General features: G+C 45.7%; 10 protein-coding genes and 1 long non-coding RNA gene across 19 annotated transcripts in view; 7 read left to right on the top strand and 4 right to left on the bottom strand.

Moving 5' to 3' along the window:
- Nucleotides 1-27,760, top strand: part of CUX1 (cut like homeobox 1) — a 261,921-nt gene extending 234,161 nt beyond the window's left edge. For both annotated transcript variants that reach the window (XM_053367430.1, XM_053367431.1), the window contains exons 15-23: nucleotides 15,492-15,628; nucleotides 17,216-17,282; nucleotides 17,735-17,847; nucleotides 18,524-18,640; nucleotides 21,458-21,541; nucleotides 22,332-22,388; nucleotides 24,694-24,774; nucleotides 25,122-25,186; nucleotides 25,901-27,760. In XM_053367430.1, the coding sequence (XP_053223405.1) occupies nucleotides 15,492-15,628; nucleotides 17,216-17,282; nucleotides 17,735-17,847; nucleotides 18,524-18,640; nucleotides 21,458-21,541; nucleotides 22,332-22,388; nucleotides 24,694-24,774; nucleotides 25,122-25,186; nucleotides 25,901-25,961 (782 nt within the window). In that variant the 3' untranslated portion in view covers nucleotides 25,962-27,760. The remainder of the gene's footprint in view (nucleotides 1-15,491; nucleotides 15,629-17,215; nucleotides 17,283-17,734; nucleotides 17,848-18,523; nucleotides 18,641-21,457; nucleotides 21,542-22,331; nucleotides 22,389-24,693; nucleotides 24,775-25,121; nucleotides 25,187-25,900) is intronic.
- Nucleotides 27,761-63,328: 35,568 nt separating this feature from the next.
- On the top strand, nucleotides 63,329-110,617 carry SH2B2 (SH2B adaptor protein 2). The gene is made up of 9 exons (XM_053366820.1): nucleotides 63,329-63,581; nucleotides 91,160-92,041; nucleotides 98,193-98,294; nucleotides 102,256-102,347; nucleotides 103,247-103,341; nucleotides 104,185-104,370; nucleotides 105,384-105,577; nucleotides 107,582-107,753; nucleotides 108,632-110,617. The coding sequence occupies exons 2-9, from the start codon at nucleotides 91,187-91,189 to the stop codon at nucleotides 108,946-108,948; spliced, it is 2,013 nt and encodes a 670-aa protein (XP_053222795.1). The 5' UTR covers nucleotides 63,329-63,581; nucleotides 91,160-91,186; the 3' UTR covers nucleotides 108,949-110,617.
- Nucleotides 110,618-119,699: 9,082 nt separating this feature from the next.
- Nucleotides 119,700-128,681, top strand: PRKRIP1 (PRKR interacting protein 1). The gene is made up of 6 exons (XM_053366971.1): nucleotides 119,700-119,889; nucleotides 123,803-123,881; nucleotides 125,637-125,737; nucleotides 126,131-126,216; nucleotides 126,901-126,968; nucleotides 128,000-128,681. The coding sequence occupies exons 1-6, from the start codon at nucleotides 119,773-119,775 to the stop codon at nucleotides 128,101-128,103; spliced, it is 555 nt and encodes a 184-aa protein (XP_053222946.1). The 5' UTR covers nucleotides 119,700-119,772; the 3' UTR covers nucleotides 128,104-128,681.
- A 4,728-nt stretch (nucleotides 128,682-133,409) lies between these two features.
- ORAI2 (ORAI calcium release-activated calcium modulator 2) lies at nucleotides 133,410-147,449 on the top strand. Of its 3 annotated transcripts, none has more exons than XM_053366933.1 (3): nucleotides 133,410-133,662; nucleotides 141,316-141,556; nucleotides 145,167-147,449. In XM_053366933.1, exons 2-3 carry the CDS (start codon nucleotides 141,329-141,331, stop codon nucleotides 145,710-145,712), a joined length of 774 nt encoding a protein of 257 aa, XP_053222908.1. In that variant the 5' UTR covers nucleotides 133,410-133,662; nucleotides 141,316-141,328; the 3' UTR covers nucleotides 145,713-147,449. The 3 variants fall into 3 exon arrangements, with proteins under 3 accessions (XP_053222908.1, XP_053222904.1, XP_053222907.1); XM_053366929.1 differs by lacking the exon at nucleotides 133,410-133,662 and adding an exon at nucleotides 136,926-137,186; XM_053366932.1 differs by lacking the exon at nucleotides 133,410-133,662 and adding an exon at nucleotides 140,258-140,590.
- Nucleotides 147,450-153,894: 6,445 nt separating this feature from the next.
- ALKBH4 (alkB homolog 4, lysine demethylase) lies at nucleotides 153,895-163,457 on the bottom strand. The gene is made up of 3 exons (XM_053367936.1): nucleotides 163,311-163,457; nucleotides 156,717-156,914; nucleotides 153,895-154,644 (listed from the first exon to the last, which is right to left on the bottom strand). The coding sequence occupies exons 1-3, from the start codon at nucleotides 163,455-163,457 to the stop codon at nucleotides 153,970-153,972; spliced, it is 1,020 nt and encodes a 339-aa protein (XP_053223911.1). The 3' UTR covers nucleotides 153,895-153,969.
- A 22-nt stretch (nucleotides 163,458-163,479) lies between these two features.
- Nucleotides 163,480-188,948, top strand: LRWD1 (leucine rich repeats and WD repeat domain containing 1). 3 transcript variants are annotated; one of them, XM_053367934.1, is made up of 16 exons: nucleotides 163,480-163,580; nucleotides 166,501-166,632; nucleotides 167,895-168,129; nucleotides 169,615-169,734; nucleotides 171,747-171,899; nucleotides 173,532-173,768; nucleotides 175,726-176,058; nucleotides 178,390-178,516; nucleotides 180,264-180,373; nucleotides 181,893-182,100; nucleotides 182,956-183,028; nucleotides 183,111-183,254; nucleotides 184,452-184,549; nucleotides 187,049-187,207; nucleotides 188,095-188,219; nucleotides 188,532-188,948. In XM_053367934.1, the coding sequence occupies exons 2-16, from the start codon at nucleotides 166,553-166,555 to the stop codon at nucleotides 188,670-188,672; spliced, it is 2,343 nt and encodes a 780-aa protein (XP_053223909.1). In that variant the 5' UTR covers nucleotides 163,480-163,580; nucleotides 166,501-166,552; the 3' UTR covers nucleotides 188,673-188,948. The 3 variants fall into 3 exon arrangements, with proteins under 3 accessions (XP_053223909.1, XP_053223908.1, XP_053223910.1); XM_053367933.1 differs by having other exon boundaries at nucleotides 175,726-176,079; XM_053367935.1 differs by lacking the exons at nucleotides 163,480-163,580; nucleotides 166,501-166,632; nucleotides 167,895-168,129 and adding an exon at nucleotides 168,233-169,041 and having other exon boundaries at nucleotides 175,726-176,079.
- Nucleotides 188,949-189,297: 349 nt separating this feature from the next.
- POLR2J (RNA polymerase II subunit J) lies at nucleotides 189,298-193,776 on the bottom strand. Its single transcript, XM_053367937.1, has 4 exons — nucleotides 193,651-193,776; nucleotides 192,517-192,606; nucleotides 190,570-190,744; nucleotides 189,298-189,537 (listed from the first exon to the last, which is right to left on the bottom strand). Exons 1-4 carry the CDS (start codon nucleotides 193,701-193,703, stop codon nucleotides 189,502-189,504), a joined length of 354 nt encoding a protein of 117 aa, XP_053223912.1. The 5' UTR covers nucleotides 193,704-193,776; the 3' UTR covers nucleotides 189,298-189,501.
- Nucleotides 193,777-196,187: 2,411 nt separating this feature from the next.
- Nucleotides 196,188-246,273, bottom strand: LOC128402499 (ras GTPase-activating protein 4-like). 4 transcript variants are annotated; one of them, XM_053366673.1, is made up of 21 exons: nucleotides 245,987-246,273; nucleotides 225,751-225,807; nucleotides 224,950-225,063; nucleotides 222,792-222,853; nucleotides 218,804-218,933; nucleotides 214,369-214,450; nucleotides 212,364-212,498; nucleotides 211,523-211,614; nucleotides 208,627-208,744; nucleotides 207,821-207,974; nucleotides 207,023-207,087; nucleotides 206,615-206,727; nucleotides 205,304-205,496; nucleotides 204,826-204,963; nucleotides 203,554-203,698; nucleotides 202,669-202,838; nucleotides 202,366-202,503; nucleotides 200,886-201,021; nucleotides 199,849-199,969; nucleotides 199,589-199,653; nucleotides 196,188-198,556 (listed from the first exon to the last, which is right to left on the bottom strand). In XM_053366673.1, the coding sequence occupies exons 1-21, from the start codon at nucleotides 246,049-246,051 to the stop codon at nucleotides 198,420-198,422; spliced, it is 2,430 nt and encodes an 809-aa protein (XP_053222648.1). In that variant the 5' UTR covers nucleotides 246,052-246,273; the 3' UTR covers nucleotides 196,188-198,419. The 4 variants fall into 4 exon arrangements, with proteins under 4 accessions (XP_053222648.1, XP_053222649.1, XP_053222650.1 ...); XM_053366674.1 differs by having other exon boundaries at nucleotides 225,751-225,802; XM_053366675.1 differs by lacking the exon at nucleotides 245,987-246,273 and adding an exon at nucleotides 230,708-231,416.
- A 19,326-nt stretch (nucleotides 246,274-265,599) lies between these two features.
- LOC128403230 (putative methyltransferase DDB_G0268948) lies at nucleotides 265,600-274,685 on the top strand. The gene is made up of 6 exons (XM_053367931.1): nucleotides 265,600-265,832; nucleotides 268,222-268,382; nucleotides 269,718-269,931; nucleotides 271,448-271,548; nucleotides 273,313-273,450; nucleotides 274,511-274,685. The coding sequence occupies exons 1-6, from the start codon at nucleotides 265,722-265,724 to the stop codon at nucleotides 274,593-274,595; spliced, it is 810 nt and encodes a 269-aa protein (XP_053223906.1). The 5' UTR covers nucleotides 265,600-265,721; the 3' UTR covers nucleotides 274,596-274,685.
- A 1,478-nt stretch (nucleotides 274,686-276,163) lies between these two features.
- On the bottom strand, nucleotides 276,164-277,451 carry LOC128403232 (uncharacterized). Its single transcript, XR_008327899.1, has 2 exons — nucleotides 277,249-277,451; nucleotides 276,164-276,500 (listed from the first exon to the last, which is right to left on the bottom strand). It is a non-coding gene; the product is annotated as an uncharacterized LOC128403232 (long non-coding RNA).
- Nucleotides 277,452-277,484: 33 nt separating this feature from the next.
- On the top strand, nucleotides 277,485-282,761 carry LOC128403231 (neuferricin). Its single transcript, XM_053367932.1, has 4 exons — nucleotides 277,485-277,888; nucleotides 278,997-279,137; nucleotides 280,776-280,962; nucleotides 281,688-282,761. The coding sequence occupies exons 1-4, from the start codon at nucleotides 277,636-277,638 to the stop codon at nucleotides 281,899-281,901; spliced, it is 795 nt and encodes a 264-aa protein (XP_053223907.1). The 5' UTR covers nucleotides 277,485-277,635; the 3' UTR covers nucleotides 281,902-282,761.
- Nucleotides 282,762-284,215: the final 1,454 nt, after the last annotated feature.

Below are 284,215 nucleotides of genomic sequence, written 5' to 3'. Positions count from 1 at the left end.
TTGAGTTCAGAAACTTTCTGAGCAAATGCAAGAAACTGTCAACATCAGCAATGCATGCTTTGATTCTTATTATTAGGACCTATCATTTCCAATTTGGCCTCCTCGTCCTACTCATGCTTATATAACCTTGAAGACAGTGAGGGAGGCTCCTTAGGGTGGGAGGACGCTAGGTGCCACTGCCAACCATACTGGGTTGAATCAGATGGGTGCCCTGCCCAGTAGGTGCCCCCAGCTCAAAGAGTGATTCCTGGAGCAAGAAAGGCAAAGCAGTGCACAACCAGCTTTGCACACAAGCAAGGGGCTCAGGAACTGCTGTGGACACAATCACAGCACTTGCTTAAACAGTCAGACCAGGTTTGTGGACCAGCGCTAGCTACTCTCCCTTCTCCTGCTCACAGTTCTATGCATCCAACCCCTTGTGTTCTGGATAGTGCTAAATGCGCCCCAGGCCAGCTGCATTGTGAACACTGGCCAGGCCTGTACCAGGAGAACAGCTCTCCTAGTCAGTCTCCTGTGGACTAGAACTTCCTGTGGGGTACATCCAGGAGGTCTTCTTCTCCAAGGTTAGCTATGAGAGGAGGAGGAGGAGCAGCCTAACACCAATGGACAAAGCTACCTCTATTCCCTCCACAGGACTAGCAGATTGCTGGTGCCTTATGTTTCAGGCACCACTAAGCACTTAATTATATCGCGTGGAAACAATCCGTTGAAATAAAGTAGTGGGGTGATGTTTTTAAGCCCCACACCCAGTTGTTAGGACTTTTAAAGAAATTAGGTTCTTTATAACTCAGTTGTACATTGCTGGGACTTTTTAATGCAATTAACTTGCTGGTGCATTGATCTAGTAGCCGTTTGCCACCATTTGTAGTGAAACCAAAATTCCTCCCATCCTACGCAGAATGCTAAATATTTTAGTTGCCACCTTACATGTTTGCTTCCGTTTTCTGAGGTGTTATTGCTTTCCATGGCACGTTAAGCAATCCCTCTGTGCAAATGTCAGCCTCGGAAGGGGGGACATGCTCATCATTGCATGTTTGCTTTCCTGTCTTGTCCTTTCTCTAATGGAGGCTGCCACTTAAGTAAACTCCAATCCCAGGTCTATTTAATCCTATATGCCCAGAGGCTGGGAGTGAGTCCCACTGGACCCAGGAGTGCTGGCTTCTGAGCAGAAATACATAGGGTGCTTCCAGTCTGGTCCAATGAGTCACTTCTTTTCGTGACTTGTGATCTGAATGCATAGTCTAGCACTCCACTGAAGAAGAATCCCAAGGCTTTCTGTGAGCCCAACAACTGACATTGCAGCCCACTGTAAAGATTAATTGTGGACCTTTGCATCTTAGAAAAGTATTGCACAAGCACACTTAAACATGGCTAGCACCTGGGGCTGAAATTGTTGCAGTAATAAGTTTCATAATTGAAGAAATTAATTAGTTTAAATCATTTAAAAACTAGACACCCCCCCCCAAAAAAAATCAATTTTTTAGTCATGGAAGGGAAGCCTGTACTCCTGGATCTGCTACAAACTCTCTGCGTATCATGCAGTTCACAGTCTTCACAACTGCAAGGAGCAGGATATTGGGAGTCCCATACATGAGGGCTCCATGTGCTCAAGGGCATCTCTCATTTATGTATTAAGATTTCCACAAAGGCCCTTGATAAGCATGCATGGAAGCCAGCAGCGGGAGCACATATGCTTCAAATAGTTTTCAAAGCAATAGCGTGTCTTAACTTTAGTCAACAGTCATTACCAAAATACTCAAGACATCCTGTTTTAATTGGAAATTAATTGGTTAAATTCAAAAATATTCATTTACTTAAACCCATTAAACAGTTTGCTATCCTTTTTACTCTGGTGAAAACATAATGTACCATATTTTTTGCCCTATAGGACGCACTTTTTCCCCTCCAAAAATGAAGGGGAAATGTGTGTGCATCCTATGGGGCGAATGCAGGCTTTCGCTGAAGCCTGGAGAGCGAGAGGGGTCGGTGCACACCGACCCCTCTCGCTCTCCAGACTTCAGGAAGCCATCCGCAAGCCGTGGGAGAGCTATGCGAATTCGTGCAGCTCTCCCACAGCTAGCGGAGAGCTTGCCTGCACCCAGAAGCTTGGGGCACGCTGAGCTCAGCACCCCCCAGGCTTCCAGCTTCACGCAGCTCTCCCACGGCTTGCGGATAGCAGCCCCGCACCTGGGGGGGGGGGAATAAAAAAAATTTTCTTTATTTCCCCCCAAAAAAAACTAGGTGCGTCCTATGGGGCGAAAAATACGGTATTTAGTTGCATAGATCATTTCTGAGTGCATATAGAATGAGTTGCCTATCTCGTGTCATTCTTGCAGGGTTCATCCATTTACTTACCTTTTAAAAAACAGATTCATTATACAACCTACTTCCTCAAACAGCTCCAGATGAACATGGCTGGGATCAACACAACTTACCCAAAATGTAGGTCTTTGAACAACCTTGAATGTCCAGCAGTTAGACCTGGTCATGCACAAACTGTTCCACTTCTTGGGCACACAGCGCTGAAGCCTGAATAAGAATCTTCAACGGCTTGAAAACATGCAGTGCTTTTTATCAAGCAAGAGAGGCTTTCGCACAACCTGTGCATAGCAAAATCAGGATATAATTGTGAAGAACAGGGCATATATCTTTGGTAACGGCCAGCCCAATTCCTGTCAGGACTGCCCATCTTCATTTTCCACTCCGTTAAGAAACTGCTGAAATGAACACAAGCGCTTGGGGGCACCTTTAATTTGCAGTGTGGTGGCGTGCATTTTCTTATATGAGCATGTGAAGTTGCCTGCAGCCTTCCAGCCACTTGTGCCACCATCTTTTAAGGTACCTTGTCCTTTGCAGCCACTGTGCAATTTCTAGGGCTAGCGAGGTGAGGAACCTGTGAGATGTTGCTAGACTCTCAACTCTCATCACCATTGCCCATGCTACCTGGGGCGGATGTCAGTTGGAGTCCAAGGACATCTGCATGACCACTGGTCCCATACCCGTATTCTAGATTAACCACCTGCCTTCTTAATCAGTTTCATCAATTGGCATGTTACAGGTGCTTTTTGGAGATAACACAATTAAACGAAAGCTGCCACTCGTATCAGTAGCAAAAGCCTTTTGGTGCTGTGCATGCTTACTCAGAAATCATAGAATCATAGAGTTAGAAGGGGTCCCGAGGGTCATTTTGTCCAACCCCCTGCAATGCAGGAATCTCAACTAAAGCATCCACGACAGATGGCCACCCAACCTCCAAGGAAGGAGAGTCCACCACTTTCCGAGGGAGTCTTCCACTATTAAACAGCTCTTACCTTCAGAAAGTTACTACTGTTGTTTAGCCACACATGTCTAGTGAGCCTTGCTTCCAGTTAAATCTGCCTTAAGCTGCAGTCCTGTACCCATTTACCTGGTAGAAAGCCCCGTTGAAGTCAGCATGGTTTACTTATGAGTAGACTTGCATAGGATTGTACTGTTCAATAACAATCGTTAAAGCTTGCAGTAATTTTGCTGGATTAGCAATGATGCAGTGAAGATTCAAACGCATTTGTCTGCTTACCCGTTGTCTTTGTAGCCACACATGCGAAATAAGCATTATGGGGTTTGGTTTTCGAAGTATATTCTGCAGAAGTTACTATGTATGTAGGACGTCTGCACCTCTGGCATTAGCAGCATCCAACTGGATAATGTCAGAGCACGGACAGGAGGCCAAGCTTTAAAATGTCACCAACGGACACTGGAACGCTAAGGGTGCTGATTCCTTCTGCAATAACCAGCAGCCATGTGGGTTTTGTAACCACAAAGGGGGAAAGGTTGCATATTTTAAGGCCTCAGTTGTTAAAGCTGACCTTTCCCTCCCTGCCTTAGCATGTCACCATGCTGCTTGTAACTGTGCATGCATCACCTGTGTGCAGGATAGCAATCTTTCCCCCATCATTTTAACACCCCATCACCCTGATCCAGTTATTTCTCACAGTTGCACACACCAAGTACTCATGCCTGCAAGGGATTCATTGCGCACTGGGGCGCACACAGAAGTCATGCTTGAACCAGCTCCCCTGGTCTCTTCGGTGAGGGAGACAGCTTCACATACACAAAATATGTGTGCGTGTGGATGCCCCTCTGTTGGAATTGTTCACATGAGGAGTCCATGCTGGACATCTCGCTGAACAAAGAGGGAATCTCATGTGAGTTTCTGCTCTCCAGAGATTTGGAAGGTGGAGGCAAGCATGGTCTTAGAAAATACTGAGCCTGCATACAGCAAGCTGTTCAAGGTGTCTTCTTGATTCCAGTAGGGCTGAGATAAGCTTTAAAATTCATGGCTTTAAGAAAGCAAATCATCATAATGCATTTCGTTTTGTGGTCTATTATGATGGAGAAAAATGAAAGCACGCCCCATCAAAAAATAAATTTGGATTGTGTATTTCCCATTTTTAAAGTTGCTTGCTATATTTAAGTAACCAAGTTTACTAGAGAAGGGCAATGGTTATTCACACACACTGTTTTATAATTCTCAGATATATTGAGTTTTATTTAGGAGATTTAGATGAAAGTTTGTGTTTTGCTTTGCAATTTGCTTCCTTTGTCCAAAGTCCTAAATTCTGCTGTCATTTACATCTTTCACAAACTTGCATTTGTGAGTTTCTTCTAACCTGAAATTAACCAGTGATTTAGATTTCCCTTCCTTTCCTTTTTTATTATATTCCCCCACCCCACCCCCAGTTTTTAACAATTTAACAAGCACAACTCTTACACATTCTCAGTCTAGATGATACAGATTTGGATTTCAGCACATATCAGAGAATACCTATCTACTCAGGATCCATTAAGAAAAATGCAGAAATCTGGCACTAATTTTTCTAAAGCACTTAATAGCATGCATTAAATCTTTGTGCAATAAGAAATATTTGTTTGTAGGGAGCTAACATGTATGGAACGTGTTAAGTGAGCAAATATGAGCTCCTCTCTCTTTGAAGAGTCTGGCAGTGGCCTCTTTGATGGAATTGTGGCATCCATAATTGGTGAAATTACAGGTGGAATTGTGGCATCGTATTAGGAACACTGAGTATATGACTGTTTACCAAGTGGTTACAAAAAGGCTGGTACTCTCATTAGGCCAACTACTCAGAGGGACACAGTACTGACCTTTGAGGAGCACAGTTTTATACAGATTAGTTTTTGTGATATCTTAAAATTTCTGATAATCTTTCAAGAATGTCATTTCTACAAGACACCTGCTTTTGAAAATTGCAAGTTAATTTTGGGAGGGCAATGCAAATCGTTTACTTTGCCTATGGCACAAAATAACCTTGCCTACAGTGCGAAATAGCCAGGCACCAGCACTAGTTATGTCCCACAGTTTGCAAAGTAACCACTTGGTAAGGTGGTTGTCCTACCAAGCAACGAGGGAGAATTTTTTGCACTCCGCTTTTTAAATTATTAGGCGTTTACAGGTGTGGATAGATTTGCCTCGTTCCTTGGCACAATGATACACACAGGAAAGGTTGGCCACGTGGTTGCTTGCATGCCACGATTTTGTTTTCCTTTGGTAAAGCATTGTAATCACCTGTCCTCTTGAATTTGTGACTGCAAAACACTCCTCCAAGCTGGTCATCAATGGATTTGAAGACCAGTAACTACAATCTGTCGAAGTGGTAATTACCAAATTTCAATTTTACATAACTCTGCCTCCATTTGGGGAGCAGACATGTGTTGCGGACATCCCCTGCCAAATTGTACTTCTGCGGCGGCCCTTTTGCACAGCCTAGCTATGACAGGACAGACAAAGTTACGACTTTGCAGGGGGTTGGACTAGATGGCCCTCAGGGTCCCTTCCAACTCTGCAATCCTATTATTCTACCCGATAGACACAATCATGCAAGTTATCTGCTAGGCACTTAGTGGCTCAAACATCCCACCGCACCCACTTTGATACCCGCCCTGTCTTATGCAACCTTTAAAGGCACTGAAGCATCTCGTTCTTAGTCTCTTGGGAAAAGGGACTTAACAATAAGTTCATTCCAGTTTAACTGGGACTTGTTAAAAACAAATGGAAAACATCTGCTTTTCTGCCTCTTTAGTCATCAGCAGCAGCACTTATCCGTGAAGTGGTTCTGTTAATCAACTGTACCACGAGCATATCATACCTTTTGTTTCATCCCGAAAACTCGCACAAACATTGAGCCTTTCCTACATGTAATGAGATTATTATTATTATTATTATTTCCCAAAGTGCTTTCCAGAGCTTCCTGCATAAAACTGCAACGGCCATGCTCACATATCTGTCCCAAGTGTACACAGTTGCGTGACTCGTGCGTGCAACATTGCCCCAAGCGAGTGGCTGCGCGGCTTGCCTTGCACCTCAGGTGGTCAGCCAGGACTCATATCATTCCTTTGTATATTCTGGATACTTTGTAAATGTGTATAAAATCGTTTTTAATTTAAAGATCTTCCGCTTTGAGAGTTTAGAAGCACGCAGCTTTGGGCGGGGAGGGCAAGGAAAGAAGCAAATGCACAAAGCGCTCTGAGCCTCCTTGAGTCTGTGGAATGGGTCCGTGAAGAGGCATTTTTTTGCTGTTCCCAAAGTTCATTGCCATTTCTAGCAAAGTATTTTCAGCCAAGAGACTGCTTTCCTCAGCAAGGTTCCTCTTTCACCTGAGTGCGTCTTTTCCAAATTTAAAATGGCAAGGTCTGTTTCTGCTATGTGAGAATACCCATCGCATGCTAACATCTGGCAGCGCGGAGCGTGTTGACTTTGGTGATGCTGTGAGTGACGTCTCACCCTAGGGGTGTGGTTTTGTTTTTTTGGAGGGGGAGTGTTTAAAAGAAACTTCTGCTCCTTCCATTGCCTCTGCACCAGGCCCCATGTGCCATAGTAACTCTCCAGAAGTAGACTGAAAAGCAGCTTGGCGTGGAATATGACTATACACGTGCTCCGTTTGAAAACTTTAAGGCGAGGGTTAAGGATGGCGTGAGCCAGGCAGCTGTCAACCTTGTATCTCAACCTGCTTTTGGGTTTGTCTAGAAATTGATTCTCTGGGCTGTTCAGGTGAGGGAGTGGAGATGAGAACAGGAGACCCCACCCATAGAGGCCGAAAAGGCCCAATAAGTTTTGGCACCTGAGGCAAAAATCCGAACGTTGCCTCTCCTCTTCTCTCACTCCCCCACCTCCCTCACTTGATGATGGTCAAAATACAAGGAGACAGTAAATAATTGTACATTTTGAGGTGTTGTACCACCCTGCCTAATTGGGCCAGGTCTGAGGGGGATTCTTTCATAGCTGTCAACGTTTCCCTTTTTGAAAAGGAAATTCCCTTATTCCAAATAGGATTCCTTGCAAGGAAAGGGGAAAGTTGACAGCTATGGATTCTTTCTCTGCCCATTTGTAATGATGAACACAGTTGAGTGGTATGGCGTGCAACTGTTCTTTGAGGAGGTAATACCAGAGGCAGCAGCTTATGCAGAAACAAAGAAAATGAAGGGGGAAGTTGCTTTTTTTGTTTTTAAAAAGCCCCGTTACTGTGCAGAAGAAGGCTTGCCACTCATTTAGCAAGCCTGTGGGGTGATTCCAGGGAGCCCTGGGGTTGTATTCAACTAGGTCCTGTTCCGAGTAGACCCTCTGAGCTTGCCAAACGATAAAGTTACTCACATTCATTCACTTCGGTGGGTCTACTTTGAATAGGACTAGCCCTGAATGCCACCCCTGCCCTTCCTCGGAGTCTCCAAAGCAAATTGGTGCATCACCTCTCCGGGAGCAAGCAGCCCCCTTGAAGGGTCTTTGGGCATGAGCCAACTGCACAGGATCAAAATGAACAGGAGTCGTGTGGGAACATGTCTGGTAAACTTCTGGAGAGCAAGGAGGAGGTCCTGGTGGATCGTGCCCCCAGCCAAACCCAACCACTTACCCCTTCCTTTTTTATTTTTTATTTTCTTGCGCTAGTTTGGACTGGTGACGGGTGGGGTAAGGAAGGTCTACTTTTAAAATAATGAGCTTTTGGTAAAGGTGTGTGTCCCCCCCCCTTTAAATTGTTATTCTTTCTTCTCCAAATAGTCTATGCATTTCCAATGTCGAAAGCCGTTTTCTGCCGCTCTCCCCCCAACCCCACCCCTCCCTGCCCAAAAGGCACTGTGTGTTCTGCTCTGTGGACAACACTCTGAGAATGTCATGTGTGCAAATTTGGACGTTTTAAATCCAAAGTAAATGGCAACCTAATTTTTTGTTTGTTTGTTTGCTTCCCCGAAGTCCCTTTTCACATATATATATATATAATTTTAAGTCAAGGCCACGATCCGCCTCAAGAGGCTTGTGTGCACGTCCCATTGAAACCTGGGGACTTGCGCAGGAGACCTTCCCAGCGGGTCATGCGCTCTGAAGATTTTATTTTTTGTTTTTGTTTTTATTTTTTTGCATTTGTGCAATAACTACTTGCCATTTTATCGGGCTAACCTTTGGACTTGCCCTGACTACTAACACAGCACAAAATGAACTCGAAACAAAAAAAAAGGTGTATTTTTTTTCCTGAGAATATTTTCTTTTTTAAAAAAAAAATTGATGATAAGCTCCATTTTACCCCCGTGTACTTGTGGTGTCCGACATTTTTAGCAGTATTTTATATATATATATATAAATATTATATTATTATTATTATTATTTTCCTGTAACGCACTAAGTCTTAGATGTTTTTAGACGCTCATTTCTTATATTCACAATCACAGATTTTAATGAAATATCCTCACAAAGACCCAATTGACCAAAAAAAGTGTCTTTTTTTTTTTTTTTGTACAAGTAGCTTTGAGAAGCCCCACGTTGTGTTGCTGTGATTTCATCTTTTGTAACATTTTATTTCTTGTTCAGAAGTTTATTAAAGAAAAAAAAAGTTTTATATGGCCGGCTGTGAGGGAGTGGGGGGAGCCTCCCTCCGTTAGGGGGGCGGCATTTCCTTCCTGTCTTGGGCCCGCCATACAATGTTCTGTTCTCAGCACTGTACAACAGTCCCTATATGATATGGAGAAGCAATATCACTGTACGAAACTCACATGATGTATTATTATAATTCACTAGCACCCTAGGTGTGATAATTGAAGTAAATATCTTTTATACAAACATAACGACGTGTAGGTTGTCTTTCTTCAGGCAGACTGGACTCAAAAGCAGCAAACATTTTGACAGGGGTTCCGTTTTCGCTCGTCTGGGAGTTAAATACGTTGGACGTGACGATTGTGTGTTTATTGTGAGAAGACGGCAGCCTTTTCGCCGCAAGATCTATCTATCCATCATTCACATTTGCTCATTTTTAAATAGAAAGGGGGGGATGGAATCTGTGTTTTTCTGTAGGTGGGGAAACACTTCATTCTCCCAGCATTGCAGAACTGCAGCTCTTTTGTGTGCCTCCTCTGCCAGAGGTATGGAGGGTGGCAACACGAGAACAGGGCCTTCTCTGCAGTGGCTCCCCATTTGTGGAATGCTCTCCCCAGGGAGGTTCACAGGGCACCTTCATTATACACCTTTAGGCGCCAGGCGAAAGCGTCCTTTTTAACCAGATGTTTGGCTGATTGACATGCAGTGCCCTTCTAAAATGTATTGGGGGGATTATTGGGTTGTTTACATTTCTGTCATGAATTTCGTGTTTTTATATTGCGGTTTTGTGTTGTAACCGGCCTGAGACCTGCAGGTATAGGATGGTATACAAATTGAATTATTATTTTTTATTATTATTATTATTATTATTATTATTATTATTATTATTAACAACTCCCATCAGCACCAGCAAGTGTGGTCTGGGTTGACGGAAGTTGTAGTTCGGCAACACTTGGGGGGCCAAAGGTGACCCCTACCTGGTGTGCACACACACACACACACACACACACACACACACACACAAAAAGATAGCAGGTTGGATCCATAGGTGTCCCTCCGCTGGGAGAAAGCCTCTTGCACTTAACAAAAGAGATGTTTACAACTTGGTGGAAGAGCGCTGTGTGTGAGAAAACTGGCTCCCAAATCCCAGCATCTTCTTCCATTTGAACAAACTCTATCTCTCTGCCCTTTTGGGGGGATCCACTGGAGTATATTTGCTATTGTCCCTATCTTCCATATCCACTCTTCCTCATATTGTACCACAGCCCATTTTGCCCTCCCCTTGCCCTCCGCAAATAAATTTGCAAATGTGCCAAAAATCAAAGGCGGCAGCAAAAATTCATCTCCCCAGTGTGCCCACCACTATTCAACCACCCAAGTGATTAATTCCAAAAGGTATTAAGTATACATTTATTCATTCATTCATAAATATAAATTCATTTATTTCCTCAGTATGCCCACTGAAAACCCAATTAATCAATCCAAAAAGTTATGAAAGATAAAAAATTATTTATAAATTCATTCCTTTATCCCCCCCCAGTATAACCAACGATCAACAACCCAGCTAATCAATCACTAAACTAAATACAATTTTTGTTTTATTCCAAAGTGCATGCCATTGAAATCATTCCCAAGAGAATTGAAATCCAAGTTTTAATTGCCACTAATATATTCCTACACATAGAATCAGTACTATCAATTGTATACTTGGAGTGGAGTTTACTTGCAGAAATTTAAGTAAAGCCATTTGTTTATCAATTAATTTGATTCTATTTTATTTATATTTTTTTTAAATTTTCTTTTTTATAAGCTAGTGAGCATAAGCAGTGAGCATAAGCAGCTGATTCTACTCTGAGCAACAAACAGCCCCCAAAGCTCTTCCCCATCCCAAGCCCCACAAAAACCACCTAAACCAGGGGAAAAGGAATAACCAAAGAATAAGGCAACCCCATCCACACAATTTGTCCCAATAAAGAACCAGAAGTAATTTCCAATAATGCCAAAACTAAGGAACCTGAACACAACCAGTTTGGAGTAGTGAGTGGAAGACCAGGGTTCAAATCCCCACTAAGCCATGCCCTCAAGTTTATTGTGAAGAGGGAGAACCAGGTACACCACCTTGAACTCCATTGAGAAACAAGTGAGATGATAAAAAGGCAATAAAATAAAAAGAAAGTCTGCCAACAGTCCTTGGCATAGAGCCGGCTAAAATCCATCAGAAGATTCCAGATGCGTAAAAGAAAGTGCATAGTTAAACCATGGACCTCCTTCCCTCAGGAGGCAGCGATGGCCTCCAATTTGGATGGCTTTAAAAGAGAATTTGACAAATTCCTGAAGGAGAGGGCTTCTGATGGCTGTGCTCATCCTCTGAAGTTGGAGGCAGCTGTGCTTGTGAATTGCCAGAAACCACAGGAGGGGAGAGGGCTCTTGTGCTTCAATCCTGCTTGCTGGTTTCCCACAGGTTTAATAATAAACCCCACCCATCTGACTTGCCCCAGCCACTCTGGGCGGCTTCCAAAATACATTAAAACAATAAAACATTAAACTTTTTTTATTAAAAAAAAACTTCCCCATACAGGGGTGCCTTCAGGTGTCTTCTAAAGGTTATGTAGTTAGTTATCTCCTTGACATCTGATGAGGGGAATTTTAAATGGGAGGTTGGCCACTGAGAGATCAGGATGTTAGACCAGATGGGCCATGGGCCTTAAATCAAAAGAAGGGCCTTCAAGCCACCATGCTGTCTATTCCGCCTCCTACCAATAATCCCTATGTATTGTGCCACATAAAAAAACACCCCATGCAAAGGACACACCAAAAAGTGACTCTGTTCCCTCCAGGCTCTGCTAAGGCCCCGAAGCAGGGAAGGCCAGGCCCAACCACTGAGCCGCACTCCCCTGCTTTCCAGCACTTGCCATCACCTCAGCACTAAGGCAGAGGAGGGAAGCAGATGAAATCCCTTCAAGTGCCGGTTGGAGGAGAGTTACGAACCCCTTGGGATAACTCGGTGGGGGGCCCAGCTTGAGATTTAATGGTCCGACTCCATAAAGCAGCTTCCTAGTTTCCTAAGTTCTATTATTCTAGGGGCAGACAGAAAAAAGGAGGGCTAGACCTGCTCAGAGGACAGTTGGGGTGGGATTAGAAATGGATATATTATGTCCGACCCTTTGGAGAGAGGTGGGAAAGGAATTGAGGGTGCAGCCCTATTCAGGACTTAAGACCTATTGAATATGTAACAGATGGGGCTGCTGAATAAGCATGCACAGAAGTGCCTATCCCCACATCAGCAACTAGCGTGACCAGCATATAAAATACGTACAGATGCACATACAATAAACAGTTAAAGCACACACACAGAGTCAGTGGCAGGGGGCAGGTAAGGGGAACACAACTGGGCAGACTGTGTGTCAGGAGCTGGAGTCTGGGACAGATCAGCAATAAAACACCCAATGTCAGTGAATAATAATAATAATTTATTATTTATACCCCGCCCATCTGGCTGAGTTTCCCCAGCCACTCTGGGCGGCTTCCAATCGAGTGTTAAAAACAATACAGCCTTAAATATTATAAACTTCCCTAAACAGGGCTGCCTTCAGATGTCTTTTAAAGATAAGATAGCTGCTTATTTCCTTCACATCTGAAGGGAGGGCGTTCCACAGGGCAGGCGCCACTACCGAGAAGGCCCTCTGTCTGAAGATAACACGTTATTCAAAGAAACCCAAACAGTGCAGGCCTAGTGATCCCAGCAACTCTTCCCAGTAGGTCTTGCCCCAATGAGGCAGTTGCGAGGACAGAAGGTCCCTGCCTTCCTGCCACTCTAAGGGTCCTGCTCCCTCAGGTCCTCCTCCAGCAGCCTAAGACTCCATTGTCTTGTCTCTCTTTGTTTTGCCCTCATCATCCCCCTCTTCTAAGCTCGGGGAGGCCAGCAGGGGAGGGAAGCTGGTGGCAGCAGGAGGGGGAGACCCCCTGGCTTCTTCAGCAGCCGGCCTCCCCTCTGCCTCTTGGCCGCCCTCCTCTCCAGCTTTCGCTTCTACCCCTGAGTCTCTGCCCCAGACGCTTCCTGCTCACTAAACCCTCTTCCCCCTTCAGCTTCAGACACCTCCTCCCAGTCTTCTCCCTCTGACCGCTCATCATCATCCCACCACCAGCCGCCCAGCTCTGAGTCTTCCTCCCTTTGGGGTTCCCCAGCTGGGGCCTCCCACCTTTCCTCAGTGTCCAGCCAGTCCGTAGCTCTGCAACAAGCGGAATCGGTCTCAGATATCCCCAAACAAAACTGCTTTAACTTGGGGTCAAAAATCATAGCTGAGCCAAATTTTCTCTAAAGCTATTAGGGCTTCTTTTTGGGGGAGGGGGCAGTCTGAGGGGCTTGTGTGGGAAGGAATGACAGCTGCCATGAGCACTGCTGCTGGTAAATTCACAAAAATACCACCCCCATTTCACCACTTGCAAATAGAATGACAACGTTGCAGAGGGTGAAGGCATTTCCACTCAGTCCAGTCAAAAATCTCAACAAAAAGTGGACAGAGCTGGTGTCAAAGGAAGGCTATATGATCTATTGTTGGTTGTTCTTATCTCCCCTTCACCAGCAGGTCCTAGAGCAGGTTATGGCAATTTATAACTGAGTTTTAAAAATAGTTATATCAGTCACAAGACTCAAGTGGGTCTTAAAACCATATGTTTTATTTAATTATTCTATTCATAATATTTATACACCACTTGATCGTTTTTTAAAAAAACAACAACCCTCAAAGCAGTTTATAAAAAGAACAAAACAATAAAATTACAGGTTAAAAACTGTTGAAAGCAACTATTTTTTAAAAAAAATTAAAATCGGCAATAAACTAAAAACAGATTAAAACACACATCAGCATTCTACATGTCTGGGTAAGCTTTTGTCTGAACAAAAATGTTTTTAGTAAACACTGAAAAGAGTGCAGCGAAAGTGCCTGCTCGATGTAGAATCAAAGCCATCAAGTGGGATAAGGCAATCTCATGCTTGGAAACTTCTCCTCCGGTGTCAAAAGCCAGGGGAAAGAGATACACAAGGATTGAGGCACACAGCCACTTGGTGCCATCAGTATATGCAAATGTCTGGCTCGTTTAAGACTATATGGAACCTTTATTCTCAAGTATGATGGAAGTCATAGATGGAGAGTACTTTTTTATTTTAAAAAATTATTATTTGTAAAGGAAATCTTTGTATAATACTTTATTATTCCTTGGGAGCTGCACTGTATCTTTGTACTTTTGTCCCAGCAGGCTGTGATGCTTTTTTGGGGGGGAGGGTGGAATCTGGAGCCTACATGGCTTAGCCTGTCTCCTTAAGGAGATCCTAAGCAGAGCTTGGAAAACCAGCAACCCAGAAAATAAGTTGATCAATTGCGCAAGGCAAGTGAACGATGCTCCTCTGCCTTGCCACACCTCATCTGCCCAGAGGTAGATGAGCATTGCCCACTGTCACCAGGCTGCCCAGGCAGTGCTCAGCCACAGGAAGGGCATGTTCTAAGAATCTAAGAGGTGTGCTCAGATTGCGACAGGAAGGGCCAGGAGACTTTGCTAGTGCCCCACCTGTGGTGAGCGCAGACACCTAGAACATGTCCTAGAACCCTGTGCAGCATGCAGGGGGGTTGTGGCAGCTGAGTCCACATGGAAAAAGAGTGAGGTTAAGGCCCCCAAGAGTCTTCTGGTCCTCAAAATTCCATACTTGAAAATCTGAAAGCCACTGTGGGTTGTTGTTGTTTTTTTTTTAAAAAAAAGGTTGTATACCAGTATTTCTTATGAAACTGTGACCTCTAGTGGCTTGGTTCTGTATTAGGCAATCCTATTTATAATGTGGATTGTTGCAATATCTATCATCTATCTATCTATCATTTATCTATCTATCTATCTATCTATCTATCTATCTATCTACCTACATGGATCTGGGGAATCTTTGCCCTCTGAAGATGTGGAGCAAAACAATTTAGCAGTAAGGAGAGGCATGCCTGAAAAATTAGCTCTCTATTGTTTGCAATATCCCACCCAGAATGGTGCTTTAGCTGTTTAGGTATAGCTCATTGTGCACCTGCATGAACACACTACTTAATTTTTATTTTAAAAAAGGTTTTGTTTTGTTTGCCGCATCTCAAAGATGTCTGAAAGCCAGACCATCTGAAGTGTGTGGTTGTCCACTGGGATCCCAAGAAGTCCATGTTATCACTTATATTTACAGTAGTTTGCCCCTATCTTGGTTATTGTTGTTGTTAATTGCACTTATATCCCAATTTTTCTCCAAGGAGCTCAAGGTACCATATATAGTTCTCCCTCCTCTCAGTTAATCCCCGCAACAGCCCTTGGAGGTAGGTCAGATTGAGAGGCAGTGACAGGCACTCAAGGTCATGGCCAAATGTGGATTTGAAACCTAGTCTGTCAGATCTTAGTCCGACACTAACCGCTACTACTGCACTGGCTCTCAACATCTATTATGCATCTATTAAATCTCACCCTTCCGTTTCTTGTCTTCCTTCGTATTTATGGAAATAACCTTCCAAAAACAATAACAATACGGACTTGCCACCGCAAGCTGTGAGAGATCCCAATTCTTTTTCTACTGTTACTTGTCCCTATTGAATGCACCATGCCTTGTCCCCCAACCCCACAGGTCGCTGTGCTGACTTGCAGATCCAGTTCACCGAAGCCGTCTCCACAGTTGCCGACCAGAAAGAACTGATTGCAAAACTGGAGCATGACCTCAGCACCATTCAGTCCATGTCTGCAATGCGCCGCCCCGACGCAGAGGTGAGTCCCCTTTAACCATTTGCTGCCCCCCACTTGCAGCAAAGTCAGCCACCAGGGGCCAAGCCAGGTGAGATCCGTTCATACCATTAGTCTTCTTCTCTGTGGAGAACTCCCCGTTGCTATGAATGGCTACTAGCCCCCATGGCTAGCTGCTGGGAATCACAAGTGGAAACAGTGCCTCTGAAGAGCTGCGGTGAGTGAACTAGACTGGGAACCAGGGTAGAGAGAGGTGCTGTAAATATTTGCATCCCCCTGTGTTTCCTATCCTATCACCAGCTCCGTATACCTCCTGTTTGTATTGGAAGAAAAGCTTCCAGTAATGCAAATGGGAGATTTACTTCCTATGCATAGAACAGGGGGCGGGGGCGGGGGGCATTCCAGAAAGGGACCTCAGTAGGGTGCAAAGTTTTAAAGCCCCTCTGCACCTTGGGCCTTGATTTGGACTGGGCAGGTGGACTCCAGCTGTTTTCCTTCCTGTGAAACATCCTTCTCAGGACTCAGCTACGTTAGTACAGTGGTACCTCGGGTTAAGTACTTAATTCGTTCTGGAGGCCCGTTCTTAACCTGAAACTGTTCTTAACCTGAAGCACCACTTTAGCTAATGGGGTCTCCTGCTGCTGCCGCGCCACCGGAGCACGATTTCTGTTCTCATCCTGAAGCAAAGTTCTTAACCCGAGGTACTATTTCTGGGTTAGCAGAGTCTGTAACCTGAAGCATGTGTAACCTGAAGCGTATATAACCCGAGGTACCACTGTAAAGAAAAAGTGTTTTATATGCATTATAATAACAGTGCGATGCCAGCTGCCGCTGTGGAGTCCCATCTCTCACCAACGTGATTTCCCATAATAAAGTTTACAGTGCATTTTCTTGAAATGCTTTTTCGACCCAGCCTCGCCGTTCCCAGCTAACTTGTCTCATTTGGCTTTCAGCTAGTTCCCAACCTGCCCTGTTGTTTCATTCTGCATAATAATTCATTACGCATAAATTGAATGCATAATGGATGTAATACACACACACACACACACACACACACAGAGAGAGAGAGAGAGAGAGAGAGAGAGAGAGAGAGAGAGAGAGAGAGAGAGAGAGAGAGATGGCATACTGTACGGCAAAACTACCCATTTCAAATACAAACCACTCTATGCAAAATTATCCTATGCTTCCTGAAACCTGGTTGTTCAAAGCAAGGCATAGGACATCTTCAGGACTTATCTTACTCGAACTCATAGGTGGCCCAGCGGGAGCCAAGTTCAAAATGGCAGGCAGTGGGAGGAGCCGGATGCAAAATGGTGGCTGGGAGCATGGAGTTAGTTATCCTCACCCAATGAAGCCATGCCCCGGGATGAGCTGCATATACAAGTTCAAATCCATACTTTAGTTATTACAGATCAGGGATGCTAATTTCATTCTTGCTGTTAAATCAGGAGGTGTAAATAATCCACCAGGAGATCCCAATCGGCTGAGGCACTATAATATCAGCAATAGCATCTCAGCTCCTACGAGCATCTTGTCGTGAATGGAAAGAAGAGCAAACTCTCCCATGTCGTTCCTGCATCCATGTTCTCCTTTTCTCTTTCCTTCCCAAAGGGTGCCGCCATTCAAAACCTTGAGAACATCCCTGAGCCCATCAAAGAGGCAACAGCGCTTTTCTATGGTAAGCAATTAGCCAGCAGATGGAGACTCTGTTTGCCCAGGCCGTGGGTGAGATTGCTCTTCTGTAGGAAGCGTTTTGCTGCCTGGCTCAGCCTCCAACTACCAGAGTCCTTTTGGTGACCTCAACAGGAGGCAGTGATGCTTTCTTATGTTTTAATCAGGTGAGGTAGGAGGGCAGAAACCCTCATAAGGTTCTCTAAGGGCTGTTTCTCCCCCCAAAAAAAATCAGGGGGAGGGGAAAGCCGGTAGGGAATGGCCAGCTAAGTTATGATGAAAAATGGCAGAGTTGGGGGGGGGGAATCATTGTTGGTGAAAAGCAAAGAATAAAAGAAAGCAAGAGAGTTCAAAGAGATGTACATTGTCATTTACTGACTGCAATGAATGACCTTGGTATAAGCCCACAGGAGTGCTGTGGGTTTCAACGTTTTTCCTGTACTCCGACCTGTTTCCTAGGCTACCCACCATCAGCAAGCACCCCGATTCCAGAGGGCCAGATGGACTCCCTCCTCTCCATCATCTCCAGCCAGAGGGAGCGCTTCCGAGCACGCAACCACGAGTTAGAAGCGGTAAGGATCCCTGGAGGGCAGCAGGGGCTTGGGCTGGCCCCGCAGGCCCTGCCGGTTCTTGGGCCGTGCAGCCGGGGGTCATCGCAGCTGGGCCACCATCTTGAAAAGGCTACTCTGGCCAAGCACAAGGCAGTGGAAATGAAAACGGAGATCTGGTCAAACGAGTCTCTCTGGGACCCTGCCATGGGGAAGTATCCATCGGACCGCCTCTCTTGAAAACCTTATGCCACCAGTCATTCTGATGGTTGTTCTGCACTGCTTTTGATGTTTTCATATTGCTGTGCGCTGCCCTGATAGTTCATGAGAGGGCAGTATATGAATACTTTTCTGAATATAAACAAATGCATTCATAGCGAGTTTTCCGAGGGTGGGACTTGCGTATTTCCAGAAACATAGGCCTGCCTCTGAACAGGGCAGGTAGTTGATATTATTATTATTATTATTATTATTATTATTATTATTATTATTATTAGGCTATGTTTACTGCCCTTGGCTCCTTTTGGGAAGGAGAGGGCAGGACATAAATTTAATAAATAAATGAAGAAGAGCCATGCAAAAAGGGAGCGCTCACATTGTTACTATGGAAGCTTCCATCTCCGTGCAGAGCTTGTGCCTTTTATCAGGAGCTCAGGCGGGCCTGATTCTGACCCTTTTCTTCCTCTGTCTGTTCTGGCAGGAGAACCAGATGATGCAACATACAATGCAGGCCCTCCAAAGCGAGCTGGACAACCTGAGAGCCGACAACATCAAGCTGTATGAGAAGATTAAATTCCTGCAAAGCTATCCCGGACGGGTCAGTGGGCTGCCCTGTCAAGAATGGCATTACGCTTGTTTATGAAAGGGCTGTCTTAAGTCATCTAGCCGCTGGAGATGTAATAGGGACAATGCTTCTTTAAAACATACCGTATTTTTTGCACCATAACACTCACTTTTTTCCTCCTAAAAAGTAAGGGGAAATGTCTGTGCGTGTTATGGAGGGAATGCCTACGGGTGGCATGCCTACGGATTTTCCTCCTCTAAAAACTATGTGCGTGTTATGGTTGGGTGCGTGTTATAGAGCGAAAAATACGGTATGTTCTTACAATGTCCTACATTGGTAAATTTTTGGCAGAGAGTAATAGAAATAATCAATGCAACTGTACGAAATAATCTTATATTTGCAGGGAAATATCCTTTTCAGTTATATACACCTGCTACTTTCTTCCACACTAGGGTGAGACATATTGTTTTTCTATTTAAATTACAGGAATTATTTCTGCACTTGCACCTGTATGTATAAATTTGCATATGCAAATCTACTGTAAATCTACACACACACACACACACACACACACACCCTTTTCTCTTTTTTGGTGATGTTTTTGGGAAAGGTTCCAGGGAAGAGGCGGCCTCACTTGGATGGTTTGCAAAGCAGTTTTTCACAATTACTTTGACAGCCGGCTTCAGCGTAGCAGCAGTTCACACAGGGCCTGTCCTTGCGCCACTGATTCAGCACACCTTGGCTGGCAGTGCATTAATGTGTTGAATGAACTGGCCCCCAACCAGGGAATGGCAGGATCTGGTCATGGAATCGTGTGGAGCCATTTTGCACACACACACCCCAGGAAACAGTGGGTGCTTTTCATTCTCTAGATCAGCTTCCACTGCACCCAGTGCTGATACCAAGGTGAAGAAGGCAGGTGGAGGAATTTTCTTTTGGTTAGCTTTCCCTTTTTTGCTATGGTGCCAGCGGATTCCCACATGCACGACCTTTTCAGAGACAGGGTAGTATATAATCACAAATTAAAGTAATTTAGTTGGCTTGGAGGCCACTTTCCCAGCCCCAACCCGTTTGCACAACCTTTTAACGTTTTGCAAGAGCAAAGTTCTTCGGCTTTCATCATGCAGCGCTGGTCCTCCACACGTCCAGGAGAGAGAGCTCTTCCCTTTCCCAAGTAACCCAGTGGCTTCAGGGAATCCGCTTGCTGAGAGAGCATGTGCCAACTTGAGAAGAGAAGGGCAGAGCAAAGCGCTTTGCTTCAGTGTTTTCCAGCACCGCCCTGTTTATTGCATGACGTCTCTCGCCATTGGCTCTGCTCCAGGTGTGCTTCTCAGCATCCCACCTGTCAAAAGGAGGGTGGCCCAAAACTCATCTCATATCACACACACACACACACACACACACACACACAGGAGAGCATCACCACAGAAAGGGCAAACATATGCATAAAGATCACACAGGCTAATTGATATAAATAGGTGTGGAATTACAAATAATTGAATTTAAACAGAAATACAGTGCATTCAGGGACACAGGTGGTGTGGTGGGTTAAACCACAGAGCCTAGAACTTGCCGATCAGAAGGTCGGCACTTCGAACCCCCGCGATGGGGTGAGCTCCCATTGCTCGGTCCCTGCTCCTGCCAACCTAGCAGTTCGAAAGCACGTCAAAGTGCAAGTAGATAAATAGGTACCACTCCAACGGGAAGGTAAATGGCGTTTCCGTGCGCTGCTCTGGTTCACCAGAAGCAGCTTAGTCATGCTGGCCACATGACCCGGAAGCTGTACGCCGGCTCCCTCGGCTAATAAAGTGAGATGAGCGCCACAACCCCAGAGTCGGCCATGACTGGACCTAATGGTAAGGGGTCCCTTTATCTTTACCTTTACTCTTTCAGAAGGCTCTTTAAGATTCTGAACTGGGAGCCAATGGCCCTCCAGACATTCTTGGACTCCCAACTCACATCGGCCCCAGCCTGCCTGGACCAGTGGTCAGGGGCAGTGTGATTTGTAGTCCAACAACATCAGGGGGTGCACAGGTTGCCCATCCCTGAAACACAGGATGCCTTCAAATAGAGTGATTTCCTCTGATAGCCCTTGAAATAGAGAACTGTAAAGGTGGCCTAGTTAGCAGGAACCACACTAGTTTCTTGGTGACACACTGGGGAAAGTTTGCTTGCCCCTTGGGGACTGGAGGCCCTAGATCAGGGGTCAGCAAACTTTTTCAGCAGGGGGCCGGTCCACTGTCCCTCAGACCCTGTGGGGGGCCGGACTATATTTTTTTGGGGGGGGGATGAACAAATTCCTATGCCCCACAAATAACCCAGAGATGCATTTTAAATAAAAACACACATTCTATTCATGTAAAAATACCAGGCAGGCCCCACAAATAACCCAGGGATGCATTTTAAATAAAGGGACACATTTTACTCATGTAAAAACACACTGATTCCTGGCCCATCCACGGGCCGGATTTAGAAGGCGACTGGGCCGGATCTGGCCCCCGGGCCTTAGTTTTCGTACCCATGCCCTAGATGCTTTGATTTGGGGCAGGCAGTGAAGCTTGAATCTCCCTCCCGCTCTGTCGTGCACAAAGACATGCACCTACTTGCTCGCTTAGGTTGCTAAATGTCCCCCCTCCCCAATCTGCACTAACTTTCTGCTTCCTCCAGAGAAGTATTGAGTCTGGGACTTTTTCTGCATGCAGAGCAGCTGCTCTGCTGCTGAGCAACAGCTCTGGAAGAACCATGGCATTCGAAGTGAGGCAGTAGCTTTGTGACGACTGCTTCCACACATCTGGGAGCAAACACGCATCCACAGCCTCACCCTGACTTCCGTGTTTGGGTCTCTTCTAGGGCACTGGCAGTGACGACACTGAGCTCCGCTACTCCACCCAGTATGAAGAGCGCCTGGACCCCTTCGCCTCCTTCAGCAGAAAGGTAAGAGAGGCTCTCGTATGGAGCTGCGGAAGGGAAGGGAAAGAAGGGCTTAGAAATACAGACGTACCTTGGAAGTCGAATGGAATCCGTTCCGGAAGTCCGTTCAACTTCCAAAACGTTTGACCTCCAAGTTGTGGCTTCTGATTGGCTGCAGGAAGCTCCTGCAGTCAATCGGAAGCCGTGGAAGCCCCACCAGATGTTCGGCTTCCGAAAGAATGTTCAAAAACCAGAACAATCACTTCTGGTTTTCAATTGTTCGGCAGCCAAAATGTTCGGCAACTAAGTCATTCAAATTCCAAGGTACGACTGTACTACATTTCCTAGGTGATGTCTATCAGCCACCTTCAACCAGTGCTCCACCACTGTTTTATTTTTTCCCCCCATTACATCTTGTTTAACTACATCTTGTTTATCTGGGGCAACCCTGCCAGATGGGTGGGGTGTAAAGAATAAAATTGTTGTTGTTGTTACTACTACTATTATTACTAACGTTAATTACTGCAAGAGCACTTCTAGGGGTATGCAGTGTTCCTACAGCAGCAATCTCAGCCACCCTGGCGATGCCCCTGTGCCCGGCTGGCAGGCAGGCATTAGTGGGCCCATTTTACAGGCGGCAAACTAAGCTTGGAGGGTAACATCTTGACCTCGAGTCTGTTCACATTTAAGCACTGGGTAAATTTAAGTGGGCTTGTTAGATCATGGGCTGATGTTGGCATTGCAGGTGAGGCACAACTGATTTCAGTTTTTCCTTTCACTTTTCCATCTCTGCTTTGTGTTTGTTTGTACTCAGGAGCGCCAGAGGAAGTACCTGAGTCTCAGCCCGTGGGATAAGGCCACTCTTAGCATGGTAAGGCAAGCACTGATGCTCTGTCCTCTCCCATCTGATGTGGAGGAACACTGACCTAGGCCACATTTACACCAGACATTGAAAACAGTGTGATACCACTTTAAACAGTTATGGCTTCCCCCCAAAGAATGATGGGAGCTGTAGTTTGTTAGGGATGCTCAGAGTTGTTAGGAGACCCCTCTACAGTGGTGCCTCGCAAGACGAAAAGAATCCGTTCCGCGATTCTTTTCGTCTAGCGGTTTTTTCGTCTTGCGAAGCAACCCCATTGGCGGCTAAGCGGATTAGCGCTATTAGCGATTTAGCGCTATTAGCGGCTTAGCGGGCTTAGCGGCTAAGCTGTTAAAAGCCTATTAACGGCTTAGCGGCTTTGAAAAAGGGGGGGAAAGCGGGGGGGAATGGCGAGACTCGCAAGACGTTTTCGTCTTGCGAAGCAAGCCCATAGGGAACTTCGTCTTGCGAAGCGCCTCCGCGACGGAAAACCCTTTCTTCTTGCGGGTTTTTCGTCTTGCGAGGCATTCGTCTTGCGGGGCACCACTGTATTCCCCTCACAGAGCTACAATTCTCAAAAGTTCCCAGGGAAGAGGAATTTGTCTGGGAATTGTCACTTGGTAAGGGGAATAGGGGACACGGGTGGTGCTGTGGTCTAAACCACAGAGCCTGGGGCTTGCCGATCAGAAGGTTGGTGGTTCTAATCCCTGTGACGGGGTGAGCTCCTGTTATTCGGTCCCAGCTCCTGCCCACCTAGCAGTTCGAAAGCACGTCAAAGTGAAAGTAGATAAATAGGTACTGCTCCAGCGGGAAGGTAAACGGCGTTTCTGTGTGCTGCTGTGGTTCGCCAGAAGTGGCTTTGTCATGCTGGCCACATGACCCGGAAGCTGTCTGAGGACAAACGCCAGCTCCCTCGGCCTATAGAGCGAGATGAGCGCTGCAACCCCAGAGTCGTCCGCAACTGGACCTAACGGTCAGGGGTACCTTTACCTTAAGGGGAATAGGGAGGGTCTCCTGACAACTTTCAGACGAGGCAACCAGAATGGGACGTGGTTTTCCAGAGGCAGCTACATCACTGGTTTATATAAAGTCAATTTGATCCCGCTTGTTAGCAAGTGTGCATTCCTCATGCATGGAGAAGAGAAGGCCGTGGGTCACTGGGACCAGCCTGGCCTGGCCAAGAACGACAAGCCCTTGTTTCACAGCTGATGTCCGTGTGTGTCTGTACTGAAACGCGAGGCCCAGCAGGTGTGCGCCGTCACCAGTTGCCCTGCCGTCCTTGTGTACTGATGTCACCAGGCCTGGCATGCCAGGAAGATCATATTTGCCTCTGAAGGCAATCCTGTCCCACAGTTTGGACAGAACTGGCAGCCCATGTTGTGTTGGAAATACCCAGAGGAGGGAAACAGATGTTCGGAGAGGTCTGGGCTGGTTGCCAGCAGAGTTTGCACCAGCTGCAATCTGCTTCATACATGGATACACAAAGCTGCTTTTCCCTGAGTCAGCCCACTGGTCCACTTAGCTTACTGTCGCCTGCTCTGACTGGCAGCACCTCTCCACAGCCTGCAATCCCTTTCTTAATAACTCGGTGCGAACCTATAGTGTGCAGCCATGCTTGGAATGCTGTGTACAGTTCCTGGTCACTTTGCTTCAAAAAAAAGCTGGGAGAAAGGTTCAGAAAAGGGCAAGTGAAATGATCAAGGGGGCAGAGCAACTCCCTTATGTGGGGGGGGGAATCAAAATTTGAGTTTTTTCCACCTAAAAAATAGGCTAGAAAGTTGGTGAGGCGACATGTTTGAGGTATAGGCAGCAGTTATGCATGGTGCAGAGAAAGTAGACAGAGAGATGTTTTCTCTACCTCATAATACTAAAACCCAGCAGTGCTAGCCAAGGATCTGAGCAAGGGAGAGTCAGGACAGACAAAAGAATAGGCCTTTTCAGTGGTGGCTCCTCACTTGTGGAATGCTCTCCCCAGGGAGGCTCGCCTGGCACCTTCGTTACATAACTTCAGGTGCAGGCAGAAACATTCCTCTTCTCCCAGGCCTCTGGCTAATTCAACAGTCTTTGGTATAGTAGGAAGGGGCATTGTTTCCGTTTGGTACGATGGTATGTATTGTTATATTGTAAACCACCCTGTGATCTTCAGATGAAGGGCGGTATAAAATTATAATAAATATGAACAAGAATAATATATGAACTTGCCTAATTTGTACAGGGTGGCATACATTTTGTTTTTCATCGGCAGAATTCTGTATTTATTGGTTTTTCTGAAAAGAGTATTTATGCCAAACCCTGTCTTCTTTTGGTGCACCTGCAGGGAAGATTCATCCTCTCCAACAAGACGGCCCGCACAATTGCCTTTTTCTACACTCTCTTCTTGCATTGCCTTGTTTTCCTGGTAAGTCTGTGGCTTGCTCTCTCTCTCTGATATCCTCCTGCCTTTGGAAATAAGGAGTCTGCAGTTCAGCCTTGACAAACCTGGTGCCCTTAAGTTGCTTTATTTGTTTTAGAGCATTTGTACCCCGCTCCCCAGCCAGAAAGGGCTCTCACAGTGGCTTGCGTACCATCGGTTGACTGGGAACCCCAAACCCCCAGGCACCCACTCGATTGGACCTCAAAGCCTGAATCTCTGTTGACGCAAGAAGGATGTTGCAGGGAGAACCTGAGCAAAGAGGATCATTGTGGGGTGGGGTGGGGGTTCCCACTCTCAGCTGCACAATTAACAGACTACCTTTACTTTCTCAGGTTCTCTACAAAACGGCTTGGAGCGAAAGCGTGGGCAGAGACTGCGCCGCCTTCTGTGCAAAGAAGTAGGTGTCGGAGGAGCCGCCTTCCCAGTTCTCTCCTTCAGTCTACCACGTAGATGCTTCTTCAGCTTCTGCAAACATGCCTTTCACTCTGCAAATGTGAAAATCAGGGCTGCAGGTGTCGAGTCAGTTGAGCCAATCCGTCGCTTGCGGTTTGAAGCAGGTCCGGGGGCGGGCATACTTCCTGCCCCACGTCTCGGGTGCTCCCCCCACCAACCCACATCCATATGTTGAACTTTGGTCATCTACATATGAACAACCCCCTAGGGCAGGGCCGGTTCAAGACATTTTGGCACCTGAGGCGAACCACAAAATGCTGCCCCCTCTCCTCCCTGCCAGGGAAGAAGGGGCGAATTCCCAGAGTGGTTTAGAAGCAACTCCTCTTGCCAGGGAACTTTGGGAGTTGTAGCTCTGCGAGAGGAAGAGAGGGGTCTCCTGTCCCCTCTCAGTACCCTTAAACAACACTTCCCAAAATTATTTAAAGTGATATGATTCTGCTCTCCCTGTGTGGGGCAGAAGGGGCCTGGTGCTGGATGCTGTCGTCCTTGAGAAGGCTTGACCTTGCACTGCTCCCCCTGCCATCATCTCCTGGCGTTGCCCCTCATATGGCCAACCTGTCAGGGTCAGGGGCTTGGCTTTTTGTCACTCTGCATTTTATGGGGCACAATATAGATTCACACCGAGGTGTGCTGATCCAGTTGCTTCCATCTCTTTCAGATATGCCGACCACCTGCACAAGTTCCACGAGAACGGCGAGAACGGGGATATGTGGCAATGAAGGCCCTGACTGGAAACCGCTGTGCCCCCCCCTTACTGGAGCCAATTCCATTTCCAGCCCAGAAAGGTTTAATCCCAGTGCTGCTCTGCCCCCATATTCCTTCTCCCTCAAGGACAACATTGTTCACAGGCTCAGGCTTGAGGCAAAAAAATATCTAGAGAGTGATACAACAGTTTCACAAAGCTGACTCAAGCTGATGCACTTGATTTCTCCTTGGTTGTCTCCAGCGGTAACTATCTGTCAAAAATGCTTATAAATTCAGCAGATTTAGGGCTGGTTCAGACATTCCCCAGCTCAATAGGATATGCCTTGCCTGTTCTTGGGGACTCATCAATTCACACAGAAATTATAAACTTGACTGAAGCTGTCCACAGAAACAGCTGCAGGCACTCCAGTCTGAGAATTATGTCTCAGAAGCTGCAGTTCCATCCATGGGTAGCCTTCTCTTTGCAGATTTGTCCAGCTACACCCCACAAATGTGGTTTTTGAACGTCTGAACCAGGCTCCCAGACATTTTACATTTAAGTCTGCCTTTGCATTGGGAGTTAATTCACAGAGGGGTTTTTATACAACCTTTTAAGCCAGCAGCAAGCCAGTGGTTTCATTCAGATGTAACACTCCCCTATTCTTCAAACCATAGTTTATGAATGTGTGTGCCTGGCTTGTTAGAAAACTTCCTGGTTTCTCCAAACCAGACCTCCAAGCCAGGCTTGCAAACCACAGTCTAATCCTGATTTGCATCCTCGTTTGTGGGATTGCACAAACCATAGTATCTGGTTCTTAAGCCATGGCAAACTGTGATTTTTGACAAAGCAGGAAGTGCTATATTAAGCCGGGCACATGGGACGGGGAGAGGTTTGAAGGGCTGGAGCACCCATGAAGTCTGAATGCAGCGAGTGAGTCTTAATGCACTTCAACAGACTGGCCAGCTCCTTCAATGCCAGAGGTTCCTCCTGTGCTTTTTGACAAAAGAAATTTAACAGCTCTGGGACATGGAAAAAGTTGCATTGGTTAAGCAAGAGAAGGAACCAGTACGCACCTGACAGTACTGGAAATGCTTCTCATGCAACAAAAACTTCCCCCTTGGCAGAGTGTGCTGCAAACCACAAGGGCTGGTTTGTGTTGGTTTTGCATATTCCTGAAATGGGCCCACAGTGGGAAGCCACAGCTCCTTGCTGCAATCCATCTGCAGGGCAGGTTTCCCCACGGAATTGTTTGTGAAGCAGCAGTTAATCCTGCTGCAAAAAAAGAAAGGGACCCAAATAACGTTATGCAGAGGGATTTAAGGATAGTTTTGCTGGAGGCTTTAGCAAACTTGGGAAAACAAACATGGGAGAAAGGTGGCTTATCTGCTTTGGAACTGCTGCAGTAAACATTCTTCCTTTTGCGTGGTAGGCAGGAACTTTCTGTTGCAGAATTCCCTTCCTGTTTTTTGTTATTATTGAATTAAGAGATTGTTCAATCCTGTTGTTTAATCAAGTAATGCAGTTGAGGGAAGAAGTGGTGGTCAAATAGATTGTGGCTTTTGAAAGCCTCTCGGAGCGGTTTCTTCGCTTTCAAATGTACCAGCGTTCTCAACTGCCTCCGAAAATCCCCCAATTGAGTTTTCATAGTAAAGGTTTGATTTTGTAGTTGAAGGTGGGTGATGCAGATTGGGAAACCGATTACCCCCCCCTTTTCCCTCTTCCTACGATTATTTAAACTGCTTCTGGTGTGCGTAAATTGGTCTTTTCTCCCCTCCCTCCCTCTGCCTGCAAAGCAAAATCCTTTCCAGTAGAAATAAATGCTTGGAAGATGAATTGGACTCCCTGTGTACTCTGTTGGGTGTCAGTGTTAGAGGCCTGGAAAAAAAATGGCAGGCAGTTGAGCCAATTGTCTTGGGAGCCAAGAGACCAACCCCAGATGGCATGAAACTGAATGGAATGGGAACCCAACAGATCATGGAATTGCAGAGTTGTTAGGGACACAGAGGGTCATCTTCTAGTCCAGGGGTCAGCAACCTTTTTCAGCCGTGGGCCAGTACACCGTCCCTCCGACCTTGTGGGGGGCCGGACTATATTTTGGAAAATAAATAATGAACGAATTCCTATGCCCCACAAATAACCCAGAGATGCATTTTAAATAAAAGGACACATTCTACTCAAGTAAAAACACGCTGATTCCCAGACCGTCCATGGGCCGGATTGAGAAGGCAACTGGGCCACATCCAGCCACCAGGCCTTAGGTTGCCTACCCCTGTTCTAGTCCTTTCCCCAATGAGATGCAGAGCAGAGAAGTGGCAGGAATGCTTAACCCTCTCTTCACCACTACCACTTTACTGCTGCCCCACTCCCAACCTATGAGCAGTGCTTTTGGAAACCACAAGAACTGAGAACGCACACCGACTCCTCAAGCAAAGTCAATCCTCTGTCATCCTCAGCAAAACAGAGGGGATTCATTGCCCTGAACCCCTGGCCTACCTGGTAGGAAGTCAGTATTGCCAAGTCCACAGGTCAGGAAACACAGTTCAGGGTCAATCTAAGAATGTAGCCAAGTCCAAAGTCCAGCAGTCAGGATACAGGCCAGAGTCAAACCCAAAGGACAGTCCCATAGAGGTCCAGGAGCATCCAAGGTCCCTCAGTGTGGACAGTTGAACAGACACAGCACCTCATCTCTGCTTCTCTTTTGTACTTTGCATGCTCATTGCATGCTCATCTAGGATTGATGAGGCAGGTGACCCTCACCTGTCCTGCCCTGGAGTCTACTCCAGCTGAGGAATCGCACCCCTCCTTCCAGAACTAGTGAGCCTCACCTGGGCTATGGGCACTTGTCTGTCTCAGCCTCCTAGAGTGTTCCTTCCGCTGCTCCCTACACCTCAGAGGCCACCGTGTTCATAGAGACAGATGCCCCTCTGGTTCTGGTGATGGGTCCTGCTATTCTAGTTCCTGTGCACTGACCTCCATCCCCTCAGCAACTAAAGCCAAAAATAAAAATAAAAGTAGCAGGGAATGTCTAGAATTAAACATATAGGTACAAACTTCAATACCAAAATCAAACATACTAAATTACTATCACAAGGTTCCAAGTAATATCATAAAAAGACTCAATTTCTCAATAGAGACTTTTATTGTTGTTTGCCCTCTCTGGTTCTCTCCAGATATGTAAACTTAACCATGCTGTGTCCCAGTTTTTACTTACCCATTTGCTCCTGGATTGTGTTCTCATTCACACACACACCCCAACTGACAAATCATTACTATTCTGGCAGCAGTTAAGAGCTGTTGCATCCATTCCCTATCCTATTGGTACAGTTTCGTTAACATATCCATGCAGTAAATGGAAAGGATCCCTGGGCAAAGTGTGGCCAGTTAATACCTCAGTGTCCATTGCTATATATTCCAATAATTTTCTAAATTTAGAACATGTCCAGAATATGTGCCATATTGGAGTGTTTGCAGCTTTCATTTTATTATTTTTCTCTGTCTTCCTTATGCGACTTGCTGCTGCAGACCCAAACTTAATACAGTTCAGGAAATCTGCTCTAAGGAAGGACTTGCATCTTGTAAACGCATGCAAAGCAGCCTCAGAGAAAAGTGAGGAATGGAAACTGGAAGCACCATGTGGCTATTTACTGGGCAGGATCTCCCTTCCTCTTAGCTGCAGCGTCTTATCATCCCTTTTCCTCTTTCTAAATAACTTGCAACAAGTGACTCTGCTCCGAGAAGTCTGGCATCAACAGCATCTGTTTTCCTTGGCAAACCTTCACCATCCTTAGACCTGCAGAGCGGGGAGATCAGTTGCCTAGCAAGGGACTGTTAGATTGGGTGGTTTTTCAAGGTACTTTGTAAAATTACCGTATTTTTTGCACCATAACACTCACTTTTTTCCTCCTAGAAAGTAAGGGGAAATGTCTGTGCGTGTTATGGAGGAAATGCCTACGGGTGGCATGCCTACGGATTTTCCTCCTCTAAAAACTACGTGCGTGTTATGGTCGGGTGCGTGTTATAGAGCGAAAAATACGGTAGTTTTTGAAAACAGGTTCAAAATCTCCAAGGCTGCTTCCACACTATAACCTAGAGCTGAGTTCAAAATTTTTTGAAAATTTTTTAGGTGAAGAAAAGCCTTTGTTTTGCTTAAAAAAGAAATGAAAGCAAAATAATTACTATTCCACTACTTATTTTATAAATCTTTTATAGGCCACCTATATCTGGGCAGCAGCATTTTGAGCCAGTGGAAGTTTCCAAACTGTCTTCAAAGGTTCCATGCAGATGAATTACAGTAGTCAAACCTAGATTTGACTAAGTGCATGGATAATCTCTCTGAATCATGGATTATCTGGATGACGGATTAGCTCTCTAGTTAGAGTCACAGCTGGTGGACCAACCTTGGCTAGTTGGTTGGCACTCCTACCCACAGACACAACCTGCACTTCCAAAGAAGGGCCCCTTCCTCTGGCAGATCGAATGGACGAGACCAGGAGTGGGTCCCACAGTCCAGAAGGTGGTTCCTGCACATGCCATAGAGGGAAGTGAGGGGCAGATGGGGTTCGTCAACCTGGGAAGGTAGCCCATCTAGGAGAAGGAAAACACTGATCCTAAATGGGAGAAGAAAAGGCTAAGGAATAAACCCTACCCAAATCTGGAGGGGAGCCCCTAAGACAGTTGGATGGTATCTCATACGCCTCTTTCTGGCAACTCCTGCAGCCAAACTGGCGCCAAACGTATTGCTCTGCTTTCATTTGGACTACATCAGCAAGGCCGAGAGTGGGGTCTTGTTTGGGCAAAGCAGGACCTCCATACACACTGCCCAGGCTTGCGCCCCAGAAAGGTCACTTGTCTGCTGCTAACACAGCTGTTTGACTTCACCCCCAGAGGCTCACTCTGTTGCTTCTCGAGACAACAACAGGAAGCAATAAAAGCAGTTGGCGCCTGCAAACAAGAAACTTTTAATTAAAGGTACAAGAATGCTAATAAGTTTTGATAGCTCTTTGTAGTTTTTCACTGGATGGGTTGGTATGGCAATATATTTTACTGCAGAAAACTGCTGTGGATTTCGTTACAGTGCACTGAAACAATCCGGCAACCCATAAAAATGTGTGAAGGCAAGATGGCAATTCCAAGAAAAAGATGAGCCTAGAAGCAACCCAAGGCTAGCAAAATTGTGCCATTTGGAGTGGGGAGAGGGATAGGGTCCTCCCATCCCGTATCAGCTAAATATGATTATTTTGCAGGAACACCAGGGTGAACAGCCGGGTAAAACTTTCCCTGGGGAAGCCATCAACAATATGCTGTGTCCACAAACTATTTGGAGAAGTCAGCATTGCAACATCAGTCTTCATCACGATCTCACATTAATAGACTGCTCTCTGTCTCTTAAACTGACGCATGGTCATAAAAATAGCAGGAGGAATCAGTTGCCTTTGCGGGGGATTCGTTTTTGAGACTATCCGGAAGTCATGGCTGTTACGAGAGGACGAGCTGGGAAGCTAATTTTAGCCATCCTTTCTGTGGGCTAACATGTAATGTAACAGTAGGAAACCCAAGAGCTGTTGTCAGAAGTTAACCCTCACTGCCCCACCCTCGGAAAGGGAAGCAGACTGACAGTGCAAGGATCAATCTGCAGGGGGGAAGCTCATCATCTGATGTCCACAAGCAATACAGAGACATATGAAGCTGCCTTAGGGTCTATCTAACTCAGTATTATCCATGCTGTCTTTCCGTGGCTCCCTAGGGTTTCAGGCAGGGGTCATGGGCCTTCCATATAGAATCGGCTTAGGCAGAGTCCATCCACTGAGCCCCTGATTGCGACCTGCTCCAATTAGGAGCAGGTGGAGGTTTATCCGCAGTTCAGCTACCTGGGTTTCTCTTAATCAGATAGGAACCTGCAGTGGCGTAGCGTGGGTTGTCAGCACCCGGGGCAAGGCAAGTAATTTGCACCCCCTAACCCATGGATTTGCGCCCCCTAACCCGTGGATTTGCGCCCCCTAACCCTAACCCCCAGATGTTGCGCCCGGTGCGGCCGGCCCCCCCTGCACCCCCCATGCTACGCCACTGGGAACCTGCCTAGAACTGCCTGCATATGAAGCATCATTTATTCCACCACTGAAGTTCAGCCCCGCCTCCCCATCCACTGACCAGCCTTTATGGGAAACGGTCCACAGTCAAAATATGAGTTGATACCACTGTGGGCCATGGGCACTTGTGGCCACTCTTCTCACCACCTGCAAGTAGAGTGGCCAGGTGTTAAAGACCTTGGGCTCCTGCGCCTTTAAGGAGTTCCACAGAAGAGATCTCAGCAGGTGTTCCTCCAGCAGGGCCTTGGGCAAGGAGTCATATTTCATCCTCCACTCTGCACTCCTGGCACCCCTTCTGAGGGCAAGGCTCCTGATCCAGGCTGGCTGGAACCCTGACCAAGACCCAACTCCTCCGTGGGGCCATGACAAGTTCTGTCGCAGGAACCATGTGTCCACTGAAATGCTGCAAAGGCACACGTTGGCTCCATCAAAGCCAACATACTGCAAAACGCACAGACACACACAGTTAGGTCTGCTTCCTGGGCCAAATCTTACCTTAAAACAGTCTTTGCCAACCTAGCACCTACTTAGACTACCTGGCAGATGGGAGTTGTAGCCCAAAACATCTGCCTCAAACCATCTGAGCTACACCTTCCTATCGCACCCCCATTTATCTCTCAAGATTCGACGCCTGGCTTCTCAGCCCAAGAAAGCAGGTCAAAAACGGCTCCTCAAACGCTACAGTTCCACGCACACAGTTGCACACATTTTGCCCAACATGCACAGTCCGTCTTTTTTTCCCTCTTCATTTCCTTGGTTTACCCAGCACAAAACACGCTCTTAACTGGGTGGGGGACCCTGCTCCTCTGAGGCATCAGTGTTGCTGCCTCCATTGATGCGCAAAGAAAGTGCTCTCCCTGGTCTGCCGTTGTTCTGGAAGTGACTTTGCCTTCCTCTCGTAAGTGCTGTGCTGGTTTCATTCAGCTATATTTGAACTCGGCCATCGATCGGTTCAGTTCCCTGGGCCCGGCGGATGCATCCATTTGTGGCTATGGGAACCCATTTGAAACCATGAACTGACTGTGCAGGGAGGGACAGACACCTTGTTTGCACAGCCAGTTTATTTTAATCACTGCACACAGACACACACAGTCAGTGGGGAAAGGGAGCCTCTTTTATGAAAGCAGCGTTGGGTGAATGAGCATCGCACCCACCCGTCTTTGCCTGAAGCAGCTGCCGGCTTCTTGCTTTCCATGACTTAAGTATTTCCCGGCAGTGAAGGATGTTTGTGTAGCTCAAAACATGCGCTGTGTTTCAGACTGGAATTTTAAAATCCCGGGGCCAGCGTTGGGGATTAGCCTGCTAACTGAAACAAGCAAAACCAGGAATTGGGATTTATCCTGGGGACAGCAAGCATGAGATGATACTCGCAACCACCCTAAGCTAAAAGAGTGGCAGGTCCAAGGTGGCCGCGCAGGGGTGTAAGGGTCCATCTCTGCCTAAAAAATGGTTAAACACAGGGTTTCCATGCAAATGGTTTGTACCCAAATAAGCCTGGGAATGTCCCCTGCTGGATATTATTGGAGATTCCCCAAATCCTCGCCGTCCCCAAATCTGCTTTGGTGGGTCGAGGGAAGCCCAAAACAGATTGGGGTGAGGCGAGAGAAGGGCGGAGTGTGTTGTTGCTCAAGAAATCATAGACTTGTAGAGTTGGAAGGGACTCCCATGGGTCATCTAGTCTGACCCTAGCAAACCAGGAATCAAACGATCCCTGGCAGGTGGCCATCCAACATCTGTTTAAAAACCTCCAATGAAAGAAGGAGGTAGAAATATTTGCGCTGGCAGAACATTCTCCTCAATGCTATGTGGAATACAACCCTTAAAAAAAATAAAAACCACCCACCCACACAGGCACATCTGCACTATTGATAACTTCACATCCTCTCATACTGACAGGCTGCCAAGAAAGTGCCATTTGAGTCAGTTGCCCATCGTACATTACAAGCCTCTCTGGGCCACGCACAGAAAGCGGGTCTCCCTCTGAGTCCTTCTTGCCTTGAGCTCAGAGTTGTGCACCTCGCCATTTTTCTTTCCCTCCCTTTCCATCCATGACAAAGAGCATGCAAAATCTAATCATTTATTTGCACCGAAGAGACGCAGAGATGCCTCTGGCCTGTTCATGCAGGGCAGGGACTCCTCAGAGGAAGGACCAACGTCCTGTTCTGTGGCTCTGTTGCCGTGGGCTGGAAAGCTCAGGAGCAAGGGTGAACGGCAGGCATAGGCAAACTCGGCCCTCCAGATGTTTTGGGACTACAACTCCTATCATCCCTAGCTAACAGGACCAGTGGTCAGGGATGATGGGAGTTGTAGTCCCAAAAAGTTGTAGTCCCAATCTGGAGGGCCAAGTTTGTCTATGCCTGGTCAACGGGGACAAGAGAGGTTAAGATGCTGCTTCTCTCCATGCTCATTTTGGCGGCATTTTGGCATTACCCCTAATCCCTCTTCCTGGTTTTCATAGAATCCTAGAGTTGTAGAGTTGGAAGGGACCCCGACTGTCATCTAGCCCAACTCTCTGCAATGCCGGAATCTCAGCTAAAGCATCCCTGACAGATGGCCATCCTACTTCTGCTGAAAAACCTCCAGTGAAAAAGAGAGGCCACCACCTTCTGAGGGAGTCCAGAAGCTTGGAGAGAATTAATTTTGCTGAATGTATTTGGGGGGGAAGCAGTAATCTCCAGAGAGTGCCTCAAAGCGGGGGGGGGGGGTGTCCTCCTGCGTGTCAGCATTTCCCAATTTGATTATTGTTCATTTGTAATTAGTATTGACAAATTATGTGGCAGGGAGCAGGGAGGAGAAAGATGTGTTTTTCCAGTCTACTCCCTGCTGCCACCAGCTCACCCTTCTTATCAGGTGGCTCCAGACTCAGCTGGAAATCTTCCAGCATTAGCAAGAATAATACATTAGTGACACTTGTTTTTTTATACCAAGAATCAATTAACAAATTATGGGCTTTCTATATAGAAGGAATTCCATGCAGGAGCTAACATGATTCCCCTGTCCAGAGTGATGTATATTATGCACTACTGGAGGAAGTGGAGGCTCTGACAGTGCCTGATAAATGTGTTAGATTCATATATTGTCGAGTGGGAAGGGTTCCAAGGGTCATCTAGTCTAACCCCCGCAATGCAGGATTGTTCAGAGTCTTTACAAGAGGGCTGTGCACCAGATCTGGGAGTCTGTGTGGTGCAGTGGTTAGAGTGTCAAACTAGGACCTGGGAGAGACCAGAGTTCAAATCCCCAATCAGCCATGAAGCTCACTGGGTGATCCTTGGTAGTTAATTGCCTCTCAACCTAATCTGCCTCACAGGGTTGTTGTGGGGCTTGAACAAGGAGCAGGAAAACCTTGCAAACCACCTTGAGCTGTTTGGAGAAAAAGGTGGGATATAAATGGGATATCAGACAAACTCCCAGATTTATAACTGAATCAGACCAATTCGGGTGAAACCCAGAATTTATCGTCCAGATCAGGTTGAGGCAGCCCTGTATGTCTATGAGTATGAGTCAACCCTCTAAAACTCCTGAGCTTTTTATAAAATCTTCTCTGGATCTACTGGTGAACTGGAACACATAATTCATTGACCTAAACATTGAAGTGATTACTCTTTCTGGCTGCTAGACTCACTTGCTTCTGGCTAGCCTTTCCCCCGCTGCTCGGCATTTTTCCTTCCCTGGTAAAAGTTGTATCAGTGACTCTATGCACCCCATACAGTGGTATCTCAGGTTACATACGCTTCAAGTTACATACGCTTCAGGTTACACACTCCGCTAACCCAGAAATAGTGCTTCAGGTTAAGAACTTTGCTTCAGTATAAGAACATTAATTGGGCTCCAGCGGCGCAGCGGCAGCAGGAGGCCCCATTAGCTAAAGTGGTGCTTCAGGTTAAGAACAGTTTCAGGTTAAGTACAGACCTCCGGAATGAATTAAGTACTTAAACCGAGGTACCACTGTACTTGGATGATAATAATGGTTTACATTTCAGGCTGAAGTTGCTTTTGTGGAATCATCTTATTAAATACAAACATCCTCTCATTGGTGAGACAGGGGCACTCTGAAGGCTCATGCTATTTATTTATGAGACTCATGATTCCTAACTGTGCCTCCACCTATGAGGCACGATAAGCCAATTGCCTCAGGTAGCAGATCCTCATGCCACCATGCTGTGTGTCAACTCTGTAAACAATGAGTGAACAAAATGTGGCGATTCCAGAGTAAAGGGTTTGTGTGGAAGCAACTCAACACTCCCGTTATTCGTCGCTCATGTGAGGCAGCTTGCAAAGTTTGCTAAATTCCGAGATGTGTGTGCTTATATGACATAATTGTCAGCTCAGTTAGCCTGTTCCAACTTCAGGCATTTTTGCACCTGAAAGTAGAGTTCAAAATGGTACCTAGTTGCTCTGAATAGAATGAGCTATGCAGGCACAGCGGAGAAGAGACAGGGAAATTCCCCTCTGGAATCCGTTTCCTGAAGCAGTTGCTTCACCTCTCAGCTCCCTCTGACTGGCTTCTCCATGAACTGTGAGGCAGGGAAATACGCCTGGAACCGTTCCCTTACCACAAATAGTAGTTGGCCAAGGATTTGGGGCCTACAAGAAGGGTTTAGAGCTACCGTCTTGGAAGGGACCAGTTGGCAGCTCCCTGCCTTAAAAAATGATTCCTTCCCTGTTGGATTCGCCGTTGGACTATGGGCAGACAGCAACAAAAGCTGCCAAAGCCATATGGAAAGACTTGTCTGCGCCTTTGCTGTTTATGGCGTTTCCTGGGAGACGGGCCTCACGGGCTTTTCTTCCGCTCAACACTGAAATATTTACTCCTCCCCAGCAAAAAAAGAAAGAAAGAGAGAAATAAATCTGTTCTCATTAAGGCGGTTAAGAGTAAACGAACCACATAATGTGGAAACTGGAGTCCTTGTAGTTCCCATAAACACACTCCTCAGTGAAACCGTCAACAGGCCGCAGAGAGATGGGGAGGCCTGTGTGGTGCAAAGCAGTTCTTGATGGCTGAGCCCTGCGGCCCCCGAGAGCCAGAGGCAGTGCTGTGATCAGTCCAGAAGAAGCCCCCTGGGGCCAAATCTCTTTTTGCAGAAAGCACTCTCTCTTCCTAAGGCAGCGGTGCCCAAACTTTTTTCAAAGAGGGCCAGATTTGATGAAGTGAACATGTGTGAGGGCAAAATTTTTGAGCTTTTTTTAGGATTTTGCCCCAGGACATATACTGCCACAGGGGCCGGATTAAATCGACCAGCCCCCTAAATGGACTTTGGACATGCCTAGGGTTATTTATCTTCAAATTGGACTTGGTTTGCTGTCCATTAAATCCTAGGCCCATTGGTGGCTTAAAGGTTGTTGTTGTTGTTTAGTCGTTTAGCCGTGTCCGACTCTTCGTGACCCCATGGACCAGAGCATGCCAGGCACTCCTATCTTCCACTGCCTCCCGCGGTTTGGTCAAACTCATGCTGGTAGCTTCGAGAACACTATCCAACCATCTCGTCCTCTGTCGTCCCCTTCTCCTTGTGCCCTCCATCTTTCCCAACATCAGGGTCTTTTCCAGGGAGTCTTCTCTTCTCATGAGGTGGCCAAAGTATTGGAGCCTCAGCTTCATGATCTGTCCTTCCAGTGAGCACTCAGGGCTGATTTCCTTCAGAATGGATAGGTTGGATCTTCTTGCAGTCCATGGGACTCTCAAGAGTCTCCTCCAGCACCATAATTCAAAAGCATCAATTCTTCGGCAATCAGCCTTCTTTATGGTCCAGTTCTCACTTCCATACATCACTATTGGGAAAACCATAGCTTTTACTATAAGGACCTTTGTTGGCAAGGTGATGTCTCTGCTTTTTAAGATGCTGTCTAAGTTTGTCATTGCTTTTCTCCCAAGAAGCAGGCGTCTTTTAATTTTGTGGCTGCTGTCACCATCTGCAGTGATCATGGAGCCCAAGATAGTAAAATCTCTCACTGCCTCCATTTCTTCCCCTTCTTTTTGCCAGGAGGTGATGGGACCAGTGGCTTAAAGGTACCCATGGCCATTAATTTAGGTGGGTCTACTCTTGAGTTTGACTTAGGCCACCAGACATTTAAAACATTCTAATATCACTTTTTTAAAAAAAAAAGTAGGGAGTGTAGTTTGCAAAGCGTGCTGGGGGCTGTTAGGAGACCCCTGTTCCCTTCACAGAGCAACATTCCTAGAGTTTGCTGAGAAAAGGGACCGGTTGTTAAACCACTCTGGGAATTAGCACTGTGAGGCTATGAGGGGGTGGCCTAACATCTTTCAAGTCCAAACTGATATAGAAAAAATAGGGGTGTTGGGCTTTAGCTACCCAACTTTCCAAGGGACTGAGTCCCCTAAGTCCATGATTGGTCAGAGATGAATGGATGGAGGCAGGATGCAGTGGAAAGCAAGGCAGATCTTTATTTTTCTGTGGCAACTGAGTTCCCTCCCCTCCTAGCAAGGAGGCAAGAGAGACCCCGAACCAAGAAGCAACATCTCTTTTAAGGGTTTGCATTATGGCATGGAGAAGGAGGACATCCCCTCTACAAATCATCAGAAATTACATCACACATAATATGGCATTACTGTGGCTCAGGCAGGCCAAGGTGTGATATTCCTGAGGATTTAGCAAGTTTTACATAGTTCCAGACACAGTTTACACAAAACATTAGCATTTGATAAGACAATCGGGATGCCCGCCAGACATCCCTCAATGCAGAGCATCTGGGCAAACAATGACAATTAATACAAAGGAGGTTCATAGATATAGGAGAGGAATCCCTTCAGGAACTTCCCCTGATTGCTATCTGCCTATGTGTTCTCAGGCAAGGAGGATTAAGGAGGCAGAGGAAATATTTAGAGTCTTTAGGAAAGCCAAGCTGGCTTTTGGATTGCTCTCCTTTATTATTTTAGACCTGTGGTTTATTTACTTATGTATGTGTGTTTACCTCGTGCAATTATCTACATTTATTCTATATTTGAGACCTTAGGATTCCTATAACACTTAACAACTATAGCTCCCAGAATCCTTTGGGGAAGCCATGTCTGCTTAAAGTGCTAACAGAGAACTTTAAATGCATGGTGTGAATTTGGCCTTAGTTGGCTACATCCTGTGGCTTGGGCAGTCCTTCTAGTAGAGGAACATCCTCTGAAAAACAGGGCACATGGCCTGTTTGTTTGTTGCATTTATACCCCACCTTTCCTCCAAGGAGCCAAAGGTAGCGTATGTTAAGTTGAGGTGAACATATCAGATGACACAGCGATTCTTCAAACAGCTCTTGTTTATTCACAGGCCAGAACAGAACTGAACTGAAGGGTTCAGCCAGCCTGCTTATATAGAGCTCCAGTACAACGCAACTATAACAACTTTCTGTAACTATCCAATCACTGAACGTCACTTTCCATCCCTTATTTGCATATGTGGACCTGAGTGAAAACTATCTACAGTATCCCCCTGCTGGCCCAGGGTGAGAACTTCAGTACATAACAGCGTACATCATCAGCATCACCATAATTTTGTTATTTATACTCTGCCCATCTGACTGGGTTGCCCTTCTCCTCCCTATAGTCTCCCTCCTCCCCATTTTATACTCACAACAACCCTGTGAGGGAGGCTAGGCTGGGAGTGAGTGATTCGCCCCAGACCACCCAGTGGGCTTCATGGCTGTGTAGGGATTTGAATCCTGGTCCTAGCCAGGGGTCTCAGCATTACTGGCAATGGATGTGCCCACTTCAGCAGGGTGTCGTGTGCTCTCCTCAACTCACGATCACCGTCATCAGGAAATTGCTCTGGCTACTCAACTTTTAAAGAAGGGTTTTACGCACTCCCCGCCCACAAAAAAATTAAAATTATCTAGTGAAATAGAGGTAAGGGGAAGAAGACTACACATCTATAGATTTGTAGAGTGTCGCAGCAGCTAAGGTTTCCCTGCTGGAGGTTGTTACGAATCCTGCCTGCCCCTCTACCCCCCCCCATTCTCTCGCTCAGTCTACGTGGCTCGTTCCCCAGTGCTCCATTAGCACTGCTAGGTGATTCTGCGACGGGTGCTTGCGAGCGACCCTTTTAATTAAGGGAACACATCCAAGTCTGCCCAGAGAACAGCTCTCTACGGGGTTTTACACCTCCTGCTTCGGTGCCACGACAGGGCCGTGTGCGCGAGAGGAGCTGTTTTATTCCTTTTGAATCTGTTTTACTCTTCACAGAATTCCACCCTGGGGATACAATGGAAAGGCAGTGCATGAAAGCGCATGGCAGCCATCAGGAGGCACCTTTTCATATGGTGGAAAGAAGCATAATCACCTGCACTCATGTGGTCCAGCCCTATCATTAGATAGACAGAGGAAACTGCTCTGGCAAGGGAGGTGTGCCGGGGCCTGAAGCAGGCACACACCCCACCTTCCAGCTGTTTCTCCAGGAGGGAGAAAGGTTGTTTTCTGCTGCTCCAGAGAAGCGGACACAGAGCAATGGATCCAAACTACAAGAAAGAAGATTCCACCTAAACATTAGGAAGAACTTCCTGACAGCAAGAGCTGTTCAACAGTGGAATTTGCTGCCAAGGAGTGTGGTGGAGTCTCCTTCTTTGGAGGTCTTTAAGCAGAGGCTTGACAACCATATGTCAGGAGTGCTCTGATGGTGTGTCCTGCTTGGCAGGGGGTTGGACTCGATGGCCCTTGTGGTCTCTTCCAACTCTATGATTCTATGTTGCTCCTGAGTCCCCTGCCCATTTCTCTCTGGTGGTGATCAAAGCTATGTGTGCCACAGTGGGCCCCTAAATTACACTCCTGACCTTGGCTGTCCTGGATGTTGAACTAAGACTCCATTGTCAGCCTCTGGAGGGAGAGGGGCATCTTGTTATTTGCCTCCGGCAGCAAAACAACTAGGGGCGACTGGCCCTGCGCATGTCTGCTGTCAAAGTTGCAGCAATGATGATTTAACTGATAGCAACCATAGTGAGCTCATGTGTCCAAACCTCTCACTGTCCAACCTTGGAACCTTATTATGTTAGACGGCCCAGTCAGATGTGCACGGTACAAAAACATTATTATTATTATTATTATTATTATTATTATTATTATTATTATTAGTGCCTTTGTGTAGGAATGTATAAAGAGCAGAGCTAATAATTGCTGATCTTTGGGTTACCCCCAACTAGAGCTGGGCGATATCTGGTTTTCAACATTTTCCTGCATCATTATTTTTGCACAGCACACACACAAACACACACCGTTATTCGTGATATATTGCCAGATCAAAGATTATGAAACGGATATCAAAATATGGAATTCAAACTGGTTTTTGATGATATATTGCCCAGCCCAACCCCCAACCGTGCTGATCTTGCAAAAAATAACTCCAGGTATATGCACACACATCGCTAAAGAAGCATACTTCTCTGTGTGTTTACAGACTGATTTGGCTGTGAGATAGTACAGTATGGTTCTGCCCAGTACAATGATCCTGCACCTTACATGGTGGTTCGGTTCCAAGGTTTCCACAAAAATTGTGCATACTCAACCCCTTGGAGCCGCCCCACAGCTAGCAGGTGAGGGGGAGACAGACTCCCCTAGAGTTGGTGTGCCAAGAGAGCCCTTGCCTAGCAGGAAATTTAAAAGCTCTTTTTGTAACACAAGTGGACCCAGCACGGAAATAGCTTTCAAGCTCTCTGCCTTGGGTGGAGCAAGGCCTGCTGCATCTGGAAGGCTAAGGATGTTCCCGTGAGATCTGGTGGGAAGTCAGATTGCCTTGTGAGAGCATCCCAGAACCAGCCTGGGCTCCCACCCTCCACATCCAAGCAAAGGGGAGAGCTTAAAAGCTAGTTTTGCCCTGGGTCTTGGGCTACCTGCTGCATAAAGAGCTTTTAAGCTCACAGCCTTGTTTGCCAAGCAAGGCCCTCTCAGGCATGCCAGCTCTGGAAGCCTAGGGATGTTCACACAAGATGTTGCGGGAATAGAGTAAGCTCTCGCAAGAGCATCCCTGAGCTGTCACTCTGAGCTGGCCTTGTCCCGCCCCAGGAAGGCAGAGAGCTTAAAAGCTTGGGGTTTTCCCCTTCGAAAAGAGCATTTAAGTTCTCCGTCTCACTTGCGATTTGACTTGGCTGAAATCGTACAAGTCAAATGCATAGAAGATGTGGGATTACTCTTATTATCACACAACTGATGAGGCGGGTTGCTAGAAAGGGATGCTTAAAAATGCTGAGATTCAAAAATTGCAATAGAAGAGGGAATGCATTTGTGCTTCCAAATCATATACAGTAGCATTGGGAAATAATACATTTTGTGAACAAAACAACCGCAAGATCATCCTAGTTCTTTCAGCTGACTCCTGTTGTTATGGGAACCGCTTGCTGAGAGCGGCAGACCTTGTGTTATGCTTATTTATCCATGCGCCTCACTTTAGAGACAGCAACCAAACATCTACAAGAAAAGCACCGTACCTCTCAGTTGAAGCCAAAAGCATTCCACACCATTAAGGTCTGAAATGGAGGGTGGCCGACATGAAATCTGCCCAGAAGCCCAGTATCCATGTGGTCTGCAACACATTGGTGCATATTTGTCTGTGACAATGGTGTAGTGTGAGAAACCTGTTCATAAACACCAAGCCACACAGAGCTTTAAAGCAAAATACAATGAAAATTCTACATTTTAAAGCAGCACAACTGACAGCGAGACAAAACATCCCCTAAAACACAACTAAAAATGTGTTCTATACTCAGTTGTGTAAGTGACACTCACAACCGCCAAACATGTAAATGCTGCAAAACAATGCTCTAGCCATCTGAGTTTTACTCAGAGTAGACCTACTGAAAATAATGCTTAGTCCTGTCCATTAATTTCAATAGGTATACCCTGAGTAGGAATAACGTTGGTGATAACCCCAATATATTCAGACTTCACTCTCCCAGCACTCCCATAATTCAGTCTCACCTGCTCAATCAACAGTCCACACATGATACTGGAAATGTATTAAATTTAGTCATTTTGCTATACCTGATTGCAACTGAATTTTTAAATTATTGTAATATTCTGTAAAATGTTTTCTCTCTAGCTGTTACCCAGCTTCTTTACTTATAGTCTCTTAAAACAATGATAGATGATAGATAGATGATAGATAGATAGAGATAAAAAGATAGATGATTGATAGATGATAGATAGATAGATAGATAGATAGATAGATAGATAGATGATAGATAGATAGAAAGAAAACAATTCATAAACAAGACCCAGACAAACCTGGATAGATACTGACAAAAGGAGTGTTTACATGTTACTATTTGAATGGATGTCCAATCTGCATACGTACCTCCATACACAAATAGTTGATCTGTACACTTGTACAGTTATTCATATGTAACATTCAACGAGTGTACATTCTGTGTGCGCAACAGGTGAGCTGTTCACACTCTTCATACCCTTTCACACAAACAATTTGAATCAGAGAATAATAGAATCGTAGAGCTGAAATGAACCCCCCAGGGTCATCCAGTCCAACCCCCTGCAATACGGTAATCTATTGCCCAACATGGGGCTTGTACCTATGTAGATACAGCTTATGCCTCTGTTTAGTGTGTAATGTTTGAACCAGTCTACACGAAGCAAGCAATTACAGTGGTACCTTGGTTCTCAAACTTAATCCATTCTGAAAGTCCGTTCCAAAACCAAAACGTTCCAAAACCAAGGCATGCTTTCCCACAGAAAGTGATGCAAAATGGATTAATCTGTTCTAGACTTTTAAAAACCCCTAAAATAGCAATTTAACATGAATTTTACTATCTAGCAAGGCCATTGATCCATAACATGAAAGCAATAAACAATGTACTGCAGTCACACAATCAATCAATCAGTTGCTGAACTGGGTTCCACACAGTCACAAAAACAAAAAACAAAAGAGCCACATAAACGCAAAATAAAGAGCAGAAACACAGACCTCAGCGTAACACTCCAAATGGAAGCGTGGCATTCAAATCAGAAGCGTAACACTCAAAATGGAGCACGTTTGGCTTCCAAAAACAGTTTGCAAACCGAAACACTTACTTCCAGGTTTGCAGTGTTTGGGTTCCAAGTTTTTTGAGTACCAAGGCGTTTGAGAACCAAGGTACCACTGTATGCACAAGTGCACACACCCAGATCAAATATTCATACAAAGCATTCCCACCTTTACCTCTCACTTGCGTGGGTGTTACAGAACCATAGCTGTCAACCTTCCCTTTTTTTTGCAGGAAATTCCCTTATTCCAGCACCGTTTCCCTCTGCTTCCCGCTGCTATCCCGGATTGTTAGATATCCCGTAGACTGTCCCCGGGACAAGTGAGGCTGCTGATCCCTTATTTTCGAGGCTGCTGATCCCTTATATTCAAATCTGAAAATTGACAGCTATGTACAGAACTTGCCCCCCCAAAGCAGGCTCTCATCTTAGGGATAGAATCATAGAATCATAGAATCATAGAGTTGGAAGAGACCACAAGGGCCATCGAGTCCAACCCCCTGCCAAGCAGGACACACCATCAGAGCACTCCTGACATATGGTTGTCAAGCCTCTGCTTAAAGACCTCCAAAGTAGGAGACTCCACCACACTCCTTGGCAGCAAATTCCAATGTCGAACAGCTCTTACTGTCAGGAAGTTCTTCGTAATGTTTAGGTGGAATCTTCTTTCCTGCAGTTTGGATCCATTGCTCCGTGTCCGCTTCTCTGGAGCAGCAGAAAACAACCTTTCTCCCTCCTCTATGTGACATCCTTTTATATATTTGAACATGGCTATCATATCACCCCTTAACCTCCTTTTCTCCAGGCTAAACATGCCCAGCTCCCTTAGCCGTTCCTCATAAGGCATCGTTTCCAGGCCTTTGACCATTTTGGTTGCCCTCCTCTGGACACGTTCCAGTTTGTCAGTGTCCTTCTTGAACTGTGGCACCCAGAACTGGACACAATACTCCAGGTGAGGTCTGACCAGAGCAGAATACAGTGGCACTATTACTTCCCTTGATCTAGATGCTATACTCCTATTGATGCAGCCCAGAATTGCATTGGATGATACCACTTTTTCCAACTATTCGTCAAGCAAATAACACTTTGGCTAGGTCCCTCTTAAAAGAAAACTACAGTAAAAAAAAAAATACCACCCGCTTCCCCTGGTCTTACCTGAGAGGACTGTGTTGCGCGAAAGAGAATTACAGCTTATCGAGAATATCAGTTCCATCACCGGTCTGGCCTGAATCAAGATAACAGATTTTTATCCTGCTGTGGAAGATAATGAGTTACAGCAGTGTCAACAATGGTCTGTATATGTTTTGCATCCATTTAAGTTTTAGTGAAGTTATATGCATTTTTATTTGTTCTTTGCATTCCACTTCCCTCCAGTTTCACTGTTCACAGTGTTGTGGTTGCATGTATGTCTGCCCAATGAAGATAATTCTCCACGCATCTGATGAAGTGGACTCTGGTCCGGGGCTACTGGAAGTCGTGGTCCACAGATGGGTGCTGGTCTGCAAGGCATCAGCTGTCAGTCCATGACAATCTCACACACACAGCCCAGGTTTAGTAGGACCCTTCAGAGGCCAGCCATAGTATCAGTTCCTGGCACATATTGAGGGGTATTCTGCCAACCCACCACATCACATAGTTTGAAAAGCACTGTTCTGGTCCACAAAAATTATTACGCCATCGATAAATCTTGAAGGTGCCACTAAACTCTTTGTTGGCTTTTGATGCAACCAGCATGATTTTTGTTTGTTTAAAAGCCAAATGCAACTTCTTTTCTCTTGCATTTAATATTGAAAGGCTGTTAAAAATAATAAAACGCCGGTCTAAGAATGCAAGGAGACATGGCTGACAGAGCCGCAAGCTTGAAAAGGAAGGGCATTATATTTACATGAAACATTCCTGTTTATATGGAGGTGAACTGTACACACTGATGCCACATTTTCATAAGCTTCTCCCATCGAAGTGAAAATAACAGTCATTATGTGAGAGAAAGGGCCTAGGAATTGACTGAGAGAGAATAACTACTATTCCCATAATTCATTGGGGGAAGCCATGACAATTAACCTTGCACAAAACTAATAAGACATTTGCAGTAGATGTGCAGTTTTCCTGCACAGCAGTCCTACAAGGTTGTTGTTTAGTCGTTTAGTCGTGTCCGACTCTTTGTGATCCCATGGACTAGAGCATTCCAGGCACTCCTGTCTTCCACTGCGTCCCGCAGTTTGGTCAAACTCATGCTGGTAGCTTTGAGAACACTGTCCAACCATCTCATCCTCTGTCGCCCCTTCTACTTGTGCCCTCCATCTTTCCCAACATCAGGGTCTTTTCCAGGGAGTCTTCTCTTCTCATGAGGTGGCCAAAGTATTGGAGCCTCAGCTTCAGGATCTGTCCTTCCAGTGAGCACTCAGGGCTGATTTCCTTCAGAATGGAGAGGTTTGATCTTCTTGCAGTCCATGGGACTCTCAAGAGTCTCCTCCAGCACCAAAATTCAAAAGCACCAATTCTTCAGCGATCAGCCTTCTTTATGGTCCAGCTCTCACTAGGAATTGACTGAGAGAGAATAACTACTATTCCCATAATTCATTGGGGGAAGCCATGACAATTAGCCTTGCACAAAACTAATAAGACATTTGCGGTAGATGTGTAGTTTTCCTGCACAACAGTCCTACAAGGTAGGTTTTTAAATTTGTTCTCACAGGAGGCTGTGATGGCCACAACTTGGATGGCTTTAACAAAGGATTGGAAAAGAAGGCTGTCAATAGTCTACTAGCCACAATGGCTATACTCTGCCTCCACAGCCAGTCACAATTCATGGTTGGTTTAATCAGTGCTTTTTTCCTTAAAAAATGTTGAGGGGTACTTTCATTTTGACTGAAGAAAATTATAGTTCAAATTGGGAAAAATAAATACAGTAAATGGACAAAAGTACAAAGATTCACAAAATGTTTTGGGGTTATGTGTCCCCCCCCTCCGTCCCCCCCAGAAAAAAAAGCACTGGGCTTACTTACAAACTTTCCAAATGTCAGGTTCATGTGCTTTTTCATACAGCATTCAGAAAAAGTTGCACGGGCAGTAAAAGTTTGTTTAGTTCCAAAGTGGTGAAAGTTCCTAACTTATTGGTATAGGAACTCAAGAGCACCTTGTAAGAGCCATGTGTTCTGAACTTGGAGCAACCAGCTCAGACCTCCTCACATGCTGAGCTTCTCATGTAGAGAGGGAGAACAAAGCTTGATTGCCTCCTCCCTCCCAAGGAAAGCTTAACCTAGCAAGACAGCTTACTCTATGGTTGTAACCCCTTCATGCATTAATTAGACTTAAGCATGTTGGTTATATTAGGCTGGTTATCCCCAACTAATACCTCCAATCAAAAGTCAGTGGCGGGCCCATCAAAGTCCTGCTAAATTAAACGCTTTCCAACTTTGACAACAGCGATGTACAGGGATGGTCAGGTGATGATGCTTATCTCAAAGGAATGAAAGGCTCCACCAGCTAATTATGGCATTTGAAGATGCTGTTCAAAACACAAGAGCCAGCCAAGTTGTATTCTTTTTTCCTCCTGATCGGTTGACGAGTCTCCCTTATTTCAGAAGCTCTTTTCAGAGAGCCCACATTTTGAAATAATTATCCCAACGATGCGCTCCAGAATTTATGGGGAAAGGGGGCAAGGGCACTGAATTGTTTATGTTGCGAATGGAAATGGAGATTACACAACACGCCCTCCTCTTTCTCGTGCAATTCTGTGGCTTTCCTTGAGCCTGTGGGCAAGTCCGGTGGTTTGGAAGCAGCCCGGAACCCCGGAACGCTGACAGCAGCTAATTTCCCCCAGTCTGGTAATGTACCAGGCTCTGACTGTAGATGTTTTGCCATCAATTGTTAATCATTGAGTCAGCTGCTTTCATTTGTAATAAACAAAACTGCAACTGCCCTCTTCAGTTTCGCCCAGATTAATGACAACCTTTCATAACTATATGCAGGGCCTAGTTATAAGGACCTGATTTTGTGGTCTTTGCTGAATGACTGTCCCTCGGGGGGGGGCTTTTAGGAATTCCTTGTTACAAATGAGTAGCTAGTGTTTGTAATTATTCAGAATTTGGTTCCTTCTCTAGAAAACCCCTATAGTCAGAGTGCGGAACATCCAGCTTTCCTAAGGTTGCTAGACTACAACTCCCATCATCCCTGGCCATTGGCCTTGCTGGCTGGAGCTGATAGGCTACAAAGTACATCCAGAGGCCCTTGGTTTCCATTTTTTGCGCAAGGGCATGATGATGGAGTCAAGCTAAGGAGCTGACAGCAGTGCCACTCCCTGGGTTGGAAGTTGTTGGTAAGGAGGCAGCGGGGGAAGAGGGTGGAGGCACCCTGAGTCTGGTGGGCCAGCTCTCCATTCTCCCTAATGGACCAACCTTCTCTGACAAGTGACAACAAAATGTTGCAGCGTCCCCCAGTTCAGGGTTCCAGCCATGCCATTCCTCCTCTTCCTCCCTGATTTTGCAGTTACAATTTCCCAATAGTCAGCCAACATGTTCTTCTCAGCCCTCGTCGGGCTGTTTTTTGGAGGGGATCCTTGCCCCCAATGTTTTTTGTCACTAGGTACCGTATTTTTCGCTCTATAAGATGCACCAGACCACAAGACGCACCTAGTTTTTGGAGGAGGAAAACAAGAAAAAAAATATTTTGAATCTCAGAAGCCAGAACAGCAAGAGGGATCGCTGCGCAGTGAAAGCAGCAATCCCTCTTGCTGTTCTGGCTTCTGTGATAGCTGCGCAGCCTGCATTCACTCCATAAGACGCACACACATTTCCCCTTACTTAGAAGGGAAAAAGTGAGTCTTATAGAGCAAAAAATACAGTATTTGGGGGGGGTATGGTTTCAGCTACTAATGCGGTCACTATGAGCATATATCAAACTGGAAAACATTTTCATCAAGCTGAAAAAGGTTCTCTTAAGGAAGCAGATTTTTTATTTTTGTTTTAGGAAATGTAAGTGCTTATAGAAACTGTAGATAGCGGGTGCTTAAATAGAAGAGGTTCCCCCTCTTCTTTCAACGGAGGGAACGTCTCTTTGAGATTATGCTTGGCGAAGCATATGTGTTTCTAACTATAAAGGAATTATATTATTCTTTTTAGAACTATCACTCTCTCTAATATCGAGTCCAGGTGGTGTGTGACCACAGAAAATCAGCCACTGGGAAGGAACAAGAGGGGCATATCAACGTGCTCAGAGATACACTCTCAGAGTGTGAGAGTCAGTGTGGTGTAGTGGTTAGAGTGTTGGCCTAGGACTTGGGAGACCAGGGTTCAAATCCCCACTTGGCCACAAAGCTCACTGAGTGACCTTGGGCCAATCACTGTCTCTCAGCCTAACCTACCTCACAGAGCTGTTGTGAGGGTTAAAGGAGAGAGACATGTACACCACCTTGGAGAAAAAAGTGGGATATAAGTGAGCAATAAAAACAAATAAAATAATATTATAACTAAGAGTTGCAGAAATGCAAAAAAAACCCCACTCTGTCCTGTAGGGGTGTGCCAACTTAAATAAAATATTGTGGGGGGGGGGAGTAAGCCCCGCTCTGCATAACTGATCACACAATGCGGTGCAAACACACTATTTGAATGGAAATGCCCCTCAATTTTGGGGTGCCCCGCCCCTCAATTGTTTTATTGGGGAGGGGCAAAGGGACCTCGGCCCCCAGGAGTTGGCTCCTATTCTGTCCCTCCTCAAAAAAAAAGCCCATTGAATAAAGACTGAGCATGCTCAGTAGGCACAGAAAGTTGAGTGGTAGTTGAAAAAGAAAAACAGAAAACCAGGTGATGGATGGATGAATGGATAGAATCCTGAACAGGAGCACTCCTATTAGGAAGGAGGATATGCTGCAACATTTTATTACGGGTCCCCTGTGTTGTTTCCCCCAAATGCACTTGTAATCGATGAATTAACTAAAATTCATAGGAGCAATCAGCTGAGATTTCTTTAACAGGGTGGCATCAATTAATGTTATCCCCAAGTTTGATTTTGCTTGCCTTGAAGGGCACCTCTGAGCACTTATTTTGGACCAAGCATCACCTGCCTTTACTTTGCTGCCTGGCCATTGATCACATCTTCCCCTCCTCACCCGCTCAGCCACCCACACACCAAAGTTCATTTCCCATTCATATACATTTTTAAAGAAAAGAGCTGAACGGATCAATAGGCTCTTAGCTTGAGATTTCATTAAGGGTTTCTCTGCAACTCAGGCATTGATCGCCTGCCCAAGCAATGCCAGAGGCAGCTTTGCTGTGGAAAGGAGCACAGAGTTCCTATAAATGCAGGAAGTGAATACTTTTAAATCTGTTGTTTGCTTGCTGTCTGGACAGGTGGGTATAGATCCGCTGGTCTATGGGTTCTTGCACAAGGGGCAGAGCAGCAGTGATGTGGAAGAGATTTGATTCATTTCGCATTTAAAGTTGAACGTACCTATTTCACACTATCTGAAACAACCCAATAATCTACACACAGCCATCCTTCAACAGTCACCATTCTCAAGTTATGTAGTTCAATAAAGGTTCTTGCTGTTACCACTGTGTCAACTTGCCTCGTAGGAACCCACCTACACTTCACTGGCGACGAAGGTCGGATGGTAGGCTAGATTTAAAAAAACACAAAATCACCACTCTCCACTTTTTTCGCAGTTCTCAAGCCAAGTAACGTGTACAAAAATGCATATAAAATGTGCATAAAGATGCTTATTTTAGTGAAAGTAACATTAAAAATGCATTATATTAGGGGAAATTGCTCTGCAAAAATTGCATGCCTAATTATATGCTAACGTACATGTTAGAAGAAAATTGTACCTAAATGCTGATGAACATTCATGGGGGCTTTTTTATCTGAGAGAGAGAGAGAGAGAGAGAGAGAGAGAGAGAGAGAGAGAGAGAGAACCAACTGTTGTTGAAACATAGAAGAAACTGAAGAATGGCAAAATGAGAAACTGACAAAACCCCAAACTGACAGATTCACCCATTCCTGCAGACCATCTATATATCCCTGTATCCCATCCACATGGACTTATATTGCATATTAAAACTTGAACCCAGTCTGTTGAACTCAGACAACTTGTCTGCTCTCTAATTATAAGCCAACTCTTGTTCCTTCCTATCTGTCCCATCCAAAATGTTTGCCCGTGTTTAACATTGGCACTTGTTGTAATATACCGAAATCCCTGAGAGCTGCTGTGTGGCTGCTGACTAATGGCCCATCCCGGCACTTTCAAGGTGTCCTTGGTGCTCAGGGAGAGCAGGATGCTGCGATTTTGTTCCCTGAGTCGGGCTTCATAGCTCAGCTGCAGAGCTCCTACTGTACATACAAAAGGTTCCGGATCCAATCCCTGACATTTCCCGTTATATGGATCAGGTAGCAAGTGATGGGAAATACCTTTGCGGGAGACTCTGGAGAGCTGCCATGTCTCAGAGCAGGCAGTACCAGGCTCGACCAGTGAGACCTGCAACAAAATGTTGCAGCACGGAGTGCTCCTGTCAAAGGTCCAGGAGTCCAAGATTAGCTGCAAGAGTTCCAGGACTTCACACGAGCTGTGAAGTTGTTCCAACAACATTCCCTGCCTACCCACCAAGATTTTAAGCAGGTGCAGAGAAAACTTTGCTACTTGTGAGAGTCCCTGTCTCTCTGGGAATTTCTGACCTGAGGCTAGGTGAGTCTCGTTTCTTCTTCTGGTGTGCCAACTCTCCACGGGAGACCTCATCAGGCGTGCCTCCACCTCCTCTGCGCTCTCCCACTCTTTCACAGGCTGGGAAGGAGCAGCCCTTTGGTCTCCTGCCTCCTCAGGGGCAGAGCAAGTGAGTGGAGGTCACCAAGTGGGAACTGCTGCAGTCTCACCGCTCCCTCCCTCAATTCCAAGTCTTCAACCTCAAGTGGCTCCAATTCCTGGTTTGAATCAATGCAACGTGATTATGTTGCCACATATGACTGTGTGATGTTGCCATGCATGCGAGCTCTTGAAGGGGGCTGCACATAAGATTGAGGATGCCCAGGCTGAGCTCCAGGAGAGCAGAACGCCACACATCCTTGCACCTGGCCTCAGGTGATTTGCTGTGCTCAGATCTCTCTGCTATCTGTTACTTGCTACCATGGTTGACTGCTGAGGAAAGGCAGGCAATCTCCTAGATAGGCAAGGCTCTGTAATTCACCCATTTCAGTCGACTGATTGCCCAGGCTTAATTTACAAGTTATTATTTTCCATTTTTTTGTTTGATTTATATCCCACCCTTTCTCCCGTCATAGTACTCCAAAGGGTGCCCCTCAGGTGTGGGGTGGGGTGGAAGTCCGCACTGTTTTGGGTCAGAAAAGTAGCCCACAACTTTATGGCTGCCAGCATGAATAAAACAACCCTATAGGTAAGAGGTTTTTGACCTTTTTCAGTCCAAGTCTCGCTTGACCAACTACATTCTTTCTTCAGGGCTCAGAAGCCCAGTTGTGTCACCCTTTGCCTGCAGAGCTGGCAGCCTCTTACCCTTTTTCGAACACCCTTCCTTGTGGAGTGTTCCCTCAGCCTCCTCTCCTCTCCCCTCTCCTGCGGAGTCCTCTGGGTAGCCGCTGCTACAGCCCCTGGTCTCTGAGCTGCCTCCTCACACTGCCCCACAGGGGCCTGGCTGGCTGGGCTTCCTCACCCACTTGCATGCTTACTCCAAGGCTGTCTTAGCTCCCCCTGGCCAGCACCCCCTGACCAACCCCAGAGGCACCATTCACCTGGGGGGCTTGTAGCTAGGGCTGCTGCAACAAACAGCTGTGCAAGCCTTTGGGAGGCAGAGATGTGAGGAGGGAGGGAAGGAAAGGGGGACAGAGGCCAGTGTCGCCCACGGCCCCCCTGACCACCATTCAAGGCACCCAGGGTGCCATGGCACACTGGTTAAAAGCCACGGCTATAGGTAGTAAACGTCTCTCTGCTGGCTGACAACCACCTTAATTTTAAAACCGATTGCTCAGTTCTTGATTTCAGAATGTTCTAGAACACGGGTGAGGATCTGGTAGCCCTCCAGTTAAGATTGAAACCACAGCTCCCAGAACCCCCAACTGGGCCAGATGAGAGTTGGAGTTCAACAACCTATGGAGAGATGCTGGTTCCTCATCCCTGTTCTGGAACATTCTGAAAAGAAGAAATGAATCTGTTCTCGGGCAAGTTATATAAAGATAAACGTGGTGCACCACTAGTGACCATTTCTCTGAGGAATGAAAGGATCCTCTCGTAAGGATTGCGAGTACGGTGGTACCTTGGGTTACAGACACTTCAGGTTACATACGCTTCAGGTTACAGACTCCGCTAACCCAGAAATAGTACCTCAGGTTAAGAACTTTGCTTCAGGATGAGAACAGAAATTGCACGACGGCGGCGGCAGGAGGCCCCATTAGCTAAAGTGGTACCTCAGGTTAAGAACAGTTTCAGGTTAAGAACAGACCTCCAGAACGAATTAAGTTCTTAACCCGAGGTACCACTGTAATCCCAGGAGGCAACTGATAACACATTTCCTTAGTAATGCCTTCCAGGACTGCAATCTTACAACCCAATCCTATGTGTATGAGTATGTGTGGAGGAATGTTTCGTACATCAGAGTAGGGCCTGGGAGACAAGGATTCAAACCCCCACAGCCCTGAAACTCACTGGGTGACCTTGGGCCTGTGACTGTCTGTCAGCCTAACCTACCTCACAGGGTTTCCTGGAGGGTATGTGTATTTGGGGGGGTGATGCTTGAATATTGTGTAAACCTGAGTTTAACTTAGTGTTGGGGAAAGAAGCGCCAGCCTCAGGATGTCACTGGACCTTGCTTGGCGAGAACAGATGCATGGTGGGGAGAGGTAAATTGTCTGCTGTGTAAGATTTTACTTCCTCTTCATAGACAAGGACGGTTGTTATGTACTGAGTTGAATAGGATCCAAACTGCAGCAGTCTGATTGGTCCTAGAACAATAGGATCCAAAAGGCAGCAGTCTGATTGGTCCTAGAACAATAGGATTCAGAATGCAGCAGTCTGATTGGTCCTAGAACAATGCAGCAGTATGATTGGTTGGCAGGAACTACCCAATCATGCTCCAGATAGAAGTGAATCCACAACCTGATTGGCTTACAGTAGAATTCCGGAATTAGCCAATCATGTGCAGCCCATTGTGTAAATAATGTATATAAAGCAGATACTTTGAGGGGACATTCATTCATTCCTTCTCACCACTATGAGCTGAATAAAGAGCATGAAATCACTTCGCGACTCTGAGTATATTTCACTGGCGACGAAGGTGGGATCCCGCTGAGCTGACTGCCACACACAGCACCGCAGCACCGCCACCTGCCGCACCGCTGCCTCGCACCGTGTATCCAGGCTTCAGCTCCGGGACACAAGGAACTCAGAATGGCAACCGACAACAGCTTCTCGCCATTCAACCCAGCACCTGGAGACTGGGAAGCGTACGCCTCCCGTTTCACCTTCCTCCTAGAAGCCAAAGGGGTCACCGACGAAGAAGACGCCAAGAAGAGGGCGATATTCTTCAGCGTCTGCGGAGAGGAGACGTTTGAAATCGCCCGGGCTCTCCTTGCGCCTGAAGACGTCGCTACTGTTCCATACAAAACAATAATGGAACAGCTGAAGGGGCACTTTTCGCCGCAGCCCTCAGTGGTGGCTCGTCGAAATGCCTTCTACGCAAAGCGGCAAGCCCCTGGGGAAACCATAACTGGGTTTGTGACCTCTCTCCGCCAAGCCGCCCGGTTCTGCAACTTCTCAGAGCTGGAGAACATGCTTCGTGACCGCCTCGTCGGTGGCCTGAAGGATGAGAAGCTGCAACGACGCCTCTACGCTAAGAAGGACCTAACGTTCCAGGTCGCTCTGGAGGAGGCCCTGGCAACGGAAGCTGCCGAGAGGTCGACGCAAGAGGCACGGCCGAGCCGGCTGTCCCAACCGAGGGTCCACCACGAAGACCTCACCGACGACTCAGGATCCGACAGGGAGGAGGTGCACCGAGTACAGCAGCGCACTCAAGCAGCCCACATACCACAGCTGCCTCGACGAGAAGGAGGGAACTGCGCAAGCTGTGGAGAAAGTCACGAGAGGAGGACCTGCCGTTTCCGCAACGCAGAGTGCAGGCAGTGCAGAAAATTGGGACACATCGCCCGGGTGTGTCGGGCTCGGCCCACCCGACGCCAGGCATCAGATGACCAATCCAAGAGCCCCAGGTCCCGGGGCCCAACGCACCAAGGCAACTCGACAGAGCTCACGGACTTCCAGGTATACCAGTTGCCCCACCCCAACGTAGAGAAAATTTATGTTGACGTACAGATAGAGGGGGCCCCATGCCGCATGGAGCTTGACACGGGTTCAACTCTATCCATAATCTCGGCAAGGACCTTAAGGAAACTGTGTCCTACTGGGGGTCCCAAACTCAGGCCGGCCCCATTCACCCTCCGGGACTTCCAAAAACGTAAGGTCCCCACAATGGGGGTGGGGACCTTCAGGGTGCAATTCCGAGGGCGGACGCGGCAACTGGACTTGCTTGTGGTCAAGGGCCCCTACATTAGCTTACTGGGATTGGCATGGTTTGGACCACTGGGGCTAGCCGTCACCGGGGTGAACCACACTAGCTTACAAGTGGACGTGGACGCCATATGCAAGGAATTTCCGGGGGTTTTCGATGGGAAATTGGGACAGTATACGGGCCCCCCCATTGCTCTACAGCTTGACCCCGCAGTACGACCGGTCAGGCTCAAGGCCCGCCGGGTCCCATTCGCCCTGAAACCCCGTATAGACGAGGAATTGGACCGGCTCGTGGAGCAAGGAGTGCTGGAGCCGGTGCCTAATGCCCCCTGGGAAACCCCAATCGTCATGCCCGTCAAGCCTAATGGTTCAGTCCGCATCTGCGCAGACTACAAATGTACCATAAACAAGGCCCTCACGGCCCATGCATACCCAGTGCCAGTGGTCAGCCATGTTCTTGCCACCCTGGCTGGGTCGAAAATTTTTGGCAAGCTGGACTTGGCCCAAGCATATCAACAGCTGCCAGTAGATGAGGCCACAGCAGAGGCACAGACGATTGTGACACACAGAGGAGCATTCAGGGTAAAGCGGCTGCAATTCGGTGTCAGCGTGGCACCAGGCATATTCCAGAATCTAATGGACTCTCTACTTAAAGGGATTCCTGGCGTCACCCCCTTCTTCGATGATGTGTTGATTGCCGGGCCCACACCAGAGGAGTTTGAGGACCGCCTCCGCACCGTTCTGCACCGTTTCCAGACGGCGGGTCTCAAGGTGAAGCGGGAAAAATGTCTACTAGGAGTGCCTCAGGTGGACTTTCTGGGATTTATGGTGGACGCAGAAGGGGTCCACCCGACTGGGGACAAGGTACAGGCCATTTGTGATGCCCCAGCGCCCAAGAACAAGACTGAACTTCAGGCCTTCTTGGGACTATTGAACTTTTACCATTCCTTCCTTCCCCACAAGGCGGCGGTAGCAGAGCCCCTACACAGACTCCTGGACAAGCGGGCCCCTTGGGTGTGGGGCCAGCGCCAGGAGGCCGCATTCCAGGCAGTCAAGGACTTGCTTGTCTCAAACTCGGTCTTGGCACACTTCGACGAGAGGCTGCCGGTGGTGCTAGCATGCGATGCCTCGCCCTATGGAATTGGCGCTGTCCTGGGACACCAACTCCCGGATGGAAGAGAGGTACCGGTGGCATACTTTTCCCAGACACTCAACGCAACCGAGCGGAACTACTCGCAAATCGACAAGGAGGGTCTGGCAATCGTGAAGGGAGTAAAAAAATTCCATGATTTCTTGTACGGGCGGCCCTTCACCGTGGTGACTGACCACAAGCCGTTGCTTGGCTTATTTGCCCCTGAAAAGCAGACCCCCCAAGTGCTGTCTCCTCGCGTCCTCAGGTGGTCAATTTTCCTTGCCAGCTACCAGTATGCACTGATTCACCGTCCGGGGAAGGCGATGGGCCATGCGGATGCCCTCAGCAGGCTACCACTACCGGAAACAGGCCCCGACCCAGCACCTGCACAAGAGGTTATGAGCCTGGAGCTGCTTCCCGACCGCCCCATTCAGGCACAAGAAGTTGCACACCATTCCAAGAAAGATAGGGTCATCTCCCGGGTCCTGGACTGGGTGTGGAGGGGATGGCCCAGCAGCAGCCCCGGGCCAGAATTCGCCGGCTACACAACCCGCAAACATGAACTGTCGGCCCACAAGGGGTGCCTGTTATGGGGAAGCAGGGTCGTTGTTCCCCAGCCCCTCCGCAAAAGGGTCCTCACAGCCCTACACGAGACACACCCAGGGGTAGTAAGAATGAAGGCCCTTGCCAGGAGTTATGTGTGGTGGCCGGGGATCGACGGAGAGATAGAGGCCTGGGTCAAACACTGCCAGGCCTGCCAAGAATCCCGCCCAGATCCCCCAAGGGCCCCAGTCCAGTCCTGGGAGTCCGCCCGAGCACCATGGTCACGCCTGCATGTGGACTTCGCTGGCCCCTTTCAGGGGAAAACATTCTTCATAGTGGTGGACTCCTACACCAAATGGCTGGAAGTCGCACTGGTACCGTCCACTTCTACGTCCGCAGCCATCCGGGTACTACGCAGGCTGTTTGCAACCCACGGGCTCCCTGACACTCTCGTCTCAGACAACGGGACTGCATTTACGTCAGGAGAATTCCAAACCTTCACAGCGCAGAACGCCATCCGCCACATCCGTTCGGCGCCATTCCATCCTGCCACCAATGGCCAAGCAGAACGCATGGTGCGGACCACCAAGGACACCCTTCGCCGCATGACGCAAGGGGATTGGGAGTACCGCCTTGCCACATTCCTTCTAGCACAGCACAGCACCCCCAGCTCAACAACTGGCCGGAGCCCCGCTGAACTACTAATGGGTCGGCGCCTTGCAATCAGATTGGACCGCATTCACCCCGATAGAGCTCAGGATGAGGTAGTGGTGGGGGAAGGCAGGAACCCCCGGACCTTCGAGGCCCAGGACCCAGTGTACGCAAAGAATTTTGGGGCAGGCCCAGCATGGGTACCCGCCACAGTCACCAGGGTCACTGGCCCCGTGTCGTACGAGGTGCTAACAGATGGGGGGCAATGCTGGCGCCGCCACTGCGACCAGATACGGCGACGATTCCCGGGAGAAAACCAGGAGGAGGAAAGGTCAGAGGAGTCCCAAGGGAACAGAGGGGCAGTGAGGCCCATAGAGCACGAGGGGCCAGCAGGAGAGGCAGAATCAGTAAATACAGAGAGGACCTGCGAGGCCGAAAGGACACCGGAACCAGAACCACGACAGAGCGAGCCGGTTGCGCCAGACCAAATAGCCCCATCACAGCCAGCATCCTTGGAACACGAGCCAGAACCTGAACCCCGGACCAGGGAACACCCCAGGCCGCAACGCACACGTAGGCAGCCAGCGTACCTCGAGGACTATGAATGCGACCTCCCGGGCAGGACTGGAACTTAGAGGGGAGGGGTGTTATGTACTGAGTTGAATAGGATCCAAACTGCAGCAGTCTGATTGGTCCTAGAACAATAGGATCCAAAAGGCAGCAGTCTGATTGGTCCTAGAACAATAGGATTCAGAATGCAGCAGTCTGATTGGTCCTAGAACAATGCAGCAGTATGATTGGTTGGCAGGAACTACCCAATCATGCTCCAGATAGAAGTGAATCCACAACCTGATTGGCTTACAGTAGAATTCCGGAATTAGCCAATCATGTTCAGCCCATTGTGTAAATAATGTATATAAAGCAGATACTTTGAGGGGACATTCATTCATTCCTCCTCACCACTATGAGCTGAATAAAGAGCATGAAATCACTTCGCGACTCTGAGTATATTTCAACGGTGGATCGAGTTTCCTTGATTCGTCAGCAAGGACGCGGCGTGGACTCATCAGAAACGACAATCGATATGAAATGGAAACATTGGCGGGAAGAGTGAGTGAAAGTTGGAGCCTTCTCTGAGTCAATGGCACAAGATGCTTCTTGACCTCTTTCCCCTCAACCTCAGAATAAAGTGGATAAACAGTCATAAGTCCAAGCAGGGTGGGTAGAAATTGTAACTCAAGAAGAAGGTAGCCCACCATGAGGCACCCAGCCACTAGGGTCAAATTTGCACCATACATTTACAGCAACTGCTTTGAACAATCATGGCTTCCCACAAAGAATTCTGGGAGCCGTTGTTTGTCAAGGGTGGCTGAGGGGTGTTAGAAGAACCCTATTGCAATTCTCGGGGTTGTTGAACAATCAACCCCTCTTCACAAAAGGACTGATGTATGGTGGCCTAGGTCAAATTGTCACTTCTTGCCAGCCATGGGACAGGGGAGGCTAGGGTTCAATCAGCCCCAAACACCTGGAGACTCTGGCAATGTAAGCTCTAGGGAGCAAAGTAACAAAAGACATAGGAACATAAGAAGCTGCCTCATACAAATCATATCATTGGCCCATCTAGCTCAGTAGAAGGTGCCCTCTAGGTGTTGTTGAACTACAACTCCCATCAGACCCAGCCAGCATAGCTAACGGTAAGGAATGATGGGAGCTGTTGTCCAGCAACACCTGGAAGACACCATATTGGCTGTCCTTGGTCTGTACTAGCAGTGTCTCCAGCTGTTTTTGAACTACAACTCCCATCATCCCTAGTTAGCAGGACCAGTGGTCAGGAATGATGGGAATCATAGTGCAAAACCGCCCGTAACCCAAGTTTGGGAAACCCTGCTCCAGGGTTTCAGAGTGGACTCAGTGGAGACCCTGGCAGACCTATTTGGGAGCTGCTGAGGACCCAACCAGGGACCTTCTCTGTGCAAAATAGGAGCTTGGCCACTGATTTACAGCCCTTCCCCACAAAAAGGAAGACTTGAGCACCTAGACAGGAGACTGAAGGGGCATAAGGGTCTCCAGATCACAGTCTCACCCACTGGGGCGAGATATTCTGCATCTCTATTTAAACTACAGCAATTATTTCTAAATGTGCACACGTGCCTATAAATCAGCAAGCCCAAATGTTATGCAAATCTGTGTCCTCTCTTGACTGCTATTTTGATGATGCATTTCCTTTCTGGGTGATGTGTAAGTAGCTACCCTTTTGTGAGTGTACAAGGAGGTCTGTGGTTTGGGCAATGAAGCCTGGCATGAGAATTGGGGTTTTCCAAGCGCATGCCTCTTTTCTGTTGTGAAACCTTGGAGGTTCTTAATATTTCTGTCATCTGTGCCATCCTGTAAGGCAGGGCTGGGAACCTGCAGTCCTCCAGATATGGCTGGACTCCAACCACTATGGCCAGGATGTTGGGAGCTGGAGACTAGCCATATCCAGAGAGCCACATGTTCCCCTACCCCTGCTGCAAGGCAGGCTTCGCCAACCTGGTGCCCTCCCGATGTCCTGGAAGACAACTTGGTTTTATGGGAGTTGTAGTCCAAAACACCAGGTTGGAAAAGGCTGAAGTATTAATAATTTACCAAGTATAGGTGTGTAGGATATGTCATTCTCTGACACTTACAAGAAAAGTCTGGAGTGACTTTGGATACTAAACTGACATTCTATTCCATCAGGCTGCCTCAGTGGAAGAGATGGAAAGGAGGACTCCCTCCATATGCTTTGCTGAAAGACCAGCCTCGCTAGACACCTACCCTGGGATTATTAATATGCCAACTGGTCAGTATAAGAATGACTGCTTGAGAATTGGCACCTGAGTTTGCTTCCCCACCTCCCTCTTCCCAGCCTGTCCCCTTTCCCTTGTCTGTCAGATTTCTTAGATTGTAAACCTGCAGGCGGGGACAGTCTTGTTTTTAATTTATTGGATGTGTAAGCTGCAAGGCACAAGTGCTCTAAATAAATAAATAAAGCAAGCTCAGGTTCAGGGTCCGGCCCTTCCATCAGGCAAAGTGAGATGGCAGCCGCCTCAGGCGGTAGGTGCTGTAAGATTTTGGACTGTGAGGTTTTGGAAAGCAGAACTGTTTGTGCCATGTGGCCGGGCATATAGGCGCCAACTCCCTGGGTGCCCGAACACCCACAAAATTCCCCAGGAAGGGGCCGGGCACCCACAGATTTCGGTGCCAGGGCCATGCACGCTGCATGGCACCCACGGCCTCGGGCACCCACAGTCACGGGCGCCAAGTTGGCACACCTGTAGCCTGGCTGACACCCCGTAAACTAACCTGCTGCTCCCCAAGTGTGTGTGTGTGTGTGTGTGTGTGTGTGTGTGAGAGAGAGAGAGAGAGAGAGAGAGAGAGAGAGAGAGAGAGAGAGAGAACACTGTTCCATTGCTGATGGTGATGTAAGATTGAGCTGCCAGATCAGATCAGTTGGCTGTCAACCAAAGAATGGGGTGTGCAGATGCCATTTCAGACTTCACCCCAACAGAGATGGCTGATGACCACTGGACCCAGTGGGGCAGCTAAGCGTGCCCCTTAGCTGGAGGTGGTCGGTTTGTTCTAGTTTTCTCCTTGTCCTCCCCACTTGCAAATATTTATTTATTTATTTTCATATAATTTCCATACCGCTTGATTGTAAAAAAAACACACACAAAAAAACCCTCAAACAGATTAAAACAATGAAATGATCCAAAAACAGTTAAAACCAGCTATTTAAATCATTCAAATACAGTGGTACCTCAGGTTAAGTACTTAATTTGTTCCAGAGGTCCGTACTTAACCTGAAACTGTTCTTAACTTGAAGCACCACGTTAGCTAATGGGGCCTCCTGCTGCCGCCACGCTGCCAGAGCCCGATTTCTGTTCTCATCCTGAAGCAAAGTTCTTAACCCAAGGCACTATTTCTGAGTTAGCGGAGTCTGTAACCTGAAGCGTATGTAACCTGAAGCGTATGTAACCTGAGGTACTACTGTAATGAAAACCAGCAATAAGCAAAACACAGATTAAAACACGTGAATGTTCTACATATCTGGACAGGCTAGCCTAAACAAACACCTTTTTAGCAGTCGCCAGAAAGACTACAGTGAAGATCAATTTCTTACAATTGTAGAACGAGTATTATGTGGCACTTGGAACGGTGCTAATTCCACAGAAGGAAAGGGTTGAGTGGGCGTTGAGTGGGGGTCAAGCAGTTCAGATGCACTTAAAATGCAATTGCTTAGCATCTATCTGAACTCAACCCTGCGAGGTAGGCAAGGCTGAGAGGCCCCTTTCTCCAGCGCCCTCCCTCCCACCATCAAACAAAGTTGAAGGGTGAGACCAGGTGCCCATAACAATATTTGTGATTGGCTGTGCTGTTCACAGCTGTGATTGGCCAGCAGAGGAGATGGGCAGAAAAGACTCTAGGCAGTCTCTGAATGACTGGAAAGTTATGAATGGGGTGGGCGGATGGAATACAAGACAGCCTTGGATTTTGAGGTGAACCACCTTGCCCTAGCGGTCAGTCCCCTCCTCACCTCAGGCAGCAAAATGTCTTTTCTCCCATTTCCCCCTCCCTTGCTTTTTATTACCATGTCTTAGCATCAGGCTGTGCTTGAGGCAGGCAGGCACTCTGGACATTCTCAATGGCACCCTGTTTATCCTTTCTTTAAAGCAGGACTATTCCTCCACCAAGGGTGGCATTTGCTGCGGCGCTTACTTACTTGATGGGATGGAAAAGCATTCTCTGTGTACACAAAGACCTTTTAAAAATCACTTCATGTATAATATATTACAGCAGATGGGCGGCTCTTAGCTGAGGGAAGAATGTGCTGCCCCAACTCAATTTTTCCCTTCCTTTAAATTGTGGCTACTTAAGTGTTGCTGGCTGCTGCTATGCTCACTCAGTGCGGCGAGAATGCACTCTGCACATGCTCAAGTTCACTGAACCCACTTTTTATATTAAAAAACTCCCTGAATATCACCTCTGAAGGTTTCGTTCAACATGCTCGAATCAACTGTTTCTTAAAAGTAACCCCCTGTGTATCAGAGCTGTTTCTGGTTATACATAAACAAGGAAAGGAAAGCACTCTGTTCATGCTCAAGCCCCAGTTGTCTGCCTGCGTATATGTTTCAGAAAGCAGAACTTCATGTATGATAGCTGGATAGCTCAGTTGGTGGAGCAGGAGACTCAGGGCCGCAGGTTCGAAGTCCATGTTGGGCACAAGATTCCTGCATTGCAGGGGGTTGGACTAGATGCCCCTTGGGGTCCCTTCCAATTCTGTGATTCCGTATCAGACCTGGCCATTCATTGGGGGTGGGGACACGCCCCCTGTACGTGCTTAACAACGTGGAAAAAATAACCACGTCTTCACACGGAGCAGAGCTGTCCCTGCCTAGTTAGGTACGCGCTCTGCACATGCTCAGGGGCGTCTTTTTTGCTCTTTGTTTTGAAGCCAACCCCTGCCTACCGCGGGTGTGTGACTGGGGGGGGGAGCGAGAGCCGGCTCGTCACATGACCTCTCCTTCTCCGCCTGCCGGGCCCTTTAAACCCTTCTCCGCCGAGCCAGTGGGAGGAGACCGGGGCCGGCTCGGAGGCACCGGCGGGGGCGCTTCTTCCTCGCAGCGGGAGCTGCTGCGCGCCGGTAGCGGCTCGCCTGCCCGCCCCAGCGCTTCCCTTCCGTCCCTGCACCCTGGTACCGACGCCGCCGGGCGAGGACCGAGCCCGGGCGGACCCGACGCCCCTTCCATGCCTCTCCAAGCCCGGTAAGCGCTGCGCCCTCGCCGCCTTCCCCTTCGCCCTCTCCTCCTCCTCCTCCAAGGAAAAGAAGCAGCAAAATCCGCCGCCGCCTGCTGCTGCTTTTCCGCGGTCCTTTCCTCCTGCTCTTAATCCCAAGATTTTGCTCTTTGCACGAGCGGGGAGGTTTGCTGGGGGTGGCTCGAAGGAGGGCCGCGATTTCAAGGAATGGTGCTTTCCACCGATCGTCTCCTTTTGCAGTTTTTTAAAAAATATTTTAATTGTGGCTTTCCCATTAAGAATCACTTGTTTTGCGTGTGTGTGTGTGTGCGCGCGCGCGCTTTTATAGGCTGTGCGGGGACGCTGATTTCTCTCCTCCACCCTCCCGATCAGTTTGGTTTGTAACGTTGTGGGGGTTTGTAAAAACGCAAGCGCGAATGGGTGGTCTGCTGGGGGGGGGTGAAATCAGCCCCCTGCGGGGTTTGCTTCCTGCTGGGTGTGTTGCGAGCGCTGCCACCTTAAAATGACAGGAGGTGCACATCTGGATTGTGCAGCTGTGTGGGGGCTCCCCCCCGCCGCCGCCACTTACACACGCATGCACATACACACACACCACCACCTTCTGGGGTGCAAATTGGTCCTGAAGAATTTGGCCCTTCAGTGTGTTTTGCACGTGCGTGCGTGACAGCTATTTATGGGGGGGGGGGAGAGATCTACACAAACCCCGCTTGTAAATTTGCATTGCTTCTTGAAGAATCGCTAGGTGTTGCCTCTCTGTGTTTTTGTGTGCGTGTGCATGCATAGGCGAAATATTTAGGGAGAAATATGTTTCCTCCTCCTCCCTCCTTTTCGCTATGCCTGTTTTGTTTGCAATTTATCGGTGCTTTTCTCTGTCGGGTGGTGATCGTGTGTGCGAGAGAGAGAGATTCCCTCCCACTCCCTCCTTTCTTTTGCATATTACAATGCCGTACACACACACACACACGGCCAGATCGACGTGGTGTTTTTTGTATTATTATTTTTTGCATCCTGAGTGGTGTTGCGTGAAGCGAGGACGGCGATCTCCTGGGAATAATCCATATTCTATGAACCTGCCAATCCTTCCTTCCTTCCCTTAATGAGATCTGGGAGACGCAGCACGACGGCTGCCCCCTCCACCCCGACTTGCAATTATTTTGCAAGGAGACCCGTGAAGGGAGGAGGCCTTTCTGCAGGGGAGGGGGCCGGTGGGTTGCCTGCATGCTTCCCTCTCTTTCCACCTACACCTGCGTGGGCAGACATCAGGTGCGATTAACCAGATAACCACAGGTTCGGCTGCAGAAATCCGTAACTGGGACTGCCCAGTCTGCCCACATGTAGTGTGAGAATTGGGTCAGAGTGGCTGTAGGGTCCTCTCCTGCCTTCTTCCTTATCAGTGGGTCCTGGGCTGTTGTTTTTCCCCCTGCAAATGACTCAGGGGAGCAAGGAGATTATTCTCTGTGGGGTGGAAGTATGCTCCAGATATGGGGCAGGCAGGCTCCTTGAGCAACCCACTAACCCTTCCCTTTGCCCCCGCACCTATTTGCTTCCCAGTCTACAGCTCCGTGCATGAATGCTTGCCATTATGGTGGGCTGGATGTGCAGAAGGTGCAATCATAAGGCGTGTGTGTGTGTGTGTGTGTGTGTGTCTCCGGGTGTGCTCTGCATGCAAAACATTTCATCTGTGTCAAAGGTGGAGGACGCTTCTGTCTTTGCTGGCAAGGCGGAAACCCCACCAAAGAATTTAGGGCTAATGGCTAATGGCAACCCTTCGCCTCAGGGGGGAAAGCTTTGTTTGGGAAGGATGGGAATGTTGTGAGGAGACTGAATTTGCCCCTTGATCGTTTCTATCACTTCATCTCTCATTCTCTGGCTTCCGTTTGTCGGTCACACTAGTTGGAAGTGGGCTTCTATATGGAGTGAGCTTTTGGTTTCGTTCAATAATGTATTTCTGGCCAGAACCAAATGGGGTTGGGCCCTTGTGGGGGTTTTTTGGATTGTGTGTGTTGTATATGCTCTTGAATACATCCTTCAAGTGTGAGGAGGCAGTGAATTGAGGAAGGGCTTGCCCTTGTCTTTCAATAATAATAATAATAATAATAAATTTTATTTATACCCCGGCCAGAGCCGGGCTCAGGGCGGCTAACACCAGTAAAATTACAGTAAAAACATAATAGCTGGGAAAACCAATTTAAAATACAGGTTAAAATGCAATTTAAAATGCAGCCTCATTTAAAAGTGGCCCATAGATCAAAACCATAAGGGGAGAGAAGCATAAGGGTCAGACTGAGTCCAGACCAAAGCCAGGCGGAAAAACTCTGTCTTGCAGGCCCTGCGGGAAGATGTCAAGTCCCGCAGCGCCCTAGCCTATTGTGACAGAGCGTTCCACCAAGTCGGGGCCATTACTGCAAAGGCCCTGGCCCTAGTTGAGACCAATGTAACCACCTTGCGACTTGGGACCTCCGAAATGTTGTCATTTGCGGACCTTAAGGTCCTCTGTGGGGCATACCAGGAGAGGCGGTCCCGTAGGTACGTGGGTCCTAGTCCATTAAGGGTAGTGGTTGCCTAGTGAAAAGGAATCCTAGATCTGTAGAATTGGACATAGGGACCCCCAAGGTTCATCTAGTCCAACCCCCTGCAATGCAGAAAGCATCCATGACAGGTGGCCACATATAATGGGACAAAACCAAGTGCTGCTTCCTGGTGGGGGCTTCCTACCACTGACAGGACATTAGCAACAAGAAAACTAGCGTTCAATAATGATCTTGACTGGCTGCGGGTTGTGGAGGGATGCTTAATTCTCCTTGTGTTTCCCCCCCCCTCCACAAACAACCCACCACCAGTTGAGAATGTATTGCTCCTGTCAAAAGGAGCTTGTACATGTGTTGGTTGATCTCAGAAATGAATTCCTGAGTGGCAGCCCAACCATTCTAGCAGATAAGTCCCTTCCTAGCTTCCTGTAATAATTTAGAAGATGGGACCAAGATTTGGGAAGGTTGGGTAGGCAGCTGAAGGATTTGCTCACCTCCCAAGCGCATTACAATTTATATGGATGCATTTGCAATTCCTTTTTCCAAGGAGTTTAGGGGTCTGTGGGGGTGCATGTATTTCTCTCAATCCTCCCCCCCCCCGACCTCCAGCCTAACAACAACCCTGTGAGGTTGGCAGGAATAGTGACTGGCTTAAAGTTACCTGAGTTGGGCTTTGTGGCCATGTGGGGATTTGGACCTGAGTGCCGTGGGCCTAATCCAGCACTCTTAAGCCAGGCTTCTCCAAGCTAGTACCTGCCAGGTATTGTGGACATGGGCTCTCATCAGCGCAAGATCAGCGTACCCATTTTTGTGAACGCAGCAGGCCACATTCTCAGCGTACATTTAAAAGCACTACAAAACCACTTTAAATAGCCATGGCTTCCCCCATTGGGCCATGGAGCTCACAGTAGTAAGCTAGTCAGTCATTCTCTGAACCTAACTTGCCTCAGAGGGGGTTCGTGGCACGGATAAAATGCAGGCAGGCCATGCTTGAGCTCTGAGGAAAGGCATGATAAAAAATAATAAAAATAACATAATAAACTGAAAAATGCATGTTATCAACAGTTCACACTATACCTCAGCAGTTGCAGTGTGTTTGCAGGTTTAGTGTTTGTGGATTCTAGATGCATCTTGTCTCTAGCACATGTGTTGGATTAATGCCTGGGAGAGACTAGGGTTCAAACCCCCACTCAGCCATGGAGCTTCCTGGGTGAACTTGGGCCAGGGTTGTTGTGAGGATAAAGGGAATTATAGAATCTTAACAATTGTAGAGTTGGAAGGGACCCCTTAGGGCCATGTAGTCCAACCCCCTGCAATACAGGGAGAACCATGTGTGCTGCCATGTGCTCCTTTGGAGGAGAGGTGGGATATAAATGTGACTTATAAGTAAATATGTGTGTACTTCCTGCTCTGAGGCTTAAGTGTCCCAGGATGCCTTGGGAGGGGAGGCTAAATCCCAAATAAGGATGGGAGTTTTAAGAAGGTCTTTCCCAATCCAGGCAAATTCTGGGACAAGCGTTGCCAGGGATATTGTCCAGAGAGTAGAGACCACCGGCTTAAATGTAGCTGCTGTTACTGGTAGGTAATGTTACTTGTTATTAGGGCAACGATTCCACATAGCTGAAATCAATTCATTAAAATGTTCAGTTCTGTTAAAAGGTAAAGGTACCCCTGCCCATACGGGCCAGTCTTGCCAGACTCTAGGGTTGTGCGCTCATCTCACTCTATAGGCTGGGAGCCAGCGCTGTCCGCAGACACTTCCGGGTCAGTTCTGTTACCGTTGGCTTTAATATAGAGCTGCCATATGTCCAGATTTTCCCAGACGTTACTGGGATTTCAAAGGTGGAATTGATGTCTGGGACGCTCAACAGTTTTGGGATGTCCTGGATTTTATTTTTTGAAATACAGCAACGCTACTTTAATAGGGATTAAGGGTGGCAGTCAGCTGTACCTGGAGCACATCAGTTGGAATGAATGAACAGGACTAAGCTAGGCCTTTTAATTTCAATGGATCTACTCTGAGTAAAACTTACCACCCAGAGCTCTCTTTTTTCTCATCACAATACATGTGTTAATTAGATCACCAAATGCCAGGATGCCTGTGCTTATCGCTAACAACTGTTTTGCGAATGTTAATTATAGCTGTTAACTCTGGCTGCTATTAAAATATAGCCTATATAACTCGGGGTAATGCTGCATGCATCTCAAAAAGGACCACCATCCATGAAAGCTTGTTGCAGGGATGCGGCTCCTTCATGGCCTCCAGATGTTGTTGGACTCCAAGTCCCATGAGCCTCAGCCAATATGGCTGTCAGGAATGATGGGATTTGGAGTTCAGCTATTTCTTGAGCAGCACGGGGGTCTCCCCACCTCTCCTTTTGCCATGATACCTTTGATGCATCTTTTAAGCATTATGGAAAGGACCAGGAAGCTGCCTCAGGCTTGAGTCAGACCATTAGTACATCTAACTCAGTACTTTCTGCACTGACTGGCAGCAGCTCTCTTCACGGGGGAGTCCTCTCCAGGCCTACCTGGAAATGTCAGAGATTGGACCTGGAAATCTGTGTGCAAGGCAGATGATGCTGTTACTGAGCTGTGAAAATGAAGGATGGAACAAGTTTTTCTCCTCTCTCCAGAGGCTGAGACCTGAACCAATGTATTCAAGTTACAAGGGGACTCCGACTAAACATCAGGAAGAACTTTTCTGGCAGTAAGAGCAGTGAGACAGTGGAACAGACTCCCACAAGATGTGGTGGACTCTCCTTCCTTGGAGGTTTTTAAGCAGAGGCGGGATGGCCACCTGTCATGGACGCTTTAGCTGAGATTCCTGCATTGCAGGGGGTTGGACTAGATGACCCTGGGATCCCTTCTTTCAAACATGGCCGAGACAGCGCCCCCTCTGGAAATGGGTACAATTGATGGTAGATCAAAACCCTTTCAGTCTGGCAGCAGGGGGTTGTTGGGGTGGGGTGGGCTCACCAGGTGAGCCTAGCAGGAACCTGTTTCAGCTGCTGCCAAACCCAGTATGGGTCAAAGCCATGTCTGCTGGAGACACCTTCTGCCTAGTGGTGAGGATTAAATAAGGAGGGAGTGAACCATGTGCACCACCTGGAGCTCCTAGGAGAAAATAATGGTATATACGTTGTTGTTGTTGTTAAATTAAAATACAACACATAAAAAGTGGCTTTAAAAACATGAAGAAAGAAAACAAAGAATAGTATACCACTTCCTAGATATACAGTCATACCTCGAGTTACAGACTCTTCAGGTTGCGCGATTTCGGGTTGCGCACCGCGCTGAACCCGAACGGGTTATTTCCGGGTTTCGATGTATGCGCATGCACAGAAGCGCTAAATTGTAGTTTGCACATTTTACTTGTCCATGCAAAGCCTAGATCTATAAGTAAATCAGCTCATAGTGTAGTCAGGTCTTCAATTCGTTGTTGAAGAAGAAGAGGGGGTTTGGTTTTGATATTCCGCTTTATCACTACCCTAAGGAGTCTCAAAGCGGCTAACAATCTCCTTTCCCTTCCTCCCCCACAACAAACACTCTGTGAGGTGAGTGAGGCTGAGAGATGGCAGAGAAGTGTGACTGGCCCAAGGTCACCCAGCAGCTGTATGTGGAGGAGCGGGGAATCGAACCCGGTTCACCGGATTACAAGTCCACCACTCTGAACCACTACACCACACTGAGTGAATGGTGTCATGCATTTATCCTTTCCAGGGCTGCAATGGTGGTACAGACATGCAATCAAGAAATGAAACAAATGAGCAAATTGCTCATGTCCCATCCATTTCAGTAGGTCTACTCTGAGTGTAGGACTTATAACTGGACACAACCCAGAGTGTCCAGTCACACCCAGCGGGGGAGTGTTTGATATTATATCAGAAGGATTGGATGGTGAAGCTGTAGCGCGATACCCGTGGCAAAGAGGACCCCTTTGCATGGGAAGGCATTTCTGTGCAGGCTGCCGGGGATCGCGGGAATTCCTGCAAGGTGTCTTGTTTAGTTTGCACCGTTGAAAGAAATTAGCAGCAAGTGTAGCAATACTGCAGCTCACATGCTGCATGTAATTGAATTTCCCAGCTCGGATTTGTGTTAGACGGGAGCGCTGTTAATATGGTATAGATTTGCATTTCCCATAATTCCTCAGCCAATTTAGGACACTTGGCTGTTGTTGCGAAACAGGGATGGGGAACCTCTGGCCCCAGGGGCCAAATGGGGGCGGGATCTTCTGAGCGCTCCATGCCAGTAGTGGGTGGGGCCAGGGGCAAAAGTGGGTGGAGCAAAGGACATAGATAAAACTTAGGCTAGTTTGTACACACACACACACACACACACACACACACACACACACACACACACACCTCTCTTATCCTCCATTCAGACAAGCAGGTGCCTTTGTCAAAATTCAAGGACGCATCCCAGAAAGTAGATTCCACAAGCCCAAAATCTGCCTGCCCCTGATTTAGGCCGCCTGGCTTGTCTAGGTAATTTGCACACACTCGTGCAAACATCGGGCGATGCCGGCTCTATGCACAAGATGCAAATTTCTGTTCTGTTTCCTTGCTTTTATCAGGAGAAGGAAACGGAATGGATTGCCGAGCCAAGGGCTACGCTTGCTTACTCTGTCGCTGGACGAATTCCTAATAGGGCAGCGGATAAAGAATCCGAGAAGGTTTTATTGCCTCCTCGGACAAATGTTTCCTAAGCCTTGAGTGACAGACGGAGCCTTCAGCCAGTCTGGGCAGGAAGTCAAAGCTTGCATTTAAGGGAAGGCGGCGTTGACTGTTCAGCAGGGAGGGGTGAAACGCCACTATTTAGTTGGCATTAAGAAAGAAAAGAAACAAAACCGAACCAGGAGCTTCCTGACTGGCTCAAACAGGAGTCGACAGAGACAGCCAGTCTGATGTGCTATTTATATTATATCCTATAGATCCCCATTATGCTTCTTTAAAAAAAAAGTTTGTTCCCATCTCAGGGAGGTGGGGAAGGAATGCTGCTCGCCCAGAGACAAAACATTGCTAGTATTTCATCCTCCTCAAGCTGCATCTCTGAAGTGTCCATGCTTGGAAATAAAAGTCATTGGCAGGGCTGTCATCCAAGTAAACTTGTACTGATGACTAGGGGAAGCAGAAGCTTTTGGGAAGAGGCTGCTTTTGAAATTCGCCACATCGGTTGGTGGAAACTCAGATCTATAATCTAGGCGCCAAATGGCTCCTTAAACCAAGGTTACAGCTGCCAAAACAGAATGCCTATTTGCCATTTGGGGACCAGGCAGCTAGAAAGCTGTATTTTTCAATATGCCGTTTTGGTTCCTGAAATTCATTCTGATTGTGCAGATACAGATAGAATTCTACAGGGTGTGTTGCTAGTGTGTGAAAACGGTCAAAATCCAAGGATCTTCCAGGCACGCTCCTCCACAGATAGTGGTGACGTCAGGCGCCATCCTGGGACCCAGGCGTCTTCACTTGGTTGCAGGTGGCTCATAGCCAGGTGCAAACGCGCCTGGTAAATTCCGAACGCTTGCACAGTGGATAGGGAGACCAAGGCCTGGATCTCGGGGAAGGGCCAAGCAGGTTGTTAAGAAAATGGCTCACCTGCAAGTCATCAGATACCCCTGGCCTAACACCTCCCCACCTGTTGAACTGTCTCAGTTGCCTTCCAGTCAGTGAAGAACCATCCGCTTCTGGAAAGGTGCTTGGGGATAAGTCTGAGGGCAAGATGGCTCCGAAAACTCCTCCAAGGACGTGGAGGCCACAGGACTGGCACGAACAAAATCTTTCATGCCAAGCCTCTAAAGGACACCAGCTATGCAAATAGCTATGCCTGCCCTGCTTTTCAAAAGGAGAGAGCAGCTTACACCTGGTGACATATTGCAGATCTCTGCTGTGCCTTATGAATTTGCAGCCCCGTAAACCCATACTGGAACGTTGCACTGACTTCTTCTATAAAACCTTAAAAACTTTCCATCATGCTGAGAGTTCCAAGTTCTGATTTTGCCAAGAGACAGCCAGGACTCCTGGAATCTTCTGCATTCAAAGCATATGCATTTCGACTTGAGCTTCTCAGAGAGCCATGTTGTAGGAGACCAAGGTTCAAAAGCAATTCCCCACTCTGCCATGAAGCCCATCTTGGGCCACTCACTGCCACTTGGCCTGACCTACCTCACAGGGTTGTTGTGGGGATAAATGTGGGGTTGAATAATGTCAGCTGCCTCGAGCTCCTTGCAGAAAAAGGTGAGATACAAATGCAACAAATAAATTGCAGCCTACAGTGGTTGCAATATAAGAATCATCTTATACTAAGTCCATCTAGTGCAGTACTGTCTGCCCTGACAGGCTGCAGCTTCCCATGGTCTCAGGTAACAATAACTGAACCTGGGGCCTTCTGTGTGGAAAGGATGTGCTAAACCAGTATTGGAGGCGATATGCCTTTGAATCCCAGTTACTGTGGGAATCACGAGTGGGGATGGCAATTGTCCTCCTGTCCTGTTTTGGGCTTTCTAGAGGTATCTGGTTGTTGGCTGTGAGAACAGCTGGTCTGAAAGAAAAAAGAGACAAAAGAAGAAGAGGGCAGCAGGCAGGTGGAAAAGGGGCAGTCATACAGTCAGAATGTTGTTGTTGTTTAGTCGTTTAGTCGTATCCGACTCTTCGTGACCCCATGGACCAGAGCACACCAGGCACTCCTGTCTTCCACTGCCTCCCACAGTATAGTCAAACTCATGCTGGTAGCTTCGAGAACACCATCCAACCATCTCGTCCTCTGTCGTCCCCTTCTCCTTGTGCCCTCCATCTTTCCCAGCATCAGGGTCTTTTCCAGGGAGTCCTCTCTTCTCATGAGGTGGCCAAAGTATTGGAGCCTCAGCTTCAGGATCTGTCCTTCCAGTGAGCACTCAGGGCTGATTTCCTTAAGCATGGATAGGTTGGATCTTCTTGCAGTCCATGGGACTCTCAAGAGTCTCCTCCAGCACCATAATTCAGAATGTGGCCCCCAACAAAGTGCCCCTGAAGGAATGTGTCTCTGGAAAGGGGAAGAAACATTGCCTACTCCTATTTTTAAGGGATACAGCCTGGCGTCTCTGTTGCTGGTCTGGGAGGAAGTGAGGTTTCTTGCCACACCAGTGTGGTGGTGTTATTAGAGGTGAAAAGGCACCGCTCTCCAAGTTCTGCTCCCTCCACCATCAATGAGGCAGAGCTGGAGCCAAGTGGAAACTCTCACAGTGCTGCAATATCCTGTCGTGAATCCTGTTCAGGAGCTGATGGAAGAGGGGTACCATTTATAATAAATTCGGAAAATGTCACCCAAAACGATCAAGGGGACAGAGCGACTCCCCCTTTTAAAAAAATTGTTCATTTGTTAGTCGCTTTATCTTGCCCGTGGCAACCCAAAAGCAACGTGCAGTCTTTCCCCTATGAGGAAAGTTTGCCGCATTTGGGACTTCCTGGTTTAGAGAAAAGGTGAGCAAGCGGCGACATGATCAAAGTTTGTAAAATTACACATTGCATGGAGAAAGCAGATGGAGAAATGTTCGTCTCCCCATAACGCTAGAACTCGTGGATGTCCAATGAAGCTGAAAGTTGGAAGATTCAGGGCAGAGAAAAGCAAGGGCTTTGTCACTCGGTGGATTGTTAAACTGTGGAACTCACTCCCACAGGAGGCAGTGACGATGGCCATCAGCATGGATGACTTTAAAAGAGGACTGTACCAATGCACAGAGAACAAGGCTATTGAAGGCTACTAGGCATGATGGCCTGGGACGTGGGTGGCGCTGTGGGTTAAACCACAGAGCCTAGGACTTGCCGATCAGAAGGTTGGCGGTTCGAATCACTGCGACAGGGTGAGCTCCCGTTGCTCGGTCCCTGCTCCTGCCAACCTAGCATTCGAAAGCACGTCAAAGTGCAAGTAGATAAATAGGTACCGCTGCGGCGGGAAGGTAAACGGCATTTCCGTGCGCTGCTCTGGTTCACCAGAAGCGGCTTAGTCATGCTGGCCACATGACCTGGGAGCTGTACACTGGCTCCCTCGGCCAGTAAAGCGTGATGAGCGCTGCAACCCCAGAGTCAGCCACAACTGGACCTAATGGTCAGGGGTCCCTTTACCTTTACCTTTAGGCATGATGGCTGCACTCTGGCTCCACGGTCAGAGGCAGCAATGCTTCTGAATATTAGTTGCTGGAATCCATGGGAGGGGAGAGGGCTCTTGTGCTTAAATCCTTCTTGCCCGCAGGCATGTGGTTGGTCTCTGTGAGAACAGGGTGCTGGGCTAGATGGACCATTGGCCCGAACCAGCTGGCTTTTCTTAGGTTCTTAAATTGGGCGGTTTTTAATGTTCAGATGTAATCTTTTGGTTGATCTTCCTAAGTTCAATGTGGCATAGACCCACTGAAATGAATGAACCCATGTTAATCATCTCCATTAACTTCAGTGGGTCTTCTTTGAGTAGGACTAGCATTGGAAACAACCCCCAATGTATATTTTTTATTTTATGTGTTGTAAACGATTGTCATTTTTTCTTGTTTCCTGCTGGGGAATGTTTAGATGCAAGTTGGGCTAGAAAATATGTTAAATAAGGAAAATTATTCCTGACCTGGATTCTCTCATTCCTCAGGCTTGTTTGTGTGCAGCAGCAGTGTTAGGAAAAAGTAGGCAGGCCTGATTTGTTTAGTTATTTAACTTATTTACATCCCACATTTTTCTCCATGCAGCTCAGGAGAGCATACATTGATTTGTTCCTCCCCAATTGCATCTTCACAACAGCCCTGTGAGGTAGGCTGGGCTAAGAGATAACACAGGAGGAGGAACCCTGCTAGATCAGGCAGACAGTCCACCAAACCAGCATCCGGTGGCTAGCTGGCTTTCTCTGGGAAAGCTGACATATTTGCTTCCATTGATGCTTCCAGCAGCAGGTATTCATTGCTTGACTATTTCTAAGCACAGAGGTTCCATTATGGCTAGTAGGCATCGATAGAATTTTCCTCCCATTTGGAAGCACAGCTTGCAACTACTAGAAGCTGTTCATTCAGTTCAGTGGGCACAAGCCTGTGGAACTCCCTCCCACCTGAGATTAGACAAGCAACCTCCTTTCTGAACTTTGGTTGCATGACTGAAACTTGCTGCAGCTGGCATTTTGAGCTCATTATTTGAAAATATTTTTTAAAAAAATATATTTATTTTTATTAATTTAATCAAGAACATATAATTTATTGACATATGCAAAAGTAAAGGGGGGAACCATGCAACTGTATGAAAATTAAACACCTCCCACCTTCATACATCTTTGAGTCATTTCATTCACAGTTCGGGGGGGGGTGATGATGTTGGAGGGTAGTAGCAATTTTTTTAAAGAGGGGAATTCTGTGAGCTGTAGTGTGTTAAGTGTGCCGAGTGTTGTTAGGCACTCTATTCTCCCTCAGAGCTACAATTCCCAGAGTTCCCTGCACAGAATGATGTGTTTTTAAACCAATCCCAAGAATTGCAGCTCTATGAGGGGAACGGGGGTCTGCCGACAACTCTCAGCAACCTGAACAAACTTCAGTTCCCAGAATTCCTTGGGAGAAGACATGTCTAAGCAGACAAGGTGTCATAGTTCTTCAAATGCATGGTGTCAATGTAAAGGTGACTGTGGGGTTGTGGCGCTCATCTCGCTTTCAGGCCGAGGGAGCCGGTGTTTGTCCACAGGCAGTCCTCCGGGCCAAGTGGCCAGCATAACTAAACCACTTCTGGTGCGATGGGACACCGTGGCGGAAACCAGAGTGCACGGAAACGCCGTTTACCCTCCCACCGAAGTGGTACCTATTTATCTACTTGCACTGGTGTGCTTTCGAACTGCTAGGTTGGCAGAAGCTGGGACAGAGCTCACCCCATCATGGGGAATCGAACCTCCGACCTTCTAATCGGCAAGCCCAAGAGGCTCAGTGGTTTATGCCACAGTGCCACCCCCGTCCCCAGGTGTCTATGTAGCCCAGGGTGGCTGCCTCTGTCTTAATCCAAAGGCAATTTCCAGGGTGAGGGAAGCCGAGTTAGGTCATATTCACACCATACATCTAAAAGATTCTTATACTGCTTTAACATGGGAACTATAGTTTGTTAAGGGCTGTGAAAGTTGTTAGGAGGACCCCCCCCCCCCGAGCTACGATTTCTAGCAGTAAATGTAGAATCATGAGTGCTAAAGCACCATTTTTCTTAGGAGTCTGGGGGGGGGTGCCTCTATCCGCACCTTGAACAAAACTGGCGATGATCAAATTGCTGGCCACCTTTTTCTGCATCTCTTCAGGGAATCATGGCCATTTAGCCATTGGGGTCTTTTTTCTCCCACCACTCCGCCTCCATGCTTGCTAATGAAAATGTCAGTCGATGGCTGGGATTATATACTGTTGTTGCATTAGCCCAGTAAGTGGTTGACATGAACAGCGCATTTCTTCCCCTCCCCCAACTGGCTGGACAATCCATAATTCGCTGAGCTAAAAAACACATCAACTGCACCACATCTCTGGTTGCTGATAAACACTTCAGTTGTGTGTTGTCCAATTCTTCCCCCGAGGCGGGAATGTTTGCTACTCTGATATTTTGCAACGAAGTTGGGAAACCTCATGTCAAGGGGGCAAATGTGGACCTCCAGTTCTCTCCAAATGGCCCTCAGAACTCTTCCTAGGTGGCACCCATCACTGAAGCCTGCTTTGAACTTTGGGTGTTTTTACCTGCCTGGAAAGTATCCTCCAGCTCTGAGAGGTGTGTTTGTGTAGAAAGCGGCCTACTGTACAAAGGTAAAATTTGCATAAGTTGCTCCACCCCTAGCGCATGGCCCTCAGAAGGTCGCCCAACAGGGTGTGCGGCCCTCTAGCTGAGAAAAGTTTCCTCAGCCCTGCTGTAGAGAGATGGCTCTTTGTGAGTTGAAATTTTCTGAAAAACAAAATGACAGTTTCTGTGCCTTGTTGTACAGGTGGGTGGAGGTGGTGGTGGTTTCAAAAAATCCCCCAACTTTAGGAAGTTGTTCCGTGAAAGGGAGGCTTGCACAGCAAGGTTATTATCAATCAGAGCTTGGGACATCCAGCCCGGGGGGTGGGGGTGGCGCTTGACTGGCCAGCTTGGTACAAAACAGAGAGATGACTGCTTGCTTGACTGAAGACAGATTGCAGATGGCAGTGTGAAAAGGCAGCCTTGCAAGTTTCAGCCAAAGGCCTCAAGAGCTATAGCAACGGGGTCGTTTTGCCCGGGGCCTTGCTTCAGCAGAAGGGGCTTCTCAGAAAGACCCTTTTGGCTTACGTTCTCTTCCTTTCTCTCTGTTTGCCCTCCCCTCTTTGCACGTCTAAAATCTTGCTTTTACTCTTCATGCCATCCTTATTTGGCTTGGCAAATGGGGGAGTGGAGAATGGGTAGCAAGAGGAACCCCGATACGATCTTGGGTTGCCAGACCTCTAAGCTGACCTGAAGACTCCAGATATGCGGAGCGGTACCTATTTATCTACTTGCACTTTGACGTGCTTTCGAACTGCTAGGTTGGCAGGAGCAGGGACCGAGCAACGGGAGCTCACCCCGTCGCGGGGATTCGAACCGCCAACCTTCTGATCGGCAAGTCCTAGGCTCTGTGGTTTACGGCTGCAAATTATTGCATAGTCTTTCTGGGCGGTCTGCCCTCCTCTGCTCCCTCCTCCCCTCTCCCAATTAACCTCCATCTCCAGGGCTCAGTAGTGGGAGGGAGTGCAGAAGAACAACAAGAGCCCTCCCCCATGACATCACCAGGGGTTACCCCAAGGTCTCAAGTTTGGGCCCTCATATCTCAGGATGTGAGATGCTCCTGACCTTGGCAACCCTCGCTGCATCCCTTAGAAGAGGGATCATCCCTGACCTTTGGCTGTGCTGACTTCTATGGCTGATGCAAGTTGGGGTTCAACGTCTGTGGGGAGGACACAGGCTTCCCTTCCCTGGCCCTATGATGGAAACTTACAAACAGATTGTCCCTGTGTCATGATTTGCAGCGACTCACAGGAGGGAGGGGCTTTAAATTACAACCCATGATTATCTCTCCTTCTGGCTCGTTAACCATCTGTGTGTAAAGCTTGCATCTTATTTCATTGAGGAAAGAGGTGCTTTCAACAACAACACCCCCTTGCCATTAAATGGTGCAATCCTAATTGCCGTTGTCTAGATTTAAAAGCCCTCTGGGGCATCAACAGCCCCCTTTTTTCTGCAGGCGGTCACAGCTTCTCTTTCACTCCCCCAAACCCTTCTTTCCCAAAAGGGCTGCCTCCCCTCTTGATGCTTTCATGTCAGAGGCTGATGAAAGAAAGCGCATTTTCACTAATGATCAAGATCTGCTTCTCCAAGTGTCTCTTTCGAGTTTGATTCCAGTGAGGGCCTTTGAACAGTTGTTGGCCTCATAACGATGAAAGGGATGTATGTGTGATGCCATAGCGGGAGTTTTTCTCCTCTCTGTCTACATGCCAAGGGTGGGTTATCATCCTCCCTTATCTGTGGATGTTTCCAGGCTGTCAGCATTTTGTGAGATGCAGCTCAGCCACATTCTGGAAATTCTGGAAATGTAGGTTTGTGGGGTTAAAGTGTATTAAAAGCACGTTGTTCGCCCCTGTGCAATGAACCCACTTTTTGTTCCTTTCAAAATGACTTTTCCCAATGGGGAAATGTACTGAAAAATGTGGAATAAACTAACGGTGAATGGGAAGAAACACCCCACAAACAAACTGGGGCGGATGCTTGTTGCCATCTGACCTCCTCTCAAGCAAATTTGAACAAATGCTCAATAAAGACTAGGTGCAGGCTATCCTTCGTTATTGTTCTCGAAGCTACCAGCATGAGTTTGCCTAAATTGTGGGAGGCAGTGGAAGATAGGAGTGCCTGGCGTGCTCTGGTCCATGGGGTCACGAAGAGTCGGTCACGACTAAACGACTAAACAACAACAATCCTTAGTTATAAGAATTTTAAGGACTCAAATATAGAATAAATATTCATAAATGCACACCTATCTAAATATATGAACCATGTGTCTGAAATGGTATGGGAGAACAATCCTGAAGTCATTTTGACTCTCCCAATGACCTCAGATTTTCCTCTGCAGTAAAGGAGGCAAATGGAGAAAGCCTTCAAGTTGCCTTTTTGCTTACAAATCCTGTCTTAAGGGCTTATTTGTGCATGAATAGGGTGAACCTGTGACCTGGATTCAGGAACTAAAGTATTATTAACCATCACAAAAGAAAGGCCAGACTGCCCAGGTAATGCAATCAGTAACCATTATCAGGCATCCTGGCAAACAGCTGTAGACTGCCTCCTTCTGCATGATGTTTTGGGGTGGTGGTCTTGAGTACAGGGTGGGCAATTTCAAAAGTCTGTACAGGTATAAGGGCTTGCACACCACTGCTCAGGGTTCTCCTCCTTCCTGTGTGTGGTGAGTAGGGACCCTGTTGCAACAGTTCCTTGAGTAAAGACCAGGCTTACTAGCCACTTCGCTTCTCAATATAAGAAGAAGAAGAGTTTGGATTTGATATCCTGCTTTATCACTACCCGAAGGAATCTCAAAGCGGCTAACATTCTCCTTTCCCTTCCTCCCCCACAACAAACACTCTGTGAGGTGAGTGGGGCTGAGAGACTTCAGAGAAGTGTGACTGGCCCAAGGTCACCCAGCAGCTGCATGTGGAGGAGTGGGGGCGCGAATCCGGTTCACCAGATTATGAGTCCACTGCTTTTAACCACTACACCCCACTGGCTCTGGTTGACCTCTGTTATTTTCTCCTAGCGATAGCGAACCGACTTATATGGGCTCTGGAATACCCCATAAGGGAAAAGGAGCAGTTTTTCTTATAACACTGTGTGCAAGCAAATCGGGGTGAATGCTCAGTAAACCGGTTGTCTGAAGGAACCCTGTGTTCCTTCCCCTAGGTTGTTGGTTGTATCTTGGCCTCTCATCTCTGCTTTCTGCAGGCTTCTCCTATAATGATTGTCATTTGAGTACTCTTTCTGGGTACACTCAGACTTGGGGGAATATTGCAATAGTTTTCCTAATTATAGTGCTGCCGCTTCTAATACACTATTCATACTGCAGTACCTGTTGAATTATGGAACGCTGGCTTGTTGACTGATACATATCGGTATATCATGCTAACGTTTGACCACATCAGTGGGTGTGGTGTGACACCACAATGAACATCACTGTAAAATGTCAGTACTACTGCCCCCCACACGCACATGTGCGTTTCCCCGCTCCCCCTAAAAACAGCAGGAAAGAACTGTATGCAAGTCTGCCACTTCAGATTTCATCACTTTAATCACATGACTTTCCAAATTAAGTGGGCTGCAAACAGATTTTTTTTCCTGGAATCAAATAACATGGAAATGACCAGTGCTGTTTTTCTAGAAAAAGAGGTGCTGGAACTCACTATGAACACCTCCCTTGTTCTCTTATAATGGCAATGGCGCCCACCTCAGAGGTGGGGGGGGCGGGGAAAGCCCAGGAAATGAGCACTAAACTGGTGCCATATTACATTAGTTTTCTCAAAGGGCTTTTACGTCATGGGAAATCTCAAATATAATGTAAAAATCAACAGTTGGGGAAATGGCGTAAACTGCTATGTGAATGCAACCTCTCTCCTTCTGTAGATTGGATAGATGAGGGGTGTGTGTGTTTTTCTAGCTCTCTGAATGAGTCACCGTACAGGCAGGTTCCTAAAGAACTGGTGGAATTTGTGGCATTGGTAGAGAGCAAGCAGTCCCCTAAGGCCTGGTTTTGGGGTATAAAGTCCTATGCAGCTTAGGATCAGGATACCTGAAAGATCATCTCACCACTGCACTCAGCAGGTGAGGGCCTCCTACGTATAGCAGTTTTTCAGGAAGCCTGTTCCACACAATGTAGGAATTGGGCCTATAGTTCTGCACCACTTCCCCTTGGGAATCCCCTCCCCTTAAATCAGACAGGCGCTGTCCTTTGTTGTATTTTGGGCACCAACTGAAGATGTTCCTGTTTCAACAAGCCTTTTAAGTAGAGATCTTTCCCAGTCTGCATCTGCATAAAGATGTCTTTATTGTCTTACTGCATGTTATACGTAACACGGACACTGGCACCAGAGCCTGCAATAAACCCAGATGCCAACTTTGCTGCCACATACACCCGGACAACACCATTACTGGCCCCAACAACATCACACATACCATCTCGGGACTATTTAATTGCTCATCGTCTAACATTGTATATGCCATCAAATGCCAACAGTGTCCTTCAGCTCTCTATATTGGACAAACAGGCCAAACCTTACGCCAAAGAATAAACGGACATAAATCGGACATCAAGAATCACAAGACAGAGAAACCAGTAGGAGAACACTTCAATCTCCCAGGACATTCTATACAAGATCTCAAAGTAGCTGTTTTACTACAAAGGAATTTCAGAAATAGACTGGAAAGAGAAGCTGCTGAATTGCAACTCATTACCAAACTTAAAACCATGGAGAGACCTGGTCTGAACAAAGACATTGGATTCTTATCTCATTATACATGACAAAGCCATTTTTCACCTTCTCACCCCTTGCTTTTTCCTGTAAGACCTATTGCAGTCGTTAAGAGTCGTCAACAGGCTCATCACAGCTATCTGCCAATCACCCATTCCCACCACCCTTCTGAGTAATACCCCTCCCCACCTTCTCACTATATAGAAGGATCTGGCAACTTCTGTTTCAGTGTATCTGAAGAAGTGTGCATGCACACGAAAGCTCATACCAAGAACTAACTTAGTTGGTCTTTAAGGTGCTACTGGAAGGAAAAAATTTTTTTGTTTTGACTATGGCAGACCAACACGTCTACCTATCTGCATGTTATTTGCCACCCTGGGCTCCATTTTGGGGGGCTGGGGGGGAAAGGGCAGGGTATAAATTTAATGAACGATCATAATAAAGACTGTCTTTATTTTTTTATATACAGTAGTGCGATCAATGTGCGTGGTGCTTTGGAGTCAGAAATCTGGCATAGAGAAGAGGGGAGGAAGATGAAGGCAAGAGTGAACCAGGTGGGAGAGGGGAGATGTGTTTGGTTCAGTTACACATACCAGGGCTTAGTTTCAGGAGGAACAGAAGACTAAGCAGTTGTTCCAAAGGCTTCATGGGGGAAATTTTTGGTTACTTGGAGGGAAAGGAGCAAACAAAGGATTTGAGGAAGTGGTTTGAGAGAGAGGTGTTGCTTCCTGTAATCTACTCCAGACTTAGATATAGCTAGTCTACTGGGGTGGCCAAATCCTCCCCCCTCCCTTGGCCCCCAGGAACTGGATGCAGTGTATTGAAGGTAAAAGCATCTTTACAGATTATGGTTGGCTTCTTTAGGCTAGGCTTAAAAAGTTGCTTTAATTTTTTAAAATTTAATTTTTTAAGTCTTTTTTTTTAAAAGCTTCGTACATCGCCTAGAGTGTACTTTTAAAAATAAAAGTACTGAATAAAACAATGCATGCTTGATGCAGGAAATATAACTGTGACATCTGTGATTGTTGCTGTACGTATGAGGCTGGGTTTTCTTTAGTCATTTCCAGCCACTTAGGCTTCGATTAAAAGGCAAAAGGGGACAGGTTTGCATATAATTTGTGCTAAGCACATTTTATGTATAGGTGTGAATTTAGAAATAATTCTTGTAACTTAATTGGAGATACAGGATACATTATTTGTGCGGATATAAGCCCAATGTGCTTGCTGTGACTGGTTTGCTGTCTGTTGTCTAGGTGCAAATTGCTGTCAGTCTTAAAGGCCTCTCCTGCTCTCCCTTCCTAGGGTTCTGTACCTTTAAACCAGACTTGGACCGGGCAGCTTTACTCTGCAAAATAGGGTGCATGGCCCCCCTATATGAGTCAACCAATCCATGTTGGAACTGGGGCAGCACTCTTGATCTCTAGCAAATAGTCACCAGGGCAGCCCTGTGTGAGGCATACAACAGTAGTCCAGCTTTGAGGTTACAAAGGTGCTAACATTTGCTCTTTTTATTTTTTTGACCCGAAAGGCTCACCCTTGGTTAAAATACAGTCATACCTTGGTACTCGAACGGCTTAATTCTCGACCGTTTTGGCTCCTGAACGCCGCAAACCAGGAATTGACTATTCCGGTTTGTGAACTATTTTTGGAAGCCGAACATCCGATGGGGCTTCCGATTGGCTGCAGGAGGTTCCTGCAGCCAATCACAAGCCGCGCTTTGGTTTCCGAACATTTTGGAAGTTGAACGGGCTTCCGGGACAGATTCCGTTCAACTACCAAGGTACGACTGTACAGTCGTACCTTGGGTTACATACACTTCAGGTTACATACGCTTCAGGTTACATACGCTTCAGGTTACAGACTCCACTAACCCAGAAATAGTACCTTGGGTTAAGAACTTTGCTTCAGGATGAGAACAGAAATCGTGCAGCGGCGGCGCAGCGGCAGCAGGAGGCCCCATTAGCTAAAGTGGTGCTTCAGGTTAAGAACAGTTTCAGGTTAAGAACGGACCTCCAGAACGAATTAAGTACTTAACCCGAGGTACCACTGTATTATGTTGGAGAATCTCATGTGATGCACACTCCCCCACTGGTGAAAAGGTAACAGTGCCTCTCCTCATAATTGTCAGACAACTAATCATGTTGACAGAGGTGCGGGTTTTGGGGTTTTTTAAAGCCTTTTCAAGTTCCACAGGTTTAATAAAAAGGAGTCAGGCTGTTTCAAATTCCCAGATGTCCTTGCCAGAAACTATTTTTAATAAAGAGACGCTTGAGTATTCCAAGATGTGGCAAACGATAAATAATGCAGAGCACACAAATTCAAGCCTCAACTATGTCAGTGACTCCAAAGAGGAGAGTCCTCAGAAAGTCAGAAGTTGCGAGAGGCATCAAAGGGCAGATCTGAAAGGGCCCAACCACACGTAGTTTGCAGGGGAAACTTTGCAAACTTCATTTATGTAGCACCACCGAAGTGCATGGTCCTTGACCACATAAGAAGAGCCTGCTGGATGACGCCAACAACCCATCTAGTCCAGCCTCCTGTTCTTACAGTGGCCGACCAGATGCCTGTGGGAAGCCTGCAAACAGAGCATGCTCCTGTCCTGCAGTTTCTAACAACTGCTGTTGCTTAGAAGGCTTATTTTTGCTGCCTCCAACTCCGGAGACAGTGCACAGCCACCATGGCTAGTCAGTATTGATAGCCTCCTCCTCCTCCATTAATTCGTCTAATCCTCTTTTAAAGGCATCTAAGTTGGTAGCCGTCAGTGCTTCATGTGGGAGGGAGTTCCACTGTTTAACTCTGTGATGTGGGAAGAAGTGCTTCCTTTTATCTGTCCTGAACCTTCCAGTGTTTAGCTGCATTGAATGTCCATGGGTTCTAGTGTTGGGAGAGGAGAAGAAAAGCTTTCCTCTATTCCATGGGTAGGCAAACTAAGGCCCGGGGGCCGGATCTGGCCCAATCACCTTCTAAATCCAGCCAGCGGACGGTCCGGGAATCAGCGTGTTTTACATGAGTAGAATGTGTCCTTTTATTTAAAATGCATCTCTGGGTTATTTGTGGGGCATAGGAATTCGTTCATTTTTTCTTTCTTTCAAAATATAGTCCAGCCCCCCACAAAGTCTGAGGGACAGTGGACCGGCCCCCTGCTGAAAAAGTTTGATGACCCTTGCTCTATTCACTCTCTCCGTGCCATGAATAATTTTACACACCTCTATAATGTCACCATTTTCTCCAAACCAAGAAGTCCAAAATGCCACCCTTCCTCACAGGGGAGTCAGCATTAACCCCTTGGGTCACTTTACTTTTGTTTTAAACCTTTCCAGAACTATACACAGTATGCCAAGTAGTCGGACCATACATTTGTATAATGGTATTATGATATCAGCAGTTTTCGATTCCTTTCCTAATGACCTGTAGTGTGGAATTTGCCTTCTTCACAGCTGCCCTGCACTGGGTCGACCATGTTTCATGTGCAGTCTCCCTGCCTGCAAAGAGCTTCCATGAACAATTTAGATTTAATTGAGGGAGGAGACAATTTGCCCGTACACATGACATTAGAGTTGTACGTAAACATGCTCGTTCCTTTTTCCAGGGGTCAATGCTAACTTAAGTGCTGGAACAAAAAATGCTTTCAAATGTCATCATCATTAATGCACAGAGCTCTCCAGAAACCTTTTTTTTTTTAAATGCAAAGATTGAAGCATCAGCAATTGGGGTGGGGGGCATGAACACACACACACACACACACACACACACACACACACACACACACCTACTTTGACCGGGGATAACCTTTCGAGCTGACCGGGCAAAAAGCAGGCACTGAAGCCCACGAGACAAAATCTAGGCAAAAGCGTGTAGTGAGGGGAGGAAGGAGGAGGTCCATTCAAGGTTCGGCTAACAAATTTACAAAGAGCCTAGCGAGGAAGAAGAAGAAGGAGAGTTTGGATTTGATATCCCGCCTTTCACTCCCCTTCAGGAGTCTCAAAGCGGCTAACAATCTCCTTTCCCTTCCTCCCCCACAACAAACACTCTGTGAGGTGAGTGGGGCTGAGAGAAGTGTGACTGGCCCAAGGTCACCCAGCAGCTGCATGTGGAGGAGCGGAGACCCGAACCCGGTTACCCAGATTACGTGACTACCGCTCTTAACCACTACACCACACTGGGAGGAATGGAATTCAGAGTGGCATTGACATTTTGCTGATGCAAAGCAGAAGCAACCTCCAGGGCTCCTTCACTGCCTTTTCTACCTGCGTCCACCATCATACAGATATGGATGTGTTTTGACAAGTTACCCAATACAACTGTGAATGCTGCTAAAATGCAACTCTCATCAACCCCAGCCAGCACAGCCAATGGCCAGGGATGATGGGAGATGTAGCTCGGCTGAGTCAAATGCATGTTTGGGGGGAAGGGGGGGGGTCTGTCTGAATGAAACCTAAGGAACCTTCCACACACCTGCCGCCATGAGTGCTGGAAGGAAGACCGCTCCCTGCTGAAGGCCCATTTCCACCTGGCCTAGGGGCAGAGCCCAGATTCACCTTGAACAGCTAAAAGAGGCTCCTGAGAGGCCGGAGGGACATTGCTGAAACAACTCTTGGGTTGCGGCAACTGGCTAAAATGTTTTACAATGTTTTAAATTGCTAAAATTTTGGTTCCTCTGTTATGTTTTTGTCGGGTTGGTGTTGGTTAAATGTTTAGTTGGGGTTGGTGGTTATTTTAATTTGGGTATACAATGGTACCTCGGGTTACATACGCTTCAGGTTACATACGCTTCAAGTTACAGACTCCGCTAACCCAGAAATATTACCTTGGGTTAAGAACTTTGCTTCAGGATGAGAACAGAAATCATGCAGCGACGGCGCAGCGGTAGCAGGAGGCCCCATTAGCTAAAGTGGTGCTTCAGCTTAAGAACAGTTTCAGGTTAAGAACAGACCTCCGGAACGAATTAAGTTCTTAACTCGAGGTACCACTGTAATTGTAAACTGTTTATAGTTGTTTTTATTGTTGTTATTGGTTTTCATTGACTCACTGATCAATACCCAACCTCCCCCATCTATCTTTAAATAAAGGAAAAAAGAGTTGAAATCATTTAAAATTAAAATTTAGTGTATTTTTCATCTTTGTTGGAAGCCGCCCAGAGTGGCTGGGGAAACCCAGCCAGATGGGCGGGGTACAAATAATAAATTATTATTATTATTATTATTATTATTATTATTATTATTTTAACTGACCACTCCCATAGGTCCCTGCTATGATGTGAAAAGATCTTTGTTGACCACTCCAAAACAACCCCCCCACTATAATTAAATAATGGTAGTAATAATAATAAAGTTGGCCACACCCACTCTGACACATGACCGTCAGAGAGTCAACTGTGAGTCAATGCAGCCCTCAGCTGGAAAAAAGCAAGCCACCCTTTTCCTAGGAGACCCCTTGGTAACAATTAACAGCAGGTTTCAGCTCGCCATACTCCCACCCACCACCCAATTGCTGTTCCACACCTCTTTCTACTCCTGGAACTAAGCGAGAGTGACAGCTGAACTCTTCCTTGTCAGGCAGATTTTCCATCAGACAAGACACAGCTAGCCAACCAGGTCACAAGCCGTTGAGAGATCAGCTCTTCCTTCTACATTAATACACAGAAGGTCTTCCCATCGTTCCCCGATTCCTCCCCTTCGGATATTGCTGACGTGATGGATGGGATTCACTCATCCATTAGAAGCTCAGCTGGTTGACCCCAGGGCAACAGAGCGAAAACACCCAACAGATGACACACACCCTTTCCTTACTGATGTTTTTCAGCGAACTAAGAAACTTCAGGTGTACAGTGGTACCTCTGGTTACGTACTTAATTCGTTCCAGAGGTCCATTCTTAACCTGAAACTGTTCTTAACCTGAAGCACCACTTTAGCTAATGGGGCCTCATGCTGCCGCTGCACCGCCCTAGCACAATTTCTGTTCTCATCCTGAAGCAAAGTTCTTAACCCGAGGTACCATTTCTGTAACCTGAAGCGTATGTAACCTGAAGCGCATGTAACCCGAGGTACCACTATATTTTGTTGGGTTTCTTTAAAAATAGCTGCCTTGATTTGCCTAACAGGCATAAGCTGACAGGCCATAATGCACCATAAAGCAACAAACAAGCAAGGATGGTAAGTAGCCAGGGAGAATGGGAGTTGTAGTTTAGCAATATCTGGAGGTTCCCCACACCAGATTTGGAAAGCTAGAGGCATATTCCAGGCATAATAATAATAATGTTATTATTTATACCCCGCCCATCTGGCTGGGTTTCCCCAGCCACTCTGGGCAGCTTACAGCACATATAAAACATAATGAAACTTCAAACATTAAAAACCTCCCTGCCTTCAGATGTCTTCTAAAAGCCAGATAGTTGTTCATTTCCTTGACATCTGACGGGAGGGCATTCCACAGGGAGGGTGCCACTACCGAGAAGGCCCTCTGCCTGGTTCCCTGTAACTTCACTTCTTGCAGTGGGGGAGGCCTCCAGAAGACCTTTGGAGCTGGACCTCAGTGTCTGGGCTGCGTGATGGGGGTGGAGTCGCTCTTCAAAGCCATGCTGGGGGAGGGTGGCTTGGGGAGAGTCCCAGGGGACAGAGAGAGACTTGAAGAGCCACAGCGCCTGCGCCTGAAGTTCCCCAGCCCCATCGCTATTCTTGCCCTCTTCACACACGTAATGCACCGATAAAGTTTTTGTTTATTGCTTTGATAGTGTGCCTTTCCTCCAAAGAGCTACGGGTAGTGGTGTACATTGTCTCTTGCTCACCATATTATCCTTACAACAACCCTTTGAGGTATGTTAAGCTGAGAGCTGGTGGCTGCCTAAGGGTCACCCAGTGAACTTCATGGCTGAGGTGGGCAGGTGGGATTTGAACCCTGATCTTCAAGGTCCTAGTCCAACACTCTGTTACACTGGCTTAATGCTCATTTTTGTGCATTCACACAAGGGATGTATTCCCCCTCACCTCTCAGAGCTTTTGCAACTGAAGGTTACCTGAGGGGTTACCTTTCCTCGTATGAACCTGTCCAGTAGCTGTCCACCTCTGCCCCAGTGGATAGCCTCTTCCGCTCACCTAAGAGTTGTTTTCTGGCTTAGCGAATTAGCACTTGTGAGAGGAAAGTGACCCCCATATTCAGCGCCATTCTTCAGTTTGAACAATATCTTTTAACATGGCCTTACAGTGTTTATTTGATACAGCGCGTGTCTTCCTCAATCATGCTTTTTATATTGTAATTTTATATTGTGAACTGCCCTGAGAACTAGGAATGAATTAATGTAATTAATAATAATAATTAAATAATAATATCAGCCTCTGTAATCCAGCTCTCGGTTCTACCAGTGTATGTGAGGCGGGTGGCACCAGAGGTTAACCTTCTTCTGCTGTTCCTCTCTATCTTGGGAATACCTTCTCCCCCGAAACATCTACTTGTTCCATCTTTGGTTTAGGTGCCAGGTGAAAACATTTTCTTTCATTTCCTTTTTGCTCAGGCTGTTTTATGCACTTGAGGGTTCATGCTGGCACTCTGGTCTTTATTGCTCTGCTTTGTCTTGTTTTATTGTAAATCCGTTGACTTGTTTTTAAACTGTGACTTTTATTGTTTTGTCATGAGCTGCTCCAAGAACATTTGCTGAAGAGCATCCTGTAAATATTTCAAGTGAGCGAAACAGAGATGCAGAGGCAGGGGAGAGAGAGGCGGCCAGAACCCCTGAAGGAAAACTGAATGTAGCAAGCCCAGCCAACCAAATCGATTAATAAGGCATTTCCAAAAGGCGAGAACAGGGGTGTTGTTGCAGAAAACAGGAACAGATTGTGCAAAATAGAGGCTGTTCCTGGTAAACAGTGACAGTTGGGAGCCTGTGTGACTCACACATGCCTGCCTTCCCCTTCCAGCATTGTGGAGAGGTGAATGTGTGTTTGAAGCCTTAGCACTGAACCAAGAGGTCTCTGCTGTCTGTTCCAGCATACAACAGATGTTTCTGGACATCTTTAGCCCAGAGTCCTTCTCAGTGCCGACTAGTTACTCCTAATGTTTTATGTCTGCCACTTACTGGTTCTTCCAAGGCACTCCAAGACACAATAAAATGTTTGGGGTTTCTCTGTTGCTTTACGGTGGATCAGCCTCAAACCGATGCCAACCAGTGGCTTTCCTGATCACTGCCAAGAGTTTCTCACTAGGCAGGAGATTCTGTCTGTCCCATGGCCCATTAGAAAAGCTGTCCACAAGCCTTCCTTTCCGGAGTCTCTTCAGCCAAGCTGAGTTAACCATTTCCCAAGGAAGAGTAGCTTTTGTGATGCTGATTTATTTCTGATCTTGGGAGAGCTACATCAAAAGTTACCGTGGCCTGGAAACTCTCTTGAAATTCCGAATGTCTGTTCTGACCAGCAAAGGATGGGTGACGAGAGAGTCTCCCCATGTGAGTAGAGTGGCCTGCTCACTGTGTAACCACGTTGTACTCATCTAGGGTGTCCGTGAGTCAAGGCCGGACTACTGTGGCTGTCATTCCCAAAATAGGGCCCCACTTCTCCCCAAAAGGAACACATGAAATAAAGTACCAGAAAGTAAGTTGTACAGTATCTTAGCAAATTTATTATAGCATGATTGATTGTGGACTGGAGACAATATTAGGGATGGGGACAGCTCCCACCCAACCTATGGCCTCAATTCCTTGGGCCAACCTAGGGATCACTCACTGTGCTCTGGATCCAATCCCAAAGGAGTCTCTTAAATATACAGCTGGGAAGGGGGTCAGTTCTAGACCACCCAGAAAGGAGAGTCGGGCACTGGCTCCTACCTTCTTTTGGAAGATGAAGCCAGAGGTCAGGATAGGTTTTGATTTAAAAGTGCTTATATTGATGTTTAGAGCCCTATACAGCTCAGGAATGCATTACGTCAAAGACTGCCATTCCCCATATGAACCAACCCTTGTGATCTTCATCAGATGTCCTTCTCTGTGTGTTCCACCTGAGGGAGTGTGAAGGAAATGGGCCTTTTCAGTGGTGGCCCCCTCATCTGTAGAAGGCTCTCCCATGGGAGACATGCCTGGTGCCATCCTTGTCCATCTTTAGGGGCCTGGCTAAATAATGTTGTTTCTTACAGTGATTCTCACCTCTTGGTGGAGTGGGCCACACTTGTTCATATTAATAAGTTGCTGTATGAGCATGTTATATGTTCTATATTGTTCGTCGCTCTGATTCCCCACCCAGCCACCGGTTTTAAATAGCTTTTTATGTGTTGCATTTTACCTTGTCAAGTTGCTTTGAGAATTTTTACTGTATAAAGCGACTGATAAATGCAGATAACAATAAATTATGACAATACTCTTTGCATGCCTGGTGGGGGATGAAGAAGGATGCATCACTGTGACGAAGCTAGCCTACTGCACAAAAGATAACATTCATAATCATTCTTCTTCCAGTTTTTGCCACACGAATGCCATATGGCCCTTGGAAGGCAGTCCAGAAGGCAATGTGGCCCTCGGGCTAAAAACAGGTTCTGCCTCCCTGCAATAGCTCTAACCAGGTGGCTGTGTGGGTGTCAAACAGGACTGCCCATCTCTCACTGTCTCTTTCTTGCCTTTGGGCAGTTTGCCAGCAGGTGGAATGGACCAGTCATGAATGGTGATGCCTTTTGTCAAGATCCTCCCTCCCAGCTTCCCGACTGGAGGGAATTCTGTGAGCTGCACGCCCAGGCTGCTGCAGTGGACTTTGCTCAAAAGTTCTGCCAGTTCCTGAAGGAGAATCCGCACTACGACACCCCCGGGGCAGAGACCTCCTTCTCCCACCACTTTGCCGCCAACTTCTTGGACATCTTCAGCTTAGAAGTCAACAGGGTGTTCGTTTCCAATTCCCCCACCAAATACAACATCGTGCCATTTGTCGGGCTTCAGAACTGCCACATGCCTTACGGGCAGGACCTCCTGCCGAGGAAGGAGCAGGCCTCCACGGAGTCCCTCGACAGCATGGACAACCCCGTCTCCTCCGGCAGGTATCTGAGCCAATCACAGCAGGTCCAGGCCCGGAAGGTCTCCTACGGCCAATCCCGGAGTTCGGAGGATGTCTCTGTCCACGCCACCTCCAAGCCGAAGTTCAAGAAAGGCTTTTCCCTGAGGAATATGAGCTTGTGCGTGGTGGATGGCATGAAGGAGATGTGGCACAGGAGGTCTTCCCCGGAGCCCGGTGCAGAAGCCACACAAAGCAGGCGGTCCGACAGGGAACACTGCCCTCCCGGGAACAAGGAGCATGGCGATTCCAGGGAGAAATGGACCCACAAGCTGCGCCTTTCGAAGGGGCAGTCTTCGAAGGTGGATCTGGTGGACATTCAGAGGGAAGGGACCCTCCGCTACATGGTCGCTGACGATACGAACTGTGTGGGGAGTTCTCAGTGGCAAAAGTGTCGGTTGTTGCTAAGGAAAGCTGTGAAGATGGAGGGAGAAAAGTTCCTTCTCGAGTTTTACGTTCCTCCCAAGGTAAGGACTTCCGTAGCTAAAACCTGCCTTTCATATGTATGTATTGGCTTTGTTTGTTTGCTTTTATTTCAGTGGGGTGAGCGTCGGATTGCAGGTGCAGAGAAGCCAACTAACCAGAGGACAGAGGTCAGGAAGGGGAAGCCGAATGCTTCTCTGCACTCAAAGTGAACTTTCACCCTAAGAAGGGTGAAAGGAATCATCATTCTGTAGTCTACTTCCAGTTGAAATGGCTTGTATCTGAGTCTTCTTCCTTGGCGATCACTCAGGGATGCGGGTGGCGCCGTGGGTTAAATGACAGAGCCTAGGACTTGCTGAGCAGAAGGTCGGCGGTTCGAACCCCCACGACAGGGCAAGCTCCTGTTGCTCGGTCCCTGCTCCTGCCAACCTAGCAGTTCAAAAGCATGTCAAAGTGCAAGTAGATAAATAGGTACCACTCCGGCGGGAAGGTAAACAGCGTTTCTGTGCGCTGCTCTGGTTTGCCAGAAGCGGCTTAGTCATGCTGGCCACATGTCCCGGAAGCTGTACGCCGGCTCCCTCGGCCAATAAAGCGAGATGAGCACCGCAACCCCAGAGTCGGCCATGACTGGACCTAATGGTCAGGGGTCCCTTTACCTTTACCATAGTTGAGTAAGATTGACTTCCATGAACCTGATCTTAACAGTGAGTCCGTAAGTGACTGCGGCGGCCAATTCTGGATCCACACGCCCTTCCACAGTGGGGACATAGGTTTCTAGGCGGGAGTTGGTCACGGTGAGGGTTTGCCAAGCATGCCTTCCTCTTAGCATATTTCTCCCTTTCGTTCTGAGTTTGTCCATGACACCTTTGGTAAAGGCTGTTCTCCACTTGGAGCACTCACAGGCCAGTGTTTCCCAATTGTCAGTGTTTATACTACATTTTTTAAGATTTGCCTTGAGAGAGTCTTTAAACCTCTTTTGTTGACCACCAGCATTATGCTTTCCATTTTTAAGTTTGGAATAGAGTACTTGCTTTGGAAGACAATAATTAGGCATCCGAGCAACATGACCAGTCCAACGAAGTTGATGTCAAAGAATCATTACTTTAACATTGGTGATCTTTGTTTCTTCCAGTACACTGACATTAGATCACCTGTCTTCCCAAGTGATGTGTAAAATTTTTCGAAGACACCGTTGATAGAATCTTTCAAGGAGTTGGAGATGGCACTTATAAGTGGTCCATGTTTCACAACATAAACAGTAAGGTTACTTGGGTGCCAGTTTTAAATAGTAGTTCTTACAATGACCAGCTGGCATAGAAACAGCTCGGGGACAGGAGGTGCCTGATAGAGCTGGCTTTTCAGCTGAGCTCATGGAACAAGCCCCTTTTGTCATCTCTCCCACAGCCCGATGGAATGACTGGCTGCTGCCAGGTGGCAATTGCGACTGACCATGAAGGCAGAGCATAGCCATTGTGGCTAGCAGGCCATTGACAGCCTTCTCCTCCATGAATTTGTCCAATCCTTGTTTTTAAAGCCATCCAGGTTGGTGGCCATCACTGCCTGCTGTGGGACTGATTTCCATAGTTTAACTAAGCACTGCATAGTTTTGTATTATTTTTTGTTCACATTGTATTGTTTTGCTGATGCTCTTTGCCACTCTGGGCTCCTTTTGGGAGGAAGGATGGAACGGAACCCTAATGAAATCAATAAATAATACATAATCCTGTATACTGAGTCAGACCCTTGCCAGTGTTTTTGGCTCAGAAGGCCGTGGTTCTGCAAGGTCCCAGGCCAAAGTCTCTTCCAGTGCTGGAGATCCTTTTACTGGAGTATTGAGCCAGTTTGCTCCCTTGAGTACCCAGGGGCCCATTTCCTTCCTAAAAGGCTGCATGTAAAAGCAAAAGGAATTACTGCCAGCCAGGCTGGTGCTTTGTCTTTTGTTGAATCCTTTCCTGTCTTATTTTTTCCACATCTTGTGTGTGTGTGTGTGTGTGCGCGCGCTTTATTATCCTTAATCGATTGTCTCTCTTTAAAAGTCTGGGAAGTGGCAGTAGATAAGAAGCTTGTTCATGCCTCCCCCCCTTCCCCCCCCCCCGGCCCTTTGTAGCTTGTTTCCAGATGTCATTTTCTCTCACAATTGCTCCGTTATATATGCCTAAAAGTTTCCCCTTCCGCCTACACAACAACCTGGTGCCTTCCAGTTTTGGACTACAACTCCCATGAGTCTCAGTCAGCACCGTCATGCTAACTGACTTGTGAAAGGGGGTCCAGTTTCTTGTAGCGCTACAAGCTAAGCAGGTCTGGATCTAGTCTGGCACCCCCTAGTCCATGGGCACCACCATGGTGCGTAAGGATGCCTTCCTTGGGTGTCCCCAGGCAGGAGGCCCTTGGACCCTGCGGAAATTTTGTTTGGCCAATCCCTCTGGCTTCTGTGATTTCAGTAGGCATCTGTTGCCCACAGGTTCAAGTATATATTTTTAGCTAGAGAGGCCAAGCTGCCCAGGGAATTCCAGTGTGGCCGTAAACACGTGGGAGGCAATTCCAAGCAATGATAAAAATAACAGAAACAATAGGGGCTAGCAGCTTGCTTTTTTAAAAAAAGGAAAATACAAGTTAGGATTTTCAGAGGAGCTGAATTCTATTATCGTTGGGGAAGCGTTACAGCTCAGTAATGGAGTGATGCTTGCATGCAGAAAGGACCCAAGTTCAATCCCCGATGGCAAGTGGGGAGAGCTGATCTGTGTGGAAACTCTGGGGGGCTGCTGCCCGTTGGAGTAGACCAGGGCTGTGCAATGCAGAGCTAGACAGACCCTTGATCTAATTCTGTATAAGGAAGCTTCCTATGTCCCTATAGCCTTCCGGTGTCTTTCCACACACCCTGCAGTTTCTCTTGGTATCGAGAAACCGCTCTGTGACCGCAGCGGCTTATTTGCTGCTGATTTGTGGAGCGTGTTTCCTTTTTGGCCATTCTCTGGATTTCTTGCTAGACCAGCTGTTCTGACAGCTGGGTGTGAAACAGACAGCAGCCGCACGCGGTTTCATGCCTGCAGCCTGTGTGCCTGCTCCGGGTTCAAGCGTAGCCTTGCACGAAACCTTCCCTCGCTCATCACGGCGTCTCTGTAAATTGAGCCGAAGGGAATTTGTCACTCTGCAGGGGGGACCGGACAAGGGCGCATGGAAAATCCCATTTCGGTGAAACCCTTTTATGGTGCCTGCTCTCTGGCTGTTGCCAAACAAGCAAGAGATCTTGTTTCCATTCATTCCCTTCTAACCTTTCTCCCATCCCCAAGGAGGAGGTCGTGGACAGGTTGCTTAAAGCAGCTCTCTGGGCCAGTGCTTAATTTATCCCTAGGAAAAGAGAAGTGTGGACTGAAGCCCCCTCCCCTCTTTCACACACCCCTCCTCACACACAAACTTTGCTAAACTGGGAGCCCTTCTCCCTAAAAACTCTTGTTACTTTTGTTTTCCTACTACTTTGATGCTTATGCTGAGACCGTACCTACCCACCAGAGTGGTGCATGCTCTGGTTATCTCCTGCTTGGACTACTGCAATGCACTGTACGTGGGGCTACCTTTGAAGGTGACCCAGAAACTACAACTAATGCAGAAGGCGGCAGCTAGACTGGTGACTGGGAGTGGCCATCAAGACCACATAACACTGGTCCTGAAAGACCTACATTGGCTCCCAGTACGTTTCTGAGCACAATTCAAAGTGTTAGTGCTGACCTTTAAAGCCCTAAATGGCTTTGGCCCAGTATACCTGAAGGAGCGTCTCCCCCCCACCCCCCGCAATCATTCAGGTCGAGCTCCGAGGGCCTTCTGGCAGTTCTCTCACTGCGAAAAGTAAGGTTACAGGGAACCAGGCAGAGGGCCTTCTTGGTAGTGGTTCCCGCCCTGTGGAACGCCCTCCCATCAGATGTCAAGGAAATAAACCATTACCTGACTTTTAGAAGACATCTGAAGGCAACCCTGTTTAGGGAAGTTTTTAATGTTTGATGTTTTATCGTGTTTTTAATACTCTGTTGGGAGCCGCCCAGAATGGCTGGGGAAACCCAGCCAGATGGGCGGGGTATAAATAATAGATGGTGATGATGATGTTGATGATGATGCTACATTCAAGCAGTTCACAAGAAAGCATGGGGGTGGGAAACAACCAAAAGTATAAATACATCGAGCAAAGTGTTTTATATTAGGGGCTTCTACTTCTCCTTGCGGTACTCGTTGACTCTGCCTAACCCTACCAACCTCTCCACCTGCCACTGTGTCCTGGCTTCTTGCAGATCCAGGATTGTGATGCGGCTCCTATGGAGACTGTGCGATGACAGCCTTACACTTCTATGTATATAGAAAGACATACTAAAAAGGTAAAGGGACCCCTGACCATTAGGTTCAGTCGTGACTGACTCTGGGGTTGCGGCGCTCATCTCGCTTTATTGGCCGAGGGAGCCGGCATACAGCTTCCAGGTCATGTGGCCAGCATGACTAAGCCGCTTCTGGCGAACCAGAGCAGCACACGGAAACGCTGTTTACCTTCCCGCCAGAGTGGTACCTATTTATCTACTTGCACTTTGACGTGTTTTTGAACTGCTAGGTTGGCAGGAGCAAGGACCGAGCAACGGGAGCTCACCCTGTTGCGGGGATTCGAACCGCCAACCTTCTGATCGGCAAGTCCTAGGCTCTGTGGTTTAACCCACAGTGCCACCCCATGCTATCTCCCTATAAAAGACATTTCAAAACAGTTTCACAATATTTTCATACTAAATGTGTGACTTCCTCTGACCTAGCAGGTGAAGATGTAGTAGATTGTTCAGTGGCATTGGTGTAGAACATTTTTCTGTTCTAGGTGGCAAGTGGCAAAAGCTTTTCTCTGGCAACTTGGTCAAAGTATCACATGGGAACTCTTGTTATTTGCCGATGAGGAGATTGGTGTGCACCTGATTAAGAAGAATCCCAGAATCCCAAAATTGTAGAGTTGGAAGATACCTATTTCATATTGTCCAGGGTTCTAGGCTCTCTATTTCCCAGCTGCTGTTGCATATAATTGACTGTGAACCAGTTTGGCCAGGGGAGATGCAAAATGTCCTGGTGTTATAACACGGGTAAGTTCTACTTGACATTGCAAAGAGAAAAGGAGTGACATGTCTGGTTGCTGTTTTTGGTAGCAGCACTGCATTTCTTGTGGGCACCCACTGGACGTTGCTGGATAGGCAGTTTGCACATGCTCAGAGACATTGCCCTCTTCAGCTAGCAGGTGCTATAAAAGAAATTAAAGATAGTATTCCTGTTGGGCATTTGGAAATAGAATATACAAAACAAAACAAAAACCACCAACCCACTCATATTTCATTTATGTTACCATGGAGGATACGATTTCAGGGCTGAAAATGTGAGTCCTGGATGTGGATTCTGTATTATTTATTTATTGTCACACTCCATTATATTATCACTGTCCATCATCAACAACAGAGTTCAGAATAAAAAATACATTAAAAAACCAAAAAAACCAACAGAGCTCAGTTTTCTATGAATACAATTTACTGGGTGTAAGCCCTATAAAATGAATGGGATTTGAGAAAAATAGCTGCCTGCAGCAGATCACTTTTTCTAATCAGACTACTCAGGAGAACACCTTTCTGGGGGGTGAAGTCCATCTTAGCTTACCTGTACCAGCCTCTCTCTCTCTCACCCTCTCTCTCTCTCTCTCTCTCTCTCTCTCTCTCTCTCTCTGTGTGTGTGTGTGTGTGTGTGTGTGTGTGTGTAAAAAAAGCCTTTTATATTTCCTCTTACAATCTTTTGCCCTTCCTTAGCTCTTTGTGGCTGCTTTTACCTTTCTTATTAATGGGAGTTTTTCAATAGTTAAATTCTGTTTATCTGTTCAAGGACTTTTAAAAAAAAGAAGTTTAGAAATGTAAAATTATTGCTGATGTTGGAACACAGCAGTGTGTGAAAATATGTAAATGAAATGTTCCCTATTCCGCCTCCTATTTCCCAGTGGGTGCTGTACTTTTAATTAAAAGATTCTGGCGTCGCTGGAGAAGATTAGGGAAATCGCATTTTTAATAACGTTGCCTTCATGTGAACAGCCTTCCTTCCTGTGAACAAGCCTCTGCTATCTCCTGAGGAAAACTATTATTTCTAAAACAATTGTCATATCCTTTTTTTGTTTTTTAACTCCCTCTCTCTTTTGGCCTCCAGGCTTCCAAAGCGAAGGTCAGCATCCCTCTGTCGGCCATTATCGAGGTGCGCACGACTATGCCCTTGGAGATGCCAGACAAGGATAACACCTTTGTGCTGAAGGTAAGGCACCTTAGGTAGAGAAGCCCCCTGTGTAGCCAGGTGTTTGGCACATCAGCCACTGGTGCCTACTTTCTTTATTTGCAGTCAGCAGTCCATTAAACTAAGGTTACCAGATTTTTCTCAATGAATCCAGGGACACTTTTCAACTTCAGTGGATTTTGTATGAGGACTGAGAAACGGGGACGTCTGGTAACCTTTCATTAAACATGATTCAAACCCAGATCTCCAAGTCTGTCTCACTCCTCCATTTCTGAAAGCCTGTTGCAAAAGGGAGAGGCAGATGCACTATTTCAAAGCGTTGTCCAGTTTTCGCCCTTCTACCTTCCTTGCGTGATGAGAGCTCCTTTTTTTTTTAAGATAAAGGTAAAGGGACCCCTGACCATTAGGTCCAGTCGTGGCCGACTCTGGGGTTGCGGCGCTCATCTCGCTTTACTGGCCGAGGGGGCTGGCATACAGCTTCCGGGTCATTGGCCAGCATGACTAAGCCGCTTCTGGTGAACCAGAGCAGCGCACGGAAACGCCGTTTACCTTCCTGCTGGAGCGGTACCTATTTATCTACTTGCACTTTGATGTGCTTTTGAACTGTTAGGTTGGCAGGAGCAGGGACCGAGCAACCGGAGCTCACCCAGTCGCAGGGATTCGAACCGCCGACCTTCTGATCGGCAAGTCCTAGGCTCTGTGGTTTAACCCACAGCGCCACCAGCATCCTCCTTTTTTTTTATTACCCTTTCATTAAAATTGCACCGCCTGCCTCCCTGTAAGCGCTGGGCTCCCTTTTCTGAAGAGCCAACTCAGGGATGAAACGATGCCCTACGGGCAGGCCGGGTTGTCATGGAGACCGGCCTAGCTGCTGCATGAGCAGTTCCTTGGCAAATCGAACTTATGCAAACTTCCATCCAAGCTCTCTGTCAGGGTGGACAAAAGGCACTTTTGTGATGAACGAAAACGTTGACATTTGCTTTGTGTTTGCACAAATGGATTTGGGGGAATGGATTTCATTTGTTTCTGGTTTTTGGAGGTCCCTCCCCCCCTCCAAATTAATTTTCCAGCTTCCTGAATTTATAGAGAGCATTCATGGGATGAGGATAGGATGCAGAGAGGCCTGGAGATGAGAGATGAGGTGGGGCATCTTACTGGCTAAATTTACTTTTCTCAATCTTCCTGCCCCACTCCAGCAACAATCATTGGTGAATTATTGCCTTTGCATCAGTTGAAATTCAAAGCCAAAACGAGACGTGACGTGGGTTGGCCTTTGCATTGTTATCCTTTTTAACGGTTTATAAAAAGATTTATATACCACGAAATGGACAAAAACCTCAAAGCAGTTTACAGAGAACAATATAAAATATTCATTAAAAATACCAGTAAACACCTTTAATTCCCTTAACACAGCATTCCTGTTTTAAAGATTCTGATAAATGTGCACAATTTAGGGGCTGAGAATCCAAGGGTATTTTTAGACCATCGAGCGCACCCCAGCTTTTAGAAAAACTGGAGGATGTGACACCTTCATGGTTCCTGCTAGTTCAAATTCACTTGTCTGCTAGACATATAGTTCATACAGGGGATTCAGTGAGATAGTTGGCATTCTTTGAAAACTTACATATTTCTGGGGGAAATCTCAAGAGTGGAATCGTATCATTTATAAAGGTTTGCGGTCATGTTCCATGAAATCTAATGTGAGTTTAAAAGCTTTTTGGGAAGATTACTTGGGACTATCAGTGATAAGTCTTTGCAAAGTGGTATGGCAGAAACCCCTATTAAGGTTATTTTTTTTTCAAAGTTAAGGGATCTATGATAAAAGTGGTGCTGAGGTGCTATTCTCCTCATGTGAAATTGGTTCACATGGACCCAGGGTCTTCCAACAAGTGTTGGAGAGGTCGTCTAGGGTTGGGTACTTCCTTTCACATGTGGTGGACTTGCTCCATGGTACACTCTTTTTGGATGAGGGTTTTTTTAAAAAATAATTTTTATTGATTTACAACACAAATATACAATTTTATCCAATCTTTGACAAACAAAGTCTCTCTTTTTTTGGACTTCCCTCAGCTTCTCTGTCAATCATCCATCTCTGCCTCTTGGTTACGCATTCCTTTCTTAGCATTGTCATTAATCATCCCTCCCACTACTCTTATTTCTTTTTAACAATACATCTCAGCTTTCACAGTGCTTCTTGAAATCCCACTAAAGTTGTTTGAACATCACATGTGCTTTTTGGATGAGGGTTTTGCCTCGCCCCCAATTCTTCTGTTGCCTCTCAGGTTATTCCTTAAAACCCCAGTCTCAACTCTGTTTTCTGTTTTTCCTGAGGACATGAATCAAGTAATTTTGTTGCTTTTAGCAGCAGCCAAAATAGAACCACTCCTCTATTTTTACATTAGAAGGTTGTTGGTGGTGTAAAGTTTGGAAATTGGCTGTGCGAGAGAAATTGACCCAAAAGAACAAGCTTAGCCGGAGCAAAAAAAGAGGATAAATTTGAGGAAACTTGGTCTCTTTTAACCTTTCTAACCCAACCTGTACTAGCCATCCACTAAATGACCATCTTCCTTTGGCGGGGTCAGACCATATTTCCAGATACTAAGATTTTATTATCCTCATAAATCTCATCCTACCACTGTATTTTCTTGTCTAGTGGATTTTTTCTTTCCGTTTTGCTTTTGCTGTCAGATATAATCCCTATGTTTGCACATACTGTGCTTAAAATATCTATTGTCTCTTCCCTTGTTTATTTCTTTTTATGGTTAGTATTATGTTAATATTGAAAATTAATTTAAAAATGCATTAAAAAAACCAGTAACACCAAACCTTACACACACACACACAGAGAGAGAGAGAGAGAGTCCTGGAACCGTTTGAAAATTAAGGCGCAGCTTCTGATTGGTTGCAGGAGCTTCCTGCACTCAATCAGAAGCCGCGTCGGACGTTCGGCTTCCGAAAAACATTTGCAAACTGGAACACCCACTTCTGGGTTTGCGGCATTTGGGAGCCAATTTGTTAGGGAGCCAAGCTGTTTGACAACCAAGGTACCACTGTATATACAAAGAAGATTGTCAAAATATGGGCAAAACCAGCAGTTTTTTTAAAACTAAGGGGTGCCCTTCTGCTCACTTGCCCTACCTGCCTCAGTTTCCCTCTCTGTTTCAACTGGGAGAGCTGGAGATTCAAGACTGCCTGAGTAACTTGTCACCACATCACCAAACCCTTCCATTTTACCGCAGGTTCATCTCTAGCTATCCACCTGTACCTCCTTCTAAGGTGGCAGGGAGCTGACTCTGTCCTCCACCTGCTTTGCAGTGTAGGGCATGCTAAGGGTCCCATTAATCCGTAAAATGCCTCTCTATACAATGCTCCCATGTTCCTCTCACTCCTCCAGTTTCCTCTGGCACCATTCTTTTGTGCGTATGTGGGGAAGCCATTTATCTCGGCACCTTCTAGGCCAGGATGGAGGAAGTTGGGGAGTCAAACCAAGTTTGCCTCACCACACTTTAAACTCCCTAGGCAAACCCTGACCCCTTCCCTCTCCTACCCAGGTTTCAACCTTTCATTTAGGGGAGGGAATGTTGTCCCTTCCCTCACCCCACATGTATTTCTCTTTGGGGGCATGTTGCTCCCCTCAAAGCAAAGCCTCCCCTCTAGGCCACACACCTGAACATCTGCCTTTCTCTCAGCCGTATAGTAGAGAGACAAATGCACACAATGAAATTGTGTGTTAGAATTGCATGATGCAGACATGCACCTCCAATAATAAGGGACGTGTGAGACTCCAGGTGCTAGCTGGTGGGAGAAACACACTCTTTTCTTGATCCGAGGAATCATTTTATTCCTTCACACTTTTCTAAGGGTGAATCCTGGATCCCGTCGAGTCTTTGCACATGTGTGTGGGAATGTGGAGAGATGAAGGATGTCTTTTTGTTTTAAGATACCACAAAGAATGGCTTTCTCTTGTGTTTTTTTCATCCAGGTAGAAAACGGTGCTGAGTATATCTTGGAAACGATTGATTCGTTGCAGAAACACTCCTGGGTGGCAGATATACAAGACTGCATAGATCCTGGGTAAGATGGCGGGGGGCTCTGAGATTGGGTTTGCTGAATGAGTGCCCTTGAAGTTCAGAAAAGCTTGTGTAAATGGCGATAAGCATATGGCAGTATGGCGCTCATACTGCTCCACAGGGATTTTATTCAGAATATTTTTCAAGATCCTGATTTTCATTAGCCTCCAAGTGGTACCCCCAAATTAGTCGTAAACATATAGGCATTTTTTTCAGTTTTAAGTATTTTATTCAATGTTTAATCTTCCATACATATCAACACAAAAAAGACAGATTAAACAAAAATAATAATCTGCAATTCTCATCCTCCTCCTCAGAACATTGAGAACCAGTAACAAACACTTAGAAATACTCAGTAAAACCTACAATAATCCACACATTTCTTCCATCTTATGCAAATATTTTGTCTATAACTGTATTCCTTAAACCTTATATAATAAGCTAACTTTGCCATTATTGTATAGCCGCACATTTTATTGTGCCATTCTTTGACCATTGGGACTGTTGCCATTCTCCATTTGCCAGCATATAAAATTTTGGCAACTGCTAACAGATTGAGAGATCATTTCCTTATGTACTTTCCATATTGATCCTTCTACATAATTCAGTAGAAATGTTACCGGATGAAGAGGAACCACATCACCTAGGCCCTTCATTCCAGCTAGGGCCCTTCTTGAAGCCATGGAGGCTTCTGCTGGAGTCTCCACTCACCTGAGGCAGGAGGAGAGATGCTAGCAATATGGGGTTTGTTTATGGTACATGGTCTGGTGCGTCTAAAACAGCTGTTCTTTCATTTGAGAGATCAGTGAATCCAGAACACTGACACTTAAAAAAAAATGATGTATGCATATACTTGCAGAGAGTCACTGGTGCAATATCTTGTATCTTGCTTGTTTCTTCCAGAGACAGTGGGGATGACATTGAACTCTCCTCCTGCACCCAGGGGGCCTGCCTGCCAAGCAGAGTGTCCTCTTGTAGCTGCGAGTTCCTGGCTGGTGGTAACAAGACTTTTACATCAGATTTTAAAATCAGATTTATTTACTTTTTAAAGTGTACACTCTGGCCCCAATAACCCATGCATACTACAAAAAAGAGGCTTTTCTATGATTGGAGAAGTACATTTGGGTGTGTGTTACAAGTTCAAGTTTGTAAGTTTATTGTCCTAGCCAAAGGCCATGACAAACTTGCCGCAATAGTATTAATAAAATAGTACAGAACATACATCCATAATATAGGACACCAGAGAGACAAACAAGCTTAAATCTTACTTGATTTTGGATTAAACCTCCAAATCACCAAAACAACTTACAGCAATTTTATTTAACTCCCTTTTCCTGGTAGTTTGATAGAGTCTATGTTGCTTGGGGGTACACACGCCCATTTCTTATGTCCTGCTATAATCCCGCTCAAACAGATATTTTAGGATTTAATGAAGCTTTACTCCCTCCCCCCCCCAAAAAAAAATTCAATAAACACAGAATGTATACCCACTGGTGGCATGATAACACTTGTAACTAAGAATCTGAGCTTGAGCTTGATGTTTTCCTGCTCCCTCCTACTTCCTTTTCCTTTTGTATTGTGTCTCTTACAGTGTGAAGCTGAAGGCAGGGACTATATTATCAATGATATTTGTAAGTTGCTCTGGGAACCTTTTCTGGCTGAAGAGTGGATAAAAATGCTAATACAACATGTGAATTGGAATCATAGCATGTAGAATTGGGATACACCCCAAAGGTCATCTGGTCCAATGCAGGAATTACTTTGCAGAAAAAAGAGAGAAGCTGTTTGAAACCTTGAAAATGGATTTTGGGGGTTTTTTAACAGCGGAATTCTTTTTCCAGATACCTCCCGGTTTCAGGACAGATGTGCAGGCTCTGCTGCCCCAGACACTATGCCAAATCCTGCCACTGTTATCACAGCACCGCATGGTCGGATCAGGGACTCTGCAGGAGAATACAGAGCTCATGTCCCATTGGATAACTTCCTACAGACATTGGAGTCATCAGCTACTGGTAGCCATACTGCAGGTACCGTGTTTCCTGGAAGAAATGTGAACAGCTCTCCCCTGCTCCCCATAACACTTTTTCCCCTGTTATTTGGAATTGTGTACTTTGTACTCTGTTGGCCCACTGTTGATACAGGTGGTTCAGTTTTGCTCATTTTCCAGACAGAGTGCTAATTTCATTTCTGGAGCTCTCCCTCCTGGGACAGCCCTCAGCTATGGCAAGTTTGGTGTGGCTTCCAATTTGGTTGAACAGGGGAGGTCTAGTGGGGCAGCTGAGTGAGGCAGGTCTTTAATGCTGGGCTGGACAAATGAGCAGTCTGACCTGGTATCAGGCAGCTTGCTATGTCAAATCAAAGCTCTGTGCATGTGTGTGCTGTGCCCAGATCAGTTACACAAGGTTTGCAGTTAAATGGAATAGCATGCATCCTTCCAACAGTTCAGATGGTTTGCTGGTGTGTGTGGGTGCAGGTGTTTGTGTGCTGGCCAATGTTCCTAATTATTTATATTCCACACTTGTACCAATTTTCAGAACTGAAGGTAATCCCAAAGCAAGATCACATGGTTCTGACTCATAGGTTACATTCACCTAAAAATGTGATCTGTGAATTTGGCAAAACACATCTGCCATACAAATACAACTTTCCTCACTGGAGAGCCTGCGCTGTGAAAGTACACCCTCCTGCAGATGTTTTAGGGTGGCCACACTGCTTCATTTCCAATCAGTGCATATCCTGTAAGTTCCTGATGAAATCCCTTAACTTTTTATAGCTCAAAGGTTCTGGTTTTAGTTTAGTTACGCTATAGCCCCTCCAAACAGCAAGAATGTGTTAGCATTTGGGAAGCATTGCAGAACAAACTACAAGCAGAATAAATCCGCCACTGGTGCCTTGCTACTATGTCAAGAACATGCTGCAAAACACACCTTCAGTGAAACACCCACCTGCAGGGTCCCGTATCTCACTTCCTTGCAGTTGAATTTGGAGCATAATATTCCAGCATTTGACTTCCTCCTCCTCCTTCTCTCAACTGGGACAGGGGAGGAAAGCGAGACGGAAGCGGAGCTCAACCTTCTGGACTTCCCTTGGTTCCATGGGACGCTATCACGGGTCAAAGCTGCTCAGCTGGTCCTGTTCGGTGGAGCCAGAAGCCATGGGCTGTTTGTCATTCGACAGAGTGAAACACGACCAGGCGAATATGTGCTGACCTTTAACTTCCAGGGGAAAGCCAAGGCAGGTGACCATTATTTATGAATGGATGGATCTTTATAACAATATACTCTCAACTGTGGCCCTTCTTCCATGGGAGGTTTGGAGGGTGGCAACATGAGAAGCGACTTTCTATGGCAGCTCCCTGCTTGTGGAATTCCCTCCCCAGGAAGGCTCACCTGGCACCATCATTGCATAGCTTTAGGTACCAGGCAATAATATGCATTTCCCACCAGGCATGAGTTTTTTTGGCTTTTAATCGTCTGGATTGTCTTTTAGATTTTAATGCGGTTTTAATGTATGCATTTTTAAATATATTCTAAGTCACTTTGAGTTACCTTGGTAGAAAAGTGATCGATACATTTAATAAATAAAGCAAAAATTCTGCTTGATTGTATGCAAAACCTCTAAGCAGCTTACAGACATAAAAATAAAACAAACATTAAAATTGTCAACAAAAGACAAGAGTAATTATTATTATTTGAAATAGAATTAAAATTGGCAATAGCCCAAAGCAGACTAAAACACACCCGTATGTCAGGATAGGCTTGCCTGAACAAAAATGTTTTTAGCTGGCTCCGAAAAGAGAACAATGAAGGTGCCTGTCTGGGGTCTATGGGGGGGAATTCCAAAGTGTAGATGCTGCCAAGCTAAAAGTTCAGTTTCTTACAAGCGCAGAATTAATATTATGTGGCACCTGAAATGGTGGGCATATAAGGGGCAAGGCAATCCTTTAAGGAAGTTGGTCCCAAGTTGTCAAGGGACCGTTTTGGTTTTATCCTGGAGCTACAACAGTTGTGTTTCCCTGAGCTGTTAGCCTGCCTTGAGCATTTAAAGTTAAGATTTGATGACTTCTCAGTTCACAGGAACCTGCCTTTATACTGCTGGCCCATCTAACTCAAAACCCTGATTGGCAGCAGCTCTCCAGCTCCAAGCTGATCTGCATTGCCGCTGAAGGGTTTTGGTTGCAAATATCATTTCGGGGGTGGGGAATAAACCTTCCGGTTGAAAGGAGTCACTGGCACTTGGCAACATGCCTGCACATAGGCATAAAATAGTAAAACAGCCAGAGGCTTAGAAACCACCAACCAAAACCACGATGACTACTTTGGCTTGTTAATTGCCTGGTGTCTGGCATGGAGAGCTTCATGAGTGCCAGGTAGAGGAAAGCAGCCAAAATCTAGAGACACGGCTGCCTTGCCTGCTCCCAATAACAGAGGGGGAGGCAGTGGGAATGCTGCAACGTGTCTTGCAGGCACAACAGCCCTTGATTCTTTGCCACTACTTGGGGTAGTTGAGTGAGGGATATGTGTTCATTTGCATGCATCAAGCAGATACAAAGCTGGCAGATCAATGGAAGCCCCATGTCCTTCCATCCTGTTCCGTTGGCACCACCTGAAATTTAGCTTACTGAAATTAAAATGAATTGTTAGTATGCTCACCCCACTTCTCTGAGCAGTGAGAAGTTCCAAGGCGGCAGTGATTCCCCCCCAGGTTTGGTCTGTTTTGCATTGGCACCATCTTATTTCCGTTCCTGATGCTACACTTGAATGTGTCTGTATTGTGTCAACCTTTCAAAAGCCGATTTAAGAACTTTGGGGGGATATAAAATTGGGATATAAGTATTCTAAATCATTAAAGTTCCGGCCCAGAGCTTTCTTGGAAATAACAGCTCTTTCTGAAATAGGCACAAATAAGATTTAAAAAGACATTGGAAACACAGATCAAAACACAACAATATGATGCAAGTGGTCTTTAAGTATCTGAACGGCTGCCACACAGAACAAGCTTGTGTTCTGCTGCTCCATTGATTAGGACCTGAACCCAATGGATTCAAATTGCAAGAAAGGAGATTCTGACTAAATATTAGGAACAACTATCTGATGGTAAGAGTTGTTAGACGGTGGAGCAGACTGCCTTGGAAAGACTCTCCTTCGTTGGAGGTTTTTAAGCAGAGGTTGCTTAAACCACGATTCTGTGGTAGCTGGTTAAAAATCATTCATTCATTCACCTTCTAATCCCTTACAGCACCTGCGCCTGTCCTTGAATGAAAACGGTCAGTGTCACGTCCAACATCTCTGGTTCCAGACTATATTTGATATGCTGAGGCATTTTCACATGCACCCCATACCCCTGGAGTCAGGCGGTTCCGCTGATATAACACTCCGCAGCTACGTGGTGGCCCAGAGTCCCTTGCCAGGTAGGTTAAATCCCCATTCTTTCTGTCTCAACCCCAGCTGAGGCCTGCCTGAGCAGAGAATGAAAACCACAGATAATTCGTCTGTGGTCAGCTGTCTTCATGGGGTTACCAGTAGTCTCATGCAACAAAAGCTAGAGTCTCATGGCACCTAGAAGACTTTAACCAGTGTTGTTATGGCTTAAACCTTTGTGGGCCTACAGTTCACTTCATCAAATGTATGAAATATTATCCATGCAAACACGCACTGTGCGTATCCGTGGAAGTATGGATAACACTTTATCCCATCTGATGAAGTGAACTAGGCCAGTCCTCAGTGTTTAAAAAACATTAATGACCCATAATCAAAATACAGTAGATGGCCCAATGTAGCAGAGAAGATTATTTATGTATGTGACCACAGCTGCGCGGATGTTATTGGCCCAGAGATGGAAAGAAGATAAAGTCCTGACCAGAGAAGAATGGCAAGTTGATGGATTATGCCAAAATGGCAAAAATGACTGGAAGAATCAGAAATCAGGGAGGCCAAAATTTAATAAGAAATGGGGGAAATTTATAATTTATCTTAAAAATCATTGTAAACAGTTAAAATCGTTAGTAGGATTGGAATAACACTTGTAGTTTAATGGTGAATTCTGGATATAATGGAGATGTAAAAGATGTGGATTATTATAAAAGATGCAGGAGGAAATGATTAACAGTAGGAGCCACAAAGGGGAGGAGGGAAGTCTAGGAGATTCTTTAGAATCTTGTTTTTATGATGTATGTTGGATATGTGATTGTAAAACTTCAGTTTGAAAAACCAGGGATCTGCATAGGTCAGGTCCACCGCTGTGTGGCTGCTGGTGTCTGTGACAACTTCCTTCCTTTTCCTGTTTCAGAGGTCAGCCCGTCCCCCGCTGTGGCCTCTCAGCAGCCCACTTGCAGAAACGACCTGCAGTCGCAACACTACTTCTCCAGCTTTGTCCCTGTCACCTTCCAGCCGGCCTCCCCTTCTGAGGGCACCACTTCCTCTTCCTCCTCCTCAGCCAGCCACTCGCTGTACCATCGGATGGAGGGAACCCTGAGCGCCCGAAGCCGGAGCAACAGCACCGAGCGCCTGTTTGATTCTGCCGCCATTGGGGCAGAGGATTACCACGAAAGCGAGGGCTCGCGCAACAGAACCAGAGCCGTGGAGAACCAATATTCATTCTACTGATCCTTCTGATGGGGAATGGTTGGTTTTCAGTGTGGCCTGGTGTCTCTCTTTTCCCTCCCTCCTGGGTGGGGAGATCTAATAAGCCTGTTGAGGTTTCTGCCTCTTTGCTGGTTTACTGCTTATCGTAACAGTTTTGGCATTCTCCTGGCCTCTGTGTGTGTGTGGCACCTCCATCTCTTTGGCCTACAAAGGGTTTCCTTCCCTGTCTTCTTCCCATACTACGAACTAAAGGTGGCCCTTCCTATTCCTGTCTGGGCCAGAAGGATGGCCAATGATAGCAAGATCCTGAAGCTAAAGGACAGAGTGAAAAACACACACACCCTCCTGATGGTTGCCACCTGGATATCGGGAGCATGATCCAGAAATAGGGATGCTCTTTCCTGCATCTCTATGGAGCCAGACCTGTTTACCTGTTATTTGTTCCCACCCTAATGGTCTCATTCATATGGAAACAGGAAGTGTTTGTAAAACTTTAACTGCATTGGGACTGAGCCCCCTAGTAGCTAACTCATCACCAGGACCCAAGGGTTTTAGAGGGAAAGCTAACAAAGGAACTGTTTCTTGGATTGCTGCTGTCTTGTGTGGTGTGGGTTCTGTGGTCCTCTTCATCTTCACTGTAAATAGTTGGGCTCATGATAGTCTTCGTCTCCTCCTCTTGGAAGAACTCCACATTTGGTGCTGGAGTACAGTTGTGCGCAAAGGATGTATGGTGCTGCCTGACATTGATGCAAACCAGAGGCAGAGGCTGCCCAAGGAACAGGTACCAGTTGCTCCCTTTTGGTGTGGACTAGATGGACCCAGAAATCTGATTTCATAAGGGCTTCCACTCTGAGCATTCACTGTGGAGGAGTGGCCACACCGTGTTCACCTACTTTTATGGTGTATCCGCATGATGACATGCTCCTCCCATGTGTTTTTTCCCTGTTCAGCTTCCATTTTTGTGTGTGCAGATAATCCAACTCTTAAAAGAAACCCCACAAAAAGCCCCACAATGGAACAGTTATCTAGTTTCCCCAGGAGCAGCTGGCCTATTGTGCTGCTATTTAGTAGCTTCCTTTGCTGGATATGGCCTGTATTGATTGCTGCAGACTTTTATTTCTCTATATAGTCCACCTCTCTTCTCTAGGAATCAGCTCTCTTACTTCCCTTTCCAAACAGTGTTCATTTATTTCTGTTTCTTTTCTCTCCCTGCCCTGCTCCAAAAAAATAATAATTAAAAAATAGAGGAGGAATTGGGAGTGCAGTGAGGGTGGGGAAAGCAGTATTTAACCCCTTCCCCACAAAATGTTTAATTTTAAACCATCTTTCAGAGTACATTGCCCTCAAAAGATGGTATACAAAAAAAATATCTGTAACACAACATAACAGTATATAAAAACAACAAGGTATAAATCACTGTAAAAATGAGCACGGACAATTGCTTAAAGCCCAACAATCGATCATATGCAGATTGAAATTTTTACACACACACACACACACACACACACACACACACACACACACACACATCTTTAGAGCTCTCTCAAAAACCAACAAAGATAGGCTGGACTTATTTGCTAGGGAATAAAAGCAGGGATAGCTCCGTTGGCAGAGCATGAGAATCTTAATCTCAGGGTCGTGGGTTTGAGCCCCACGTTGGGCCAAAGATTCCTGCTTTGCAGGGGGTAGACTAGATGGTCCCTTCCAACTCTGCAATTTTATGATTGTAAGAAGGACCTGAGTCTGAAAGCAGAGTTGTTGTTGTTCCAATTCCAGGCAGAAGAGCAAAGATTTGGTGCTGCTAAATTGTCCATGTCTAGAAGCACTCCCATCAGGCAGTTCCATATATTCTTAATTTGCCTAACTGTACTCCAGACACACAACATGGAATTGTCTCCACGTTTTGCACCACTTTCCAACAGACAAGCATCCATCAGGTTCTAAGAATCCCAACTCAATCAATGTTGCAAATGTTATGTCTGAGCAGTCAGTGATCAGTATTGGGGGTGAGGGGGTTAGCACAACAGAAGCCATGCATAACTGGAAAATGGTTTATAACAGGGGACCTGTGGCCCTCTAAATGTTGTTGGACTACAGCTCCCACCTGACTGTGGATGATGGGAACTGTAGTACAAGAGAATATGGAGGGTGCCAGGTTCTCAGTCCCTAGTTCATAGGTTTCAGCTGGCAGATAGCAACGGACCAGTTGGTGCATTACATCCTGATTGCAGTTATGTCTGCTGTGGCCTGAAAGCATTGGTTGCATCTTAATTCCAGCAGCCTTTCAAGACTGGATTCCTGCATGTCATGTCCCCTGAAAGAAATGAACATGAAGAAAGGCTCTGATGCTGGTAGGTGCAGAATGCTGTCTTTTAATGTTTCATTACCAACACATCTCTCAATGAAATGGTCTTACTGCTGTCAAAGGGAAATCCCACACATCCTTTGAATGGGATAAATCTCAGATCAGGTGCAAAATTCTACTACTCCATAAAAGTATATATTCGGGTTCACAGGGTGTATACTTCCCTCCCTGGCCTGCTTTTCCTTAGAACCTCAAGTGCAAAGTGGTGTTGGAATATATGCATGTACCCTATGAGTCATACAATGAGTGACTAGCCCATACAAAGCTATATCTGAGCTACTACAAAGCAGAAATTTCAAACCCCCCCAAAAACACACACACCTATTTCTGGTTTACTCACAAGCTACATTGACTTCAGCAGCCTAATTGAGGGAAGGGGGAAATATCCCCCCCCCCATTATTACACAAGAGGAAGTAAGAAACCCATGTCAATCTTTCTCAAATTATCTGGCGCTCTGCTAGTAGGTTTAATCTACCTACTGCCCACTCTTGTTCTAATACATGCTTGTGATAGCATAGAGCCACTAGAATCCTGTAAACTGAGCTATATCTTCAAGGCTTAATCTTCAAGGAATCTCAGGTTTCTGATCCACTGCATACAGTTACTTAATGAAGCCTGCCCGGAGCAGAGACGGGAAGCTGCAAACTTGACATCATAAACCTGTCCTTGTCTAGCTTGCAGAAATTCCTGTTCAGCATTAATATGTATAAATCAAACAACTTCAACCAAGCAGCTTCGGAACTCAAATTAACTGAATAGTCTTAAGCTAAAGGCAAAGAAATCTAGCCCAAAACAATGCCCATTAACTCCTTTGTAAGAGCATAAGGAAAGAAGAGCCTCTGGGAATGAGACGAACGGCTTCTGTAGTCCAGCATCCTGTTCTCACAGTGGCCAACCAGATGGCCGCAGGAAGCCTGTAAGCAGGGCTCAAGTACAAGAGCAACTGCAAGTGGTACTGAGACATACTGCCTGTCATGTTGGAAGCAATGTAGCCAGCATGATAGCCTTATCTTCCGCAAATACATATTTCAAAGCCATTCAAATTGGCGGCCACTACTGCACCTTTCAGCAGCAAATTACGTAGTTTAACTGCACAGTGTAAAGTACTCCTTCCTTTTCTCTGTCCTCAATCTTCCACCCTTCAGTTTCATGGATGGCCCTGGCGGTTAGGCAAGAGAGACAAAAACCTTCCTCTATCCACTTTCTCCCTGCCATATATAATTTTATACACCTCTGTCATCTCTCCCTTGCTCTTTCCCCCCCTAAACTACTAACTAAGCTACACATCAACCCAGAATCAAAATCAAGTGGGATGTTGGAGATAAAGGGAGGGTGTGGTGGTCCCTGCACTGTTCCAGCACCTGTGTGTGAATACTGAAACTGATGAAACTACTGTGTTAGGTTTGCAACATGACTAGTGCAATCCTGTTTATGTTTACTTGAAAAGAAGCCTTGCTATGTTCATTTGACCCTTGCTTCCACCGAGTCTGTTTGGGATTGCAGTCTAAACCAGGGAGATTGGAGAGATGTGTCACTTAGCAGCCACTCTTAAAGAAGTGTTTGCTCTTATTAGCCTGTCACATTGTCACTCGCCTATCAGATCAGCTTGGCAATGTAACAGCAGTACTGCGGTTTCAAAACATGCCCAACTGATAATTGTGTACGAAAGCAGTAATTCCAGGTGTGAGGTATTCATTCCTTTGACTAAAAAAAAAAGTTCCTGTTGGAAGGAAGGAAGGAAGGAAGGAAGGAAGGGAGGGAGGGACATAGTTATAATAGGGTCAAATTAGAAGATGGACTTCAAATATTAATATTAGTTTAAATATAAACCTAAATAATTCCTATCAATATTACATGAGCACGTGCAGTAAAGATGTTGCACCAAAGGGAGTTTCCAGATGAGTAATTTGTGTTAAATTGACCAAAGTTGTCCTTAATTTGTAGGTGATCTTACATTTGTCCCACGCTGAAGAACAACTACTTGTCCCATCAGTGTTTCTTAGGCCAAACACCACAACTATGAGAGCTTTGAATGCAGAATGCAAAATCACCTTGCCTGTTTGTTTTCTTGGGACCGGTTCTCAGTTGGTAGCCTTACCACCTACCTGTTTCCATGGTTTTCTTTAAGATTTCTGGGAAACTCTTGACGGAAGTGGTGCCTTTCCATTCTTCACCAGGAACAGTTGTCATAGGCAGCTGCTGATTGCACCTCTTCCTTCCTTTAAAGAAAGTTCTGAATCGTGGCATTTGATCAGTAGCACCTTTTAGAGCAGCAAGCAAGTCATGGACACAAACCGCCATCCTATGAGATAAATGCCTCTTGACTTTCAAATCCAGAACCTGTCTTTATGTCTATAAATGAAGGCATTGCAGCCTTATTGTGCGGGGATGTAACATACTGGGAATGTTTTTTGCAACAGGGACACGTGGTACAATGTGATACAAAAGCAAGGAGGGAACCTTTGTAGATAACCTCATACCTGCTCCACCACCACCCCTCAAGAAAGGGATTATTGATGTTCAGAAGAGCTATAGTCCACTGTTGGGCCCTTCTTCATGGAGAATTATGGCTGGAATTGCACCCTTGTCCATATTGATTTCTTCTGTGCCAATCAGAACGAAGGAAGAAAATGAGGACCGAAGGAGCCGCAATTACAAAATGAAATGTTAATTTGTAAATACGATTTTTTAAAATGTGAAAAAAAGTTTTAATGTGCTGTAGAATAAATTAATTTTATTTACAAAACCAACTTGTAAAAGAACTGGAAAAAATAACGGTGTTCTGATCTTTCTTTGAGGGGTGCAGGGAATAAAAAAAGCTTTGAACAAGCTAGAACATTGGAAGTACTATACGTAATATTTTATTGGTGTTGCTAAATATTATTTATTCCATTAATATGCTGCCCTTTATCAGAAGTTTCCAGGGCTGTGTACAACTTTAAAACCACATTACAGAACATCAATGATAAAAAAAAACATAGTGGGAGACAGCCTAATAATAAAATAACCATCGTAATGACAGTCTGCTTTCCCTACACTTTCACGGGCCATAGATTATTTAATAGCCATTGGCCTGGGTGAAGATGAATGTTTTTGGCTGGTAATTGATGTAAAAATTGGGCTTTGGCTTTGGCTGCCCAACTCCCCATCGGACTCTTGAGCCTCCTAAGTCCATGATTGGTCAGAGAAAAATGGATGGAGGCAGGATCCAGTGGAAAGCAAGGCAGATATTAATTTTTCTGCTGCAACACGAGTTCCTTCCTTCCAAGGAGGGAGAGACATTGAACAAAAGTGTGCAGGAACCTTTAAAGACTTTTGACATTGCCCAACCCCCTTAGCCAAAGACCACCCGCCTATCATCATACGTACATCACAGGAGGCTGTCTACAGCAGAAATCCTGTTTGCCAGGATACCTGATAATGGTCTCTGATTGCATTTACCTGGGCAGTCTGGCCATTCTTTTGTGATGGTTAATACTTTAGTTCCTGAATCCAGGTCACAGGCTCTCCCTATTCATACACAAACACACCCTTAAGACAGGATTTGTAAGCGAAAAGACAATGGGAAGGCTTTCCCCATTTACCTTCCTTACTGCAGAGGAATATTTGCGGTCATTGGGAGGGTCAAAACAGCTTCAGGATTGCTCTCCTGTACTATTTCAGACACATAGCTTATATATGTTGATGGCGCCAGACGAGCCTCTTTGAAGAGAGCATTCCACAATTGGGAAGCCACCCCAGAAAAGGCCTATTCTCTTGTTGCCATTCTCTGAACCTCTCTGGGATGGGGGACATAGAGGAGGGCCTCAGATGACAAGCGCAGGGTCTGGGTCGGTTCATACAGGGAGAGGGGCACATATATGGAGGATTTTGACAAGAGGAGTGTCAGTCTTACCAAAAGATAATTGGTTTTGCAACAATTCTCCTAGGATAGGAAAGGAAAGAGTCAATATGTTACTTGCTTTCAGGCAAGATTTAAAGATCAGATTGAGAAACTGCATACATTCAGACCCTTAACAAGAGTGGCCATGACGCATAAAGACTTCAGTGGGGATTAAACTTCTAAGTGTTCTTCTGTTTTGTTTCCATGCTGATAATATAGTAGCAATCTCTTACACTTTGATACTGATTAAAAGAAGCCTATTGCCTTTGGGAAAGGATGGTTTTCGGACTAGTATTGTGGTGCTTGAAAAAATGGCCAGCCATCATGTTCCACGGGTCTGAAATAAAGGCAAATATGGGAATCTTTTTTAAAAGCTGTTCATCCTAATACAGTGGTACCGCAGGTTAAGTACTTAATTTGTTCCGGAGGTCCGTTCTTAACCTGAAACTTCTTAACCTGAAGCACCACTTTAGGTAATGGGGCCTCCCACTGTCGCCGCGCCACTGCAGCATGATTTCTGTTCTCATCCTGAAGCAAAGTTCTTAACCTGAAGCACTATTTCTGAGTTAGCGGAGTCTGTAACCTGAAGCGTATGTAACCTGAAGCGTATGTAACCTGAGGTACCACTGTAAATACTTGCTAACAATCATTTTAAAGAGTGTGCTAGTGCCCTCTGATGGCCAAAAATATGATTGCTTCAGCAATTGCTAGTCATTTTACCATATAGAACGTGTCATTAACCTTTTTGCATCACTTTTGGCAGAAAATATGGGGGTTTTCATTTCCCAACTATTCAAAAATTTCAAATATTTTTGGAGGTTTGACTTGCCAAGTCATGTCTGGACTACGAAACCCTGAACCATGAAAGCAAAATAAATTAAAGCACAGCTAAGTCAAATTTATTTAATCTACATAATTTTAGGACACAAAATTGGTATTGCCCTGGAGGCACGAGGTTGCACACCCAGTATACCTTTCCTTTCTTACAATTGCAGCTATTAGTTAAGAAATGAGGCCCTTTGCAAGAACATGGCAAGCTCAGGCATAACAGTGCTTTGTGCGTTCCTGGGACTGTAACTGCACACGTGTTCAAACTTTTTGCTTTCTGCAAGCTCTTTGCACATCAGCTTGTCTGCCATTCCCAGGGTATTATCTGCAAAAGATTCTGGAGCACATTCTAGAGTGCATAGATGTTCCATTCTGAGGTTTCTTCCAGAAAACCTGATTAATGAACGTTCATTTTGTTTTGTTTGCACAAAGTTTACAGGGAGGTTAGATGATGCCAACTGTCTATAGAGCATTTATTTTATTTCTTATTTGTGCACATAACAGAAAAGAAAAAACATTGCCAGCTGATGCTGGGCATGAGGTTGTTCCATCAGTCATAACTTAAACAGATAGCTTAATATAGGTAGGCTATATGTCCAAATAGGTATCTAAATGAGACTAGTGATTATAAGCCATGCATTCAAACACAGACAAGGCAGTGAGATCTTTAGACGACGTGAGTCGTAGATGCAATAATATCTGACCAGAGAGAGGACAGAATCTTTATATAGCATTCATTCTAAAATTTGTCTGTGGGAAGGCACAATGGGATCAAGCCATTGTGATCTCATACTTTCGAATGCATTTCCCATCACTATCCTCATGGCAAATGGTTCAGTTTTGGGAGGGAAGCAGGTCTGTTGTGCAAGAGCACCAAATCCACTTTAATTGTGTAGTACACCTGCCAATACTTACAGTCTATTTACCATTGTATTTATATCCCACCTTTCCTTCCAGGAGCTCAAAGTGGCATGCACAGGTTTCCCTCTTCTCCGTTTTATCCTCACTACAACCCTGAGAAACAATGGCTGGTGCAATGTCACCCTGTGAACTTCATGACAGAGTAGGGATTTGAACCTTGGTCTCCCAGGTCCTAATCATAGAATTGTAGAGTTGAAAGGGACCCACAAGGGTCATCCAGTCCAACCCCCTGCAATGCAGGAATCTCAAACCAAATAATCAATTACAGATGGCCATCCAACCTCTGCTTTAAAACCTCCAAGGAAGGAGAGACCACAACCTCCTGAGGGAGACTGTTCCCCTGTCAAACAGCTCTTACTGTCAGAAAGTTTTTCCATATGTATAGTCAAAATATCCTTTCTTGTAACTTGAAGCCATTGGTTCAAGTCCTAATCCATTTTGGCCAGATAAAGCCACTCTGAATGACCTTCCTCCCAATCTTTATAGTTTGCTCCTTGCATTATGGGTGGCCAGGCAATAACATCGGACAACAGTGGGCCTCTCACTTAATACACCTCAGGAATAATGAAAACGCCACTACAGGTATCGCAATAACCCATGAAGAAAAATTTTATAATAGTAACAGCTTGCAGGCCATCAATGAAATAGTAACTCTTCTAAAGAACAACAAAGGAACAAAAGGACAGGTCTACACAAATAGGGTGTCCATGAATCCTGGTTTACAGAGGACTGTTCTGTTTGAAAGCATCTAATTTCTGTTTCACGATAAAGAATCCCAATAAGGGAGACGAAGGGCCTAGAAGTTACCCATCAAGAATCAAAATGCTGAGATAAATTGTACTTCTACTTAACCTATTGTATTCCCCCCCCCAATATTATTATTATTATTTGCACCTATTAGTGTGCATTACCAAATGCAAACATTATGCAAACTGGTATCTTTCCCCCCTGTCTTTTTTTGGTGACACGTAAGTGGCCGCTCTATGCAAACCATTAGTAAAAGGCAATGTGAGAATAGACCTCAACCTTCAATTTCGCAGGGCTGAGTCAAAACATTTAATTGATGGGTTCCGCCCCAAAGCTGTGAAAAGGTCACAGGCTGCTGTGTGAAGGATGTAGCATCTGGCCTGATCACTATCTGGTCCATGGGCACTTCTGCCACTTCCTGGTTTGCATGCAGATCATGTTGCATCTTTCAGTTGCCAGGAAGCAGCGGTTGCTGCTGTGCTCATGGCAGGCCAAGCACGACTTCCTCCATCTGCTGCTAATATCCCCAGGGGTTTCGCTTGCCCTGCATGGAGCAATTTGTAAGTGGAGCCCCCTGGAGGCTGTTGCATTGCTCATTTTGCTAACCCTGAGTGCAAAAAGAGCAATCATTCTCACGATGTTTCACACATATCGTTTCCTTCTCCCAGATAATTTCCTACATAATTTTTAAACCAAAAGAAACCCGATACAATATTTTCAATTCAAAATAGGATATTGCTGCCCAAATTGTGTGTATGGTGGAGTCACTTAAAGTCTAATCTACAGCAACAGTATTGTGCAGAATAATTCTCTTATTAGAAAGCCACCCAGCATTGGCCCGATTCTGGTTTTTAGAAAGTTAAGATTTCATACAGTGTGGCTATAGCAGTTAGTGTGTAGGACTAGGAAACACAGGAGACCAGGGCTCAAAATCCCACTTGGCCATGAACTGTGTATGCCATCTTGAGCTCTTTGGAGAAAAATGTGGTATCTAAATGCTACAAATAAATACCCCTGCCCCAGGGTTTGTTCGGGTTTTTTTGGACTAGTAGGCTAGGTGGTTGCTGTGTACTGTTGTAGTTGCCATATCTTGCTGTGATTTCAGCAAATTTTGTTGCCTTTAGGGTGGATTTTTCAACTGCTTTGTACCCACATGGACATTTGTACTGTAGATGTTTGAGAGCCCTGCCAAGGGCTATAAAGTGGTTGATTGGGTGGGTAGTTCAGGAGGGAAAGATCATGAATTAATCTATTTAAAATATCACTTAACTCAGCCTCCTTTTAAAAAAATACACACACCACAAGCTCTGCTTTCCTAGGTTATAAAGGTTAGGCTGTTGCTGTAAGCGAAGAGACTCCACTGAAAGCTCCTGCTGGCAGTGCAGATCAAAACCAGCTAAAATCTGTGCTAGTATATCTATGACAGAGTGCAAGGTCACCACTTAAAAGTGCAATAGGTAACTGGTATTTTTTTAAAGTTGCCAGGCAATATGTTCATCAAAAGCGTGAATAGGAATTGTAGGGTTGGATCATCTGGCTCAACCCTCTGCAATGCAGCAATATGAAGCTTTAACGTTTGAACAATAAAGTTCCTAGAAGCAGCTGGCAACTAACAGTGACACCATTGGTATAACTTAATGCTGTGGTGCATTTTTTATTTTTAAAAAATTATCACTAGCTGCCAAGCCCTGAGAATAAAAGAAACAAAACTAATCCTTACGTTGTGTGAAGGATAATTAAATTTGGCATATAAAGAAAAACAGAATGCAAAAAAAAACCCAAAAAAAAAACAAGACCGCGAAGCATTCTGGGAACTCCCCCCTCCCCTCAGAAGCGACGCTAACACGCATTTCGAACGAAAAACCAACCGCCGTTTCTGGCCTGTTTTTCGCGCCTTCATTAATATGTAACAGACCTCATGAATATTCTTGGAAAGGAGGCGGAGCGAAGGGGAAGGCGCGGGACAAGGAAAGGAAGGGAGCCCCGCCCCGCCCCTTTCGCAAGCTGCCTCTATGACCGTCGCCCTCCGTGACGTCATCGGTCGGGGCCGCGGCCTTTTGCGCAGGAGAAGGCGGAGGGGAAACCAAAAGGGGGGGCAGGATGGCGGCGGGGCCGACGCGGCCCTCCCGGCCCCGCAAGGAACCGCAGCCGCTGGTCATCCCCCGGAGCGCAGCGGACGAGCAGCGTCTGAAGCTGGAGAGGCTCATGAGGAATCCGGTGAGGGGGCGGGGCATAAGTGTTGGTGGGCGTGGCTACTTCTCCCCGCTCCCACCCCTGCAGTGTAGGCACCAGGGCCTCCAGTTGGGGATAGGTGAGGTGGAAACCCCCCCCCATTTCTCCCCTCAATAACTACCCTCTTACTCAGTTTGCTTCAATGAAGAGGTAGAGGCCCCCCTTTTATTTCCTCTTTTCTCTTATATTTGGCAGTCCTGATCTGCTCTCACCAGGCTTGCCCACTAATATATTTTTCCCTCCCCCAATTCCTAGTTAACTTGTATGAAGAAGGGAGTACAGTGGTACCTCGGGTTACATACGCTTCAGGTTACATACGCTTCAGGTTACAGACTCCGCTAACCCAGAAATAGTACCTCGGGTTAAGAACTTTGCTTCAGGATAAGAACAGAAATCGTGCTCCGGCGGCGCGGCAGCAGCAGGAGGCCCCATTAGCTAAAGTGGTACCTCAGGTTAAGAACAGTTTCAGGTTAAGAATGGACCTCCAGAACGAATTAAGTTCTTAACCAGAGTTACCACTGTATTTGCTTACTCACAAGGGGAATCAAGTGCACGTAAGGGGGAAATTCCACGCGCCCCCCCCCGCTCCTCTCATAATACTGAAACCTGAGTTTATGTGATGAAGCTGGTTGGTGGTAGATTCAGGACAGACGAAAGGAAGTACTTCTTCGCACAGTATGGAATCTGTGGAACTCACTGTCACAGGACGTGGCAGTGGACACCAACTTAGAAGGCTTTAAAAGGAAATGGGGAAGCTGATGGAGGATAAAGGCTGCACTATGGCTATATTCTACCTCTAGCGTGAAAGAAAGGCAGAGTGTCTCGGAAGACCAGTTGCTAGGGAACAACAGCAGAAAAGTGCTATTGTGCTCATGCTGTGATCATGGGTGTCCCAGGGGTATTCAGTTAGCCACTGCGGGGAAAGAGGATTCTTGGCTTCTAGTCTTATTCAGCAGGGCTCTCCTTATGTTCCTTTGCCACAATCCTATTGATCCCTATCCTTCCCCAATGCATTTGCATTATTAGGTAATGCTAGACCACTCATCAAAAATGATGGCAAAAACAAAAATGAAGGGTGGAATGGGAACTTTAGAGGTCTGGGAGAATAGAACAGAGTTTGCCTAGTGCCCCAAAAGTGAAACAAGTAGGGTGGGAGTTTCTTAGATCGATGGCACAACACAATATGAGTCTATACTCTGAGAGTGTCCATCTGCAGATAAGCTTAATACCTGGGTAGGTTTATATGATACGAAGTTGAAGGTGTTGGTGCCCTCATCCCATCCTGTTTAACCAGGCCTTTTGGCAGTGAGTGTCTCCTTCTGCTGAAGCCTTAGTTTACAGGGGATTCATTTGCCCGCTTGCCCCAGGACCGAGGAGAGAACAAAAGCACCAGGGGAGCAACTTCTTCTTCGGAGAAAAGAGTTTTATTGAGATCTGCGCAGAGGCAGCCAGTGGAATACTTTCCAAAGACTGGCGGCCCCAATACACGTACACAAGCATTCTTATACTCAAGAGCATACACCCGTCTTCCCAATCCCCCCAATCAGCTGGCAAGGTTATAACTTATTACCTTATATGGCATATGGCTATATGGCTAGCTAAGCCCCCTCCCTCCCTTGTTTGTGTGTTCTTCTTCTCTTGCGTTACTCAAGCAGAAAGCATAAAAAACAGGAAACAGGTCTGGCCCACAGAGTGAAAACAACTGCGGTTTTTGTCAACTGCCTCTTTTGCACCTGCAGAAATCAGCTTGGGCACAGATAATATTGAGTTTAACCTTTTCTTCTCCCTTCACTGCCTTTGTCTTTCTTGGCTTGCATGTATGCATTTATGGAACAAATTTATATGTTGCCTTTCCTCTATTTAGGTCTTTGAGGCAAATTACAAATGTAGCTTGAATCTCATTGGTTTTGTACTTGGTGGGAGTGGGCATCTGCCTATAGACCTTACAGCCTTGAGCACTCCAACAGACTCCTGTTACTTTGCGCTTGCCTACTCTGCAGGACTGAACAGAGCTCTCTAGAGTAGCTCTCCATTGATGCCTCTATGGCAGCATAAAAAGGGAAGGCATATATTTAAATGGTCATCCATTAATATATATATACATATAGAATCATAGAATCATAGAGTTGGAAGAGACCACAAGGGCCATCGAGTCCAACCCCCTGCCAAGCAGGAAACATATATATATATATATATATATATATATATATATATAGCCGCTTTTCTGTGCAGATGCCTTTCCAAACTGGTGTACAATCAAAAACAACAAAAAGATACAAGGAACAGCAATGCAAAGTTTTAAAACTACAACTCAGCAATAAATTTCTTTTTAACAGAGCCAGATAAAAACTTATTCACCCAGGCCATCTCTCAGCTAATAAACATCATGCCTGAAAGGCCAATTGAAGATTATAGGCCCTTTCAAAAAGCCTGCAATTTGGAAATATCCAAGGGAAGGAAGTTCCATAGTGGTGAGGCTACCATAGAGAAGGGCCTCTCCCACATGACCACCCACCTTACCAGGGAGTCGGGACACTTGAAAGCCTCTGAAGCAGATCTTTAAAAGTGTGGGCAGCCCAACAAGTAAAGGTTACTTATTCTTACAACATAGTGCATGTTGACTCTGAAGTAAAGGTGCTTCCAGGCTGTCAGTGTTTTCAGGTGGGATTCAGCCATATCCTGGCAAGCACAGGCTGCACAAAGAAAGCTGATGTGAACCTTTTGCGCAACAAAACTACTTCTGTGAAAGATCGGAATTAATTGCTACAGAAAGTGACAGGAAGATGCATTGAAAAGTGTGGGATAACACTTGCTTTGATGCAATGTGGTCTAGTCCCCCACGCCAACATCTGGAGGTGACATGAGTCTCCACTTAATGAGGCTTACTACGCAGTCCTGCGTAGAACATGCTTTTAAATGTGCATTGCCCTGAACACTTTGTGTGTGTAGATTCATAAATGCAATTAAATGCATAAATTCTACTTGTGTGGTTATTGCAGTGAGTGCTTGTGGAGAAGGGCAGGGGAGAGCTTAGTGTCCTATTCTTCACTTCCTATCTCATTCTAGTGCCTTTACTCATAAGTAACTTTAATCCTGCAGTTCCCTTCTGAAGTCCTTTGAGGGAACGCACATCTGTATATGTGGGGTCAGCTATCTGACCCTACTCTCCTAAGCACGTTCAGCAGAGATCTCACCAATTCTGTCTGTTACTCTGAGCTGCTCTGTGTGTATGTGTGTGTGTGCGCGTGCACATCCATGCATATATGTATGTACGTAGCATGGGATTGTATTCAACAAGAAAACCTGTTACTTCATTATATTCACACACATACAGAAAATAGGTTAGGGTGGTTAATCCCCATTCTGAGAGCCTGAGCCAACATTTGACTGGTTTTTCTGGCAGCAGGAGAAGAAAGAAAGAAATAGATAAGATGCAACACTGGGGCAGGCAGAGAAGTGCAAACCTCCCAGTCCAGCACCCTGATGAGGATGCAAGTCATCCCCTCCCCAGTCATCAGATTGATCATTTGATACATGGGGTAATAAGAGTAGATAGATGAGTTGAGGAGAGGGGAGGTCTGTGTGACCTATATGTACATGTGTGTGTTCTTTGTGTAAATGTGTGTGAGAAGGCCACACCCACCCTGGCATGTGATCCCCAGAGGGTGGCCAAGAGTGAATATAGCCCTCAGATCAAAAGGATTTATCACCCATGATATAGCTAGTGTGACACTTTATGGTCTGCAGCCAAATGCCCAATAAATTCTTGGGCAAAAAGATCAGTTCTGTTTTCCTTAATGTTCCCACTTCTGTTTAGATCCATGCTCTAATAGCTTTGAAGAATTGCTCTCTCCTCCTAGAGAAACAGTGTCACAGTATTGCTCATTTCTTGTTGCAGGATAAGACAGTTCCAATTCCTGAAAAGCTCAATGAATGGGCGCCCCGTCCGCCTCCAGAATTTGTCAGAGATGTTATGGGTAAGTAGCTATTTTTAGGTGGCTTCTTAGCTTAAGCACTGTGCTTCTAGAGGAATGTGCTTAATAGGGAAGGGAAATAGATGAGGATTGAGTAGTCATAAGGGGCTTGAAACTTTGAAGGGGATGAGGGGGTGTTCTTGCAGCCATCTTGCCCTTGCCATATTACCAATTATTTTTCACTGGCATTTGGGTGATTATTGATATGAGTCACACTTCAGAATCCCCACGGTTTGAAATCATGTGTGACGTTTGTGACCATAAACACAGAGAATCAGAAGAGTGAATGATTCAGGCTCTGAGATGTGTGCACACTTAAAAAAGTAATGTTTACACTGACGAGAAGCAGCATAGACAAATGGGGTTCCAAATCTGGGTCTTCTGTAGCCAGGGCTCTGTGTATCTGTCATGATCCTACAGGAGTGTTGCTTTCTGAGAACCCTGGTCTTCACTCTAGAAGAAAAGCAGGTTTTTAGCCTGCATGGCTGAAAAGATATCCTTCAAAATGGTCTATTGAGATCTAAGAAACCAGAGGAGTTGCTGGATGAATTTTCAGGTGCCTGTAGCCATGGTCTCTGTGTCCATCATAGCTTCTTAACCCTCACTGTGACAAAGCTAGAATAAAAATGCAAAATACTAACGTTTGGAAATTTTGTTCAATTCAGCATAATTTATGCTAGCATATAGAGTTTGTGTGTAACAGCAGAAGTTACCTTTAGTGAAATGAATCCTTACTTGGAGCACACCTTTAATTGGAAGGCACTCAGAATGAGACTTAGTATAAAATAAGAAAGCTTATGTTTATTAAGGGAAGTTCATTATTTTTAAGAGAGAGTTCTTTTGTCCTAGCTAACTAAGTAGTTGGTGAAACAAAGAAGCCATGCTTGCCTCTTTGTTCTCAGAAGATACATCCAAAATAAGCTTGCCACTTGAGTTCCAGAGAAAGTTTGAGAGGGGAGACAGAAATGAAAGAGGATGCAGCTTTGACTTCAAAGGACAGAATCACAGAATTGTAGAGTTGGAAGGGATCCCAAGGGCCATCTAGTCCAACTGTCTGCAATACAGGAATCACAACTAAAGATTCTCTGACAGGTCAGCACAGAGATCAAAGGGAGAGAGGCGGCTTGGAGGTTTTCCACCCTACCACCTTAACCACATGCAGACCCTTCTAAGCAAACTGAGCTGCACCGCAACGTCCAGCAATTAATAAATATGCACATTTGTGCTTTGTCTTTATAGCATGGTTTATACACAATCCCATGCCCACGGGTAAATCATAAGCTAGGGAGCATTACGAGCCTGTATCTAGACAACTAATATTTGCCTTCCTATAATCATTACAACAAACCAAAGGGGAAAGTGGTGATAGCATTTGCTCTGTTCCAGCCAAAGGAAGGGCAAGGAGAAAATGGAGCGAACAAGGTTTCTAGGTGTCCCCAGAAGCAAGGTCCCTAGTGTGGCTGCTGGTTTCCCAGCAAGCTTTCTGTGTACATTTGGTCCCGGTCCCCCGGAGAAAAGGAGAATTTCTTTTCAGGCTCAGACTAATTTCCTACTTGTGTGAAATGCGATCAAGCCACTAGTGAAGCTGCCTTTCATAGAGTCAAGTCTGCCCTTGTTCATCTAGCCAACTATCGTCTCCTCTGACTGGTAGCAGCTTTCCCATCACCTGCCATCTGAGATCCTAGGAGGCACCAGGGTTGCCGCCTGCACTTGTAATGCACATGCTCTGCCAATAAGCTGTGACCCCTTCCTTGGCAGGTTCCAGTGCTGGGGCTGGCAGTGGGGAATTCCACGTCTACCGACATCTTCGCCGGCGAGAATACCAGAGGCAAGATTTTATGGATGCCATGGCTGAAAAGGTTGGGTGATTCCTTTGGCTGACCGTTTCTGAGTTGTTGTACTGCCTCCTTCCCTACAGACCCTTATCAGGTGTTAAAATCAGTGGAGAATTACCTCTTGGTAGTTGTGCCATCCTCTGAAGTTTGGGGGTGGCAGCCTGGGAGAGGGCATTCTCTGCAGCAGCTCCTAGGTTGTTGAATTGCTTCCCCAGAGAGGTGTGCCTGCCACTTCCACTCTACAGTTTTCATGAAATGCTGAAAATGCACCTGTTCGCTCTGACCTTTGCACCTGAGAAAGGTGTTTTCAAAACCCACTTTATTCCCGTGACTATAATTTGTTTCAGCTTTTTAAATATTAAATTGTGGCAACCCGCCCTGGGATTGTAATGACATGTTCCCTGTGATTTGTCGCAGCAAAAACTGGATGAGGAATATCAGAAGAAGCTAGAAAAGAACAAGATTGTTGCGGAAGAACAGACAGCCAAGCGCAGAAGGAAACGGTGAGGTCAAAGTTGTACAGGAAGTCTAGGGAAACAGGATCCAGAATGAGGGGAGGCAGGAAGGGTCAAGGGCAATAGTTCAATATTTGTTTACAGTCCAAAATGACTTAAGGGCCAGACTAGAGGTTCTTCCTTAATATGTAGCATGGAACTACCTATCTTGTTTTCCCTTAAATAATTGCAGGCGCAGGGTGAGGAAAAGTTCTTGCCATGGGAAGGCACAGGTTTGATCTCAACACTGTCCTGCCGTGATTGGCATAGTGGTCTGATTTTCCATGTGGCTAGGAGCCTTAGTGGGGGAAATCTCCACTGACAGAAAAACAGGATATGTAGCTGCCAGTCCTATGAAGGAATAATTCCAGTTTTTACCTCTAGGTGGCTGCAAGTCCACCTCTCTGCAGTTCCTGGAAACAGTTTCCTAGAGAGGCAAATTTCATCCTACCTCTAGGATAATTTGGGAACAGATAGCAGTTCCCTCCTGGTAAACAAGGCAAACATGTTTCAAAGCTGTTCACATGCTCTTCCATCAGCAGTGAAATAGGTTGGGTTCCAGAGCATTAAGAATTGGCATTTTAACAACTGCACAGCTCAGTTCTCTTTTTGCTAGCATCAGGGTTGGAATCTGCAGAATGTTGGGGCAAAGGGCAGCTTGTTCATTTGGAGCATTTAATTCTTGATTTACAGGCAGAAGTTGAAAGAGAAGAAAATACTGGCGAAGAAGAGTAAGCTTGAACAAAAGAGCGAACATGCAGGTAATGTGAAAACACATCTTCTGGAGTTCAGTTCACCAGGAAACTCCTTCTGCTCTCAAGTCCCCACTGAAATGAGTTGAGCTTCTGCCTGCATCCAGATGTGGGTATCTTCCAGGGAAGTCCTTTGGGATTCTGTCAGGGTAGTCAGACCAAATGACAGCACAGCTCCTGATGAGAGAGAAAGAGGTTGCATAGAGCGGCCTTCCCCAACCCAATCCCCTTTTGGACTACAATTCTTATCAGTCCCAACCAGCACTGATGAGAATTGTAGTCCAAAACATGTGGAGGGCACCATTGGAGGATCAGAAGCTCCATGGACTCAGATGAGTTGAGGCAAAGCAGCTGCCCCCTCTGCAGGGACAAGGAACTCTCAAATATCTGCAAAACCAAGGAAGGAGGAGCTGTTCTGTATAGTAATCCTAATCCTGGGTGCCTGAGGCAATGGGAGGACTGTTGCTTCCAAGTTTTTGTTGGGGTTCACCAAAGTGCAGCAATGTCTGTAGGAAGGGGAGGCTGTAGAGTTCGCAGCCCAGTGGGGAACATGACCTTGATTCTTGAAATGGGGAAGAGGTGCGCAGTGTTGTTGTCCCTACCAATCTGAGAGAGTTGGAGAATTAGGAGGATTGTTCCTCCCTAAAACAGGCCTGCCAGAATTTGTTGGACACCAACTCCTATCATCCCTACCCAGCATGCCCAATGGTCAGGGATGGGAGTTGTACTCTGGCATCTGGATGACCACAGATTCCACATCCCTGGCCTAAAATGTGTCTCGCCATTTTGGGGAAGGCAGGGAGAAAAGGATTGCCTTGCCTTTGCTGGGGGAGACCAAAAAACCTCAACTGTAAGTGGTCAGCCATACCTCTGGAAGCTCACAAGCAGGCCAGAAATGCATTTTATCTTCACCATCTGATCCGCAGAGCTATCCTGACTCTGAATATGATGGTTCCATTTACCTATCAATCCATAATATTATTCAGTTCTTTCTTCCCTGAAGCAAACAGCCTGATCATCATGTCTTTTACCGGCTACAGATTCCGACCATTCCCCAAAGCAGCAGACCAGTGAAGAGGAAGACGAAGGCACTTCTGAGGAAGAGGATGATGCTGAAAAGCCCAGCTTCAGGATGAGAAGATGATGGTGCTGACTCTGTGGCTGGTATCCAGGTGCTGTTGGAGAGCCTGGCGTCTCAGTTGAGCAGGCTCTTCTGAGCTGTTTCAGACCTACATCACGGCAGAGGTGTTGCCATAAGGACCCCGCAGGGGTATCGACATCGGAGCCATGTGAAACGAGAACCTCTTCCAAGCTTGCTTCTGTAACTGCTGTGCAGTCTGCTTACAGGTTTTCTGGGGAAAGATGCCAGCATCCTGCCCCCGTGGGCCTTCTTGTTCTTCCTAGCATTGCTCCAAAGTGGTGTCTCTCTGAAAGCTAATGCTTTATCCATCTGTGTTTTCAGGCAGACCCTTTCCCCCTGAGAGACCCAAGTACACAAATGGGTTTGTGTGGCCTTTGCTCTCGGGCAGAGAGTGACCTGGCTTTTTCTATAACGGAACTTGACACAAACTTATTCGGGAATTTCGGTTGGGGTTGTCTTCACATTGCTGCTGCAAGAGTTGGTTCACCAACACTGCGAGGAGATCGCTCTCTTTGTTTCAAAAATGTGATGTAAAACTTCTGCCCTAAAAGTTTGTTAATAAAAGGGGGACATTGAGTGTTTTCTTGCCTGTTCGTGATTGCTGTTTATATTGGGCAAATTAACGGTGAAAGAGAGAGAAGTGAGCAGAGAGGGATTGCGCCTGTCACTTAAAAATCTAAATATACCCACTGAGCCTAAAAAGCTTGGCAACCACTGCAGTCTGGTATGGAGACTGCCAGGATGGTGCAGAGATCTCACAGAAAAGCTGTTTTGAGAAGGGACTTCAAGGATGTAGGTGCAAGGATAAAATAGGTATAAAAGGAGAATTCCTGGATGCCAAGATCCAAGTTTGGGGCAAGAGCTCTTTGGCGAGAGAACGTCAGCAGAGATTTAAAATCACAAAATATTCAGCAAAGCATGGAAATATAGGCTGTTAGTCCTTTAAAATATGCTCTTTTGAGTTCCTTCCAAAGTCGCTCTTTCCCCCCAGCATAGAAGAAGACTACATGTTTGGCAAGTTGTGAACTTGCGAACACTCCAAAGGTCAGGTTCATGTGCTTCAGAAAATCGAAAAGGGCATAAAACTTGGTTTAGTTGCAAAGTGGTGAAAGTTCCTAAATTATTGGTATAGGAACTTGAGAGGCTTGTTATAGAGTCATGCAGCTAAACTGGAGCAACCAGCTTAAACGTCTTTACACACTGAGCTCAAGTAGACTAGGAAGGCGAACAAAGGCTTGATCACCTAGTCCCTTCCCAGGTGAACTAAGCCTGGTTTTAACCCCTTTGTGCATTAATTAGATTTGAGTATGTTGGTTATATATGAGGCTGGTTCTCCCACAAAGGAAAGAAGGAAGGTGGCCGGACTGAGGTGTTTCAGGAGGCAGTTCAAGGCACAAGGAAGGACAGGGAGAAAGCTTTGGACAGCTGAAGGCAGTGAAGCGAAGGTCACAGGAAGTGATGTGTCCAGGTATTAGGGCAGAAATATTGGACAAGGCCAGGTGTGTGTGAAGACAAGAGCAAGGAACTTGGGAGAGATCTGGGGGTGGGCTACAGTCAGGTGTATCTATTTAAGGAAAAGGGAATCATATGGTCCTACATTTGGAGATTTAAGCCTCCTGGTATTGTGATGGTAATCTTGTGCTTGTAAGAACAGAGGAAGGGGCTGCTGGATCAGGCCAAAGGCCCATCTAGACCAGCAACCTGTTCTCACAGTGGCCAACCAGATGAAACCAGCAAACAGGACCTGAGCTGCTGTGGCTTCTAGCAACTGATACTTAGAAGCATTACTGCCTCTAACGGTGGAGCCGTAGTTTAGCCATCATGGCAAGTAGCCACTACCAGCCATACCCTCCATGAGGAGCAACAGCATGTTTAGCAGCAGACTGAAATGGGGGCTTCTGTCTAATTCTCAGTGGTTTTATTGATTCAAGTGCAAAATTATAGGGAAAAACTGTCACAAGGAAAGACTGAGTAATGCTTTTAACTTCACATATTCTGCTGAAATGCCGCCTCCTGGTTCAGTGCTCCCCTCCTCACATCTCTTGATTAAACACTTAATTTTGTTGCATTCTCTTGCAGACCAGTCTTGGCGTATTTACACACTAGAAAGTCCTGCTGGGTTCAAGACAGGTTGCTCTCTAGATAGGTTTTCATAGGAGTGTTGTGTTAATCTCACCTTAGTTTCCTCTACTGCTATTTCCACCATTTTATGCTTCAACAAAGACTTGCTGTGACTAATTTAGTGGCAGAAAACACATTTACCTTTTCCTAGAATTCACAGCATGCAATTTGAAAATCATCCTCATTTCTGCATTATTAATAGAAGAAACCAAACAGCCTTCAACCTATTTGTAGAGTACATCCAAGCTCTCGCGTAGAACATAGTTCACATTATATAAATAATTCCGCTCCAGCCAACTTCTCATGTATTTTGGTGCTCTTAGAATGTTACCACCTCTGGAGTCCTGAGCCCTTTAGGGACAGAATCTGTGGGAAAACAAAATAAATGGCAGAGCTTGGGAACAGTGAAGGCTGGTTTTTCAATCCAGGGACAGTTTTAGAATTGGCAGTTCTTCAGGGGCTACAAAGAGAGCGAGTCTCCTTGGACTTACTCAACTAACAGTATCTCTGTTCTCCCCCCTTACACACACCTTTGAGCTGCTTCAAAGTGAAATAAGAATAAAAATGGGGTCCCTTCAAGGGGTTCAGCTTCTTAAGGAAGACGAGAGCGTTGGGGAGGTCAGGAAATGAACAGAGACCAGACCAGGATATACAAAAGCAAAGTGGCTATAAGCCTGATCTTTATTAAAGCTGTTGCAGCAGGGTGCTCCCCCCACACGCAGGAGAGAGGAGGAGAACCCCAAGCCATGCGCACAAGCCCTTATATAGACATTTTAAATTGCCCGCCCTGAGCTTAAGACCACCCCCCAGATACATCATACCTACTTCACAGAAGAGGCGGTCTACAGGAGAAAACCTGTCTGCCATGTTACCTGAGAATGATAACTGATTACATTATTTGGGCAGCCTGGCGATTCCTTTGTGATGGTAAATACTCAGTTCTTGAGTCCAGGTCACAGGCTCACCCTATTCATATCTTAAATGTGCCCTTAAGACAGGATTTGTGAAAGAGACAATGGGGAGATTTCCCATTTCCTTCAACCTCGCAAAGAAATATTTGAGGTCATTTTGGGAGAGTGAAAATGGTTTCAGGACTTTTCTGTGGGTGTCAGACATGTGGTTTACATATTTGTATGTGTTTGCTTGGTACATTTATGAACATCTATTTTATATATCTAAGACCTTAAAATTCTTATAACAAAGGTATAGAAAACGAAGGTGAAATGCTCTATTGTGTCAGGTCTAATTTTAGAGTTGAGGGGGGCAGCCTGTGCTTTACTTTTAGACACTAAGCACTTTCATACTTGCTCTTTGTAAATGCCATGTCCATAAATAATATAGAATAACAATAAATAAATACATACATACCCAGAGGTGAAAGAGAGGCACTCATCATATGCTCTGGCACACCCATCCCCAGAAGCAGAAGGAAGATATAAGAATGTAATTAGAACAAGTGCTGCAATTTGCTTTTTTTCCTCTTCCCTCCCTGTCCCGTTTTCCTTCTGCGTCCTGCTTCTTAGTCCCTCCCTGCAGGTTTACAATCTAGCTTTAATGGATTGTATGTAAGCCACTTTGGGACCCCTTTTGGCTTTAGCGTGAGGAGGAATAAATGCTCTAAAAAATAATAAAAAAGCAATAATAGGCAAGCCTTTCCAGATATTTCAAAAGTTTGTATTTGTTCTACTCTGGTTTTAACTTTCCACATGACTCAAATTATGGTTGTAAATTTTTAGATAACTTTATTGTTCTTTTTGTGTGTGTGTGTAAACCGCTTTGAGCTTTTTTCCTACGGTGAAGCAGTTTATTCATTTCTATCATAGAATCAGAGTTGGAAGGGATCACGAGCGTCATTCTAGTTCAACCCCTGCCACGCGGGAATCTTTCACACAACACGGGGCTGGAACCTACGACCCTAACATCAAGAGTCTCCTGCTCTACCGACTGAGCTTTATTCCTTTCGGAAAACAATCAATCAATAAATAACCGCTGCCGCCATCATTTTGAGAGCTATTGGTCTGAGGCTCCAGCTGCTCTGAGCGCTGATTTTAACAATTGGGGGAAGCTGGAGGAGCCCTCTCCGTATGATCAGAGGCACCGCCTGTCGTCCAGGAAGCTGGCAGGAGGAGAGCACATGGCTCTTGATGCGAAAGAGCTACCACCAGAAGACTTAGGCTTGTTTCCAAGCACATTTAGGGAGGTGTGTGAACTCCCTCCAGCAAGATAGAGAGATATAGGGAATCCCTCATATACTGTATGTATATGTATATGTATGTATATGTATCTCTTGCTGTATATGTATGTATATGTATATGTATCTCGCTGTATATGTATACACACAGAGTTAATGGCAGAAAGTGAGGAGGAATTAAAGAACCTTTTAATGAGGGTGAAAGAGGAGAGCGCAAAATATGGTCTGAAGCTCAACATCAAAAAAACCAAGATCATGGCCAGTGGGCCCATCACCTCCTGGCAAATAGAAGGGGAAGAAATGGAGGCAGTGAGAGATTTTACTTTCTTGGGCTCCGTGATCACTGCAGATGGTGACACCCGTCATGAAATTAGAAGACGCCTGCTTCTTGGGAGGAAAGCAATGACAAACCTAGACAGCATCTTAAAAAGCAGAGACATCACCTTGCCGACAAAGGTCCATATAGTTAAAGCTATGGTTTTCCCAGTAGTGATGTATGGAAGTGAGAGCTGGACCATAAAGAAGGCTGATCGCCGAAGAATTGATGCTTTTGAATTATGGTGCTCGAGGAGACTCTTGAGAGTCCCATGGACTGCAAGAAGATCAAACCTATCCATTCTTAAGGAAATCAGCCCTGAGTGCTCACTGGAAGGACAGATCCTGAAGCTGAGGCTCCAATACTTTGGCCACCTCATGCGAAGAGTAGACTCCCTGGAAAAGACCTTGATGTTGGGAAAGATGGAGGGCACAAGGAGAAGGGGACGACAGAGGACGAGATGGTTGGACAGTGTTCTCAAAGCCACAAACATGAGTCTGACCAAACTGCGGGAGGCAGTGGAAGACAGGAGTGCCTGGCGTGCTCTGGTCCATGGGGTCACGAAGAGTCGGACACGACTAAACGACGGAACAACAACATGTATATGTATATGTATATGTATATATGTATATGTATCTCTCTCTCGCTGTAAATGTATACACAGAGAGAGTATATATGTTTATCTCTTTAATGGAAAACGGAAAACATGAAACCCCTTCTTGCAACACGCGCTCGTTCCTGACTCTGCTCGCGTGCCGGGAATCGAGACCTGTCTGAGGGGCGGCAGGGAGAGAAGAGGCTTGGTCACGTGCTCACTACTCCAGAGCGGTCACGTGGCGGGACCCTGGCGTTGCCTTGGCAGCGGCGAAGGCGGCGTTAGTGGGGCTGGGGCGACGGTGCTGCTCCTCCTGCTGCTGCTGCTGCTGCCTGTGGGGTAAGTCGGCAGGAGGGCTGGACTTCGGGGAGACGCCTTGCGATGGGGAGCTGCTCATTTGCATATTTGCATATTGGTATTATTATTGATTGCCATTATTATTATTGTTATTGTTATTTTATTTCCCTCCCCTCACCCCCCCAGGTCCGAGGGCGGGTTATAATTAAAACACAGCATTCCTAGGAAAGCACAATATTGAAAACGGCTTAAAACAAACCAAAAGTATCTAATAATAATAATATGAGGCGCATAAAGAGGTTTAATAATAATAATAATAATAATAATAATAATTGGCTCCACCATATTACACGTTTGTGGAATAGGATCCGTCATGGCGTGGAACGTGTGTCACTTCTCCCCGATTCATTAGTGGCGTTTTTTAAAAGGGCTCTCAATACCTAAGATCTTGTTTGTTGACAGAAGAGTCAGGAGGGGAGAGTCAGGGCAGGACTAGTGACAAACCTCAACCAACCAAATCTTAACAGCATGTGTGTATTCTATGTGCAGCATATCCATACAGTGCAATGCAGTGTGAAATGATGCATAGTAAATAATGTGGATATAATGTGTTATTAATACGTAATTAAATGTCTAGAAACCAGGTCCCTACGGTTAAGGACAATAATTCTGTATTGCCTATTAGGGGCAGTTTTTAGGCAGGAGTCTCCCAGAACCAGCTGGAGATGTCAGTTTTTGAACCCGATACCTTCTGTATGTGGTGCAGGTGCTTGTATTGCCAAGCCCCCACCCAGACACTGTGGGGACTTACCTCTGAGTAAATGCACATTTTGCACTACAAGGGTTGTAGTCAACTAAGTCCACCTCAGAGTAGACCTATAGAAAGTAATGGTCCTAACTTCGTCATGTCCATGATGACTTCAGTGAGTCTAGTCTGACGAAGAGCTAGCACTGAGTACCACCCTAAGATTGTAAACTCCTTGGGGGCAGAGACCTGTTTGTTTCTTCCTATATAATTTTGTAAGTTTTCATTATGTTGTTAGTGCTCTTCCCCAGGGCATCAGTACACATCATGAGTGTACAGCTCGCTGTAACCTTGACTTTTGGCAGGAGCTGATGGGAGCTGGAGTGCAACAGCATCTGGAGGGCTACAGGTTGCCTTACGGAATTTTGTAGACAAAAATATGCAGGTTGTTTCCTTGAAGGAGCTTGTTATTTAAAACAATAGGGGAAGTATTTAAGACAATAGGGGAAGTATTGAGAGATATGAGGAGCCATATGAGCGCGAGTCATGATCAAAGCTCAGTTACAGATGGGGGTGGGTATTAAAGGGTCGAGCCAAAAGCCATGTGGGTAAAGGTGGTTTTCTGATGATGGATTTGAAAGGTGGGAAAAGCAGGCATTGGCACAGCTGCAGCACATGTTCAGGGACATAACGTTCATGTAAAAAAATATGCTGAGATTCAGGTTTTACTATGCGGGCTGTTTAGCTGTAATAATAAACATTCCCTCATTCAGGGACAGAGTTTTAGCCAGCTGTAAGAGAGCAAAGGTGGTTCCATTTAATGCTTGACAAACAGAAGACCTTCATTTGGCCTAGTAGGTGTTCATGTGTGTCAAATGAGAGAGGGAGGAGAGCTCAAAGTGTAAACACAGCATAGTCCACATACAAGATGCTTTTAATTCCTATGGATTTCCATGGAAGAGTATTCAGTGCATCCTTAACTCTCTCACTTCATCAATGAAAAGGTACCACCCTAGATTCCAGGCATGATTCCATCCACCTTCACCCCACTGAAGGAGAGACAGGGGAAAGATGCCTGCTGTACATCAACTTTCCCCTTTTCCTTTTTGTACAGTGGAACGGCTTCCACGGCTATGTGCATTTTGCTTACTCAGTTTAAGAACATAGGCTGCTGGATCAGGCCAGTGGCTTATGCAGCCCAGCTTCATGTTGTCACAGTGGTCAACCAGACGCTTCTGAGAAACCCACCAGCAGGATTCGAGCACAAGAGCACTCCTCCCCTTCTTGTGGTTTCCAGCAACGGGTATTCAGAAGCATTAAAGTTATAAGGTAAAGGGACCTCTGACCATTAGGTCCAGTCGTGGCCGACTCTGGGGTTGAGGCGCTCATCTCACTTTATTGGCCGAGGGATCCGGCGGACAGCTTCTGGGTCATGTGGCCAGCATGACTAAGCCGCTTCTGGCGAACCAGAGCAGCGCACAGAAACGCCGTTTACCTTCCCGCTGGAGTGGTACCTATTTATCTACTTGCACTTTGAGGTGCTTTCGAACTGCTAGGTTGGCAGGAGCAGGGACCGAGCAACAGGAGCTCACCCCGTCGCGGGGATTCGAACTGCCGACCTTCTGATCGGCAAGTCCTAGGCTCTGTGGTTTAACCCACAGCGCCACCCACGTCCCATTCAGAAGCATTGCTGCCTCCCAATTTGTGTGTTTATGGCAGGAAACAAAATGTGCTGCATTTCAGACATTACGATGAACCTGCATTTTTCTACGTGAGTAATAGATCATGGCCTCATTCCAATGACTCATCATGCACCCTCCGTCACCAGCTAAACAGTGCTAGAGCTAATCGTCCTCTTAGCACTGGCTCTGCATCCATCGATCTGCTTGGAACAAAAGATTGCACTCTCGATTGTGCCACAGGGCAGCCTCTGAATGCATAAGAACAAGGCTGGGAGCAGGGAGATCTGCGGGAGACATGGAAGAAGGGGCATGTATATCTGATTCAGCCAAATATGATACGGTTTGCTGCCCTGCAAGGCTATTGGGTTGGGAGGAAGAAATGAACACACTTCTAGGGGTGGAGTGAAGAAGACCAGAGGACTCTGGAACAATGATCTTTTAGGGAACAGTTGCTCTTAGACAGATAGGAAGCTGGTCTCCTATTGGCGGCACAAATAGGAAGAAAAAATAGATTATTTGAAAACTCTGGAGTAGTGGCGGTTAGGGGCAGGGGGGAAGGGACAGAACAGAGATTCACTGATGTCCTGCAAATGTCCGTGGGGTGATGAAGAAGGGGTCCCAAGAGAGGGGTACTAAGAAAGGACCTCTGATTTGATGAGAAAAGAGATGGAGTGAAATTTACGGGAAGCATGCAAAGACAAATTCAAGTTTTGCATGGAAATATTACAGATTGTACCTCCTTCATTTTGCGGGCTTTTCCTCCCCCATTTTTCCCTCTATAGCTGGGGGGGCGGGGAGAGAGAAAGACTATGCATTGAAAAACTAATTCAGGGAAAAAGAAGATTTGAGTCTGGTGCATACAAGGATATTCCCCCCCTACCCTTGCTTACATTGTTCACTGCTCTTGGGGAAAAGAAAAGAGATGTAAGGCTTTCCCCCTGCTGCCTTTGAAGCAGAGATGACAAACAAGATCAAACCCAGCATCAGCCAGCACTCCTAAAGCACTTCCCCTCTTCGGAGTGCTTTGCTGACATGACTTGTGGCGAGACCAAATGCTCTCTCCAAGGCAACGCCCACCGAAGCCCGTGGAATTACAGCGGGGGCCCAGATTTAGCAGAGGCTGCATTCTCAACATCAGGGTAGGTTTTTTATTCCTAGTCAATGAATAATTTGTGATAATCTGATGTTCTTCCAGCCTCCGGCTTTGTAAAGTATATAGTCTGTGAGTTGGTATTGCCGCTTCATTTTGCAGGGGTTGGTGGAGTAAGTTGAGATTGCGAGAGGAGGGGGTGTCTTAAAGGTTCTTGTATTGAATGTAAATTAGGATCCAATAACCCAATAGCGGTTAAAATGTTAGGCTAGCACCTGGGAAACCAAGGTTCGAATCTACCCTCGGCCATGAAGCTCCCTGGGTGACATCAGGCCAGTTGCTAACTCTCACCTACATGCCAACTTAACAGGAGTGTTGTGATCATAAGATGAGTTGAGGAGAGCATTGAGCTTATTGGAGAAAATGTAGCCTGTAAATGTAATAAAATTAAATCCATGAGGGAGAAGGCATGAAGATGCCCTTTTGGTAGTCATGATGTCTGGTGATCAGGCAAACATATTTTTAATGCGTATTTGGATTATGTAAGCCTACCTGGGAATGTCACAGTCTGTAATCACTGTATTGGAGTGTGTGTGAATGTGCGTGTGTGTGTAAATGACAACATTGGCTCCAGCCACTGCCACACCTACTGCCAGCCATGCCCACTGACGTAGGGCACCCACTCCTTGAGGCTAAAACGATTGCCAGTCCCTGCTGTAGCAGCTTCCCCGCACTATTTCAGTTTATAGCCTCTCAAAAGCGTAGGAGTGAGCTGTGCATTAAAACACAATAAAACGCAACAAAACTCATAGAAATTTCTCTGCTCTTTTCTAACTTGGCTGTGATCCTCCTGAAAGCTCATCCTTGATTGTGATCCTTTACTGCAAATGTGATCCTAGATGTTGGTTTTTGTGATCCTCAAAGGGAGGTCTAGTAACACTTCTGGGTGGTGATCAGGCTTGGACTTCAGTGAGTCTCCAGGGGGAAGGAAACCTGGAGGAAGCTACTGATCATATTTCTCTTCTTCCCTTTGCAAACCTGATATACCAGTAGGACCATTCAGAGGTCACCTTTTGCAGAGCTTGGAGATGAGAACAGGGCTATTGGAGAAGACAGTCTGTAAGGCAGAGAACTACTCCTCCTTGACCATTGGCCATATTGGTTGAGGAGTGTGCTATTGCGTTCCTGCCCTGCTTCTGAGCTTCCCATAGGCACCTGGTTGGCCACTGTGAGCACAGGATGCTGGACTGGTCAGAGCTTTGATCCGATCCAGCATGACTCGTCTTATGATGCCTTTGGAAGTCCAAAACATCTTACAGACACAGGTTCACAATCTCTTATTTAAGGTATGTTGGATTGAAGCCATTAGGGCATAATAGGTTGTCAGCAGTTCATTGAATTATTCCCAGAAGAGAACAGTGAGCTTTTGTTAGGTGCGGTCATTGAAAAGAGCAGGGTAGAATTTATAGCTAAGTTCTGTCTCCACTTTCGGAGGCGGTATGCCTCTAAACATCAGTTGCTGAAATTTACAAGTGGGGAGAGGGCCAGCGGCGTAGCTAGTCGCTCGGGTGTCCCGGGGGCGGGATGAATCGTCCATGGGGGCAGGACAAGCTACCCACTGGGCAGAGCAAGCCAGGGCAGGGCTGTAGGGCAGCTGTGAGGGAGGCAGCGGGCAGAAGCAAGCCCCACACTGCCATTTCGGGCAGCATGGAGCCTGCAGGCACCCGGATTGCTGCATCACTCCCAGGAGAGACGCATGACTTGGGTGCACTACACAACCCACGGTAAGTGCTGCCCCCCACGGTGTGGCACCCAGTGCCCCCCCGTCCCCCCAGTTATGCCTCTGGAGAGGTCTGTAGGACTCAGGTCCTGCTTGCTGGCTTTCCAGAAACTTCTGGTTGGCCTCTGTGAGAACAGGATGCTGAACTGGATGTTCTTATCTATAAAACATTCCTTTTTATTGATATCACTCAAGTCTTATCTTCCAAATAAAGGTAGCTGTTGTGGTGCAGGGATTGGATTGTGCCGAGCTGGCAAGATGAGCAGCATCTAAGAGGCCAAAGATGTGGCAAATATTTATGGTTCCCAGCATACCTACAGGGCAACTTCCAGCCCCTCACACACTACCTTGACTTCTCTGAGCTCACCCAGGTGACCTGTTTATTGAGCATTCATTCTGATTTGCTTGCACAAAGCTTGATCTGTTTTAATTACACAAGCCTAAATTTACCAGTGCGTTCTTGAATCTCTCCCCTACATGAACCTGGGACGCTGCCCTAGTTATCCCCCTCAAATATAGACAGGGCAATTTCAGCAATGCTTCCTCTTTTTGAAATTCCCTCCGTGGGGACACTTAGCTAGCATCAATGTTGTTTTCTTCTTTTAGGCACCAAGCAAACACCTTCCTTGTCCCCGTCCCTCCAAAAGCTGTTGGTATTTCTAATAGTGTACTCCAAACTGTCCTTGGGAATGCTTTAAATTTTTTAAATTTTTAGAATCTTCCATGTTAAATATGTTTTCCTTCAGTGAGCCTCTTGAGAGCTTCCAAGCTGAAAAGTGGAAGATCAGTTCTATAAATGAAATTAGTGTGCTTCAGGGAAAATGAATGCACCAATACTTCATAAAAGTAACAGAGTACAGGATTCTTCCTATACAGTATTGTGGCTTTCTTCATGTTGCATCTCTGGGGCAAATACATAATTTGGGGGTAAGGAAGCTGGGAATATTATTTGATCAGGCCCATGGAATTACTATAGAACTCCCAACCTTGCAGCCCTCACATCTGATTTTCTGTTTGAACCTTGTTTTATAAGTGAGTGAGGTCCATCTCACTGTAGTCTTTATTACCTTGAGCTTAAATTCATCTCTCTCTCTCTCTCTCTCTCTCTCTCTCTCTCTCTCTCTCTCTCTCGTCTCTTTCACACATACACACACAGTTCTTTTTCTAAAATTGTGGCTCATGAATGAAAGCTTTCTCCATTTCCACCCTATAAGTAGATGGAAAAGGGGAGGAGGCTTTGAATACTTGGAGCAAATACTAATGTTTTGAGGTGCGAGCATTGAATTTTAAAGAACCAATCCTTGCACAAGGCACGCGGGGGGGGGGGGGGGGAGAGAGAGAGAGACTAAATGCCTTTGCTCCAACATATCGCTTAGCAACTTGGGATTTTTAAACTCTGGGGTAGATGGCAAGGAAGAGGGATTCTAGAGAACCTGCTCAGAGAAACTGGGGGTTGAGCAAATACTCTTCCTCTCTCTTGCCGAACCTTCCACCCCCACATTCTGCTCTCATTATGCAAACAGTGCTGCTCCATAGACAGCTACGTTTGCATATCTCCTGGCAGTAGTGTTTTTGCAGAATGAGAGTGCTTGGACAGGGATGAGTGGTTAAGGAACAATAAAAGGAAAAGGAGGTGTATGGGTGAGTGGGAGCAAGAGGGAGCTGCCTAAAAGGTAAGAAACCTCACCCCTTTCCTCTTTGTTCCTCCTGCCAAGACCAGCAAGGCAGCAGCAAGCTGTGGGCTCCAGGTTGATAATGTAACGGGAAGCTTCTTGATTTGTTTATTCCGCTCAGACTGAGGAGAAGGGAAATGGGAGCAACCGGGCAGAGTGTAGCACTGCTTATTCTCAAAAAACCACTATAAGCCAGAAAATCTGGCTTAACATTACATGCGAAGGTGGCCTACGTGTTCCCCTTCACTTGCTTCGGATAGAATTTAAACTTACTCACTTGAGCTTTTAAATCGCTTCATGATCTTGCTCTTTTTTATCTGCCTTTGTAGTTATTAAATTCACCCTTGGTCGAGCTGTTTCTTATCTCCCTGCTTCCTGTCCTGTTCTGTCTTCCTCAAAATATTCTGCAGACTTCTTTGTCTCACAAGTTATTGAAAACTCATCTTTTCCTTCTTGTGTTTTACCTTTCCATGCACTGTTTCGCTTTTTTAATTTCTTTCCTGGTCCTGGGCTGACTGTTGAATATTTTGCATCCTTTCTTTCCTTCCCCCTTTTCCTACACTCTCCAACTTGTGGGGAGTTTCTCATTTTGCTCCAGCTACCCTCTCCTCTAATCTCATGTGCTTTTAGATTGCAAGCCAGGACTCGTTTTGCTTTGACTTCCGCACAGCGCCTGGCGTGTATCTGGTGTTTGCAATGCTGATTTTTTCTCAACCTTCCCACAGCTTGCCTTTCATCATGAGTTCCGAGTTAAATGTCCCCGTGGATCCTCCCGCATCCACTTGTTGCACTGAGCCGGCCGCTAAGGGCATGGACTACCGAGACTGGGTGCGTCGCAGTTACCTCGAGCTGGTCACATCCAACCATCATTCCGTCCAGGCCCTTTCATGGCGGAAATTGTACCTGAGCCGAGCCAAGTTGAAAGCTTCCAGCCGGACTTCTGCGTTACTCTCTGGATTTGCTATGGTATGTTTTCATAGCAGCTTGTCTGCAAAAATCTGCTCTGATCTCTGAACCATTTGGTCTGTAGCTTGTGGTTAATAGCTAATGTGAATGTTCTAATGCTGACCCAGGATCAGAAGCAGCCTGAGGCAGAAACAAAACCTACAGCGTACAAAAAAAACACCCCATGCATCTGCGCTCACACCATGTGAATAGCTGAGCATGAGACTCTTAATTCCAGGGTCTTGGGTTCGAGCCCCACATTAATAATAATAATAATAAATTTTTATTTATATCCCGCCCTCACCAGCCTAAGCCAGGCTCAGAGCGGCTAACAACAGTAAAATGATAAAACATTCTAAAATCATTTCATTATAAAATTAATTCAAAACAGATTAATGGCAACCATTGGGCTAGAGTTCTGTGAGGATTGCCAAAGGAGGGGGTCAGGCTGTGCCCTGGCCAAAGGCCTGGTGGAACAGCTCTGTCTTGCAGGCCCTGCGGAAAGATGTTAAGTCCCGCAGGGCCCTAGTCTCTTGTGACAGAGCATTCCACCAGATCGGAGCCACAGCCGAAAAAGCCCTGGCTCTGGTTGAGGCCAGCCTAACCTCTCCTTATTCCGAATAGGATTCCTCGCAAGAAAAGGGAAAAGTTGACAGGTATGTGCCTAAGGCTAGTCAAGTTTTTTAACACCTGTGCTAGAAAATCCCACCAACGCCTCTCCCATTCCCTGTCCTGGCAGTAAAAATAAAAATACAGCAATGGTAAATAGCTGATCATTTGATGCCCTTTAGTATCACCCCAAATCAGCTACCCTGAGTCTTGCTCTCCCTAATGGTAGGGCCAATTCTGGTTCCTGGTGCTCTTGCATACATCTCCCCTGAATGTAGAAATAAAAGCAGCTTATCAGTTTCATTTCTGTGTCTGAAAAAATTGGCTCCATGTGCCTTTTGGATGGCTTCAGCCCACATTATGAACACCAAGTGAGAGGGCTTTGAAAGGGGTTTAGACCTTAGTTGCCTTTGGCTGACTGGCATCCAACACCCTTCTAAAATGTATGGGGTTTTTGTTTTCATTATGTATTTTATGTTTTTTTATTTTGTGATCTTATGTTGTGAAGCGCCCTGAGATCTATGGGTAGAGGACAGTATACAAATTTAATAAGGTGGGGCGGTTCTGTCGAAACGGCTCTGATCGGCCCCTTCCATCTGGCACGAATAGATAACTGAGCAGGGCCTGGCCTCTTTCCCCTGCCACAGTCCTGAAGGGAAGGGAAGAGAAAATGAAACGTAAGCAGTGTAGGAGGCTTCTGTCCAGCTGTAGTAGCATGGAACAGACATCACTTTGTATGTCATGTTATCTAAGAATATTAAGCCTTTTGTGATCCTGCCCCCGTGGGCATTTTGAGGGGGAGGCCCCGAGTGCTGTCTCATGGTGCAGGTAGGACCAAAAGCCATGGATGGCAAGAGAGATGCTGCAGTGACCTGCAACCGCAGTGCCATGTTTGTCTCCCTGCCTGAGAATGTGCAAAGCTACACCTGCAGCAAGCGCAAGCCTTACTGGTAGAGAAGTTAGATCAACTTGAGGCCTGCCGACGAGGATGCCTTGGAGACGTCTATGCAGTGGAAACCCGAGGGTGTTGCTTGAGATGTGCTGTTGTAAAAGCTCAGTGGTGGAGTCCACGATTTGCATGTGAATGTCCTAGGTTCAATCCCTGACATCTCTAGGCAGAGTTGGGAAAGACCTGGAGAGCTGCTGCCAGTCAGTGCAGGCACTATTGAGGTAGATAGATCAGGAGTCTGACTCAGTATAAGGCAGTTTCCTATGTTCTTTGGAGCCAGGGTGTGTGTGTATTTTCATGCAAAAGGGCACTGTAGCACAGACTACTGCTAATTTGTATATTGAATTAACCTACTTAGAAAATGTTTTCCCGGAGGGACCTGACCCAGATGGTTTCTTGGTCTGGCACAATTGTGGAGTAGTTTTCAGGACACCCCCCCCCCCGCTTCAGGGAGCCTTTCTGTATGTCTACTGAGGCACCCCTGTGCCAACTCAGCAACCTTCAACATGCAGGAATGTTCTACAGCGTGTGCTGAATTCATACAAGGTGTTAGCCTGGACCTTGGGCTTCCTTGTAACATTGTGTGAACTGAAAGTGCACTCTAGCGCAGAGGTGCACCGGGTTTGGCTGGTCTTGATAACCTGTCAAAATCTGTGCTTGCTAGCAACCTTACCGCCTTAAATTGAAAAAAGAAAAAGAAAAAAGCATTGACTGGCTTTTGGGCAGCGGGGGAAAACGAGGGGGAATTGAATCAAGTATCCTGTGCAAAGAGTCGTTTCACTTATGGAATAAAGGCGTCATTCCATAAATTACCACACATTGCAGGTGGTCGGTGGCCATGTCCTTTCAGCGTTGCGTACATAATAAATTTGTACCAGATTGAAGATAAAGTCTTGGATTTTATTATGCCTGTACATCCCCCCCTTGCATGTGTGAAGTTAGCTTATCCATCAAAACTAGATCCCAAAGTTGTGACAGCCAAGCTTCCAAAAGGTCTATATTTAAAGTCTTCCAGAATTTCATAATTATAAGGCTTGGTGCAGTCATTAAACAAGTTATACACTTTTTATTATTATTTGAAAGATCCCGAGCAGCTTCTGCATGGAATGAAAAGAGGGTGATCTTGGAATCTAGAGGTGTGTTTTGCTTAGTGATTAAACCAGCTTCATAAAACACTTTTCCCAAAAAGGAAATGCCCTCGAGGGTGTCGCTACCACATATGGGGGAAAAACCACCTGTGAACTTAAATAATGATCAAGTCCCACTTATAACAAATAATAATAAATAAATACTCTTCCTCTGGACATAGGCATTCTAAATAGTAACTGTTTATATATTTATTCCCTATTAATTTGTCCCCTTTTTAAAACCATCTGAGCCATCCCCACGTCCCAAGACAGTGAAGTCCGTGTTAGTTCATGCATTGTGTGAATGACAATCGCTTGTGTGGATTGTTCTTGTGGGTTAGCAGTTGTCACAGACTGGTTGGATGCAGAGGAATAGTGGGAGGAACCAGCAGGGGGACCTTCAAGGGAAGAAGATTCAGAGCCCGGGGATTGGTGGTGGGACGACAATGTGTGGTCAGAGGAAGAAGACGGGGAAGAGGTGGTGTCGGAAGCTGAAGGGGTAACAGGGCCTAGTGAGCTGGCAGAGTCCGTGGCAAAGAGATGTCCAGAATCAGAGGCAGAAGTTGAAACAGGGGAGGAGGGAGGTCAAGAGGCAGAGATGAGGCAGGCTGGTGACAAATCACAGGTTTCTCCCTCTCCTGCTGTGACAAGCTCCCCTCTCCACTTCTATCCCAGAACCAGAAGAGGCATGAAAAGGGCAGAGGAGAGGTTGGCTGCACGCAGGCACAGTCTCCAATTGCTTGGAGGGACTAGCAGTCTCAGCAACTGATTCATGAGGCAAGACCTACCAGGGATGAGCTGCCATGCTCATCAAGCCTAACGCTCTGCCCAGTCTGTGCTAATTGTGTTCATGCTATTAAAGAGCAACTTGACTGGTGTGATTTACTGCCAACTCTCTCCTGGGTTTTGTAGAGGCAAGCAAACACTCACGGATGTTGCTTTTCAGGTGGCGATGGTGGAGGTCCAGCTGGAGATGCAGTACCAGTACCCCCCGATGTTGCTGATTGCCTTCAGTGCCTGCACTACCATCCTTGTGGCTGTCCACCTCTTCGCCCTGCTCATCAGCACTTGCATCCTCCCCAACGTGGAAGCCGTGAGCAACATCCACAACCTGAACTCCATCAGCGAGTCCCCCCACGAGCGCATGCACCCCTACATTGAGCTGGCCTGGGGCTTTTCCACTGTCCTGGGCATCCTCCTCTTCCTCGCCGAGGTCGTCCTCCTGTGCTGGATCAAGTTCCTGCCCGTGGACTCGGTGCTGAGAAACGGCACCGCCATCGTCCAGAAGACCAGCCAGCACACAGGGTGGCAGGCAGCCCTCATCTCCACCATCATCATGGTCCCGGTGGGGATCATCTTTGTCGTCTTCACCATCCATTTCTACCGCTCCCTCGTCCGCCACAAAACCGAGCGCCACAACCGGGAGATTGAAGAGCTCCACAAACTGAAAGTGCAGCTGGATGGGCACGACCGGGGGCTGCAGGTTGTGTGATGGCCAGCGGGTGCCTTTCTGTTTGCAGCTCTGAGGATTTTCGTAACAGGAATTAACCCCCAGGTGCCTAACGTTCTCAGATGCCAAAATGTTCCCCGGTGGAGGCAGGTCTGGGCGGCCAGCTCTTCGAATCTGTGGGTGATGTTACTGTGTCGTTAAAACTGAACCCTTTACCTACATCTATGCAGTTGTTTGAAGATGGGCTTGTCCTTTAGCTTTCCACATTTTTAGGTGGGTGGGGAGACAGATTAAGCAATTTTTAAAAATATGCATCAGTTTTAGCAAAGGGGGGTTGTGTTTTTCTGCAGGGGCTTCTATGCAGAGTGAGGAAAGGGGTGTGATGCTCTCACCGGCAATTGATTTACAAACTTCGCTTCTGGAGAGGAGTTTGTAAATCACAGTATGTGAACATCTGTGGAATCTGTCCACAGTGACTTTTTTTACACTGGGGGGGGGCGGGGCGGGGACTATTTCTGGAATTGTGAAAAGACCAGAAACTGGGGTGGGCGGTGGATGCTTTCAGAGATGAGGAATTTTTCCTCTGTCCAGTTCAAGTAGCTTCTATAGGGTGGAGAGAGTTCCCATTGAGAAAGCGGCTAGCGAGGGCTCCATTGCCTCTGTGGAAGGGCTGGAGGTTATCTGTCTTTCAACACAAAAACCAGGTCACAAAGAACAGAAGGGCTTTAAAGAGCACCATGTAGTATTTTACACAAGTAGAAATGCAGGTGTGAATGCGTAACCAAAGTTTGTCGTTGTGTGTATATAAAAGGCTGTAGCCTGAAAATCTCTCTCCTAGCACAACCCCCAATGCTCTTTAGAATGGGCACAGTGTCCACTTGTACATTGCACAAGTTTTGTACATTGCACAAGTTTTGAAAACTGACACAGAGCAGAGCTGGTCGGCCGGTACCCCTAAGCCCAAACAGCCGTCATCAGCTGCTGTTCGAGCAGTTTTTCGTGTTTGTGTGTGCCCAAAGCTATATCAGTGATGTAAAAACAGGAAGAAGAATCATATCATGGGGGTAGGACATAGGGAGGGATGGGGCCTCTTCTTCCTGGAAGCATTCTGTTCCCTGAAGAGCTGGCTGCTTTGACACTTAAACAGCATTTATACAGGATGCCACCCACCACCACCGCCGGCCACCAATGTTTGGAGTGTGTTTGGCTAACTGAAATCAAAAATTGAGGGGCCATCCAGACTTCTTTCTCGTGCAACAACATGATCAACAATTGATTTGTGATGAAGTAGCCCTGTTGAGCTGGGATCAACATTTAAGCAAACCCGCATAGCATCTGCCAGCTGCTTGAGCCGTTGTGTCCTGTTTCACGGAGGCTTACGACATCCCCGGCGTTTCTGTATTGCAACAACAGGATAACTGTATGGTACGTGAGAAGTTTGCGGTCATTGGGAACTGCACCTTGAAAAGAGAAAAAAGTGCTCTTTTGTATGCGTAACAGTCTTGTTCTGAAAGAAAATACAGCACCTTGGACCTTATTTGCTGTACAAACACTGTTGCCAAAATGTTTAAGTTAATCTGTATATTGGTAGTATGTCCTTAACGGCTATACCTCATTCCTTCTTTTTCATGCTTGGCTGCCTGCGGGACACACTAATCATATTATAACTAATAAGTATATTGTATTTACATTTACATCTCCTCACTCCTCCCCCACCACGTGTAAATTGTGAAATCTGCCTAAACTGCCAGTTATTAAATACTTCTAAGCAATCTTTGAGATGCTTTAAAAAAAATTCTGTTACCTCTTTGAAGTCCTTTAGAGTCAGGGAAAGGCTTGTGCAATTGTGGGGTAAAGGTAAAGGTAAAGGTACCCCTGACCATCAGGTCCAGTCGTGACCGACTCTGGGGTTGCAGCGCTCATCTCGCTCTATGGGCCGAGGGAGCCGACGTTTGTCCGCAGACAGCTTCCGGGTCACGTGGCCAGCATGACAAAGCAGCTTCTGGCGAACCAGAGCAGCGCACGGAAACGCCGTTTACCTTCCCGCCGGAGCGGTACCTATTTATCTACTCGCACTTTGACGTGCTTTCGAACTGCTAGGTTGGCAGGAGCAGGGACTGAGCAACAGGAGCTCACCCCGTCGCGGGGATTCGAACCGCCGACCTTCTGATCAGCAAGTCCTAGGCTCTGTGGTTTAACCCACAGCGCCACCCACGTCTCTCGATTGTGGGGTACCCGAGCTCATTTCTGCACTTGGCCCAAATCACAAGCCTGATATGGATTTGATCTGCGAGTTCTTCCAAAACCCCAGTGATGCAAGTGTGTGGGACTCCCTTGGCAGCACAACAGCATGCAAAGTTTGGAGTTGCAAGCTTCCTTGGGAACAAGGCCTCCAGGAGCTGGAGGTCTGCCGGTAGTACTTATTGACTCTCTTAATTTTCATTATAAACCTTTATAAAAAAAAAATTCATTATAAACCACCCTGGGATAAATATTACAAAGATGGTGTATAAATGATGTCAATAAATCTGTAGCACAGTGGGGGGAAATCATAGAAGCATGGAGTTGGGAGGGACCTGAAACATCATGAAGGCCAACCCCTTCCCTATGCAGGAAATCTGCTCAAGCATCCCTGCTAAGTGGCCCTCCGGTCACTTTAAATCATTTTTTTAAAATAATATTTATTGCTTTTCCAACAATTTAAACAAAACAAAATAAACAATACAATACAATACAAAACACTACATAATATAACATAAAAACACTACATAACACTAACGCATTAAACTAACAGAACAAAATAAAAACAATTTAAAACACATCAAACAATTTCAAAATCTTATCTTTCATTCACTTATTTCAGCAACCTCCTCACACCTCCCTTTTTGTATTCCACTTCTATTGTTTCAGCAATTCCTTTCCATCTTCCTCTGTTTTCTATCCTATAATTATCTTAACATTTCTAACCTTATTTTTCCTTAAATACTCTAATAATCTAGTTATACTTGGTTCCTTATCACATTTCTACTAAAGCCATATAACTTCATTTCCACCTTTTTCTAACATTCATTAATTTTACAGTATTTCTGTAAATAGTCTTTAAACTTTTTCCAGTCTTCTTCCACCGACTCTTCTCCCTGGTCTCGGATTCTGCCAGTCATTTCCGCCAGTTCCATATAGTCCATCAACTTCATCTGCCATTCTTCCCGGGTGGGTAAATCTTGTGTCTTCCAATACTTCGCGATGAGAATTCTTGCTGCTGTTGTTGCATACATAAAGAAAGTTCTATCCTTCTTTGACACCAATTGGCCGACCATGCCCAGGAGAAAGGCCTCTGGTTTCTTCAGGAAGGTATATTTAAATACCTTTTTCATTTCATTATAGATCATCTCCCAGAATGTCTTAATCCTTAAATTATGCTGCCAATTCATGGTCTCAGAGGTTGTGTACAAATCCCTAGCATCTAGTTTTCTAGACAATCTCTCCCTATATTGTCCTGCCTAGGCTTTTAAGATCCACCAGCAAAGCAAGCCCTCATTATTCCAGCTATGGGTGAAGCCTGCAGTGTTTTGATCTGAGTTAGGACCTTCTCAGCGTTGCAGAATTCCCTTTCTATGGTATGGCTGGTGCTGGCATCGCTTAGCTTTCAGCACAAGCTAAAGACTTACCTTTTCTACCACGCCTTCAACAACACATCCACCTAATATAGTGGTACCTCGGGTTACATATGCTTCAGGTTACATACGCTTCAGGTTACAGACTCCGCTAACCCAGAAATAGTACCTCGGCTTAAGAACTTTGCTTCAGGATGAGAACAGAAATTGTGCTCCGGTGGCCCCATTAGCTAAAGTGGTGCTTCAGGTTAAGAACAGTTTCAGGTTAAGAACGGACCTCCGCAACGAATTAAGTACTTAACCTGAGGTACCACTGTACGATGAAGTTGCATGTTTAATACAGAGGAGCATATCAAGGGAGTTGATGAAATTATTTTTGCCATCTTGTTATGCTTGTTAATGTCACATTGCACATTTCTTTTACTGCGCAATAGTGTATGTACTTTTTTTTATGTAGCCCAAACTAGGATCACCTGGCGATAAAGGGCAAAATACCGTAATAATTAAGAAGTGGGTTTGCGCCCTACTCTTTGGAGCAGAGGAAGGGTAGAAAATTTGATTCCATTCACATATATAGGCGAACCTACCTAATACATACTTTCTGAAACAATACACGAATTGAATCACACTTCAAAATTTGCAGTTGTCAGAATTTGCAGTGCAGTTCTCTGGCCAAGGAATATGTACAAAGGTGCATAAACTAGAGGGAATTGTGCTTAAAAATGTGTGTATTAGTGAAAATGACCTAGGAACATCTCTATCCCTTGCTGTCTTCCTCACCCTCCTTTGGACACGATCCAGTTACTATCTTTCAAGGACTGGACTTAGGAAAATAGGCACCCCACCCCAAGACATGTGTGGACGTGCTCCCAACCTTGTTTTCATATTTGAGTTCCTAGCAAAAGGGCTAAAACTCAAGGGGCAGAACTCATGCTTTTCATGAAGACCCACTGCTGGTTTCAGCAGAATGTGCCGGATGAGGTGAAACGATGGCTTGACTTCGTTCAAGGCTTTCGTTTGCGAGCAGCTGCTACCCAACACTACTGGAGAAAATGGCTGCACAGATGGGAGTGGCCCTGGCAGGGGGGCCGTTAATGGAGAAACCGAAAAAACAAAACTAGTAGCTACCAAGGGGTGGACAGTTAGGAAGAATAATATTTTTCGTACTTTGCGATAGGCGTCAGTTCACAATAAAAATGGGTGCGTGTGAGAGAGTACAATGAGCTGGGTGACCTAGAAGCAAGAGCAAAATTCTTTTGCTGCTAATTAGTGGAAGCAGTGAACCATCCGAATTGTGCAAAATCCAGAACAGTCTTTCTTGAAAGGCCATATTCCTGGCCGTAATGAAAACGGTTGACCTTTGGAGGAATAAATCATTCTGCCGAGTCTTGTGAGCAGCTGCAGGTGAATGACTTTCAGAAGAATCCCTTAAGTCTGGAATTGGGCATTGTTAGGGAGTGACCCAGGCCCCAAAGTTTTTTTGTGGCAGGACTTGGATCTGCTGCCCTTTTCCCTCTTCTTTTTAGCATTTATTTTTAAACATGTTCAAAGTCATAAAGCATTGTAAGTCATGCACACACACAGCTACATTGCTACAAGAAAATGCGGGGAACAGAAGAACGGGGGGGGGGGGAGAAGTGGGAGTGGAAGAGCAAGTACAATCCCACCCTCAACTTTTTATATTGCTTAGAGGTGGTACCAGAACTTTCTGCATTGCTAAGTAGTGGGAACTCTCCCATTTCCTTCTTTACCCACATTTTGTAAGGGCAAAACGCCAGCAGCGTCTCTGCAAGCTTCCCTGTTGTCTTTTAAGCGCATTTCCTTTCAGCATTATCTCATAAAGGCCACTGCTGCCAGCCTTGGTGCGGAATCACCATCTGCTTTGATGCCCCTCCCTTAACCCCGCTTCTCAGGTACCCAGGCCCCTCTCTCATTGTTGTAATCAGCTAATGAGGTCCTTCTCACCTCTATCCAGTTTCCAAGGTCTCACACCCACCACTTCTCTGTCTTAATTAAAAGTGGTATGGAACCACAGCTGCTCTGCAGACCAAGCTAAACCTTTTTGGACAGTTGTCATAAATTGTGGCTCATCAAGGATGTTCTGTTGTTTGCTGATTTGCACCTTTGATTACTGGATTCTGGTAACATGACAGAACAATTCTCCTTCCCCTTTAAAAAACTGTACAGACCGCTGTTCAAGGCACTGAATTTCTGACGTCAAATTCACTTTCTACCCTTGATCTTTTGGAAAATAAATTGCTGAGAGCCACAGCTTACGTTCTGTCAAACTCTTAAGTACTTTTAAGGCTATTACAACTGCAGTAGCAAAGGCGCCAAAATCCGTTCTTAAATTATTAATTGTAGATTTAAAAACCATTTTTGCAAGTTCACAAATCTCTGTTCGCTTATCTAGGAATTGCAAAGTACAGTTGCCATTTTATGTCCTTCCCTCAGGCTTGCGCCTTAATTTCTTGTTCCCAACCCTAAATTTCAGAGGAATAATTGCAGTTTGGGGGAAGAAAGGATTCTCCCTTTGTAAAGTGATCTGTGAGAAGAGACAGGGTGGCCACGTGTCCTATTTTTAAGAGGACAGTTCTCTGTGAGAAGGGTTGCCTGGTCCATCAAAAGAGAGACCAGCAGAGGTCCTGATGTTTCCCCATAAACAGTTAGCACCTGGCTAGTGTAGGCACACACGAGCATGTTCAAATATCACCAATATATTTGCCCTCTCTTTTAGCAATTCATTTTTTCTTTCTTAATAATGTATTTGATGGCAACCCCAGTGGGAACTGGGCAGGAGGATGCTTTAACTCTGGAACTTCCAACCCCAGAAATATTCCACACATATGCACACCTCCAGTTTGTGCCACTTGATCAAAATATTTTTAAATATATTCAAGCAGGCATCTACCTATCTGGCGCTGATATTTTTAGCTGCATTAGGTGTCTGAATTATAGGACTTGCACCATCACCTCGCATTCATGGGCAGTTACCAAGGTCCCAACACTCTAGCAGGGCCCACCACTGGTGCCTGTTCTGCCCCCGCCCCCTGTAAACCCAGCCTGGTGCCCCAAGCACTGTCAGGCAACTGGATCTGAGCTGCTTGCATAATTTTCCACAGGACCCTGAATTATGCTGGGATACTGGACTAGACTGGCTCTTCTTGTTTCCTTAATAGTTAACTGAATCAGTAAGGGAACTGTTAGTTGTACCACCTGTATCCTTCGCCATGCAGGTGATCCTGCAGGTAGGGGGCTTTCCATAGCCTAAGCCTCTCTTCACCAGCAGATACTTTTAAATACTGTTCTTTCATTGCCTATTTTATTTATTCATTCTGCAGCAGCAGCAGTCTCTCATAGCTGCCAGCTGAGTCATCATGAGAAAAGCAAAATATACCATTTGTGTGGTATATATGGTAGGTATTCTTCACACTTTTGAATATAATTACATGGCGAATATTAAGCTGTGTTTTGTGTCTGCATACAGGGGAAAAAATACTGGTGCAATACAGCATATGATTTCATCAGCCCCTAGAATCTTGTTGTGGTTACTGTCAAAGCCCAGGTGCTACCTGCTGTCTGGGGATCATCCTATTACAATTTAGTTAGCAAGCAAGCAGAGCATAGGTGGAGCAGGGTTCCCTCAAGGTAGGAAGTATGTCCCATGTTGTCAAATGCCTTACATCCTTTTTATTTATCAGACAGCTGGGATCCTGTGCTGGATTTCTTTAAGACGTGTTTTCCCAGCTTTCTAAAATTATGTTTGGGGGGGAAAGAAGCATTAGTGTGATTGTACTGTATTATTTTTATATAAACTGCCAATCCATGTGTGCAGGCAGAACATGGGCTACTGAGGGAGAATCTACAGTAAAGCACATTCAATTTCCAGTTAATTGCTCTTAAAAGCAGAGCAGTGAAAGTGCTCAGTCCCAGGAGCTGCGAGTCAAGGCACAGTGCAGCAAGCAGACCCCAGGGGTGTCACTGCCTGAGAAAATCTACGCCTCTTACTTATGGAGATATAAGAAAAAGGATGCAGGTAACATTCCATCCAATTGCTCACTAAGAAAAAGCTTGGTACCACCCCCAGGGTTGGTGGAAACACAGGCAAGGGTCTTCTCCGCTGTGGAGCCCACAACCCTGGGAAATCTCTCTTGCCTCCACTGGTATTCTGGTGCAGCCTGAAAACCTTTTCATTGCAGGAGGCATGTCTGTTGTTCCAATTTCTGGTTCCTTCACCTTTGCTGACCTCATCAACTTCATACGTGCTTTCTCAATTTGTCTTAATTAACCATTAACCTTGGTGATTGTTAATTGCCTTGAGTGTTTTGTAAGAAATTCAGCAACATTTAAAAATAAAGGGTGTAATGGTTTAACGTGTACGGGGCAACATCTCATAGCCTTTTTACCTGTGGCGTTTGCCCTGCAGCTATTATATATGTGCAAGTTTCATGCACTTTTAATTAATCTCCTACATCTGGGGTACACTGCCCTTTCACGGTGTCCCTTGAAATATCAGTGTGCCTAAGAGCTGGTGGAAGAGGAGCAAGGGGTTCCTTGAAAGATCACTGAAAACCACAGCTTTAGTAGAATTATCAGAAAAAAGACACAAGTTTATGAAAGGCCTTGAAGTTTAATTTCCGGGGATCCAAACAAGTTAAAGAGTTTCAGTTCCTCCACATGGATGCCTAAACAGGTATTCCCTGGTATGTCAGAGCTGTTTTTAGGAGCTTTTGACCCAATTCTTCCTGTTCTCCTCCAAGACTGAACTCTGCAGACAATTCTCTGAAGGTGATGCAGATACGGCGGCTTTTAATATGATGGCGATAAATGGCATGTTTCCATCTATAGCGAGCCGGTCCATACAGAACCACTAGGGACCTCTGAGGTAAGTGAATGGCGACGACAACCTCTTTAGACGAAACTGACCTTGTGGGGGGAGAAGGGTCAGTTCCCCACTTTGTGGTGCTTCTGAGTCCTCCTGAAGAAGTAGATTCTTTAGGCCAATGCTCCTGAGAAACAGCATGGGTCAAAGAGCTGTGTACCTGCTTGCTGTCTTGAAGGAAGGCTGGAAATAACTGGATATGATCCTCTGAGTCGCAAGACATGGAGAGCACAGTTGCTGAAAGCAAGTTTAAGCTAACCAGGCGTTCCCCCCAAAGCCACCAGTCATCCCAATGGGGGTCAATAGCAGCCCCTCTCTCGGGGCCATAGTCCAAGTTGCACTGCTCGACTGGAGAGAAGTCCTTGAGCACAGAATGGCTTCTCATTCGAGTCACAATCTCCTGGCTGAAGCTGGGCAAGCCAGCAAAACCGCCTGCTTTCAACTTGCGCTTCTTGAAATTCACTTTGGGGCCATAGTCCTATAGGGAGGAGGAGGAGGAGGAGGAGGAGGAGGAGGAGGAGGAGGAGGAGGAGGAAAGGTTACTTGAGCTGGTACAAAGCACTGCTTCACTTTTTCCTGGTTCAAATCTTACCTTGACCATGAAGCTTCTAGGAAGCCTCAGACAAGCTGGTCCTTAGTCCACAAATGGCAGTATGAGAATAATAATGCTGACTCACCTTACAAGCACTACCAATGCAGTTTATTAAGTACAGCTGTCCCTTAATAGAAGAAATCTTAAGAATGACATCCAGCCCACTTGTGCAACATACTTTCACTTGCGCAAATAGGTCATGGCGTGTGGTGGATATTTCTGTCTGTAAAGTTGGTTTTTATTAAACCTGCATATAACTAAAGCAATAGCTTTGAACATCATATTTTCCCATCTAATCCCCATCGGAGCCTTAAGATCCTCTTCAGAAGCTGTGCTCTGGGGCTCTTGTGGCATGTGGCTCTTGGCATGTGGCAGGTAACTATCAGGGAGGCGGTGTTTTCAACAGTGACACTCTGGGAGTGGAATGCCATTCCCGGAAATGGATGGCCTGGCACCTTTCTTATAGTCATTCAAGCACCAGGTGAAGACCCCACCACCTTAAAACAAAGTGATTTTACTGTTTTAAACCAAAACCACTGCTTCTGTGATTTTAATTAGTAGGTTTTGTTCTCTCATTCCTGGAAATTTAAGACTGCATGCTGTTTTTATCATATTGTCACTTAATCATACTATATTTCATCACTTTATGACTGTAAGCTGCCCAGAGTACTTCTGGATAGGCCTGGGTAATATCTGGTTTTCAACATCACAATATATATCCCCAGCTAAATATCACAATATCTCGATATATAATGATATATATCTGCCGTGGCGGAGGGCCTTGATGGGCCTCCCCGCGGGGGCAGAGGCTCCTGCCATACCTCCCCACAGCAGCGGAGGGTGCGCCACACTTCCCTGCAGTAGCCAAGGGCCTTGACAAGGCTCCCTGCAGTGGTGGAGGGCCTTAAAATGTAAGGAAGTAGTAGATTTAATAAAAATATTAAATAAACTTCCACATATTCTATTTAATATATTTTCAACTTATTTATGAACTAAACTTGCTTCTACTTTCCTTGGAGTAAGCCCCATTAAATTCAGTAGGGCTTGCTTGTGAGTAGACACACATTTGCTTTTGAAAAACACCCTCACCATCATTCTCACAGTACCCAACCTCCCATTCAGTATAAGGCAGCCAGCTAAATCTTCTCCCCTCCATCCCCCCCACAGAAGCCCCCCCCCCCCAAGCCCTCATAATACCAATCTTTCCTTTTTTATCAAAGGGAGGGCTGGCAAGCAAAAAAGTTAGTCTCCTTTAATTTTTATTTTTTAAAAAACACTCTTTTTTATATGGAGGAAAGCTATTTAGGGGGAACCAATGACATAAACACCACCAGAAAATGAAAATGAAAACTCTTCCCCCTCTTTTTTTCAGTGGTGAGGGAAGAAATAAGTGCTTTCCAGTTCTTTGTTTACTTTGCCTCTTTGATTGTCTAGCTGTGGAGGGTTTCTCCTGGATTATTAGTAGACTCTGCATAATTAGCTGAGCTCTAAATGAAAAGATACTGGTGAAGCTGAAAGAGTTTGCTGGTTTGTAAGGACTTATCTTCATTTCTTGTCCTTAGGAGAAGGGAGAGAACAAACAGAGCAGTAGACACTGTACCTGCAAATCATCTGCAAGGTATATTGCTTTGTTGAAAGACTTATTATGTTATTTCAACAATATGGTGATTCAATGCACAGCCCTACTTCTGGATGGCAATACATACATACATACATACATACATACATACATACAAAAATACTTTAAAAGAAATAAATTAGGCTGTGTATGCAGGTGTCATATTGGAAAGGCTGTATATGTGGCTATTGGAACTCACATTGCCCCAGTGCTGGTCCAACACACTAACCACTGCATTTGAAGCAGAAAGAGGGAGATGAGGAGGAAGAGGTGAAAGCCATGCACATTTTAAAAAATCAGACAAGTTGGGGTTGAAGGAATTTCAAGTAGAGAACAAGACCTGTTTTCTTCGGCCAGACTGTGATGGCTTCCAAGCACTGCAGTCCATCAGCTCAACCATCTTGCATTCTTCATCTGCACTTATAAACCCTTCCAGTAAAAAGACTCCTGGAAACGGAAAGGCCCAGCCTGCAAATTCTGATTGCTTTTCTCCCACAGCAAAGCCAGTCAGTGGACAGTACACAAAATTTGCACTTATCTGAGAAAAGAAGAGACAGCAAATTAGACTTTTGCATTTTCAGTATGGATACTCAAGAACAGAAACAGGTAGCAGTAGTCCCACTTGCATGATCAAATCTGTATTTTTTGTTGTTTTGTGACAGTGACAATGTGCTTTTGTAGAATTAAAAGTTGCTCCACAAAAACAATTGTTATGATTTCATTACCTTCCTTGAGGCTTAAGGATGATTTAAGGGAAGCCTTTCAGATACTAAAATTCTCTACTGAATCACACAGTGTTACATTAATGCTTTTTCTGATGAAGGAGCTTCTTAACACCTGAAATAGCATATGATACTTATTATCCATCTGTTGGCACTAAAAGGAAGTTAAAAAGTTGCAAGACAAAAGCAAAAAAAAAGTTCTTTTTTGAAAGGTTTTTGAAAGGCAAAATGAGTAAGCATTTGTTTTACTTCTGATTCTGTTATTAGTCATTTCTGACCACTTATAGTTAAAATAATAATCTGAAATAATTGGTTTCAAAGCTTTCTGCATTTGGCGTCCTTATAACACAGGTGGACATAATTATAATATAAATGGGATTATACAAAGGAGCGGTATGACAAATAATTTTCATATGCACCATGCTTGGTTTGTAAAGTTATTTTGTTATCAAGTAGATGGTGAAAGAGGTTTAATAGAAAGCAAAATATGTCCCTTCAATTGAGAAGTAATAATTCTTAAAGAAATAGGCTTGACAATGCTATCCCAATGAATTCAATGGTACTTTCTCCCAAGGAAGCATGTACAGAATTGCAGCCCAAATTTCCTTTAGTTGTGACAGCCCTTCTAAATATTTTTGATCAAGTAAGTTCTGGTCCCCAAACCGCTGCTGCAAACACATTTCATAATATGCACCTTATTTGGCAGTTCTCCTGTGACAAATAGGGCTTACAACCTAGAAAAGTGCATATAGGATTACAGCCCAAAGGTGTTATGCCACCAGTGGCAGACGTATATTTTGGGGGCCCTGAAGCTTGGACTCTCATGTGGGCCCCTTTGCAACTAGTAGCAAGGTCTGGGTAGCTAATGTAATCTTCTTCAATGGAGTTGTTCCACAACAGATCACAATACCTTTATAACATTTGTGCTACTGACTCTCAAAACTTTGGGATTGTTGAAGTATATACAACAAAAAATCAATCAATTTGAGTAATGTGACTCAAACTAGTCTAAAGGGTAAAGGGACCCCTGACCATTAGGTCCAGTCGCAGACGACTCAGGGGTTGTGGCGCTCATCTTGCTTTACTGGCCGAGGGAGCCGACGTACAGCTTCCGGGTCATGTGGCCAGCATGACTAAGCTCCCTCTGGCGAACCAGAGCAGCACACAGAAACGCCGTTTACCTTCCTGCCGGAGCAGTACCTATTTATCTACTTGCACTGCGTGATTTCTAACTGGCAGGAGCAGGGACCGAGCAACGGGAGCTCACCCCGTTGCAGGGATTCAAACCGCCGACCTTCTGATCAGCAAGCCCTAGGCTCTGTGATTTAACCCACAGCGCCACCCGCATCTACCAGACCCCAAAATTTTAAGCAAAACGGACTAAAGTCACTTCTGGGGCTCCTCCAGAATTGGGGCCCCTGAAGCTTAAGCTTCATTATAATAATAATAATAATAATAATTTATTATTTATACCCCGCCCATCTGGCTGGGCCTTCCCAGCCACTCTGGGCGGCTTCCATAAAAACCAAAAATACAGTAAAATATCACACGTTAAAAACTTCCCTGAACAGGGCTGCCTTAAGATGTCTTCTGAATGTCAGGTAGTTGTTTATCTCTTTGACATCTGCTGGAAGGGCATTCCACAGGGCGGGCGCCACTACCGAGAAGGCCCTCTGCCTGGTTCCCTGTAGCTTTGCTTCTCGCAATGAGGGAACCGCCAGAAGGCCCTCGGCGCTAGACCTCAGCGTCTGGGCAGAATGATGGGGGTGGAGACGCTCCTTCAGGTATACTGGACCGAGGCCGTTTAGGGCTTTAAAGGTCAGCACCAACACTTTGAATTGTGCTCGGAAACGTACTGGGAGCCAATGTAGGTCTTTCAAGACCGGTGTTATATGGTCTCGGCGGCTGCCCCCAGTCACCAGTCTAGCTGCTGCATTCTGGATTAGTTGTAGTTTCCGAGTCACCTTCAAAGGTAGCCCCACGTAGAGCGCATTGCAGTAATCCAAGCGGGAGATAACCAGAGCATGCACCACTCTGGCGAGACAGTCCGCAGGCAGATAGGGTCTCAGCCTACGTACCAGATGGAGCTGGTAAACAGCTGCCCTGGACACAGATTTGACCTGTGCCTCCATGGACAGCTGTGAGTCCAAAATGACTCCCAGGCTGCGCACCTGGTCCTTCAGGGGCACAGTTACCCCATTCAGGACCAGGGAATCCTCCACACCTGCCCGCCTCCTGTCCCCCAAAAACAGTACTTCTGTCTTGTCAGGATTCAACCTCAATCTGTTAGCCGCCATCCATCCTCCAACCGCCTCCAGACACTCACACAGGACCTTCACCGCCCTCACTGGTTCTGATTTAAAAGAGAGGTAGAGCTGGGTATCATCCGCATACTGATGAACACCCAGCCCAAACCTCCTGATGATCTCTCCCAGCGGCTGCATGTAAATGTTGAAAAGCATGGGGGAGAGGACAGAACCCTGAGGCACCCCACAAGTGAGAGCCCAGGGGTCTGAACACTCATCCCCCACCACCACTTTCTGAACACGGCCCAGGAGGAAGGAGCGGAACCACTGTATGACAGTGCCCCCAGCTCCCAGCCCCTCAAGACGGTCCAGAAGGATGTTATGGTCGATGGTATCAAACGCCGCTGAGAGATCCAGCAGAACTAGGAAACAGCTCTCACCTTTGTCTCTAGCCCGCCGGAGATCATCAACCAGTGCGACCAAGGCAGTTTCAGTCCCATGATGAGGCCTGAATCCCGACAGGAAGGGATACAAATGGTCCGCTTCTTCCAGGCGTGCCTGGAGTTGTTCGGCAACCGCTCGCTCAATCACCTTGCCCAAGAATGGAAGATTTGAGACTGGGCGATAGTTGGCCATCGTGGCCGCATCTAAAGATGGTTTTTTAAGAAGCGGTTTAATAACCGCCTCTTTCAGCGGGTCTGGGAAGGCTCCCTCACGGAGGGAAGCATTCACCACCCCACGAAGCCCATCGCCCAGTCCTTCCCGGCTAGCTTTTATAAGCCAGGATGGGCAAGGATCCAGGAGACAGGTGGTTGGTCTCACTCGTCCAAGCAGCCTGTCCACATCCTCGGAGGTAACAGATTGGAATTGATCCCACTCAACTTGACTAGACAGAACTCTAGCACTCTCCCGCCCCGGCCCTGCTCCCACGGTGGAGTCTACTTCTTCCCGAATCTGAGCGATTTTATCTGCAAAAAACTTTGCAAAATCATTGCAGGAGAACATGTGGCCCATACTGGGCCCCGATGTTGCAGGTGGTTCCGCTAAATTGTGAACCACCTGAAAAAGTCGTCTGCTGCTGTTTTCTGCAGATGCAATAGAGGCGGTGAAGAAATTCTTCTTCGCCGTCGCTATCGCCACTTGGTAGGCTCGACGTTGAGCTCTAACCTGTGTCCGGTCAGATTCGGAATGAGTTATCCGCCACCGGCGCTCTAGCCGTCTCAACGATTGTTTCATTGCCCTCAGATCCGTGGAAAACCACGGGGCTGCCCGGGTTCCATGCAATCGGAGAGGGCGCTTCGGAGCCAGACAGTCAATAGCCCTGGTTAACTCCACATTCCAGCGGGCCACCAGGGAATCAGCTGAAAGGCCATCAACATGGGATAGAGCATCCCCTACCACTCTCTGGAAACCATTTGGATCCATTAAGTGGCGGGGGCGGACCATCCGAATTGGTCCCACCTCCCTGCAGAGGGGATGGGTCGCAGAGAAGTCCAGTTGCACCAGGAAGTGATCTGACCATGGCACTTCTTTCGTTTCGCTTTTACTTAGTGTCAGATCACCAACATCCATAGAGGTAAACACCAGGTCCAAGGCATGTCCGCGGCTATGGGTTGGGCCAGACTTATTCAGGGACAGCCCCATGGAGGCCATGCTTTCCACGAAGTCCCGAGCGGCCCCTTGTAAGGTCGTGTCGGCATGGATGTTAAAATCCCCTAGGACGACCAAGCTAGGTGTCTCCAGGAGAACATCCGCCACGACCTGAAGCAGCTCGGGCAGGGAATCCTTGGTGCAGCGGGGAGGTCGGTACACCAAAAGGAATCCTGTACTGCCCCTATTGCCCAACTTCCAGAACATGCACTCGGAAAACTGGGTCTTCCCAATAGGACGCCTGGTGCAAACTAATGACTTCCTAAAAATCACTGCAACCCCCCCTCCCCGCCCACATGACCTGGGTTGCTGTGCGTAAGAGAAACCTGGTGGACAAGCAGCGGCAAGGACAGGCCCATCTGCTTCATCCAACCAAGTCTCTGTTACACATGCCAGGTCAAGTCCTCCATCCATGATCAAGTCATGGATGGCAGTGGTCTTATGAATCATTGACCTGGCATTGCACAGCAGCACCTTCAGGTCATGTGGGTATCCCTTGCTGATTCTAGTATCCATCTGGTCAGGACCAGACCCGGAGGCAGGAATAGTCCTCAGACAACGACTAAACCTGCCCCCTCTGTAATGACGTGGTCTAGTCTTAGCGTAACTCCTCCTCCTACCCGTGATCACTGAGATTAGTTTCATAGTAGATCTGTCCCTGTATGCCACTTGAGCATGTGGAAAATGTTATTTCAGAAGGGGCCCTTGATGGAAGTTGGAATCTAATCACAAGTTCCTCACTTGTGCCTTAGGGCTAACGGTTGTATTGGACAGTAGCTTCAGCTTTTGTGTGCTGGCATGATTGAATGCACCACCATTGGTGATGGTTCATGTCTGTCTTTGATGTTTATAGGTTGGTTGTTTTATAACTTCTTATGGAAGCCCTCCTTGTATTTTCCATTGTAAAAGAAAGGCAAACAATAAAGGTTAAAGAATGCAAGCAGTACAGCCTATGACACTACTGATCACTGATGAGGGGAAGGCACTGTGCGCTTTCTCCTGGGGCTGAGTGTGAAGTGACAGAAAACTCAATGGGTTGTGAACATTATTTTTATTTTAAGTGGTAGCTTAGCATCTTGAGGTGTGAATATGATCAAAACAAAGTTTAAATCTAAAATTTTAATGTCTCATCCCATTTGAGTTAGGAGGGTTTGAAATTTTTAAAAATTGCCAATTTTGGCCTTGTCAGACTACACAAAAACCTTAAAAGCTCAGCCAAGAATTGAGATATGTCAAAACAAAAACACCAATCTCTTCAGAACTTCATGGGCTCTAATATGATATGTCACATGATGGACTTACTTTAAAATTTAACATTGCAAAAAAAGTTACAATTGAAAACATCCAAAAAATTGTATTGATTATTTACTATTTCTAAGAGCTACCCAAATTTTAATCTTGGGATCTCAATGGGAACACATTTTAAAAATTGTCGTCTTCTTCTTTGGCGATCACTGGTAGCCAAGTAAAAGATTGTCTTCCATAAACACGGTTTTAACAATGAGTCTGTAAGTGACTGTGGAGGCCAATTCTGGAACCACACGTCCTTCCACAGTGGGGACATTCGTGCCTTTCTCCTAGCAAGTTTCTCATGTCTGCCCTTTTAGGTTCTATTTAGGATAAATGGGTCTTCTTGGAGTAAAATATAACGAAATAAACAAGGCTTTCAAACTACCACATCAGTTACTTGGGGAATTTTTTTAACAAGTTATTCAATTGTAATGTATCTGAAAACCTAGTGCGGCTTTCCTTTTAAAAATGTGTTCCAAAGCCGAGCGGTCTATTTTACATGATAGAATAAACACGTCGAAAGAATCCTCGTTAGTATTTCATTTCATGGACATCAATGAACGGGAAGCGAGTTTCACAGTTTTAACGATGTGCTGCGTGAAGAAGGGCTTTTCCTTCTTGAATCTCCCAACATTCAGCTTCGCGGGATGTCCGCGAGTTCGAGTGTTAGGCGAGAGAGGGAGGAAAACACTTTCCTCTACCCACTTTCTCCATGACTGCCATGATCGTGTCACTTTTCCCGCGCCTTTCCCCCCAAACTAAAGGAGCCCCAAACCTTTCCTCGCAGCGAAGTGGCTCCTGCGGCCCCTTTCCTCCCACCCACTACTATTACTGCAGTAATGGTGGGCCACTCTGCACCCCCTCAAGAGGCGCGCGCCCCTCGGCCGAAGGCAGCAGGCAGGGGCTCCTTCCCCTTCCTCTTTCTACACACACCTCCCCGCTTCCTCCAAAGCTTCCCCCTCGCCCCTGAATGCCCACCCACTTCCCCCACCATCACTCCTCCTCCTCCGATGCCGCGCGTGGTACCTGCGGGGGCGGAGCGGCCTCGCAGAGCAGGCAGCCGCGGACCCCTTTGCACCCGCAGCAGCCCCCGGGCTCGCCTCCCGCTCCCCGTCCTCCGGAGGCGGCAGCAGCAGCAGCAGCGGCGGCCGCCACCGCCGCCTCCTCCTCCATCCCGACCCCGGTAGCTCTTGCCGCCGCCACCGGCCTTGTCGGGAGGGCCTCCCTCGGAGCTTCCGGTTCGCCGAGCCCTGGCGGCGGCGGCGGCAGGAGCAGGAGCCCCTTCGCCCGCCTGAGGTAAAAAAAAAAAAAAAGGCCCCGGGGCCGAGGAGGAGGAGAGCGGGGCTGGAGGGGGCGGGATGGCTGCGCTCGAGGCGCCTCAGGCGCGCACGCGGCGGGGAGGCTGAGGTGAAGCGGCCCGTCGCCCAACGTTCCTCTCCCAAGGCCCCGCCGGACTGGTGGTGGTTTAGCAGCGGGGAGGAGGGCGGACTCGATTTCCCAGCAGCGCCTTGCGCGGCGCGCCTACAAGAAAAGCATTCTCGGGCCCTCCCGGGGCATGGCGGGAATTGTAGTGCCGGGCTTTGTGTGTTTTAGAAGAGAAAAAAAAAAAGATGCCGTCGCGGGCCGTTTCTCCCGTTGCCACCTATGCAGAGGGGGGCGGGAGGGGTGTTTTTTGGCCGCCTCCCCACCTCAAAATGAGTGGGGTGGGAAGAGGAAATTTCTGGGGGGCCCCGCCACCTTCTCTCTGTTCTCAGACAAGGGGAGCAGCTGCCGGCCCCTCACTGCCCCTCGCATTGGTTTTTGAGACAATGCCGCCCCTCAGAAACGGGCCGCGCGAGTCTTCCGCGCCCCCCCCCCGCACTTCGGATGCCAGCGCGAGGTGGTTTGCCTCAGGGAGAGGTCGAAGGATCCTCCTCGCTATCTCCCGCCTCGGAGGTTTATTCCCCCCGCCCAGCTTTCCCGCCACACCGCCCTTTCACGTTTAAGACATTTCCCACTCCCCTCAAAGAAAACCCCCGGGTTATCGTGGGAGCTGGGTGGTACGGCGGGGACGACGACCAGGGGTTCAGGAGTTTTAAAAATGAAATTAAAGCAGCAGCAGCCCTGCCTAAATATGCGTGGCGGCAACCCGCGTTTAACCACAGAGAGCATTCATTCAGAGTGCACAGCCATTAAGACTGTGCTTTCCATGTAAACCTCAGTCTCCCTGCTCCCAGAATTGATAGGTAGTAACAGTAATGCATATGGCTTTGGTGTTGTTGTTTTTGCCCCCCCCCCCCTTTATTCAGAAATCCGAAGGTGCTTTGCAAGACAAGGTATCATATATGCAACAATTCACAAAATATAAAAGCAGGATCCTTCAACCCACTCACTAGTTGTAAATGGTACAAGTGAGACAGCAGATTTGCCCTGCAACCCCATGGTCCAGTTTGCACATCATGGCAAATTGTAGTTAAGTCTCTGCTGCATGTCCATGGGGTCACGAAGAGTCGGACACGACTAAACGACTAAACAACAACAACTCTGCTGCATGCAACAAGCCACAATCCTTAGTTTAGTGTTCGGTCCAAACAAGGAATTGTGGTTTGTTTTGCTTAAAGCAGGTGGTGGATGTTCAGCTGCAGACGCCTTTCTATGAGACTGATTATCTTGGCCCGTTCTAGCCTGACTTGAGGTCCAGTTTTAGGATATTATCTCCTTTGGTTTCCCCAATAGATGACTTTTATTGGGAGAAGGACAGAGGGAGTACAGCTTTGTAGGATCCCTTTGTTCCCCTTTGCTATGCTTGACCATGGTCTCCTGTGAGTTGGGGACAATGTTTTATAGTGGTTTCACGCCTCAATACTGGTTTGGTTCCAGAGACTAGTACTGGGCAAATGTGCCTCTGCCCCTTGGCAGCTGCTATAGGGCAGGATCTCCCCCCCCCCCATGCTGTTGAATGTATATATCTGAAGCAGCTGGGGAGTGTCATTAGGAGTTTTGGAACAAAGTGTAACTAGGATGCTGATGACACCCAGCTGTATTTCTCTGCAGCATCTGAATCAGGAATTGCTATTTGCATGTCCTAAACCAGTGCCTACATGCAATTATGGGTTCAATAAGTACTAATAAATTGAGCGTCCTAGTAAGATGGGTTAGTCCCAGGTCCAGGAATTAGGCTGTATACTTGCCCTGGATGGGGCTATCGCTTTCAAGGAGTAGGTGCACAGTTCTGGGATGCTTCAGGGTCCATTACTGTTATGAATACATTTAAATAGGTACCTTTATTCTCTGTAAATCTCGACTTTTCACAATTAAAGAACCCCCAAAATTAGCACACGGTTTCTAAGTCCCTGAAGGACAGTTTCCGGGTACAGGATGAAAGTTCTTAGAGATAAATCTGCAGATAGATACAAAAGCAGTCGTTAACTTGGCTGTATGTTAATATTTATACAAAGATTAAGTTTTCTGCTTAGTATAATTCAAGTTGCCGTATTTTTCGCCCTATAGGACGCACTTTTTCCCCTCCAAAAATGAAGGGGAAATGTGTGTGCGTCCTATGGGGCGAATGCAGGCTTTCGCTGAAGCCTGGAGAGCAAGAGGGGTCGGTGGGCACCGACCCCTCTCGCTCTCCAGGCTTCACAGACCTCTCCGCAAGCAGCGGGAGCGCTCCCGCTGCTTGCGGAGAGTTGCCTGCATGCCGAAGCCTGCGCGCGCTGAGCTCAGCGCGCCCAGGCTTCGCGGACCTCTCAGCAAGCAGCGGGAGCCAGCGCTGGGCTCCCACGGCTTGCAGAGAGCTGCCTGTTTGGGGGCTGGGGTCAGGGGAAGCTCGGGCCTCCCCCGCCCCAGCCCCGCGCCTGGGGGAAAATAATTTTCCCCCCCTTTATTTCCCCCCAAAAAACTAGGTGCGCCTTATGAGACGGTGCGTCCTATAGGGCAAAAAATACGGTACATAGTTTTTATTTTGAACACAAAGTAGCTGTAATAACATATTATGTACACAACAGAACCCACTTGTAGGCTTCTGTGGAGTTAATGTCTCCAGCTTGCAATTGAATGCAAGAGATTTGGTAATATAGAACTGTACTTTTCTTTCTATATTCTCACAGACAGATGGTTGTTTAAAACCCTCAGCCTTTGGCTCCAACTGCAGATTACTTTGTTTCTGTTTGGCAACACAATTTATTGCTACTGGATTAGGATTGTGCTCTCATTCTTTCTCTCTTTTTTCCACCAGGAAGTTTTCATCCAATATTTTTGGGTTTGCAGAAAACCAGAAAAGATTAAAAATGTCCAAAATTACCACAGAACTTCTGTTGGAAAGGGCAGTGCCTAAATCTACAAGGCTGCGAAAAATCAAAATTCTGAAGTAAGTGCAGTCATATGTTTATAAAAGAAGAAAGATAATTGGTGCAGTTAGATTTTAGTAATTTGAGTTGCTTAAGCGATTGTAATATTACTTTCACAGAAAAATCAGGGCATTAAATTAAATGCCTCAAATCACAGAAATGTAAAACTGAGCATGCATTTCCAAGCAATGCATTCTACCAATAAATATTGGTAAATATTCATTTACCAATGAGGATGGAGCCAATGAGGATGGAGTCCTTTTTCTGCTTGGTTACAGTCCTTAAGATGCATTTTCAAATGGGGCAGGTACAATTCAGGAAGCATTTTATAATTAAAAAAACCCAAAGTTTCCAGTTAAGATGGTGCTGTGATCTGTAAGAGTTCCTGAACAAGAGCCCTGCCCTCCCATCTAGTCCAGCATCTTGTTTCCAACAGCAGCCAGTTTGATGGCACCAATAAGCTCACAAATAGGGCATTAAGGTAGCTACCCATCATGCTACCCAAATATGAGAGGTTTTCCTTAACTTTTATACTTACAGACTGTCAAGTTCCCAGATCACTACTTTATCCTTTTTAGGTTGTAGGATAGGGATTCCTCCCTAAGTTCTTGATTACTTCACAAACTATTTCTGGCCTTTACTGTTCATTAGCCACCATTGCTGAAATACAGTTTTTGCTTGTATTGCTTTGAAAACTCCACATACTATTTTAGATCTTCTGGGTTGAATCTTGTTGCTGAAAATTTTGGGGAAGGGGAGCTGTGCTCTGCTGAGCCTAGTTGCAGCGTTAACCACTAATTAACAAATTAACCTCTGCTAGAGAGCAGAGATTTTTCCAGCAGTCTATACTGTTGGGATTTCTTCCTCCCTGCTTCAGTCATTAATAAATTTATTAATATAAAAGCTAATGTGAAAGAGATTCATTCATTACACCATCATAAACAATGTACAGGTATGGATGTTCTTACTAAATTTATCATTCCAAAATTCAGTTTCTTTACATGTAGGTTTTCATTTCATTTGTGCAGGCCCAGATATAATATGTAAGTTTAAGCATTACCTGTATAACTATATCTATCTCTCTATCTATCTGGCCTATAAAACCAATCGTAACAGAAATGGAAGTACTTTCTTTTCCTCCAGTTAGTGGCTGTTGACATTTTTGCTGCTGTGAATAAATATATAATTATCTCAACATTCCCACTTTATACTTACTATAAAGCATTGCAAAATGTTTGATGGCATGGGAGTCAGTAGTGTGCAGAACCTTTTTCTTCTTCAGCTTGTCCAAGTTGCAGATAACAACAGAAGACTTGGAACCACAGTTATTTTCTCATCTCCGCCACCTCCAAGAACTCGACCTCTCTGACAACTTGATAGAGAGGCTCCCTGACAATCTCAGTTTGCCAAACCTCCGTATCCTAAACTGTGACAACAACAACCTGGAAGACGTGACATCCCTGAAGCAGTTTCCACAGCTGGAGGAGCTAACCTATGTGAACAATGTATACCTGACAGTAAGTACAGTGTTTGACAATTAACAGGGTTTCTAAGCTTAAACCTGGAGAGCTCTGATGGTGATGATAATATTCCCGTCTTGTCTCAGGTGGTGAAAGGGGATGCAATGCCCCTGTGAGAAGCTGAGTGTTCTTCCTCCCCCCACTTTTTAAAAGTCAAGTTTCTAGCTCTTTGAGAAATAGAGATTAAATGTATGCCATTTTTTGCATGCCTCATTGGGGGGAGGGTGAGTGGGACTGCTGATGTGTCAATCAACTCCCACACCTGTTCAGGCATTTCATTGTCCCTTGGGGTTATACCCAATGAAAGATAAGAGGTGGATCTGTAATATGGTCCAAGTTCATCCTGAACGCAAGATCTGCTGGAAAAGGGTGACCCAACTTTTCATACCAAGTAGGCCACAAGAGTACTACGACACGGAACCCGCAGACCACACCCAAAGCCTAGTTAGTGCTTTTTCAGCTTTGGAAAGGCAGCTGGGAGGCAGGTGGCTCAAATGTTCACAAGGGCCTCAAGCAGCCCTTGGGCCACACATTGGATCAGCCTGTGCTAGACCCTGCAAGATAAATATTCATTTTTGTTACTGTTGTGAGTTAGCTATTACTGTTGCATGGACTTTAGAGAAACTGAAATATGTTGACTTGACCAGTTAAATACCTTTTGTGGATTCACAATAATTACAGGCATTTTTCTTTTCTTTAAACGTTTGTTTCTTTGACACTTAACAGCCACATGTTACTTAATGTTTTCAATTTTTTTTAAGGAATGCTTTAAAACCTAAAATCTCAATTGCTGGCTAACTCTCTTAGTTGTCACAGTAGGCGGGCCATACCAGGGCCGACCCAAGACATTTTGGCACCTGAGGCCAACCACAAAAGTGGCACAGCCCTCCCACCATCAGGGAAGCAGGGGTGAGTGAAGATCTAAATCGGGAACAAGGATGGAAAAAAGATCTACATCAGAAACAAGGGGAACAATCAAATCAGCCTTACTCAACAACTGAAGTGGGAAACAAAGGCTTCCATGTGGCGGGGGGGGGGGGAGGAAAGAAAGAGGCCTGCTCTGAATCAAGCCAGTCAGGTGCAGAGCCCACTAAAACCCAGAGGGCAACACCCACCATTTATTCCCTAGGGGTGGGAGGAGGCCAGCAGTGTCTCCTATTCTCTGAGAGGCTGCTATAGAGGCACTATGAGGGGTGGGGGCTGCCAAGGAGGAGGCAGATTTGGCTTCCAAGGAATTCTTCACAGCCATTGGTGCCACCACGGCAGCTACAGCAGCAATGGGCAATGCATTCCTTGGAGGCCGAATCTGCTGCGCCTGTGGATCCTTCCGTCCAGTGTGGTTGCCTCACCTTGCCTCCTCAGTGGGCCGGCCCTGGGCCATACATAGTCTATATGAAATGCTTGGTTTGGAGTACAGTTGGCGAGATTTACTTAAAGGGCATCTTGTAAGGCTGCTTTCTTTTCTTGCCTGCCCCCCCCCAGCCCAGTGATGACTATAAGGTCATGTTTCTTCTGCAAAATCTCCGACAACTGAATGGCAAGGATATCACCAAGCTGGCCAGCCATGTGAGAGTTGTCAATAGTCGAGAGCTGACCAGTAGGGTAAGCCATGCGATGGTTATATTTTTTGAGAGCATAAAAGAAAACTGCACATTATATGTATATTTAAAAAGCTGTACAGTATAAATAATAGAATTTGCATTGATGGAATTACAACCTTAAATGAAATAGATACATGTAATCAGTGCTTTTCCCCCCTAAAAAAATGTTTAGGGGTACTTCCATTTTACTACTCATATTGAAATACCGCCCCTCAATGAGGCCAAACTTAGATTAACGAAATGTTTAGGGGTATGCATACCCCTGTGTCCCCCCACCCCAGAAAAAAGCACTGCATGTAATAAAGAAAGGAAGAAATGGGTAAGCAAAGACAATCGCAGTAAATGCTTAACCAAATAGATAAGATCTGAAATAGGCACATTTTGGGGATCTTCATAAATGTAAGAGGAACTGATCCAAACAAAGGGGATGCTGCCTTTATAGCAGGGTTAGCCTAGGACCGGGAGACCCAACTTATAATCCCCACTCAGGCATGAAACTCCCCCCCCTCCCCCCACACACTTTGAGCTAGGCATACTCTCTCAGCCTTACAGGGTTGTGATGAGACAGTGGGTGGAAGGCAGCCATCCTGTGCACCTTGGAAAAGAAAGGTTGGATATAAATGTTGGCATCCACCTGTCTCTAGAGACAATGGAAGAGTGTGCCATCAAGGGTAAAGTCAAACCGCTGGAGAGTTACAGTGCCTGCTGTGGCTATAGAAACTAATGTGGGAGAAACATGTTTTATTGCAGCTGGGGCAGATAAAGGCACCCAGTTTCGCTTTTACAGATGCAGCATAGTGTTTCTTCTCTCTACGCTCCTCCCAGCAGGCATTTCTCATCTGGTCACTGCTGTGGATACATGACCTGTCTGTCTGCAGGCATTTGGATATAAATGTAGTAACTTCTACAGCTTTGACTGCTGACTGTTGCAGATGTCGCCAATAAGTAGGTTTACATAGTGAGCAGACATGTTTAGTATTGTACTTTTAGAAATGCATTACCGTATCTTTGAAGGGGTGGATACGCCAACTCCCGTGGGTTCAGCAGAGGTTTTGTGTGGCATCTATTTTATTTTCTTTAAACGTAGGACAGGTATGATTAAAAATGAGGTATGATTAAAAATGAGGATAATGGCACAGCAAGCAGATAAAAAAAATTAAATGAGCTTAGCTTTAATCTCAGAGTTTTACCTCAGCTGCTCTAGATTCCAGTCAGGTGAGGAACATTGTCTTTACCTCTTTTGTTCTGCTGCATCCTGTCCCTTTTCTGGGTGCACAGCCTTATATATCTTCTTGTTATTTCTGCTTCACTTTCACTAACTGCTATTGACACGAAGTAATGTTTACATTTTATAATTTAATATGTTTTCTATCAGTAGATGTGTTTCAACATTCCAACATCACTATAATCAAACAATTTCTCTTCTTGCAAGAAGATTAAGTAATTTTTTTTACTGACTCCATCTTGACTGTAAATAACTATCTTTATTGTTCAGTATTGCCTTTTCTATTAACCTATGGTTTATTCACATAGCCTTAAGTTCACTTCGGCATGTTCTAGACCTGCAGCCAAACTGGACTAATAGTGAAGGAGACACTTGAGCACCTGCTTTTAGCAAGCGTCCATCTCAGCTTTCATTTACCTGTCAGTTTGACCCAATTTGACCATTGGGTGGACAACAGGTTGCAGTTTGTATCACCAGCTCTCATGTTTGTGAAGAACAGACAAGTAGTTAAAAATGCCATGTATTGAAATAAAAATAATAAGTGAACACGAGAAATCTGCCCATAAAACAGAAAGTAATTTCCAGATTGAAAACCATAATCAAACTTCCCCATTTTACTTGGTATGAGTTTTCAGTTGCTGTCCATCTCACCTGATGGAGCACCTGGAGCAAGGTCTGAGCCTAAAAATCTCAACACCTGGGCAGGTTAATACATTCAAAAGAAACCTAGGATATTCTGTATATTATTATTTTATATGTAAGTTTAATACGCTTCTCTCTTTGTCTAGGTCAGATCTCACTGGGGGAAAAACTTCCGGAAACAGCTGCCCAAAACTCCGTCCCCAGAGCAGTTGAAATCAGTCAGGAAAAAATTCATCAAGTCTGCACAAGCCCATGTAGCATATGGACCCAGCTCACTCAGCGGCTTCACCCGATGGCGGGTAAATTCACCCCCATTCATTCTCTGCTGCCCTTTGTATATTAGGTCTTCATGCAGCATCTGATACCTAACATAGAATCTTGATGGCAGCTGCAGCTATGCAGATAAATTGTCAAAATATAAATCGGGGGCGGGGGCGGAATCATTTGGCCCAAAAAACAGCTCAGTGACTCTGAAATTTGTCTAGGCAAGAGGGTAAAAATCCGCATGCTTTGCCAAGAGGCCTTTCAACCAAGGATTGATGGATTGACTTGTGAAATTAACAGAAAACCAAGAACTTCAGACCGACTTCTCTACATTTTGCCTTCCTGATCATGGCAATAGGGCTTCCCTGTAAAATTCCTTATTTAAAAGTTGACGTTGCTGGTTTGTTGGGATTCCTAAAGATGCAGTAGTGCTGAATGGTATTGATAAAGGGTATTAGGTTTCAGCTGCAATATCCTTTGTGGTGTTAGGTATGCCTAAACTTATTGAAATAGAGTAGGCATGTGCATTCCTTATGATCTTGTTATTTTCAAAAAATGTTCTACTGACAGAAATAGAAACTAATGACTTTCAAGTAAATTGATTTGGAATTTGAGGTATAAAGCCATGCATTCTCTACAGTTGAGAAATAGCTATTTTTATTGTTTATATTATGCCTACCACAGCAAGATAAAGTCTTCTTACATATGGAGCATTCACAGTCTATCTTAGATAAGAGTTCCATGTGACTTGAAAATGTGTCTGCACACAGCTTCATCCAAAGAGATTTTTAGCCTTTGCAGCCTTTTGGGTTTTTTCATAGGCACTGCAAGGCTTGAACAGTAAAATCTGGACCTGTGTTACTGTGTACTATTGTGTAGCGTCAGATCATATTAGGAGGTAATGCATCTCATAGCCTACAAGTTTGTCAGAACCACATGTCTGCTGCTGGCATTATCTTGCATTGGCAGGGCTTGGGCAAGAATGAGATGTTTAGAAGTAGTTTTGCAAGCATAGTTGAGAAGTGCACAATACTCATTAGATCAGTGTAGAGTAGAGCATAAAAAGTGTTTGGACTTTAATTTTTTCAAATTTCCCAGGTTTATCCAAGCTACCTTGCCATCTTATGTAACTGGACTGCCTGCTTATAACTTTATTCTAAGAAGACTGGGCCTCAGACAAGCTCAGCACAGGCCTGATTATATATCCTGTTTTTTGAGGAACTTTCTCTTAAAAACAGTTTTTATAATCTTCAGCAATGTTATGCATTTGGTAGCCTTATTACTCTTTTGATAATGCTAATGGACAACAAAATAATAACTGAATAAATTGCAGGATTCCAGTCCAATTTTTACACTTTTTGCTGGGCTACTTGAAAGAATTGGTAAAAAATCAATGCACTTGAAAGTTGCCTGAGATGTCTTAACCATGGCCATATCACAAATCATTTGACAGTGAAAATCTAAGATCTTTCTTAAGAAATGGTTCCTTTAAGCCTAGAATGAACAAGCTGATTACCCTTGTTAAACAGTTTAAAGAGGAAACTATTCTCTCTTTTAAGGCCTCTGGAGAAATGCAGAGTTGTTGATCCCTCTTACAGGTATTATAAACTGCTTCTTTTCTGCATCTATCTTGTTATTAAAATTTGACCATTATCTTTTTCTGTTAGGTGAAAATGATTGCAGAGGAATTCTTGACTTCACTGTTAAATCAGGAAGACAAGGCTGCTTCTAAAGTGGAAGAATCGGCGGAGGAGGAGGGGGAAGAGGAAGAAGAGGAGGAGGAGGAGGAGGAGAAGGAGGAAGAAGAGGAGGAGAAAGATGAAGAGGAGGAGGAGGAAGAAGAAGAAACAGAAGAAGAAATTATGGAAAATGCTTCAGATACTGAAAATAAGGTTGCTACTAAGGTCAGAATTTGGCAAGTGAATACCCTGACCACCTCAGTCAAATTAATATTCTTCCCCCAGTAGGTGTCAGTTAACATCTTTCTAGCTCTTGTCTTTGGAAGTCATTGGCTACTCTCACTAGCCACTTGGGGAAAGGCAATAGTTCAATGCAGAAAAAGGACATTGATCAGTCAGAACATTGGCTTTGCATGCAGGTTTAGTTCTTGGCATCTCCAGGTAGGGCCGCTTGCAATCCTGGAGAGTCACTGATAGTCAGTGTAGACAATACTAAGTTAGATGCCCAATAGCCTGATTCAGTATTATTGCTGACAAGGAAATTATGGGTACAGTGGTACCTCGGGTTACAGACACTTCAGGTTACAGACTCCACTAACCCAGAAATAGTACCTCGGGTTAAGAACTTTGCTTCAGGATGAGAACAGAAATCACGCGGCGGCGGCAGCGGGAGGCCCCATTAGCTAAAGTGGTACCTCAGGTTAGGAACTGTTTCAGGTTAAGAACGGACCTCCAGAACGAATTAAGTTATTAACCCGAGGTACCACTGTATATAAAAAGGAGAATTCCTGGATGCCAAGATCCAAGTTTGGGGCAAGTGCTCTTTGGTGAGAGAACCGCAGCAGAGATTTAAAATCACAAAATATTCAGTCAACCCAAGCCATGGAGATATAGACTGTTAGACTTTTGAAATATGCTCTTGTGAGTTGCTTCCAAAACTTCCAAGAGTCCACATGTTTGCAAGTTAAAAATGGTTTACTTACAAACTCTCCAAAGGTCAGGGTCATGTGCTTTTCCATGTAGCATGTAGAAAACTTACAGAGGCAGTAAAACTTGGTTTAGTTACAGTGGGGAAATTACCTAAATTCTTGGTAGAGGAACTCAAAAGAGGCTTGTTAGAGCCACATGGTTTGAGCTTGGAACAACCAGCTCAGACCTCTTTATATGCTGAGCTTCTCAGGTAGACTGAGATACAACAATAGGCTCTATTACCTTCCTCCCAAAGTGAGTAGGCGTAACCTAGCTAAGTCTCACAGGACAGTTTACTCTATACCATTAGAATTAAGCATGTTGGTTAGATGAGGCTGGTTATCCCACAAGTATAACATGGCTTCCTAATGGCGGAGCATATGCTTTGCATGCAGGAGGACTCTGGGGCAATCCCTGGCATCAGTGACTAAAAGGGTCATCAGGAAGCAAGAATGAGAGAGGTCTGCCTGAGACCTTGAACTGCTGCTAAGAGAGTTAACAGAACTGGACTAGACGGACTAGCAGCCTGATATTTTGTTATACATTTCATAAACTGAAGCATTAAAGTTTGGCTGTGATGAACTTAATAAGATGGTCAGCCTTCTGTAATAAGAACCTAGCTTCCTTCTTATCTTATCACCTGGGCCCCACATTCATTAGCATATAAATGGAGGAAGTTGGGAATTTCAGCCACAGAAATTAGTCTTTGATCTTGTCCACCATAATACATATTAACCCAATACAAATGGTGTGGAGGCCTACTTTGTCCTCCCTTTCTGAATTAAGGAAAGTGACTATAGGAGGGATGCATAATAGCAGTGACTGGCCACTTTAGGCAGCATTGCTCTTTCTATGCCTGAAGTGGGGAAAGGGTGGTAGAGAGCGCAGCTGTTGGTGAGAGATTGTGGGGTGCCAATATCTTTTGTCATTGTGTATCTCAGTGCCACCCTCCCACCCCAGTAGGTAGGACAAGGCTTGCGGAGACGGGAAAATCTGAAATGCTGTCAACACATCTCATTAAGATCCCCAGTGGATTTTGTTCTGTGTTTCAGAAAAACAGCAGAAATGTTACTGGATTGTGGGACGTTGTAGATTGAAGTAAAAGTTGTCACTATGCTGTGCAAGCCACTGTGAAATGATAGCACAGCTTTTGAGTTTTGTTGTGAGAATGAATGAGCGAGCCAGGAGTTGCTTCTGTGTTTTGTTTTAATAGGGCACAGTAACCCCCAGCAAAAGAAAAGGGGCTCATTCCAAAGGAGGAGCAAGCAAGAGACCCCATTCTCGCAGCAGTTCCAATGAGGAAGCCTCTCCCAGCCCCAAGAAGCCCAGTCGCTTGCAGGACGAGCGCAGCCCTGAGAGGGCAAAAACATCTCGCCCACAGACCAAGGAATCCCAGGACGCTCAGGATTCTGAAGGGGCCCATCGGAATGGAGGGCGTCTTCCAAAAGCACACAGCCACAAAAGGTCCAGTCAGCAGAAAGAGGAGCACAGAGAGGAGGATGCAAGAGATGTTTGTAGCACTCCAATCAAAGACTTGGAAGGCGAGGTATCAGGAGAGTCTTCCAATGTAGGGCTTGCTGGGGCAAGAGGGCAACCTTCCTAAAACTGGAAATTTTATAATGAGTTTGCAAAAAGCAATGAATGCAAGAAAACAAGGAGCCCTGTACCAACAAAAATATATAGAGAAACATCAAAACTGATGATTTCGATTTATTGGAGGAGATTATCAATATCCTGACATGTTTTGAGTTACAAAAGCAGGCTTGAATCAGGATAAACCATGTTTTTCCCATGGTAAAACAAGTACACTTTTCAAATCTTGAAAAGTAACTGATATGTGACATCCAGTGCATATATAGTTGATCAAAAGTACAAAATTATCAAGTTTATGTTATGTCTTTTCCTAATGTATTTATCCTCTCTGGCTCGTTTTTGCTGGGCTGAGCTGTTTGACTTCAAATTGCAAGTGAGAACACACAGAACTGAGTGTTTCACTGTGCAAAAAAAATTCCCTGCACCTAGTAAACTACATGTTTGGGAGAAGGGTTCTATACTGTTCTTTCTAGCATGCTAGTTTTTTGTGTGCAGGGAATTCTAAGGTTCATGCGCATATCTCTATAAGTTAATAGGAATTTCCTGTAAAAAATGTAGTGAAAATGCTATACTGTTAATTACAGGGCTGGACAGAAGATAGATCACATTTTGCTTGTGGCATATTAGAAAAGATTTGTGACTCCCAATTGTTTAACAATAGCAGCAGCAAAACTACTTTTTCCACCTAGGTTAGGCTGTTTAAATGATGAAAGTTAACCAGCAGTTTCCTTTTGTGCAAAAGGACTGTGGTTTCAGTTGGTTCTGGTAGTGAAAGCAAATTCTTAGATTCAGAATGTGCTCAGAGGCAGCCTGAGTTTTAATTCCATTTTTGGGGGGTACCTAGTTCAGGCTTGTAGATCTTGGGATTCTAGTAAAAATAAAAACAAGTAGGTTTACTACATGCCCTTTTATAGATCTTAATCCTTCCACAGATTAGAAGACTGTGACTTCTAGTCTCAGCAGACTGTGCATCCAACAAAAGATGATGGACATGATCAGCTCTTCCATTATAGTGGTACCTCGAGTTACAAACACTTCAGGTTACAGACTCCGCTAACCTGAAAGAGTTACCTTGAGCTGAGAACTTTGCCCCTGGATGAGAACAGAAATGGTGTGCCGGCGGCACAGCAGCAGCAAGAGGCCCCATTAGCGAAAGCACGCCTCTAGTTAAGAACAGTTTCAGCTTAAGAACGGACCTCCGGAATGAATTAAGTTTGTAACTAGAGGTACCACTGTACCAGTCACTTGACTGAAGGGGTAGGAAGGGTAGTGGGTGCTGCTAAATCTACGACACCCCTCTCTATCACCCTCAGTTGGTTATTGATGAGACACAGCTGGTGTGCTCTGAAGAACATCGTATCCTGCACGTGCATTGGAAGCACAGAAGCTCTACAGTGAGGGTCTGGGTCACAACTATTTTAACATCCCAATGTTCTGGCACCTTACTAGTTTGATAACTTTCCTATCTGATGGACTGAGAGCAGGCAATAGTGTGCCTACTGTTTCTTCTTAGAAGCTTTTTGTTCCACTTCAGGCAAAAGTCCCCCAGAACAGCTCATATATACTATGCAAGTTGGAAATGGAGCAGCCGCCAGCCAGTTTAAAACAGCACTAAAGGTAAATTGACCCCTGATCGTTAGGTCCAGTCATGGACAACTATGGGGTTGCGGCGCTCATCTCGCTTTACTGGCCGAGGGAGCCGGCATACAGCTTCCGGGTCATGTGGCCAGCATGACTAAGCCGCTTCTGGCGAACCAGAGCAGCACACGGAAATGCTGTTTACCTTCCCGCCAGAGCGGTACCTATTTATCTACTTGCACTTTGACGTGCTTTCGAACTGCTAGGTTGGCAGGAGCAGAGCGGTCACCGAGCAACGGGAGCTCACCCCATCGCGGGGATTCTAACTGCCGCCCTTCTGATCGGCAAGCCCTAGGCTCTGTGGTTTAGGCCACAGTGCCACCCGCAACTCTAAAACAGCACTACAGACAGCTTTAAATAGTCTGGACAAATAAAACTGTCTTTGCCTGGTTCTGGAAGGTTATCAGATTTAATGCATATGCATACATTCCCCAGGCTGGTTAGGCTGTGAGAATAGTAGCTTGTCCTAGGACCACCCACAAAGAGCTTCAACACAAAATGGGGTTTTGAACATGGGTCTCTGTGCCTGACCGCAGCATTCAATTTCTGCTCAGAAAACTCAAGTTCTCTCCTTTGTAAAACAAAGGCTGTGCCTTTTATGCCACTGGCATTGAGCTTACGTTTACAGTGACCTGCTTTCTTATAGGAGACGATCAGCCTGGAGCCTGTCCATTTTCTACAGTGTCACAGTAAAGGCAACAACAGGGATGACTTTAAGACCCAGTTATGGGCCTGTGTCTTTGAGCCACCACTGGATTGTGGGACGAGAAAAGGTAAGCATGGCTGAGCGGCCTTGGCAGACTTAAAAGTAAAATACCAGAGAAGGAATTATATTAATAGTTTCAAGGATTTCATAGGGTTGTAGAGTTGGAAAGGAACCCTGAGATCATCTAGCCCCAGCCCACTCCAATATAGGAATCACAGCTAAAGAATTGCTGACAAATGGCCACCCAACCTCTATTTAAGAACTTCCAATGAAGGAGAGTCTGCCACCTTCCAAGGTAATACATTCCGCTGTTGGACAGCCGTCCGAAAGTTGGTTCTGAGCATTAGCCTGCCTGACCTGTTCCCTGCAAGTTTTGGCTACTCATTTATACTCTTCCTTCATGATTTGCTCCTTCTGTTTCTTAGATACGCCTCTTTTAAATCTCAGCTCACTGGAAAGCTCCTTATTCAGCCACACTCGTGCCTCCCACTTTTCTTGTTGGAATTGTTTGTGATTGTCCTATCAATATCTCACCTTTAAGAAACTCTCATCCATCATGAACTTCCTTCTCTTGAGTATTTCTGACCATGGGATCACACCTAGTAGTTCTTAAGCCTTTTGAAAATGGCTTTCTTAAAGTTCAAAGTGCATGCCTGACTACACTCAATTTTCTGTATAATGAATTGTATTGTAATGGTGAGAGATGTCCCCCACAGCCCCCATCGCTAATGACAAAAGTTCCCCCTCTCTGGTTCTGATTCTTTTAGCAGGCCCTGTCCTCATGTTTTACTCATTTTATCATTCCAGTGGATCGTGTATTTCTGTTTCAAGTGTGCAGGCTAGTTATACCAGTTTTATATAGGCAGAAGCTGCTGTCCACAATCTGACTGCAATTTAAGAGGGATAATTTATTGGTTAGATCTAGCCTTGTAATTTCTTAAGGCCCAGTTTACACACTGCTATTTGATGTGCTAAAGTCACTTTGCCATTTTCACATTGTGTACACATTGCTTGAAGGCGCCTTAAGAGGGTAAGATTTATTACTTACTTAATAAGTAAGCCATCCTGTAACATGAAGTTCTCAGGGCAGCTTACAACATAAAACATCTGCCTTGTACTGTGTCAGAGTGAAACAATGAAAGCCACGTCTTGCTTCAGGGGTGGAGAAAACACAAACCTCTGAAAGGGTGTTCAGAGGACATGCCACAAAATCAGTTAACATGTGATTAAAGCTTGGTTGCCGTGTGGAATCACAAGGAATGAAATCAAGGCCAGTATGAGTTTTGATGAAGGACTTGAAGGAAAGGAGAAAGCTGGCACCTCAGACCTGCTCAGGGAGGAAGATCTGTGCATTAGGGATAAGTGAGTGTAGGCCCTGTACTCCAAGGAGCAGGACAGTTTTGTCTGAAAAAAGCACTGAGATTTTGCTGTATTGTTCTAGATAGTGTTTTAAGTTTCTAGTTATGTAGAGCACCTAAAATCTTTGGTCAAGGAAAATGATGCTATGTTTTATATAAATAAAAGATGGTGCTTTCCCTGAGAAGTTTTAAGTTGGTATGTAAGTGTGGACACTGTGGTCCACAGTAGGTAGCGTATAGTTACTACTGGCCTCAGTTGCCCATTTGTGATTGGCTGTCAGTGAGAGCAAAGCAGAGATAGTAGAGCACTTGGCACATTAGAAGTACTGTATTGTGTGGCTATAACCACACAAAAAGTATTTCCACAGCTTCCCCACACCTCCAGGAGCTAAATGTCAGGTCAAATGGGAACACAAGGGTTACAATTACTGTGTATGTTTTTTTTAATTTTTTCAGATCCTGTGGTGAGTTCATCCAGAACAGCAGCTACCTGTGGTGGAGACTCTGTCTGTTTGGTGGACTGCGAGACAGGCATTGTCTTGAAAAAGTACAAAGTGACTGGGGAGGTAGGGAAACAAGAATGTCTTACTTGATCATGAATGCCAGGTGTTGGGGGGTTGCAAGAATGTCTCCTGATAGGAAGTGGAGATGGTGACTTAAAACCCAGGTGCTGAATTCTGTGTTTCCAAACATATTGTCTTCTGCAAGCAAAAATTATGTTACTGGAATCAAAAGTACAAAGCGAGCACATGAGAGCGATGAGTAGGATCTTTCCTGCCTTTCCTCCCCAGATATTTCCCTTCAGAACTCAGGTTACTAAATCTTTTATCGGAAACTGCCAACTCATTTTCATCTCTGTGACCCGAGGGACTTCCATAACAAGGGGTGGGAATGAAAGTTGAAAATTCTGCAATGCTACTAAATATATAATTAGATGTTTTAGCATGCATTAGCTGTTGCTGTAGCAGCAGCACCAATTCCAAGACTCATTTCTTAAAATTATGAGATGTTACAATCTCTTTCTTACTGTTTAATTTTCCTTTCACTGACAACATTCAGTCACAGCACCAAATTGTGAACAAAACAAGGTTTGACCTTCCAAATGCACAAGCAAACCGTGGTTTAGGGCTGCTTCTCTCCTTTCTGTTTCCCATCCACCAAGCAACCTTATTTTTGTGGTTCAGGGATCTCTGGCGATAGAACCACAGCTGTGAGTTTGGCTTGTTAAATAAGGCTTACCAAGCACAAATAGATACGCTCTGATGCCTAGAAAGGGGAGTAGGGAAGCTTGTAGTTAGATGGATGGTCTTTTATCTATCTGTCAGCCTTTGAAGAACAGAGTTGGCAGTTGTGGATTGACGATAAACTCCCCACATCTGCAGGGCTAATTGCCCTTTTGCTCTGCTCAATAGTTATAAAAGGTCTCCCCTGACTAAGAGAAAGGGTCTAGCCTTTTTTTTCCTTTTCTTCTTCTCCTTCTCCTCCTCCTCCTCCTCCTCCTCCTCCTCCTCCTCCTCCTCCTCCTCCTCCTCCTTCTTCTTCTTCTTCTTCTTCTTCTTCTTCTTCTTCTTCTTCTTCTTCTTCTTTTTTTTGCTAAACTGGTTTTCCAGGTTGCTGGTTTGCTAGGCATTTCCGAACTGAGCAGAACCCACCAAACCTCCAGTTTCCAAGGTTACTGTGTGGACAGGCTTTGTAGAAGATTAACGTTCTTATTCCTCTCCCTGTACATTGTATTTATGACAGCTATGTATTGCTTTGCATGTTTTTGCTATGTCCTGGTTTCCCCCTCCCCCTTTCCTGATTTACTGTGTTTCATTGTTGCCCCTTTTTTGTGAAAAGTCTATGTAACTTGTGCTTCTTCTCTCATAACAAAATGACAATCAAGATTTATTTATTTTTTAAAAATTGATGTTATACCCTACTTTTCATTGCAAAGACACAGAGGAGCTTTGAGCAAATTTGTACCTAAAGTAGGACATTTTGTGTGTATGCCAAGTGACTGTGTTGGACCAAAGTGTTTATACACCTTTTGTAGTGCCTCTGCCTCACAGCTTGCTTTACTGATGACACATTTCCCCCCTCCAGGAGTTTTTCACCGTTGCATGGACAACTCTGACTATGGTCACTAGTGATGGGCGAAAGAAAAAGCACAATGTTCTGGCTGCTGCTGGGAGACGAGGAATTGTGAAGTTAATTCATGTGACCGCTGATTACTGCTATGGAGAGATCAAGGCGCACAAGAAACCCATTGCTACTGCCTGCTTCAGTCCAACTTCTGAGACGCATCTTTTCAGTAAGTCTCCCTCCAGGTTCACTCAGTCAGCCCTTGCCAAAAGGCCTTTTTTCCATGAGGCAATGCAAAATAATGCTGTCTTTGTCTGTTCCATAGTTTAGGACTGTTAATTCATTACAAATCTAAAGCCAGAATTTTGCAGCCATGAAAGCAGTATCTTTCAAGTTCACCTATGGCTGATAAAATTATGCAGATTCCATAGGTGTCTGCTTGATCTAATTAATTTGAATTCAATTAGACATGCAATGAACATGCGGTAATCATTTATCTCTGCACCATCTACATTTGCAATCTTGAGTGCAGCCATAGCTGTTTAAGTCCATTACTTGCAGTGGGATGGAAACTGTTGCTGCCCAGCTGAAGCACTGTCACCAGATGAGGGCTGGAGTGGGCACAGTGCAGGAAGTCAGAACCATGTGAATAGGTAAAATGTGAAGTCTACCTTCTCTTGTTGGATGTCCAATGCAAAAGGAAAAGGGAAACTTCCAAGTGAAACCTCCTGTAGGCACTAACTTCAGCAAGGCAGTGGCTTAATATGCCTTCCCATGCCCTGTTTATGACATACACTTTTAAGATGCAGGGTGCTACAACATTTCTTAATTCTTAAGTGGGAAAGGTCAGTAGTAATCTAATTTTTAACCACTGAGGTGTTGTTTCTCTCTCTCTCCCTCCTCCTTCTGCCTCAAAGCCACCTTGGGTCCATGCCTCTCCCAGGACTCTCATTCCTCTGCTCAATGTGGTTGTATTCACATTGTTACCCTGGGTTCTTTTATGGTGAAGGGCACGTTTTGGGTAGTTATTTTGAAGACTGCCTCTATCCTCACCAGGATGCATATTCTCTCTTCTTTCTCCCAGCTGCATCCTATGACAAGAAAATATGCATGTGGGACATTGGAGTTCCAGATTCTGATTATAATTTCAAAGAAAGGTAATGACACCATAACCAAAGTTAGCAAAAAGTGGTGAACTGTGAATGGAAGGTGGGAACTAAAATGTGCTTCATTTGCCAGACATCTGATGGTGCTAGAGACCATTGCCACACCCCTACGCATCGCCCTCGTGCCCTCTTGCCCAGACCGATACTTGGTGGCTGGCTGTGAGCAAGGTTGCTTTGCTTGGGACATTAGACTGGATGAAAAGCAGCAGAAAAACAGGTGAGTAAATCATGTCTGGTGTTAACAGGGCAGGGAAGGTAGAGGAGAGTGGTAATTATATCATGTAAGCACATTTCATACTGCTAGACCAATTGTGATAATTTTACAAAGATTATGTATTCAGTTTAGCTTTTCTTGCTGGGCAGGGGTTCTCTAGGGCCTCAGTTGATTCTCCTGACATCTTCGATAGTGATTATCTAGGAAATTGAGTATAGCACTGGCATAACAGGCAACTTACTCAACTGCACCCAATCAGAAAATAGAGGTGGCACACTTGCATAATTGTATCTATATGCAAATAAGCTTAGGGTGCTATTATCAAATCCAACCACCCTATATGATGGCTGCAACTTCCACCTTGATGCTGAAGATAGTTTTGTAATTTATTGCCATAAATCAGGGGGCACAGGTCATGGTGCGGCTGTCGTTGGTAACTTGTTAAAAGAAGTGTGCATAACTCGCTACTGTGCTCCAGTTTGTTCTGCTAAAACAAATGTTACTTTTTTGTCCATTGGGTCAAGCTGCACTGTTCAGAGTTTTTGCTGACCTCAGTACATGGAGATGCCATAAGCAAAGAAAAGAAAGAAGGTAGTAAATATAGTGAGAGAAAATAGAGAACAGGTAACATGTATCTTAGGCTAGGATTTCCAATTTGTTTCTTCTCAGAAACCGGAGAAAGTACTGTAAATAATTATTGATTTCTTCTATAACTTCTGACGATTCACACCTTTTTCTCTGCCCTGTCATTACGTTGAGCACAGATTTATGGATGATGAGGGATTTTGAACCAAGGTCTCCTAGTATTAAATCCATCTGGAGACCGTAAGTTCATCAAAACATAGAAAGATGCCTATTTGTCCACGTTGCTTTAGGACTGGGCTATTCTGACAGATCGTACTTTCCAGGGTCTAAGGCAGATGGCTTTTCCATCATCTGCCTACCTACCTCATCCTTTAAAATAGCAATACCATGTATGGAATCTGGGTTGTTCTGCATGCAAAGCACATGTTCTGGCATTCTGAGGTCACACCCCCATAGATGCTTGCAATAGAATTGCTATGGTTTTTCAAAACTTGCTCCTCTGCTATGAGAACCACAAACTTACTTTTATTTATGCATTTAAAATCGCTGAAAACCGAAGACATGAGTTACTCTTTAATTGTACAGTTATGGTGCTTGCTTTACCCAATGTTCCAGACCGTATGAAGTAGAATTCCAGTTCCCAGATGATGAGGGGAATGAAACAGCTTCCCATCGTGTGGATGGTCTGGCCTTTTTGAATGAAGACATTGTGGGTAAGAAATTTGCATTCAGATAGTTTAGCACCTCCTGCGACTGCATGCATAAGATGACATTGTTTCAGTGGCCTGGTTCACATGTAACACTAAGCTAAACCTGGCTACATGTGAATGAGCAAGTGTGTGGGTACTCAAGAGGAAAAATTGGGCTGCTTTGCCAGCTGCTGCACAACCTTGAACTAAGCCACATGTTTGAACCCAGACTTGTTGTTTGTCTCTGTCCATACAAACTTTGAACTGTAGCCAAGGTTTGTTCTTGGCTCGCTATTTTTGTTTGCCTGGAGGAAGCAAACCATGTAACAATAAGTCAAACTGTGGCTTAGTTTTGGATAGTGTAGCAGCAGTAAGGCCAGAGGGGGAAGGAAAGCAACATAATACTTTCAAAGAACTGTATCATTTTGATGATTCCATTTTCTTTTGAGCTCATGGCCTAGCTAAACTGAAGAAGGGCTGTGCCTGCCTACTTTTTACAGTACAGAACTAGTTGCTTTCAGGTACTGTATGCAGTGAATGTCCATTCTGGAACACTGAGAAGAATAAGCTGTTAAAATCTATGGTGGCCATCAATCTTGAATTGTTTTGTAGAAAGATGATAAAGGGTATTGGGAGGCATTTAATGCATAGAAAAATTAGTGAAAGTCTTAATTATAAAAGACATTTTAAAATGATCATATGCAATCACTTGATATTATGATGAGAGCTGATCTGAAGAGTTAAGTGATTATAACATTGGATTGCAACTGCTAAGATTGCTGTGATCCTTTGATTGGTGAACTGAATTCATGTGTGTAACCTGGAAGTGTGTATGAAAGATTGGTGTGGATGTGATTCTTCGTTGCCTCTTTATTTTTGAGGTTGCCCCTATGCACATTTGTATTTCAATAAAGGCCTATCTTTTCACTTGAAGCCTGCATCCTTTTCTTCTGGGTGTCTGGAAGGAATACCTTCAGTCTAGAAACTGCTCTTCAATTTCTCCATCTACTCGCACACTCCCTCGTTCACACTTAGGCAGGGTCTTGCATAGTGTTGTGTGAAGTGGGACAATGTTTGTTGAGATGTTTTAGTTACACAAGATACAAGCCTTTGGCATACTTCCCCAGCTTGCTTTCTTCTTTTGCACTTAGAAACATCTTAAATAAAATGGATTTTTTTTTAGAAAAAGAAGAAACATTTTCTAGACAAATTGGCAGTAAGTAGACTCAAAAATCCCTTTGAGCTAATGCACACTTTTTAAAAAGGGATAAAAATAGACTAAATGCCAGAGAAGATGGGTTAGAAAAGTTTACAAACTATTTGGTCAAAGCTGATGACCTTCAGTACCAGGGTACAGCATTGACTCCCTCCCATTTCCATGCTTGCCAAGTCATAAGAGATAAAGAGAATGTTGCACTTTGAAGACTTCTCTACAGAGAATGGGAAACCTCTTTCGTTCCTCATTTCAGGGTTTATGCTTTGTGAACCTGTTATCTTTATTGAAAGGCGCCAAGTCTTCCATATAGCTCCCCCTCCTTGGTGATTCTTATAGAGCAGCTATATTACTAGAGAGCTAGTATTCTGCACTCCGTGTATGGCAAGCTCCTCTCTTAAGTCATATGAAACCAGTCCTAAATGTGCACACATTCTGTGGAACCTACTTCTGGGTAGAGATGTTGGTATGCAACTGCACTGCAAGTTACTGTGAGAAAAAATGTATGATTGAATCAGGTGCAGTATTGGGGTCCCTCAGCTTCACTTTAAGGTTGGGACTTCATTTGGCTTTCTTTGGCATATTAGGTAAAGGTACCCCTGCCCGTACGGGCCAGTCGTGTCTGACTAGGGTTGTGCTCCCATCTCACTTAAGAGGCCGGGGGCCAGCGCTGTCCGGAGACACTTCCGGGTCACGTGGCCAGCGTGACGAAGCTGCTCTGGCAAGCCGGCACCAGCGCAGCACACGGAAACGCCGTTTACCTTCCCGCTATAAAGCAGTACCTATTTATCTACTTGCCCTTAGGGGTGCTTTCAAACTGCTAGGTGGGCAGGAGCTGGGACCGAAAGAAGGGAGCTCACCCCGCCACGGGGATTCGAACCGCCGACCATACGATCGGCAAGTCCTAGGCACTGAGGTTTTACCCACAGAGCCACCCGCGTCCCTCATTTGGCTTTCTTTGGCATATTACCAGAAAGTGAATTTTGTGTTGCCATTATTAACCATCACCTACTGTCAGGCCATAGGAACATAGGAAGCTGCCTTGTACTGAATCAGACCACTGGTCCATCTACAGTAACTGGCAGTAGCAGCTCTCCAGGATTTCATGGGAGTCTCTCCCAGCCCTATTTAGGGAAGAGATGCCTTCTGCATACAAATCAAGTGCTCTACCACTGAGCTACAGACCTTCCAGAACCGATTATGTGAAAATTAGTATCTTAACTGATAAAAGCTAATTTCATAGGAAGATGCAGTGTTCTGGCAGCAGGCACACTACCTAGCAAGGCATGTTTCTTTTCTCTCCTCTGCAGTTACCAAGAGTTCTAAGACAGGGTCCATAAATCTCTGGAGCTGGAGCCGCTCTTTCAAGCAAGGGAAGGGGGGTCGCAGAACAGTGCAAGCCGTCATCCTGGCCGAACTGGAGTGGTCCTCAACAGATCTGCCTTACCTCACCCTCAGCACGTGTCCAAGTAAGTGTCTCCCCTACTGCTGACCCTGCCCTTTTCACCAGTGCTGCTGGTGCCTTCGGCCACTTAGGTCCCTGGCAGCTCTGAGCATCTAGAGGTGCTGGGTGGCGGGCTCTGCCCTCTCATGTCTCTCAGGCATTGTGGTTCATGAAGTGTGACATGCTGGCCACCTGGCTTCCATCTCAAAAAGCATGACAGCACCAGATAAGCCCACCTGGAGGGAGGCTGTGTAGCTGCAGCATCACTAGTGCCAAAGTTGAAAGTGGGCATTGATAGCAATGCTTAGCAGGGGCTGTGAATCCAAACTTTGCCAGGAAGTGGTCTGACTAGGACAGCAGAATAATAGAGGAATGCCCCCCAACTTCCTGACCACCTTTTTCCATGCTTGGAGCAAAGGCCAAGTCAAGGGTGTGTCTTGCTCTGTGCATTGGGCTGGTGACAACCTGAGACAGCCCTGTGGTGGTTGTAGGAGCCAGGAAATCCTGAGCTGGTCCAACAGCAGCAATGTTGAAGTCTCCTATAATTATCATCTGGGATTCCTTTAACACCACAGTCAAATACATTAGACAGAAAGAGTGTTGGGCAGCTGGGTGGCCAGTACACAAAGAGCACCTTTAATCTCTCTGAAGACTCAGTGTTAGATGCAGGCCTTATAATTCTTCCCCTAGTTCCCAGTCAGGGAGAACAAACTCTGGCAAACCACAGCAACCTCCCTCCCCAACCCTCTAGCCTGAGTTTGTGCTGCAATGTGTATCCAGTGGGACAGAGCTGGGCAAGATCTGGCCTGCTTTGACTTCTCCACCTTACAGGTGCACTCATGCATCTTTGAATTATATCCTTCTGACTGAAACCGTAAGATTGATTCGATTTGGACCCTTTTGCTCCTGCAGCAGAAGAGTACGTGTTCTGTGGTGATGAGAAAGGAAGTGTCTGGATGTATGACCTCAGCAACCACTTGTCCACTCTGAGTGCCACAAAGGAAGAGTCGTCAGTTAAGAGAATAGGGCCTTCGCAGGTACAGGGGCAATTTATCTTTCTGGGGTTTGTGTCCTGATGTTCAATTATGGGACAACAGGTACAAATGTATATTTGATTCCAAATATGTTACTGGCTATTTAGAGGTTAAAGACATTTTGAAAGATACAGTAAATCGCCTTTGAAAGAGTTTTCTTAACTCTAGAATTTTGTATAGGATGAAAAATGGTTTGGAATATTTAACAAAAATGTTGTTTTTATACTGCATCCTAGAAGAAAGTGTACTGCAACAAGGTTGAATTGTATATAAAATGAGACAGTAAGCTCTTCCCTCTCAATCTTTTCTGCTTAGGTCCTGAAGTGGCCAGAATTGAAAGCAAATGGTGAGCTGCTGACAGATGTCCTGGTGAACAATGTAGTCACAGACCCCACCTTCACTTACCTGGTTGCTCTCACCGACGTAAACATTGCCGCAATATGGAAGAAAGCCTAGCTGTTCTGGTGTGGCCCCGCAAGAGGAGCCACATTTTTCGCCCACATTTCAGTAGTGCAGTATTTGTGACCGTTCTGGAAATAACCAAGGTTGGGGTGGGGGGTGGGGATTTAAACTTCATGTGAATTAATTCAAGGAAAATCAACTGAAGGGTTGGCTGGAAGCCTGTGCTGGCCAATACCCACATCTTTTAACTGTGACTTTTACTTTTATTGGTGTTTTAAAGTGTATTTGTTTTATAGAAAGACAGTATTTAATAAAACTTGATAAAAGCTAGCTGAAGTTCTTTTTAAATTATGGCAGGCAGGAGAGTTGACAGGGACCACTTTGCTGAGCACTAACAACCTGCATTTATCAATTAAAAATGACACAAACACCCTCAAAATTGGGGAAATGTTAAATATGTTTGAGTAGATGGAACGTTTTAAGTAGTGGTTAGGATTATTTAGAATTTAGCGAAGTTTTGTACTTCTCACCTTCCAGTAGTCTCTTTGCAGGTAGGGTTCAGATCCTTAACCTTAGAGCAGAACCCTTTTCCCTCACACTCTTGAAACATGGCACACAAATGATATTAGCTTTGTCTCCTTCAGGTCTTTACCAATCTTTTCAAACAAAGCAACTCGGATGAAAAACTTAAGTATAATTTATTAGCTAAAAAATAAAATAAATCAATGGGATCTCATGTCCAACTGCCTTCTACACATATACACACATTTCGTGGAGGATGCAAAGCAATGTAAAGGCATTATTAAACACTTGCTAATTAGCCTGCTATATAAGGAAAAACTAAATTATGCATTTACAACAGATAGGCAAAAATGTCATGTACTTATTCAATTCCTTCTTGTTTGTCTTTGATGGCAACCTGAAAGAGAGGCAGACAATTGGTCTCTTAGTGAAGTTTGATCCAGTTTCTCACAGAAATCAACTATTTTGTGGTAGAGCAGGAACAAAAGGGGAAAAACAATTTCAATTAAGGCTCAAACAGAAAGTAGGGGTTACATAAAGCCAGTTTAAGAGACCTTCCTTTTCTGCAGTTAATCACCTGTACTTACAACAGAAGACAAAAGAGTCTGGACTTCAGGTGGGTTGTATCCCATCCTTAGCCACAGCAGAATTACCAAAGGAAAACAGCAGAACCACACAGGGCCTCAAACTTTTGTGTTGCAGAGGTGGTTCTCTCACCCTCCATGGGAAACTGAATCAGATGAAATTCCCTCCAACTCACTATGAATGCTACTGCTGCTCAGGGACTCGCTCATCCCTGCAGATTTGTTTTTTCTGAATTGGTAGATTCCATTTTAGGCCACACTCGTTCAAACATGTAGCAGGGATGAGGACAGAAATAATTGGGGTGGGGGGAGCTCTATGAAAAGTGTATTGGATTTAAGAAAGGAAGGAGGATAAAGTCTCATCACTTTTGAGAGAAAGGGGTCCTAAGGAAATGGTCCTGAGTCTCCCAAGATCTCATTGGTGCTTCAAGTGCTACGCGCCTGCCCCATGTTGAAAAGTGAGGAACCAGCAGAGGTCTTACTAGGGATGCTCCCACAAGACACCTCATTATAGGGGGAGCTACCCCAAGTTGAATGTGTCTCCCTGTCATGAGAAAATGGCTCATTTTTGCCTTTAAACAGTGTTTGAACCCCTGGGCCAGTCCACCCTGGATGGCTTTCAAAACACCTCCTATCCCTGGGGTCTGAAAGGATAGATAATGCCCCTGCTTCACCTGGGTGGTGGTGGATTAACCCATCTGGCGGTATGCCAAGCAGTTTCCACCCAAGCGCAGCTTCCTCCCCAGTTCACAGCTATATATCTTGAGGCACAGAGGAGACACCTCCCACTGACAGGTCATCGCCATAAAAGCAATGCCAGGGCAACTTTAAATGCTCCAACTTACCCGGAACCTCTCCTCAAGGAGGGAGAGCTCGCTGATGAGATCTGTGATGGCGTTGGTGAAGGCTTCTTGGGGACTGTAATCAGGGGTGGTCTGGACACGAATGATGATCTTATGCTCCAGTGGATGAGGGACCTTGTACCCTGCAAACAGCACCTGAGGGTCTTTCAATAACTGCCTGGGGAGGGGAGGAAGAAAAGGGACACACAGAAAGTATACTGTGAAAAGTGTGGTTTGCCTTGCTAGATCAGACCAAGGACCAGCTACCTTACACCAGAGGAGGGCAGCTAAGATGGTGAAAAGTCTGGAAACTGGGGCTGGGTGATAACTGGTTTTCAACTTCATGATATACCAGCAGCTAAATACTGTAATAGACTGATCTATCACAATGTCTGAATGAAATGCATCTTGGCTGTTGCTTCCTCCGCAGCTAAGGGGAGGAAGAAGCAGCTGAGATACACCGCCCATCTTTACAGCTGAGCAAGCCTCCATACTGCATCCAACTCAGATGAGCTTCCTCAAAGGTGCAGGCAGATGGAGCCCGAGAAGGCCTATAAAGCATGGTTAAAAGATGAGAATGTGTAGCCTGCAGAAGGAAAGATCAAGTGGAAATGTGAAAGCTATCTTGAAATATCTGGTGGCTGCTGTGCAAAACACAGAGCAGACTTCTTTATACTGGCAGCACTATTATAATTTTTTATTAAATCTGTACACCGCTCTTCATCAGTAGATCTTAGGGAGGTTCACAGCATAAAATGACAATGTAAAAAAACACAAAATACATACTAAAAATATGAACAAAAACAAACTAATAATCCCCACTCCCAAAACACATTTAAAAGGGCATTGGGTATCGGCCCAACATTCTCATGTTGCCACTCTCCAAACCTCTTGTGAAGGGGCACACGAAGAAGGGCCTCAGTGGATACAGTGGTACCTTGGATTACAGACGCTTCAGGTTACAGACTCCGCTAACCCAGAAATAGTACCTTGGGTTAAGAACTTTGCTTCAGGATGAGAACACAAATCGAGTGACGGCAGCTGGAGGCCCCATTAGCTAAAGTGGTACCTTAACAACAGACCTCCCGAATGAATGAAGTTCTTAACCCGAGGTACCACTGTAATTGGGCCTTTTCTGCAATGGTTCCCTGTTTGTGGAATGAACCAGGGAGGTTCAACAGGATCTTAAACTAGATTGGCTTAAGCAGGCTCTGAAATAATTTTAAATGCCAGGATCTTATGATCTTAAATGCCAATTAGGAGCAGAGTCTACTACAGGGATGGCTATCCAGATGTCAATTCCCATCAGCCCTAGCCAGCATAGTCAAGGGTCCATGATGATGGGAGTTGCAATCCAACAATATTTAAAGGCCACAGGATCACTATATCTGATGCTATTCTCTACTTTGGGCATAAGATCCAAGGAACTGCGGTCTCCAGAAGGAGCTTGACTTCTTTCCTTGGGGCTGGAAGGAAGTGGCAGAACATTACTACTAAAACCTCTAATGAACATGCCACATTTTACTTTCCCAACAGCCTATATAACGTCCTTGCTTTCGGTAATTTAGCCAGTCAAAAACACTTGACAGTGTCCAACAAACTCCGTTTTTCATAGGCATATTTGTATCAATTTACATGCCAAGGGCTCCCATAAGTAATCTGGGAAAGATCACCCAGAGCCTACCAGGAGTATGGAAAAGCAACAACCTCATTGTCTCCTTGACCAAGCATAGGCAAAATCCAGCCCTCCAGATGTTTGGGACTACAATTCCCATCATCCCTGACCACCGGTCCTATTAGCTAGGGATGATGGGAATTGTAGTCCCAAACATCTGGAGGACCAGAGTTTGCCTACGCCTGTCCTTGACCATCATCCTAGTTTGAGACAGGTGCTGCTTTCAAACAACCCCACCCAAACCTTGCTGTAAAACAAGAGCCATTGTTACTCACGACTTAATGATATTCCCCAGAGTGTGATCTTCCTTGTTGATGGTAAACAGGCAGGCATTCGGCACTTTGGTATCCTTATTTATTGTAATCCTGGAAGGAAAAGGGGGAGCAGGGAAGAGAAACTGTGTCTTTAAAAGCTATTTTGAAAATTCAAGGCTAATTTCAATGCCAGCTAGTACAAGACTTTTCTTGATAGGAGGCAAGGCTCGTTGCATCAGCTTTGCCGAAAGCCCAACTTCATCAGGCCCCTTAACTGTGCAAGTCCTGAAGCTCACTGGTTGACTCTTGGGAAAGTCACGGCCTCTCAGCCTAACCTACCTCCCAGGGTTGTTGTGGGGACTAAATGGGAAATGGGGGTGGGAACTATGTACACCACCTTGAGCTCCTTGGAAGAAAAAGTGAAATATGACAGCATCTTAAAAAGCAGGGACATCACCTTGCCAACAAAGGTGATAGTTAAAGCTATGGTTTTCCCACTAGTGATGTATGGAAGTGAGAGCTGGACCATAAAGAAGGCTGATCGCCGAAGAATTGATGCTTTTGAATTATGGTGCTGGAGGAGACTCTTGAGAGTCCCATGGACTGCAAGAAGATCAAACCTATCCATTCTTAAGGAAATCAGCCCTGAGTGCTCACTGGAAGGACAGATCCTGAAGCTGAGGCTCCAATACTTTGGCCACCTCATGAGAAGAGAAGACTCCCTGGAAAATACCCTGATGTTGGGAAAGGTGGAGGGCACATGGAGAAGGGGACGACAGAGGACGAGATGGTTGGACAGTGTCATAGAAGCTACCAGCATGAGTTTGACCAAACTGCGGGAGGCAGTGGAAGACAGGAGTGCCTGGTGTGCTCTGGTCCAGGGGGTCACGAAGAGTCGGACACGACTAAACAACAACAAAACTGCAAAAATAGATAAATAAATAATCTCGGCTTCCACACAAGCTAGAACCTTAACGAAGAGGGATTCTGGTCCACCCCATGGCGCCCAGCAAGTGCCGCCCAGCCCCACCCCCTAACCCCACGGGCGATGCTCTACCACTGATATGTGGTCCCCCTTCATTTCCACCCAGACCCCAAGATGGTCACAGGCCTCCCCGCTGCCCAGGCCATTTTAGTTTTCCTCCCCTCACTCACTTCTTCTCTCCTTCGAAAAGCAGGAAGGACTCGAATGCCGGAGGCGCGTTCATCGCTCCCCGCTCGTTTGTTTCGGCTGCGGGCGCAACAGGGAAAACCGCTTCCGGCTTGGAGTTACGCTTCCGGTTCCGGGTGATTTTCACATGCTCCCCAGTCCGTTCGGAGTGAAGAGCGATCGCTTTCGTACCTATAGCTCCTCCCTCTGGCGGCCAGGGGAGGAAACGCAACCTGCAGGGCTAATTATCCCCTTTCCCAAGATGTCTTTACCTCCCCCTTGTGGACAGAGGAAGAAACGCAAGCTCCCGCCACACAGACGCGCTCTCTCCCTCGATTTAAATGGGAAAGTAACATTTAAATGTGGGAGGCTTAAAAAACCAGGTGAATCATTTATTGAAGGCAGCAGTCCTTTTTTAAAAAAAGCTTTCAGCTGGCTGCTATTTATTTTTGTCTTCTTTTTTTAAAGACCACCCTTTCATATATTATGTGAGTTTCAATTTTGCTAGCTGCTTTTGACATCAAGGGGTGGAGATGGAAATTGAAGCCCTATGTAAAATAATAATAAATTAATACATAATTAATTAAACCACAGAGCCTAGGGCTTGCCAATCAGAAGGCCGGAGGTTCGAATCCCCGCGACAGGGTGAGCTCCCATTGCTGTGTTCTTGCTCCTGCCAACCTAGCAGTTCAAAATCACGTCAAAGTGCAAGTAGATAAATAGGTACCGCTCCGGCGGGAAGGTAAACGGCGTTTCCGTGCGCTGCTCTGGTTCGCCAGAAGCGGCTTAGTCATGCTGGCCACATGACCCGGAAGCTGTACGCCGGCTCCCTCGGCCAATAAAGCGAGATGAGCGCCGCAAGCCCAGAGTCGGTCAAGACTGGACCTAATGGTCAGGGGTCCCTTTACCTTACATTCACTTTGGAGCAGGTGAGCCATTTGCCTGCTGGCCTGGTCCTCACTGTTGACGCACAGCTTCAAGGCCCTCCTGCTCTCCCTTCTTATGAATCATAGAATCACACAATTGCAGAGTTGGAAGGGACCCTGAGGATCATCTAGTCCAACCCCCTGCAATGCAGGAATATGCAGCTGTCCCATACAGGGATTGAATCTGCCACCTTGGCATTATCAGTACCACGCTCTAACCAACTGAGCTACCCAGGCATTTCTCGCAACTGATCTTTTTGTCTTTAAACCAGCTTTGGACCATACAGTCCTTCAAACAGAGGACTGTTTTCTGTCAAGTAGTCTTTACCAACCTACCCTAAATCCAAGCGTAGCTGAAAGGTGTCCACCTTAGAAAACAGGGATGTTATGTGTGTGTCCCCCCACTCCATTGCCCAGTGTGCTTCACAGCTCCCCTCACCCCCCAGTTGTCCACATCAGCACAGCTTCATTGGTGTCAGATTTGCTTGTCTGGTACACACCCAAACCAACAGATTCAAATGTTGAGAAATAAGATTCCAACTAAACATTAGGAGGAACGTTCTGACACCAAGAGCTGTTCAACAGTGGAGTGGAAGACTCTCCTTTGTTGTGTTTAACGAGAGGTTGGGTGGCCATCTGTCAGGGATTCTTTAGCTGCGGTTCCTGCATTGCAGGGGGTTGGACTAGATGACCCTTGTTGCATTTATAGAATTGTTTTGATTTTTATGCTGCAACATTTCTGTTGCGCTGCATGTTGCCAAACCACCACGTGGCCTCTTCTGACGAAGAGAAGAGAAATAAATAAATAATCAATAATCAAGCACAGTTAGAAATGGCTGAAGGACTCTCAAGATGGCTGGAGAAACACCACACCAGATGGTCGTACTTTATATTTCATAACAAAGTACAGGATGCATATGCCTTCTGGCCAGTGTTCCATGAATGCAGATTAAAAAACCAGGATGGGAAATGGTAAACGAGAGAGTGGGCATGGCCTAAACTCCTAAATATGGAAGTGCTGATGGACCTTGGAGCCGACTTGGAAATCGCAGCCTCTTACAGGGGCCTGCTGTGTGTGTGTGTGTGTGTGTGTGTGTGTGTGTGTGTGTGTATGCGCCTCCATGTGACAGCTTATTATTAATGGTATCTTTTAATCTCTGTGTGTGTGTGTTTAAATTTATCGGATTTTCCATGGAAACATTAAATCCGGATTAAACTGGGCGGAGGAGGGAGATGATACAGCATGGTGTGGGGACAAAGTCTGATGGATGCTGTACGAGTCCAAAATAAACTGCTGTGAAGAAATACAACCCTAAACCCAGCAAAAGCCCCTTTTCAGGCCTCCTGGAGAAGGAATAAAAACCATTCCAGGTGCTGCTACCTTTTGCATTGCTGCAATGGCCCACACTAAATGTTTCAGGAAGCTCCTTTTCCATCCCTGGTGGTTGCCGCTTTTCCTGTGGCTACTCACTAGTGAGCAGTAAGGTAAAATCCATATATGATCAGAGGCACTCTTGTTACCCTGTAAGTTCCAAAAGGCGAGCGTTGATGCTGAAAAGCAACAAAGGGCTAACCATGTTGTAGCTAGCCAGATAGTCGCAAACAAGATAGGAGGGTGTGATAAAAGAGACTTTATTCTACATCAAGAGTGGCTGCTGGCTGGGAGGGGCAGCTGTCCAGACAGATCAAACAGCCATTCCAGGGATAGAGAATAAGTGGCCCTCTGGATGTTATTGGACTCCAGCTCCCATCATGCCCAGATGATGGTCAAGGATGATGGGAGTTGGAGTCCAACAATACCCTCCATTCAACTATTTTTTCCCATGCAATGGCATATACTCATTTGTTTTATTGCATGCAAATTTTATAATTTTAAAATTCCTCCCGTGCTTAGAGCTACTGCTGAGCTTGGAAATATATATGTCCCACCTGGTCTAGCTCAGAGGTATTTGCAGGGTTGAGGCAGAAGACTCAAATGGCACCGTTTCCCCCTCTGCTCCTTAATATTATAGTAACCATAGACTACAAATCAAGTCATGAAAGTCCTGCTAGATCAGACCAGGTCCAGCACCCTATTTCCCTACAGTGGCCAACAAGTAAGTCCACAAACAGGACACGAGGCCAACAACCCTCTTCCATGGTCCAAGGTCACCAACATCTGGCATTTGGAGGTACACTGCTTTTAAGCATGGCTAGTAGACCTCTCCTCCATGGACTTCTCAAAGCCTCTTTTAAAGCCATCTAAGCTTGTAAGCCAAGGCTGCAGTTCTCTCTCTTTCTCGACAGCTCTGTCTTTTAATTCCAATCTGTTATCTGCAGTAGCCTGGACAACGGTAGGGCCGGCTTAAATCCCAGCTAGGGACCCCTTTTTTCCAGATAATGTGGCCTTTCTGGGAGAACCATTGCTCATCATATCAGCAAGAACTCCCATGGAGTTGAGAGGGCGGACTCTCCCATTCCCCAGTATTCAGACTGCTAGCTGCCTAGGGGTACATGTGGAAAGGCCAAAAAAGGAAGAAATAAAGAGCAACATAAGAACAGCCTGTTGGAACAGCCCAGCATCCTGTTCTCACAGCAACCAACTAGATCCCTGTGGGAAACTCAGAAGCAGGATCCGAGCGCAAGAGCTCTCGCCCTTCCTGTGGCTTCCAGCAACTGGTCTCCAGAAAAAAACTGCTGCATCGGTCAGTGGAGGCTGATAAACCACCATCATGGCTAGTAGGCATTGATAGTCCTCTCCTCCCTGAATTTGTCTAAACCTCTTTTGAAGCCATCCAAGTTGGTGGCCATCACTGCCTCCTGTGGGAGGGATTGAGTTATGTGCTACTACATGAAGTCCTTTCTTTTATCCTGAACCTTCCAACATTCAGCTTCACAGAATGTCTACAAGTTCTAGCCTAATGAGAGAGAGGGAGAAAAACTTCTCTATCCATTTCTGCATGACATGCACAATTTTATTTACTTCCATCAAGCGACCCTTTCCTGCTCGCCTTTTCTCGAACGAAAAAGGGAATCCCCTTGATCATTTCCCTTTCCCTTTCCTGAACCTTTTCCGACTCTACAATATCCTTTTTAGGTGAGGCGACACAGCACTCAAAATGTGGCCGCACCATAGATTTGTTTAAGAGCAACAGGATAACTGGCAGTTTTATTTTCAATTTCTTTCCTAGCATGGAATTTACCTTTTTCATGCTGCCACATACTAGGCTAACATCCTGACTGAGCTATCCACTACAATGCCAAGGCCTCGCTTCTGGTCACTCACTGCTTCCCCCTCGAACACAGTAGACCACTGGTATGTATTTTCAAAAGCACCTGTGTCATGAGGTCTAGAAACCTACTTTTTCTTATTCTTTTCAAACAGTTAAATCTGCAGTTCTCAAGAATGCAAAATTCTGGATGAAAATCACAGGCAATAAAACCACCAGTTTTGGTGTTCCATTAAGGCTAGGGACTGAACTTCTACAGTAGTTGTTTAGGGCATTAAAAAAACCTTGCGGGTTTTCCTTTAAAAAAGCTCCAAATTTTTTGAAATATGGCAACCCGATAGTTGCTGTTTTTTAGACTCGTGAAGATGAATGCTTTTGTGTTGGGTCTCCTAGATTGATCTCAGTTTTGTCTTCAGAGTTCAGAGGACTTGGTAGAGAAAGTCATTCCCAAAAGGAAAGGTGATGCAGGTTATGAGAATCAGGGCCCCACTCTATCCCATTTCCATCTCATCAGATGATCACAAGTCCAGAGAGAGAGAGAGAAAGAAACACAGAAAGAGGAGAAACACCCTCTGTTCCAGATGTTTGGCAGCAGCACTGCCCGAAGGAGGCAGACGTAGGCCTAGCCTGTGCGAACAGTCACGTCTGCAGTTCCACAAGATGATTTCGGTCCTGGTTGGCCAAGTCACTCAACCGGGAAAGCTCCTTACTGTGAATTTCTTCAAGATCTTGCAACACCTGGAAAAGCCGGCTAGGTCCATCGGCATTTTCACGGTCTGTAGCAGGAGAGAGAGAGAGAGAACAGGATTATGTGCAGGTAGTCCATTCACAGTAGTTTGTCAATATATCAGTAAGGATGCATGAATCTCCCTTTCCTTAGTCATGCTGCAAGAAGTACCTTTTAATAACAACAACAACAACAAGCTGGAGAGAGCCATCCATGTTTCAGGATTCAACCCAAAGTGTTCAGTATTCTTTAAAAAGAGCAGAGGCAACCCAGGCTGAAGGCCACCAATACAGCATGGAAGCTTTCCCACTGCTGAATTTTCTATTGAACATCTTTCGATTTAGACATGTTCCCATGTTCTTTTCAACCAAAGAACCCCCTGCTTTCCATACTGCTTCATTACTTTTGGGTCAAGTCTTCACGCTGAAAGAATATTTCTGCTTTCTTCAGCCTGCTTGCCTCTGAGCTTCCCTATACCCTGGCATCTCTTTTCTAGTCTGCTGCTCTGCAGTGTTATAATCCCAGCCAAACTGACAACTCTCCCTCCCTTACAGAAGCTGGCCTGAAAAGACTTTTGTTCCCCCTGAGAAAGTGAACTGATAAAGCCTGAAGGATCTGGAAACCAAGCCTTATGGGGAACAGTTGGGGGGCGTTGGGTATGTTTAGCTTGGAGAAGAGAAGACTGAGAGGTGATATGAGAGCCCTCTTCAAATATCTGAAGGGCTGTCACTGGGAAGATGGAGAAAACTTGTTTTCTGCTGCTCCAGTGGAGAGGAAACCAATGGCTTCAAATGATAAGAAAGGAGATTCTAACTAAACATTAGAGAGAACTTTCTGATGGTAGAAGCTGCTTGACAGTAGAATGGACAACCTTGGAAAGTGATGGACTCTCCTCCACTGGAATCTCCATTTTAAAAGAGGTTCAATGGCCATCAGTCAGAGATTATTCAGCTGTGATTCCTGCAAGGGGGCTCGACTAGATAACCCATGGGGTCCCTTCCAACTCCATGGCTCTATGAACCAATCCAGCCTCAGTCCACTTCACTCTCCACACTTAAAAAACGGTACTGATGAGTCATACCTTCATTCTGGGTCAAATGAAGATTTTCATTTTTCTCCAGAGTTGATAGTTCCAAATATTTTTCCCTTTGAATAGTAAGAAATGAAAGGGCAGAGTTAGTGCACCCTAGAATTACCTCAGCAACGGAACGAGCAGAGAGTTCTATGGCTTGGTTATTTGTATAGTACACCATTTTATAAAACCCATAAAATGATTAAAAGTGAGACCCACCCACTCAGCATACCTTCAGAAATGAAGGAAGGAAAGGCCAGTCAACTTACCTCATTGCATCTCGCACCCCAAGCAAGTGTCGGAAAATCAACTGAGCCTCTAAGTCAGGATCCAAGGGATCATTCCATTCCCGGAGAGTAACTCCATGCCGGGTTTTGTCACAGCCCAGTCCTAGCAGGCAAAGGGGTGTTGTTGTTTTAAAGTGAGGGTTCTTTAAGGAGGCCCAGTTTTCATGAAAGGCTGGAGGGTTTTTATTCCTGCTATGTGTTTTGAGGGAGCATACACATGTCAAAGGAAGGCTGCTGTGAGAGCTAAGCCAGGGGTGACTGAGAGTCAGTGTCATACAGTGGTTAGAGTACAACTGGACTAGTACCTGGGAGAGACCAGGGTTCAAATCCCGACTCAGCCATGAAGCTCACTGGGTGACCTTGGGCCAGTCACAGTCTCTCAGCCTAGCCTGCCACACAGAGTTGTTGTAGGGACTGAAACAAGGAGGGGGAGAATCATGGAGGCCACCTTGAGCTCCTTGGTGGAAAAAGGTGGCATATAATGGAACAGCAACAACAACAACATTTGTGGTCCTTCAAAAGTTACTGGACTCCAAATCCCATCATCCCTGGTCAGCAGACAAAGCTAATGGGCGTTGCAGTCTAACAACATCTAGAAGGCCACAGAAAGCGACATGTAGATTTCTTGCGGGAGGGAGTTTCATGTTACCACAGGAAATGTTGGCAAGGGCTAGAACACAGAAATCCTTTTATTTTATTTTGTTGACTTGGTGTAATTCTGCGCACCCCTTCACAGCTTATATTTTGCTAAATAAAGGCTTTAGCTTATTATTTAAAAGTAAGGTTGAAGGCAACTGCCACCCTACTGAACTTTCTGGCAGTAAGAGCCGTTTGACAGCGGAGCAGGACTCTCCTTTCATGGGAGGTTTTTAAGCAGAGGCTGGATGGCCACCTGTCATGGATGCTTCAGCTGAGATCCCTGCATTGCAGGGGGTTGGACTAGATGACCCTTGGGGTCCCTTCACAATTCTATGATTCTATGTCACTGGGGTAGCTTTGGCCAATAAAGGGCACAGTACCGCCTTTGTCCTTTTGGTGGCAGCAGCTCCATTTGTCTCCTCGGAAGACGCCAGGGTGGTAGGAGCACAGCATCCCTGCGTTGTTCACACAAACCTTCCGCAAGGCCGACAGCCACTGGTTGAGCTCGTTCACACACTAAAAAGACAGAGAGGGCAGGATTATATCATCCATGCATTTGATCCAGCACAGCCCTTCAGTATACAGTACAACTGTGTTTTGCTTGTTACATTCCAGATGTTACAGGAAAATGGGGGTTTCGCTTTTGCAGCCCAAACTCCCCAAAGGACTCTCTAACTCCCTAACTCCATTATCAGTCAGATAAGAATGGATGGAGGCAGCATCCAGTGAAAGCAAGGCAGATCTTAATTCCCTCCAACTGCTGCAACAGATTCCTCCCCCCTCCACCTTTGCAAGGAGGTGAGGACCTAGAGCAAAGGTCAGCAAGAACCTTTAAATACTTTTGAAATTGCCTAACCCCTTAGCCAAAAACCACCCAAAAAGCAGCATACATACATCACAGAGAAAAAGGCAGCTTACAACACGAGGATGGCACATCAATGCAAAATTTTGTTGGAACCTCTCCCTTCAAAGGTAAAGGTAAAGGGACCCCTGACCATTAGGTCCAGTTGCGGACGACTCTGGGGTTGCGGCGCTCATCTAACTTTATTTGCCGAGGGAGCCGGCGTACAGCTTCCGACTCATGTGGCCAGCATGACTAAGCCGCTTCTGGCGACCCAGAGCAGCGCATGGAAACGCCGTTTACCTTCCCGCTGGAGTGGTACCTATTTATCTACTTGCACTGTGTGCTTTCGAACTGCTAGGCTGGCAGGAGCAGGGACCGAGCAACAGGAGCTCACCCCGTCGCGGGGATTCAAACCACCGACCTTCTGATCGGCAAGTCCTAGGCTCTGTGGTTTAACCCACAGCGCCACCCGCGTCCCCTAATCGCCCCCAAATAAACATCTTTCCAGAGCAGTATGCCAAGGGGGGCCTTGCTCCCACCGCCAAGCAAGTCGCCAAGTTCTCACAAGATCTTGCGAGAGCCCAGTACGCAAGGAAAAGCGCGGAACAGCTCTTTCTGTGCACCAGGAAAACCCTGTTTTCAAGTGCTCCACCTTCTGTGCATTTAATTTGTGTGTGATATTGACTGGCTGGCCTTCAGCCACACACAACGCTGAAATGCCACAAGTAAAATGGTGTGTCAGATGCTCATGTTTTCTGCCCTCGGGTCAAGCAGGCATTGCAGGTTCTGTTTCCAAGAAAGGTGGTTTTTTGTTTGGGGGTTTGTTTGTTTTTGTTAGTGCTGCAAAACCTGCTGGACCAATGAAAAAGCGGCAGGACAAAAGGAGCAAGCCAGGTGCCACTTCCAAGCCTCTGGAGAAAACAACAGGCTTGCAGAAGGGGTGCTGCTGGAACCACTGTCATCACCCACTGTAAGCTCTCCCTCTCCACCTAAACTGGACCCCCAACTACGGCAACCTTGCACTGCAGGTAAGCCGTGTCCGTCTGGCCGGCCTCATTGGCGTAGATGATCTGCATGACGTGAGAGTTGCCAAAGCTCTTCTCCTCCACCTTTTCGGCTGCCCGGATGCTGGCTGGCGTGATGAAGGAGCTTTTCTGAAAAGACAAGTCCCATAAGTACGTCACAGCCCTGTTGGATTAGGCGAAAGCCTGTCTAATCCGATACCCTGTGCCCATGGCAGTGGCTTTCTAGAACCTTCTGGAAAGTCCACCAGGTGGCCATGACAGCAGCAGCAGCAGCCCTCCCTGTTGCCTCCTTACCTTGCAGCTCGGTGTCTTGGCACAAGTGAGGGCTTCGCTGGTTAGGGAGAAGTAGAGCTTCTTAAAGGAGGACGAGAGGAGAGGGCCTTTGCTTCTGGCCTTATAGATAAACAGAGGCCCTTCTTTCACAACCTGGGTCTGCAGGGAGGGGGACTTCTGCGGATCTAATTCTGCAAAGACAGTACAAAACCAGAACAAAACTGACTGGATTTTATTTTTTAAATAAACCCACCTAGCAATCAAAGTGTGCCACATACAACTTACTCTGTTAGGTAGGTCATTATTATCTAGCCCCATTTTGCAGCAAAGAAGACTGAGGACTCAGCTACATTAGTAAAAAAAACCAACACTTTGAATGTGTTATAAACATACAACACCAGATGGCACCAGAGAGCAAACAAATTTTCTGTGCGATTTTTACATAGGGTTTTTCTTTTCCTTTGTTATAACGATTTAATTTCTGACTTTATAGCGTATTTTTTCCTTGTGTGTAGATCCACCCTGAGAAAGAGAAATAATGGTTTGCCACCTAGGATCTGGCAGGGGTGAGGGCCATAGTTCACAGCCCAGTCGCTTTGCCTGTGTACACCCCCTCAAAGAATTCTGGGCAATGTAGTTTGTTTAGGGTTGCTGGGAACTGCAGCCTTGCAAGGGGTGAACTACAGTTCCCAATATTCTTTGTGGGAAGGAGCGTGCTTTAAATATGCATTACATATTTAAACTCCTGGTTTTAAGCTCACCCCCCAACCGCCACCTCAAATAAAACGCTGTTCATTGGTCACACCAGTAAGAAAATGATTGGTTGGCAGCCCTGCAAGGCACCTTCCCTCCCTCCAATCAGAACGAACCAGACCCAGGTGCTTGGGGCTGCCCTCAGTCACCAACCTTCTTTCTCCTCAATGTCAATCAATTGGAGGAGGAACCGCTTCATCTGTGCGACGCCCTGTTGGATGGTGGACTGCAGTGGAGCCATCCAGGGTTCCTTGGTACGGCTGACACCGGTGTCCATGTTCCCCACGTTCTGAACAGCCTGGCAAGCGAGAATTCAGAGAGGTGACCACAGGTCAAGGACAGGCCTCCACAAATCAAGTGAAAAGCTGGTGTGGTGCATGGCAGAGAGGACACTGGGGCCTAAGAGACGGAGGAGACCTGCTGCACAGCTAGTTCTGGGCTCCACCATTTAAGAAGGATGTTGACAAGCTGGAAGGTGTGCAGAGGAGGGCAACCAAGATGATCAAGGGCCCAGAATCCAAGCCTTATGAGGAACCGTCAAGGAAGCTGGGTATGTTTAGCTTGGGGAAAAAGGAGACTGAGAGGTGCTATGATAGCCATCTTCAAATATCTAAAGAGCTGTCTTCAAATATCTAAAGAGCTGTCAACATGGAAGATGGAGCAAGCTTGTTTCCTCCTGCTCTGGAAGGTAGGACCTGAACCAATGGCTTCAAGTTACAAGAAAGGAGATTCGAACTAAACATCAGGAAAACCTTTCTGACAGTTAAGAGCTGTTTAGCAGTGGAACAGACTCTCACGAGAGGTGGTGGACTCTCCTTTCTTGCAGGTTTTAAAGCAAGAGGCTAGATGGCCATCTGTGACAGGTACTTTAGTTGAGATTCCTGCATTGCATGGGGTTGGACTACATGACCCTTGGGGTCCCTTCCAATGCTAAGATTCAATGAAGCTCTCTGGGAGACCTTGGACACAGTCAATGTGGGAAGCAGAAGTAGCATTCAATTAGCACCAGGTGTCTGGCTCTAGGAGCTGCCATTCCCCAGAATTCCCCTGAGTGATGCTAACTCCAGGGGCATTGTGGGAAATTAAAATGGCAGCCATGAGAGAAATTAAAATGGTGGCTGGCTGTTGGAGTTGCTGTTCTGATTTCCCACAATTCCCCAGTGTGAAACTAACACCGGGGGCATTGTGTGAAATTAAAATGGGAGCTATGTGTGAAATTAAAATGGTGGCTGGCTCCAGGAGCTGCCGTTCCCATTTCCCACAATTCCTCGGTGATGCTATCATCAGGGGCCTTGTGGGGAATTAAAATGGCAGCCAGCACTGATCACAGGGCCAGGATTTTCTGTGTGCAGATGCTGGGGCTGGATTTACAGACAGGATGCTCTCCCTTCTTGTCCAGGAGGTGAAGTCCAGGCTGGCTCTTACCTTGGCCAGGAGCAGGAGGGTGCGGCTGGTGCGGGCGTCTGCGTGCTTCTCCTGCAGGTGGAATAATTTGGGGGACATGATGGCCGGAGAGAAGAAACGAAGGCAGAGGAAACTGGTGATGGCGATGAACTTCACGTTCTGCAAGTGGAAAAGGAATGGTAGCACAGATGTCAACATCTAAAAGGGATGGGGAAAGGGGGAGAGGAAGGGAGGGAAAGAGCCTGTGCTAGCCACCTATCAGCATCTGCAGGCCAGGCCCAAGCTCCTAGTCCTCAAGGGACAATTCTTGGCAACCACACTGCCATGGCTGCCCCCTGCAAGAGCTGGTGCTGCTCAAGAGCCTGCCAAGGAAACATGATGAAAAGCCCTCCTGTGTTTGACCAGAAGGTCCGCAGTAGGTGAAGCAGTGCAGTTCAGTGGTTAGAGCAGGCCAGGACAGAGGCGAGGAGGAGGAGGAGAAGGATCCCACTGTACTGACCTGGTTCTTCTCTTCGGGGAACTGCTCCCCAACCCTCTTGAAGAGCAGCTGGAAAGTGGCGCGGATGATGGCGGGACACGCCTTGGCGGATTTGGCAATGGTGCCAAGCAGGTCGCCAAGATAGGACCGAAGGTGCTGAGCGCTCTGCTGGATGACGTCGCTTTCACTCTGGATACGATGGAGGCTGGAGCAGCTGCCGCAGGGAGAGGAAGAAAAAGAAATTAATGGACTCCCGCCCCCGAGACTGCGGCACCTTTCCAGCATCATCGCTGCCATCTGCATAAGCCAGAGTGGTTTAGTCCAGGACCTTGCAGGGAGGAGGCTTTCAAATCCCCTCCCTCTGCCATGAAGCTCCCTTGGGCCAGCCGCTGTCTCTCTCAGCCTAACCTGCACCACAGGGCTGTTGTGAGGATTAAACAGAAGGCAGGGGAAGCACGTGCGTTGCCTTGAGCTCCCAGGAGGAAAGGCAGGATATAAATGTATGAACTGGTTTTACAAATAAAATCTGGTGTTTCTTGCGTAAATCGCAAAGAGGAGTAAACCGCAAGGGACCACAGTTTTGGCCTCCACACACGTGACCACGTTTTAAGAATTTAACTGTGCTCTATGGAAATGGAACAATGTATTTTCCTAGTCATTGCTGTATTTTCCTAGTTGTAGTGGAATGTTGTGATATACACCACGAAAATTTCTGAGTGGTGCAAGATTTCGGTGGCTCTGGGTGCTTACCTAGGGTTCGGTTTCCTTGGAATGAGGGACAGGGGAGACGGGGTGTCTTTAAGATAAAGGGTTTATTTACACACACACACACATATGCATGTATATGCATATGCATATGCATATGTGTATGTGTATATATATGTATATACATTCAACCTGAGCCTATGATAGAGGGGATCACATGAACACCAACACCCCAGAAGGTTTTGCTCACAGCCTTGGATTGAAGCAGAAATCAAGCAGGACTCTCACTATCTGCTTCTGCCTGCTTCTAGCCCAGCTCAGCCATTCTTGGCTATAGTTCTTCCCCCTCACTAGCAGCCAGGTGAGGGAGAGGGGCCCACCCATTTGCTTTCTGGCACCGTACAGCTTCCTTTGTTATACTACCAACAATATTTAGGGCCATCAACTCATCCAGAAAAAAGCTGGCCTTCCTGCCTACTTCACCAACCTATTCAATTGTAACCCCTGCAGAATCCAGGACCCCCAGAAATTAGAAGAGACCCAGGCGTCCTGCGTACTAACCCCCGCTCCTGAAACTCACAGCAATATGTACAGCTTGAGAAAGGTCCCTGATCCTGGCTCTCTTACCCAATATCCTTGCTCTCCACTTTGCTGGGATCCAGCTCAATGCATCTCTTCTCTTCAAACACTCGGTTGATTGTCGGCCCAAGGACTCTGTGGAGGTACTGCATCCCTGCCACCTGCAGATGGGAAGATTTTGGGGCAGGACAGGAGAGACAGCGGACTTAACGATCAGATGGCGGTATAAAATCATAAAATCATAGAGTCAGAAGGGACCAAGAAGGTCCCATCTAGTCCAGCCCCCCTGAAATGCAGGAATCTTTTGCTCGACGTGGGGCTTGAACCCACAACCCCGAGATCGAGAGGCTCGTGCTCTGACTGAGCTGTCCCAGGAGATACATAGATGGATGGAAAAACAGAATGAAATAAACATACTCAAGATTCACACAAGCAAACCACAAACCCATCAAGTACCTTCAGAAATGACTCCATTGACTTAGAGGCCAGAGAGTTGCTCCGAAACAGAGTGTTTGGCTCATCTGAAACAGAACACAGGAACATAGGAAGCTGCCTTCTACTGAGTTGCTCCATCTATGATTCTAGGAACCTGAATTTGCCAGCACGTGACTGAATCCCCCCCAAATTACAGTAGCAGTCTGGAAATGCCATAGGCGGACAGGACCTGCCCATGCCCAGGTCCAACCAGGGCCGTCTTAAGCATATCTGGCGCTGTGGTGCAAAGATCCCTCCAGCACCACCACCCCTTTCCCAGAGTTGCAGACCTTTTTTAGGGAGGACGGCACTGCCGGCGAGGCACCCAGTTTTGTGGGGCTGGAGGAAGCAGGCAGCGGCTGGAGGGCAGCTCCTCCGGCGGGGAAGAGGCGGAGGCTCGACGTGGTGGCTCCCGGCTCAGCTGGCCACTTTGTGCTGTGGTGGCCACAGCAGGCGGAGGCTGCAGGCCGGCGCTGCTTTGGCCTGGCATGGCGGAGGCAGGTGAGGGCGGCGAGCTGATGCCAGGAGGTGCCGCATCCGGCCTCTGCCTCTTCCCTGGTGCTCTCCAGAACTTGGCGCCCTGGTGCCCTGCACCACTAGCCTCTACGGCTAAGATGCCCCTGGGTCCAACTGATCAATTTTTTTGGAGCAGGTCTGAACTTCCTCCCCCTCCCCCCATGCATTGCACACTCTCCTCCATTCTAGTGACATAAAATGGTACCCCAGCTGCACAGAGCATGGTAGCCTCCCATGTCCCAGTCATGCCCCCAGGATCCTTACCGGTTTTATCCAGTTCCAGTTTGAAGAGGAGGTCCAAGAACTCTTTGGCCAACCCTTGGCCCACAAAGAGCTTGACAAGGTTGACGGCAACTTCCTGCCTGCACTCGGCGGTCGTGGTGTCGTCAATCAGGGTTATTAAATGGACTTTCCCGTCCTGCCAGGAGGAAAAAAAAGAAAGGGAGCGGCTGAGGAGATAGACCCCCAGGGAGGCTGTAACGCACGTGAAACTCAGGAGGAGAATAAAAAAATTCAATTAAAGCGTGATGGAGAGTTCCCCCACCCCACTTGCATGCACAAAATTAGGGGGTCTATTCTCAAAGTCATCAAATATTTCTTTAACGACTTTATTTATTTATATACACATTCTGCTCGCTTGCCAACATGGCTTCTAAGCAGCTTACAAGTGTAAAACTGAGTTGCAAAATATATCCATGTCAATCAAAGTGCACAATAAGTTCATTTCGTCAAGGCATTCCAAGCGTGCATAATTAAGATGTACAATAAAACAAGCCCATTAAAACAGCACTAACAATTAAAGCGATTAGATCAGGAGGTTCAGGCCTGGAGATCAGGGGAATGCATGTCTAAACAGGTGCATCTCCAAGATCGTTGTCCTACCTTTCTCCCAAAAAGCTAAAGGCAGCATGCACAGGTTCAAACGCATTTCTATACTCACAGCAACCCTGCAAAGTAGGTTAAGCTAAGAGAGAACGACTGGTGAGCTGGCGAGTCTTACAGCTGAGTGAAGGGAAGAACCTGGGTCACCCCAGTTAAAGGGCCTGCCCGCCAAAAGCGATGGATCTCACCTGGGCACCTGCTTTAACTTCCTGACACAGAAGCTGGACGAGAGGCTGGTAGTGGATGGACGGAAGCACCGTCTCATCCCGAAGCTGCAACTGGAGGTGTAGGGAGCCCAGGTTGCCCCTGGAAAGGAAGGGGAAAGGAGGCAATGTGATTGATGCAAACTAACTACATGGTCCCACCATGGACCACAGAATCCTTCAGGAGAGATGCTACCCAACTGCAACTCCCATCACTCCCAGCCAGCAAGGACGACTGGAGAGCTACAGGCTCCTCAGCCCTCCTAAGTTAGGACATGAGCTACAGGCCCTTGTGATTTTGTAGGAGTCTTTAGGTTCTGTTTTGAAGGAACTCCCAGGGCCGTCTAAGTCCAACCTCCCACAATGCAAGAATGGCGGATAAAGAATCCATGACAGATGGCCACCCAAGCTCTGATTAAAAACCTCCAACGAAGGGGAGTCAGTTGCCACAGCTCTTATAACCACAAGGTTATTCCTAATGTTTACTCAAACTCTTCTTTCTCACCATTTGAATCTTCTTCTTTTTTTGCAAAAATTTTATTAGTTTTTACAATATCAATGACAAACAAAAACATAAAACAAACAAAACATAACAGACATAAATCATAACCTTATTGAAAATAACAGTTATTTACTTTGTAAAATGACTTCCTCGTTTCCACTTAGTTGAATTTCATTGCATATCCTTATAACGGTTTTCCAAATCCCAATTTTAATACCCTTTAAATTAAACATTAACATCTTTAAATCTTCTCCTTCTTGTATTAAACATATTATTTTATCCGTTAACATAGATACAATCCTAAGCCCTTTAAGTATCTGGACACTATTTCCAGTTATTTTAGCTTAACAAATTTAACTAAATAATCATTAAATTTCTTCCATTCTTCGTGATGTTCCTCCTCCTTCTGGTCGCGGATTCTTCCGGTTAGATCGGCTAGCTCCATACAATCCATCATCTTCACCTGCCATTCTTCTACTGTTGGTAATTCTTGAGTTTTCCACTTTTTAGCTAACAAAATACTGCGACACCATTTGAATCTACAGTGGTGCCTCGCAAGACGAAATTAATTCGTTCTGCGAGTTTCTTCGTCTTGCGGATTTATCGTCTTGCGAAGCACGGCTATTAACGGTACTTAGCGGCTTTAAGAAAAAGGAAACAAACTCGCAAGAACTCGCAAGACGTTTTCGTCTTGCGAAGCAAGCCCATAGGGAACTTCGTCTTGCGAAGCGACTCAAAAAACGGAAAACTCTTTCGTCTTGCAAGTTTTTCGTCTTGCGAGGCATTCGTCTTGCGAGGTACCACTGTATTGGTTTGGGTCCCACTCTCTGGAGCGGGAGAAAACAAGCTTCTCCATCAGATATTTGACCATGGCTCTCGTATCCCCTCTCAAGTCTTCTCCTCCTCCAGCTTTATAGCGGAACAGCAGTGACTGGGTAATGCCAGGATGCAGGGCTGCATTTATGAAACCGCTCTGAGATTTTTCTACACAGTCAAGCAGGACGTAAATTTTATGAAAGGAATAAATAAATGACGTCTGCTGCCGCCCCTGAGCAGAAGAGATTTTATGCCCCTGGCTCCAAGGAGAAACTATTTCGTCAGGAACAAGTCCAGTAAGATAAGTAGGGCAAACACTCTAAAGGTAAAGGTAAAAGGTAAAGGACCCCTTGACGGTTAAGTCCAGTCAAAGGTTGCGGCGCTCATCTCGCTTTCAAGCCGAGGGAGCGGGCATTTGTCCACAGACAGGTTTCCAGGTCACGTGGCCAGCATGACTAAACTGCTTCTGACACAACGGAACACCATGACGGAAACCAGATTGAATGGAAACGCTGTTTACCTTCCCACCGCAGTGGTACCTATTTATCTACTTGCACTGGCGTGCTTTCGAACTGCTAGGTTGGCAGGAGCTCGGACAGAGCAATGGGAGCTCACCCTATTGCAGGGATTCGAACCATCGACCTTCTGATCGGCAAGCCCAAGAGGCTCAGTGGTTTAGACCACAGCACCACCCGCGTTCCTTAAACACTCTAGCACAGGGGTGTTAAACTCAAATTCATTGGGGGCCGCATCAGCAGTTTGGTCACCCTCAAAGGGCCGGTTGTATCTGTAGGACTATGTAAAGGACATGTAAAGTGGAGGTTTCCTGTGTAGAACGGCTGGCGCCGCTAGAGGGCAGACGTTCTCTGGCTTGTAGGCTGCCGCGCATGCGCTGAAGAGGCGGCTTTCTTGTGTCAAAAAAAAAAGCGAGAATAAAAGGTGAAGGCTGGTGGCCGGTGGTGGCTACACGGGCCACATGACGAGGTCTGGCGGGCCGGATTCGGCCCACGGACCTTGTGTTTGACACCCGTGCTCTAGCAGGACTGTGGCAGCAGCAAAATCCCATACAGGTTGACTTAGGGGCAAACAAGTGAAGCTCCCCTTTGAAAAACAGAGACACACTGTCAGGGAACTGCCATCAGGGCCGGAGGGAGAGAGAGGGCTCCAGAGGGATTCCAGAGAGCGTCCCGGGATGGGGAGAGGCAGCCCATCTTCTGGGGAAGGGAATCAGCGTAGCACCAGTGGAGAAGGGGGGCAGATGGGGGAATCAGCGAGGCAGTCCCATGACTCCTTGCCGGGGACCAGCGGGGAGAGTGAGGGTCCTCCGCTGCCCACACCCTCCTTGCGCAGAAGGCTTCCGCGCAGGGAGAGTAGGCGGAGACTAGGCGTCAAAGAGCTTCTTTGCTGGAAGAAGTTCAAGAAACGCCCACTGACGGATTCTGCCAGCGATTGAGACAGCCACGGGCGAGTGGCTGTCCGGACAGAAAAAGGTTCACTCAGGCAACCCAGCCAGGTGTTGGCACCGGTTTACGCACGAGCAACCCCTAGAACCATTACACTCACTCATCCCGCCTTGGCTTTGATTTGTCCGGTCGAAGCATAAACCACCCTTCCTCTTGTTGGACCGCCTGTAGCCCTTGGACATTGAATACTACCTGCAAAAGGAAAGGAAAAGAGAGAGTTGTGTTTACTCCCTTCTGAAGCAAGGCCTCCCCATGTCCCCCCAGAACCTCCCATTTCCAAAAAAACATAAGCAGATAGGAGCAGGTACAGGTTGTCTGAGGCTTAGGGTAGGAATTTTGTTAGAATAAAGTTATAAACTGGCAGGACAGGGCCCTGGCAGGGCCCACCAGCCAGCTTAGCCCTCTGAGGCCTAGGGTAAGTGTACCTGACTGCCCCCAACTCTGTACAGGCCTGGGAGCAGGTAAGGGGAAAGACCTATTGGTTAGCAATGTATACTAAAAACTGGGCAGGGGCGGCTCAGCCCCACTTCTGAGCACCCCCATAAATTCAGTGTTGTAAGTGGACAGTGCTCTTCTCTATCGAGAGCCGCATTCCCTGAGCAGCAGCTTTTCCCATTTATTTTTATATACGAGAAGCATTTATAACCCGCCCTCCAATTGCACAGGGCAGTGCACAAGAGGCATGCCAAATTTAGGACCAACTTTTCCATCTGCCCATCACTCCAGCTTTTTCCATATCTCTATGCTTGCTGCAATCATATTTGATTTTAAAATGTTTATTCCCCCACCCTCCTTAAAGCGGGGATTCCTAAAAAAAAAAAAAGTACACAGAACGCAAAGGCAGAAAACCGAAGAGATCGGCCTTTGAACAGGACAGCCCCCTTGCTAGGAGAAGATTTAAACGTCTGTCTTCTTCCAAGCCCTCTTTCCCTCCTGCTCACCTTCCCCAGAAAATCGTTCCTGCTGACGAGATCCCAATCCCAGACTTCGATGATGCAGAGCTTCTCCACGGCCGACTCGTCCAGGTCGAACTCAAAGGTCTCGTTCCACCTTGGGTAGCAAGATTTTTTGATCACCTGGACGACAGGCAAAGCCAATAAAGGAAGCAAATTCTTCCTCCCGAAAGCAAATTCTTTAAAAGATGCTGGTGAGAACAGGAGGAGGAGGAAGAGGAGGAGGAGGAGGAGGAGGAGGAGGAGGAGGAGGAGGAGGAGGTGGAAGAGCCTGCTGGGGAGCCAAGGATGTCATCCAGACTAACCCGTTCAAACTCACAACACTGGATGGAATGAAGTGGCTAGAAAAGAGAGGATTGGAGAGAGGGACACATGCCCGTTCACTCTCTCACTTGACCACTCCCCTATTGTGCCAGCAGGAGCCTAATTTTGGACTTCTTGAAAAAAGAGAGCTTTGAAGGTTCTTCTCAAGACACCCACACCTGCAATGTTTGGGGCAGAGTTTCCATTTGTGTGTGCTAAAAACGACATCCATTATTTTGAGCCCTGGTCCTTATGTAGCCAAAGAGAGGGACCAGCAATTCCCCAAATTTGCCAAAGTACCAAATATCTTTCTTTTGCGGAGGGAGGGGGGAGATAATAAAAGTGGTACGAGGAAAACAGTCAAATGGGGACTCATACACTGAGTGAACAGGGAATGGAAAGCCAGTTGGGAGGAGGAATGAAAAGGAGTACAGTGGTACCTCAGGTTAAGTACTTAATTCGTTCCGGAGGTCCGTACTTAACCTGAAACTGTTCTTAACCTGAAGCACCACTTTAGCTAATGGGGCCTCCCGCTGCTGCCGGGGCACGAATTCTGTTCTCATCCTGAAGCAAAGTTCTTAACCTGAAGCACTATTTCTGGGTTAGCAGAGTCTGTAACCTGAAGCGTATGTAACCTGAGGTACCACTGTATCCTGAACTAGAACGCTTCACACTGGGACATTCTGCTGTTTTGGGCCCCACTTGCCTAGGCTTATACAGGACTTAATGTACAGTGATCATAATAATAATTTTATTACAGTGGTACCTCGGGTTACAAACACCTCAGGTTACAGACGCTTCAGGTTATAGACTCCGCTAACCCGGAAGTAGTACCTCGGGTTAAGAACTTTACCTCAGGATGAGAACAGAAATTGTGCGGCGGCAGTGGGAGGCCCCATTAGCTAAAGTGGTACCTCAGGTAAAGAACGGTTTCAGGTTAAGAACGGACCTCCGGAACGAAATAAGTTCGTAACCAGAGGTACGACTGTATTTGTACCCTGCCCATCTGGACTTAAGGCAGGGGAAACAAATATGAGAGTGGATATATTTGGCAGGCTGCCTCTCCAGAGCGCAGATCCACACCACACATTTAAAGCTCACAGCTCCCCACTCTAGGAACAGTAGTTTCACCCTTACAGAGCTGTCATTCCCAACAAGGCCTTAAACTACATTTCCCATGGTTCTTTGTGGGGGAGAGCAACATACTTTCTGTGCCTGGCATGGTAAAGGTAAAGGTAAAGGTACCCCTGCCCGTACGGGCCAGTCTTGACAGACTCTAGGGTTGTGCACTCATCTCACTCAAGAGGCCGGGAGCCAGCGCTGTCTGCAGACACTTCCGGGTCACGTGGCCAGCGTGACGAAGCTGCTCCAACGAACCGGCACCAGAGCAGCACACGGAAACGCCGTTTACCTTCCCGCTATAAAGCGGTACCTATTTATCTACTTGCACTTAAGGGTGCTTTCGAACTGATAGGTGGGCAGGAGCTGGGACCGAACGATGGGAGCTCACCCCGCCGCGGGGATTCGAACCGCTGACCATGCGATCAGCAAGTCCTAGGCGCTGAGGTTTTACCCACAGCGCCACCCGCATCCCTGTGCCTGGCATGGACCTGCCCTTAAATGCCTTATGCAGCCCTTCCCCTATCCCCGCCTCCCCCAGCACCTTGTTCTCCTTACAGATGGAGCTCACCAAGGTTTCCTGCGTCTTGCCATTATAGCGGACTCTGACGAAGGGATCAGAGGCTCCATTTCTGTCTTTCCGAGCCAAATCTCTGTGAAGGAAGAAAGAGAGAGAGAGAGAGAGAGAGAGAGAGAGAGAGAGAGAGAGAGGGAGGAAGGAGGATATTGTTATAGATCTGTGGGCGCTAAATGCTTGGGGTTTAGTAAATGTTAGGATTTGATTAGAACTGGTACGTTAAGCAAGGCTGCCATACGTCTGGGATTTTCCGGACACATCTGGGATTCATCTGTCGGAAATAGCTCCTAGGTGGAATTTCCAAAAATCGGTTAAAATGTCTGGGGCAACCCATGTCAGAAGTGGTGGTGGGAATGTGCTTTAAATATATGGTGTGTACACAGCCTGCCTTTATTTGAGGGTGGCGGTGCGATTTCCTTCTGCAAAATGCCTTGGTTCGGCCTATTACTTGTAACCTTATTCGCAACCTCAGTTACGTAGCTTTACATAAGAGAAACGGTGAAGGCTATACAGCAAGCTGAAGAATGAGCAAATCTGGGCACGTCTAGATCTGAGGCTCAGAAGAAAGCACATAAACAAAGAACGAACAAAAAAGTAAAAGTCTTTTGGATGGCACATGGCATCACAATCTCCGTCACACTATCATGGCTCCCCTAAATTGCTCACCTTGTTTTCTCTTTCCGTCAAAGGGCTTGTGTTGCTGTTTTCTAACATCCTTCTGTAGTATTATCATCCCTTAACACCCCCACTTTCCCAGCAGTGATGTACGGAAGTGAGAGCTGAACCATAAAGAAAGCTGGTCGCCGAAGAATTGATGCTATTGAATTATGGTGCTGGAGGAGACTCTTGACAGTCCCATGGACTGCAAGAAGATCAAACCTATCCATTCTTAAGGAAATCAGCCCTGAGTGCTCACTGGAAGGACAGATCCTGAAGCTGAGGCTCCAGTACTTTGGCCACCTCATGAGAAGAGAAGACTCCCTGGAAAAGACCCTGATGTTGGGAAAGATGGAGGGCACAAGGAGAAGGGGACGACAGAGGACGAGATGGTTGGACAGTGTTCTCGAAGCTACCAACATGAGTTTGACCAAACTGTGGGAGGCAGTGGAAGACAGGAGTGCCTGGCGTGCTCTGGTCCATGGGGTCACAAAGAGTCAGACACGACTAAACGACTAAACAACAACACCCCCACTAGCCCTTAGCATATGGCTTTGCACCCTCTTCCGGGGACCCAACATTCAAACACAGCGTCACTTTGCACAGGCTTCCTTTTGAACGACCAATGTTTTTCTCCCACTGAGTTTGAGAGTTTCATTTTAATGAAAGGATTATTTCCAGCAGAGAACTGGTGGATACTGCAAGACAGTAAAGAAAGGAAAATTGGGAAAGTTTATTGCTTTATAGAAACGCATCTCTGACTCACATTGCCAGATCCTCCACTTGCACAGCAGCAATGATCAGGCATTTCCAGCTACACCCTCGCAAGCCTGAACTTTGCCTTCCGTCTCATCTTTGCTGTGCCCACCACAAAACCATGAATCCTCCTTGCGCTGTTTCATACCAGCTATGCAATTTTGTTGGTTGATTTCCCTGCCCGCCCCCTCTGATTTTTAATGCAAATGAGCACCCTGGTCAAAGTGGGTTCGGCATTTGTATTACAGCAGAACTTTGCATGAAGAAGATCCCTGATTCATTCCCCAGCTGGGGATCCTGGACAGCCGCTAGCAGTCAGTGAACGGGCAATCTGAGCTAGATGGGTCTCAGCTAGAACGTGTCTGACTTGGCAGAAGGCAAATTTAAATAAAAGCAAAAACAACCCTGTAAGGTACATATGCATTATTCTCCATTTTGCAAACAGGGAAGGGGACTGAGGCCAGGAGAGAGAGGCTCGTTTGCCAAAAGCTGCCTGGAAGAATTCAAATCCCTACTCAGTAATGACGCTCACTGGATAACCTTGGTTTAATCACAGTCTCTCAGCCTAGCCTACAGTGTTGTTGTGAGGGCAACAGTGAGAGCCATGCATGACACATTGAGCCCCTTTGAGCAAAGGTGGGATATAGACTTCTTAAAAATCGACTAACGTATCTAGGGATTATAAGGATAAAGGTAAAGGTAAAGGGACCCCCAACCATTAGGTCCAGTCGTGGCCGACTCTGGGGTTGCAGCGCTCATCTCGCTTTATTGGCCGAGAGAGCCGGCATACAGCTTCCTGGTCATGTAGCCAGCATGACTAAGCTGCTTCTGGTGAACCAGAGCAGCGCATGGAAACGCCGTTTACCTTCCCGCCAGAGTGGTACCTATTTATCTACTTGCACTTTGATGTGCTTTTGAACTGCTAGGTTGGCAGGAGCAGGGACCGAGCAACGGGAGCTCACCCCGTCGCGGGGTTCGAACCGCCAACCTTCTGATCGGCAAGTCCTAGGCTCTGTGGTTTAACCCACAGCGCCACCCGCGTCCCCATAAGGATAGAAGTCCCAAAAAAAGATGGTTATGTTGTTTATGTATGCAACTACAGAAGCTAGGATTCTTTATGAACAGAAATGAAAAGAAGAAGTTGTTGTTCCCACCAAAGAAGAATGGATAAGCAATGGACTAGGCTGAATCTGCAAAGTTAACAGCTAGAATTAGAGAACAATGATCGCTTTAAGGAGGAATGGAAGCCTTTTTCAGACTGTTTGAAGAAATATAGTATGATGAATTTGCAAGCACGATTCGAACAATGAGCAGCGGAAAGAATGAGAGATTATTGTATTGTGGTTATGATACAAAAGAAGAAAGATAGGGTGCAGCAAAGGGGAAGATGGGAGGGGGGAAACACCACAGAAAATGGGATGGGAAGTCGATAAAAGATAAAATTATTATGTATTGATTATGTATTCTATGGGAAATTTGTAATACAAAATATATTCCCAACAAAAATTTGTTTAAAATAAAATGTAGTAAAAGAAAATTGACAAATAAAATCGCCGTGAGGGCTCGGTCGCTTAGCTGCTGTACTGCGCCAGCTCTAGAGCAAGAAAATTTATGGGAAGCACTTTCACAAGTGCTATGCACCGAAATCATTAATAATTTTTATTAATAAGCTGGAAGGGCTGTCTATCTGACCCAGCATCGCAGCCCTGTGTTCCCTCTGTTCTTCTTAAAGGAACGGCACAGCTCATTCCTTCAGTCAGCCAATCCCCCATGATTAAGGGCTCTTGCAATTAGAGAGGGCTCAGAACGTTCCCTGACAAAGGGCTTGGCTTGATCCTCCGGGGGGGGGGGGGGGAGGGACAGACTCCACGCAGAGTAGCTCAGTGGCAGAGTGCATGCTCTGCATCTAGAAGGCCCCATCTCCAACCTTCAGCATCTCTGAGTAGACCTGGGAGCCAGGACAGAAACCCAAGAAGGCTGCTGTAGGCAAGACAGAGTTGCAAGGGCTGGTTGGCCTGACTCAGATTGTGCAAACACCACACATTCAAAGCAAATGAGCTCCAACAAGGAATCCTGGGATGTAAAGAGAAAGAAGGTTCTTTTTATCATATGCGGTGGCCTTGTAGTAAGGTTAAAGCTTACTGGGAAATAATAATTTAATAATAATAATTTATTATTTATACCCCACCCATCTGGCTGTGTTTCCCCCAGCCAAATGGGCGGGGTATGTAATGAATTGAAAATGATGTTTAATATAACATTTGTAAAAAACAACAACCCAGAAGCTTTTCTTTTGGGAATTATAGGGGCAGAACAACCAGAATGGAATAGAAACTTATTCAGGTATGTGACTAGAGTGGCAAGAATGTTATTCGCCCCAAAATGGCAATAAGCAGAAGTCCCAGCAAAGGAAGAATGGATACAAAAACTTATGGAATATGCAGAAATGGCTAAACTTACCAGAAGAATAAGAAATTAAGATAACAAACTTTTTATCAAAGAATGGAAATGGTTTATTGAATATTTACAGGTAAATTGTAAACAGATAAGAACATTGGCAGGATTATTGTAATAACCTGCAGTTTGACAGGAGTATATATTTGAAGCAAATGAATAAATGAACAAATTACGTTAATCTGGATATGAGAAGGTATTAAAAATAAATTTAAGGAACCGCAGGAAGAGGGGGAAGGAAGTCAAGTTTTGAAATGTCAAAATGTTTGTAAAATTAGTGAAATGTATAAACCTGAAAAGCATAAATCAATCAATCAATCAATCCTGGGAATTCTAGTTTGTAAAGGATGCTGAAAACTGTAGTTCTGTGAGGGGTAAGCTACAGTTCTGAGGAGTCTTTGTGGGGGAATAGGGACAGATTGCTCCAGCCAAAGGGTCTGGCTTTACAGCTTCTGGAGGCATCTTAAAATCAGACAGAGGGCTGGATGGCATAAGGTCTCAGGGGAGGGGAGGTTGTAAATCCTTGCCCTGCGACCTCATCTCTGGCACAGCACAGCCTTACCTGGCATCGAACACAGTGCAACGCAGCTTTCTCACGGCACCGCTGTCAACTATCTCAATCTGGAGATGGATTTCCCCCTGAACTTCCTCGTCTGGGTCAATTTCGGTGAGGTTCAGCCAGCCATTATAGCCTGGGAACAGAGACAGGGAGAAGGAAGCACAAGATTTTCAACTCAGGGGCAACGTGCCCTACCCTCACAGGGATGGCACAGGGTCAAAGAAGATCACAGAATCATAGAGTTGGAAAAGGACCACAAGGGTCATGAAGGCTGAGCGCACATTACCAGCTGGAAGCACAGATAGATTGTTATTTTTCTCAGTTCCGGTCGAAGCTGATTTGTTGAAAACCACACCACAAATTTTATTTTTTACTTTTTAAAATCTGTCGCCTTCTTCTCTGGCGATCACTTGTAGTCAAGTAAGATTGTCTTCCATGAACATGGTTTTAACAGTGAGTCCATAAGTGACTGTGGGGGCCAATTCTGGATCCACACATCCTTCCACAGTGGGGGCATTGGTTCCTGGCTGAGAGTTGATCATGGTGTGGATTTGCCAAGCATGCCTTCCTCTTAGCACATTTCTCCCTTTTGTCCTGGGTTCAGGCATCTTCAAAGTCCATGACACCTTTGGTAAAGTCTGTTCTCCAATTGGAGCGCTCGCAGGCCAGTGTTTCCCAGTTTATACTCCTTTTTTTTAAAAAAAAATGCTGTATACCGCCCTTCATCCATAGATCTCAGGTTAGTTCACAACACAAAAATACAATGTAAAATATTTCCTAAGAACTCTACTAGTTATTGACCAAAATAAATATATATATTTCCTAAGAAGCAACAGGAGAGATATGGATATTGGCTAACATTATGTGTTCACTGCTTCCCAAACCAGCAGTGGGAGCACACTGGATGCAGATTAAACAGGAGTGTGTACACAGCTGGAGACTGTTAAAAACTTCCTTTACATTTTATTCTGACTCTTGAGTCTTCCTTAGCTCTTAGTCCTCTTGCCACATAGTCCAGGGCCGGATTTAGATTTGAGATGGCCCTAAGCTACTGAGGATAACAGGGCCCTTTATATGTCCAGCTGTCCTTTGTCAACAACTAATTTGTCAGTTTTTTGTGTTGAATATACGCTGTATGGTAATTTATGGACCTAATAGGTATCTAAAGCCATTTGCACATGTCACCATGCAACCAGTCCATGCAGAATGGAGGCACCCTATATATAGAAATGAGCAAACCAGTGATATTTTAGGGAGCAGGCTAGCAGGCAGGGCCCATTACTTACATCATAGGAGCCTACACAACACAAAACACTGTTGCTGTATGTAGGTTTTATTTTATTTTTTATCTTATATTTTGGAAATGTACATCCAGTTTTTTCCCCTTTAAATTTTTTTGGGGCCCAGGGGCCCTAATCTATAGCTTGTTTGGCTTATACATAAATCCGGCACTGTTGTCACCCTGTTCATCTTTTCCATCCCATTTATTGGAACAAGCCAGTAAATGTGCTGGGTCTTGCCTATGCTAGGAAAGAGTTATGGGCTAAAGGCGTGGGATCATCCACACCTACCTTTTGCCCTGCACTTTCTAGGCAGAGGTTGGCACTTTAAAGCTCTGTGCCTGAGCACTTTTATTTTTTTATTTTATTTTTTTTGCCACTTTTGGCACTTTCCCCAGGAAAACCTGCTTTTTAACGCTAAGTCGGAAAACAAACTTCAATTCAGATTTTTCGCGGATCGCCATTTGGTCCAATTCAGCAGTAAAGAGCATGTTTTCATGAGTGGGAAAGTGCTGGTGAAAAAAACCAAAAGCGAAAGCACACAGACACAGCATTTTAAAGTTCAGACCTAGAAATGGAGCAGAAAAAGGAAGTCTCTCATTAGCTACAGACAGGGAAGAGTCAGTCATGCAATGCTGTCAATGAACAGAATGCAGTTGCTGCAGTGATGCAAGAGGGAGGGAATTTCACACAAAATGAATGGACCACCTGCTCCAATTTATTGGTCTGTTCTGTGTAGGGCTAGCATTGCAGACCCTCCAAATGTCCCTATTTTCCAGGGACAGTCCAGGATTCACAGAAGCTGTCCAGGTTTCTGATTTGATCCTGGAATGTCCCACTTTTCCTCAGGATGCCCCTATTTTCATCACAGAAATATTGGAGGATATGGAGTTATGCAACAACCCCCCCCCCCGGAGCCAAGGAAATAAGTAACTATACAACCTTTAGAAGACATATGAAGGCTGCCCTGTATAGGGAAGAATGTTTAAAGCTTTATTTTCTTTTTATAGACGTTGGAAGCTAGCCAGATTGGTTGGGGCAACCCAATCAGATGGGTTGGGTTTAAAAAATAAAATGATGGTGATTATGGAATACAACGTCCCTATTTTCATCAAAGAAGCATTGGATTCAATTCTTCATTGCCAACCTGCAACACAATGCATAGAATATCTGCTATTTTTTTACCTAAATGCCATGAGAGGAAAAAACCAAAAATGGGACCTGTAGTCTAAAACCTCTAGACCAGGGGTCAGCAACCTTTTTCAGCCGTGGGCCGATCCACCGTCCCTTGGACCATGTGGTGGGCTGGACTATATTTAGAAAAAAACCCAGAATGAATTCCTATGCCCCACAAATAACCCAGAGATGCATTTTAAATAAAAGGACACATTATACTCATGTAAAAATACATGACCATCCACGGGCCAGATTGAGAAGGCGATTGGGCCGCATCCAGCCTTAGGTTGCCTACCCCTGCTCTAGACTCTAGAGGAAACTAGGCTGTCAAAGGCTGATATACTGCACTGTTTAATTCTGTTGTCTGATTTCCTCATAAATGTATCTGCAATCTCACTGGATGAAAAACGGTATATGAATACCTGCAACAAATAGTAATAATAAACTATAGTGGAGCAACTCACAAAGATCTGTGGCATTACAAGTGTGCTCTGTGAGATGTTGGAGGGCCTGCTGTCTTCTTGAGAGATGAATAACCTGCATAGCAGACCCACAAAGCCACATGAAAACATTGCAATATTCACACAGCCAGCTCAGGGATTTGTTCTCCAGGAGACCCCTGAACCCAGGCCTAAAGCCAAGAAAGCAACCATCACCTCTCAATCTTGGAAAAGCATCTAAGTTACTGGGCAGAAACCACCCCAAAGGTCAAGAGAGGAAGATTCTTTTCACAGACACAATCTCTCTCTCCGCCTCCATCCCAAAGATGAGTCACTGGGCCTCCTAAGACATCCCCTGATCCTTGAGCAAGCAGATCACGTCCTTTCTTTTGCTCCTGTCTAGGAAGGTAGACAGATAAGGAGGTGGAAGTGGGTGGGAGCAGGAGATCCAGCTGGGATCCAGTACTTGACTGCTGCCCTCAAACCTGTTCTGGGTTCAGACCCACAAGGATAACACAAAGAGAGAGAAATGGGACCTATATGAATTGGAGGGAGAAGCAGCCGAATCTGGAATCTGCTTGAATAGCAGAGGATTCTGCTAGGGGATCCCCTCACTCCTATAGTCTGTGTTTGGAATAAATTGTGCAAAACAGGAATATCTACATATCTGCATTTAATTTGCACATTCCCCTCCCCTCGCTGTATAGCTGATCATGAGCAGCAGTTACAGTATGAGAGTTTGCACAGCGCAGTCAAGACTGGGTTGTGCATAGTTCACATGCATTTCAAGGCTCAGGTAACCATCCCATGTGTTTAAAGGCACTCTTTGTATGGCCAGAAGCACTGTTTTAAAAAAATGAATGTGATATTACAATTCGTTGCCAAATTTGTTATCCATCAAACATCCCTGTTTACTAAGAATAAGGGGGAAAGGCAAAGAAAATGGGAAAGAAATGGGAGGTTCATCTGCTTTAGTTATTTGGGAAGGACTCCATCTGCAGATACTGACTTTTTGCTGCAGGGACCGTGCACCAAATTTGTTCAATTTACTCATTCAAAATTATTTACCTCTCCCAACAGAGGGACTAATCTCACCTTTTGGGTGCTCAGCCAACAGGCTTTGGGTGATGCAGACCTTCCCGATGACGTCGTCCCGGCTGGCACGAGAAAGGAAAACAAAAACAAAAAACCTAAGGTAAATGGGATATCCAAGAAACCAGAGAGTATAAGTCTGGGGCATTTCAGGTTTTATTGATCTGGACTAGAACTGAAATTGGACTGGAGGCAAGAGAGGGAGATTGTCTCACACTGAAACCCACAGTATCACCTGAAGACATTTGATGCAACAACCTTTCCTGGCAACCCATCTGAGAAACCCTCTCCCAATGCTACTCCTTTTCCTTTTAGCACTAGGAACAGACACCTTTCCCCAGAATGTTATTTCCAAATGGTAAAAGAACTTCTTGGCAGTGGAAGAGACTGCCTTGGGGTCAGGGTTCTTCTTCCCTGCACATAATTCCTAAGAGGATGAGTGTGGAGCCGGTCCTTGCCCTAGGCAGAGTGATGTGCCTGCTTCAGGCAGCGGATGCTGGGAGTGTCAACAGCCCACCCGCCATTCCCCTGAACCCCACAGATAAAGTGGGAGATCTTGTGATGTTCATGTTTCAATTGGCAACCAGGTCAGATTCTGTACAGGGGGGTGGGGATACCATCTTGTGTTACGGGGTGGGGGGCTACAATCTTGTCCTTCACCTCAGGTAGCAAAAGGTACATATCCAGGCCTGGCCAGCCGGCCCATCTATCAGGGATGCTGTACTGTCATCCGCTCAGTAATGTGGAACATTCTGCCAATACAGATTCAGCAGGCACCTTCTGTTTCGACTTTCAAATGCATACTGAAAGCTTTTCTATTCCATCAGGCTTATGCAGGCCATTAAGTACATCTTTCCACAATAGTTATTTTTAAGGTTTTGTTTTATAAGGTCTTTATTGCATGGTTTTATGTACAATTGATATAAACCGCTCTGATTATTATTATTTTAAATAAAGTACTGGGTAAATCATCAAACCATCAATTCTAGCACATGGGAGGCCACCTAAATTATATAATTTGGTATCTAAATGATTGGGATTAGTAATTGTATTATAATTTGGCATTGTTATAATGAGGCTATTATTTGATTGTTGTAATTGAAAACTAATACAGTGGTACCCCGCAAGACGAATGCCTCGCTAAACGAAAAACGCGCAAGACGAAAGGGTTTTCTGATTTTTTAGCCGCTTCGCAAGACAAATTTTCCTATGGGCCTTTCTCGCAAAACGAAATTTTTTTTGAGTTTTTCCCCACAGGCTCCCTCTAAACTTCAGCGGAGCAGGGCGGGCTGGGAGGGAATCCCTTGGACCCCCGCCGGACTTCCCGCAGCTCTTTTGAAGTCCGGTGGGGGGAGAAGGGCTTTTCTTCCCACCGCCAGCCTTCAGAACAGCCTTCTGAAGGCTGGCGGTGGGAAGAAAAGCCGTTCTCCCCCCGCCTGCCTACAGAAGAGGTTCGAGGAAAGAGGCGAAGGAGCGCTGCCCCTTCACCTCTGTCCCCGGAGCTTGCCGTTCTCCCCCGGCCTGCCTTCAGAAGAGGTCCGGGGACAGACTGTCCCCAGACCTGGTCTGAAGGCGGTCTCCATAGGAACGCATTAATTGATTTTCAATGCATTCCTATGGGAAACCGTGCTTCGCAAGACAAAAAACTCGCAAGAAGAAAAAACTCGTGGAACGAATTAATTTCGTCTTGCGGGGCACCACTGTAAAAAATATTATCTAAAAAAGATTATTATTTTAAATAAATAGTGATATATAAATATAATATTTTTTTTAGAAATGGCACCAGCCACACACAACAGGGAGGTGTCAGCAGACCCAAGCTTAGCTGTAGCACATTTATTCATTTATTTATTTACAGAAAAGAAAACTTAAGAAAGGTTTACCACTGAAGCTTTTAAGGTGCAAGGCACTATGTTTTCCAGATTTATCACTTCCACATATATTTATTTTGAACCTATTGAAATTTCTGCCGAAAGGGTAAATGCAAGTAAAATGAGGGGTATGTGTGGCATTTCAATGAGGATGGTGTTGCGAGGATGCGCCACAAAGCTTGTGTGCACTAGAAGCATGGAGTCCACAATAACTTGCTGCGTAGATGCAGCGCCGTTAAAAAGGAGAGCCAGGAGGAAGAGCCTCATCTCTGCAGGAAGTGATGTCATACCTGAGTGCATCTTCGTCCATGACATAGAATGACACGCAGTGGAAGGTGGGGGGGAGGTGGACTTCGTATTCTTCGCCCCAGAAAGGAAATAGTGTTTTCCACACAGTGGCTGTCCTGGTGGGAGGAAGGAAGAGTTAAAAAGGAGCAGGTGCTTAAAAGAAAAAGGGGTCAGCAACCTTTGTCAGCCATGGGCCGGTCCACAGTCCCTCAGACCATGTGGGGGGCCGGACTATATTTTGGTGGGGAAAATGAACGAATTCCTGTGCCCCACAAATAACCCAGAGATGCATTTTAAATAAAAGCACACATTCTACTCCTGTAAAAACACCAGGCAGGCCCCACAAATAACCCAGAGATGCATTTTAAGTAGAAGGACACATTCTACTCATGTAAAAACACGCTGATTCCTGGACCATCCACGGGCCGGATTGAAAAGGCAATTGGGCCGCGGGCCTTAGGTTGCCTACCCCTGTCATACACAATCTGAAATGCAAGGGGTAACTCATAATAATAATAATAATAATATAAATATAAATAAATAAATATAAATAAATATAAATAATAAATTTTATTTATATGCCGCCCTCCCCAGCCGAAGCCGGGCTCAGGGCGGCTAACAACAATAAAACAGTACAAAAGTACAACACAAACAACACTCTAAAATCATTCATTATAAAATTATGCTTGGATTAAGTCCAGATTCTGGCCCCTTTCCTCTGATTTGCAGGGCAAGGAGAGAGGGATAGAGAGAGAAAGAGGGATGGAGGGGGGGAAGTGAGTGTTCTAATGTTCACCACTTACCTGATAATGGCTTCATTGTCAATTTTCACAATGCAGTAAGGGTCACTGCTGCCTGTACTGGACAAAAGGAGGGAGGGAAATACAAATAAAGATTCTCCACGGCTGTAGCATGATACAAATTACCTCCAGAACACACTCACCACAAAACGGTGCCTAATGCACTGGTATTGTCTCCCGCATGGGTCTCTCCCAGGCTTACCTGGGAAACGCCAGAGATTCAGCCCTAAGACCTTTTCAAGATTCTAGTCCTCATGGGTCTGGAAAAGGTTTCATCTTGCTCAGTGTCATTCGCCCTGACTGGCAGTGGCTTGCCTGGGTCTCAGCCCTACCTGGATACGCAAAGGATCGAATAGGGGACATTCTGCCACTGAGTTACGGCCTCCTTCTACATTAGAGAGATTTCCAACAGCTCCACCACCACATCCTGCCTCACAACATTCTGCCAGGGGTGGGAAGCAGTTGTAGGCTTTAATCAGTGCAATTAGCCAACTAATGCTTTAATCCCATATCATTACACAGGCGCGCACACACAACGCTTCTGGTCATTTAGGAGGGACAACACTCTGGCATGAAGTTGTGGACTAAGGAGGTGCACAACAGACCTCTTTTTCCCTGTATCAAATTTGGTGGGAAAGAAATGTTCAAAGCTCTGTTTTCCTCCCAACGCAAAGTCCACCGCCCTCCAGATTTCTCTTCCCTATTATCCGGACATTCCCTATGCTCTTTTTTCCCCATTTGGATTTTCAAAGCATAAGACATCTCTGGATTTAGAGCAGAAAAAAACATGTGGGACAGCAGCAGATGGAGAACGACGATAGTTGGACAAATCTGACCCAGGGATCTTTCCCAGAGGGATTCAAATTTCTCTTTGAAAGGAGGAGTCTACACCACGATCAAGCAGAAGGAGATTTATTGTTGTCGACACAGTACTGTGGGCAAAGAACCCCCCAACTCATGCTGGAAAGAGGGGATTGCACATTCCAGTTCACATCACAGATAATTTATACCCTAAGACCGTTCGAATATCCCTACTACAATTCCTATTGATTAAGAAATTGCAGCTTACAGGCTTCCCGATCCACCCACATCATGTTTGCTCCTAAACATGTAAAACAGGTACCCCCAACAATAACATACATCCCATGTCCATTCAAATTGGCAGTTTTTACAATAGGGGTATGTTTTATAATATTCATGAAAAATCTGAGCAAGGGTACTAGTTCTTAAACTATCATCTGCTATATCTCCTTGTTATGTCAGGTCACCTCTAAATTCAAGGCTAACAATCTACTTCTAATACATTCTTTACTTAATTGTAACATTAGCTAGGAAAAGAGCCTCTTAGGGAGTCAAGCTTGTGAGTCCAACGTTTGCTTTGTCTCAGGATGCAAGACATTTACAACTCAGGTTGTAAAACATGCAGAAACAGTTTTGCAAAGCGGCCCTTCCTTGGAGCTCCTTTGAACCTCTTTGTTCGCAGAATCGGTCTGAAGGCAGGCATGGTCATCCTCACCATACCTTCCCTAAGAATAAAACTCATTTTCATTCATTTATTCCACAACGACACATGGACAAAGGAGAATTAAAGGAGTCGTGAGGCAATCTATGTTAAGCAGAGATATGGACAGGCCCAGAGTCCACTAAATCTAGCTTGTTCCCATCCTCCTCCTAGTTGTGTTTTACAGAGCCAACACCAAGAAAGATGAATCCAATGTCCGGTGCCAAGCCTTGGGCCAGATATAAATAAGGCAGGCAGGTGGGGGCATGCTTAGGGTGCTAGAGCAGACCTCCATTCACCCTTATGGACCAGCCTCCATTTTTATGCATCTCCCCCCCCCCCCGCAAGAAAAACTATGCAAGTTAATTTGAGAGCCCAGGACCTGGTCCATGGATATAGCCAGGATTTTTGCTAGGGCAGGCCATTTGTTGGGGGGGCAAACCTCAGTTTGCCACGTATTTTTATTGATTTTTATTTATTGGGGGGGAAGCTGCCCCCCCGGCTACGCTCATGACCTGGTCGCTCACCTGCCCAGTGGCTGCAAGGACACTTGGAACATTGCTTTCCATTACATAGCAGGTTGCAGCTAAATCCGAAAGGTTTACTGTGGATTTTCTAGGCTTAACGAAGGTTCTCTCTGTTGACTCATTTTCAACCTTAAATAAGTATCATCCCACGTTATTACTGTGATCAGGCTGCAGGAAATGAACTATAAGATGTCGACCCAAGTGAGCTTAATTAAAGTAGGATAATAGCTACCACAGCACTGGAAAGCTAGCATTTAAAAAATTATCGTGAAATAAATATTAAATTTGAAAGCATTAAAGCTTGTAAATCCATATGAACCTAACCAAACCTTGAGATCATCATCTGAGGCCCTCCTTCGTGTGCCTCCTCCATGAGAAGTCCTCATGGCAGCACACAAGAAAAGGTCTTTTCTGCAGTGGCTCCCCGTTTTTGGAATCCTCTCCCCGGGAAGGTTCACCTGGTGCCTTCATTATACACCTTTAGGTGCCAGGTGAAAATCACTATTGCTGTTTAAGCATAAAGATCCTATTTGTGGAGGGCAATAAATAAAACAACTGTTCGCATTGCACTGTGTGCATCTGATATGTTTTATTAGTGATCGTAAATATATTTTGCATATCTTCCTATATACATAAAAATGTAAGGCTGTCATCACGCAGCCCCTATTGGAAGATTTGTAGTGCCAGATCACAATACTGGATGTGAATGAAGAAATGGAGTTGGGAAGGTGAAAAGTGAGCTTACTGGTTGCATGGGGTGGGATCTGAAAGCTTTAGGGATTTAATGTGAGGCAGAATGGCAAGAGGGCTTGTGAGTGGAACTATCAGGGGAACAGCCTAGTATTTATACTATATATCAGCCCTTAGTATTTATACTATATATTAGGGTTGCCATATTTCAGAGAGTGAAAATCCAGACATAAAGTTTATTTCTGACCTGTTGTTTTTTTTGGACACCCCCCCCCCAATTTCCATTCCCGACATGGGTTGACATAAGTCCAGGTTTCCCCCGAATATTCTATACATTTCTTAAGACGCTAGTCAATACATATAGATTGTGGTTAGAGCTATGTGTCCTCAGTTTCACATGCCAGCAGTGGGAGCTCACTGGAGCCAGAAGAAACAGTAGTATGTACACAGCCTAAGTGCAACTCTGACCCTTCGAAACGTCTTGGCTTGAACATAAAAACCAGAAAGGAATCCTGGCTGTGAAAAAAAGACCACAGAGGCAAACAAGACACTTGGCTTCCAGGAAAAGGATTTTAAAACCTTGGGGCCTCATCCAGAACATATGCACAAAGGAAGAGTAAGGGAAAAGAAACCAACTGGATATAAAAAACAACAAACAACAAACTGAAGGCTGAATTAGCTTGTGCGTGTTTTCCTTTGGATGACAAGTACTAGGAAGGGCAGATAAGGTGCCACCTTTATTGTGGAACAGTGGCAATACCCAAGGCAGTAATTCTCAGATTGTTTTGATGGGCTGCTAAGAGATATTAAAACCCCCAAAGGCGCCTGCAAGCACTGTTTTGCGTGTAAAGGCTGAGGCAGCTTGCTTACTTATGTGGGACAGTACAGAAATGTGCATGAAATATGTATATGCTAACTACAGCTGTACACACACACCATATATTTAAACAACATTCCTCCCCCTTGTTGTTGTTGTTTAGTCATTTAGTCGTATCCGACTCTTCGTGACCCCATGGACCAGAGCACGCCAGGCACTTCTGTCTTCCACTGCCTCCCGCAGTTTGGTCAGACTCATGTTTGTAGCTTCGAGAACACCGTCCAACCATCTCGTCCTCTGTCGTCCCCTTCTCCTTGTGCCCTCTATCTTTCCCAACATCAGGGTCTTTTCCAGGGAGTCTTCTCTTCTCATGAGGTGGCCAAAGTACTGGAGCCTCAGCTTCACAATCTGTCCTTCAAGTGAGCACTCAGGGCTGATTTCCTTAAGAATGGAGAGGTTTGATCTTCTTGCAGTCCATGGGACTCTCAAGAGTCTCCTCCAGCACCATAATTCAAAAGCATATCCTCCCCCTACCTCCCCAAAAAGAATAATGGGAACTGTAGTTTGCCCCTCACAGAAGTATCGTTCCCAATACCCTTAACAACAGTTCTCTCTTTGGGTTCTTTGAGGGATGCACTGCAAAGACAGTGTGTCAATATAGCTATGCAAAGATGGAAGACTTCCATGGGCAGCCAGTGAAGGCTTTGTGTGAGACAAACTCTGGCTCTCGCTGACAGGGCTTAACTTGCCCCTGATCAAATTAACATAGCAGGTGTCTGGGTTTCTCACTAGCGCCGCTCTTCGGAAACACAACTAGCTGTTTAAAACCAGTGAGGAGCTTTGGGGCCCAGTGCAAAGATCAATACCTTTCCCACAATTCCCTGACTGGAAGTGGGCTAATCATTATAAAGAATTCTAAGGTCTCAAATATAGAATAAATGTTTATAAAATGTACAAGGCAAACACATGCATAAGTATATAAACCACGTGCCTGAAATAGTTCAGGAGAGCAATCCTGAAGCCATTTTGACTCTCCCAAATTGACTTAGGGGACTCAGTCCCTTGGGGAGTTAGGAAAAAATAGGGGGGTTGGCTTTTGCTGCCCATCACAAAGCACAGAGCTTCCTCTGCAACGGACAGGCCACCCTACTGAATTATTGGGTACAACTGAACCTTGCCATTATTCCAGATGCTAAGAGTCAGACGCAGATGTTCTTACCATCCATGCTGTGAACTAGGACCTGCAAGACCGGGGTTCACAAGCCCCCACACTCAGCCACGAAACTCGCTAGGTGACCTTGGGCCTGTCACAGTCTCTCAGCCTAAACTACCTCGCAGGGTTGTTGGAATGACAAAACAGAGAGGGAGGAGAACCACAAATGCCTCCATGGAGGAAAGGTGCAATATAAATGTAAATAACAATACCTCCTTCAACAATACCACTAAACGCACTCAGCTTTTCTTTTTCAAATGCTCCTCACAGGGCTTGGGTTCCCAGACCTCTGTCTTTCTCCATCTTTGGATACATTCCAGTTGAAAGGTTTTCCAACAAGAGATTTCAGAGAATGCCGAAGTGTCAATAAAGAGGCCTTTTCCAAAGCTTATGGAGTGAGTAACCAAACCATGTATTTATAGAACTGAGAGAATGGATGTTTGTGGACCTGTGACCTAACCTCCTTCCAGTCGCTTCACTGACTGCCCCCTTGGGCCCGTCCTGCTCAATCTGCCACCGTCTCAACTGAAGGTCAAATGAGCCTCTTGCTCATATAGTGTTTCTCACTATCAGATTTCTAAAACAAGAGGGAGATGCCCAAAGTCTCAAGCCTACTTGGATATTCTCTACCACAGGGTCTCCCATATCGGGTGCCCTCTGCACGTGCATCAAGTCATCCTGCAATCACATTGCAGGCAGCAAGGCTGACTAGCTGCAAAGTACCAGTGGGTGTGCAGTCCTTTCGTGTACACATTTTATGAAGTTATTGTGGATTAAGGATGGGAAGATCTGTTCATTTCAGTTTTCTCATTTTCTCATTTCCCCAGACTTTAATTCGATTCTCCACATTTCTGCAGCCAACTTGCAGATTTTCTTTCTAAGAATCCTGATGAAAATTCTTCAGCATTTTCAGGAAAATTTCTCCTAACAAACACCACCCGTATTTTTCGGCATATAAGACGACTGGGCGTATAAGACGACCCCCCCCCCCAACTTTTCCAGTTTGGGATATACTCGCCGTATAAGACTACCCCTCTTCCAACGCACACCAAATAAAAAATTAAAAAACCAGTCTCCAGTCTGGCTCAGAAATCTGCTCCACTTCCCAGTACCCAGGGGCTTCTGGGGCCAATTTTCAAGTGTATTTCTGCTTCATCTAGAGAGCTTGGTGTCCTCTGATTTAATTCGCTGTCATTTTATCCTTTGGTGGGGAGTTGCTGCCGAAGCTGCTGCTGTAGCTGGCCTATAAGACAACCCCCAACTTTTGAGAAGATTTTCCTGGGTTAAAAAGTAGTCCTATATGCCAGAAAATACAGTACTTTGAATAATCATGCTTTCCCTCAAAGAATTATGGGAGCTGTGGTTCGTTAACAGTGCATAGTTCTTAGGAGACTCCTGTTCCCTTCACAGAGCTACAATTCCCTGGAACTAATCTGGGAAGGCCTTGAAGTCCTGCATTCAGCACCAGGCCTGAAATTCCTCGCCCATGGCTTACTGGCAAAATGTGAGCTTCTGCTCCTTCTTCCTTGCAGACATCTTTTTCAGAGCTATGGCAGGCTCCTGCAGGAGATCGAGCACATCAGTGGCTGAGATCTTAACATGTGCACTGTTAACAAGAGTACATACTGTAAAGGCTTTGAGCGCAGAACCAGAGAGTAAGTCAATAAGAAAGGTGTCATCAAATTAGAGACTTTGGGATTGCCTCTCCCGAGTTATTCGCTTGGCCATCTGCTGGGCACTTGCTAGATATGGGAAAGGTTCATTAAGTGGCTGAGGCCAGCGGGACTTCATTTCCTCTGCAAGGCAAGCAAACAGCCTCCATGGGAACAGGTTCCATCAGGGCCATTTCTGCAGCTAAGGCACAACAGAACATATGGCCACGAGGAAGGCCTTGGCAGGAGCCTGGACAGCCACAAATCTATGGTTCTGTTAAAAGAAAAGTGTCAGTTTGCTGAGAGAGAGAGAGAGAGAGAGAGAGAGAGAGAGAGTTGCCTATTTCAGGCTCCTCCACTTGGCTTCTAGAAGTTTCTCCCAGTGTAGAGGAGGTCATCTTGTCTTGTCACTTCCTTCCTGCCACCCAAAGAAAGATGCTTTAAGTTGATCAGAAGATGAGCAGGCATCCTGATGCAGCTGCTGACAGATCTAATGCAATCTTCAGTAGCATTCACAAAAAAAGGGCAGGGTCCAGATCGTGGCGAGTAGTAATACAGTGGTACCTCGGGTTAAAGACGCTTCAGGTTACAGACTCCGCTAACCCAGAAATAGTACCTCGGGTTAAGAACTTTGCTTCAGAATGAGAACAGAAATCGTGCAGCGCCGGCGCAGCGGCAGCAGGAGGCCCCATTAGCTAAAGTGGTGCTTCAGGTTAAGAACAATTTCAAGTTAAGAACAGACCTCCAGAACGAATTAAGTTCTTAACCCGAGGTTTATACACCACTTGACTGCAAAAGAATGTGGTCTTCGTGTCTCAAGGATGCCGCATGCAAAGTGCACGGGTCGCCCTCTTCCTTGCACCCTGCCACCTCTAGATAGGAGTCAGATGGGCAGGTGAGCCCAGGGGGCACAACATTTGATCGTAAGTTCAGTTTGGGTGATCGGTAGCCTTGAATCTAGCCCTCATGCTGGGTGTTGTTTGCTTTTTGTTTCCTTGCAACGTGCATTTAGGCAGAGCATATGACATCGGGGAGACCCCACCTGGCCGAGCTAGAGCCTGAGGTGGTGCCATAAATGGATTCCTTCCTCTACTCTTCATTAATCAGCGCAGCTTGAGGCACTGTATAGCAGGAGACCAAATAATGGAATGCACACCTGAATTATCCTATTTTCAGCTCCCTGCCTTGGCCTTAGTTAATCATTTGCAAGCTAAAGGCCGAAAAATAAACAGCCATTTAATATGAAAAAAGGGTGCCCTGTGAGATGGGAAAAATAGAGATATCTCAGGAGCTGGATTTACAGCTGCTGAGTTCTGCATTTAACCATTTGGCTGCTGGCTGTTATTGCCAAGTCAGTGGGATAAACAGCTCCACCGGTATAAGCATGAGACTTTTAATATCAGGGTCGTGGGTTCGAAACCCACATTGGACAAAGAGAGGGTTGTAGTGGGTTGGACTAGATGAGCCTTAGGGTCCCTTCCAACTCTAAAATTCTATGATTCTATGAAATTTTAAGAACATGGTGGGGAGAGGGCTGCAAAAGTCAGAAGGATTGTTCACAGTGCCTGAATGCCACTTAAAAACACTTAGTAAAGCTCCCATTGGCTCTGTGGGTGGCAGAATGAAAACTCCTTCAGTGTTTTAGAGTGAATACATCCTAATTAACACACTTTGGCATGTAGTTCCTTCTAATGCAATGCAGTTTCAGATGTTATTTTCACCAATATATTGATTTTTATGCCCATTCCCCCCCCCAATATGTGGGTTTTGTAAACGTTCTTTTGTTCAGCGACTGCATTACAAAATTTGGATGTGTGCCAATTTTGATGGATGGCTGTATTTTGGTTCTCATGTTGCTTTGGAAAGTGCAAATTTGATATATGTAACTTTAAATGTGAAGTGAATCGATTTTCTTCCTCATTCCTACTCAGGAGTGAGACTGAAGGCCAAACCTGCATATAATTATTTAAAAAGGTTTGCATTTAACGGTCTCCTTTGCATTTTTGTGTTACCATTTTTTTATGTAGGGTTCAAACATCCTGTATCCTGATGAAGTTTGATCCCATTATAGAAATGAAGCGTGTTTTTGTTTTTTTAAGCCTAAGGGTGAGTGTCAGAATAAAGATTTAGCCACAATAAGATACGTATTCTCCTCAGGTACTATTTTAAACTTCCTGCCCCCACCTACTATCTGGTCATAATTCTGGCCACCAGTGAAGACTTGATGTCAAAACACATCTGCCCTTTGTACTATTTGAGTTTGCTCACATTTATGTTTTGATAGGCCCTTGTTTTAAATCTTATTTCTGTTGTATGCATTCTTTTACCATAAAATACACACACACAAAAACTATTTTTGGCTGAGGCTTTTAACCGGTCTGCTCCTGGCTCAAGATTTTCCTCCAATGGACCACAAAGAAGATTGGCCTCGACCCAAGAACATTCTCTCACAGAGCACTTCCATACACAGAGAAAGTGAGGACTCAGAAAGCTTTGTGAGAAAACTTACTACAGGCATTCCATCTCCCCACCAACCAAACTGTCCCCCTGTTACTCAGTACCAACCCTAATCTTTGCCAGTTTCATCAAGTCAACTGAGGAAGGACCTACTTGCTTAAATATGGAAGAAACCATAGGAACACAACAGTTCCATCCCCATCTTAGCAGAAAATCTTGAAACTCCCAATTTTCGTTTTGAAAGATATCCAAGTTTCTAGTCTTCATGTGTGGCTGCAATCTCCAAATACCCCCCATGGTAAGTTCTACTGCATTCAAAGGCGTTTTCCTTCCAAATAAACATAATTAAGGGTTTAATGGTATGGATGCTTTGATTATACAACCCAACAATTTGACCTTCGAAGAACTTTGCTTAAGGCAGATGTCCTTCTTAAAGATTTCTGAGCGTGGTGCCGTACAGAGAATGAGGGTATCTTACAAAACACTTGAAGAAAATTGAGTCGGGGAAGGAATGTGATGACGGTCTTAAATACTACTAGAAAGAGATCAAAAAAGGAAAGCAGCTATGAGCCTTCAGAGGGAAAGAAGCTTGCAACAGAGGATCTCTGCGTAATTTGTTCATCTGAAAGATATATTTAATCCACTTTTTTTCTTCTCCCCAATCCTGAGTACAGACTAAGAACTTCCTCAACCCATAACAAAACATGTTTTTCTTCTGGAGGTCTCCGGGCTGTTAGCATTGAATAAACAGCTTTAAAAGGTCACACTCAAAATCATTTCCTCCCTCTGTAAGGTTTTATGCTTTGTTGACAGATCCACAAGGTTTCCAATTACCCAGAGAGCCTTCCAGTAAAAGGTACACAGGCAGGGGGAAGTGGGAGGGGTAAGAGACCCTCTCTAATATGTTGCTAAAGTGAAGTTCTTTGTTTTCTTTTTCAAAATGGAATATTAGTCACCAGAACAAGGAAACTTTAGTATGTAAAATGCACACAATATGTGGAGTAGAAAGAAAAGAGGCCAAAACGTTTCAACCATTTCCCCCCCCCCCCCATAAAGGCACAAAATAAAGTTTAGAAATGCTGCAAAATACATATGTTTGCTGGCTATGATTTGAGTCCTCTTGGTTTGACTGCACCACAGCATGCTGGGATTGAACCCTTTGCCTGATCCGTCTGTTGTCTTGTTTCACTGAAGTCAAGTTGCTGACACCCTAACTCAATACCTAACTGCATAGACTGTAAGCTGCTTGGGGCAGGGAACTGTCTTGGTACTTATATTACTCAAGCTTCCTGCACCCCACCCACTGACTGCTTAAAAATTACAGAGGGTCCAGACAGACCACATCATGATTTTTCTTCCTGTTGCAGCGGTTACAATGCACTGCATGCCAGATTTTCAGTTTTATTTTTATTGCTTCCTTCATCCGTGTTCTTTATCTGCTTCCTCCTTCTCCATCTTTCATACTCCTAATCCTTCCTAGTCCTTTCTTTTTTTAATAATAATTTTTATTAAGTTTTCCATTTAACAATCCAATCATATCACGTTAATTATTCCAAATTATACCAATACATATTATATAGTCCGAATATTTTGCCAAATTTTAATTTTTTTGGGGGGTTCCCATGTTTCGAGCTCAGTGAGGGTCCAATCATCTCATATTCTGCTGCTTTTGATGTTCACAAATCCCATCTTCCAGTCTTCTTGTTGTTATCATTTTTCTTCTTAATAACCTCTGAGTTGTTTCCGCAGGCAAGTTAAACCAAACATTGTTATATTTCTGTGTGAACTTTGTAAGGCTCTCCTTAAATCACCACACGAATCCTTCCTAGTCCTTTCAAGTGCCTCCTCTCCCCACCAATCCTGGTCCGTCATGCTCACCTTGCAGGTGAATCACAAGTTCTCAGAAGGACAGAGCAGGCCCTGAGCTCTACCATTTGCAGCCGTCCTTCCTTCTGTCCTTCCCAGACTTTCCATAGAGCCCCTGAGCACACCACCGTTTGGGCTGCCTGCTCTAGAGCAGGATTTTCACAGAGAGGTCTTTATAGAGATGACCAGGGCTCCAAGCCAATTTCTCATCCTAGCTTCAGCAGGCTTAGCGCTAGAAAATGTGTTGTGAGTTTGGGGCTTCATCAGTCCTTCCATGATGTCGAAGGTATGCAGCGCTTCGTTGTTCGCAATTGTTTTAGAACTTAGCCTGATGTCCCCAGCCTTGCATGCAAAAGGTTCCAGGTTCAGATATTATAATAATAATAAATAAACCTTTATTGTCACTATACCACCTGTGTGCAGTGAAATTAAACGACACCCCCCCCCACATACACTCAGTCTTGTTCACGTTCTGTGTGCTTGTCAGAAGTCAATTACACCACTATTTTTTTCCCATTCAGCAGCCCAACAGCCCACGGATAAAAACTGTTCTTTAACCTGTTGGTGCGGCTGACTATACTTCTGTATCTCCTGCCTGAAGGTAGGAGATTAAAGAAGTGCTGGCCAGGGTCTGAGTCATCCCTAAGAATTTTCCTCGCTCTCCTGAGGCAGCGGTCTCCCGTGATGTCATCTAGCAAACTCCGAGGACAGCCCATGATGTCATGTGCTGTATTCGCCACCCTCTGTAGGGACTTCCTGTCCGTGGCTGTCAAACCAGCGTACCACACCGTTCTACAGTATGAAAGGACACTTTCTATTGTGGCCCGGTAGAAGGAGATCATCAATTTTTGTTTGACATGGTTCTTTCGCAAGACCCTGAGGAAATGGGGTCTCTGTTGGGCCTTCCTAACCGCCTGGGTTGTATTGATTTTCCAAGTGAGGTCTTCACTAAGGTAAACTCCCAGGAATTTAAAGGAAGAGACTCTCTCTACACACAAACCCCTGATATACAACGGGGCTAGTTCCTCTCTTCCTCCGAAAGTCCAACACCATCTCCTTTGTCTTCCTGATATTTAGGTGCAAGTTGTTCTCTAGGCACCATGTGGAGACTTTTTGAACCTCCTCCCTATATGTTGATTCCTATCCACCTGTAATTAGACCCATTATGGTGGTATAATCTGCAACTTAATAATTGCAGTGGATGGATCAGATGAAATGCAGTCATATGTATACAACGAGTACAGGTAGGGACTCAGCACACATCCCTGTGGGGTGCCAGCGCTGAGCTTCAGAGAGGTAGATGTAACAGGCCCAATCCTCACTATTTGTGTGTGATTGCTCAGAAAGTCTTTAATCCAATCACAGATGGTAGGGGACAGGTCCAGGTCCACCAGCTTTTTAATAAGAATGTCAGGATGGTATTAAAAGCCGAGCTATAATCAATAAACAGCATTCTGACATCAATTGGCATCTCACATCCTTAAGAATCATGCTAACTGGGACTGAGGGTTTATCCACACTTGCTTTTCCTCCACTCTTTCTAGGCACAGTCCAGACTTTACCTTACCAGACTTTAAAGCTCTGTATCCAACCAACCCGCACCCCCCCCCCGCTTTCAGCTCCAGAGCTTTCCCCGCAAAACCCCGCTCTTTAAAGCTCAGTGAGAGCAATCAGCAGTCCGCAGGAAACCCGAACTGCTGCTTGCTGTGATTGAGCACTAAAGAGCAGATTTTCTTGGGGAAAGCTCAGGACAGAAAACAAACAAACTGCATGGACCTGGAGCTTTTAAGTGTGGACCAGTGCCTGGAAAGAGCAGGGCAAAGTGTGGAAAGGCCCTGATTCAACAATGTTATGTAGCGGGGGGCGGCGGGGAGCTAATGCAATTATAGGCTGCATCAACAGAAGCATAATGTCCACATCAAGGGAAGTAATAATAGTCCTGCTGTATTCTGCCTTGGTCAGACCACACCTGGAATACTATGTCCAATTCTGAGCACCACAATTTAAGAAGGATGTTGAGAAGCTGGAATGTGTGCAGAGGAGGGCAGCCAAGATGATCAAGGGTCTGGAAACCAAGCCTGATGAGGAACAGTGGAAGGAGTTGGGGATGTTTAGCCTGGAGAAGAGAAGACTGAGAGGTGGTATGAGGGCCATCTTCAAATATCTAAAGGACTGTCACATGGAAGATGGAGCAAGCTTGTTTTCTGCAGTTCTAGAAGATAGGGTCCGAGCTAATGGATTCAAATGACAAGAAAGGAGATTCCAGCTAAACATTAGGAAGCATTTTCTGATGGTATGAGCTGTTCAGCAGTTGAACAGACTCCCTTGGAAGGTGATGGACTCTCCTTCATTTAAGATTTGTAAGCAGAGGTTTGATGGCCATCTGCCATGACTGCTTTAGCTGTGATTCCTTCCAGCTCTACAATCCTATGATGGGACTTGGACAGCCTAAGAAGATCTGGAGGGACACAGGCTTCCCACCACTGCGATGGACAGTATTGAGCTAGGTGGACCAAGAGTTGGGACATTGAAAGACAGCTTTCAGTGTGCCTAATCCTGAAAGGAAGAGTGATAATGCCCTCCCACCCAAAGCACAGTACTTTAAAAAAAAAAAAAAAAAGCTTTGCAAATCGAAAACTCATGCCAACTTTTTGACAGATTACAGTTAACCTTTAAAAAACAAACAAAAAAACCCAGCATTACATGAAGTGGCAGAAATCCTTTTCAAAACACAGTACTTCCTGAACATAAAATATCAGCATGACAGGAAGGAGGTTAGTCTGTAGCATCCATTATTATTATTAGCTAAAAACAATCCCACAATAAAACCAACCAACACAATTAAGACAGCAGGCAAGGAAATAAAGGTTCCACTGTCAAGGATGTTCTGGTCACAAAGTGTGCACCAAGAGATATAGAGCCTCTTGTCACTTTAAAAAATGTTAATGGAGCAAAGAAACATTAAAAAGAGTGGTCCCTGGCAGTCAAAGGTGGTACAGTCCAGGAAGATACACGTTTTTGCCATGGCCTTTGACACACAATATATATTTTTCTGGTCCCACCCCATTCCTGTGATTGCAACTTCTTGTAAACTGCCTTTAATAGGGAAGTTTAAATTGCTGTAACTCACCCTGGGATCTTACGGTGAAGGGCAGGTAATCAATCAATCATCATCATCATCATCATCATCATCACCACACTTCAACCTTCTGAGGTTTGCTTTGTAAACATGGCATGAAAGAATGAAGGCCACAGACCAGGACTGCATGCAATAGTTTACATGCATGTATTTGTTGTCTTGAGTTATGTATGCAAAGTAAGGGCTGTCAAAGTGCATCTCTCCTGAGGCTCCAATCTATTTCTATTAGGACTAGCTGTAAGCCGACTATAACATTTCAAGAGGATTAGGTGCATAACTGCAGTTTAATTTTTTAAAACAAGTTAGATGGACACATAAATATACCAAGAGTGATTTGTCACCATGATTTCCCATCTTCCCCACCCTCAGCGGCCCCCTCCTTGTTTCTTTAGTTCCCTCCGCCTTCCAAATGGGGCCCACACAATAGCAAATCCTATTCTAGCCTCACAGAATCAGAAGGGGCCACAAGCATCATTTAGTAGTCCAACCCCCTGCAATGCAGGAATCGTTTGCCCAATGTGGGGCTCAAACCCACGAACCTGAGATTATGTCTCATGCTCAACTGACTGAGCATAGAGTGGTTTCCACACAAGATGCATCTAACGGCACATGTAGCAGAGGCTGGTCAATGACGACAAGTAAGGCACTGTCCCACCAACCTTGGCCTGCCCTCAACCAGCCCCCACTTGTCTGACTTCTTGCTTACAACCATTCAGAGGTGACTCTGCCTTCCGTCCTACTTAAGAGACCAGCCACACGGGGTGGGGTGGGGGGGAGAGGTTGTTTTTAAAGCATAACTGCAGTGTTGGCAGAGGAATCCCGATAAGTAACAGGGTCTGAGCAAGTGCGGGGGGCAGGGGGGGGAGAATCGAATCTTTCCCTTCTCCTGTTGTGATCCCGAAGGAAAGCCATCTATTTGATTGGGGGGGGGAGCTGCACCCTTTTTGGTACCAGAGACGAACTTCCTAAGCTCCAAAATGGATTCCCCCTGCCGCCCTGGCCCAAGGGAGCCAGTGTGGTATAGTAGTTAGCACAGGCATAGGCAAACTCCGACCCTCCAGATGTTTGGGACTACAATTCCCATCATCCCCACCTAACAGGACCAGTGGTCAGGGATGATGGGAATTGTAGTCCCAAACATCTGGAGGGCCGGACTTTGCCTAGGCCTGAGTTAGCATACCAGACTAGCTCCTGGGAGAGAGCGTGGCTCAGCCATTAAGAGCTCACTGGGTGACCCTGGAGGCCAGTCGCTGCCTCTCAGCTTAACCTACCTCACAGGGCTGTTGTGGGGATTAAAGGAGCAGGAGGAGACCCGTGTACACCATCTTCAAATATCTCAAAGGGCTGCCACATGGAATATGGAGCAAGCTTGGTTTTTTCCTTCTCTGGCGGGTAGGACTTGAGCCAATGGATTCAAGTTACAAGAAAGGAGCTTCTGACTAAACTTTCTGGCAGTAAGAGATGTCCGACAGTGGAACAGACTCCCTTGGAAGGTGGTGGACTCTCCTTCCTTGGAGGTTTTCCAGTAGAGGTTGGATGGCCATCTGTCATGGATACTTTAGCCGAGATTCCTGCATTGCAGCGGGGTCCCTTCCAACTCTACAATTCTATGCCACCTTGGAGGAAAGGGCGGGATATAAATGCAATTTATCAATCACACACCCCTAAAAGTCTGAAGTGGTACCCTCCTGGAAAGGCTGTACCGCTCTGCCCTGCTTGAATGTAAACACTGGATCCCTATGGCTCCACTCAGCTCTGTAGGCCTCAGCCCAACACACAGTAATAGAGGGCAGAGAAGAAGAAAAAGCTTAGTGTAGCTGGGAAGGGCCCCAAAAATAGCTGGGGATTGCCCGGGCTCTCATCCAGTTCACAGGGCACCATGACATTTCCAGAGAAAAGTTCTCATTTTAATATATTAATGGACTAGCCTTTTCAGCTGTCACAGAAGACTACAATGCAGTGAGTTGACCCGGGGCATTCATGAACTGGGGGGGGGGGGGGGAGAAGCTGAGAGAGGAGAGAAGGGAAGCCTCCTACCCTTTTGACTTGTTTCTTATTTCATCAGCTGCTCCTGATACCGGGGGAGCACGGCGAAGGAAAGCAGCCAGAAAAAGGGTTCAAGAGACACACGATAACAGAAGGATCTAAATAAGTGATTGCCAGACTATGCGCTGCAACCAAAGACCTTGCACACGAGAAATCTGGGCTTGTCCACACACAAAGAACAAGATGTAGTTTTGCACCTGCCTGTCTACCTCCCATTAATGTAGGGGCCGCCACACAACATCCTCCCCAATCCCTGTGTTGTCTGGCCTTCCCCTGCCCCTTTGAAAGTGGGGTTGGGGGTCTCCTAACAGCTCTCAGAACCCTCCCAGGATTCTTTGGGGAAAGCCATGACTGGTATGATAATGGTTTAAATATATAGTGTGAATGTGGCCCAAGTCTCTCTTAAGGGGGAGGGAGGAGAAGCCATTTCCTCAAAGTGCACGGTGCCCCCTACAATGTTTCCCTTCACTTGGGGGAAGATCAGTATGATAAGAAAAGGGCTTAAACAGGCTTCTACTTTCTAGCACAATGTTGTCAGCAAATCTAGGCCACCTCGGAGGCAAGCACACTTAAGAGCTGGCTGCAATTGTGAAGGGGAGGACGTTCTGCACCAACCACCTGCCTCTAAAGGTATAGGAAGTAACCCATTTTGTTTTGGATCAAAACCACATTATAATTGCAAGCCAAGCCCACAAGCAAAGGAAACTACAAATCTTTCTCAGAAGGGAGCTTAAGTTCAGAGATTTCAGAAAGTTTGCATCAAAGGATATTGCCTTTCTTGTTCCTCTCCATACTGTCCTTGCAAATATCTGCATAGAGTTTTTTTAAATTGTATTGCAATGCTTTCTTTAGAAGATTTAGCTTCTCCACCCTGAGATTGCCCCAAGGCCTTCCATAAAGCAGCAAGGCCACATTCACATAATTCATGTCTAGGAGGACTCTCTTCACTCTTACAGAGCAACAAGTTTTGGAGGTTCCTGCAAAGGAGGACTGGATGTTAAACCACTCTGGCATTGTAGCTATGGGAGGGGAATATATGGGTCTCCTAACAGCTCTCAGCGCCGTTAATAAACTACAGCTCCCTTAATTCTTTGGGGAAGACATGGCAGCTTAAAGTGGTGACACAGTGTTTTATGTGGCAAAAATACCATCAAATGATGGGGTACACATTGAGAGTTGTATGTGCATGATGTATACATATTGCACACAGAGAACAGAGGCCTAGTGCACACTGCCCCCCCCCTTTACACGTAAAGCATGAAGACTTTGTGCAAACAAATTCTGTGCATGACTTCAAAAAGCCGGGTTCTCTTGCGCATAACTTGTGCATGGTTATACATGCAAATCTTACCCGCATACGGTTTATGTAAAAAGGTAAAGGTGCCCCTGCCCGTCAGGGCCAGTCATGACCGACTCTAGGGTTGCGCGCTCATCTCGCTCAAGAGGCCGGGAGCCAGCGCTGTCCGAAGACACTTCCGAGTCACGTGGCCAGCGTGACGAAGCTGCATCTGGCGAGCCAGCACCAGCGCAGCACACGGAAACGCCGTTTACCTTCCCGCTATAAAGTGGTTCCTATTTATCTACTTGCACTTAGGGGTGCTTTCGAACTGCTAGGTTGGCAGGAGCTGGGACCGAACGACGGGAGCTCACCCCGCCGCGGGGATTCGAACTGCCGACCTTACGATCAGCAAGTCCTAGGCACTGAGGTTTTACCCACAACGCCACCCGCGTCCCACAGTTTATGTACATGTTACTATATGCAGTGCTTTTTTTCTAAAAAAATGTTTAGAGGTACTCTCGTTTTCCTACTCATATTGAAATACTGTCCCTCAATGAGGTCAAACATAGATTTACAAAATGTTTAGGGGTATGCGTCCCCCCAGAAAAAAAACACTGACTATATGCATCAGGAACCTGTTTTCTGGGAGTTTATAGAAGACTTCACATTCAAGACCTTACTTCAGAACTTTGCCGTAAATCACTGAAATCCTAAAAATAGGCTCGCCTTGTTGAACAGCAAGCTGTCTGCTGAATAGCCATGCAATACCAGGTCTTAGGCAACCCTTCATCTTTCTGCCCCCTACTTGCCAAAACCTGAACTTTGGGGGTAATCCATGCCCATTTTACAGGACTGCTCTAAAGAGAACTGAGGAATGATTGAAAGCAATACATTAAGTCCTTTGTACTCTCAGAAGCACTCTCGCCAAGTTCTTTACTAGTCCCAACAGCGGTCAGTGAGGATGATTTATTTGTGAAGCCCATTTCCATTTTGATTCTTAAGGGATTCTTTTAAACCATTGGGCAGTCGTTCCAAGTGAGGCAAGCATGTCAGAAGGGCAGGCAAAAGCATAGTAGTTTTGGGACCCAGGACACTTTCAATAAGGCCCCTGCAAAGATATTAAGTTAACTGGTCCTGCTAACATACTTCACAGGATTGTTGCAGGAATAAAGTGAAGCAAGTCCATGCATTCTGCCCTTGGTATTAAAAACTGTTTTGGTTTTTAAAATTTCTACTCCTGTCATTTAACAAAACGCCTATCTTTTCTACAACATCCTGGCAGGCCAGTCCCAATGCAATATTTTTCCTTCAGATCCCTGGGAAAGGACACAAAGAAAACATTTCAGGGTGGATTTCAAAGCGATGGGCAAATGGGGATCTTGCTATAATACAAATCAATTAAGAGTTTGCAGTGTTTGACCCCCTATGGCCAGGCAGATTTTTTTATCTGCTTCCTATTTCTTCTCCACTCTCATTTCATCAGAATCATGTTTATCCTGCACAGTGTTGGATTAAGGATTTCTAAAGAGAGGTGACAGCGGCTCTTAGCTCCGGTGTCGAAACAGATTCCAGAGCCTAAGCTTTGGCATGAAATCTGGCACAATTTAAGCCCCGATTTGAGAAAGAGAGAGCGAGGGAGGAAAATACGTTTTAACAGCGATCAGGCCATTTTGCTATTTTTAGGTGCATTGAATGTTGTGCTGTCCTTTTGTCATGCCAATGGAGTTTACGTCTTAAGCCCAACTTTCATGCAGAGACTGGGAATTGCTTCAGAAACGTGCCTGTAATAACTCTGTATGTGGCATACAGGCAGAAGAAGCTTATGCCATGATGAGCCATTCAACAGAGCCACGGACTCATTGCCAGTTTTGCTGCCGCTGACTGATACAACTACCCCTCTGGAATCTATAACAATTCAGTGTCAGACAGCAAATAAAAAATAAATAAGAATGTTATGAACATATTTGGCCATGTAGATGAGGCTGGCTTGGCAGACAGGGTGGAGTAGGAGTGGGAATGCAACTGTTTGTAGGAGATAGGATGTATCTCTTCATCAAAATTGATCTCTTATTGTTACAGAATAGGAAAACATGCAGTTAGTGGCATTTTTTGATCTTACAGAAAGAAATTAACGTGCTTGAAATGAGGACAAGGTGTTGGCTAGGGGCTGACAATCAAGCTTGTGTTTTAATTAAATGGTAATAAGTAAGCTTCCTCAGGCTAGATCTGCCGTCACATACCAGGTACCTTCCAGATGTTTTGGGTGACACATCGTCGGGAAGGCACCAGACTGGGGAAGGCAAAGCTAGATTTTTCAGGAGGGGGAAAAACAAACCCTGTCCCTAGTATCAGAGTGTACAGATTTTGTTTTTCAGCCCCAAAAGAGGAAGCAGGAAAGCTTCTACAATATGTTTTTAAACACCAGCTGACCAACTGAGAAAGAGAAACTTATTTCACAATTCTTTTTTTAAAAGCTACAAAAGTCTTAACATACAATAGAGAGGCAAAGGGCAGACTCACACAATACATTTACAGCAAATTCAACACACATTTAAAGCACATGGATTCCTCCAAAGAATCCGGAGAACTGTAGCTGCCCCCTCCCAGAGCTACAATTCCCAGCGCCCTTAACAAATTACAGCTCCCAAAATCCACTGGGGAATGTTATGTGCTTTGAATGTGCAACAGATATGCTTTAAATGTATGGTGTTGATCTGTTAAGAGGGAAGGGGCCGTATCCAGCATTAGTCATACTCACAGAATACTGGAATTAATGGACATACATAGGTCTAGTCAGTGGGTCTACTCCGAGTAGGTCTCGGTTGAATGCAACTCGACGCCTACAATCTTGCACACACTTACCACGAAACATTGCGATCAGTGGAACTTCCAAGTAAAGCACAGAGAGGATCACAAACACACCGCCACTAGCTTCGTCAGCAACAAAGAACTGGGGTTTGATAAATAACAGATCAAATAACAACAATAACATCAATCACAAGCGGTGGGTAATGAGGAAAGAAAGCTTGGCTTGCTAGCTTGTTTTACTCACATGTCTTTGGCTGGTAGATTTTTCCCTTCCACTATTCGAATGAACAAAGAGCTCCTTTTGGCCATTATTAAGCCAAAATAATGGGAAGCAGGAAAAAGAAATCAGTTCGGGCTTTTCACAACCAACCGGTGCTGGCTGACGTCCTGCGTCTAGCAGAGCACTAGAGGAAAATCGCAAATCCAGACTGCAAATCCGATCGAACGAAGAAGGAAAAAAAAAACCAGAAAAAAAAGACTCACATTTCTATTGAACCCTACGCTTCTCTCTATATATGGAGCATAGGAAGGGCGCGCGCCTGCCCGGGTTTCCATCGCTCCGCCAATCAGCGAGCGCAAGGCAAAGGACGGGGGCGTGGCCAGCAAAGCAGCTTCAGCTAGGATTGGCCGGCCGGCTTGCCAGCTGTCAACAGGAGCTCCTTAACTCTCCCAAGTCCGCTTTTGAAAATTAGCTCCGAGGTTGGATTTTCGGTGCAACCTGCGGGGGCTCGCATTGAATCCCGACTATGCATCTTCCTCCCCCTCCCCCAAAAAGGAACAGTGTAGCAAGGAACAGGGCAACCAAAACATGATCACGGGAAAAGAGCAACAGCCCTTTGGAGGAAAGATCGCAGCATTTGGGGGCTTTTTCGTTTGCAGAAAGCGCGTGTAAAAGCAGCCAAATTATTCACAGCGTGCAGAAAAGATAAGAAGTGTTTTATTTTTCCTTCCTCTCATAATACTAGAGCGCAGGGACATCCAACGAAGCCGAAGGGAAAAGAAAAGTCGTCTTCAAGCAGGACATAGTTAAACTATGGAACTCCCTCCGGCAAGGAGGCAGTGACGGCCGCCAACGTGGACGGCTTTAAAAGAGGATTATGGAAGGTTTATCAGCAGCAACCAAGAACCAACCACCATTATTATGTTCTGTGCTTCTGAAAACCAGTCGCAGGTGGGGAGAGGAGATTGCTGCTACATTCAGGTTCTGCTTTCAGGCTTTCCATAGGCATCTCTGAGAACACAATGCGGTTGGCATGATCCAGCAGGCTCTCTTTTATGTTCTCCACCGCACCCAGCCTTTCAAACTGGGAGCTGAGTTTTTGAAATAAATAAATAAAAATTCTCGACTCTATCTGCATTATTTAAATGGATTTGCTAACGTTTAGTACACAGTCAGGTGCAGAGTAGCCCTTGGTGGATTTGGGCTTCACTTGCAATGCTTAATGGATATTTTTCACAGTGCAGGGCCTCGAACCATTCAGCTGCCCACAAAGAGAATCCCGGGATTAAGAGCGGGGTAGAAGGAATGTCCCTTATAGATAAAAGCCATCTGTCATTTCATTATTAACAACTCAGCCTCAGGAAGGGAGGATTCTCCTTGTAGAGCTGTTTCCTTAGCAAAAAAGCAGACACCTTTGGAAAAGACAGAAGTGCTGGGGAACTGGGATAAGGAGGATTACAAACTTATTTCACAGCAGCTTGATCATCAGCAGCAGGCATTGTGTTTTTCATAACTTGCTCACATTTCCATTCCAGGGAAGTTTTCAAGCCAACAACATTATAATAATATTCAATTAAACAGTGCAATACAATGTCAAATCATCATGAAACCGAACAGTTTAGATTTGCTAACATTTAGTACCCATTCACTCAGTGCCTGGTTAGTGCAAATGTGGCATTATTTTTCATGGACTACTCGTTAGAGGCTACCTCTCTGGAAATGTTAACGAATTAAAAAGGAAACACACAAACAAACAAAAAAACCAGGCAACACAGAAAGGCATAGTGCAAGAAAGAGCAATGCGTCTCAAAGATGGCGCAATGGCCTTTACCAAAGGCTAATTCACCTATTTCTTTGCAAACATGATTGAGAAACTTCTCTTGCAACAGAGATTTCTTGATCAAGTTTGCAGAGAAATATGCAAATAAGCTCTTGATCAAGGCAATTGTGCCAAAATGTGCCAGGCATGTTTACAATAAAACACTTTCTTGTTTGGATACCCTTCAATCATGAATAAAAAACAAAAGGTTGTACATGGAGTTTCTACTCAGATTAACCCATTGAAGTTAATGGGCATAACAAACTTACAGTAGATCTACGGTATCCGTTTCAGTGAAACCACTCTGGGTTGAACATAGTTGGATACAACCCACTACTTTTATAAGTTAAAACGAACATACCTGGGAGTTTAAAATCAGCACCTGCACAGGCTGTTACTTCAAAGTAAGTCTGCCAACACTTGTAGGGCCAGAGGTTTTTCATTCCTGATTTAAGAGCATACAGGTGACAATATGTTATGTACTGAAGTTCTCACCCTGGGCCAGCAGGGGGATACTGTAGATAGTTTTCACTCAGGTCCACATATGCAAATAAGGAATTGAAAGTGGCGTTCAGTGATTGGAGAGTTACAGAAAGTGGTTACTGTTGCGTTGTAGTGGAGCTCTATATAAGCAGGCTGGCTGAACCTTTCAGTTCAGTTCAGTTCTGGCCTGTGAATAAACAAGAGCTGTTTGAAGAATTGCTGTGTCGTCTGATATGTTCACCCACAACTTAACACAATATGTACCCAAATGGAGAGAAAGCAAGCGCATGAGTTTACTCTCAAGATCACTTTACCTCATATATGCCCACCTGACTGCTTCAATCTGTGAAACTGGCACAGTTACATGTGCCACATAATATTCATTCTGAGTTTGTAAGTAATCAATCTTTTAGTACACTGTGGAACTCCCTGCCTATTGACAGCAGGCAGACGTCTTCCCCTTACTCTTTTTTGGCCCCTGCTAAAAGCATCTTTGCTTAGGCAAGCCTACCCATAAATGCAGAAACTTGACATGTGTTTTAAAGTTCATCGCAGGTTTTAAAAATGTTTCAAAGAATTGTTTTTGACAGTAATTTCACCGTTTTATTCCTTCTGTAAACCTGAGGTTCTTTACAATCAAGCGGTGCATAAATTTTATGAAAACAAACAAATTTCAGTGAAATATGCCAACCAACAAACTGCTTTTTGAAACATGGTCATGTGGGTTTCCTGCTGTGGCTGCATGGGAAACTATTTTGCCCTTTGCTTCCATCGGTGGCAGATCTTAGGAGCTCTAGTAAAACCACGATGGAGATTTTGCAACCCAGAGGTGTGGACAGACTTGGAACATATGATACTGACTTGGGCCAGACAGTGGTTCAACTTGGCTAAGGGAGTTTCTCAAAAGCAGACAGGTGGTGTTCTACTTATTGACCACAGCGGGGAAATTTCAGCTGCAAGCTGGCGGAAAAAAATGCTGCGAAGGACTGAAAGTTCCCTTTTCTATGCACCTCTTTGAAGAATCAGGAAGCGTCTTCCTTTCTTGGCATGCTGGCACCTTTAAGTAAAGAGCTGGGCCACAATCCAGAGAACCAGATCAGGACTTTCTCAAAGGGTGAGCTAATTACTTACACCAGACAACACGATGCCCTCCAGATTTTATGGACTACAATTCCCATCACCCCTGACTATGGAATGTGCTAGCTAGGGTTGATGGGAACAAAAGTTCAACAATTAAAGTAATTTCTCCAGTTTCAGACAGGAACCTAACTCCTACCTGGAGATGCTGAGGAAGGAACTTGCAGTTAGAAGCATGTGCTCTTCACTTTTGCAATCAGACATCCTTGATGACTGGTTGCAAATCATCCAGCAGACAGGAAGTATTATTATTATTATTATTATTATTATTTTATTATTATTATTATTAGATGAAGAAGAAGAAGATTAAACTGCCCTTCACCAGCAGGTGTCAGGGTGGGTGGGTTACAACCAGTGCTTTTTTTTCAAAAAAAAATAATGTTTAGGGGTACTCTCATTTTCCTACTCAAATTGAAATACTGTCCCTCAAAATGTTTAGGGATATGCGTACGCCTGCGTCCCCACCAGGAAAAAAAAGCACTGGTTACAACAACTTAAAATTAAAAGCTAAAACAGATCACAATCACAGATAATGGAGTAGGTCCTGAAAACACACAGCGCAAGGATCAAACATCAGGATAAAAAGATGGGTTTTCAGCATTCGCCCAAACCTGTACAGTGGTACCTCAGGTTACATATGTTAGTTTCTGTTTGTGCCACTGTGCAGTTGCTTGGAGTCACAAGGTTACAGACACTTCAGGTTACAGACTGTGCTAACCCAGAAATAGTACCTTGGATTAAGAACTTTGCTTCAGGATGAGAACAGAAATCGTGCTCCAGCGGCGCAGCGGCAGTGGGAGGCCCCATTAGCTAAAGTGGTGCTTCAGGTTAAGAACAGTTTCAGGTTAAGAACAGACCTCCAGAACGAATTAAGTACTTAACCCAAGGTACCACTGTATAGTGAAGAAGACAAACACACCTGTATGGGGTGGAATTCCGCAGCTTGTGGGCTGCCAGAGAGAATGCCCTACCCCCCAACATTCCTCAGATGAAAACAGGGACATTTCTCACTCCTCGCCAGCTGGCCCTCCTCCCCAATCCCCCATTTCCCACCAGAAGGACGACGAGTACCAAAACCACCACATCAATGGGACACACAACACATGCTCTCCGCCGTCCCGAGAAAAACCCCTTAATCCTGATTCCATCTTATTTTATTCTCAAGGTTGATTTACAAAAAGGAAAACACGTTTTGGGACAGTTGAAGTTTCCAAGGTGTCTACAAGGGCAGCCCCCCATGTAGAGCATGTTGCAGTAATCAAATCTGGAAGTTACAAGAGGACGGACTACTGTGGCACAGGCATCTCTGCCCAAAATAACAGATCCTGATCTGCCTGTTCCTGGGACTAGAATCTGTTCTCATGCTAAGACAGGTCTTCCCCAGCCCTGCTTTGTGATCCTTTTAGCTTCCAGAGATATCAAGCCAGGAAAATGCTGCGTCTCTGCTACTGAGCCACAGCCCCTCCCTTCTGCATCTGGTCACCCGGGACAGCTAGAGCCTCCCTGTCTAGAGTCTGTTACCAAAGTGTTGCGCCTGGACTGTATATGCTAAAATTGGCATTTTCAGCTGTCAAAACACATGTCAACCCACTGCTCAAAACTGCATCTGCCTAGTGTTAAAATTCATTTATTAGCATAATCCTGTCCAGCAGCAATGCTACTCAGGCTTCTTATTTACACAATCAGCATTTTCAAATAACAAAGATTGGAAATATTGTAGTACATATGGATTTGTTATGGTACATGACAGGGACCTTTAGATCCACGATCAAGGCAAGCAATCCAGCATCAAAATTCTTAATCCTTTTGGCCCACCCAGGATAGGACCACTGTTCCTTTCCAGAGAACATTCCTTATAACTGAGTCAGGAGGAGCAACAGCTCCACCTGCTGGTAGCTAAAAAAATAACAGTGTAATACATTTCAGTGCCCTTTAGCCACACCCAATTAATTCCACCAATTAATCATTGAACACGGAGTTGTCTTTCAGGCATCTGGTTGTGTATCTGCATCTCTACCTGCCCCTCACCATGTGTGAGGCAATTGGGCATGGTTTGGGGAAAACAGCCTCCCAGGCCCAATTTGAACCCCTAGCAGGCCAAGTCTGGTTCATGGACTAGAGCAGGGTTTCCCAAACTTGGGTCTCCAGCTGTTTTCGGACTACAATTCCCATCATTCCTGAGTACTGGTCTTGCTAGCTAGGGAGGATGGGAGTTGTAGTCCAAAAGCAGCTGTAGACCCAAGTTTGGGAAACCCTGGACTAGAGGTTCCCCACCCCTGAGACACACCATTTCGGTGGGCTTCCAGAAATATAAATGCTGGGCCAGGTGGACCTTTAGTATAAGCTAGCAAGGTCCCACTTAAGTTAAGTTTAGGGAAGTTTTTAATATTCAATGCTGTATTGTTTTAAACACTCAATTGGGAGCCGCCCAGAGTGGCTAGGGAAACTCACCCAGATCGGTGGGGTATAAATATTATTATTATTATTATTATTATTATTATTATTATTATTATTATTATTATTGCAGTTCTGCAAGGCAGAAGGCAGCAGGTATTTGTAAAATCAGCAGCTCCTCTTCTTCCCTCAGAGCCCATCAGCAGCTCAGGGCACTGATTGAATGCCAGGATGATTAAGTGAGAGCCCCCAAGGAATATGGCATGCTGCTTTGTTTAGACTCACTGCCTATTTTCAGATCCATCCCACTTGCCTCTTCCCTCACACAAGCTTTTGGTTTTTCCTCCCCTCCTCCTGTTGCTGCCTCTGGCCTGTTAGTGCCTTGCACTGCAAGTCCGTGTTGTGTGTTGTGTTGTGTTGTGTTGTGTTGTGTTGTGTTGGAGAGGGGGTGGAAAGGCCAGAAAACATTTCCTAGTTCTTTCGCCTGCCTTGGTGAAGATGTCAACCCAGGTTGCAGCGGCCCTGAAAATGGCAAATTCCATGCCAGGGATCATTAAGAAAGGAATTGAAAATAAAGCAAATCTATGGTACGACTGCAATTGGAATACTGTGTGCAGTTCTGGTTACCTCAGCTCAAAAAGGATATTGTAGAGTCAGAAAAGTGTCACCCAAATGATCAGATGGATGGAGCCAATCCCTTCTGAGGAAAGATGGCAGCATTTGGGAATGTCTCAGTTTAAAAAGCAAGTACAATGGTACCTTGGGTCACAGATGCTTCAGGTTACAGACTCCGCTTTCCCTTCCTCCCCCACAACAAACACTCTGTGAGGTGAGTGGGGCTGAGAGACTTCAGAGAAGTGTGACTGGCCCAAGGTCACCCAGCAGCTGCATGTGGAGGAGCGGGGAAGCGAACCCGGTTCCCCAGATTACGAGTCCACCGCTCTTAACCACTACACCACACTGGCTTCTCACACTAGAACTCACAGGCAACCAATGGAGCTTCATGCTGGGAGATTCAGGACAGAGAAAATGAAGTTCAGTGGTACCTCGGGTTAAGTACTTAATTCGTTCTGGAGGTCCGTTCTTAACCTGAAAATGTTCTTAACCTGAAGCACCACTTTAGCTAATGGGGCCTCCTGCTGCCGCCACGCTGCCAGAGCACGATTTTTGTTCTCATCTTGAAGCAAAGTTCTTAACCCGAGGTACTATTTCTGGGTTAGTGGAGTCTGTAACCTGAAGCATATGTAACCTGGAGCGTCTGTAACCCGAGGTACCACTGTACTTATTCAGGCAGCCCATAGTTAAACTATGGAACTCCCTGCCACAGGAGGCAGTGATGGTCCCCAGCCTAGATGGCTTTAGAAGAGGATTACACAGATTCATAGAAGAGATGGCTGTCGATGGCTACTAGCCAGGATGGCCCTGATCTGTCTCAGCAGTTGGAGGCAGCCATACAGAAGAATACCAGTTGCTGGAAACCGCAGGAGGGCAGACGGCTCTTGTGCTCGGGTCCTGCTTGCGAGGAAACAGTGTAAGGCTGTGGGGAAGCAGCCTTGGCTAAGCCCTGCTGCAGATGCCAGGCAAAGGCATGGCTTTTAGAGGATTAAGATGGAGGGAAAGGCACACTTAGAAAGTGATGGTTCCCACCTCGCCCTGTGTTTTTGGCACTGCAAGGAACTAATCCAGGGGGGCCAGGAAGAGCCATGTTCAAATATATAAAAGGATGTCACATAGAGGAGGGAGAAAGGTTGTTTTCTGCTGCTCCAGAGAAGCGGACACGGAGCAATGGATCCAAACTACAAGAAAGAAGATTCCACCTAAACATTGGGAAGAACTTCCTGACAGTAAGAGCTGTTCGACAGTGGAATTTGCTGCCAAGGAGTGTGGTGGAGTCTCCTTCTTTGGAGGTCTTTAAGCAGAGGCTTGACAACCATATGTCAGGAGTGCTCTGATGGTGTTTCCTGCTTGGCAGGGGGTTGGACTCGATGGCCCTTGTGGTCTCTTCCAACTCTATGATTCTATAAGGTTAAAAACAAGATAGGAATGTGCAGGATTTGAAAACAAAACAAAACTAGAGGAAGGGTCACGGGGAAATAAGCCTCCATCCTTCTGTGCCAGCACCACGAAAGCTTTCGTGGCTCTGAATGTTTCAGCTGAAAGTGGGCACATCGCAGGGTGTTTTTCTTTTCGAGCACTGCTCTGCTGCCAAGATCCTCCCAGCGCTATTTTTAGCTGTTTTTCTTTCTATTTTTAAAATTCTGGTCATCGGATGACGTGGAAGTCAATGGACTTTTGTGCCCCAGATGGAAACACCGACACGAGGGGATTTCTCTTACGACACTTGTCATCTGCAAGGCTTTTGGCATTCACCCAAAATCCCATCTTCGCTCCAGTAGATGGAATTCCATCACACACACACATTTTAAATTTTATTTCATAAAATTTGTATGTTGCTGGACTTTAAAAATGACAACCCTCAAAGCAGTTTTTTTTAAAAATTAATATTATCAGTAAAAACAGCTAAAACAGCTGAAAACATTCAAATAATAATTGAAATCTAATTGAGGTGACCTAAAAAAAAATCAAGGTTTTCAGATGCCCTCCTGCTCAGCTTCTATGGCTTTTCTAGTTTGGCTTCTATGGAAGTAGATTGCTGGTCTAAATGAACTTTTGGTCCATTTGAACAATGTTCTTGATAATTTCCAATAAATATGGAGCTCTTTGTTCTCCCATTCCACCATGGGAACTCCTATGAGTAAGGAGTTCTGAGCTGGTTGCTCCAAGCTCAGACCTCCTCCTTACACGAGCCATCATTCTGTTTCTATACAAATAATTTAGAAACCTTCACCATTTTGCAACCTAAGTCTTACTGCCTGTGTTTTCTCTCTGCTACATGGAAAAGCACATGAATCTTACCTTTGAAGAGTTTGTAAGTAAACCATTTTAAACTTACCAAACATGTGCTGTCTTTCCATGTCAAGAGAAGAGAGGAAGTATGGAAGCAACTTTGAAGGGGATATTTTAAAGGTTTAGCAGCCTATATTTCCACACTTTCCATACGCCATGCACATCCAGGGAAACTCACCCATCGGCCTGTGATTCCAATGGAATCAGCTTAGCCTCCAGTGGAGACATTGGAGACAGCTTACTCTCCAATGGTTCAGGCTGGGTTTGGTCTGCGCCAAAATAAATTAAGAGCCAGCAGTACAAAAACGTGCAGAGATGCAAGATTTCTCTAAATGGGCATAAAGCACTCGGCTCCATTTTTGCATGGTTTCGTGGTTGGCAGGAGGGCTCTGCAGATCTTACCCAGCAACTCATCTGCCTTCTAACTGCCTGTGTGCTTTGAGCTTTCAGACTCCAACCAAAATCAAGAGGCAGCGATTCCCCACCATCAGGAGCCAAAAAATCAAGACACTCTTCCTGGTGAAAGGGGAAAGCTAGGAGCCTGCGCACCCTGTCCTAGGAGTGCCAGCTCATCCACTAAGAATCCATTACACATAATTGCGAGTGTCATCCACCCACTCGGGGTCTGTGTTAAAAGCACTCTGGCAGCGGCGGCAGGCAAGGGTGTGTATCCTTCCCTGCTTCTGCAGCCATTCAACCTGCAGCTGTCCCACATCCTGACCCCCCGCGGCGAACTCCTTTTGACTGCCATCGAAAAGCAGGAATGCCTGGTAATGGCAGCCTGGAATTAAGGTAACCAGAGGGAGGTTGCTTTTGTCCGCTGCTTCTCAACAAAAGGTCCCCCTGCCAGCCTCAAAGGCTGGTTTAAATTGCTCGCTTCCTACGAAAGAGGAGGTCGCGAAAGGGAACAGAGGAGCCTGGAGAATGAAGCAGAAACTGGAAGAGGGAGGGAGGACCCCTCCACCATTTGTTGAGGGATTTGATTTAGGGCAGGGTGAGTATTTTCACATAGGCTTCTGCTCACCTGCTGTCATCTGTGACTCACATCAGTAGCACACAGGGCCTTAGCAGAAAAAGCAAGAGAGCGTGCCCCCCCCCCTAAATACTATACTAGTGTTAGCAGCAGGCAGGGGGAGAAATGGGATTAAGTCAGCATTTAAAGGCAAGCCCACCAAATGCACGCAGCCCCCCAAAATCTGCACTTCTGCAAATCTCGCAAAGCAGCTCTGCAGCCACCTAACGTGTTCTAAATAGGGGGTGAATTGCACATGAAAAGGCATATACCAGTGAAGCTAACATGCAGAGAGTCGGTTGAAGGAAAAAATAATAGGTATATAAAAAGGAAAATCCCTGAATGCCAAGATCCAAGTCTGGAGCAAGTACTCTTTGGTGAGAGGACCCCAGCAGATATTTAAAGCCACAAAACATTCAGCAAAGTAAAGCATGGAAATATAGGTTGTTAGACCTTTAAACTATGCCCTTCAAAGTGAATTCCAAATTTTGCCTCTTCCTCCAGCATAGGAAAAGAACTCACATTTGGTAAGTTGAAAATGGTTTACTTACAAACTCACCAAAGGTCAGAGTGATGTGCTTTTCCATACAGCATTCAGAAAAAGTTGCACAGGCAGTAAAACGTGGCTTTGTTACAGGGGTGAAAGTTCTTCAGTTATTGACATAGGAGCTCAATAGTGGCTTGTGAGAACCATGCAGTCTGAGCTGATTCTCGCTAAACCTGACAGGACAGCTTACTCCAGTGCTATAAATAAATAAATAAATAAATAAATAAATAAATAAATGAATGAATGAATGAATGAATGAATGAATGAATGTATGTATGTTTAGGGATACTCTCATTTTCCTACTCATATTGAAATACTGCCCCTCAATGAGACCAAACGTAGATTCACAAAATGTTTAGGGGTATGCGTACGCCTGCGCACCCCCAGGGAAAAAAAAACTGGCTTACTCTATGGCATGAACCCCTTCCTGCATTAATTAGACATCAGGCTGCCAGTTATATGAGGCTGGTTATCCCACACAAAGAAGGAAAACTGCCTTGCAAAAGTGTGTGTATTGGGCAAAATTGCACACAAAAACATGTTTAAACAAGAACCAAGTGTAGCAGAAATGTGAAGAACTGAAGACTTGGAAATATGAGAAGCTGAGAGAACTGAAATTGACAGATTTGTCCATCCCTAGTTAGAAGAGAGGCTGGTGGAATCCAGATGTCCTTTTCACTGTTCATTCATGGTGATACATGGCTCATGGTGTTACAAGGGTTGCTTACCATGTAGCCTAGGGATGTGGAGCCTCAGGCCCAAGGACTCAGGTTGGATCTACACTGATAGGAAAAACCGCTATATAAGCTCTCAGTGCAAAATCCCCTTGGTGATGGATCACAGCTCTGCAGTGCCATCTGGTGTCACATGTTTATAACACAGTTAAAACGATATAATTGATGAGTGTAGCTGGGTCCTCAGCTGGTTAGAGTGTGATGCTGATAACGCCAAGGTTGCAGGTTCGAACCCCGTATGGGACAGCTGCATATTCCTGCATTGCAGGGGGTTGGACTAGATGTTCCTTGGGGTCCCTTCCAACTTTACGATTCTATGATTCTCTGACTGAATGTGGCCCTCCAGCCATCCCTATGTGGCTCTTGAGAATCTCCCCAGACAATGCGCCTTTCTAGTCCAGCTAGCAAGGTGTGTGCAGAGGCTGGCAAATCCTGGATGCTTTGTCTTAGGGTCTTTAGTTGTTTAAAGAGCATTTTTAACGTAACTCTTCTGAGAGCATTTGTCAAAGTAGGCCCCACAAAAGATTTAAAATGAGTACATGAGCAAGCAAAGAGCATTTTGTGGAAACAGCACTGTAACTGCCTTAGTCCATGCTGCCTGCATGAAACCTGCGGACATTATGTCCCAGACCTCTGCCACTGTGATGATGAACAGCAATTTCATGTACCAGGTAAAATGTGCATCCGGCGCACTGCTTATTAAAGTGAATTTTTGAACAGCCGCTCTTCTTTTTATTAGATATGCCCTTGCAGAGAGAGAGAGAGAGAGAGAGCGCACACAGGAACATCGGAGGGATGATGGCTTAATCTGTGCAGTTTAAATCCCTAAAAGCAGGAGGAGAGCGATCAACAGCAGGATGAACAGAGGGCAGCTAACAAGGCTATATCTGGGAAGTTTAAAAAAAGAACAGGAAAAAGGATGTTTTCATCCCACAAGTTCCTTCCCACGACTATCTTACCATTTCTGCTCCCAGTTTGAGGTTGAACTTGAGAATGGATGAGCCCCAGAATTCTTTGCCATGGAGAGTCTTCTCTGCCCCTGGGGTAAGGAGAGAGAGAGAGAGAGAGAGGCTGCATCTGAGCATGTGCAGAATGCGCTTTTTGGGAATTCTGGTGCTTAAGGGCAAACCATGTGTTAAACTGCAAGGGTGCCTAAGGAAGGGCACCAACATCACTTTGCAATGCACTCTCTTTATGGGGAGAGATTTCCATGGGGGGGGAGCAAGCTCTCTCCTCCTGCTCCAGTGATTTAAACTGCACACCCACCCACCCATAAACATAACAAATTTATTTATGGCCTTTATATAGCCCCCGTTAACTATGTCTCCTGGGGTTGTTCACAAATTAAAAGCACCAAGATACAAATACACAACTCTCTGTGACAGGTAGCTTTTGAAGAGGCATTGCCATTCAGCTGTGGAGAGTGTTCATTTTTAATAATAACAATAATAAATAATAATAATAATAATAATAATACTGTATTAATAACAATAATGTTTATGCCGCGTCTATCTGGCTGGGTTTCCCCAGCCACTCTGGGCAGCTTCCAGCAAAATACAGTGGTACCTCAGGTTACATACGCTTCAGGTTACAGACTCTGCTAACCCAGAAATAGTACCTTGGATTAAGAACTTTGCTTCAGGATGAGAACAGAAATCGTGCTCCGGCAGTGCAGCGGCAGCAGGAGGCCCCATTAGCTAAAGTGGTGCTTCAGGTTAAGAACAGTTTCAGGTTAAGAACAGACCTCCAGAACGAATTAAGTTCTTAACCTGAGGTACCACTGTATACAAAATAATAAAATGTCAGACATTAAGAACCTTCCCTGAACAGGGCTGCCTTCAGATGTTTTCTACAAGTTTTAAATGAGCTATGTTTTATACATGAATTAGAAGAATAGAATCATAGTGTTGGAAGGGATCCGGAGGATCATCTAGCCTAACACCTGCAATGCAGGAATAGGCAGCTGGTCCATATGGGGATTGAACCTCCAATCCTGGCATTATCAGCACCAATTGTTCTATGGAAGCTGCAAGGTATGTTTGTGTGTGTGTGTGTATTTGTGCATGCACACTAATTTATTCTGTTACAGTTGAAGTACACTTTATTTTAATAGGCAAGTCTCCTTGGACTTTTTTTTTATTTGGAAAGAGGATACACACACACACATATATAAATATATATACACCGTATTTTTCCGTGTATAACGCAACCTCTATTTTTGGGGACTCCAAATAAAGAAATTCCCCATATGCACTATCCATGTATAAGACGACCCCCCCCCCCAATTTTAAACTTGAAAAAATAAGGAAAAAAATATAGTCTTATACACGAAAATATAGTGTATATCCTTAAAACAATCAATACAGAAGCTGCAGAGGCACACAAAAATAGTGTAAAGCCAGCACAAAGCCACATGATCAATAAAACTACACTAAAACTCAATGGTGTGTGTGTGAGAACATGCTCATTCTAGAAATCAAAATACATTACATCTTAAATATTAAAAGGCCCAGGAGAGCAAAAACCCTGCTAAAATGCTGAATGGACTCTGTGTTCTAAACAACATGACATCCCTAATGAGTCACGCAAAGCCCCTCGCCCGCCTCGCCTCCTTTTCTCCTTCATGGTGGGATCGGATTTCTGCAACCTGCTGTTTATTTCAAGCTCAAAATGAGATCTGTGGACAGGTTAATCAACAACCCCTGGAACATTGGGGGGGGGGGAATGAGGACACTGCCAGCTTAAAATTGGGAAGAAATGCAGTGGTGGAGTAGATGGAGAAGGGTAGAAATGATGAAATGAGAAAGAAACAGTATAACAAACAGGAAAATAGACCCGCTTTGAGGAAGAAGGAAGTCTACTAGAAAAGAATATAAAGTAGGGTAACATAAGTCCATGTGCAAGAGCGTATGGATTTAAAGCTGGCTTGCCACATTTTAGATGTATTATTTGGATCCCTTCCAGTCGGGATTCAGGCCTCATCATGGGACTGAAACTGCCTTGGTCGCACTGGTTGATGATCTCCGGCGGGCTAGGGACAAAGGTGAGAGCTGTTTCCTAGTTCTGCTGGATCTCTCAGCGGCATTTGATACCATCGACCATAACATCCTTCTGGACCGTCTTGAGGGGCTGGGAGCTGGAGGCACTGTCATACAGCGGTTCCGCTCCTTCCTCCTGGGCCGTGTTCAGAAAGTGGTGGTGGGGGATGAGTGTTCAGACCCCTGGGCTCTCACTTGTGGGGTGACTCAGGGTTCTGTCCTCTCCCCCATGCTTTTCAACATTTACATGCAGCCGCTGGGAGAGATCATCAGGAGGTTTGGGCTGGGTGTTCATCAGTATGCGGATGATACCCAGCTCTACTTCTCTTTTAAATCAGAACCAGTGAGGGCGGTGAAGGTCCTGTGTGAGTGTCTGGAGGCGGTTGGAGGCTGGATGGCGGCTAACAGATTGAGGTTGAATCCTGACAAGACAGAAGTACTGTTTTTGGGGGACAGGAGGCGGGCAGGTGTGGAGGATTCCCTGGTCCTGAATGGGGTAATTGTGCCCCTGAAGGACCAGGTGCGCAGCCTGGGAGTCATTTTGGACTCACAGCTGTCCATGGAGGCACAGGTCAATTCTGTGTCCAGGGCAGCTGTTTACCAGCTCCATCTGGTACGTAGGCTGAGACCCTATCTGCCTGCGGACTGTCTCGCCAGAGTGGTGCATGCTCTGGTTATCTCCTGCTTGGACTACTGCAATGCACTCTACGTGGGGCTACCTTTGAAGGTGACTCGGAAACTACAACTAATCCAGAATGCGGCAGCTAGACTGGTGACTGGGGGCGGCCGCCGAGACCATATAACACCGGTCTTGAAAGACCTACATTGGCTCCCAGTACGTTTCCGAGCACAATTCAAAGTGTTGGTGCTGACCTTTAAAGCCCTAAACGGCCTCGGTCCAGTATACCTGAAGGAGCGTCTCCACCCCCATCATTCTGCCTGGACGCTGAGGTCCAGCGCCGAGGGCCTTCTGGCGGTTCCCTCATTGCGAGAAGCAAAGCTGCAGGGAACCAGGCAGAGGGCCTTCTCAGTAGTGGCGCCCGCCCTGTGGAACGCCCTTCCAGCAGATGTCAAAGCGATAAACAACTACCTGACATTCAGAAGACATCTTAAGGCAGCCCTGTTCAGGGAAGTTTTTAACGTGTGATATTTTACTGTATTTTTTATTTTTATGGAAGCCGCCCAGAGTGGCTGGGGAGGCCCAGCCAGATGGGCGGGGTATAAATAATAAATTATTATTATTATTATTATTATTATTATTATTATCAGAGGTGAAGGACACATTTCACCTTGGCAAAAAACACTCAAGGTGGGTGCAAAGCAGGGCCAGTGAGAGGCATGGCTTGGGTGACAGGTTCATTAGGGATCATAAATTGACAATGGTGGCTAAATTGTTTTAAAGTGGCCGACACAAAATCCTGTGGCAATGAGTTCCAAAGGTCACCATAGCCTCAGAGGAAACACTTATTGGGGGGGAAACTACATTCTCAAAAGAAAGGTGCCAGGGGGATCGACCTTGTCTGGATGACACTTTCTTATATAGCTCAGGTGCCTTAGCTGTGGTATATAGATGAAATTATTATCTGAAATTCAGAAAGCTAGGTCATATATATATATATATATATATATATATATATATATATATATATAAATCCAGGTCACTGGCCTGAAGATTTGACTGCTGCTCATCTAGCAAATGCACACAACTCAGGGCCTTCTCTGTGGTGGAACCCAGAATCTGGAACTCCTTCTCTCAGAAGGTCCAACGAGTCATTTCCTTCCCTTTGGAGGCCGATGACAGCAGGCCCTCAGTATTGCTTAATTTGTGTGCCCACAGCTACTGGTTTTATGTTGACTGTGTTCTGCTCATTTTCAACTACAGTACATTATTTTAATTGTTTAAAAATAAAATAAAAAGGTTGTTTGTTATTTTGGTGAGGTCTGTTTGGCCAAAACTAGCCTGTAAATTTCTACATGAATAAAACCATAGAGTTGAACTGAATATTACGCAGAGGTTCAGTTCTAAGAAAAATGCATATACACGAACTGAAGGCTGCACAGATATACCTTTCCGTTTATGCACTAATCCTTTTCATGCACTAAGGCAACCCCCTCTCCCAAATATTAATTTAAAATAGCAGCTAAAATGGCACCGACTGGAAAGCTTAATAATGAAAATTATTAGGTTGTGCGTTCTTCTTCTTTGGTGACCACACATAGCCGAGTAAGATTGTCTTCCATAAACACGGTATTAACAATGAGTCCGTAACTGACTGTAGAGGCCAATTCTGGATCCACATGTCTTTCCACAATGGGGACATTGGTTCCCAGGCAGGAGTTGATCACGGTGTGGATTTGCCAAGCATGCCTTCCTCTGAGCACTTTTCTCCCTTGCTTCCTGAGTTTGAGCGTCTTCAAAGTCCATCACACCTTTTGTAAAGGCTGTTCTCCAATTGGAGCGCTCGTAGGCAAGTGTTTCCCAGTTGTCAGTGTTTATACTACATTTTTTCAGATTTGCCTTGAGACAGTCTTTAAACCTCTTTTGTTGACCACCAGCATTACGCTTTCCATTTTTAAGTTCGGAATAGAGTAGTTGCTTTGGAAGACGATAATTAGGCATCCGAGCAACATGACCAGTCCAACGAAGTTGATGTTGAAGAATCATTGCTTCAACACTGGTGATCTTTGCTTCATCCAGTACACTGATATTAGTTCGCCTTCTTCCCAAGTGATGTGTAAGATTTTTCGGAGACACCGCTGATAGAATCTTTCAAGAAGCTGGAGATGGCGTTTGTAAGTGGTCCATGTTTCACAAGCATACAATAAGGTTGGTAGTACAATAGCTTAGTAAACAAGCATTTTGGTTTCCCTGCGAATGTCCCGGTCCTCAAACACTCTGGGCATAGCAACCCTGTGGCCCTCCAGGACCACAGCTCCCATCAGCCCCAGCCAGTCTGGCCCATTGGCAGGGATAATGGGAGTTAAAGTCCAGCAGTCTGGCAGTCCCCTCATTAGCATGGCTGCTGGCGGACTCAGTCTCCTGAAAATGCAGCAATACTCCTCAAAAGCAGCATGCGTGCCTCTTGGGAAAATATAATGGAACCTGTTAAGCTACACCTTTGGCTTCTTCCTTCTTCTTTTTTTTATCAAAGATTTTCTTGTTTTACAGAAGTAAGTGTAATGCCTCGTATTTTTTCCATGTAACATTTTTACAAATCCATTTCATTTGTTGAGACATTAGGGGAAGAAGAAGAAAAAAGAAAAAAAGGGGGTGGAGGGAGGGGAGATGGGTGGGGGTGGGGTCGGGTGGCGGTGTTTCTATTATGCTTAATGTATGTAGGGTTTGGTTTCAGCGTTGCTTGTGCTGCTCACTTGTGTTCCTTTGGTGGTGAGAGAGGTTGGGGTTGGCCTAGGGTGTGATTGTTTGTTTGTGATTGGCTGTGCTGATCTTTGTTTTCGTGTGTGAGTGGGGTGGGTGTGTGTTTTGGATCAGGTTAGCCATACTGATTTGTATGCTGTTGGTGGATTTTTGTCGTTGTCTTTTTGGGCTGTGTATGTGATAAAGGGGAACCATACCGGGGTGAAGGTGTCTTCTTCTATTTGTCCCCGTGTCAGTTTCAGTTTATTGGTTAATTTTTCTAGTAGGGCTGTTTCCCATACTATTTGGTACCATTGGTCCATGCTTACTCCCGACAGGTTGGCTTCTTCCTTTTTAAGCCAGGTTTTCTGTGGTTTGGAAAAAGTCAGAAGAATACTTATAGGAAGCTGTTTTATGCCAGCTCAGACCATCAGGTCATTTAGCTCAGTATTGTCTTCTCTGACTGGCAGCGACTCTGGGGTTTCAGGCAGCGGGGTCTCTCTCAGCCCTGTCTGGAGATGCCTTAGATTGAATCTGCGACCTTCTGCATGCCAAGCACATGATCAGTCCCCTGAGCTATGGCCCTTCCCTCAGAAGGACAACTACAATTCTAGGAGTTCCCTGGAAATAGGGACTTATTGTTAAGCCATTCTGAAAACTGCAGTTCTCCTTGCAATTCTCAGCAGCCCTAACAAACTACAGCTCCCAAAATTCCTTGGGGGAATTTAAAGGAGCATCACAGTGCTTTAAAGGCGTGGTGCGGATGTGGTTCTGGATTGAAACAGATGCGCAGATTTGCAAAGTGAACTGAGTTCCTCAGCGACCAAATGCTCCATCTTCAAGTACCAACCAGCTGTGCTCAGCACTGATTGGCTAGTGCAATTGCAAAGCCCACCCACCCGTTTTCCATGCAGGCTAGCGCTGATTGGTCAAACCTTGTAGCAATCACACACAGGCCCCGCCTCAGTTGCCAGTCTCAAGATCAGGGCGGGGTTAGGCTGGCTGATCAAGCGCCGCTCCGGCATAGAAAAGGCATACAAGCTGCTTGTGGAAAAACCGATTGCTTCGTTGCTATTCACTGTGTAGCTGGAAAGAAAGGGTGGAAATTTGGGGAGGGTGTATGTGTTGTGTTGTGTTCTGAAGGGCACAAAAATAAACTGAAAAGGAACCAGGAATTTCTGCCTGCAAGGAGCTGGATTGTGATTCTACTCTTTTTGCATCTCTATGGGAATCACCTGTCAATCATCGCTGTGACGCTCCTGCTCAGCAACTCCAGGAATGGAAGGATGCAGGAGCCTGAGCAAGATTTCACCCCACCCCCTGCAAAGTAAATGTTCCAAACATAATCGTGCATACCTGAAAAGTGGGAGCAGGCAAGTTTCTCACTGAAACAAATGAGCAGAATAGCCCCCTGCACATTTTTGCCTCGCGTCTATTAAATGCTAGAAACTTACTGTTAAAAACAAATAAAAATATGGAGATGATGCTGCATTCAAGGGGGAGCAACTTGACCCCCGCTCTGCCACCCCTGTGGAGGTCACTTGAGAGGGAGAGGGCTTGTTTCTTACTAAATGATGGGGCATAAGCCTGAAGGTCCCTATAGTTAAAGCTATGGTTTTCCCAGTAGTGATGTATGGAAGTGAGAGCTGGACCATAAAGAAGGCTGATCGCCAAAGAATTGATGCTTTTGAATTATGGTGCTGGAGGAGACTCTGGAGAGTCCCATGGACTGCAAGAAGATCCAACCTCTCCATTCTGAAGGAAATCAGCCCTGAGTGCTCACTGGAAGGACAGATCCTGAAGCTGAACGACTAAACAACAGCAACAACCTTGTTGATGTGAGGATAAAATGGAGAGAGGGAGAACCATGCACATCACATTGAGTTCCTTGGTGAATAAAGTGCAATAAACAAGTGCAGCAGCTGCCCATCATTCCAGCTGTCTGCAATTCCACAGATCTCTCTCTCCATCCCTACCTCTCATTCATTCATTCATTCATTCATTCATTCCCTTCCTTTTAATTTTCTGTTTCTCTCTCACGCGCGTTTCGTCATCCAACGTGGCATGTTGGAAAGTCGTTTTCTAAACTACTCTTCCCCAGGTGCCTTTCCTCCAACGCCTTTCACTTAGGGTGACCTAAATCGCTTTTATTGGTAAAGGGTCCATTCCGGTTAATTCTGTTCCGGGTTTTTACAACGTCCTGCAAAGCGGGCGGGGGCGGGGAGCAGCTTTTTTCCTGATTTCTGTTCCAAAGTTTGCAAGAGCGAAGCTCACCCTTCGCGGATTAATAAAACGAGAGCGGACGAGAAGGCTGCTTCTCTCAGGGAGAGATGGCCGCTCATTTGTTTGCGGCCAAAGATCACGCTGCTGTCTACCAGAAATATAGGTTCCCACCCCCGGAGAACCTCCAAGGTGTGATCCTCTCCTACCTTGAAAAAAAGGTAAAAAAAAGGGGGGCGTCGGGAGAGAGCAGGCATGCAATCAATCGATGATGATGATAATAATAATAATAATAATAATAATAATAATAATAATAATAATTAATAATAATTTATTATTTATACCCCGCCCATCTGGCTGGGCCTCCCCAGCCACTCTGGGCGGCTTCCATAGAAACCAAAAATACAGTAAAATATCACACGTTAAAAACTTCCCTGAACAGGGCTGCCTTAAGATGTCTTCTGAATGTCAGGTAGTTGTTTATCGCTTTGACATCTGCTGGAAGGGCGTTCCACAGGGCGGGTGCCACTACCGAGAAGGCCCTCTGCCTGGTTCCCTGTAGCTTTGCTTCTCGCAATGAGGGAACCGCCAGAAGGCCCTCGGCGCTGGACCTCAGCGTCCGGGCAGAACGATGGGGGTGGAGACGCTCCTTCAGGTATACTGGACCGATCAATCAATCAGTCAGTCAGTCAATCAATCAATCAATCAATCAAGCAGCACCTGCTGCCGGTCAGTGTTGGCAGGAGAGTTCGATGAGCCACGAGGAAGGATGGTTGACTAAGTGGGAGGGCACTTGCTTAGCATGTAGAACAGGCATCCTCAACCTCGGCCCTCTAGATGTTTTGAGACTACAATTCCCAGCATCTCAGACCACTGGTCCTGCTAGCTAGGGATCATGGGAGTTGTAGGCCAAAAACATCTGGAGGGCTGAGGTTGAGGAAGCCTGATGTACAAGGTCCCAGCTTCAGTCCCCAGTGTCACCAAGTAGGGCTGGGAAAGACTATTGGTATAGGGTACCTTTTTGTGAAACTGAAAACACTAAGGATCCTCCTCTCAAAACACACACATCCTTGAAAATCGAAGAGTCCATGCCTTGCAGCTGTTAACAGATAAAAGTTGTATATGAGTTGTCTTCGGGAAGGAAGGAACTAATAATAAAAAATTTATATTCTGCCCATCTGACTAGGTTACCCCAGACACTCTGGGTGGCGTCCAATAAATTTAAACACAGTAAGACATGAAATATCAAAACACCCTTTCAAAGAGCGTATCTTGCTCCCTTGGTTCGTATTATTAAAACCATTTTTAAAATTGAGCTAAGCTTTCTTTTATAAAAAATGAGCTGTGATTCCTGCATTGCAGTGGGTTGGACTAGATGACCGTTTGCGGTCCCTTCCAATCTTACAATTCTCTGTATGAAAAAAGCCTCTCCTCAGTCCTGAGCAAGGGCAGAAGTTTCTAATTCCAGAACAAAACATTATTTTTCTTATCTTAGGCAGAGCTTCCGAGCTCTTAGCATTAAGTAAACAGTAAAAAGCCAAGCTCCAAATAATTTCCTCCCTTTGTAAGGTTTCACGCTTTCTTGAACGTAAGAAGATGCTGTGGTGGGTAAAAGATTGATACATTCCCATTGCAAAGTTTAAAAGGGGTGAGGCATATTAGTCACTGGAAAACAAAAATAGTGTGGCCCAGAAATGGAAGCAAGAAGAATTACCAACGATGGAAGAATGGAGGATGAAATTAATGGACTATGCAGAATTGGACAAACTAACAGGAAGGATCTGAAACCGGCGAGACCAGAAGTTTACCAAAGACTGGAGTAAATTTACAGACTATTTGAAAAGTATTTGTGATGATCAGACGACGTTTGTAGGTTTGCAAGAAGTTCTGTGAGGAGTAATATTAGAAATATTGTAAAAATGGAAAAAGAGAGATGATATGTTAAAAGATTTAATGGCAATATTAAGTTAAGAAAGGCATAAGAAGTGATTAAGATGGAGGATTATCAGAGGTGCTGATGGAAGTCCAAATAAGAATGTATCTGTGATAAACTGTGAGGTATGTTTTATAATTTTGTAAGCTAAAAACCAATAAAAATATTTTTTAAAAAAAGGAAAAGAAAAATAGTGAATAAAAGCATTTGGCGAGATGAAAGAGGCCAAAGTGTTCCAACCATTTTTTCAGGCAAAGATTAAGCTTGCTGGTGTTGTGAAAATACTTCTGGAGATTTGCTAGCTAAGATGCTACTCTTCTTGTTTGACTGCAAGAGGAAAAGCTGAGCTTGAATCTTATCCCACATTGCCCCCTACTGAGTAATCCTCACCGGCTCCTGTCATTTTCTTTCACCGAAGAGGTTTACAACCCCATCCTTTACCTATTGTGAGCTGCTAGGGGCAGGGGACTTTCCGCAGGACAATTGGAATGCCCTTGAATGTTCTGTGACATCACAGTAGCCCGGCCAATGGCAGAGAAGGGTGTGTGTACCAGGTGATGGCTGGTTTACGGCCTATTTGTTAGGGAGTGAGAACTGGTGTCTGGAATAGAGAAAGATGTGGCCTTGTAAGTGAATTGATGCTATGCTTCTCAATATGTGTTGCTGTCTTCCCTCAGAAGGTGACCTCCTTTCATCTGGCAGTGGACGTGGGATGTGGCACAGGCCAGAGCAGTCATCTGCTGGCAAAGCGTTTTGAGAAGGTGGTCGGGACAGACGTAAGCGAAGCTCAGATCGAGGAGGCCAAGCGAACCGCCCACCCGCCAAATGTCTCCTACCTGTAAGTAAGGGTAGATTTGGCACACATGTGTATTTAACAAGATGTTTATACCACTTGACTGCAGTAAGATCTCCAAGCAGTTTGCAAGAAATATTTAAAATTGCTGAAAAAAATAGTGAAAAGCAATTTCTGGGTCTGTGCGGCATGCAGTGTTTTTAATTGCTTTTCACTGTTTTTATCAGCAATTTCAAATATTTATTGCAAGGTCACACCTTACTGTATGAGTCCTCCATGTGGACTCTGGACTGTAGATATCAGAATCAAGTGGCTCTATTATTTTCTGTGGCTCAGAAAATATGCTTCTGTTACCTCACGTCGTTTTACGCTTTTGATAAGGGAAGAAGCAGTGCTAGAATCCTCTGAAATGCCTATGTATATTCTGACCTCTTTTTCCTGATGGTGACATGGACCGTGCATAACTAATAATAATAATAATAATAATAATTTTAAAAAATTATTTATATCCCGCCCATCTGGCTGGGTTTCCCCAGCCACTCTGGGCAACTCCTAACAGAACATTAAAAATAGAATCAAACATTAAAAACTTCCCTAACCTTAAGAATATTCTTCACAACTATGACCAGGGCGGAGGGGTGGGGTAAGTGAAGACAAGCAACAACAATGAACTATAATGTTGTTCACTGCTCCTGCTCAGGCTGCACAGAGAAAGCATTTCATCTCCTGAAGTTTGTTCTGATTGTGCAGATAGAATATAACGGATAGAATTCCACAGGGCAGGATATTAGTGTGTGAAAACAATCAAGGTCCAAGGATCCCCAGAGGGTAGAGATGTCAGGCACCATCCTGGTGCCCAGGCATCAAAACTTGTTTGCAAATGGCCAATAGCCAGGTGCAATACACTCGGGTTAAGTACTTAATTCATTCCAGAGGTCTGTACTTAACCTGAAACTGTTCTTAACCTGAAGCACCACTTTAGGTAATGGGGCCTCCTGCTGCTGCCATGCCGCTGGAGCACGATTTCTGTTCTCATCCTGAAGCAAAGTTCTTAACTTGAAGCACTATTTCTGGGTTAGCAGAGTCTGTAACCTGAAGCGTATGTAACCTGAAGCATATGTAACCCAAGGTACTACTGTACATGCCTGGCTAATCTCGAACCCTGGTGGCGAGCACAAATTTGGCCTGGTTGCCAAGACCAGCCAACGTTTGTGGCTTCTCATCTCTGGCAGAGCAGCCGTCATAGAGAGCAGAGCTTTTGTTGTGGATTCATGATGTGGTGGTTTAGGAGGCAGACGCCGCAAACCCCCACAGCCATTTTGATGACCTGAGCGAGCGAGACATAGCAGTTAACAGCCATTTTGCCCTTCGCCTGCCCAGCGTGTGCCCTGCGGAAGAGCTCCCCTTTGAGGACCGCTCTGTGGATCTCCTCACGGCCTTCACTGCTGCCCACTGGTTTGACATTCCCCGCTTCATGAAGGAAGTGGACCGCCTTCTGAAGCCGTCCGGCTGTGTGGCCTTGAGCACCAACACCCTTGACATGCGGTTGCACTACAAGGACTGTTCGGAAAAGCTCACAGAAATCTTCCGGGAGGTAAGACCAATGGCACAGTCTTCCTAAAGGAGCCATCGTTGTGGAAGGGATGGAAGGCTGAGCAGGGCTTGGGAGAAAGTCTGTTGAGGTCTGTGCTCCGGCCATGATCATGCCTCATAGAACTCTAGCCCAATGGCTGCCATTAATTTGATTCTGAATTGATTTTAGAATGTATTTCAATTAATTGATTGTGATTTTATGTAAACTGTGTTACTTTTACTGTTGTTAGCCGCTCTGAGCCCGGCTTTGGCTGGGGAGGGCGGAATATAAATAAAATTATTATTATTATTATTATTATTATTATTATTATTATTATTATTATTATTATTATATTTCCAGCCATCAGGGGATGCGTGGCAATGTTTATGTAGCTGGAACAGCATCACCCCCACACAAGAGGGAGGCTATCAGCAAGCTTGTAGAAAACCTCAAGTTTTGCAGAAGTATTTTAAAAATTGTGTGTTGGTGGGGGGGACTAAGTGAGGAGGGAGGGAACTTATAAAGAGCTGTGTGGAAAACTGGGTGGGAGGAGTATTGAAATGGAGTACAGTGGTACCTCGGGTTAAGTACTTAATTCGTTCTGGAGGTCCGTTCTTAATCTGAAACTGTTCTTAACCTGAAGCACCACTTTAGCTAATGGGGCCTCCTGCTGCTGCTGTGCCGCCAGAGCACGATTTCTGTTCTTAACCTGAAGCAAAGTTCTTAACCCGAGGTAATATTTCTGGGTTAGTGGATAGTATGTAACCTGAAGTGTATGTAACCTGAAGCGTATGTAACCCAACTGTATAATGCAGAGAGCATGGCTGGCTGAATCACTAGAACTATTCCACACTTTAGTGAGCAAAGGTGTTTGGGGACTTTGATGGAGGATCACCCAAGTGGTAGAGGTCTTAAAAGTGTGGGGAAAGAGACGGAGAGAGGGGAGAGGAGAGAGCCCCCCCCCCCGGAATACTAGAATTTGGAATTATGCAGTAAAATGGATAGGAAGTTGATTCAGGGCAGACAAAAGTAGGGGCCGAATGTGTAATGAAACCGAACAATTCACGGAGGAGGATATGTCAGTTAAGATAAGGGCTGTTGGTCTTAGCAAGTGAACTTATGCCACCAAATGCCAGCATCAATGGGGCAGGGACTATTCCCTTCAAGCCCTCCTTGTGGACTTCCTAGAAGCATCTGATTGGACATTGTGGGGAGGCTAGATGGACCATTGCTCAGCTTTAGGGGGGCTCTTTGTGTTATTAAAGAGCCCAGCTGGAGAAGACTGTAACAATGATAGGAATGGAACCTCCATATTGTGCCATACTAACAAAATAAAAATAAAAATGACCATTTCAGTATGGAAAAAATACAAATCAATGCCTCTTAAAAAAAAAGCAGCAGAAGTTTAGCGTGAAAGTTATCTACACCTGGGGAGATGCCACATTAAAGGAGAGAGAAGAAAGGGTTGTTGCTCAATAGCTGATACCTAGTGTCCAATTGTCCCAGGACCTTTCAGCTTTCCTTTTTGGCTTCACAGGTTCAAGGCCAGATTTTCCCATATTCAAACGAAAAGATCAAATTTGTTACGGACGACTACAAAGCAATCTTTGATTCCCTGCCGCTTCAGGACAAGGAGAGGTGAGTGGATTTTCCCAGATTGTCTGAAATAAGCCGGCTATTTGCTGTTGTGAAACAGCAATCCTATGCATGTTTACGCAGGAGTAAGTCCTGTTGCAATTCAGCGGGGCTTCCTCCCAGGTAAATGGATCTATAGGATTGCTGCTTGCGACTTCAGCCGACCCGAGTCCAGCTGCTGAGAACTTTAGTGCAGAAAGGGGCACCTGAAATGATCAAGGGGTGGTTGGAAGAAAGGCTGGAGCATGTTTGCAGATTTTTAGCGGAGAGAAAAACTGACAGCTTGATTTCTTTAATTCAAGGGTGGGACAAGTGTCTTTTTCCCCATGGGCTGAGTTCTTTGAGGGGGAAGCAGTTGTGGGGCTCAGTGCCAAATCTGGGTGACCCAAAGCACACCCACACCCCTACTCCTCCCCCTTTGCACCTACATTACACCCCTTCTCACATGCAAACATGCACCTATACACACACGTACATCACCTCCACCTTGCCAACAAAGGTCCATATAGTTAAAGCTATGGTTTTCCCAGTAGTGATGTATGGAAGTGAGAGCTGGACCATAAAGAAGGCTGATCGCCGAAGAATTGATGCTTTTGAATTATGGTGCTGGAGGAGACTCTTGAGAGTCCCATGGACTGCAAGAAGAACAAACCTCTCCATTCTTAAGGAAATCAGCCCTGAGTGCTCACTGGAAGGACAGATCCTGAAGCTGAGGCTCCAATACTTTGGCCACCTCATGAGAAGAGAAGACTCCCTGGAAAAGACCCTGATGTTGAGAAAGATGGAGGGCACAAGGAGAAGGGGACGACAGAGGACGAGATGGTTGGACAGTGTTCTCGAAGCTACCAGCATGAGTTTGACCGAGCTGTGGGAGGCAGTGGAAGACAGGAGTGCCTGGCGTGCTCTGGTCCATGGGGTCACGAAGAGTCGGACACGACTAAACGACTAAACAACAACAACACATCACCTCCAACACAGACCTTGTGCTGTAGGCTGATATGATGGGAGAGGCCTAGTGGGCCAGAGGTTTCTTGATGCTGATATATTTATTTATCCTATCTAGATGTTGGCCAATAACGCAAGTTCTCTGGGTGGCTTCCCATTTCTTATCGTACTATTATTTTAAACATATGTGTGTAGATAGATAGATGATAGATAGATCCAGTGCTTTTTTCTGGGGGGACACCCTTAAACATTTTGTAAATCTTTGTACTTTTGTCCATTTACTGTATTTATTTTCCCTGATTTGAACTATAAAATGGTGGTTTTATTGAGTCAAAATGAGAGTACCCCTAAACATTTTTTAAAGAAAAAAAGCACTATCTCTATCTTGATATAGATACAGATATAGACTACTTATTCAGTCGAAAACCCCAAAGTGGTTTTAATCTGAAAAAAGTGAATTTGATAAATACAAAATGTGATTATTATTATTAAAATAATAATAATGATAAAGCAGAAATGTGGTGTGTAACATAGCTGGAATGTTTTATAGCTTAGAATTGTAGAGAAAACATAACAATGCAATAGATTACTATTGTTACGATGCTTAACGGCATCAATAATTTATATACCGTTTTTGTGCCAAAGTGTATTCTAAATAGTTTAAAACTACTTCTACACCTGAACTACAGAAGAGGAAATAGAAATTAAAACTCTAAAAACTGTTGGATTCAGCAGGGGTAGGATCATTCTGTTGTTCTGGATGCTGGTCAACAGAATTTCCTACACAGCCGCTCTCTTCTGTAATGTGTCTGTTTCTTTCAGGATCACGGAAATTCTTGATAAACTGCCAATGAGTGTCGCTGACCTGATGGGATACATCCAGTCATTCTCTCCATACCAGACTTTTCTAAAAGCCCAGCCTGAGGCAGCAAAATCTCTCATCCAAAACACCGAACAAAGGTAAAGAAAGAAAAGTGTATTCAACCGAGTAGCACCTAACTGTTTTCTATTTGTATATATTTATTCATATTGAAATTTACAGGTTGTTCTTGGCCAAGGACCTGTCATTTTTTAAAAAAAGCTTTCCAAATTTCAGATATTAATTCCATCTCTATATCACAGCTAATGCATCTGAGCAGCATAAGAAAGAGGCTGTGTCATCCAGATGTGGTTGACCTGTCCCTCCCCACCCTGGGCACCTTTATTTTGAAAACTTTGTCCATGCATGCCCTTGCAAATAATATCTAAATATTTTTTCCTGTGATGTCTTGGGAACTTTTGGGACTCATTGCCACATGATTTTGTGGCAGCCACTTTAAAGCAGTTTGGCTGCTTTTACCCTTTTATCAGTAACTAATCACAAAGCTACTACCTCTGTGATACTAAAAGGTAAAGGTAAAGGGACCCCTGACCATTAGGTCCAGTCGTGACCGACTCTGGAGTTGCGGCGCTCATCTTGCTTTATTGGCCGAGGGTAGCCGGCGTACAGCTTCCGGGTCATGTGGCCAGCATGACTAAGCCGCTTCTGGCGAACCAGAGCAGCACATGGAAACGCCGTTTACCTTCCTGCCGGGTGGTACCTATTTATCTACTTGCACTTTGACGTGCTTTCGAACTGCTAGGTTGGCAGGAGAAGGGACGGAGCAACGGGGACTCACCCTGTTGCGGGGATTCAAACCGCCAACCTTCTGATCGGCAAGCCCTAGGCTCTGTGGTTTAACCCACAGCGCCACCCACATCCCATGAAGCATCCCTAATGACAGACAAAAATGCAGCTTACATATTCAGAGCAGGAATATATTTGATAACACAGGCACCTGAGTGGCTATGCTTGGAGACAACTGTGCATCAGTAGAAATGTTTTTATTGTTGTTAGAAGTTGTATTTTAGCTCCTTTTTCTCTTATCGTACATGATGGCCTCAGGTGCTGAAGTGGGTTATAAACTGGTAAAATAAGTTTGTTTGTGCTTTTGGATTGTGCTGACCCATGATTGCTTCCTCTTTAAACTTCCCTTTCCAGGATCCTGGAGACGATGGGAGTATCGTCTCGAGAGACCAAGCTGGAGCTCTGCACTCGGCACGTTTGTGTCCTGGGTTATAAGTGACTTGGATCTAGTTAACGAATGACCCTCCTGAGGAAACAATGCCAGCGCACTCTTGAAAATTTTCCAATAAAAAACAAATGTCTCATTTAATCGCAAGAGGAGTGGGGAGAAGGGTGTCAAATGCACTCAGCAGACCAGAATCAGCAGCAGCAATGTAAATTTATTACTTTTTAAGGGAAGAGAAAATTGGATGTATAGCAATGGGACTGGCCAAGTCACAGGTTTAAAGCTGTGGTGTTCACTGGGTGACCTTGAGCTAAGAATTTGCTCTAGATGTTTTTGTTTTTGTTTTTAAAGAATATTTATTAAATTTTCCAATTTTTTAAACAAACAAACAAAAAACAGAACAAACAAAAACATTAAAAAAACATAAAGTTCATAAATCATACTTTTAAATAACAAATTTCTCAGACCTCCTCATACTTCTCCTCCTTGTATCCCAATTAAGGTTATTTGTTCAGCAAATCCTTCATTTAAAGCATTACAGCTTATAACATTACCTTATTTTTCAAACCCTTTTTTCCCATCTATGTTCCTTTATATCATTACAGCTAGAAACCACTCAGTTTCAATCCAACACCATTTAACTTTCCTTAATTTTGCAATATTTCTGTAAATAATCCTTAAATTTTTTCCAATCTTCATCTGCCGACTGTTCTCCCTGGTCACGGATTCTGCTCGTCATTTCTGCCAGGAATTTGCTCTAGATGTTTTTGGCCTCCAACTCCCATCAACCCTGCAGTGCTGGCTGGGGCTAATGGGAGTGGGAGCCCAACAGCAGCTTGAGGACCCACAAGCCCCTTACTATGGGAACTAATAACCCTTTAGCCCAGAATCCCGTTTCCCACATGAACAAAGCAGATACTTCTCGTCAGCCCAGAGGCACGACTTGAAGGCAAGAGATGTGGATTTCAAATTAGGAATGCAGGCAAGGCGAGGGAGGAGGGAGAAGAATGAGTTTAAAATGGCAAAGAAATATAAGCAAAATGAGGGGAGAAAAAGGAAGAGAGAATGTTTTTTTTTCAGGAAAAGGGAGAGGAGGGAATGAAGACCCAAAGGCACAGATGGTAAATTCAACTGCAATCTTTTCCTTCTAGATACCCAGCCACATGTTTCCTTTACTTTCCAGAAAGTACACACTCACTAAAATGCTATGATTTGGGCCATTCTGGCTCACCTGTCAAAAATAAATGTACCCCAGATGATAATCACCATCACCATCATCATTATCATGGGCGGCTTCAAGCAAAATATAAAAAATAATAAAATGTCAGGCATTTTAAATCATGGATGGATGCTTCATGACTGCCAAGTTCTTTAAAATGCACTCCTAAACTTTTAACCTATGCAAATGGGGACTGGGAAATTGGGGTGGGGGTTCACCCTAGTCCTAGGAGCCTAGACTGCCCTGTTAAAGGAGGTTTTTGCCTCAGACTGAGTGGCTGAAGCTTCAGGGCTGCCTAGGATTTTGGTGTAACAACAAAAAAGGGGCGGGAAGAGAGAGGTAATAAAACCTCACGAGGAACAGTTGAGGGAGTTGGGTATGTTTAGTATGGAGAAAAGAAGACTCAGAGGTGACACAGTAGTTATATTCAAATATAGGAAGGGCTGTCACATGGACAAAGGAGCAAGCTTGTTTTCTACTGCTCCAGAGGATAGGTCCTGAACCAAAGGATTCAGTTTACAAAGAAGGAGATTCTCATTAAACATTATGAACAACTTTCTGATGGTAGGAGCTGTTTGACAGTGGAATGGGCTACCTTGGAAAGTGGTGGACTCCTCTTCATTGAAGGTTTTTTAATGGAGGTCAGGAATTCTTCGGCTGTGATTCCTGCATGGCAGAAGGCTTTGACTAGATGGCTTTTTGGGGTCTCTTCCAACTCCACAGTTCTGATTCTGTGAAACCTATAAGAAATGTGATCAGTAAGCAGCAACAAACCATTAACTAGCACACAACTTCTCCCAACAGGCTGTGAATATTTGTGCACATCTGGACACATTTGGATTGCCAGCAAAATCATTTCCCTCACAGGTGGACCCCAGTAAACAAGCAAAGGATTTCAGAATCACCTCAGGGATCTTTTCCTTTGTTGAAACATTGATTTCCCAGAGCAAGCTACTGCAGAAAAAAAGGCTTTGACAGTTCAGCAAAAGCAGCTGTCATGAGAGTGGGGAATTCTGTGAAATCTGCAAACTTGTGGCATTGCCACAGTTAAAAAACCCTTCCCAGTGTTACCGGGAAGTCCTCTTCTGTGAGGAACTGTATAAGGGCCATGGATTCTCACTATGGTGGAGAATCCATCATAGCTCCCCTCAGTCATATCTGTATATCGTACATAAGATATAAACCCAAATTTAGTGGATGGAAGGTGGGCCTACTGAGCTCCACAGCTTCCTGGGGGGTGGGATGGAACCAATTGCCCACCAATGAATTTCTACTCTGACCAAACCAAAATTCTGCACATTTCAAGGGCAGATCTCCCAACTTCCTTAAGCCAAAATTGGAAGAACAAGAGGGCAAGGAGAAAACCACAAAGGCGGTCAGGCACGCTCAGATTTGCTAAGATTTTCAAAGTTGTGAGGCTGCATATCATTTTTCGCATCAGTTTTGAACTAACAAGAAAATCGACTTTTCATACACAGAGACACGCACACTCAGATTGGAAAGAGCTACTTTTCGTTTTCGTTTTCCCTCTTTCCCAAGAGGTGATGCCCAATCGCAGCTACAGCGGAAACTTTGAATTTCTCCATTGCTTTCTAGAGGCAACCTGCCTTTGAGGCTCAGATTGAATGAGAGTGGAGAGGAACGATCTGACCTTTTGGATTTCTGTGTTACTCTACAATTTTGTCTCTATGGGCGAAAAGACACGGGGTCGCGTTGTTATAAAAAAAAGCTTTTCTATAAACCCTGAAAGCAACAGCCAATGAATGAGCTTCCCGGGAGCCCACGTGATCCCCTCCGTTGCTCAACCCGCGTCGTCTTGAGCTCTGGCAAGCCTCAGCTCCTCCCACTTGAAGCTGTCCAATCCACGCCTTCCTCATGCTGCGAGGGGCGCTCGCTGCCTTGGCTCTGGGCTGGGCTGCCGCCTGGCTTTGGGGTCGCGGGTTCGATCCCCGCTCGTGGCTGTGGCCGGACCGGGATGCTGAGCTGGTCCTGAGCGCCGACGATTTGAGCCGCTACACTGGGGCGGAGGAGAGCGCTGGGCTTTACCTGGCTGTGCTGGGGCAGGTCTTTGATGTGCAACGAGGACGCAAGCATTATGGGCCAGGGGGCGCTTACAGCTTCTTTTCAGGTACCTGTTTAAGCCCCCTCTTATAACACCCCCCCCCAAAAAAAACCCCCAAAATATTTTACAGGTTGGTATGTTGAGCATAGTCAGGCATGGCCAAACTTGGCCCTCCAGCTGTTTGGGGACTACAATTCCCATCATCCCTGACCACTGGTCCTGTTAGCTAGAGATGATGGGAGTTGTAGTCCCAAAACAGCTGGAGGGCCAAGTTTGGCCATGCCTGAGCATAGTCATCTCTGCTCCTTTTGCATACTGGAAGGTGTGTTGAGTGCTGGACATGCAAATAGGTGTGCGCAGTTAGACTGGACTTTGTTACTCATCAGCATAGCTCAGTTGGTTAGAGTGCGGTGCTGAGAATGCCAACGTCACAGGTTTGATCCCCATATGGATAACTGCATATTCCTGCACTGCAGGGGGTTGGACTAGATGATCCACAGGGTCCCTTCCAACTCTACAGTTCTATGATTTATGTCCCTCACCCTTCCTCCCCAAGGAGTCCAGGGTGGCAAACAGACCTGCAATTTTTTTAAAAAGCAAAGCAAAACCAGTTAAAACCAATTACAGTAAAAGCCATTCTTCCACCCTATGATCATGGGTTTGCCAAGAACAGTATTCTTTGGTCATCAAATGCCTAGGCAAACAGGCATATTTTCAGATTCTTTCTGAAAGTTAATAATGATGGAGACAGAGAATGGAGGCCTTTTGTGGACTATTTAATATATATATATATATATTACAGTCAAATGAAATCACGGGCAGGATTTGAGATAAAAGCAGAGGGGGGGGAAGGTAAAATAATTGTAATAGAGAATTTTTTAATGATAGTAGAAAGAGTTTGAATAAGAACACTGTGGAGACGAAGGTGGGAAGTCAACTTATGAAAAAATGTATTTTATTTGAAGGTTATTGTGCAAATGGTTGGAAAAAAATATTTACACACATAATGATGATGATGATGGAGACAGGTGGACCTCACAAGGGAGGGCATTCCAGAGACATCTCTCCCAAATTCCTGCCAAATCTTGTGGGCTGGTCCTGTAATAATTTCCTTGTTTTACCTGTTTACTGTTAGTTAAAACAGATTAAAACATTTGCAATGTTCCTTTGCCAGGAAAAGATGCCTCCAGAGCTTTTGCATCGGGCGACTTCACCCCAGCAGGACTGGTGGATGACATTTCGGGACTATCGCCGTTACAAATGCTGGCCATCCAGAACTGGCTCTCCTTCTACAGCAAGAATTATGTGCTTATTGGTATGTGATCAGCTGGCAGCGTTGAGGGAATCACCAGCCCCATTTTGGTTCCTCTCCTCTCTAGCCATTCTAGCAATAGCAGCAACATGTGTGTCAGAGTGAACGGCAGTGTGTGTGTGAGGTGGATTAAGACCATTATCGTTATTTTTAATATTTTTCCTTCCCTGTTCATAAAATGCACAAGCAAATAAATGCATCAGGTGGAGGTTCCTCCATGTCTGTAAAAATAATGAAATCATGTAATGAAGCCCAAAAAGAATTATTTTTGCATTGGACCAGGCTCAGCTGACACTTGTGTGCCAGTTTCTCAAGTATTATTATTATTATTTATTAAACTTATTAGTCAACTGTTACCCAATTGGGGAGAAAAATACAGAAATACATTGCAGTGGTGTCCAAACTTTTTTCAAAGAGGGTCAGATTTGATGAAGTGAAGGACCGTGAGGGCCGCCCAAAGTTGTTGAGTTTTTTTTTAGGTTTGAAGTTGTGGAGGTTTTTTTAGGATTTTACCTCAGGAAATAAACTGCCACAGGGGCCAGATTAAACCGGCCAGCGGGCCGGATTAGGCCCCTGAAACGGACTTTGAACATGCCTGCATTATAACATATAGGGGGTGGGAATCATATTGATCACATTAATATTCCACACAACTTATTTTCTGGAGGGGGAACTTGCTTACTACATGATGATGGTGATGTACCAGGTGCCTATAGTTACTTCACAAAAGTCTCGCCAGGGCCTGTGCCACCAACACTGATATATTATAAATATCACTGTGCCGATAATAAATATGATGAATGATAATGAATTGAGCTGTGACTGTACCCTAACGGGCAACCAGTTGGGGTCTGAAACCCTCTTTAATGTGGGGTATTCAGGATAGCAGATACGCCCCTTGGGCCTTCAAGTTGCCTCTTCTCCCAGGCCTCTAGCTAATTAAACAATCTACAGCCTTTTAAACTGTGTGTGGGTTTTTTAATTGTTTTTGTTTGTTTACTACAGTGTGTATTTTTGTGTTTCTATCTTGTAAACCACCCTGTGGTCTTTGGATGAATGATAGTATAGAAATTTAATAAATAAATAGCCACTCCACACCTTTAAAGCACTATGATTTCTGCTTTAAACAATCACGGCTTCCCCCCAGAGGATCCTGGGAGTTGTAGTCTGTTAAGGGTTCTGAGAGTTGTTAGGAGAGACCCCCCTCCAAACAAAACTGCAGTCCCCAGAGTTTCCTGGGAAGAGGAATTGACTGTTAAGCCACTCTAAAAATGGTAGCTCTGTGAGGAAAAATGGGTGTTTGTGTGTGTCTCCTAGCACCTCTTGGCACATTTAACAAACTACAGCTCCCAGATTTCTATTGGGGGGGGGGAGGAGGAAGCTGGGACTGCTAAAATGGGATAAGAGTATTTTAAATGCATGTTGTGGATGTGGCCTAGATGGTGGAACCTTCTGCACTTGGATTTCATATAATCATAGAAGGCATCTGCAATGCAGGAATCTTTTGATTTGGAAGATCTGTTATGACCCCTGGCAAGGGGACGGACTATAAGTTGGGGGAGAGGCTGGTGAGTTGCTTTGATGGAGCTGCTTTATGGAGGGGCGTGGGATGATGGTGTTTTCTTTCTGCTCTTGGAACAGGCAAAGTGGCTGGGAGGTTCTATGATGAGGACGGATCGCCCACTGAGGCTCTAGCGCAGGCCCAAGCTCTCATTGAGGAAGGGCAGCGGATGCAGACCCGGGAGAACGAGAGAAAAAAGCGGTTTCCGCCGTGCAATTCAGAATGGAGCTCGACCGGGGGAAGTCGGGTCTGGTGTTCAAAGCAGAGGTACGGTTTGGGAAGGGTGGCAAAATGGCGGCTGGCCGAGTCTGTGGTGACTCACCAGAGACGTAGTTCTGGGACCTAGAAAATGTTTTGTTTTTAGATACATACATTCATACATACACGTAACGTAACAAAATATAACAGCCAAAGCAAAAGGGGATATCTAGAACTGAACATAGCAAGACAAATTTCTATACCAAAATCAAGCATAGCAGTTCAATATTACAATGTTCCAAGTATCATAAATGGATTTACATTATCCCGGATCTTATTGCTGCATTACATTATAAACAGACCATTTCTCCATTTCTTGCTGTCCATCTTTCTCTGGTTTTGACCATATAGCTAGGCTTTAACCAGGTATACTAAGTTCCACGTTTTAGTTGTCCATTCTTTAATGGAGGTAGTCATTTTCCCTCCAATTTTGACAAATAACTCTGGCAGCAGTCAAGAGATGATGTATTAATTCCCTGACCTCTTTTACTACAGTTTCTTTAATGTATCCAAATGGTAGTGGATCTGTAGTCAAGTATGACCTGCTATTACTTCCATTTTTGTTTCTACGTGGTTTCAATTTTTTATAGTTTATTTACCCTTCAAGTATTATGTTTTTAGCTTTCTGTGTATTTTATCCGTGCTTGCTTTAATTTTGGCGAGCTGCCTTGAGTCCCGTTTCTGGGGGAAAGGCAGAAATAAATAAGTAATTTGCTGCTTCTGTGTATTCGCAGTGGTGGAGTTGACAGAGACTGGAATGGAGTCCCGAGGAAGCTGTATGAGCCCGGCTCCAGTCACAGCCAGTGCGTCTGCGTGAATACAGAGGGGTTGCCTTCTGAGCAGTCACAGTCCACCCAGATGAGTGACAGAGGTGACCTGGACAACCCTAACCTGCGAGAGTATGAAGGGTGTCACCCACTGGCTGACTGGTGTGCTTTAAAAGACTGAACCATCTCTCTCTCCTCTTTCTTTCTCTCTCACACACCCACACACATACCTTACTTGTGGTTGGGCACGACGTTTGCAAATTATCAGCAAAGCAGAATTCAGTATTGTACTCTGAAATGGCTTTGTAAACTGTGGTTTGGTGAAACTGTGGCTATTACTGTGTCTGCTGAAACTGCTGCTGAATGTTGAGCAGGAAAGCGGCTCTAAACCAGTGGCTGCTTGGTGAGACAATGAAGTCATGGTGCAAGTTTTAACCCCACACAGAGATTTCCCCCTTCTTTCCCCCACCCCCAACCTCTTTTGCAAAATTTAACTTCTCATCTCTAATGATTTGAACCACTATCGAGCAGATAGTTTAGGGAAGTTTTTAATATTTAATGCTGTATTGTTTTTAACACTTGATTGGAAGCCGCCCAGAGTGGCTGGGGAAACTCAGCCAGATGGGCGGGGTATAAATAATAAATTATTATTATTATTATAAATTATTTTAGAGCTTTTGATAAGCCCACTCTTTCCTTGCAGGGGAGCATAATTCGTATATCACGATAAACTATAGTTTGTGTTAACCATAGTTTAGAACCTGAAGCTCAAGGATCATTTGCTGTCCTGTGCCATGTTGGAGGGCAGTGCAGATCAATTACTTTTTAACCTCACACAAAAATAAGCAACCTACAGCACTATTAAATCCTTCCACCAGGTGGCATTTCTGCAACTAATGAACACACGCACACCATCAGATTCAATTAGGTTTCTTTATTACAAGAAATTACACAGGCATATAAATATTGAAAAAATACATCGCTTTACAAAGACTTGAGGAAACGTTGCAAAGTAATAATAAAAACCAGTGATTTTCCAAAGACTCAGATCCTTTCTTAGCCAGCCCATCCAGGCCCGTTACCTTCAACCATTATCTTCACATGCAAAAGGTGTTGCTTTACTGCAGTAACTCCAGGCAGCTTCCAGGAGGGACAAGGAGACTATAGAAGTGTCCATTCTAGAGTTGAGGGCTCTCAGTTCTCAGGACAGCAGTTGCAGTGGTCAGCTAACCTGTGGTGTGGGTAGGGGTGCTGTACCACTTCAGACAGATTTGGGCTTGTACGATAAGACTGCTGACCTATATACAAAAGAAAAATAAATCCCTGCACAGAGCAAGTGAGCAAGTTGGGAATAAGGCTAGGCTACAATTAACCTCCCTGCCTTACTAGGGCACTTTATTTTCTCTGTGAAGGAGCATTCCCTTGCCTGCTCTCTGAAGTGAGTTCAGCAGACTGGTGTAAAACCTCAACTGCTGTTTTTATGGTGGTCAGAGGAAGGAAGATTCCTCAACGTTCAGTTCAAAATGCACGCCCATTGCACAGGCAACACTATTGCATTCCATTGTCCCTTTTTCCAAGACAAAAAACTAGTCCTTGATTAATATCCTGCCAAATAAAGCAACTTGCTAGACAACAAAAATGTTAAGTTAGACCAAATCTCTACTCGTGAGATAGGTTTTAGAGAAGTGATGTTTTGGATGGGTGGGTATCCTGAGCAGCAGCCCCTTGGATTTTCTGCCTTCTAAAAAAGAAAATAAGGTGTGATCCCTGCTGGTTAAGGGTCAAGAGGCCAGCCTCATGACTAAACATGGCTGGGTTTGCCAAACAAGCACATTTTATTGGAATGTGGCAAACACATGACAATACAGGCAGCATCTAAGGCCCCATGGAGCCTGGTTTGACCCAGACTCACATCAGGCCTGTAGGAAGGACGCAGCCCACCAGCTATCAGGAGCAGAGTGAACTTCCTGTTGTTGCTCATTTTCCTTGTGCAAAAAACCTGGGAGGAGAGGGAATGCACTTGGCCTAGTCGATGATGAGCTTTGCAGGATGAAAGCAGAGGAGTTCACAGAGACCTTCTAGAAGAAAGAGGAATGGTGGTTTGTTGCCCAAAACTGGGCCTCTTTCCCACCTCCCCACCCCCCAATAGAAAGCCAGGGAGCACAACAGCTGCAGCCAAGGGACTTTGACAGAATATCATCTTGTGTTGGCGACATCTCACTTTCAGCAACGTTAGTTGAGTTACTTTACAAAAAGGCAAGTTCCCCATGATCAGGCACCTGGCAATGGCTTCTACTGTTGCAGAATTTATTTTTTAAAGACAACTTGGAAGGGTACTGACCAAAAATGAAGGGTTTTCCTTCTACTGAGTTCACAGTGCAAGTCACATTCAACACCTCTGCCTAAAATGCAGAACGGAAGGGAAAGGAGGACAGGGAAAACAGCCGTGGGCTGATGTTGGGTACACGGAGCTAAGAACAGGCATTCTGCCTTCT

This window comes from Podarcis raffonei, chromosome 15 (assembly GCF_027172205.1).
Source record: "Podarcis raffonei isolate rPodRaf1 chromosome 15, rPodRaf1.pri, whole genome shotgun sequence".
NCBI lineage: Eukaryota > Metazoa > Chordata > Lepidosauria > Squamata > Lacertidae > Podarcis > Podarcis raffonei.
The sequence above is the reverse complement of the archived record's forward strand: the minus strand, read 5'-3'. Positions and strand labels throughout refer to the sequence as shown.

What these genes read in the sequence shown, in the direction of transcription:
- LOC128403230 (XM_053367931.1), top strand. Translation starts at nt 265,722, where the DNA reads ATGGCCGCTCATTTGTTTGCGGCCAAAGATCACGCTGCTGTCTACCAG. An exon ending in CCGCCAAATGTCTCCTACCT is followed by an intron (nt 268,383 to 269,717) that starts GTAAGTAAGGGT and finishes TCGCCTGCCCAG; the next exon opens with CGTGTGCCCTGCGGAAGAGC. An exon ending in CCGCTTCAGGACAAGGAGAG is followed by an intron (nt 271,549 to 273,312) that starts GTGAGTGGATTT and finishes TGTTTCTTTCAG; the next exon opens with GATCACGGAAATTCTTGATA.
- ALKBH4 (XM_053367936.1), bottom strand. Translation starts at nt 163,457, where the DNA reads ATGGAGGAGGAGGCGGCGGTGGCGGCCGCCGCTGCTGCTGCTGCTGCC. An exon ending in AGGCCGCTCCGCCCCCGCAG is followed by an intron (nt 156,915 to 163,310) that starts GTACCACGCGCG and finishes TTCTTTTCTCAG; the next exon opens with ATAAGTGCAAATTTTGTGTA. An exon ending in AGTCTGGCCGAAGAAAACAG is followed by an intron (nt 154,645 to 156,716) that starts GTCTTGTTCTCT and finishes TCCTCCCTATAG; the next exon opens with GACTATGGCCCCAAAGTGAA.
- SH2B2 (XM_053366820.1), top strand. Translation starts at nt 91,187, where the DNA reads ATGAATGGTGATGCCTTTTGTCAAGATCCTCCCTCCCAGCTTCCCGAC. An exon ending in AGTTTTACGTTCCTCCCAAG is followed by an intron (nt 92,042 to 98,192) that starts GTAAGGACTTCC and finishes TTTGGCCTCCAG; the next exon opens with GCTTCCAAAGCGAAGGTCAG. An exon ending in ATAACACCTTTGTGCTGAAG is followed by an intron (nt 98,295 to 102,255) that starts GTAAGGCACCTT and finishes TTTTTCATCCAG; the next exon opens with GTAGAAAACGGTGCTGAGTA.
- LOC128402499 (XM_053366673.1), bottom strand. Translation starts at nt 246,051, where the DNA reads ATGGCCAAAAGGAGCTCTTTGTTCATTCGAATAGTGGAAGGGAAAAAT. An exon ending in CCCTCCTGCTCCTGGCCAAG is followed by an intron (nt 203,699 to 204,825) that starts GTAAGAGCCAGC and finishes CTCGCTTGCCAG; the next exon opens with GCTGTTCAGAACGTGGGGAA. An exon ending in GGGGTGCGAGATGCAATGAG is followed by an intron (nt 199,654 to 199,848) that starts GTAAGTTGACTG and finishes TACTATTCAAAG; the next exon opens with GGAAAAATATTTGGAACTAT.
- ORAI2 (XM_053366929.1), top strand. Translation starts at nt 137,080, where the DNA reads ATGACTTGTGGCGAGACCAAATGCTCTCTCCAAGGCAACGCCCACCGA. An exon ending in GCTGCATTCTCAACATCAGG is followed by an intron (nt 137,187 to 141,315) that starts GTAGGTTTTTTA and finishes ACCTTCCCACAG; the next exon opens with CTTGCCTTTCATCATGAGTT. An exon ending in TACTCTCTGGATTTGCTATG is followed by an intron (nt 141,557 to 145,166) that starts GTATGTTTTCAT and finishes GTTGCTTTTCAG; the next exon opens with GTGGCGATGGTGGAGGTCCA.
- LRWD1 (XM_053367933.1), top strand. Translation starts at nt 166,553, where the DNA reads ATGTCCAAAATTACCACAGAACTTCTGTTGGAAAGGGCAGTGCCTAAA. An exon ending in TTTGAATGAAGACATTGTGG is followed by an intron (nt 184,550 to 187,048) that starts GTAAGAAATTTG and finishes TCTCCTCTGCAG; the next exon opens with TTACCAAGAGTTCTAAGACA. An exon ending in CACCCTCAGCACGTGTCCAA is followed by an intron (nt 187,208 to 188,094) that starts GTAAGTGTCTCC and finishes TTGCTCCTGCAG; the next exon opens with CAGAAGAGTACGTGTTCTGT.
- POLR2J (XM_053367937.1), bottom strand. Translation starts at nt 193,703, where the DNA reads ATGAACGCGCCTCCGGCATTCGAGTCCTTCCTGCTTTTCGAAGGAGAG. An exon ending in CTTTTCGAAGGAGAGAAGAA is followed by an intron (nt 192,607 to 193,650) that starts GTGAGTGAGGGG and finishes TTTTCCTTCCAG; the next exon opens with GATTACAATAAATAAGGATA. An exon ending in CTGGGGAATATCATTAAGTC is followed by an intron (nt 190,745 to 192,516) that starts GTGAGTAACAAT and finishes TCCCCTCCCCAG; the next exon opens with GCAGTTATTGAAAGACCCTC.
- PRKRIP1 (XM_053366971.1), top strand. Translation starts at nt 119,773, where the DNA reads ATGGCGGCGGGGCCGACGCGGCCCTCCCGGCCCCGCAAGGAACCGCAG. An exon ending in AGAGGCTCATGAGGAATCCG is followed by an intron (nt 119,890 to 123,802) that starts GTGAGGGGGCGG and finishes TTCTTGTTGCAG; the next exon opens with GATAAGACAGTTCCAATTCC. An exon ending in ACAAAAGAGCGAACATGCAG is followed by an intron (nt 126,969 to 127,999) that starts GTAATGTGAAAA and finishes TACCGGCTACAG; the next exon opens with ATTCCGACCATTCCCCAAAG.
- LOC128403231 (XM_053367932.1), top strand. Translation starts at nt 277,636, where the DNA reads ATGCTGCGAGGGGCGCTCGCTGCCTTGGCTCTGGGCTGGGCTGCCGCC. An exon ending in CGCTTACAGCTTCTTTTCAG is followed by an intron (nt 277,889 to 278,996) that starts GTACCTGTTTAA and finishes TTCCTTTGCCAG; the next exon opens with GAAAAGATGCCTCCAGAGCT. An exon ending in CAAGAATTATGTGCTTATTG is followed by an intron (nt 279,138 to 280,775) that starts GTATGTGATCAG and finishes CTCTTGGAACAG; the next exon opens with GCAAAGTGGCTGGGAGGTTC.